General features: G+C 38.4%; 11 protein-coding genes and 1 long non-coding RNA gene across 28 annotated transcripts; 8 read left to right on the top strand and 4 right to left on the bottom strand.

The window, feature by feature from the left end:
• Positions 1 to 25,400: 25,400 nt before the first annotated feature.
• Positions 25,401 to 37,435, bottom strand: rmi1 (RMI1, RecQ mediated genome instability 1, homolog (S. cerevisiae)). Of its 5 annotated transcripts, none has more exons than XM_067520408.1 (11): positions 37,318 to 37,435; positions 35,986 to 36,125; positions 35,739 to 35,862; positions 35,426 to 35,652; positions 30,677 to 30,787; positions 29,886 to 30,035; positions 28,684 to 28,754; positions 28,320 to 28,443; positions 28,107 to 28,188; positions 27,474 to 27,675; positions 25,401 to 27,059 (listed from the first exon to the last, which is right to left on the bottom strand). In XM_067520408.1, exons 4-11 carry the CDS (start codon positions 35,585 to 35,587, stop codon positions 25,799 to 25,801), a joined length of 2,163 nt encoding a protein of 720 aa, XP_067376509.1. In that variant the 5' UTR covers positions 35,588 to 35,652; positions 35,739 to 35,862; positions 35,986 to 36,125; positions 37,318 to 37,435; the 3' UTR covers positions 25,401 to 25,798. The 5 variants fall into 5 exon arrangements, with proteins under 5 accessions (XP_067376509.1, XP_067376507.1, XP_067376508.1 ...); XM_067520406.1 differs by having other exon boundaries at positions 37,237 to 37,344; XM_067520407.1 differs by lacking the exon at positions 37,318 to 37,435 and adding an exon at positions 36,276 to 36,409.
• Positions 36,377 to 50,017, top strand: hnrnpk (heterogeneous nuclear ribonucleoprotein K). 2 transcript variants are annotated; one of them, XM_067520410.1, is made up of 17 exons: positions 36,377 to 36,442; positions 37,355 to 37,428; positions 37,532 to 37,695; positions 38,054 to 38,151; positions 38,486 to 38,542; positions 39,556 to 39,599; positions 41,212 to 41,284; positions 41,815 to 41,928; positions 42,540 to 42,668; positions 42,935 to 43,269; positions 43,822 to 43,869; positions 45,686 to 45,725; positions 46,532 to 46,547; positions 47,006 to 47,038; positions 47,223 to 47,290; positions 47,826 to 47,995; positions 49,207 to 50,017. In XM_067520410.1, exons 3-17 carry the CDS (start codon positions 37,638 to 37,640, stop codon positions 49,235 to 49,237), a joined length of 1,314 nt encoding a protein of 437 aa, XP_067376511.1. In that variant the 5' UTR covers positions 36,377 to 36,442; positions 37,355 to 37,428; positions 37,532 to 37,637; the 3' UTR covers positions 49,238 to 50,017. The 2 variants fall into 2 exon arrangements, with proteins under 2 accessions (XP_067376511.1, XP_067376512.1); XM_067520411.1 differs by having other exon boundaries at positions 36,397 to 36,442; positions 37,362 to 37,428.
• A 684-nt stretch (positions 50,018 to 50,701) lies between these two features.
• Positions 50,702 to 57,592, top strand: qng1 (Q-nucleotide N-glycosylase 1). The gene is made up of 7 exons (XM_067521922.1): positions 50,702 to 50,768; positions 52,553 to 52,756; positions 53,257 to 53,403; positions 54,182 to 54,294; positions 54,949 to 55,092; positions 55,733 to 55,928; positions 56,027 to 57,592. Exons 2-7 carry the CDS (start codon positions 52,567 to 52,569, stop codon positions 56,254 to 56,256), a joined length of 1,020 nt encoding a protein of 339 aa, XP_067378023.1. The 5' UTR covers positions 50,702 to 50,768; positions 52,553 to 52,566; the 3' UTR covers positions 56,257 to 57,592.
• A 366-nt stretch (positions 57,593 to 57,958) lies between these two features.
• On the top strand, positions 57,959 to 87,489 carry LOC137135738 (kinesin-like protein KIF27). Its single transcript, XM_067520263.1, has 15 exons — positions 57,959 to 58,531; positions 58,838 to 59,038; positions 59,571 to 60,559; positions 61,524 to 61,667; positions 61,800 to 61,976; positions 62,121 to 62,311; positions 80,964 to 81,085; positions 81,215 to 81,352; positions 81,513 to 81,727; positions 82,146 to 82,205; positions 82,383 to 82,553; positions 82,703 to 82,882; positions 83,052 to 83,279; positions 83,453 to 83,651; positions 83,787 to 87,489. Exons 1-15 carry the CDS (start codon positions 58,234 to 58,236, stop codon positions 84,419 to 84,421), a joined length of 3,948 nt encoding a protein of 1,315 aa, XP_067376364.1. The 5' UTR covers positions 57,959 to 58,233; the 3' UTR covers positions 84,422 to 87,489.
• LOC137135743 (uncharacterized) lies at positions 82,396 to 88,378 on the bottom strand. The gene is made up of 3 exons (XR_010915488.1): positions 88,245 to 88,378; positions 82,692 to 82,798; positions 82,396 to 82,505 (listed from the first exon to the last, which is right to left on the bottom strand). It is a non-coding gene; the product is annotated as an uncharacterized lncRNA (long non-coding RNA).
• Positions 88,295 to 93,263, top strand: gkap1 (G kinase anchoring protein 1). Of its 2 annotated transcripts, XM_067520269.1 has the most exons (11): positions 88,295 to 88,543; positions 89,241 to 89,399; positions 89,687 to 89,764; positions 90,255 to 90,390; positions 90,552 to 90,580; positions 90,724 to 90,885; positions 91,076 to 91,162; positions 92,079 to 92,142; positions 92,267 to 92,337; positions 92,450 to 92,527; positions 92,843 to 93,263. In XM_067520269.1, the coding sequence occupies exons 1-11, from the start codon at positions 88,295 to 88,297 to the stop codon at positions 92,882 to 92,884; spliced, it is 1,155 nt and encodes a 384-aa protein (XP_067376370.1). In that variant the 3' UTR covers positions 92,885 to 93,263. The 2 variants fall into 2 exon arrangements, with proteins under 2 accessions (XP_067376370.1, XP_067376371.1); XM_067520270.1 differs by lacking the exon at positions 89,687 to 89,764.
• Positions 93,264 to 94,217: 954 nt separating this feature from the next.
• Positions 94,218 to 100,970, top strand: LOC137135740 (ubiquilin-1-like). Its single transcript, XM_067520268.1, has 11 exons — positions 94,218 to 95,534; positions 95,640 to 95,782; positions 96,333 to 96,460; positions 96,673 to 96,929; positions 97,160 to 97,333; positions 97,424 to 97,562; positions 97,767 to 97,888; positions 98,088 to 98,171; positions 98,456 to 98,571; positions 98,685 to 98,853; positions 99,309 to 100,970. Exons 1-11 carry the CDS (start codon positions 95,403 to 95,405, stop codon positions 99,450 to 99,452), a joined length of 1,608 nt encoding a protein of 535 aa, XP_067376369.1. The 5' UTR covers positions 94,218 to 95,402; the 3' UTR covers positions 99,453 to 100,970.
• Positions 100,971 to 102,229: 1,259 nt separating this feature from the next.
• Positions 102,230 to 107,545, bottom strand: LOC137135742 (probable gluconokinase). 4 transcript variants are annotated; one of them, XM_067520271.1, is made up of 6 exons: positions 107,019 to 107,545; positions 106,057 to 106,139; positions 105,915 to 105,945; positions 105,745 to 105,831; positions 103,962 to 104,005; positions 102,230 to 103,417 (listed from the first exon to the last, which is right to left on the bottom strand). In XM_067520271.1, exons 1-6 carry the CDS (start codon positions 107,034 to 107,036, stop codon positions 103,045 to 103,047), a joined length of 636 nt encoding a protein of 211 aa, XP_067376372.1. In that variant the 5' UTR covers positions 107,037 to 107,545; the 3' UTR covers positions 102,230 to 103,044. The 4 variants fall into 4 exon arrangements, with proteins under 4 accessions (XP_067376372.1, XP_067376373.1, XP_067376375.1 ...); XM_067520272.1 differs by having other exon boundaries at positions 106,080 to 106,139; XM_067520274.1 differs by lacking the exon at positions 105,745 to 105,831.
• Positions 107,545 to 155,013, top strand: frmd3 (FERM domain containing 3). 3 transcript variants are annotated; one of them, XM_067520264.1, is made up of 16 exons: positions 107,545 to 107,890; positions 120,501 to 120,605; positions 121,841 to 121,883; positions 122,025 to 122,129; positions 125,902 to 125,980; positions 129,423 to 129,520; positions 130,856 to 130,979; positions 132,489 to 132,576; positions 134,200 to 134,288; positions 134,572 to 134,635; positions 137,390 to 137,478; positions 139,177 to 139,251; positions 140,877 to 140,945; positions 141,174 to 141,298; positions 148,810 to 149,047; positions 149,979 to 155,013. In XM_067520264.1, the coding sequence occupies exons 1-16, from the start codon at positions 107,786 to 107,788 to the stop codon at positions 150,457 to 150,459; spliced, it is 1,977 nt and encodes a 658-aa protein (XP_067376365.1). In that variant the 5' UTR covers positions 107,545 to 107,785; the 3' UTR covers positions 150,460 to 155,013. The 3 variants fall into 3 exon arrangements, with proteins under 3 accessions (XP_067376365.1, XP_067376366.1, XP_067376367.1); XM_067520265.1 differs by lacking the exon at positions 122,025 to 122,129; XM_067520266.1 differs by lacking the exons at positions 107,545 to 107,890; positions 121,841 to 121,883; positions 122,025 to 122,129.
• A 229-nt stretch (positions 155,014 to 155,242) lies between these two features.
• On the top strand, positions 155,243 to 162,202 carry LOC137136582 (F-box/LRR-repeat protein 7-like). Of its 2 annotated transcripts, XM_067522086.1 has the most exons (12): positions 155,243 to 155,388; positions 155,577 to 157,048; positions 158,756 to 158,900; positions 159,221 to 159,381; positions 159,558 to 159,712; positions 159,918 to 160,001; positions 160,485 to 160,551; positions 160,780 to 160,902; positions 161,045 to 161,172; positions 161,302 to 161,418; positions 161,568 to 161,675; positions 161,999 to 162,202. In XM_067522086.1, the coding sequence occupies exons 2-12, from the start codon at positions 157,013 to 157,015 to the stop codon at positions 162,093 to 162,095; spliced, it is 1,221 nt and encodes a 406-aa protein (XP_067378187.1). In that variant the 5' UTR covers positions 155,243 to 155,388; positions 155,577 to 157,012; the 3' UTR covers positions 162,096 to 162,202. The 2 variants fall into 2 exon arrangements, with proteins under 2 accessions (XP_067378187.1, XP_067378186.1); XM_067522085.1 differs by lacking the exons at positions 159,221 to 159,381; positions 159,558 to 159,712; positions 159,918 to 160,001; ... (4 more) ...; positions 161,568 to 161,675; positions 161,999 to 162,202 and adding exons at positions 157,352 to 157,469; positions 157,559 to 157,698 and having other exon boundaries at positions 158,184 to 158,886.
• A 770-nt stretch (positions 162,203 to 162,972) lies between these two features.
• rasef (RAS and EF-hand domain containing) lies at positions 162,973 to 177,339 on the top strand. The gene is made up of 17 exons (XM_067522084.1): positions 162,973 to 163,821; positions 166,867 to 167,013; positions 167,703 to 167,793; positions 169,231 to 169,326; positions 170,161 to 170,238; positions 170,342 to 170,457; positions 171,923 to 171,991; positions 172,077 to 172,143; positions 172,499 to 172,581; positions 173,463 to 173,745; positions 174,007 to 174,147; positions 174,513 to 174,663; positions 174,814 to 174,895; positions 175,171 to 175,285; positions 175,804 to 175,911; positions 175,996 to 176,072; positions 176,618 to 177,339. Exons 1-17 carry the CDS (start codon positions 163,514 to 163,516, stop codon positions 176,718 to 176,720), a joined length of 2,115 nt encoding a protein of 704 aa, XP_067378185.1. The 5' UTR covers positions 162,973 to 163,513; the 3' UTR covers positions 176,721 to 177,339.
• A 19,219-nt stretch (positions 177,340 to 196,558) lies between these two features.
• LOC137136410 (transducin-like enhancer protein 1) lies at positions 196,559 to 220,952 on the bottom strand. 5 transcript variants are annotated; one of them, XM_067521737.1, is made up of 20 exons: positions 220,164 to 220,952; positions 219,667 to 219,767; positions 218,728 to 218,791; positions 217,807 to 217,851; positions 213,526 to 213,588; positions 213,284 to 213,388; positions 210,261 to 210,480; positions 209,912 to 209,928; positions 206,644 to 206,757; positions 206,016 to 206,069; positions 204,986 to 205,135; positions 204,743 to 204,881; positions 204,138 to 204,340; positions 202,187 to 202,263; positions 201,734 to 201,983; positions 200,559 to 200,806; positions 200,064 to 200,211; positions 199,205 to 199,355; positions 198,957 to 199,033; positions 196,559 to 198,336 (listed from the first exon to the last, which is right to left on the bottom strand). In XM_067521737.1, exons 1-20 carry the CDS (start codon positions 220,185 to 220,187, stop codon positions 198,229 to 198,231), a joined length of 2,358 nt encoding a protein of 785 aa, XP_067377838.1. In that variant the 5' UTR covers positions 220,188 to 220,952; the 3' UTR covers positions 196,559 to 198,228. The 5 variants fall into 5 exon arrangements, with proteins under 5 accessions (XP_067377838.1, XP_067377839.1, XP_067377840.1 ...); XM_067521738.1 differs by having other exon boundaries at positions 210,261 to 210,477; XM_067521739.1 differs by having other exon boundaries at positions 213,314 to 213,388.
• Between the last annotated feature and the right edge of the window lie 1,769 nt (positions 220,953 to 222,721).

Genomic DNA, 222,721 nt, shown 5'->3' with positions numbered 1-222,721 from the left:
CTCTCTGAGCTGACACACACAGGTCGGGGCCTCCTCAACACTCTGTTCTCTCCGTGTGTGGATGAATCTCGGGTGGTGGTAGTAGGGTGACACTTGGGGGGGGACGCAATGGGAGATGCTCGGCTCACAGGAAGTCTGCAACGAGGGGGGGGGGGGGGGAGGGGGGGGGAGGACAGACGAGGAAGAGGAAGGGTACCACCATCACAGCAGATCTTGTTTAACGTGACACCTCATTGATCCCCCTTCGGGAAATGCTCCTTTCTGTGTTTGCAGAAGGTCTTGGCAAAAGGTCAGGTGCAGATCGAAACAGCTTTCTTGCTCAAGAGCACCTCAGCAGGTGCTTGCAACCAGGTTAGATAATTTTCTGTTTAACCCATTTTGGTCTGTCCAGTGTTAAAATTCCTCTCCTGTCTTTTCATGATTTGTGATCGAGGTGTGAGCGTCCATCTCTGACAGAGAGAGGCAGAAGGGGCATTGGAGAGGTTGTTTAATTTATCTGGCAGCTGACTTCAGATGTGCGTAAATGACATATAAGGGGCTATCAATTTAGAGACTCTAATTGGCATAATCATTCTCATCATCACTGTTGTTGTCATTATAATCATCATTATCGTCTGGTTGTCATGCTAAGCATTTAGCAGACAAAACCTGTACATGGTTAATCCATAAAAAACTAAACTAAATATGTCACCCTGTGTAACGCTTCCAGGCTTGTCTTCCTAAACATGAATAAGATAATGTATAGGGAAAACAGCCTTCCATGCAGTATATTAACCAACAAACACGTCATTTAATTATCCTATAGGCTTTTTAATGTCTAGGCTGATGGGTGTTTCCACTGTACATGCCCAGCACAAGAAATAGATGTGATTGTGGATGAGAGAGAGGGAGAGACTGAAAGAAAAAGAGGGAGCAATCACTAATCATCAAGTCTTTAGCTGGCATGTACTAGACCAAGCGTCACCTTATTAAATCGTTAGGCCATATTTCATAATCATATGGGGCTCCCAGCCAAACTAGACTAGACCTGAATCAATATGCTGTCATCTTAGAGTGGAGGCTATAGGGCTGCATGCCAGTCTCTCTGCTGCTAAAGAGCTACCTCCTACCTTCTAACACAAACATTATTCTGTGTTTTACGCGGCACAGCCAGCTTCAGATTGAGCTACTTGTCCTCAATCTTTCATCCCATATGTGAGAGACAGAGAATGAAAGCATGTCTGTCTGACAGCAGCAACAGCCCCAACACATACAGCAGTGTCCTCTCCTCTCCGCTCTACTCTGTCCTGTCCCAATGTGCAGCTCTAATGTGACGTTTGTGCTGACGCACAGGCAGTGTTGCTGAATAGAGGAGTGTAATTATGGAGCTCTGTCTATGTCTGAACTAATCTAGTGGATGCCTGCCTCAGAAGACGGAGTGTACACACTGCACAGAACAATGTGGCTGTGCAAATTAAAACATTGTCTCACAAACATGATATTACAATTAGTCTCTTTCCTTTTAGTTTTTACAGAGGTTTTAACCCATGTTAAAGACAGCTGACATTTTAAACATGTAATCACCACCCTGGACCATCCACACACAAAGCATTAATCAGGATGGATCTTATCCATCATTGCGAGATAATCATACTTATGCCATTTGTTTGTATCCTCTTGTAGAAACTATGCAAGATATTTGATGTGTTAATTGAAACACACAAAATGTTTTCCAATTATTTATGAGAGAATGCTGCAACAGGTTTAAAAGTGTTTGTTTGTTTGTTTGTTTTGTTTTATCGGCAGCTTAATTCCCTCCATGTATATTTGCCTTTAGACAATATTTTAATGATTGTCATATATTTACAGCAAGGTCAGCATGTGCAAACAAAAATAATTTTAGATATATGTTATTGCTGATTAATACATTCATTACTGCTGTTTTATTGCTTGCTACAGTATTTCACCTTTTGTAGATCACAGTCAGTTTTTATACAATAATCGTCTATTGTTGCATCAAAATCACGTTCTGTTGAATTAAACAAACTAGTGTTGTTGCATCAGTTACCTGTTACCACATCACCATCACATACAGTATATTTACATAACAGTCACCAATTTTATATCGCAATCATTTACTGCTGTATCACAATTAGCTGTGTTTCACTGCAATCACCTGGATTAAAGACCTGCAAACCAGGCAGCTATTTTGATTGTATTACAGTTACCTGTTGTGCAATCTTAAATATCAGTTATTATATTACAATCACATACTGTTTTTTGTCTGTTGATGTGGAATAGGTACAGAACCAAAGCACATAGCATACTTTGTAATTATACAAGTGCCAAAACAAACAGACAAGTATCCTGAATAACAAAAGAAATAAAATACAGAAAATAAAACAATCTTTATAAACATTCCAAATAACAATATCTGTAATTGTAATTGTTTTTTTTTTTAGCCATAGCAGTCACTATTAATACAGGAGTAAGGTTGATTCTTTCCTTTGCAAAGACTAAAGATTGCAAGCGGTTGGTAAGAGTAAAGTTTGTTAGGATTCAGGGAATTTTAATTTGTTGAAATATTTGGTTGACAGTGTATTGAAAAGATATGTGATTGTGTAAAAATATAATAGATGCTGAAATAATAAAACACCTGATAAACACTTGTTAATGATAAAAAACATTTTATCCTTAACTTTTTTTATATTAAGTTATATATTTGAATTTGTGATGTATTTCTTCTCATGAAGTGATATATACATTTATTGACCTCGTTTTTAAACACAATGCACTCAGAGACAAACCTTATTATTCCGAAGTCAGAGACTTTCTTCTTCTTTCTAGATTTTAAATGCTGTCACTTAAGAAGGTTTTTCGAAAAGCCAGAATATTTAGCAGTTTCTATTATTGCTGCTGAATATTACATATTTAATTGACATAACGCTTTTGGTTCAAACAAAAACTGTGCATATAAATATCAGAGTGGACTCACATGAACTTGTTTTTACCCCTACTTGGCGACCAGCGTCCTGTAAAATTATACAATAATGCTCTCTAGTGGCTGCTGGGATAATTGAAAAATATGAGATTATGTGATCAGCAGTCTACCTTCTAAGATTAATACAGGGTTTCTAGGCAATATGGGATTTTTCTATGAAATATTTGGGTCCAAAAAAGAGTGAAATTGATACACTTTCAAACACTAGGACATTGTACATCTGCATCTGATTTTTCAGCACTGCAGGGCACATGGAAGAAATACTGAATGGGTACTGGGGAAAAGTAACAGACTATTTTTATTTGGTAAAGTTTGTGACAAGTATTGCTCCTGTTTAACAGATAACAACAATACAATTTAATTATGATGTTTAGAGTTGGGATAAATGACCAAGGAACATGTGACAGTGTGTTCAGTGGGAGAAAAAAAACACACAGTGTGTGTGAATAAAGAAAGAAAGAAAGTAAGAAACAAAAATAATTTCACAAAAACATAACACAAAGGATGAGGAAAAAAGAAAAGAGACAGACAGACAGAAGAGAAACAAGCTTGGGAGGGGGAAGGACAGGACAGGTGTGATTAAACAGCTCTCCCAGCCAGTCTTTATCCAGTGCTTGAAAATACATGAACAGCAACAGAATGAAGTTGAATGCAACAGAAGAGTCAAGGAAGAGACAAGGCCTTTGAGTCAGAGGGAGGTAAAATATACATTATATAAAAGTTAACTTTCTTTTCTTTTGGGATATTATGAAAAGAAGCATTCATTTGTATTCCTGTAACTACTTAAATTACACTCTGCAGATTTGTAGTGAATCAGAACATTAGCTTGGCTAATGGAGGAATTTTCAGCATACTAATAAATGCTTTGAATAGCTTTGTGCACCAAATTACATTTTAGTAAAATCCTTAAACGCAGCATCTCTCAAGTGTACAAGGCCACAGTAAACCTTGGCTTTAACTTTGGGTTTGATAGTTAAACATAGTGAGACCTTTGGCTAACATATATCTGACCATCCAGAAATATGTGCTCACCGATCTCCCTCAACTCCCCAGTTTGCTTTTAGGATCTAAGTAAATATGTCACTGTGCAAGCAACTTTGTGTAAACAGAAATATAATTTTATATAATTATAATCCCCTAGCTGTGTCTACAAATTTGTTTGTGTCGATGAAGGAGCAGGATAAGATATGCAATGAAGTGGACAGTGTGTCCGAAGTTGAAAACAGAACAAAAGCTTTTTTCCCCAAACAAACAACATGTTTTCATGTCATATATTGTCAGTGTCTCCACTCTTTCCTTGTCTACCCACTTACCTTTCACCTTTTTGGGTGCCTAGCTTTCATTTCAGGGTCAATTTACAGCGATCAAATCTACTGGGCACGATTACGCAGCTGGTTTTAGGAGCAAGTGCTTTGTATTCATATATCAATAATACTGACAAGCTGTCACCAACACATCAATCTCAGCCTGAACCTACATTTTCATTAACATTTGGTTAATTTTTTAGCATATGTAACATAAAATGTTTGTGTATGCTAAGTATTAAAAGCATATGTAACATAACATTTTTGTGTATGCTAAGTATTAAAAGTAAAAGGATGTTTTCAAAGTGCTATATAAAAAACTTGATTGGGTCTGATATGAAATCTGTGTTTGGCATTTAAAATACAAACATTAGTCTTGTCAAACATATAACATACAAAAATAAACTCACAATTCCATTACTATTAAAGTAATCCTCATCTAGAGAAACGATATGATTCAGATTTGACATGTGATAAGGTCATGATAGGACAGTATCTAAAGCAGATTTCATCTAACATGGTTAATAATAAATAAATAATAAAACTATCTGGACTGAACAAACTGTAGATTCCAGATAATTTTGAGCAGTGATACTATTTCTACTGTGTGGTGTGGCTGCTTTTGCTTAAATAAAAGATCTGAGTACTTCTTTAACCACTACAACAGAGTAATGTAATATAAAGATTCACTGATAGGTCAGATTTGCGTTAAATTTCAGCTCTGTAGTGTTTGTTTCTAATCTTAAAGAAACAGTAGTGAATAAATGGAAAAATTAGAACGGTTTTAATAAAACAGGTGTGAAATGTATTGAGCGCCATGGGATGTAATTCACAATAATTCAAAATTTGTTTCAGGCTTTTCTGCCATGATCATATAGCAGCATGTCTTCTAAACTTCCACTGGGCTGTTGGGATGGTGGTCATCTCCTTAGTAACCATATTTTTTCTGGTCTGGGATTGGATGATGGAACTATACAATGAGCATGTGTGGGAGGAGCTCTATCCTATCAGAGACCTGCTGAGCAGAAACTTGCTCTGGATCAGGTGGTGAGAAATGATATGCTGTTTATGCATATTGCACATATTACTTTCCAAAATACTGAGGGTGGCCTACTGACTATTAAACCATATTGACCAATTGAAAACAATATCAACCCATGTAGAGTCAGCCAGTATTAAAAACTTCCTAGTTATTGTGTCATTAATATCAAAGTTCCAAGTCCCATGGACACCAAGAAATACTGTGTTAATACGTTTGTCAAACAACACAGCTTCTTTTTCCTACGATGCAACAAAAAATGTGTGCCCTAGGTTCTAAAACATAAGCTACATAGTAGGTTTACTGAAATACAGCTGAGCTTTCTTAAAGTCAACAAGAAGAAATTACAGACATTTTAATAAATAGTGTAAAAAAGAATCTATATGCACAATAAACAACAAAAGGGACCTCCACCTCTGTCTAATGTAAATAAAGCCATTTTTCTGTTTGGGGAGAACAACAAGCCGGCCCTTTTTGCAGTTTATTTTATAGTATCTAGATTTGTCCATGAAAGTTTGCTTCAAATAGGGCCCAACATTGTAGTTGTTTTTGATCAGGTGTGTTGTGTGACAAAAGAGTATCAGCGAGAATGAAAGGAAAGGTGTTCAAGACGGTGGTGAGACCAGCGATGTTGTTCGGCTTAGAGACAGTGGCACTGAAGAAAAGACAGGAGGCAGAGCTGGAGGTAGCAGAGCTTAAGATGTTGAGGTTCTCTTTGGGAGTGACGAGGATGGACAGGATCAGGAATGAGGACATCAGAGGGACAGCTCATGTTAGATGTTTTGGAGATAAAGTCAGAGAGGCCAGATTGAGGTGGTTCGGACATGTTCAGAGAAGTGAATATATCGGTAGAAGGATGCTGAGGTTGGAGCTGCCAGGCGGGAGGTCTAGAGGAAGACCAAAGTGGAGATTTATGGATGTAATGAGGGAGGACATGAAGTTAGTTGGTGTGAGTGAAGAGGATGCAGAGGATAGAGTTAGATGGAGGCACATGATTCGCTGTGGCGACCCCTGAAAGGGAACAGCTGAAAGGAAAAGAAGAAGATTGTAGTTGTTTTGATAGACAAAAATGTATGTCACTTATTTACAACTGTGCATAACGTGTGTAACGTGCAAGATAGCTTAGAGAGTTCCTCTGTCTCCTGGCAACAACAGTGTCATCAGACTGAGGAAATGTATTGTTTGAGAAATCAGCAGGAGATAAAGGGAACAAGAGCAGCTTGTGCCAAGTGTGAAAACAATTACTGTGTACTACAGTGCACATATAGGAAAGTAATTGCACTAGCTCAAGGGCACTTTAGAGGCAGTCACCTTAGCAAAAAGGTGACAAATATGATATGACTGAAATGTCATATCACTATAACAATAATAGAACACATTTTGCCAAATCAACATCTTACCTGTGAGACTACTTTTCCTGATCATGAGGTGTGCAGGTGCGTGTGGGGAGTCAAGTTTAAGGACATCTGACGGCTGGGTGAGGAGTATCTCTTTGTTTTTTTATCTCCGCTTCTTTCCAATTCTTCCCTTCTTTCCTTTGCATGTCATTCTCCTAGATAATGTATGTTTTACTGCCTGCAGCTGTAGTGTGCTGGCCTGCACTGGACACTGTCAGAGGGGAACCAGAGAGCTTGTACCTAATCATAGTACAGTAAGGGATGCACATGCAAGCTTCAGCATGCACTTGCAAACATAGACACAGTATAAGTCTGTGCCCCAGAGTGTGTGAGTGCGTGTGTGTGTGTTGGCAAGAGGGGAGCAAGTAGGATCTGGCAAGGAACTGTGGGGAAGGCTGGACCTAAATACTGAGGGGAACAGGTGATAACAATAAAGAGGGACAACAAAAGGTAAAATTAAAGAACAGGACAAGGAACAGGAAGTGGGGGAAAAGGGGCTACAAAATAAGGGCCAGATGGTGACAGGATAAGGTTCTGATCACACCATGACATGGTGGGTATATCATTAAATCAAAGTTATTAAATTTGAGTAAAGCAAAACATATCATACCTAACAATGATCTGCCGAAACAAAGATGCAAGGCAAAATTTCTGAAACATGTCTCCCAGCCACTTACTATATAAATACAAAATAATGTATGTTTTGTATATATTGTGAGAATGATAAATTAAAAATGTTGCATTTTCCATGCTAAAGTTATGCTTTAATTATGACAAAATCAGGATAGGATGACTTGCTCTGAGATTCGTGCCATGATGACAAAAGGTTTTGCCACCATTGCTGGTACCATTTTAGGAGCCTATATGTCATTTAAGGTAAGGAAGAGGATTTGTGTGAGGGAGGGAATGAGGAGGTGAAGGGTACTTAGAGGTAATTATAAGTTTGTCAGATATGTAAAAGAATAAAATTTAAGAAAATACTAAATATCAAGAGTGACAGTTGGCAACAGACAGAAAAAGGTCATATTTTCTGTTTTTCTCAAGTGTCATTAATTTAACTTTTTTAATTGACCAGTTTTGTACAGGACAGGGATTGTCATGATTGACTTGGAATATTCACATTTAACTTTAACATAAAATCGAAACAGTTGTAATATGCCAGATTCAAAATGTGAGGGACTGGGAACCGAACAATAATCCTGGATGGTGTTCTTGGATGGATGCTCGACAAACTGAACCCCTGCCTATTAGGTGTCAAGTTTCAATCTTCACAGACTCTTCACTTGACTTCATGCTAAAACTTAAGGTCAGAGGGACTTTTAACAGCTTGTTCAGCCAGTGAATCCTTCTCCACACATTTCCACGTGTTCTATGTGCCTCTCATTAGAGGGTGTGGCAAAACACTTGTTGACAGTATCACTGCTGTCTGCCTCAGCCTCTCTTGCCATTGCCAAGATGTTCTGGCCTAAAACAAAGTAAAAAGTAACAATAACAGGACAAGTGTGTTGCCTCACCCTCTAATGAACTCATAGACCAACTCACCAACACATTCAAACAGTAAACCACACTCCCACTTTTTATTTATGTATATCCTCTGCCTGTACATCTTCTGTCCCTAATGATAACTGGCATAAAACAGTCCTCGATGAGTTTGTTTGTCAGAGATAGTTGAAAGGCAAGGGCCTGAATATGTAAATATTTCTGAAATTCTCATTCCATGTCTTTTCATGCTTGTGTTTTTGTTTCTAAATCAGTTTGTAAATTTCCAAAAGTACATTTCAGATTTAAGTGACTGTCAGCTTATAAAAATGTTCCTATCACTCCCACTGACAACTGTTACTGTACGATGTTCATTTTGGAGATTGTGATTTTATTTGTGGTGTTCGTGTCATTGAGGAAATACAGATGTAGAAAAATCCTTCAGAAGGATCTGGTATCCCTGAGCATATAAAACTTAAACTACATGGATTCCTCACTATTTTTGGTGGGACTTGGGGTAACGCTGTAAAGGTTAAACATGTCTGGAAATGCAGTATCATCCAGTTTCCATTAAGCATTGTTAATGTCATATCTATATATGATTGCAACAGAAGCCTGCTACAATACTGTCCCTGGTTCTGATGTAATGGTGTTTCATTTGAATGTTTGGATGAACAATAAGGAACTGACATAATGACTCAACAAATCCAAAACCAATGTATTTCTGCCTTTAACAAAAGAAACAAACAAATACAGGCATTAAAGTCACTTAGCTATTTAGATTAATTTTGTTTCCCCATCTAGGTCCAGTCCAAAACCACCGCAACCTACGCTTTGTGTGGAATTTCCAATATTGCTTCCCTGGGGATGCTGGTTGGAATGCTGTGTGAGCTGTTAGCAAGGCTGAGGAAACCAAAAAATCAAAGTTCATGAAATTCCTGCTGGGTTTCATGTGTTGTAAAATTTAGCACAAATATGTCATCATTAAAATTCAGGATTGTATTGTCCCAAATGTAACAAACAAATCTTAAAACAAAGCAGACAGCAGTAGATCAATCTCTAATACCCACATAGAAATGCTGATGAAAAAGCAAATGCCTCGTTGGTTTTTTGTTATTTGGCTGGCAAAGTGAGAGAAAGTAGTGAGGAATCCATCTGTTAAATTTAAGTGAGTTACAATGTGTTGGTTAAATAAAAGTTAACTGTGTTTTATGGTTAAAGCTTAGGAAAGTGTGTGAATGTGTATTCTTTTGTAAAGTTCAAAAGAAGCATGGCAAAAAATCCTATATTTATGTATGTTGACTGTTAGTAAGAACAGAATTGACAAGTCAAGGTTCGAAAGTAGTATCAAAATGTGTGTGAAACAGAGTTTGCTACAGTTACAATTAAAATAAATTCTTCAGTGGTGACAAGTTGAACATTGGAACATTTCAGTGTCTTTGACTTGTCAAATGAATAGGCCATCCTTGAAAAACACAATTTCAGTGCAATCAACCACAATGCATTCATCGACTGTTACCTCAAAGCATTCAAACAGTGGAGAATGTTAATTAAAGTTGCAACAGAAGAAAATTACCCAACAAAAGTAAGCTTGTTGATGCAAAAGGTTAGAGAAAAGTCAACTGTCATACTTTTTTTCATTGTGGGGCTATATATATATATATATATATATATATATATATATATATATACATACATACATACATATATATATATATATATATATATATATATATATATATATATATATATATATATATATATATATATATATATATATATATATATACATATATACATATATATATATATACATATATATATACATATATACATATATAAATGTATATATATATATATATATATATATATATATATATATATATATATATATATATATATATATATATATATATGTGTGTGTGTGTGTGTTTGTGTTTGTGTGTGTGTGTATTTTGTTTGTTTCTTTTTGGTTTTTTGCTTTTAATTATATATTTAAAAACAAATTTCTGTTAAACCTTTGTCTGCATTTAACTTTTTTGTTTGTTTTCCTTGGCTCCAGACGGACCGTCTGACATCTCCTGTTGTGGCCCCAGAGCTTTAATCGCAGGTAGCGCCTCATGTTTCACAAATTAGAATTGCAAAAAAATACAACTCAAAAGGAACAACAAATACAACACATACAGCCAGGGCCGTAACACAGACTGTGCTGCAAATGCTGTTTACTCTTCTTTGCCTTTATTTGTCATTTATCCAAAGTGTATTTTTAATGTTAGGTCTCTATCAAACAGCAGGTTTCCCATCCCGGTTTCCCATACTTTGCAGAAACCTAAAATTAAATAAGCATTGTAGGTATTTGTTGTAGTTAAGTTATTAGTTTTGTTTTGTCTCATGTAGGACTGCACTTAATCCTTCACATGAGCATTAATTTGGTACCATTACTGCATTTAATATCTACTTTAATTGTGACAGCTTTAGATTATGAACAGCTAATGAGACAGCTGGGCCTTGGCCATAAATCATATATCAAAATCATTTGACCTGTATAATATGTGTCATAGGAGCTTCAAATCATTGCATTCTCTTTGTATATGCATATTCTCTCTTCACTATGACGACTTGGAAGTTTGTTGCTTTATTGTAAACACCAAATGAGTAAGGCACCTGCTACTGGTGGATTAAGCAGTCACTCAAGACTGCGAGACCAAGCATACCAACCTGTGCTGTGCCTCGATTGACCACAAGAAACCCTACAATGCCTACACGTGGACCCTAGAATGCTTGGAACTGCAAATATCAACAGGACTCTAAGAGCTTTCATCAACAACTCAATGGGGATGTGGAAAACAACAATAGTGGCCAACTTCAAGCCAATTGCACAAGTCAAAATCAAGTCCGGTATTTACCGAGGAGATGCTTTCACTCAACTGCTGTTCTGCATAGAGCTAAATCACCAAGAATGGTTAGGGATAGAGAGTACAGAGCGGAGCAACCATCAGCCATCTTATCTACATGGATGACACCAACCTATAGTGGAGTGTAGGAAAGCAGCAAGTAACAAGTATCTAAAGAGAGTAAGACAAGTCCTGAGAAGTCAGCTCGTAATTGGTCACCTGCTGCAAACAACTATATAATAGGTATGTACGTAAATATACCAACCAGATGTTTGCGCCCATCTTGTTTTATATCTTCTATACAAGTTTCCGTTGAATTTCTCTGTTATGCCGTGCCTATATACTCATCCCTCACCAAGCTGCACACTGTGGATATTTTTTAAATCTTGGCATAGTTATAAATAGACTTCTTTTTTTAAATTGATGCAGCTAATGGAGAGAAGAGATGCTGTGATTCTCTCTGTGATTCACTGTGTGTGTGTGTGTGTGTGTGTGTGTGTGTGTGTGTGTGTGTGTGTGTGTGTGTGTGTGTGTGTGTGTGTGTGTGTGTGTGTGTGTGTGTGGTTATTAAAAAGAAAGATTCAATTGGAGGAATCTGCTGTACCCTCACACTCCCTAGAGTTAAACTGCAGTGACTCAGTGAGATCAACAAGACATACAAACTGCAATGGTAAATATGTGTGGAATTTTTATTTTTATTACTTTTATAATTTATTATTTTCTCTATAATTAAAAAAAAACAATGAAAAGGAACATCAACAAATAAATAAATAAGAGAAAAAGTAAAGGAACAGAGGATAGACATACATTTAATTAAAACTAAAGTACAGAAGAGAAAAAGAATAAGACAGAAAGTGGAGAACAGAAATCTTGTATAAAAAAAGAGACCAGGTTTCTAATCTAAGTATCTAAAAATACTAAACTGTAGCAGCTGTAATAACTTTGAGCATTATTAACATTTTTTTCAGCTGATTGTTCTGACAAGGTGCTAGATCTTCCAGAAAAGGTTTGCCTTAATAACTCATTTTAGCTCATTTTAGTTGCAGTTGTGGGCACAAGTGAAAATGATTTTTTTTTTCTTTTCTGAAACGACATCTTAACATTTCCTTGATAGGATTTAACCTTCAAATGATGTGAGATTTATACCAGAATTATTATTATGTGAAAAAGACTTCTATATAAATGGATGTCTTGGTTTAATCAGTTTCTTCTTATTATTTGTAGTTTCTTTGCATAAATAAATAGGCATGTGTACATGTAAGGGAATTAATGTGTTGCAGTTTATTTGATAACTTTTGTTATCTTCTTCTCAGATTTGGATGTATTCGATATATTATAAATCATTATGATTAATTTCTATTAGTTTGTTTGTTTCCAATCGGCAATAAGAATCTTACAGACACTGGCCACAGTGCAATTGTTTGTACAAATCGTTTCAGCAAAATAGCATTACACATTTGACAGACAAGACAAAATCTTCAACTTACTTTTGGCTGCATTCTCTGAATGGACTGAGTAATCCAGCAAAGCAGTGTTATACATGACCAATAGATGTCACTGGTGTCTTACTTGTGTGATTCAGAGACAAGCCAAGGCCATGTTGGATTCACCAGACCACCACAGGCTTCTACAACTCTTTTTGGTCAGAGAGTCTGGTGTAAAACTGGAATAGTCTAGGTTATAATCAATATGTGTAAGTAACTGGCTCGTTATACAGTCAGACTGCACAACCGAACAAGAAGGAGGTATAGTTGGCGTGCACTTTCATCATCTGCATGTGTGAGACGAGCATGCAGTCACAGAGACGGCAAATGACAGTGTCTTCATTAAATCCACCACAAGCAAAAGGTCAGATGGCTCCCTTCTTGCTGGGCAGGAGGTGTGTTCACATGTGTGAATTTCACACACCCACCGAGAGGGAACATTAGACTCAGCCATCAGACGCTGACACATGAGGGCATTTTTAGGGCCAATGTTACCAAGTGTCGCCCATCACCTTGTGCTCGTTTTCATGTTTGTTAGCACCAACTAGAAAAACAGCATCCTTAAAAAATTGAGCTGTAAGCCTGAAAATACAAACATCATGTCTTTTGGAAGTTTGAAAACTCGAGATGACTTGAGCCTCTCTCTGTGGAAGGACAAAAACTACATGTAACTGTATTAAACTCTATTAAAACTACAGTAAATATTATATTCAGGTTTGTATCATCAATAAAAGATGTTGCTTAAATTATCTTTGATAATAAACCCATATATATAATACACCCTGTTGGCTCTGTCCAGTAATTTATTAATAATTTTGCTGCCAAGAAATATGTGACCTTTAAAATTCTATATATTCACAATTAGCTGAAAAATGTATTAAAGATTAAAGATGTTAAGATATATGATGTGTATGAAAATGGTTGCTAAAATTAGTTTTTAAAAATCCAACGTGAGAAATTGATAATACTATTTACAATAATATTGAATTCAATACTGTAAGTAATTATGAGGTGTGTGTGTGTGTGTGTGTGTGTTTTAGATTGTGGGTATTTTTCAAATGTAATACAGTTTTTCTCATTTGCTTTGATAGAGTCCTCAAATCATGCTTTATATTTCGTAACAACAGCAACATACAATGGATTATCTACAAAACCCTGTCACTTCCTAATAATAATTATGCCAATGAATATACCAGTGCTATTAGAAGTACATGTGCAATTGATGATTAGTCATGTTGTGGTCATCAGTTGTTTCTATATTTTGCATATGTTGGTGTCTGCTAGGAACCACTGCCGAGGTGTTTTGGGAAGTAAGACTGATTAAAACAGAATCCATATAATGCATTTTGATCAAAATGACAGAAGCACTTGATAATATAGGAAACAACAGACAATTGTACAGAATCACTTGAGTGAATATCCTAAAGCATTTGCAATTTGTTTTACAAATATGGAGGAACTGCTTAAATGATGTATGTGCATAATGTGGAGTAGCTACACATTATGCATTATGTAGCCACATTAAGTGATACATAATCAGAATTTCATGTTTTAGCTAATATATAAGCAAAAACCTGTTTGAGGTAAAATGTATGTTGAAGCCCCCACAGGCACACACTGATACTGATCTCAGTGTTTTTATTCTGCAAACAGTGTTGCTTTTGCTGCAACAGCACTGAGGGTTCACAGGGATGATACAACAGAAAAAGGTGAACAGATGGAGTAAAAGGAAGATTAGAAAGGAAGGAAGAAGATGTTGGAGGCTAAGACTGGTAGATACTGAATTGCCATGCAGCCCCACTTCAGCAGAAGGAGAGGAGGTAAAGAGGAGGAGAGAGAAACTGAAGGATGGATATAATGTTGCCATCCACCAGCACTCCAAAGAGGGCGCAAAGGGAGAGGAACGGAGCGAGGTGAGAGCGAGACCACTGGGATGAAGATCAGACAAAAAGGAATTGTCTCTGAAGAGGACTTGTTAGAAGAAGGCATATAGAGCTGCACAGATAGATAGATAGATAGATAGATAGATAGATAGATAGACAGGCAGACATACAGACATACAGACATACGGACATACAGACAGACAGGCAGGCAGACAGGCAGACATACAGACATACAGACATACAGACATACGGACATACAGACAGACAGACAGGCAGGCAGACAGGCAGACAGACAGGCACTGTAAAATACTGTAGGTGTTTCTTTAAACAATTTACAAGTTATTAATTCTGAATTAACTCCACTGTGATTTGACTTACATGAACCTACTTGCTAACTGTTGACAGTAACGTGATGTCGTTTTATCAATAATCCTTTAGCAGTGTGGGTAATCAGCTTTTTGTCAATCTTATCAAGCTGCACAAACATTTATGTGACTATTGTATCTAATCATTGTTCTCCGTAATATGCTCTCCCCTTAACAAACCTTAATTGATGCTTTAATTGCTCATTGACACATAATTACTCAGACGTGTCTTGGCGCAGAATGAGAAATTAAACAGGAGAATCCCTGACAATTGTGTGCAGACGAAGACACACTGGTACATTAAGTGTGGTGAAAGTGTAGAGGCATATTTCTCCTCAGAAAATGATACACAAAGGTAGTTGTCATGTTTGTCAGACCTTATTATGCGTCTTGTCTAATTATACTTAAGTGTGTTTAGAGAAACAGTGAAGACACTGACACTGAGATGTGGGATCTTCCTGTATCTGTACTGGGACATGTTGCTGTATGTTTTGGTGTCTATGATGAAGTGCTATTCTTAAAATTAAGTTTCCACACCATCCGTACTCTGCAGTCATGGTAAATGGCCTACACTTATACTGCTTTTACAGCATTCCAGTACAGGGGCCTCTGGATGTCCACCCTGGATTAGACTGACACATTACTGTATATGCACACACATTCACACTCTCTAATCACACCTATGGCTAATTTTAAGTTTCTAATTCAACTAACCTGCATGTCTTCCGAATGTGGGTGGAAAGCAGAGAACCCAGAGGAACTCACACCAATTAGGTTAAAATGTGCAAACTCTAGAACATGCAAACATGCTTACTCTATTATTAATGTATCTCTTTGCTGGATTTGCTGGATACAGTACCTGAAAGCTGAATGGGGTCCAAAGTAAACTTACATTGTTGGTTTCAAAGCTTGATAATTCTATGATAACATTAAAGTAGAATGTTTAAAATAAATGTAAAAGACAAAATGTGGCATTTTATGGACAATTGTTTTCGGCACAGTTTCTGAGTCTCCATTGGTTGCTTAGCAAATGATCCCCACAAAGAACAAATTGTATTTCTACGCTTCCTTTTTTGTGCAGAGTAATGAAGTATGTGTTAATTAGCAAGCTTCTGGGGTGAAATTTGTTACCATTAAACAGAGGAAGGCTACCTGATTCCATTGTTCATAAAAAGGTAAGCTAACGTGCTGCTGCCTGTAACTCCATACCATACAAACACGAGAGTAACGCCAACCTTTTCATCTAACACTGAAAGTTTTCTCAAATCAGAAAGCTATGCCTTTAGGTCCAGCCCAGGCTGAAACACGTTATAATAATTTCATAATAATGTGAAATATTTTAAATATGAGGAGGGCCAGTGAGAAACATCACAAGAGGGAACTCTCTATTTATGTGATCATTATCCAGCCTGTGACTTAGAGCTCAGTGTTTTGTGAACATATTCCGATTATGACTTTGATTCAAAAAGATTCAGAAGAACTTACATTACTGTATATGGTGCCATAAAGCTGCTGCACATTGTTTTTTTTCTTGGACAGCAGCTCTTTGAATTTGTTTGAAGTTTTTATATGTGGATTTCAAATGTTCTTCTCCAGATCAGGCAGAAGACTGAGTTGCATTTAGTCATTTTAGTGATTAAGTGTATCTTGTTTGCTGTTTGTTCTGAGAAACATTCTCCCTCCTCCAGCAACACATGTTTGTGCAGGTTCTGAGAAAAACCTCTGCAGAGCAAAGGTTTTATGACTAAATGTGTGTTTAGCCGCATGTGCCCTTCATCCCATGTGCTTTCACCCCTGCTGGGGGAGATCGCACAGACACACAAGCACTCACAAGCATGCATGAAATATGCTTCCTGACCAATGCACACACTTTCTCCATCAGTCATACACACACAGACACACACAAATAAATTCCCCAGAGGCAAGGCAGGGGGTCTGGCTGGGACAGAGATGGACACATGCTGGGATCAGAGAAGTAGTGTGATTCACATTTCTCTCTCTCTCTTTTCGTTCAATCTTATGTTTCCTTCTTTGCCTTATCACTCACATCCGACTCACACCTCTCCCTGTTGTGTTTACCCCCTGTGTCTTTGACAACCTGAGTGTTTCAAATGTATTCTGCACACAAACTCATCAGAGAACTGTTCCTGAACCTATAGCGCCAATTATATATTTGCGATTGAAATCATGTGATTTTTGCTCTCTCTCCCTCTTTGTCAAAGAATCGTGTGTTTCCCTCCTTGATCCTACACTCCTTTTCTTCTTTCTGTCCATTTTTCATGTAGCTAGCTGGGTACCAAACTCCTCATTACTCTAATTTAGAGAGCATGCCACTCTCTAATGGCCTTGGGGGCCCCAAGAATATCAAGTGCTGTTTAATTCTTTAATTCTATTCAGGATTTACATTCGTGCCATCCCTCCACCAGCTCTTCTGTTCATCTTTCCATCAATTTGGATCCCATTTAGTCTCCCTCCACAAACAGCAAAAGGCCGGCTCTAACGTTTTTTTTTTTTTTTGAGTGGAGGAGGGGAAAGATGTGAGTTTTAAAAGCATATCAAAGCACTGTATCTAGTCTCTCTCATTCTTGCTCATTGTCGTTGTTCTAGCCATCCAACAAGTGTTTACATGTTTTGCTGCTGCTCATGCTCCAATGAATGTGTACTTTTTTAACACTATCATTTACTGAATTAGAAAAATCTCCATGGTGACTGAGGTAGCAGAGAGCAGCTGGAGGGCCCTTGAGGATGCATTAGGATCTTATTGCAACAAGGGGATGCATCTTAGCTGTAAGCTAAACTGTGCATCAGGCCTGTTTCAAGGGCCTACACAAGGTCCACTGGCTCCACCTGAAATCATATTTAGCTCACTGCACATCTAAATATGGCCCACCCTGAGAGGGTCCCTGAATGACCAGGTAATGATCATGCATATTTAATTGTAGATGAACATAAAATAAGGATCAGTGAACAAGAAAGCAAGAAGATGTTTCATCTTTATGATCAAAACTTATTATAAGTAGACTATAAAATTCAAATCAAGTACAATGATCCAAAAAATTAGTTTTTTAGAAAGAGAGCAAGAGCATGAAACTGAAAGAGTTACAAACAAGAAAACAAGGACCATGGGGGGTTAACACTGCCTGCTGAAAAAAATTCTAGATGCATTACTTTTCCACAGTATAAGCTGCACTAAATTAGGCATATTCTCTGTAGAACAGTTGACAATTGCAAGCACAATCATTGCAATAACATAACATCTGTTTCCTCTGGAGGGTGGTCAGAAGAGGAAATACACTAAATAACGGATACTGTTTTTTTTTAAATCAAGAAAGCTTTAACAAAGCTATAGGAATTCTGTGTTTTAAGCAAACAGGGTTTATGATTCAGTATTTTTAAGTTAATGATGAATGAATGAACAACCAAAATTGAACGCAAAATTGCCACAGGACAACAGAAAACAAATGAGAAAAGAGAAAGAACTAGGCCTTGATGCATATAGTGATATCAGTAAAATTTGCATTCAGAGAATTAGTAACTACTAATTGTTACTATTTCTAAACTACGGTTTATAAGTGGTAGAATTTTCTTGTTAATTTAAACTGAACATCTAAAATGTATAATCTCTTAAACAACAACAGTTAAAACTGCAGGTAGGAAGGCAAATGGAAATAAATAATTTCTACACAATGACTTATACAAATTAAATAAACTCCAGTATAATACAGTACTGTACAGTATATATATATATACACACATACACAGTTACATCAGTTTATAGCTAAGTCACCCAAAATAAAATTTAAGAGTGTTGATTCATATTATTTCATTTTTGCCAATATTAGTTGAAACTAAAACCGAACACTTACTAAAACGTGAAGAAAACAAAATCCTAACTTGCATCTTCCTTGTTACCAGCTTATTTAAAGCAAAAGGGAACCGAATTCAAATATCCAACCACTGTTCTTAATGTTAAAATTGAATAAATTATCCACTAGATGCAAGATTTAAATTTGTTAACATTATGGTAAGCTCAATAAAATACAATTAGACAGAATTGGCCTCAATAGAAAAACAAACATGGTTACAGGGCAAGACATTTGCAAGAGTGTGATAATGCATTCTAATGGCTGAGCAACAGTTAGCAGCCGGCTGGACCATTTCTGATCAGTTCCATTAATAAGACTTAATAATGTCCCCATAGACATTCAAGACTTGTTTGTCATGTGTGTGTGTGAGTGTGCATAAATGAATGACCAATTTTGATTATTTGTATAATTTTTTTTCTCTGTGGGCAACATAACCCTGTTCTTCCCTAAGTGCAATAGCTTATTGTGTGTGTGTGTGTGTGTGTGTGTGTGTGTGTGTCTCCCCTTCTTTCATAATGTACCCAGTAACCCTTGTGTTAACATTCTTTGGAAAACCTGATATAAAACTAAATCTGAGAAGAACCAAGAAAACAATACTAACTAGGGACAGGTAGCATTAGCTCCTTACAGTTGCTAAAGAATGAGGCCACAATATGAGACAGAGGTTGAGCTACATTATGTTTTTGGATTTTATTGTAACTGCTGTACACGCTGAAAACATTTACAGGCACAAATTCTGAACATGGATTAGGTGTCAAAAATACAGAGAAAAGAAGACAAAGGGTTGGTAATTTAAAAATGAAGGCTCACAAGAACCACAAATGTTTTCACCAAATTCCATAACAGTTTTGATGATAGAGGGGCCTGGTGGATCAGTGGTAGAGCAAAAGGCAGTGGGTATGAATCCCACCCCCCACCAGCCTAGGCCCATCCCAGCCACCCAACGAAGGTCCACTCTGGTACCAGTCCTGAGCCCGGATAAAAACGGTAGGGTTGCGGCAGGAAGGGCATCTCATGCCAAATCAACGTGCAGAGCACTTTCATCTGTGACGACCCGGGAAGGGACAAGCCGTTGATATTTAACACTTGATAAAGGTTTTTTATACAAATTTCAACTTCCTTGCTGCACTAGAGAGAAAAAAAGGAACAGTCAAAAAAGTAGATAGACTTTATCCTCATTCTTTCCACAAATTTGTACAAATGTTATTTTTAGTTAAACCAATAGTTGTCCAGTCGAAGAGCTGAACTCGTACCCGCATGTGAATGATGAGTTTTTCTTGTTTCCTTTCTCCCCTCTGTATGGTGAATAGTGCTTGAGTTACAGTGTGTTTGTCTAGAGGATCATCATGCTTCTTCTTCCATGCTGCTATTTTGCTACATGTATTTTGGTCAGTTCTATATGGATAACTCCAGAAGCATTTGTCCTTTTTCACCAATCAAGATTTTGGGGGAGTTGGTTCCTTAATTAAATTGAAGGTCTGTTAATAGAAGGTGTCACATACGGGCAGCACGGTGGTGAAGTGGTTACACAGCCACCTCACAGGTAGAAGGTCCTGAATTCAAAACCCCAGCTGGCTGCAGCCTTTCTGTGAAGAGTTTGCATGCTCTCCTGCTGCTTGCGTGGGTTTCCTCTGGGTATTCCGGTTTGTTCTCCCACGGTCCAAAGACAAGCATGTTGGGTTAAATAGTGACAATAAATTGCCCGTAGGGGTTTGCCAGTGTGAATAGTTGTCTGTCTGTGCATGGCTGTGTTGGCCCTGAGACAGACCTGTCCAGAATGTACCCCGCCTCTTGCCCAATGACAGCTGGGATAGACTTCAGGCCCCCTGTGACTCTAAACAGGATAAGTTTAGGGTAAGATAATAATTGAAAAAATGGATGGATAGATGTCACATACTGAGAGTAAAATCCCTTTAAAAAACATTTTTAGTGATATCTGTCTGTAACACTGACTTAATTGCACTGCTAAATTATTAAGGTTTTTTTGCCTTTGACCTGTTTAAATGTTATTCTGAGCCACAAGCTTAAATGTGTTAATATACAATTTTTGTTGTAAGTGACTTAAAATTGACATACCTGGAAAACAATCTCAGAAAAGCAGCATAGATCTTCAGGAAATACATGTCAAGATATGAACATGACAAAATTATCAGTAAAGTAGCTCACACAGTCAAGTACACTTTTATATTTTTTCAACGTTTGTAAAAAAACATCTGAGTCAAGCTTCACAAGAGACGTTTACAGTGCATGCAAGGACGTATTGTTCCAATATTGAGGAGAAAACATGAGAGAATGGAAAAAGACAAGAGACTGGATGGCGTAGAGCTAAAAGTGCAGTATAACAATAAAACGGCATAAGAGTAAAAGCTGGACAGTGGTTGTAACAATGTGTTATGCGCCTGCAGCCTTCAGCAGAATACAGAAAACAGCCTTTTTTCTAAGAAAACTGGAGGTTTGGCCCATACGCCAATCACTCCGGCAACAACGCAGACAGTAATTTGTCAAACAGCTTTTCATTCTATCTGTGCATGTGTGTATGTGTGTGTGTGTATTTGCAGATTCACGCTGAAGTCTGTCACTTTAATCTCTACTTCTCTGACTGTTCTGTCTGTGTAAATGTTGCGTAAAATACATCCTCAGACATCCTTTCAGAACTTGCTGAAGCATTACCTTTGCTCCCCCCCTTTCAGAGTATTTTCTCGCTCTGTTTAACCTACACACTTCCTAATCTCTTCTAGTGCATCTCATTTCCCCTTAATTCCTTCTTGTCCCAATAGTTTCCTGATGGTGACCTTTCATTTTATATCCCGCTTTATAAAGTCAAGTCAATAAACAAACGCACAAGCACACACAAACAGGTGCACATACACATAAATGAACACCCTGATGGCGAATACAGCTGTGATGGTTTCACCTACAAATGTGACCAGGATCTCCTTTATGAATAAAACATAAACAGGAATTCAGTGACAGTGTGCAAACCCTGAATAGCTGGCTGACAACTGACTGAATGACTCACCCTTCTGCGGGCTGCTGAGTTCAAAGACCCTTGTTGCCCTGAACAGAACATACGTTTGAGACATTGGCTGTCATTTGCCATCCTCTGTAGTCTTTTCCAGCCTGCTTATTCTTTTAATATTAACTTTTAGGATACAGAACAAGACTACATAATGTTCAAGAGGTGTAAGGGTGCAGCGAAAGCACTCTGCACAGCTTGTCAAATTACCTTCCTAATGGCCAGCTTGTCAGGCTGCCTCGTCTCCGTGGAGAAAGAAAGGACAAGTGGGGGGAGCAAACCATTCTCTTCCTTGTCACAGCAAAATCACTCATTCGTCTCTTTATATAGTACCTTTGCTTTCTTTTCTTTTAAGTCCTGCTTCTCAAGTACATCCTGCTTGTATTCAAATGGAAGTAATGACTTGGTAGTATGAGAGTAGAGCGGCCTGCGGTATTGTGGGCCTGTCAATCGTTTGTCTTCACTCTTTCAGAGCTGCTTCACTGAGCTTTAATAGGCTTTCCCATTATGTCTAGTTAACCATCATTCACCTGAGTCATCAGTAAGAGGTCAAAGGCCACATTAATTTTTTCAATCTAATGGCAAGATTACATCTTCAAAATTATTACAGCCTTTTCATATCTTACTCTTTACAAGTTTGATTGTTAAAATATGTTTTCTACCTGTTTGAAAATATTAGTCTTAGAATGCTTGGAAATTGACCTGCTGCCAATGTGTACTGTTTGTGTACTGCTGTGTGAACCAGATAATCCATGCAGCTGCATCTCCTTCCTTAAACCACATTAAGCTGGAGCAGGAAGATTGTTTTTCTTCATGTACTTTAAATTCAAACAACTAAAGCAACTACCTAACTTAACCTGGAAGATTTAGAACATCTGTAATGGGGAAAATTAACTAAATGCATTTACTTATGCTCACTGAAGCATATCTGTTTTATTTTTATGTTATACCTTTACTCCACTTTAGTCCTAAAGCAAACATTGTACATCACTACTTCTCAAAGCTCTACTTTGCACATTCACAATTTTAATAAAAAATGCATTTAATAAATGGACTAAATTATCTTACCTAGTATAATAGAAATTATTTAATGTTAGCCCCAACAGTTGCAACACTAAAGTGATGCCTTTAATATAATGTTCATTATTACTCATGTAATGTAATGATGCATATTATATGGCATAAGCAATACTGTAAAATTAGTGCTTTTATTGTTATATTATTTATATTTTTATTTAAGCAAATGGTTGAATGCAAAAGTTTTTGAAAATGGGCAAATTCCTGATGTATAATAAGCTCAAGACTTGTGGTGATAATATATTTTAATGATAAAATTATTGTATACATATTTATATTGTTCTTGTTTCGTAATATATCTATATTTTGACACACTGCCTTTTCATTGCGTTTCAATAAAATGTACATCAAAAAATCTTCTCAGTTAAGATAAAACCCCTGAAAACTTTGATATATGCATTAAAAGGATCCTTTCTTCGTACCTTTTCAAACCACAACAATCCTCCCCTCTTTCCATCCAGATGGGCCTAAACAAAGTAGGAAGGTACTTTATTGTTTGCTAAGTCCAATTTCCTCATAATTTTCTATTCCTTTAATGATTCACATCCTCAACCTTCAGCACACACACACGCAAACACACAAAGGAGTATGTTTTTGCCATGAAGAGAAACCATTTGCTCATTTTGATGGAGGACTAAAAGAGAGGTTGAGCTGTCTAAGTGGATTTTTCATTACTAAATGTAATAGGGCAAAGAAAATTACAGCTGCTACAGCAGAAGGGGTATTAGCTTTGCTCATGTACTTTTTACACTGATATTTGAAATGACCAAAGAGGTACAGTGCAGCTGTATATGAGCATTAGAGAAATTAGCACTGTGCTCTCTTTTCCATGTTTGCGCTCTGCCTCTCCCTTCTCAGTCTCCTCTACTTGCCTGCCATTTGCAATTTGGAAAGATACATCAAAACTCAGAGGGGAATGAAAAAGCTTATTTTTTTCTCCTGCTACTGCTCCAGACTGAGACAGAAGTGGAAGACTAACATAATCGAGGAAGTAATATTGCAAATGGAAAGCTATTAGGACAGTCAAGCACTTTCTCATGCCGCTTATAAAATATGTCATTTATCATGTGCCCTTGCATGACAAACTTTTAAAGACTCAAAAATTGTAATTTCCTCACAAACCTGTGCAGCCCATGACCCACAGTGCACATGCAATACATTTGTGAGGAAATGATGAGCATTATAACCTTCATATAAATTGTCTGAGGAAGGATTTAATGCCGTAAATGTTTGGTTTGTGTCTTCTGTTTGCTCTCTGACCCCTTTGACTTGGAACTAAAATGCTTTATTTATATAAATAAGCAGTGGCAGAATAAGCACCCAGAAACTATATTTTCACCTTAGCAAACAAGTGTTATGTGCAAGATACCTAAAATATCACGAAAGTGATGACTGTGCAAAATGGGTTCTTTATTATGTGTTGCAACATTATTATATGGATTTAATTATTGTTAATGGATTATATTACCGTTAATATCTAATGTAATATTTATACATTTATCTACATCTCACAAATGATTTAGGCTTAATACATATTATTCTGTTGATAGTTAAATCTTAAAATATATCATGTTAAACCTCTTTTAACTCAGTATGACTTCATAATCAACTGTAATCACAATAATAAAGAGATACATGTAGTAGATTTACCACCTTTCTGACAATCTCAACTTAAAAACAGAGAAATTATAGCCTCGTACAAGTAGAATTCATTGGCTTAAATTAGATTGGACAGGTGTACCTAATGAAGGAGCCAGTGAGTGTATATAGTTAAGCTGCACAATCAGGTCTATACTCAGATGTACTACCCCCTCCCTTTATTTAGTCTATCACCCAATATTTATTCCACTTGAATCTCCTTATTGTTTGCTTCCAGCCCCCTCCCTCATCCCTTCCAGCCTGATTACCACATAATAGGCCATCAACATGCATAGTGGGGACCTGATTTAGATGTTCAACCTGATTAGCACTTAATGAACTGAGACCGGCTACCCGAATAAAGTGCACACAGTGGCATAAGACAACATACATGCATATGCTCTTCTCCACATCCACAGAGACACAAATGCAAGCACACATACCTTCTAACATACATTCCCTGTGGTATCATTAATAGCCTGTTTTGCTCATTACCACACTCAAATTGAAGTATGAGGAACTGCAACCTAATTAAACTTTATGAAAGCAGACAAGACACAAATTAATTTAAATCGTTGAGATGTTTCGTCTGAAAGACAGATTCATGACACTGACCAGAGCTACAAGCCCAGCTAATACTGCAGGGCTAATTGCGATTGTGTGTGTTTAAACTGTGCATATCCCAAAGGTGCATTTGATAAAACTATTGAAAATCAGATGAAATACACTGCACCTGTGCAGCAGTCTGGTTATTTATCTAATCTTGAGGAATACAATACTAATTTGGCAAGAAAAAATGAGAAAGTAAAATTAGGAGCAGCCTTTAAATTTGCATGTTTTATTAATCAAAGAACAACAAAGAAAATAATAAAACCTTTAAAGCTATTTTATCGCACACTAAATATAGGTATTAGACCTGGGTAGTTTATATGTTCAAAGACAAACACAAAGATAAAGTTGTATATTCAACAGAAATGATTGAAGCTCATGGCTCTTCTTTTATTCTTCAGTCTTGTTTGCTTGGGAATGACGCAGCATATTTAAAGCACAAAATAACCCTCTGAATAGATGAATGAAATGACAAGTGACAGATTGTCACATTTACATATAACAGATGTGCTGCATTACAACACACTGCTTGTTAATCCAGTTCACAGATTCTTCACTCAAAATCTGAAACAGATTTTGTCAGGCTGATCACCAGTCCTACACATCTTAGTTTCATTACAAAAGATTTCAAGGCCATGCTGATGTGCAATGTTAAATTTGTCTGAGTTTTGTTGACAATTTTTCATCTCTGCTTAAATGTAATATCCTTCGCCGCTCCCTGTAATTTTCTCATTATTGCAGACATCCTCTCAACCTCTCCTATGTGTTTATTTCCTCCTGTCTCTCACCCTCCGCTCCAGCTCCTGGAGCACTTTCTGATCGACAGGATCTGCTTTGGTCATCACAGCTTTCTTGTCCTCAGGTTCAACCACAATGGTCATAACACAGCACATGTCCACCAGCTCTTCTTGACATCTCTTCATCCCAATGTCCAGCTCACCTTTCCGGGTTGGATCACGCTTTAGAACCGCCTTTTCAGCCACAGAGAAACCCAGCAGGCGTGTCAAAACCTCATCAGATAACTCCACATCCAGGTAACCAGTTCCATCAGAAATCGTAGCACAGATGCACCAAATGCCATTGTTGCTGCTCAGTTTTCCCAACAGAGTCACAATAAAAGCTTTGATGCAGATCTCTGTGGTGTGGGGTTGTGGACTGGAAATCAGCTCTTCTAGCAGGCACAAGTATGTAAAGGGTGGAGATGTCAGGGTGACAGGAAGGACAGTGCTGTCAGACAGTCTGCCAGATTCTCTGGTGTTTAGGGAGGAACTTTGCCCCTCAAGAGTGTTAAGTGAACTCTCAAGTGCAGGCTTAACAATCTTAACAGATAACTCATCTGTTTCATTTCTTACTGATTCACTGGTAAATCTGGAACTGGAGCCTGAAGTTTCTGTTTTGTTGATAGTGCCATAACAGTCTCTCCTAGGTTCTTGTTGAACAGGAAGCTGATTTGGCGCCCCAGACCTCCTATTTTGCACTATATATGTTTTTACCTCTTCAATGTCCTCATCCATAAAATCACTCTTATCATTACTTACAAATTTCAATTCATGTGATGGGGAAAAGAAGGGTCTGGACATTGCCATGGCTGATGGCCCTGGAGTCACTGTCATGAAGCCTTGATAATCTCTTTTCTGTGCCGTTGATCTAGAGTTGATACATGACCCAGAGCCATTTGAAGTGTGCTTCACAAGCTGAGCGGTTTTGGTTGTTCTCTCTAAACTGTTCAGATTTCCAGTTATTGTGATGTTATTCTTTGATGTGCTTGTGTGACTACTGTCAGACTGCATAACCACATTTGTGCTTTCCTCGTAAATCACACTGTCCAACTCATCTAGTGGAAGATCATCAAAAGCTTCATCAGGAAAGTCATCACCTGCCATGTTGTGATCTTGTTGAATGTCTTGTTGGATCACATGTTCAGAAGGTAAGTTGTCAAGGCTTGGTGCATTTCTGTGGTTATGGACTGAATCACCTCTGCTGCCCTGGGTCAAACCACTTGTGTAAAATTGGGTCAAGTCTTCACTTCTGGAAGACACCACCAGTTTTTAAACAATCTCGTTTTTTTTTAACAATTTAATTAGTCTCTTTCTTTAAGGGGTAATACTAGACAAATAAATGAAAAAACGTTTCTTATAAGCTTGTTGAAAGAATTAAGACTCTAGCACGTATTAACACAAAAAAACTAAGATAATTTTCTAAAATGCACTGGAGTGCAGGAGTAAAAGCTCTAGTGACACCAGATTTGTTAAAAACATGTGCTGTAGAATTAAAATGCTAAATGCTTCTTAAAGTAGCAGCAGTAGCTGAAACATAAATGCTCCCATGTTTATGAAGATAAAAAACATTATGCTAAAATTCAAAATGGTATATTTGCCCAATGGTGAAAACTGAGGAGATTTAGCATCAAAATGTCAAGACATCACATTGTTAACCACCCACCTGGATGAGGCTGCAGAGACGAGGCTCCTGATAGAGGAGCTTCTTGAGGACTGAGTGGAGCTCTCACCGAGTGTCCTGTACCCACTGTCTTGAGCACAGCCAACCTCAGCACCTTCCATCACCTCCTGGGCTTCCAGACTGGCTAACAAGTCTGGGTCATCCAGCTCCAGGTCACTCTCCATGTCGTCTACTTCCTGATTACCTAAAGAGAAAACCAAAAGACAGTGTGTATTATGATTGTCTTTAAAAAATAGAATAGGCAGTTTCATAGGATTCTTCCTGATTGCCACAGAGCAATATGCAGACAGTAATGCTAATTGCGAACAGGTGAAGAGGAGTATTGAGAGAGGGAGTCTCCTGTCTCCTAACTGACAGGTTATCAGGAATGGATTCCATGAAGGCTTTTGAAAAGTGACTGGTTTGCAGATGCTCAATTCCATGTGCTGGAGGCACAGGCAGTTTCTTTGTGTTTGTCTTGTTGAGACAGGATTTTAGAACATTCTTTACACTGTGTTCAGACTCTTACTCACCTTCCCCAGTGTTTTCCAGGTGTATAATATCAATTTTATATCTTTGGTGGCTTTTGTTGAACACCATCTAACACTGCAGCTACACAAGCTCTAATAAATATACCTTGCTGGAGAGCTGGGGTGGCCTCTTCTCCCTCCTGCTGCTGCTCCTCTTGAAGCCCCAGTGTCCGACACAGCACCCGTCCCTGTCAGAGCAGCCATATATACTGTACCATAGCGAATACCTTGTTATATTCGCATTTCAGATTTACATTATTATGATGCTGAAGCTTAAAAATTAAATGCTTTTGACAGAAACCAAAAACATATATTTCACCTGGTGATTTCTGTCCACCAAATCTTCTACTTCACCACCCAGGATCTTGATGTTAGAGGGCCCCAACAGAAGCACCCCAAGTCTGCAAACCATCTGCCCTTGCAACTGCAACTTTGCACCAGGCCTGAAGGAGACAATAGTGTAGAAAACATACAGTTCAGCTGTCAGAAAATCACCTGTACTTTTTATTTAATGAGAAACTGTAAGGGAAATTCATGTGTTACTCAACTATAACTAGCTGTTTAGTTGCTGACACAATGCTCTTTTAAAATAACTTTTAGAACGGCTGCATTTTTCTTTTTACCCATTTAGCATCCAAAAGACTCCATAGTGTAGCTTAGGGTTTTATATATCAATACTTAACCTGAGTACTGAGCTGAATGCAGGGATAGGCAGATACTCCATGGCCTCTAAGTTCTGGACCCCATCTGTCACCTGTACAATAGAAACAGCATATTTGAACCGGAACAACTGAACAGGGAAATAATTGTGAGATTTTTATAGATTTAAATCTAATTATTGCTAATTATTGTTTCTCTAAAATGTTTTAGGAAAAAAAACTGAAGAAACTGTGCATTACTGTTTTACTATAATACTGTTTCTGTATGTCACACTGTGTTAGCTAGAAAGAGCTAAACATGACAAACAAAGATAAACAAAGCTTTTTTCTCTGTTATATATGCTGGCTTCTACTTTTTCAAAGCTCATCTGAACATATCTGCTTTATTCCCCTTTTGTCAATGACTGTGGATGCATTTTACACTGCTATAGGTCTGTGCTTCCCATGACTTCTAGAACTGTGGAGCTTGCTTAAAGCGGGCAGAACAAAAAACAGTGAAAAAATGCAAAAGAAACCAATGCAACGTTTCTAAGCAACACCAGCACTACTCTTGAGAAACCATAGAGCAGTGACAAGTCTATTACTTAGGGTGAAAAGGTGAAAAATTACAGTCTGCACCTTCTATATTCCAGCTATTTACTATTTCATATGCTCTCACTGATAGTTGGAACGTATCCACTTGTGTCCACTTTGATTCAGAGAGCAGTCATCTTCATTGTTGTCCCCAACAATCATAAAGATAAGAGCTCATTATAAATTAAAGTTGGATAGTTGAATATATTGGAAAACAATGTAACACTGTATTTATAATGGCAAGACTAGTTATTGTGAGCTGGCAAAAATGTAACCTTTGCCAAATGCCAAAAAAAAAAAAAAAAAAAAAAGGCAGATGTTTTACAGTTCAGTAGCTCAGTTGGTGTCTCTGGGCAAGACCCTCAACCCTTAACAGCCCATTCCCATCCCCAGCTGTGCAGTGTCAATCCAAGCCCAGTAGAAATTGGGGAGGGTTGCATCAGGGAGGGCATCCGGCGTAAAAACTGTGCCAAATCGACATGCGGACAATGATCCGCTGTGGCTACCCTGAACTTGCGGGATAAGCCGAAAGGACAAAAAAATAAATTAATAAAAGGTTTTACAGTTCTGTGTACTAACGCATTAATTTCAGAAGCACGACACTGAAAATCTGAAGTCTTTTGTAACTACTTTATTTGATAAATGCGTCTGACCTGCAGTAGAAGCATACGAGTTGGTCTGGCTTCCCAGGACTTCTGGGTGGTCTGTGTGACAGCAGACACCTCGTCATTTGCACATTCTGTGCCCCTCCACTTCTGCAGCTGACTATATGCAGGCTGACTAATGTCCAGTAGGGAGTCAACCTAAAACAGAGATGGACATTTGATTATAATGTGTGTGTGTGTGTTTTATTTGTGAGTGGAACAGGCATAATATGGCTCCCATCATTGTATATTTAGAGCCAACAAAGACTTAAGTACGCCATTTCAGAGTATACAGCTGTGTTTTCATTTTTCTTCTTCATGAAAACTGGAATCCAGTGGTGCTGATTGTACAGTAATCATCTCTTCTCTTTCAATCGCACAAGCTTTTTTTTGCTACAGTCGCTTGTTTTGTGACTTTCTACATGTGGTTTAATGGATTATAACTTTTACTGCACAAAACAAAACATCATACCAATAAGGAGATGTTATGAAAATACCTTTAATATTTTAAAGGTATATATTTAACAGGCAACACAGCAAATACAATGTACACGAAGACTACAATAGCAGCATTATAAACTGATATGTCTACTAAGCAAATGCAATAGAAGCAAAACAATTTCTCCATTGCTCTATGGTTACGTGACTGTCCTCATGTCTTGTGTCTTTAAATGTCCAGCCAAAATTAGCCTTCTAAACCAACTGTGATGAGTTGAATATTATGAACTATACAAAGAAAATTGTCCCTCACATAAAATCTAATAATGAACATATAAAATATATAATCAACAAGCACGTACCTGGACACAGTAGGTGCCGCTGAGTTCAGTCTTCTGGGCCTGACCAAGCCCTTTTGGAAGAACAGGGTAGTCTAGGTCCCTCAGGTCTGTGAGTAGCCACTGATCCAATGCCTAAAGTTTCATATCATGCAATAAACCTTTTTGACAGTTGGGCTATAAGCAAATCTGAATAATAATAATAATAATAATCATTAACCCCACTTTTTGAACGATCTGTAAACTTGACATCTAGGGACTGTGTGGGCCTGATTGAACTCATATCACTATCATATTCCTACAACCACCTAGAGATGATATGTGCTTCAAAAAATGAAACATTACCATCTTAAAGTATCAATTTGAATAAAAGACTTTGTCTTTGAACACAGCTGTTCAGTAACAATATTTAGGTACACTATGGCGTACAAACAATGCGTCAGTGCAGGAAAACATACCCCACATGACGCCACCATCAGCTGGTACAGCTGACGCTAGGCAAAATGAATTCATGCTGTTTACTCAAACATTTTGCCCTGCTATCAGCACGTTGCAAAAGAAACCAAGATTTGTCAGACTAGGAAGTATCCTTTCACTCCTGAATCACCCACTTTTGCCAACCATTACCTCGTGTAGCATGATCTTCTTGTTCTCAGCTGCCAGTAGATGTGCACTCTTTTGGGCTTTTGTTGCTCAACTGCTCCAGAGTTCAGTAGTAGTAGTATTTAACCCTATTTGTCCACTGAGCCCAAAGTGTGCATAGCTTATTTTGAGCTTATTTAAGTTGGCATGAAACATAAACAGCTACTTCAACAATGCTGTGAGCTGTTATGTATTTTAAGCTTGTACTAAAAATACTGACATGCCATTACATACACATCACAAATTATCTGCTTTTTATTCAGTCCAATCTGATTTATTCCTTCTAGAGTCAACACACTAAAGACAGAAAGACCCCAGAGAGGTTCACTGTCAATTAACCTGTGCATTTTCTTCTTGTGCCTTTTTGCTGCCCTATAGTTTCTTAATAATTCTTCATTTCACATGATGAAATGATCATCATGTTTTGTAAAAAGCTTTAGGTAACACTGCAAAACATCTGTCTGCAAATCCTCACATTTCAGAAACTGGAACTAGCATATAGTTGACATTTGTCTTCATTAAACAGATACCAAATTATCACATTACTTGCAGATTTATTTTTGTTGTTGTTGAATGCTAAACAAATTGTTTCAGCTCTACATAACTGTGGGAGGCACTATGTAATTTATATAAAATCACAAGCACTTTAGACATAGACTTAGGAAATGCAGGAAACAGATATTAGCTGTCTGTGAGAGATACAAGAGACTGTGTTTGAACAGAAAGATGCAAACCCTTCTGTCATCTTTCATCTACAACCCCAATTCCCCGAAAATTTGGATAAAAATAACAAATAACATCAGAATACAATTGGATGGCAGCAACACAGCTTTAAAAAGAAGGAACAGGGTGATGTTTACCATTGTGTAGCATCCCTTTTCCTTTTAACAAATGTCTGTAAACTTCTGGGAAGTGAGGAGACCAGTTTTAGGAGAGGAATGTTGTAAGGAATAAGGAAAATAGGGAATTTTCTATTAGTGAAAGGTCTAGACTGGAGACTGAAAGTGCAGCACCCGGAGTCTTCTCCTATGAAGCCATGCTGTTGTGATGGATGCAGTATGTGGTTTAGCATCGTCTTCCTGAAATATGTAAGGCCTCCCCTGAAGGAGACATAGTCTGGATGGGAGCATATGTTGCTCTAAAACCTCTATGTACTTTTAAGCATTGATGTTGCCTTTCCAATGTGTAAGCTGCCCATGCCATAGGCACACTTGCACCTTCACACCATCAGAGATGGGCTTTTCAACTGTCCGCCTATAACAAGTTGGATGGTCCCTCTCCCCAGTTTTCCATTTTGGCCCCGAGAACACGGCAGCGTTTTTGGATCGTGCTCAAATGTGGTTTCTTCTTTGCATGATACAGCTTGAACTTACATTTGTGGATTGTAGGGCAAACTGTGTTTACATACAATGATTTCTGAAAGTGTTCCTGAACCCATGCAGTGATGTCCAGTAGAGAATCATGCCTGTTTATAATGCAGTGTTGCCAATTTTTTGGCACAGTCTTTCGCACATTGGTGAACCTCTGCCCATCTTTACATTCCCTTCTAACCATTCTGCTGCTGAGTTCTTACAACTGCTGGACTGCTTAAACCTGAAGCAGAAAGTTGAGGTCCCCACCCATAGTAAGGGCCACATCCTCGACTTAGTCATTACTGACTCTATCTCCATTTCTAACCTCCAAATATACAACCTGGGTGTCTCGGACCACAAAATAATTTCAATGGACCTTCCTTTATATACACTGTTTTCCAATCCACAGCATTGTATCCGGTTCAGGAATCTGAGAAACATAAATCTCTCTTACTTAAACGCTGACATCAAGAATCTCTCCATTGTCCCACAACTCCCCTCAGTCTCTGAGCTAGTGGACTACTATAAAAACGGCCTCCAGAATATCCTTGAGGCCCATGCTCCTGTTAGATCACGTGTTGTCACTTTCTCCAAATCTGCACCGTGGTTTACAATGGAGCTCAGGCAGATGAAAACAGCTGGGCGGCCCCTTGAGCGTCGATTGTCTAAACCAACTTAACTGTCCATAAAATTGCCTACCGGGAACATCAAAACAACTCTTTTCCATAATAAATTATCTACTCAAACCTCAAACTCACACTGGCAGCAACCACACAGAGGAGCAGTGCAACAGTTTCCTTGCACATTTCACCACTAATGTTAAAAACTATCCGCTGCTCACTGTCTGTCGTAAACCCCCAACCCCCAGACCTCCCCACTTCAAGGCCAGAAGTCTGTCTGTCAAAGTTTGGGGCTACTACTGTGAAAGAAGTTGAAGGATGGAACAGAGGATGAAACCCTCAACGTGCACCCTGGACCCTAACCCTACTCAAACATAAGCCAACTCATCACCAGCGTCATTAATTACTCCCACCAGAGTGGCACATTCCCAACATCGCTTAAAACTGCAACAATGGCACCACATTTAAAAAAAACACTCCCTGGATCCTAAAGTCATTGCAAATTATCATCCGATCTCCAATCTTCCATTCCTATCAAAGGTCTTGGAAAAAGCAGTCTTAGCCCAGCTCCAGGATCACCTCAAAAGACACAATCTGTTCAAAAAATTTCTATCTGGCTTCCGCCCCTCCCACATGCTCCCACTGGGGCACGTCATTGGCAAGCATGGAGTCTCCTTCCACTGCTATGCTGATGATACTCAGCTCTACGTGAGACTGAGCCCGAGCCCACCGACACTTCCGTCAACTCTCACCTGTTGCCTGGAGGACATTAAGGCGTGGATGACAGAGAACTTCTTTCAGCTGAACAGCACCAAAACCGAAGCCCTTCTAGTTGGCACCACCCATCAGTTTCATACTCACCCATTAATTGTATCTCCTTTTCTGGTCACACCATTACCATCTCCAACTCTGTTAACAACACCCCACCTGTCGTTCGAAACCAATGTCCAACACCTCTGTAAAATTGCATTTTTTCAACTCAGAAACATAGCCAAACTCTGCCCCTCCCTCTCCCTCTCTGACGCTGAAAGGCTGTTCTACGCCTTTGTCTCCTCCAGGCTGGACTATTGCAATGCACTTCTCATTGGAATCTCTGGCAGGAGCGTTCAAAAGCTCCAATATGTTCAAAACAGCGCCGCCAGGATCCTTATGAGGGTGCGGAAATACGAACACATAAATCCTGTTCTCCAGACACTTCACTAGCTCCCCATCCACCTTCGCATTGATTACAAAGTCTGTCTACTTACCCACCAGTGCATCCATGGAAACGCCCCACAGTATCTTAAGGACCTCCTCACATTGCAATCTACAACTAGACACCTTCATTCCACCAACACTTAGCACCTCTACCCCCCCCAGATCCAAGCTTCACACAATGGGGAACCGAGCCTTCTCAGCAGCTGCTCCATGGCTCTGGAACGCTCTGCCTAAGAACCTGAGGGAACCACAGACTGTGAACTGTTTCAAAAAACTTTTCTGTTCAGAAAAACATTTTAAAAGTAATCATTACGTTTCCTTTAATGCTGTTATTTTATGTTTTATATGTTTCTATGCTTTACATGTTTATTATGTTTTATTCATGGTTTTAATCCGCTTGTGTAGCACTTTGAGATTTGTTAACAAATTGCTTTATAAATAAAATTAATTATTATTATAATAAAAGATTATTCCAGAGGCTCTGCCTCCCTGAAATGCTCCTTTTGTACCCAGTCATGTTACTGACCTGTTGCCTATTGTAAAATGCTCCTCTATGTGTTTTTGGAGAAGAGATTTAGAACAATTACTTTTCCAGTCTTTTGTTGCCCTTCTTCGAACTTTTTTGAGATGTGTTGCTGCCATCAAATTAAAAATGAGCTAATATTTTCCATGAAATGGTAAAATATCCCAGTTTCAACATCTGATTATATGTTCTATTGTGAACAAAATATGGTTTGATGAGATTTGCAAATCATTGCATTCTGTTTTTATTTATCATTTACACATCCTCCCATTTTTTGTCATTGGAGTTGTACAACTAGCTGTTAACATGTGACCCATACGTATGTCCTATGACAATAACTACGATATCTCCATGACAAATGAGCTAAATACATCTACTGAGAAAGACTATAAGAAGGAAAACTTAAGAAACAGGTTAGACCCTCTGGTATCCTGCCTACCTGTTGGTTGATTTGCTGCTGTGACAGACAACCTGCTCCTCCTGCCTCTTCTTGTAGCCACCCCACACAGGCTTCCAGCCAGGCAAAGGGAACCTGGATGTGCCAGGAAGACTGCAGCCAGGCTTGGGTGGTATATACTGTTGCCTGAATGTCAGGGGGCATCTTCTTATTCTGTTGGCGTTTGAATTACACAGTAGGCTCGATTCCACTATTTTTCTCACTGTTACCTGCTAATACAAGTATACAACTTTAACTCCATGCAGATCATTATTTTGACCATTCTAGTGAAATTTACACGCACACGATTTGTCACCTTGGGTTGATTTATTTGCACGATATATAAAATTAGTAGGATCCAGGAACATAGGTTCTCTTTGTTATTTTTTCTGTGGGCAAGTCGTCATGGATACGACTTATGTCTCTGTAGATGGTAATGTCTGGAAAGGAAACCGTGGAGGTAAGAGAGACTGAGATGCAGTCGAGGACAGCATGCGACATCATTATGAAAATTTTAAAATTTATTAATTTAGATTTAAAGTAAGTACTCTGATAAGGGTTACCTGACAATCGTGGAGGTAATATCGTCCATTTTTGTTATGGGAAGTAGCCATGGCGCCAAAGTTTGATTAACACATCTCATGTAACGACGTTAATGCTACTGTACTCCTAAGTTGGTGTCCGTTCAAAATGGCCACAGAGACTGTAATCATAAATCAGTAATAAAACGTTGACATGTTCTTAGAAGAAAAGCTATGAACATTAGCCTTGCACATTATAGCTTATATACATCAATGAATTCAACTCATAGGAGCAAAGTACTGAAAAACACATAACCGGAAACGGTTCGTACCAATCGTGTTGAAAACGCCTCCAGTCATGTGATTGGCGTCTGTTTCAGCTAATCGTGTCTCTCGTCTGTATGATTTGTTTTCTGTTCAACCTATCAGGACACTTTAGCTAAGCGCGTACACATTCAGGTTCGGTAGAGAAGGAAGGGGGAGAAGTGAAGAGTTTACGGTAGGATTGTGTTTTGACGATATTTTCCCATATCTATTTTATATTGTGTCTAATGCAATTGATGTACACAGATACTATAAAACATATTTTTATCTTTAGCAATCACAATGTAGTTTACTCTGTGTCTAATTAAACGCGGCCTAAATAGCCGGCCTGGCTAGTTCATCTCAACATGGCGAACTTAGCTAGTGGCTAGCTCGAGTGTTTGGGTATGGGCATTTACCGATTTATGATGGTTTAATAAACAACTCTTGACAGATCAATGACACACTGTGATCCTTGACCTCGTATGCGACTAGTACAGTTAAGAGTGCGATCCACATTTGACTTCACATATAACACTAGCTAATTCAAACCTAGCACCCGCAGAAGCTAACGCATGGAAGCTAAGCAACTAGCTAACCCTGTAGCTAACATTAAATATGATTAAAGACAACGTTAGCTGAAGATGACTTAACCAGTGGTTGCTGAGTTTAGTGAAGCTATTCTAACGTTGTATGGGCTTAACGTAATTTTGAAAATCAGTTTTTATCTGACATGACTTGTTCATCATGGGAAATTGGTAGTTCGCCGCGTTGTTTCTCAGGTAAGCTAACATTCAACAATCACAAGCAGATTAACCGATTAACTAACTTCAGTTAACTTATCTCTTCATGACCGCATATCTCCTTCAGAACGAACCATTCTGAAGGACCGTATTTTTCTCTCCATGTCACTTAGTATAACAATAATAGCAATATCACGTGTTTACTTTAAAAATGAATGCTCCTCCGAGTGATGCTCATTCAACTGACCTGTGACGTTAAAAATCAGTCATCGCAACTCAAACATGTGAATTAGATGGGTCAGAATTTTGCAAAACGTTTTTATATTACATTTCAGTATTTCACGTAGCCTGTCCCTCTCCGACAGGTTGCAGCAGCTGTTTGGTTCTTGCTTCTTTAGTTCCGCCTATCAACACGCCCTTGTCCCCGTAATAAATATCGGTGAGTGCCGCTGCTCTGCCAGTTTTTCAATGCATACTTGAGTAACTGGATCCAGCACAAAGCCTTCTTGTGTAACGTTTTATCCAATTTACAATGCCGACAGACTACTACAGCTCAGAGGAGCCAGTTTTCTACATTTCTCTTTCTGCTCCTGCCAACTGTTCCACGGACCAAGGTGCCCACCTCTTCACTTCCACTGTCAGAAAACCATGGAGACAGAAATTGAACAGCAAGAAGAGACTTCCTTCAGCAACACAGAGACTAACGGTATTAAACAGTTTCTTGTCTTCAGAAGTGTCTGTGTATTAAGTTTATAGTATTAACGTTACGTTGGAAATTGGTGTTAGCTTTTATTAAAGTCTTTCAATAAATATGAACCTATTGATATTGACACTGGTGTCAGAAAATGTGCATGCAACAATTAGCCAAAGCTATATTGACTATTCTCTCCTCTTCCAAAATAGTGTTTTGGCTTTCTGCAGTAAATGTTTGTAGTCTTAGCTTTGCACATTTTGATCTATAGGGTTTGCTTGCATTGGAATCTGCCTTTTTTTTTATTCGAAGTTTTTAAATTTTATATTGTGAACGGTTATGTATGCAGTATGCTTTTATCTTTTTATGCCAGGTAAGCGCCCTGCTGAGGATGTAGATGAGCAGAAATCATTCAAGCGCTCCAGGAACTCAGATGAGATGGTTGAGCTTCGCATCCTCTTGCAGAGCAAAGTAAATCAGCTCCCCTTTCATTTCACATTTCATGTTGAACCTTTGTGTGATTATTTGTATCTTTTTTTTCTTTTTCTTTTTTTCCTTTTGTGCATCCCTTCAGTGATGCTGCCAATTTATCCCTGGTGTAATTGTTGTTGCCCTGGTCACATCTTCGTGTGCCTTTTGAATATTGCAACCCTTTATTAGGGGTATTCATACAGATTTTTTTTTTTTTATATTTCCTGGCATTAATAGCAATACTCTGTGACATTTTGTCTGTTAATAGCGGTCTCATAGTTCATGTTTCCTTATTTGTGTGTTCAGTTTTTCTTAGTATTCTCTGTGTTCTCAGAATGCAGGAGCTGTAATTGGGAAGGGTGGAAAAAACATCAAAGCCCTTCGTACAGACGTGAGTACATCTATTTTCTACACCCTGAATTTTTATTTTGTTGAGAATTTTTATTTCCTTCTTTTTTTTTTTTTTTTTTGCCCACCCCAGGTGTTCAGGGTCTTAAACTACCCAGCATTCTTCTGTTGGACAGCAGATTTTTTTATTTACTTTTTCTGTACAAACATTTGTCCTAAATAACTGAAAACATATTTTGGAATTTGGCAATGTTTCTATCTGTTTAAACAACGGTAGTGCATAGCTGATGCCTATGTTGATGGTCTTCTGGCCATGAGATTTTCTAAAAAATCCTTTGGGGTTGGTTTTATTCTTTTTCTACTTCACATCATGTGATTGCCTCAGCTAAACTGGCCCTAGGCACAAAAGTGCAATTTATTGTTCATTTGTTTCAACCTACTAATAATTTATTGTAACAGTGCCATTGTTGCAACACTGATCTTGTTATTTTTAATTTATGGGCACATGTAGTGTTCACAAGATCACCTGCAGTGCAGCTAACCCCCCTGTTTTATATTATTATACTTTTTTTTTTTTTTTTAATTGAAGAAAACAGGTCAATTCATAATTAAATCAATGTCAGTTCCTCTCTCTCTAGCCATTCAAATTTGTTCTACCCCTCTTTTTCACTATCTCTGGTCTATACCCCAACATAGAACTCTTCATATTCTTAATATGCCATTACCCATTTTCCAGTGTCACCTTTTCTCCTTTTCTCTCTTTGACAAACCAATCTCTGAGAGAATTAAATTAAAGTCACTTTTGAACAGTTTAGATCCTGTATATTAAAAATGTATTCCTCTTCCCTCTTCCCTCTCCCTTGTTTATTATTTTACTGTTGACTTTTTTGCCCACTTCCTCCTCTTTTGCCCATGTTCTGGATGGCCCCTCCTGCGCCCGCCCACCTGACACCCTGGTTGGCCCTGCCCATAATCGTGCCCTGTCCCTAAATGGGCGCCTTACTTGATTGACATCTGTGTTCGAATGGCCCTGGCCCCTGCCCATGCCACGCCCAGTACAATGCCAGTGTGTCAGTCCCAGACAGCAGTGGGCCTGAGCGGTATGTCCCTAAGCTCCTCCCTCTCACTGCCAGACTACAGGTCAAACAAACAAAAAGAAAGAGATGAATAATAAATAGTCCTGCCTCTGTCAAGTCACTGTATTTTAATCTACCTGTTCTCAGTATTTTAGCCTAAGTCAAAATGCATAAATGCATTCATGTCCAAATCTGCCTGTTGAACCTGTAAAAGCCATGTCAGCATCCTGTTTATATGCCATTTTGAAAGTCACGTCAACATTGAAACTTAGGCTGGTGTTGTCAGGGTTTTTTCACAATCTGCCACTGTCTTTTTTTTTTTATCTTTGCTACAATCTGTGCAATATGTCTGTGTGTTGTTTTGTTTTTATTGGTGATTATCCATCTTCTTTATCTTGAGCATTTTCACCTCCTTCCCTCCTCAAAGTGAATATACTGGTGTTCTTGTTTTTGTTAGTTTCAAAAGCTCATCCTGCTTCTCACACCATCCCATTATTTGCCTGTGATGCCCTCATTGTATTGATAGACTTAGCTTGACCATCAAAACCAATTTACATATATCCAATATGAAATGCAAAAGGAAAGCAAGGATTCAGGTCTTTTTCTCTGTTTCTTTTTCCTTCCCTGTCTTGTGCTTCATCTGAACTTGGTTATTGACAGTTGGAGCTATTGAAAGTACAAATGATCTTTCTCTGTCCTATTAATCTCTGCCTTCTCTAGTTTTATCTGTATCTCTTCTCTCATCCTCTAAACAAAGCATCAACTCAAGTGGTTGAAAATTTTACTTTTCATTGTATAATCTACTCAGTTACTCACCTTTCTGCCATTTTACTCTCATGTATAAACTGCTTGAGTTCTCTTAATTAGTAAATTCATTTTTATTTTTTGTATGTCACTAGGTGGGTGCAGACAACAAAATATTATTTACAATTTGTTCACCAAATCAATAATTAAATTCCCTGTCTTGGCCAAATAGTTTTTTGAGATAAGATGATTTGCAAGAAAGTGTAGGAGAGAATTAATTTATTTATTTATTTTTGTTTTGTTTGTTTTTTTTAAAAAAATATATATCTTAACTGGTCATTCAAAGCTGTTTCAGGCACCTTATTCGGGGTATTTGCATTCAAAGGCTTTGTGGTGTGCATCCACCAAATAACGCTTTAGGATTAGTTCTTTCTGGCACTATTGGTGCTTATTTCTGCCAGATCCTTTTCAGACTTCACCCTTCCTGCCTTGCCCCTTGAGTGGTCACCAAATGCAGTCACTTTTCTTTGGGTCTTTTTATTTGTCTTTTCTTTTTTTTTTTCTTCTTTTCTTCCGGACCAAAGACTGATTTCTTTAATTGCATTGTTTGAATACCAGCTTCTTGCCAGTTATAGTGATGAATTAGTAATATTTAGAATGTCCATAACAAGTAGTTCATATAAATTAATTAATTAATGGTATGTTTAGTCATTAGTCTAAGCACAGAGTTGGCAAATAACATTTGACTGTTGTTGTATAGCAAAAAAGATGTCATGAATTCTCTGATCTGAAATGTTGTTTCCTCCTTCTTGGGATGCCTTGCTGGCACTCTGAACCCCACTCTTTCTGTGTGGCTGTGCTCTGCCTTGTCTTTGGTGGGTGAAATATGAAGCATCCTAAGCATCAGTGCCGACATCGAGACAGTTGGAGAAATCCTGCTCAAGATTATCCCAACACTGGAAGAGGTGCGAAACTTTTGAACATGTTCTTTTTCTCTCTTCATGTCAGCTTTTAAAACCTTAAGAAACTACTTATTTGAAAATGAAAACAAGGGTGAATGTTAGCACTAAACACTTAAAAGTAAAGTGTCCATTTTATTGAATACAGTTTTTGTAGTTCAAATTGCAGTGACCCCTAATTGCAGAAACTTTGGTTTTACAAATTTGCCAGTTTGCAGTTTTCACATACAAATGTGTTAAGGTTAACCTGAATTGGTTCAAAACCATTTTGTCTATAGCACTGTCAACATGTGTCTAATTCTACATCTAGGTAAAAAAATATGTTACCATAAAAACCTTCACTGAGATAAAACAATTTTCTGTCAGCATAGGAGTGTAAACTGCCCACTACATCATGTATGGAAACATCTTTTTGGTGTTTGGTGTTCTTTTATGCCTTCTTTTAATTATTTGTCTTTTGTTGGTGGACGATTTCACAAGAATGAAATACTAAATAGGTTTTATCATTTTATTAATGTGCTAAATGTCCCTCTTAGTACCAGCAGTACAATGGTATGGATTTTGACTGTGAGCTGCGTCTGCTGATCCACCAGAGCCTGGCTGGCTCCATCATCGGGGTAAAGGGAGCCAAGATCAAGGAGCTCCGGGAGGTATGTTAATACACTGAATTAGGATCTTTGTTTAGCACTTAAATCAGTTTCAAACCCCTTTACATATAGCTTAAAATTACTAAAATATTCATCCATTTACTCATAATCTTCTGCACTGCTAGTCCTTAAACTTTTACGGAAATACTGGCATAAGATATGCCATATAAAAAAAAAATATATATATATATAGAGAGAGAGAGAGAGAGAGAGAGAGAATGGTAGTGCATGAACCCCTTATTAGAAATATGAATGCATATTGGTGAATTTAGTGGTTTAAATACTGTAAGTACTGTTTGGAAAAAAACATGGTTATATGGGTCGACAATCATGTGTAGTGTACAAAAAGAAAATGCTAAAGGCCTTGATGCTTTACCCCTGCAGTGAGTGCACAGAGTAAATCTTATATGCTGTGGTCATCTTACTGGCAAAGTTTGGGTCCACTTGACCCCTTTCAAGGAAAGCATCAATGCAAATGAACACAAAGTTGTTCTGAGTGATTACCTTTATCCTATTTTTTTTTTGTTTGTTTTGTCCTTGTAATTTATTCTCTGTCTGTAGTAGTTTTCTTTTTGTCTGTGCTACGTAATGTGGGCCTGCATCTCCCTCTACAGAACACAAAGACCAGCATCAAGCTGTTTCAGGAGTGTTGTCCTCAGTCAACAGACAGGGTGGTGCTTGTTGGTGGTAAAACTGAGAGGGTGGTGGAGTGTATCAAGACTATGCTGGAGCTCATCTCAGAAGTAAGTATCTTGTTGTACTTTGCCAGGCTTTATACATTCAAGATTTTGCAGAGTGTAATTTAATTGATGTAAATATGTAAACGCCATGTTCTGCTGCCTCCTATTTTGGAGATGCACAAATGTTTTTTTGTCCTATTTGTGAGATTTCTTTTTATTATTAATATTGTTTGTTGTTAAGATCTGAATTATCTGTATTGTAAATGGTGCATTTCATTTAATCTTTGTCTGTCCTCTTATTTTTGAATTATTTTAATTTTTTTTTTAAGGCTCCCATAAAGGGCCGTGCTCAGCCCTACGACCCAAACTTCTATGACGAGACCTATGAATATGGTGGTTTCACCGTGATGTTTGAAGAGAGGGGTGGCAGCCGCAGGCTTATGGGAGGGTTTCCCATGCGTGGGGGCAGATCCAGTGGTGGAGACCGCGGGTTTGAGCGAATGCCCTCTAGCAGAGGGGGAAGGGGACCGATGCCTCCCTCACGCCGGGAATATGATGAGATGAGTCCCCGTCGAGGTCCTCCTCCACCCCACCCCAGCAGGGTTGGCAGGGGGAGTGGCAGCCGTGGGCGCAACATGCCCATGGGACACCCACACAGAGGAGGGTAAGGGGTGAACAAACATGATAAACAGCCTGTTGCTCTTTTCTTATTTTACTCATTAGTCAGGTTACAAGTTTCATTAATTTTTTCCCACTTAAAGTAATTCCTATACTGCATTGAGTATCTTCATACAGAATAAACCTTGTAGACATTGTTTGTTTTACTGAAAACTAGTACTACATTTGTTTTAATTTGAGTACTTTTATGCCTGTTAACCCCTTTAGCTTTAAGTGTTTGACATTTTCGATTTAACAGCTCTTATTCAGGCCTAGTTTCTCTTCTAGAGCACTTGGATTTTTTTTCACTGCATATATAAATCTTAATCCTTCCTCAAGAGCTTGTTTTCCATCTACTTGCATTGAGATGTTCACAACTTGATTTATGTGGTTTGATTCATAGGAAAATTTGAGTCACCAATGTGAAGTGTCTCACTCTGCACCTTTCTGAAAACATTTGTATTCATGGTAATCATTCCATTAACTTTGTGCTCATCAGCGTATTTGTGGGTGTGTTTGTGAATTTCTCTTCCCCCTCCCATCTTCATCTTGCCCACAGAGATGATCGTTACTATGACTCGTACCGCGGCTCTGATGACAGGTCAAAGTAAGTTTTTGTCCCTAAGCCTTTGTCTCCTAAACCCCAATGATTTTCCTTAATAGGGATACTTTGACATTCTGTCATTCTCTATTGCTTGCACTTTCCACAGTATAGATTGGTGCTCTGTAGTGGTAATTTACTAAAGTCAAGAGTCCTCGTTAATACCATTGGGTAGTGCTTCTTGAAGAGTAGCATTTAACCCTTTGGTCTTTGTGAGGTAAAAGTCATTTACTCACACTGACAGGAGTTCAGGATCACTTCCATTCACAAATGTGACGGATGATTGGCCATAATGGTTTAAATTTAAGTGTTGAGGTATCCCTACATGTCTCATTTCCGCCTGCCTTACAATTTAATTGTTGCGTGATTTCTATTTATATATGTATTCATTATTTATTTATTTGTTCTTTGGAAAATGCTTGGTTATCCACTTATTCTTATAGTTAATGAGAAAATGGATTTTGTAATTTTTCTTCCTTCTGTATTTTTACTCCTAATACTAACTACTGTCCCACAATCAACTTTCACTCTACAGCCTGTTTTTCCTGTAGTGTCCTAACCTGCACTAGCCCCTTATCCTAATCTGCATTCACCTGTTCATATTCCACTTATTTGAAGTGCTTTGTAGGAACTACAGCAGTGTTGTGTAACCTCTTGCCTGTGTGAATAACCCACCCAATATGCTCTTCATTCTGTGCCTCACAGGTTGGGGGGAAAGTATCTGTGATTGTGTGTATGAGGGTCATGTGCTAATGTAAAGAGAAAATTTGTCACTTGAATACCCTGCAAAGGGGCATCTTTAACCAGGCAAATTAAAGAGCAAGTTTTGTAGTTCTGATGGTGTGCGATATCTTCAGCATGGCATTTTCATATTGTGCTCTAAAGCTCTGGGCATTTTTTTTTTATCCACACATCTATCATTATTATATTGTAATTCTTTAAAGCCATCCCATAGAGCTGTTGGAAGCTGCAGACCACAACCTTTGCCACCATTTTGTATTTTGGGACTGGAGTAGTAAACAGTTCTGGCTCTGCTTCCACTGTATAAGATGATAACAATGGTCACTTGGATAGCATCATATGTGTAATAAGTTGAATCTTGTTCCCTTTTACCATGCAGTGTGGCTGTGTATTATTAAAAAAATGTCTTGCAGGCCCTTGAAAGTAAAAAAAATAAAATAAAAAAAATTAAGATAAATTAGATCTTTTTGGGCAGTTCAAAGAAATTCTACAGTGGGAAACTCTGCACTTCCAAAAACCAGAATAATGCTACAGTGATCTGGCTACAGTTTAGGCTGAGCTTTCCACATCTGGGCGCTATTAATTGAATTCAAACCTAATAGCAAACGCAAAAAGTTGAGACTGTAGTTTGACATGAATCTTAACGTTCATGCATGTATGTTCTTCAGAACCACCAACACTACCAAATATGCCCAAACAAATGTATCTAGCTAATTCCTCTATTTGAGCTTAGTTTTGGGGAAAAACACAGCAGCCCTTGGCTCTGATCATCATCACCACCACCTGTCACTCCTCTCACCATAACACTGTCAGAGCTGTTCCTGTTACTGTGTGGGAAGATGGCTGAGAGGAAATGTGTTTATACTGTAATCTTGCTCAGCGTGTGTGTGCAGTTTGACCTAGACCAGAAATTTTCTTTGGAATGTTGTCAAGAATTTTTTTTTCTAAGAATTTTGTACTTCTTCCCACCCCCACCCACCTCCCTTTCTCTCTCTCTCTGTTTCTCTTTCTCTCTCTCTCTGTTTTTCTATCTCTGTCCCCCACCCATCTCCCTTCCTCAATGGCACTCTTTCGTCACCAGTGACAGAAGAGGCAGACCGGATCGCTATAGCGATAACATGGTTAGTGACCCTTTACTAAATGCATACAGCTTCGATACTAGCTTCTCTTTGGACATCAGAATCCTCAGTCTAGTACTTTACTTGATCCTAGCACTAGACAATATGTTGTAATTGTCCAGTGTTTTGTCATGATAATGGTGTTTTTTCTGACAATACAACATGGCTGGTCACTTGGGCCACATGTGTGTGCTCATGCTCATCTGAGTCCTGGCCATGTATCTAAGCTAGTTTTGGCATGGTGTAAACCATCCTACCAAATGACCATAATCACCACAGCCAGAGACACCCCATAATAATCAGCTATAATTGCCCTCTTACTGTGTACTTTTCACTGCCAGCCTGTTTTTCCTGCAAAGAGGAGGAGGATGTTGGGGGTGGGGAGGGAGGGGGTGGCCATGGATGGTTGCTAGGCAATAATAACGCTTTGTTGACAGACTGGAAGGTCTCTTTCTCCTTCCCTTTCCCTCCCTCTCTGAGAGCTGGCAGGATACTGCCTGCCGTTGCTCAGCAACAGCTTTTTGAATCGCCTGTTGCCCTGGTGATAGCAGCAGCTGAATAGCAGGTGAAAATGGGGGCTGATGGAGATGCAAGGAGAGATGGGAAGGAAGCAGGGAAGGAGGAGGAGGAGTCTGGTTTATGGATGAAAACTGGGTGGCTTTTAGTTGAGTCTACTCCATGGTCGAGGTTGCTGCTTCATCCATGCATTTGTACTTACAACCCCTGGTCCATTCATCTGGGATGTGTTCAAAGATGAAAGGAATCGTGTGTTTTGTATGTAACCCATCTCTATTGTGTTTGTTTTACAGAGCGGAGGAGGATATGGTAAGTGCTAAACCTCTTGTTTTTTGTGGTGTTATGTGGATTAGGTTTCAAGATGGTTAATGTGTCTTTGAGTACAGGCCTCAACATTTTTTCCAGCATACTGTTTCATCTGACTATACCATTCACAGACAAAAAGAAACCTCAATATAAACAGCAGCAAACTGGCTGAATAGACATTAAAGCTAACATATGGTGGCTTGACTGTTGCTTAGCAAAAGTTATTTAGCTTTTTGTTGGAATTTAAACTGAATGTCAGTTTACCTCACATATGCTTATAATAAATGTTGAAGATTGCAAGTTTTGCGAATTTACATTATTCATCAGCTTTCCTCCGAAGGTTTTTTAAACCATTCACATGTTTCTTATTGGGATAAGCATTTTATATTTCTGTAATAATATTTCATAAATAACTTGGTTATCACTGAGTCAGTGTCCTATCTTGCTTTTTTCCATGTCAGACAACAGTTCCTCCTGGGATAGTTACCAGTCAGGTGAGTCTCTACTTTTCTATTTATAAGTGTGATTTTTTTTTTTTCTTTTTTTTTTTCTTCCCCCCCCCAAACTGCTGAGCCTCGTGTGATAATGTTGACAGCCAAGTATTGATTTTTGGTTTTACTCCCCTTTCTTCTTACCCTGCTGACTGTTGACCCTCACCTATCCCCTTCTTGTCATCAGGTGGACGTGGCTCCTACAATGACATGGGTGGCCCTGTCATCACCACACAAGTGACAATTCCTAAAGATGTGAGTAAATGAGAGCAGCATGACAAACTGTCCTGTCGAAGACCTGTTTTGTTTTCTTACCACACTATACTGATATGACAAGACTGAGACCGAGTAAAACACAGTACATAACCATGTGTGATCATGTCATCTGCATTTTCTCATTTTTTAAAAATATCCTATATATCATCTGTATAATTATTTGCGCATTGCTACTACTTACTACTACATGGTGTATGTCAGTCATAGGGACCAATAAGGCATGTTGTTTCCCACACATTTACTTTTTTCACCCACACTAAACATGCAGAGCCTTAGTGAAATAAAAAATTTTTTTTTAAAAGTAACAGTTTCACATATTATACACCATGTTTACACATTTAAAATACTTGAAACATTTTTTGTGTTGTTTTTTTATAAATATTTCAGTCAAGTTCTTTTTTTTTTTTTTCAACGATTTGATTGTAAATGCTACATGCAAATATGCCCGGTAACTCAAATCTTTTTCCCTGCATGTTTTTCTTTCTTCACTACACCTCTATACCCCCACTGACAGCTGGCTGGTTCAATCATTGGTAAGGGAGGCCAGCGGATCAAACAGATCCGACATGAGTCTGGAGCCTCCATCAAGATCGATGAACCTCTGGAAGGTTCTGAGGACAGAATAATTACCATAACTGGTACTCAGGATCAGATCCAGAATGCCCAGTACCTTCTACAGAACAGGCAAGTTCTGACCCACCCTCAGGATGATTGCTGTTTTATTACATATAGAAATTTCTTGAGTTGATGTTAAACCATTTATCCCATCTGATCTACTTATCAATCCTACTTGCTTTTCCTCTTAGTGAAACCCTTTGAAAACCTCCATTAAAACAATAAAAATGTTGTGTGCTCTTTACCTGTCCTGAGCTCACTTCTGTGTGAGTGCATCATAAAATGTGTGATGTAGCCCATCCCAGAAAGTGCAGTGTTATACAATTATATAAGCTAAAAAGAAGTAAAGATGCTTAAGATGCTTTCATTAAATCTGCTGAGCCAGCCAAAACAATAGTAAAGCATTATTGTTTTTTTTTTAAGGTTACAAATGTGTTTCTGTAATTGCATCATAATGCTAGTTAACACACTTTTCATCAGGTTAGACATTTCTGTTGCCTGCTGTCTCTTCTTGACTAACCCCCTTCCTTTCTTCCCCATGCAACTTGCGACTAGTTGCAACAAACCTTCCTCTTACATGAAATGGCTGTGAAGGAGTAGGCAAACTGAATACTTATAAATATTGCATAGCATTTTCTTAAACGGTCTGTGTGATTGACATGTTTCTTTGTCACATTTGGCCATTCGAGTATGATTAGTAGAGGGGGGGGAAAGAAAATCCACAATGTCTATTTTCCATCTAAGCCGTTTCACTGTGAAGCAGGGAGTGGATTGATTCTTCCCCTGGCTGCTGCTGTGTGGAAGACTAGTGATTTTGTTGTTTTTAGTTAGATCAACCGACAACAAATCACAGTCTGCCAAATAGCACAGGCTTCTTCTCTTCTGTCTCCCTTGGCAACCAGTAGGCACGTATAATACACACTACTTCCTTGTTGATGCTATCCTAGCTTAGCCTGAATGCTAATACAGCTGCAGACCTGCCGCCACTGTCTCTTGAGTAGCATAGTGTTGCCATGGAAACTAACCCTCCCTTCGTCTTCCTTCCTCCCCTTCCCATCAGTGTGCTGCACCTGCTTAGACACAGACTAACCACACCCCTCTTTCCTCTTCCTCATTCTGTCACTCGTGTCCTTCTTCTTCTCTGCTATTGTCTATCTGTCTCTCTTCCCGCACCCTTTTTGTCCTCACATAGTTGTGCAGCTATATATTTACACTGTCACGAAGTTTTGAATTGCATTTGTCTTCCTGCGTTATTTATTTTTACACTCTTTTTATTTCAGTGTGAAGCAGTACTCTGGTCATTGTCTGTAGACCCAGGAGACTCTGATTGAAGCAGACTCAGATTGCCCCTTCCCCGTCAACCTTTTTTCCCTGTCCAACACATACCCTACAGACTATTATTCTGGATTGTGGGTGTCTTTTTTTTTTTTTTTTTTTTTTAAACTTTATTTTTGTATTTTGTAATGAAATAAATGTCGAACATTCCTGTGCATAAAAGAAAATGTAGATGTGCTGCATTTTTAAGAGTGTAGTTCATTAGTTTGAGATACACTTGCTTTTTTTTTTTTTTTTTTGCTTTTTTCTAACACAACTATTAAAATATTCATTCTCTTCAGAGGCAAAAGTAAACATAATGTGTATGTTAGTGTCTTTGACTTAAATCTGTCCTAAGTGTGTACATGTGAGTGCATGTCAGTGTGTGTGTGTCTTCACACACACTTGTACCACATTACCACTTTGTGCAACATACAGAATGTAAGATACGTTTTCTTTTTATATTGAGCTATTTGTTTGTTTTAGATATGGGGAATTGTACTCTTGAGGATAGATTTTGTGATTAAGTTGGGACTTGTACACAACAGATTCAGGGCAGTGTGAATAATTTGTAATATCTGTGGTAGTTGTGTAATGAAAGAAGTCTGGAGGAATTGGCTAACTTTGAATTTGACATTTACTGGAGATTTGACATATTCCATTTAACTTGTCTATTTTGTTCCTGGAAATTCCTGTGTTCTTACACTTGTACTCTCCATGCTGTAGACTTTAAATTGTCAAACTGTAAAATAAATAAAGATGCCACTTTTTACTGAACTACTTTGCATTCTTCATGTTATACTTTAAAATTAAGACCAAAAACTTTAGTTTTTACTTTACCTGCTGTTCAGTAGGAGTTTTAAGTGATGTTTTTTTATTTAACTATCTTGTAAAAAGCCTCTTTTATGAAAAGATATAACTTGATTAGGGTAAACTTTTAACATAAGTTGTAATGGTTCCTCCATCTTGTTGTTTGAACTCAAATGAAGTATATGAAAGCACCTAAAATGTCTATAATTACACCCCATAATTCAAGTTAACTATTCAAATTTCCTAAATATAATTGAATTTCCTTTAATTTTAAGAGTAAAAAGTAGCTAAAATTCATATTTGAGAAGGTGGAAGTACTTAATCTCAAAAGGAAATTTAATCAATCATAGATCATCAAAATGGTGTCCACTTAATTTTCAGTCAGTTAATTTAATTTATTATTATTTTCCGAGTTTATAATTGAATAATATATTTTCTAGACAAGTAAGGAAACCACATGTAGCCCACAGTGAATGTCAATAATGGCCCCTTGTAGAAACCCCACACTTATAGCATTCTGCCATTAAGAAAATCAATTTTTTTATACATGTTTATATATGTTTTTAATATATAGAATGAGCGGATATTGTTTTTCGGGTTTCCTCTTCTGGCTTTTTGCGATTGGTCGATCTGCTTCGATGAATTCACAGGGGAGGCACTGATTGGCTAGCAGCTGGAAACCAGGTAGTGGAGACACGATTCATCACGAGCAAGTTAAGTAAGTTACTGCATCTGTTTTCAGCGGTATAGGTTAAATAAACCATCGATTAACTCACGTACGAATAGATTCATGGTGGTTGAAAGGGAGGTTCTATCGAAAAACCTTCATTGTTTAAAGCTCATTTGGACCAATGTTACTGGTGACGGTGTGTGGCTACTACAGTCATTTCTCACATGCACTTTGTTCATGGGGTTTATCGGTGAAACGTGAGATAACTGTGCTACTAACAAACCCACTAACAACACGGCTCTCTCGTTATTATATGTGAACCATATTTCTTTCACAGCGGAGAGTAAAACACGTGACTCACCATAGAACGGTGTTAAAATATATTTCATTTAGTAGGGTACTATGTTTGTGCGTCACTGTATCCCATTTATTATCAGCCTGATAGAGAAGGCATCATTAACACACTTGATGGTAGGGACTGGGCAGCTTTTAGAGGTAAACAGGGAAGGATATAATTTAGTTTTTTCGGTTTTAATAATAGGGTTGGTCAGATATAGCTACTAGTGTGTGCAGGGCTTTTATGGTGGAGCACTTTACTATTAAAGCCTACATCAGATGAGAGTGTATTCCATCCCTGAAAAGACTGTAGAAGGACTATAGAAGAGTTGGTCTAAGAGCTCCTGCATTACTGTGAAAATTAACAGTATACAAATATTTTATTTCAATGGAGAAAGAAGTGCTATGTTGAAAACAACCAATTACAAGTAAAATTACTAATTATTGAATTAGTACAAACTACTAAGGCTAAATTGTTCTGTAAGCGATATATTTTATACCACTAAATATGTATCAATTCAACTTTATTTATTTATTTATATCATTCTTAATGATACAATAAACTGTAAACAGCAGACACTGAGCTATAGCTAAGTATTTTTAATTTACTGTATAATAGTGCATCATATTTTAGAGCTGTGTTACATATTGAAAGTTGATTAACAACTAAGGTATACAGTTGGGTGAAATGTTTTTTTTTCATGAAACATAATAACTAATGTATATACGTTCAGCAATTACAAATGTTCCTTCATCAGAAATGAAAGTTAATTTTAAAAATATCTATCAAGGGGGGTGCAAAGTTTTGCACTGATATAATTTTCATTGTTTTACTATAACTTATTAATACACTACTTGTTCTTGGGTTAAGTTTCTGTTCTCTTACATACACAAAGATAGTGAACATTAAGCTAGTGCAAATATTAATTCATCATTACAAGTAACAATATTTTGTCAAGGAGGAAGCAGCTTATAATAAAAATACTCAAGTAAAGTGTCCTGTAACTGTGCTTGGGTACATGTACTTAGTTAACTTTCTCCACTGGAAGCTATGTCACGGAGTTAGTCTGTAAAGCCATGCAAAGTTTAAAAAGATAAATAAATAAAACAATCTTGTCTCATTATATCTCGACCATCTTGATGATGCCTTTTCATTGTGAATTATTTAATAAAGCAGAGAGATCATCTTTAAAATGGCACTTCCCCCGAGGTGTATGTAGGATATTGGTGTTTCAGTATGAAAAGGGCACTGACATTCACACTCCCCCTCCACCCACCCGTACGTTCTCATAGAAGATGCCCCTGAAGTCTGAATGTCTTTGATTAAAACCAATCTACTCTAGGTTTATTTTGCAGGAATGTGTTTTAAAGTGCTGGAAAAGATAAGTGTTTTTCATATATACTTCCTTAGATCTATCTTGGCACTGGTAGGAAATGCATTTGTAGTTACGCATGTGTGTTTGTCTTCATGTATTTCTAAAGTTGTGCTTCTGAAGCTACAGTATTCATCATGGAAACACCTCTGCTTCCCCGTGAGTCTGGCCAGTTCATAGCAGAGCACAGTAGGGATGTTTTTGTGGAAGAGCAAGGGGTTCAGAAGGTGGCAGAGATGCTCTTCACTCTCCGACACAGTGACGATCTGACTGCCAGTGGCTGGAAGAATGCAAATCCATTGGCCCCAGCATCCACCTCTGACCAGGGGAGTATGTCAGCACACAGAGTGCTAAATACAATTTTAGATTTTTCTGAAGATGACAGAAATATTACATTTGGCAAATGAATCAATTAGGTAACTTTAGTTGCAGCCCTAGATAAAAACAGGATTTTGTCATTCTTAATATTTACTGGTAATTAGGCAAGTAGGCAAGACTCTATTTTTAGTGAAAACTCTTAAAAGCACAATGAAATAAAAAGTGGTTAAATCCCAGTTTAAACGAATGATTCATCAGGAATCATCAAGTTTACACAGACATTCAGAATAAAAAAATGAACCCCTATTATTATATGCATATATCTTAGTGGAAAACTGAGAATTTTACTAAAATAAATAATGTAACATAATGTTAAAATTGGTGAAACTAAAAAACATTGTGGTATATTAACTGCTCATTTTCTAACTGCTTGAGCCTTTTGTTAAATCTCTCAGGTTTTCTGCCTTTTCCGTTCTCTTAAAGTACTTGATATCTGTCAACACCACAGGCCCTGAACTGGGTGTTTGTGGTAGACACCATGAACTTCTCCTTTTGGCCAGAGGAAGAATCTCAGCAGTGTGAGGTGACCTATAAAGGGACCACGTACACAGGCTACATGACCCTGTGTGCTGCCATAAGCAGGGCCATGGAAGAAGGTGAGAGCCTGTACAGTACCATGCGTGGATGCCAGAATTTTGTGTGTGCACGGTTGGAAGTATCTCACATCTTTTGATCTAGCAGTCCCAGATATGACTGTCTCAATTTGAGCTGTTACTTATATTTGTTGGGAAACATTTTTACAGACATTAAAAAGAGTTATGAGAAAAAAAAAATAAGAGTTATGAAGAATGAGAAGGATCATACACTAGCACGTTACATTTCGTCGTTAATAACGCCTTTTTTGTAGGTTTTATCTTCATACTTTTGTCTCTGAAGAAAAATTGGTTCATTCAAGCTTGTTTTGATGTCTCTTTCTCTTCCTTTATACTGTGAGTTTTGTTGAGCACTGCTGCTATATGGGCCTTTTAGTTGAACTTGGACTGCTGTTAAGTTTATTGTAGCTTTGCATGTGCATGTGCATCCTTCATAATTAGTTAATTAATGACTCCAGATATTAATCCATTTTGTCACATATGGAATAGTGTTCTCAGTGTGTGGTTGCTCTGGCGTTTATAAGTACAAGAGATTCTCTCAGAAAAAAACCTAAGAGCTTTTTTTTAAAGTGTGAATCTGACAGGTTGACAGCCTGAACTCAGGTCATTCGTACTATCCCTTCTGAGATTCACCTTGCAAGAATTGGCTTCTGTGGAGTTGTATTTGGGTTTTCTAGTGCTGCAAAGGTAAAAACTCTGTTGTAGAAAGTCCTCTTTCTCTCCGGTAGCTCCTTTCCAAGTATAAATCCTTCTAACTGCTTCCCTTCTCCTTAATCCTCAGGTATACCCATTACTGATCCGAAGTACTTCTCTAAGATAAGTGTAGAGGAGCTTGGACATGTCCTTCGATCTGACAATGAAACACCGATGCCAATGCTCACGGAGCGGCACCAGGTTTTAACATCATTATTTTAATTTTCCAGTGCTATGGCACCAGGGTTATAATGATACACTAAATCTACAGGTTGCTTAGTTGATCTTACGTATTCCAATTAGATACATCTTTAGGAGTGTCAAAGTAAGGATGCCTGAGAATGTGCCCTCCACTTTCTGTTTAAAACTGTCCAAAAGTATAATCATTGGCACTTCTGTAGTTGCAGTTGTGCAGCACAAAACAAAAGCTTGTTTTATTCAGTTGAGTGACAAACATAGAAAAATGTATCATCTCATCCCTTTAATCAATACATTAAAAAAGAAAGAACATTGAATGAGAAACAAGTGCACCGTTATCCCTGTGTTGTACAAATTGTCTGAGATTATATCATTGTATCTTCTGCCTTCTTTATATATGGAACCTGTGTGTTTGCAGCTTTATTTGTATGAAATTTCAACCCACAACATATTATTGAACATCTCTCTGCATATTTGTTCAAATTAACTAAGGAAACTGATAGTGTAGCTCATATATTTGTTTTCCATCAGCGCTTCATTATTAACTTAACTGTTATTTCCTATATATTAAGTGGAAATTTAAAGTATGCATCTCTCATCTCATCTCATTTTTCTTGTTAAATCTGAACACATCACATACTGTGTCTTTCTAACAAGGTGCTGACTGAGGGCGGCCGCGTGCTGCTTGAAAACGGTGGAAGCTTCCACAGTTTTATCAGCCAAGCTGGGAATGACGCCCGGAAGATGGTGGAGCTCATTGTGAAGAAGATCCCATCCTACAGGGATGAAGCTATGTACGAGGTTGTAGTTACCATCATATTTAAAATGTTATTTTTTTTTAAGTCACTGCCAAATTCAGGTTATCAAAAATTGTATCTAGTTGTTGATTTGTCTAGTTTTTAGTGTGTGTCACAAACAAGACAGAATGATTGAACATTTTAACACATCTTATATACTAAAATTATAATAATTTCTGGTTGCAGGTTTCCATTTACAGACAAATAAAATCATAACTATAGCTTTATGGTGTTAAGGGTATTCATTTTACTGATTAAAAGCCATAACTTTCTTCAGTTTACCTTTTGAATTAATAGTATGTCAAATAAATGGACAGTACAGATAAATAGACACACCGTAGTTTAAATGTAGTCAATAACTGGAATGCACATAAGAACTGTATTTGATGTAAGATAAATATATGCATTTGAGGAACTTATAATAAATTGTGATGTGAGAGTTCCATCTCCTGGCCAAAGACAGCATGGCAAGACCTCCAATGCAATCCTCAGTGAAGGAGAAAATTATGCTCAGTGCACATGCACTGTTGCCAATATATTGTTTTTGCATGTTAATGACTAATCATGGTTTCAAAACAAACAACCATATTCAAGCAAATGGCACATAAAGCATGAGCACTGTGTTGCACTCCTGTTTCTTTTAGGGGAAGAGAATCTCATTCTACAAGCGAGCCCAGATCCTGGTTGCAGATTTATGGGGCATCATGGAGGCCAGAGGAGAGGGAGATCTCATTAACATGGACTGGCTCACTATGTTTGCAGATTATAGGGTCCCACAGGCTCTCGTCTACCTTGGAGCACTACGATACTCTGACACACTGAAGGAGACACTGAGCAATGGTTAGATAGGAGAGCATGTGCATGTGTTTCTCTAGTCATAATTACAATTAAGTTATAATTACTCTGTATGTCTTATGTTTGTCTCCCATTTCTGTCAGGTGAGCTGCTGTGTTCGGGTGAAAGGAAAGAAGTTGAGATCCGAGGTTGTTCAATTTGGAGTGTGGAGCTGATCAAAGAGCATCTTTGGAAGGTGGTGCAGGAGCGAGATGGACAAACCTGCAACATCAACTCCGTAATCATCGACTTCTACCTGTGGGTTTACGCCAAGCAGCACCACAAAGAAATGGCCCACATTCCCATACACCACACACGCTGTATTTACTACTGACAAGCTGGCTGGCAACAACACATACAGGAAGCTGCACTTAACACTGTGTAGCCTTGGCACCAGTGCCTTTCTCTGGGATAAAGCCAAGCACTTCTTAGTGCCAGATACATGTATAAATCGAGTTCTCTCTTGCTGTAAAGGAAACAGGTGTGAAGATCAAATGTAGCTTGTTTGTCTATGTGGGTAGTAGCACTTTTGTTCATTTACAGTCAATTCAAATAGTGTTAATGAGATGAAACATTTTTTTCAACAGACTCCTTACTGTAATGAAACGTAAATAATCATCCACTGCAAGTCAACATTTACTGCATATCTGCAGTGATTTGAACTTATGAAACTGAGAAAATAACATTTTGCTCAGATGTTGATTTCTTCTTTTTTTTTTGTGCGTTGTATTTCTGCAGATTGCATCACTATTCATACTACAAAGCACAATGGCAAATTTTTGCAAGAGATTTTCAATACAATTAAGCGGCTGCATATGAATATGATTTCAGTCATTTTGAATCATCCCTCTTAAATGATCAAAAACACACATATTGATGGAATATGTACCCTTTCATCTTAAAAATTTAAATCTTTTTTAATCTTCATAAATTGGTAATATTGGTCAAATTAAGTGGAGGCATGGAGGAGGAAAATCTACACTCTTTATGATATACCCTGTAGCTTTTCCTCAGACGTGATTGGACTGGAGTAAGATAAGGTTAACTGGGGATAAATATCATGTAATGAGAAGTTTTCTTTTTTATAGTAAAGAGACTGGACAGAATAAAACTGGATTTTGAAAAGTCTTCTATATACATTTTTAAGAAGAAGAAACATTGGAATCCCATAATGCTCGATCTTTGTGTTATTCTGAAATAAATTAATTATTTAAACAAGATTGAAATTACTGTAAAAACTGAAGAAACAAATCCTACTAGTAGGGAAACAGTCTGAGCATTAGAAATAATAAACATATAGGGAATATAATATATTTAATATAGGGAAGTCAGAGAGTAAAGTGTGACTGTAGTTTTGAGTAGTAAAACAAACTTTAACCTGAACTTGAGCTGTCTTGAAATACAAATTCTACCAGTAAGAATTTGATTTTGTATATCTTGAATTACAATTTTAAGTATCAAGATTCAAACCTTTGACTACGAGAAGGGCTGCTATGGATATTTAAAATGTAATTAGGGATAAGAGTGTGGTTTACTTTTACGTTAAATCTGCTTGTCATGAGCATAAGTTTATGCCATTTCTGTATAAGAATTTTGAAATTCCGTTTATACCATTTCTGTTTAAGAATTTTGAATTTCCGTAATAGTACAATAAACTGCAGTAATCCGGATCCATCCTGTTTCTTGTCTTTGTGTCTTTGTGTCTGTGTTGTCTTTTAAACCTTAAAATTTTGTATTGTAGGCAAGATTGGATTTCTCAGTCTTTGTGTAATTCATATCCACCGTGAATATTTTGCTGTAAATACAATGGTAAAAATAATTTCTTTTTCCGATCATAGCTAACACAAAGTAAACTTTATTATTACACAAGCAAAAAATATGTCTCCTGAGAATTATATTTTAGACAAATTTCCTCATCTGGAGAATTTCTTTAATAAAACACGAGAAAAGTAGCAGCGGAACAGTGTGAAGATGGCGTTGTTTGCCTTCACGGACCACTCGGGGTGACTTCCAAGAACACATCTTGAACGCCTCTCCTGCTTTTTCTCGACAGCGCGGCGGTTTCCCGGGTAACCGAGAAACGACAACAAACCCGAGTAGGGACCAAGTTTATAAAAACACATCAAATGACGATGGCGGTATTGACCACGCGGGGCAAAAATATCAAAAGGTTTACTTTCGTGAAAGACAGGGCATCGGCGTGTCTTTATTTTCATCGAGTTTAAGAGGTCGGATAAAACTGGGCTAAAGTGACGCTCCATTAGAAGCCGCCTAACGTTAGCTTCGTGTTCAGTCGTAGGTTTCTGCCGTCATGAGCGAGGTGTGTGTCCGAGTGGCGGTCCGTATCCGTCCCCTACTCCCCAAAGAGGTCATCCACAACCACCAGGTCTGTGTACGGGTGGTGCCCGGCTCCGCAGAGGTGATGCTCAACTCTAAGCGAGTCTTCACCTTTGACCACGCGTTTGGACCGACAGCCAGCCAGGACGAGGTGTACGAGTCCTGCGTGCAACCCCTGGTGGAGTCCCTCGTCGACGGCTACAACGCCACCGTCTTCTGCTACGGTCAAACCGGGTCAGGCAAGACATACACACTCGGAGGGGGGAACCTGGGTAGGTATTTCAGAGCACAGATGACAGTTAGGAAGATGCATGGACTGGGACTGATAGAACTGATGGACTGGGAGAGTTACTCAGAAAGAAAGCGATATGGGAAATGTCGTCCATGGAACTAAGTAACTTGTTTGTTGTGTGTACGTGTAATATTGAAACAGATCTGTTTAAAAAGATAACTTATTTTATTGTCCTAGACATGGAAACTTGAAGCTATTGTGAGACTTTACAATAGGGATTGGATGCAAAGTGTCAGTGCTGGCGCTTCACTCTTTGGTCTTTATGGTTTTGCATCTCTTCCATCAGATGAAGATGGGGGTATTATTGACCATGTGGCCCAGGATGTGTTCTTGTTGCTGGAGCAAAAGAGGAAGAACAGTGATAACGTTGAGGCCACAGTGCGGATGTCTTATATGGAGCTGTACAGGGAGGAGCTGCGGGACTTGCTGGAGCTGCCTACCATTCACAAAGACCTTCATATCAGAGAAGATGAGAGAGGACACACATGTAATGGAAAAGCCTTTTTGACAGGCTACCAAATTTGACAGTCTGTTTTGTTTTGGGTTTTTGCAAAAACTTGTGTTTGAGGGTTGAGGGGAAGTTTTTTGTAAAAAGTACCTGAGACATACATTTTCAGGCATTATTAGGCGTTAGTTTTGAGGCATACAACTATTTGTAAATGTCATTCTTGTAACTCCACAACTCAAAGACACAATGACAAGTGACAAGTTGCACTATTCCTACAAACCTCAGACTGTAACTTCAAAGAGCCTAATAATGTATATCCGCATGATGTCAACAAACCAATAGAATTATATAGCTCAAATACAGCCATGCCGATTGAAAAATTACCAGCTTCATTTGCAATCTAGTTGTACTCTACAGTCCATTTAAGTTGTAAAGAAAGATCTCAATTCAGATTATGGTTCTTGATTGTGAATAAAAGGATCATGTTAAGACATTTTAACCACATTGACCAACTCTGTTAGACACTATGTTGGACTTTTGATCAGTGTGAGGTTTTTCTGTGTGTTTTCAGTGGTGGTGGGAGCCAAAGAGATGGTCGTTACCTCAGCAGAGGAGCTACTCAGCATTGTAGAGATGGGCAACGCTTTGCGCCACACTGGCACCACAGGGATGAACGAACGCTCCAGTCGTTCACATGCCATCCTCACCCTTCAGCTCATTCAATCTTGCCCTAACAACACCTCCTCTGTTCGCTCCTCCAAACTCTGCTTGGTTGACTTGGCAGGTTCGGAGCGTGCTGGGAAAACTGGCAACACAGGTACCAGACTCAAAGAGTCTGTTCATATCAATACAGGCCTGCTTGCACTGGGCAACGTTATCCGTGCCCTCTCAGACCCTGCTCGAAATCGGCGCGGTAACAGCTGTAACAGTGCACATATACCATATCGTGATGCCAAGATCACACGTCTGCTCCGTGATTCTTTGGGAGGCACTGCCCATACGCTGATGGTGGCATGTGTAAGTCCTTCCCACTATAGTGTAAATGAAACTTTGAATGTTCTGCAGTTTGCATCCAAGGCTCGTTACATTCGCAACCGTCCCGGAGCATTTTCTTCTTCAGAGGTTAAATTATGTCCTACAACATGGGATCCTGGTGAGGCTCGGCTAGGGGAGTTGGAGCATGAAGTACAGACACTGAGAGAGCTACTGAAAGAAAAGGAGAGAGAGATGGAAAGGGAAAGGACAGGTGGAGGAGCTGAAGAAGGGGAGAGCTTCAAACAGCCCAGTCAGATGAGGGTGTCTGAGCCTGGTAAAACGATAAACCAAAAACAACTGTCAATGTACCACCTCCTGGCACAGGAAGCTGCAGCTCTGCTTGCAAATATCTCTGGTCTCTCCCCAAGTAATTCTTTCAGGCAGCAACTGCAGGATTGGCAGGATAGATATACAGCTTTCAACAACGCACATCAAACTGATGACAAGTACTATTTAGAGGGAGATGGGGACCAACCTGACCATGTTACAATATTAAAGCTCAGAGAGGCTCTCCACAACTGCCAGGTAATAAAGTAAAAAATAATTATTATTTTTATATATATATATATATATATATATATATATATATATATATATATATATATATATATATATATATATATATATATATATATATATATATATATATATATATATATATATATATATATATGTTTGTGTTTGTTTTTTCAGAGTAGAGATGTTTGATGTCTGTTGATCACTCATTAGAGTTCATGTAATTCTTCAGACTCTATTTTAATTAGAAAATGCATTTTCAAAAAGAAAATGGACTGTGAATGCTTTGGCACTGTCAGGAAAGCTGAAAGCTTTTGCTTTTGCTGAAATACCTGAAACGAAATGTTGCTTCCTTATATACTGGTTAGGCAAACTTCAGAGCCAATAGCCTGAAAAGCCTCAAAGGCAAAAACTTCAAAGGCAATTATGTGATGATTATGTCATTGATGATGTCATCAACGCAATGAAGTATAAAAATAAAAGATGCTCCAACACTCAGAGTAGATTACAGAGCACAAGCAGATATGCTACCAACAGTAAGGGCATAATAAGGCACTTGATATTTTTCATGCACTTTTCATGCACTCAAAAATAATAAAGGTGAATCATACCCTTTAAAGAGCTGTACCGGTCACTGTGGTGTATAATGAAAATGCAGTTAGCTAAATAAGAGGAGAGTTTAGGTTTCTCCTAATGGGAAACATAGTTTTGACCAGAAGGTGAAAGCACAGGTGTAACTAAACATATTGGCAAGTGCTACATTGCACATAGATGTTTCCGTGCCGTCATGATCCTTGTAATGTTAATGTCTGCTTAATTTTACTGTTAGTGTTACAATATTTTTGACAAACTATAAAGACAAGAACTTACTTTTAAGATTGTAACGGGCTTCTGATTATAGAATATTAATGAACCGAGGTAAAGGAAAAAAACTGCATAAAGTCAGTGAGTCACTTTCTCTCATACTGTGTAGGAAGCACTCAAAAAAGAAGAGCACCTATTGGATCAAAAAAATGCAGAACTGAGGCAGGTACAAGAAGAAGTAGAGAAACTTTTTCAAGAGAACCAAACACACCTCCAAGCCTTAGAGGAAGAAAAGGAGCGTACTCGTATACAGGTAAGACCAGTTACAAATGCAGATGCAAAGAAACTGTGAGCAAATAAAAGTTCAAAACTGTCATTTAATAACAGCTTTGCTTGTTTTTTGTTTGTTTTTTAAATGTGCATATTTGTTTGTGACGGTTTTCAGACTGAACAACTGGTCAGCCAGCAGATTCTGATTGATCGTCTTTGCAGTGACTTCACGTGTTTTCAGTGTCCAACCTCAGGGCCAACGTTGGAAGCAGCAGCTTCTGGGAACTCGGGCAGGAGGCCCCATAGTGTCCCTCTGATCAGACACAGCTGTGGACACAAAACTCCCAGAAAGGTACGAAGCTGCAGTGTTGTCTCCTGTGTGTGCTTTTGTTGCACTTAACTTTGCAATGTGACTGTGATTGTTATAAATACTTCACGGTGTTGCAGCATGCATTCATATACGCATCCATACACACTGTTTGCAATTTTTTTGTAGATTTACTCTAGTCCCCCAGCGTACTCACTGGAGAGGGTAATGGCAGCTTTTAAGATGCGAGGTAATCTCCTGCTGGCTAAGATTGAGGAAAAGGATGAAGTGTACTGTCCATTCATAGAAAAGCAGCTAGAGAGCAACGATGGAGATCAAAACGAGGAGGATGACAACTTTGCAGGCAGAATCGGATTTAGGTGAGACTTTGCATAATAAAAGCCTACAGTTTTTTTAAACTACCAGAGATTCACTACTACAATGACAATTTGAGCTTATAGTCTGTGAGACACCAATTTCCTGAAAAAGGGTTTTGGACTTGGACACATTTTCAGTTATAAACTCATGGTCATCATGTCTTTCTGGTCATAGATGATTAAACACCTTTACCTGAGTCCATGTAGGGCACTACACCATATATTGCCCCTCTTGATTCAGTGCCACCTCTATGGTTTTCCTGCAGTTTTGATGGTGTTGTTAGTGGTTTATCTGTCCTGCACTCAACTGATTCCAAAGAGACTAAGTTTCCAGTGTAGACAAACCTGAAGTTCCCTGCTGCCCACTTCAATGGGCTCACAGTGTCCTCTCTACTCTACTATGCCTTTTACATTGCAATTACAAACAATTTGAAATATTTGGCCTTTCTATGCTCATATGCCTCTTCTATCTGTTTTTCCCAAGCAATGACAACTAACTTAGAACAGTTAGATGTTGGGACCAAGTCTGGCCTGAGAGTTGTGTTTACCTGTTCTGTAAGACTTCAGTTGCTTCCCCTGGTTCACCTTTAGCTGCCAGTCATGAGTTGAAAGTAGCTGAGCTGAGCAAAAACATTCTCTCCCACAGTAGCAGTGTGGTGGCCCTCTGGCTCTGCCATGGCCTGTAGATTTTTCTTGCCTGCTTGATCTTTCCAGATCGGGACAAGCAGGTATTTAGTGGGAGAGCTGTAAGCACAGCTCTCACACTATTGAGATCCTTTTCTTTATTATTAGTGTGATTGCTGAAAGCAATCACACTATTGTTGTTTCCAGTATTTAATTTTATTAGTGTGATTGCTGAAAGCAATCACACTATTGTTGTTTCCAGTATTTAATTTTATTATTATTATTATTATTATTATTATTACGGATTCTTCCGTTGATTTTCGGCGTGCTGTAAGTCCTGAATGCTAAAAGCTGCAAACACGGTTCCAACTGTAACATGTTAAGCATGGTTGGGAGAGGTGTGCTCACTACCTTGTGTGCTGTCAGCTAATGTACTGTAATTATTATGAATATTAATATGAATTTTTTTTTGAATGGAAAGTCTATGGGAGTGATGTTTAAACTGCAATATCTCAAAAACTACACATGGTAGCATGATGCAGCTTTGTGGGATGCTGTCCCATGATGAAGTGCTTCACATGTTACAGCGTGGGCTCTATAGCGCCACCGTGTGGTCAGATATCAACATGTTTATGTGCGTTTTTTGACATGCAACTAGTCCTACACACTTACAGCTAGAAACATGGTTCCAACTGTAATATGTCAAGTACAGTTAGGAGAGTTGATGTATTACTCTGTGGGCTGACAGCTGATGTACAATAATTGTTATGAATATTTGTATGATTTCTTTTTTGCATTGCCGTCTATGAGAGCAATCTTAATACTGCAATATCTCAAAAACTACACATGGTAGCATGATGAAGCTTTGTGTAGTGCTGTCCCATGATGAAGTGCTTCACATGTTACAGCGTGGGCTCTATAGCGCCACCGTGTGGTCAGTTACCAGCATGTTTATGTTAGTTGTTTTGACATGCAACTAGTCCTACACGCTTACAGCTAGAAACATGGTTCCAACTGTAACATGTTAAGTACAGTTAGGAGAGTTGATGTATTACTCTGTGGGCTGACAGCTGATGTACAATAATTATTATGAATATTTATATGATTTGTTTTTTGCCGTCTATGAGAGCAATCTTCACATGGCTGTATCTCGGAAACTACACGTGATATTGTTATGAAACTTTGACCCATGCTGCCCCATGATGAAATGCTTCACATGTTAAAGTATTGGCTCTCTAGCGCCACCGTGTGGTCAGTTATTTAACTCGTTTTTTAACTCAAAAAAATTTTTTTTTCTTTCTGATTTCACTTCTATATTGTACAGGGCCTTTAGTACTACCACGTGCACCATCTGGCGGCCGTTCGCGGTACTGCAACTGTTTCGATCTTTTTTTTTTAAGCTAATGCAATGACTGACTTGAATGAAACTTTACAAATATGTGCAGGACACTGCCCTAAACACGCGTGTTAAACGTTTCTCCACTGGGGGGCGCTATTGTGGGTGTTTTTTTTTTTTTGGTATTTTATCCTCAGAACTTCATTAGTGTTGAGAGGGCAAGATGGCAACAGTTGATTCCTTTGGACAGGCTGCCATCTGCTGGAGAGTTGGTGAATAGCAATTGAAAACTTCTTCATTGTTTCATGTGCTTTCACTAGTTGTTCAGTATTTTAAAAAACTACACATGCTACAGTGTTGCCTGTCGCTTCTACAACTTTCAGAGGTGCAGATTCGGCGATGGCTGCAGCAGGTGCAGCGGCTGGCTTTCAGCAATCACACGCATTTTCTGCAGGAAATGCCCATTCTAGTTATTATTAGTGTGATTGCTGAAAGCAATCACACTATTGTTGTTTCCAGTATTTAATTTTATTATTATTATTATTCCGGATTCTTCCGCCCGTTTTTCGGCATGCTAAAAGTCCTAAGTGCTAAAAGCTGTAAACATGGTTCCAACTGTAATATGTTCAGCATGGTTGGGAGAGGTGTGCTATTACCCTGTGTGCTGATAGCTAATGTACTGTAATTATTATGAATATTAATATGAATTTTTTTTTGAATGGAAAGTCTATGGGAGTGATGTTTAAACTGCAATATCTCAAAAACTACACATGGTAGCATGATGCAGCTTTGTGGGATGCTGTCCCATGATGAAGTGCTTCACATGTTACAGCGTGGGCTCTATAGCGCCACCGTGTGGTCAGCTATCAGCATGTTTTTGTGCGTTTTTTGACATGCTACTACTCCTACACGCTTACAGCTAGAAACATGGTTCCAACTGTAATATGTTAAGTACAGTTAGGAGAGATGATGTATTACTCTGTGGGCTGACAGCTGATGTACAATAATTGTTATGAATATTTGTATGATTTTTACTTTGCATTGCCGTCTATGGGAGCAATCTTCACATGGGTATATCTCCTAAACTACACGTGATATCGTTATGAAACCTTGATTACTACTGTCCCATGATGAAGTGCTTCACATGTTACAGCGTGGGCTCTCTAGCGCCACCGTGTGGTCAATTGTCAGCATGTTTATGTTAGTTGTTTTGACATGCTACTAGTCCTACACGCTTACAGCTAGAAACATGATTCCAACTGTAATATGTTAAGTACAGTTAGGAGAGTAGATGTATTACTCTGTGGGCTGACAGCTGATGTACAATAATTTTTATGAATATTTGTATGATTTGTTTTTTGCCGTCTATGAGAGCAATCTTCACACGGCTGTATCTCGGAAACTACACGTGATATTGTTATGAAACTTTCAGGAAAGCTGCCCCATGATGAAATGCTTCACATGTTACAGTGTGGGCTCTCTAGCGCCACCGTGTGGTCAGTTATTTAACTCGTTTTTTAACTCCTAAATTTTTTTTTTTTTTTCTAATTTCACTTCTATGTTGTACAGGGCCTTTAGTACTACCACGTGCACCTAACGGCCGTTGGCGGTACTGCAACTCACTAGTTGTTCAATATTTTAAAAAACTACACATGCTACAGTGTTGCCTGTCGCTTCTACAACGTTCAGAGCTGCAGATTCGGCGATGGCTGCAGCGGCTGCGGCGGCTGGCTTTCAGCAATCACACGCATTTTCTGCAGGAAATGCCCATTCTAGTTATTATTATTATTCCGTATTCTTCCGCCCGTTTTTCGGCGTGCTGTAAGTCCTGAATGCTAAAAGCTGCAAACATGGTTCCAACTGTAATATGTTAAGCATGGTTGGGAGAGGTGTGCTCACTACCCTATGTGCTGTCAGCTAATGTACTGTAATTATTATGAATATTAATATGATATTTTTTTTGAATGGAAAGTCTATGGGAGTGATGTTTAAACTGCAATATCTCAAAAACTACACATGGTAGCATGATGCAGCTTTGTGGGATGCTGTCCCATGATGAAGTGCTTCACATGTTACAGCGTGGGCTCTATAGCGCCACCGTGTGGTCAGATATCAGCCTGTATATGTTAGTTGTTTTGACATGCTACTAGTCCTACACGCTTACAGCTAGAAACATGGTTCCAACTGTAATATGTTAAGTACAGTTAGGAGAGTAGATGTATTACTCTGTGGGCTGACAGCTGATGTACAATAATTGTTATGAATATTTGTATGATTTTTATTTTGCATTGCCGTCTATGAGAGCAATCTTCACACGGCTATATCTCGGAAACTATGCGTGATATTGTTATGAAACTTTGACCCATGATGCCCCATGATGAAATGCTTCACATGTTACAGTGTGGGCTCTCTAGCGCCACCGTGTGGTCAGTTATCAGCATGTTTATGTTAGTTGTTTTGACATGCTACTACTCCTACACGCTTACAGCTAGAAACATGGTTCCAACTGTAACATGTTAAGTACAGTTAGGAGAGTTGATGTATTACTCTGTGGGCTGACAGCTGATGTACAATAATTATTATGAATATTTGTATGATTAGTTTTTTGCCGTCTATGAGAGCAATCTTCACATGGCTGTATCTCGGAAACTACACGTGATATTGTTATGAAACTTTGACTCATGATGCCCCATGATGAAATGCTTCACATGTTACAGTGTGGGCTCTCTAGCGCCACCGTGTGGTCAGTTATTTAACTCGTTTTTTAACTCCTAAAAATTGTTTTTTTTTTTCTGATTTCACTTCTATGTTGTACAGGGCCTTTAGTACTACCACGTGCGCCACCTGGCGGCCGTTCGCGGTACTGCAACTGTTTCGATCTTTTTTTTAAGCTAATGCAATGACTGACTTGAATGAAACTTTACAAATATGTGCAGGACACTGCCCTAAACACGCGTGTTAAACGTTTATCCACTGGGGGGCGCTATTGTGGGTGTTTTTTTTTTTTTGGTATTTTATCCTCAGAACTTCATTAGTGTTGAGAGGGCAAGATGGCAACAGTTGATTCCTTTGGACAGGCTGCCATCTGCTGGAGAGTTGGTGAATAACAATTGAAAACTTCTTCATTGTTTCATGAGCTTTCACTAGTTGTTTAATATTTTAAAAAACTACACATGTTACAGTGTTGCCTGTTGCTTCTACAACTTTCAGAGCTGCAGATTCGGCGATGGCTGCAGCAGGTGCAGCGGCTGGCTTTCAGCAATCACACGCATTTTCTGCAGGAAATGCCCATTCTAGTTATTATTATTATTCCGGATTCTTCCGTCCGTTTTTCGGCATGCTAAAAGTCCTAAGTGCTAAAAGCTGTAAACATGGTTCCAACTGTAATATGTTCAGCATGGTTGGGAGAGGTGTGCTATTACCCTGTGTGCTGATAGCTAATGTACTGTAATTATTATGAATATTAATATGAATTTTTTTTTGAATGGAAAGTCTATGGGAGTGATGTTTAAACTGCAATATCTCAAAAACTACACATGGTAGCATGATGCAGTTTTGTGGGATGCTGTCCCATGATGAAGTGCTTCACATGTTACAGCGTGTGCTCCATAGCGCCACCGTGTGGTCAGCTATCAGCATGTTTTTGTGCGTTTTTTGACACGCTACTACTCCTACACGCTTACAGCTAGAAACATGGTTCCAACTGTAATATGTTAAGTACAGTTAGGAGAGATGATGTATTACTCTGTGGGCTGACAGCTGATGTACAATAATTGTTATGAATATTTGTATGATTTTTACTTTGCATTGCCGTCTATGGGAGCAATCTTCACATAGCTATATCTCCTAAACTACACGTGATATTGTTATGAAACCTTGTTTACTACTGTCCCATGATAAAGTGCTTCACATGTTACAGCGTGGGCTCTCTAGCGCCACCGTGTGGTCAGCTATCAGCATGTTTTTGTGCGTTTTTTGACATGCTACTACTCCTACACGCTTACAGCTAGAAACATGGTTCCAACTGTAACATGTTAAGTACAGTTAGGAGAGATGATGTATTACTCTGTGGGCTGACAGCTGATGTACAATAATTATTATGAATATTTGTATGATTAGTTTTTTGCCGTCTATGGGAGCAATCTTCACATGGCTATATCTCCTAAACTACACGTGATATTGTTATGAAACTTTGACTCATGCTGCCCCATGATAAAGTGCTTCACATGTTACAGCGTGGGCTCTCTAGCGCCACCGTGTGGTCAGTTATTTAACTCGTTTTTTAATTCAAAACAATTTTTTTTTTTCTTTCTGATTTCACTTCTATATTGTACAGGGCCTTTAGTACTACCACGTGCGCCACCTGGCGGCCGTTCGCGGTACTGCAACTGTTTCGATCTTTTTTTTTAAGCTAATGCAATGACTGACTTGAATGAAACTTTACAAATATGTGCAGGACACTGCCCTAAACACGCGTGTTAAACGTTTATCCACTGGGGGGCGCTATTGTGGGTGTTTTTTTTTTTTGGTATTTTATCCTCAGAACTTCATTAGTGTTGAGAGGGCAAGATGGCAACAGTTGATTCCTTTGGACAGGCTGCCATCTGCTGGAGAGTTGGTGAATAACAATTGAAAACTTCTTCATTGTTTCATGAGCTTTCACTAGTTGTTTAATATTTTAAAAAACTACACATGTTACAGTGTTGCCTGTTGCTTCTACAACTTTCAGAGCTGCAGATTCGGCGATGGCTGCAGCAGGTGCAGCGGCTGGCTTTCAGCAATCACACGCATTTTCTGCAGGAAATGCCCATTCTAGTTATTATTATTATTCCGGATTCTTCCGTCCGTTTTTCGGCATGCTAAAAGTCCTAAGTGCTAAAAGCTGTAAACATGGTTCCAACTGTAATATGTTCAGCATGGTTGGGAGAGGTGTGCTATTACCCTGTGTGCTGATAGCTAATGTACTGTAATTATTATGAATATTAATATGAATTTTTTTTTGAATGGAAAGTCTATGGGAGTGATGTTTAAACTGCAATATCTCAAAAACTACACATGGTAGCATGATGCAGCTTTGTGGGATGCTGTCCCATGATGAAGTGCTTCACATGTTCCAGCGTGGGCTCTATAGCGCCACCGTGTGGTCAGATATCAGCCTGTATATGTTAGTTGTTTTGACATGCTACTAGTCCTACACGCTTACAGCTAGAAACATGGTTCCAACTGTAATATGTTAAGTACAGTTAGGAGAGTAGATGTATTACTCTGTGGGCTGACAGCTGATGTACAATAATTGTTATGAATATTTGTATGATTTTTATTTTGCATTGCCGTCTATGAGAGCAATCTTCACACGGCTATATCTCGGAAACTATGCGTGATATTGTTATGAAACTTTGACCCATGATGCCCCATGATGAAATGCTTCACATGTTACAGTGTGGGCTCTCTAGCGCCACCGTGTGGTCAGTTATCAGCATGTTTATGTTATTGTTTTGACATGCTACTACTCCTACACGCTTACAGCTAGAAACATGGTTCCAACTGTAACATGTTAAGTACAGTTAGGAGAGTTGATGTATTACTCTGTGGGCTGACAGCTGATGTACAATAATTATTATGAATATTTGTATGATTAGTTTTTTGCCGTCTATGAGAGCAATCTTCACATGGCTGTATCTCGGAAACTACACGTGATATTGTTATGAAACTTTGACTCATGATGCCCCATGATGAAATGCTTCACATGTTACAGTGTGGGCTCTCTAGCGCCACCGTGTGGTCAGTTATTTAACTCGTTTTTTAACTCCTAAAAATTGTTTTTTTTTTCTGATTTCACTTCTATGTTGTACAGGGCCTTTAGTACTACCACGTGCGCCACCTGGCGGCCGTTCGCGGTACTGCAACTGTTTCGATCTTTTTTTTTAAGCTAATGCAATGACTGACTTGAATGAAACTTTACAAATATGTGCAGGACACTGCCCTAAACACGCGTGTTAAACGTTTATCCACTGGGGGGCGCTATTGTGGGTGTTTTTTTTTTTTGGTATTTTATCCTCAGAACTTCATTAGTGTTGAGAGGGCAAGATGGCAACAGTTGATTCCTTTGGACAGGCTGCCATCTGCTGGAGAGTTGGTGAATAACAATTGAAAACTTCTTCATTGTTTCATGAGCTTTCACTAGTTGTTTAATGTTTTAAAAAACTACACATGTTACAGTGTTGCCTGTTGCTTCTACAACTTTCAGAGCTGCAGATTCGGCGATGGCTGCAGCAGGTGCAGCGGCTGGCTTTCAGCAATCACACGCATTTTCTGCAGGAAATGCCCATTCTAGTTATTATTATTAGTGTGATTGCTGAAAGCATTCTTCCGTCCGTTTTTCGGCATGCTAAAAGTCCTAAGTGCTAAAAGCTGTAAACATGGTTCCAACTGTAATATGTTCAGCATGGTTGGGAGAGGTGTGCTATTACCCTGTGTGCTGATAGCTAATGTACTGTAATTATTATGAATATTAATATGAATTTTTTTTTGAATGGAAAGTCTATGGGAGTGATGTTTAAACTGCAATATCTCAAAAACTACACATGGTAGCATGATGCAGCTTTGTGGGATGCTGTCCCATGATGAAGTGCTTCACATGTTACAGCGTGAGCTCCATATCGCCACCGTGTGGTCAGCTATCAGCATGTTTTTGTGCGTTTTTTGACACGCTACTACTCCTACACGCTTACAGCTAGAAACATGGTTCCAACTGTAATATTTTAAGTACAGTTAGGAGAGATGATGTATTACTCTGTGGGCTGACAGCTGATGTACAATAATTGTTATGAATATTTGTATGATTTTTACTTTGCATTGCCGTCTATGGGAGCAATCTTCACATAGCTATATCTCCTAAACTACACGTGATATTGTTATGAAACCTTGTTTACTACTGTCCCATGATAAAGTGCTTCACATGTTACAGCGTGGGCTCTCTAGCGCCACCGTGTGGTCAGTTATCAGCATGTTTATGTTAGTTGTTTTGGCATGCTACTACTCCTACACGCTTACAGCTAGAAACATGGTTCCAACTGTAACATGTTAAGTACAGTTAGGAGAGTTGATGTATTACTCTGTGGGCTGACAGCTGATGTACAATAATTATTATGAATATTTGTATGATTAGTTTTTTGCCGTCTATGAGAGCAATCTTCACATGGCTGTATCTCGGAAACTACACGTGATATTGTTATGAAACTTTGACTCATGCTGCCCCATGATGAAATGCTTCACATGTTACAGCGTGGGCTCTCTAGCGCCACCGTGTGGTCAGTTATTTAACTCGTTTTTTAATTCAAAACAATTTTTTTTTTCTTTCTGATTTCACTTCTATATTGTACAGGGCCTTTAGTACTACCACGTGCGCCACCTGGCGGCCGTTCGCGGTACTGCAACTGTTTTGATCTTTTTTTTTTAAGCTAATGCAATGACTGACTTGAATGAAACTTTACTAATATGTGCAGGACACTGCCCTAAACACGCGTGTTAAAGGTTTCTCCACTGGGGGGTGCTAATGTGGGTGTTTTTTTTTTTTTTGGTATTTTATCCTCAGAACTTCATTAGTGTTGAGAGGGCAAGATGGCAACAGTTGATTTCTTTGGACAGGCTGCCATCTGCTGGAGAGTTGGTGAATAGCAATTGAAAACTTCTTCATTGTTTCATGTGCTTTCACTAGTTGTTCAATATTTTAAAAAACTACACATGCTACAGTGTTGCCTGTCGCTTCTACAACGTTCAGAGCTGCAGATTCGGCGATGGCTGCAGCAGGTGCGGCGGCTGGCTTTCAGCAATCACACGCATTTTCTGTAGGAAATGCCCATTTTAGTTAGTGGGAGAGCTGTAAGCACAGCTCTCACACTATTGAGATCCTTTTCTTTATTATTAGTGGGAGAGCTGTAAGCACAGCTCTCACACTATTGAGATCCTTTTCTTTATTATTATTAATATTATTATTATTATTATAGCCCGTTTTTCGGTCGCTATCTAGTCCTAGACGGTTTGTCGTAGAAACTTCGTTCCACTTCCTAAACGTAGGTCCCTTTTAGGACAGGGGTGGTATTACTTTTCTCATTAATAACTTTTATACTTTTTATTATATTTCACTTTTTATGAACTTTTTTTCCCATAGAAAATGAATGGAAGGCACTTAAAATTTCCCTTCAACTTGCCACTTTTCATCTGCCTCTTGTGTCGTCATACTTTGGAGTAGAAACTTCATTTAAAGTTTATACGGGTCTAGTCCCTTTCAACTTTTTCTGGGTGGATCAGCTTCTTTCTATCTTTTATACTTTTTGAATAATCGCAGTTTTAGTTTTAGGCAACTTTTGGAGCTTTTTCAACTTTTCCATTAGTGTGTATTGCGGAATGTTGGAGCAGCTAGAGTGGGTGACATCACACGCACTCTAACTTTTCAGCTTCCACTTTTAGCAACTTTTTTCCTTCTTTTCCTTCTTTCCTTCAGTCAACTTTAATCTTACATAAACAAACTATACATCAGAATGTAGGTATTTTTGTGTTCTTTCAGTAAATGTAACTCTCATAGTCACAGGACTGACGGTTCTTTCTCCAAGTGTCCAGAAGCAGAGAGAGTGCCGTCAAAACTCCCATTGGAGCCCATTATAACAGAGGTTCTTAAATTCTAATCAAATCACAAACGGGGGGCTGTTTTAAAATCGCCACCACGCCTTCATTTTATGGAGTATCTTCAAATAAAGTACATCAGTGTGTTCATTGAAGCCTTTTGTCACTCACAGTTTTTGAATTGTTTCGATAGGACTAATACTTTTTCATATTTTGAGCATTTTGCGAGGCATAGTCTCAGCACTTTTCCAGCCTGCCTTTGCATTTGGCTCACATGACTCAGCAGGCAGGCAGCGGGCAGCAGTCATTGTCATGGTAACGGACACAGCTGCATGACGTCATGTAATCAGCCTCAGAGCTGTGTCCACACACTTTACCTGAGTTTTTCTCCCTCAATATACACAGTGGAGACAGACACAGACACACACCCTCACAGACAGGAAATACCCTTTCAAAATAAAAGCCTTTCATAATATTTTATCCACTTTTTAGCATTTAAATGCTAAAATGACTTTGTGGTGAAGTTTCCCTACACACACACCCTCACAGATAGGAAACACACTTTCAGAATAAAAGCCTTTTATCATTCTTATTTTAATTATTTATCATTTAAATGCTAAAATGAGTTTGTTTTGAAGTCTCCCTACAGTGGACACACAAACTACCACACAGACACAGACAGGAAACACACTTTCAAATTAAAAGCTCTTTTCAACTTTTTTTTTTCAACAGTTTTTCAGCATTAAAATGGTTCCTTCATTTCTAAGTAGTTACTTCTAGCTTTTTTCTTTACACTTTAATAGCAACTTTTTTACTTTGCTTCTTTTTTTGTTTCTTTTAACTTTGGAAATATTTACCTTTTCCTTTGTTTCTTACTACTTCTTTCCACTTTTGTTAATCAAGTTGTTGCTTTTTCACTTCTTCCTTTACACTTTTAAAAGCAACTTTTTTCCTTTGCTTCTTTCTTTGTTTCTTTTACCTTTGGGAATATTTACCTTTTCCTTTGTTTCTTACTACTTCTTTCCACTTTTGTTAATCAAGTTGTTGCTTTTTCACTTCTTACTTTTTTCTTTACACTTTCAATAGCAACTTTTTACTTTGCTTCTTTTTCTGTTTCTTTACACTTTAAATATCAACTTTTTACTTATTTACTTCCTCCATTGTTACTTTCTACTTTTTTTCTTTTATGAATTCAACTTTTCCTGGGATTTTGGATTTTTTCCTTTTCTTGTCATCTTCTTTTTTCTCTTTTTGTTTGTATTTATCTCTCTTCAGCGTTTGCGGCTTTGAACGTGCAAACGCTTCTGCTCTCAGCAGCTTCTGAGCGGTCGGCCTCTACCGGGTGACTTAACAGCTCTCCCACGTAATTTCCTTGGAAATTGCCTTTTCTAGTTAGTGGGAGAGCTGTAAGCACAGCTCTCACACTATTGAGATCCTTTCTCTTTATTATTAGTGGGAGAGCTGTAAGCACAGCTCTCACACTTATGAGATCCTTTTCTTTATTATTATTATTATTTCGCCGTTTTTCGGTCACTATCTCCTCCTAGACGGTTTGTCGTAGAAACTTCGTTCCACTTCCTAAACGTAGGTCTCTTTTAGGAGATCTATGCTATTACTTTTCTTATTAATAACTTTTATACTTTTTATTATATTTCACTTTTTATCAACTTTTTTTCCCATTGAAAATGAATGGAAGCCACTTAAAACTTCCCTTCAACTTGCCACTTTTCATCTGCCTCTTGTGTCATCATACTTTGGAGTAGAAACTTCATTTAAACTTTATACGGGTCTAGATCCTTTCAACTTTTTCTGGGTGGATCAGCTTCTTTGTATCTTTTATACTTTTTGAATAATCGCAGTTTTAGTTTTAGGCAACTTTTGGAGCTTTTTCAACTTTTCCATTAGTGTGTATTGCGGAATGTTGGAGCAGCTAGAGTGGGTGACATCACACGCACTCTAACTTTTCAGCTTCCACTTTTTGCAACTTTTTTCCTTCTTTTCCTTCTTTCCTTCAATCAACTTTAATCTTACATAAACAAACTATACATCAGAATGTAGGTATTTTTGTCTTCTTTCAGTAAATATAACTCTCATAGTGACAGGACTGACGGTTCTTTCTCCAAGAGTCCAGAAGCGGAGAGAGTGCCGTCTGAAACTCCCATTGGAGCCCATTATAACAGAGGTTCTTAAATTCTCCTCAAATCACAAACGGGGGGCTGTTTTCAAATTGCCACCACGCCTTCATTTTATGGAGTATATTCAAATAAAGTACATCAGTGTGTTCATTGAAGCCTTTTGTCACTCACAGTTTTTGAATTGTTTCGATAGGACTAATACTTTTTCATATTTTGAGCATTTTGCGAGGCATAGTCTCAGTACTTTTCCAGCCTGCCTTTGCATTTGGCTCACATGACTCAGCAGGCAGGCAGCAGTCATTGTCATGGTAACGGACACAGCTGCATGACGTCATGTAATCAGCCTCAGAGCTGTGTCCACACACTTTACCTGAGTTTTTCTCCCTCAACATACACAGTGGAGACACACACAGACACACACCCTCACAGACAGGAAATACCCTTTCAAAATAAAAGCCTTTCATAATATTTTATCCACTTTTTAGCATTTAAATGCTAAAATGACTTTGTGGTGAAGTTTCCCTACACACACACCCTCACAGATAGGAAACACACTTTCAAAATAAAAGCCTTTCATAATATTTTATCCACTTTTTAGCATTTAAATGCTAAAATGACTTTGTGGTGAAGTTTCCCTACACACACACACCCTCACAGACAGGAAACACACTTTCAAAATAAAAGCCTTTTATCATTCTTATTTTAATTATTTAGCATTTAAATGCTAAAATGAGTTTGTTTTGAAGTCTCCCTACAGTGGACACACAAACTACCACACAGACACAGACAGGAAACACACTTTCAAATTAAAAGCTCTTTTCAACTTTTTTTTCTCAACAGTTTTTCAGCATTAAAATGGTTCCTTCATTTCTAAGTAGTTACTTCTAGCTTTTTTCTTTACACTTTAATAGCAACTTTTTTACTTTGCTTCTTTTTTTGTTTCTTTTAACTTTGGGAATATTTACCTTTTCCTTTGTTTCTTACTACTTCTTTCCACTTTTGTTAATCAAGTTGTTGCTTTTTCACTTCTTCCTTTACACTTTTAATAGCAACTTTTTTACTTTGCTTCTTTCTTTGTTTCTTTTAACTTTGGGAATATTTACCTTTTCCTTTGTTTCTTACTACTTCTTTCAACTTTTGTTAATCAAGTTGTTGCTTTTTCACTTCTTACTTTTTTCTTTACACTTTCAATAGCAACTTTTTACTTTGCTTCTTTTTCTGTTTCGTTACACTTTAAATATCAACTTTTTACTTATTTACTTCCTCCATTGTTACTTTCTACTTTTTTTTTCTTTTCTGAATTCAACTTTTCTTGGGATTTTGGATTTTTTCCTTTTATTGTCATCTTCTTTCTTTCTCTTTTTGTTCGTATTTATCTCTCTTCAGCGTTTGCGGCTTTGAACGTGCAAACGCCTCTGCTCTCAGCAGCTTCTGAGCGGTCGGCCTCTACCGGGCGACTTAACAGCTCTCCCACGTAATTTCCTTGGAAATTGCCTTTTCTAGTTATTATTATTATTTTTATTTCGCCGTTTTTCGGTCACTATCTCCTCCTAGACGGTTTGTCGTAGAAACTCCGTTCCACTTCCTAATCGTAGGTCTCTTTTAGGACATGTGGGCTATTACTTTTCTCATTAATAACTTTTATACTTTTTATTATATTTCACTTTTTATCAACTTTTCTTCCCATTGAAAATGAATGGAAGCCACTTAAAACTTCCCTTCAACTTGCCACTTTTCATCTGCCTCTTGTGTCGTCATACTTTGGAGTAGAAACTTCATTTAAAGTTTATACGGGTCTAGTCCCTTTCAACTTTTTCTGTGTTGATCAGCTTCTTTGTATCTTTTATACTTTTTGAATAATCGCAGTTTTAGTTTTAGGCAACTTTTGGAGCTTTTTCAACTTTTCCATTAGTGTGTATTGCGGAATGTTGGAGCAGCTAGAGTGGGTGACATCACACGCACTCTAACTTTTCAGCTTCCACTTTTAGCAACTTTTTTCCTTCTTTTCCTTCTTTACTTCAGTCAACTTTAATCTTACATAAACAAACTATACATCAGAATGTAGGTATTTTTGTCTTCTTTCAGTAAATGTAACTCTCATAGTCACAGGACTGACGGTTCTTTCACCAAGTGTCCAGAAGCAGAGAGAGTGCCGTCTGAAACTCCCATTGGAGCCCATTATAACAGAGGTTCTTAAATTCTAATCAAATCACAAACGGGGGGCTGTTTTAAAATCGCCACCACGCCTTCATTTTATGGAGTATCTTCAAATAAAGTACATCAGTGTGTTCATTGAAGCCTTTTGTCACTCACAGTTTTTGGATTGTTTCGATAGGACTAATACCTTTTCATATTTTGAGCATTTTGCGAGGCATAGTCTCAGCACTTTTCCAGCCTGCCTTTGCATTTGGCTCACATGACTCAGCAGGCAGGCAGCGGGCAGCAGTCATTGTCATGGTAACGGACACAGCTGCATGAGATCATGTAATCAGCCTCAGAGCTGTGTCCACACACTTTACCTGAGTTTTTCTCCCTCAACATACACAGTGGAGACAGACACACACACACCCTCACAGACAGGAAACACTTTCAAAATAAAAGCCTTTCATAATATTTTATCCACTTTTTAGCATTTAAATGCTAAAATGACTTTGTGGTGAAGTTTCCCTACACACACACCCTCACAGACAGGAAACACACTTTCAAAATAAAAGCCTTTTATCATTCTTATTTTAATTATTTAGCATTTAAATGCTAAAATGAGTTTGTTTTGAAGTCTCCCTACAGTGGACACACAAACTACCACACAGACACAGACAGGAAACACACTTTCAAATTAAAAGCTCTTTTCAACTTTTTTTTTTTTCAACAGTTTTTCAGCATTAAAATGGTTCCTTCATTTCTAAGTAGTTACTTCTAGCTTTTTTCTTTACACTTTAATAGCAACTTTTTTACTTTGCTTCTTTCTTTGTTTCTTTTAACTTTGGGAATATTTACCTTTTCCTTTGTTTCTTACTACTTCTTTCCACTTTTGTTAATCAAGTTGTTGCTTTTTCACTTCTTACTTTTTTCTTTACACTTTCAATAGCAACTTTTCACTTTGCTTCTTTTTCTGTTTCTTTACACTTTAAATATCAACTTTTTACTTATTTACTTCCTCCATTGTTACTTTCTACTTTTTTTCTTTTCTGAATTCAACTTTTCCTGGGATTTTGGATTTTTTCCTTTTCTTGTCATCTTCTTCTTTCTCTTTTTGTTTGTATTTATCTCTCTTCAGCGTTTGCGGCTTTGAACGTACAAACGCCTCTGCTCTCAGCAGCTTCTGAGCGGTCGGCCTCTACCGGGCGACTTAACAGCTCTCCCACGTAATTTCCTTGGAAATTGCCTTTTCTAGTTAGTGGGAGAGCTGTAAGCACAGCTCTCACACTATTGAGATCCTTTCTCTTTATTATTATTATTATTATTTTTATTTCGCCGTTTTTCGGTCACTATCTCCTCCTAGACGGTTTGTCGTAGAAACTCCGTTCCACTTCCTAATCGTAGGTCTCTTTTAGGACATGTGGGCTATTACTTTTCTCATTAATAACTTTTATACTTTTTATTATATTTCACTTTTTATCAACTTTTCTTCCCATTGAAAATGAATGGAAGCCACTTAAAACTTCCCTTCAACTTGCCACTTTTCATCTGCCTCTTGTGTCGTCATACTTTGGAGTAGAAACTTCATTTAAAGTTTATACGGGTCTAGTCCCTTTCAACTTTTTCTGTGTTGATCAGCTTCTTTGTATCTTTTATACTTTTTGAATAATCGCAGTTTTAGTTTTAGGCAACTTTTGGAGCTTTTTCAACTTTTCCATTAGTGTGTATTGCGGAATGTTGGAGCAGCTAGAGTGGGTGACATCACACGCACTCTAACTTTTCAGCTTCCACTTTTAGCAACTTTTTTCCTTCTTTTCCTTCTTTCCTTCAGTCAACTTTAATCTTACATAAACAAACTATACATCAGAATGTAGGTATTTTTGTGTTCTTTCAGTAAATGTAACTCTCATAGTCACAGGACTGACGGTTCTTTCTCCAAGTGTCCAGAAGCAGAGAGAGTGCCGTCAAAACTCCCATTGGAGCCCATTATAACAGAGGTTCTTAAATTCTAATCAAATCACAAACGGGGGGCTGTTTTAAAATCGCCACCACGCCTTCATTTTATGGAGTATCTTCAAATAAAGTACATCAGTGTGTTCATTGAAGCCTTTTGTCACTCACAGTTTTTGAATTGTTTCGATAGGACTAATACTTTTTCATATTTTGAGCATTTTGCGAGGCATAGTCTCAGCACTTTTCCAGCCTGCCTTTGCATTTGGCTCACATGACTCAGCAGGCAGGCAGCGGGCAGCAGTCATTGTCATGGTAACGGACACAGCTGCATGACGTCATGTAATCAGCCTCAGAGCTGTGTCCACACACTTTACCTGAGTTTTTCTCCCTCAACATACACAGTGGAGACACACACAGACACACACCCTCACAGACAGGAAATACCCTTTCAAAATAAAAGCCTTTCATAATATTTTATCCACTTTTTAGCATTTAAATGCTAAAATGACTTTGTGGTGAAGTTTCCCTACACACACACCCTCACAGATAGGAAACACACTTTCAGAATAAAAGCCTTTTATCATTCTTATTTTAATTATTTATCATTTAAATGCTAAAATGCTATGGGCGGCTATAGCTCAGTTGGTAAAGGCAGTTGTCCCTGGGCAAGACACTGAACCCCTAACAGCTCATTCCCCCTCCCCAGCGATGCGGTCCAAGCCCGGTAGAAATTGGGGATGGTTGCGTCAGGAAGGGCATCCGGCGTAAAAACTGTGCCAAATCAACATGCGGACAATGATCCGCTGTGGCGACCCTGAACTCACAGGATAAGCCGAAAGGAGAGTAGATCATTTAAATGCTAAAATGAGTTTGTTTTGAAGTCTCCCTTCAGTGGACTCACAAACTACCACACAGACACAGACAGGAAACACACTTTCAAATTAAAAGCTCTTTTCAACTTTTTTTTTTTCAACAGTTTTTCAGCATTAAAATGGTTCCTTCATTTCTAAGTAGTTACTTCTAGCTTTTTTCTTTACACTTTAATAGCAACTTTTTTACTTTGCTTCTTTTTTTGTTTCTTTTAACTTTGGAAATATTTACCTTTTCCTTTGTTTCTTACTACTTCTTTCCACTTTTGTTAATCAAGTTGTTGCTTTTTCACTTCTTCCTTTACACTTTTAAAAGCAACTTTTTTCCTTTGCTTCTTTCTTTGTTTTTTTACCTTTGGGAATATTTACCTTTTCCTTTGTTTCTTACTACTTCTTTCCACTTTTGTTAATCAAGTTGTTGCTTTTTCACTTCTTACTTTTTTCTTTACACTTTCAATAGCAACTTTTTACTTTGCTTCTTTTTCTGTTTCTTTACACTTTAAATATCAACTTTTTACTTATTTACTTCCTCCATTGTTACTTTCTACTTTTTTTCTTTTCTGAATTCAACTTTTCCTGGGATTTTGGATTTTTTCCTTTTCTTGTCATCTTATTTTTTCTCTTTTTGTTTGTATTTATCTCTCTTCAGCGTTTGCGGCTTTGAACGTGCAAACGCCTCTGCTCTCAGCAGCTTCTGAGCGGTCGGCCTCTACCGGGCGACTTAACAGCTCTCCCACGTAATTTCCTTGGAAATTGCCTTTTCTAGTTAAATTCTGTTGTTTTAACGCGAAACGAGATGTTACTTATTACTACTGGTAATGAAACAGCAGCAAAACAGAAGTTCAAAGTGTTCTACTATTGTGCTATTGTTATAAGTTTTACACAAATTAGACTTGTATTTAGAAAACCTGTCTATCTTACAGTAGTGTCTTAATCTGGAATTGTGAACCTAATCGAATATTTTAATGTTACTGCAGGCGTTCTTTAAACCAAACATGGACCAACCACCAGATGACATCAATTCTGAAAGACAAACCTTTTGTGCCAGAACAATCATCTCATGAAAATACATTACTACAGCAGCCGGAGAGAGCTACAGGTAAACGTTACACATTTCTGACTTGTCTTTTTTTATTGATATTGGTATCCTTTCTGGTCTCTTTGGTGAAATTCCAGTTATGTCTGAGAGCACTTCCTTTTCAAACTGTCAGCTGCTGTTTCTTTTTAGGGACCAAAGAAAACCGCACCAAGCAAAGCCATATGAGGATGGAAAGACTAAGAGCAAGTGTTACACAGAGAAAAATCCAAGATCTGTCTGTCAACATGCGCATGAAAAAGGAGCTCATCAAAGAACTTGAAAAAACTGGTTTGTTATTATTACATACTGTGTATTCCTGTAGTCCTGGCTCCATTTATTAGTTTGTAGTTTCCTGCAACCTGATAAAGATTTAAGAACAATGCCACTTTTTTTCATCACTAAATGTGTTTTTGTGGGGTTCTTTTTGTTTGTGTGTTTGTTTTGATAGATAAGGAGGCCCAAGCAGTTATCCAACATGTGAAACATTGTGACGACGGCAGGAAGGCCGGAGTGTTGGCTCAACTTTCCATGCAGAGCCAGGAGATCCGAACTGAAATGTTTCGAAGCCTGCAGCACATGAGGAAGCAGAGAGCACAGCTTCAAGCCATCGCTAAGAAGCAGAACGAGACCAGTGACGACAACACAGAAATCTACCAAAATGGGGTTTGTTTTTTAAAATACAGCAACATTTTGTCTAGACGGTGCATTAGGAAACAATATGAACATATTCATTTTCAGTGCAGTGTTGTGGAAACATTTTGCTTCTTTTGATCAAAACATTTAAACAACTTTTTGTCTATGACCTTTCAGATCTATAGTTTTGACATTTATGTTTTACCTAGATTTAAAAAGGTTTAAATAGAAAATGTGATTTTATTATTTTGAGACCAATTTTCCTAAATTATAGTATTAACCCTAATCTAGGCTCAAATTAAACCTTGGTGGAAGTCATATCATCCACACCATTTCATTTATTTTTTATTCATCCATATCATTTATGCATATCATCCACACAACATCACAAGGAAATACAAAAGTGCAGAAATATTTGTTAACTTCATTATGTTTTTGTTTATTGGAGCAAAGTGCGGGAGATTTTACTGTGGGGAAAAGAAATCACCAGGAAGAGTCGGAGAAAAAGGTAAAAACTGCTGTTAAATCTAGAATCAATATTAATTTGTTTAAAAGTTTGTTTTACATTTTCTTCCTCCATATTTTTAAGTATTGACAAGGTTTCTTTCAAAAGAATTTTCATTACTATTGCTGCCTCTTTAACATTGTCTTCTCTCCATTCCCCTTTTCTCTCCTCCTGCTGTAGCTGTGTGGCAGTAATTGGCTTGAGGTGGAGGAGGAGCGGGTGCTTCAGAAAAGAGCAGAGCTGCAGGAACTGGAGGAAGAGCTGAAGAGGAGAGAAGAGGTGCTACTGCACAGAGAAGCCTGTCTACAACAAAAAAACAAACTAAAGATCAATGTGCTACATTCCAGTCAGGTCAGCAAATATACATGTGTGCCCCTGTGGGATTTATTGTAAAATTTGTTTGTGATTTACCAACTATTGTAATAAAAGTTGTTTATCAATGATAAGTATAGATAAGGGCAACGTATAAAGTATGGAAGGTTTTGTTACTGTCTTTTCAGGTGCTGAGTCGGGACCTGCTGCATGTGTCAATGCAGTTGGAGTCGGTAGAGGAGCAGCTGCAGACCAGACCCACCGGAGGACTCACCAAAGAGGAACTGGAGAAGGAGAGAGACATGCTTAAAAAGAGAAGAGACACCCTAGATGCACAGCTAAAGGGAAATAAAGTGCTAAATGTGGAGGTCAGACAGAGCGAAAACATACATGTTGAATTACAATTAAATCAACACCATATGATTTATAGATTTCATAGGCTGTGGGAAACTTTCCTGTGTTAGACCTTATGTACTGTTATATTGTTCATTTGTGTACATTTCTCTTTCATTTGTTGATTTTGTATGTGTCGTGTAGGAGGAGCATTACCTGCTCCAACTGGATGAAGCCATTGAAGTTCTAGATATAGCTTTGGAATTTAAAAACCTCTCCATCCAGGAAAAACAGAACAAGTTGTTAATCACAGACTCCTCTTCACATCAGTCACAAAGCACTGAACCTGCTCAACTCTGTGACGTCATCAGGAAGGTGAAGAAACTCTCCCCACCTGAGGCTTTGGAGCTAATTGTCAAATATTTCAACAAGGTAAGACAAAATGCTTGTGTACAATATTCACCTCTACATCCAAGTTTTATGTGTTCTCTGCTCTGGTACAAATGCACAATATTTATCCAGTATCCTTGTAATGATGTTGTGTAGTAATATGTGTTACTCTACAATATTCTCTGGCTTCTTCCAACTTTCGCCCTCCTCTCCAGGTTGTTAGTCTTCGTGAGGCGGAACGCCATTTGCGTTTGCGTTGTGAAGAGCTGGAACTCCTAGCTGGTGAGCAAGAGTCAGCGCTGGAAAAGATGCAGGTTTCTATGCAGCGCCTGGCCCTGGATGCAGACCTCAGGCTCACCCAACAGCACAGAGACTATCAGAACAACATCCAGCTACTGCTGCAGAAACTTCAAGGTGAGGAAAACAATCAGCCTGAGCAACTATTTAACATTGTTTATTTCTTTCCCTTTCCATAATATTTGCACAGAAATTGTATATTGACTATTGCAGTTAGTTTACTTTTCTCTCCCTCTGTGTGTGTGTATTTAGAGGGTGCTACAGAAGAGGCACACCAGGCTATCAGTGAGAGACTGCAGCATCTGGAGAAAGAGCTGTTTTTCTATAAAAGTTCCAGTCGGCAGCTCAAAAAGAAACTCAAGGACGTTCTTAGTGCCCTACACCCAGATGGTGTGTTAGTTGGTGTTGGGCACCAGGACGATCAGCCAGCACAAACACAGAATGACAGACAACCACAAAACATGCAGATTCAAACAAGAGCAAACAAACCGCACACACACACTGAAGAGGTACAGACAGGGACACATATTGTAACAACATACGCGAAGATACACGCTGAGCAAGCTGACCAAAAGAACTATTCTAATATAAAGAAACTACATCAAACGCCCTCACCTTCTGAGCTCCAACTGCAAAAAAAGCCAACAATGCTTGAACACAAAAAGACACACACACATTCACAGGAGGGGAGTGAAAGAGAGACAGGTCACTGTAAGGAAAGTTTAGAAATGACACCGGTTCGTCTGTATCGCAGAGAGCTGAGACAGATCACCCCAGCTGACCTGCAGGTCTCTGGTTCTGCCAAAAGGAGGCGACAATCTGTTTTCAATAAATCTGTTGTCAATACCAGCACTGCTTCAGTACCAGATGACTCCAAAGAAGTATAGCAGTTTCTTGCTTTTGAATTTCAACCCCATAATTGAAAAAACCCATGGCTTTCAAGAGGATCTCCCCTTCAGAGGCAGAATCTTGACCACAAAGGCTGAAGGAATCTCTTGATTAACATAAGCTGCTCTTGCTTTAGAACTTGACAACAAAATCAGCAAAGAAATTGAAAAAATGCTTTTCTCTATCATGGTCACTTAACTACAAGCATAATTTTCCACCCCATACATATTTTATATGGAACAACAGAAGACAAGACATTTTGTATGAACACAAATCTATCAATCTCTCGTGAATATTGGTTCCAAAATAACATTCTCTTAGTTGATCAGTTATTCAAAGGGGATATTTCCCTACATACCTATAAGGACTTTTTACTGCAGTACAACATTCCTGCTACAATCGGAGATTATGCAAAGGTTTTTGGAGACATCTCGTCTGTCATGTGCATGTTATTTAAGCATTAACCAAGGATAAGTCACCATGTACTACTTCCTCTTACTCCGGTGCATTCTTCTACAGGCGAAATTTAGCTGTCCGTACAACCTCATAGCAAGAAAAAAATCTAGTTCAGAGAGATACCACCAAAACTGCACAAATGATCCGCTGTGACGACCATGAATTCACCGGATAAGCCGACAAAAAAAAAAAAAAAAAAACACAGACATTTTGCATTATTTTAGAACATTTTACTGTTTAGAGACTGCAAACTGTACAACTCGGAAGTATATCACAAATTTGCTCATTTTACTGGCTACATTTCATATTCATAAATGTAAATTCACTAGCAAAACACCTCAGTTCATAGTCTTCTCTAGGGAGCTCCAACAGTACATTTCTTCATTCTACTACTTAGAAAATACAAAGGCCATAAAAACGATTAAATGTACTATGTTAAAAATATTTGGTTAAATTATTCCTCCCTTGCACGATTCTGTTGTTGTTATTGTTTGTGAAATGTTACTGTACATCAGCATGTCTGTAAACTTGTTTAATGGCAATAAAGTTAAAAAAAGAGAATACCTTTATTTCTTGTTAATTGTGGACTATGCAAAAGCATAGGGCCCCAAGCCACCAGGGGGCCCAAAAGCGGCATGTTCGGCCTCTGAATTCAAATTACCTATCTTTATGTGCAGCTCTGTCGTGCGTTACTAAATCCCTTATATGCTTTAAAATAAATATTGGATATAAATAATATAAGCAGCAATGATAAGCTGTGGCTAGTGTTTTTGTGGCATAACAGTCATATTACAGCGCTGGGAGTGATTGACAGATACCCATCTTTCCCCTTAGGGAGGATAGAAGAAAACATGAAGAAAAACAGAATTCCAAATTACCTAATATTTTCCATGAAATAGTAACATTTCTAAGTTTCAGCATCTGATATGTTGTTTATGTTCTATTGTGAATAAAATATGGATTGATGAGATTAACAAATCATTGCATTTTCTTCACAGTAATGTGTACAGCAGATTCCAGTTTGGTGGTAAAGAATGGGTAGTGTTTCTTAAAACGTAACAATCGTTTCTCTAATCTTAAATATCTTATGGAAATGTTGCATGTTATGCTTGTTGGAAAATATTTAAGAAAGCGCTCATTCTTCATTCAAGAAAACTCCTTTTGCTTTCCATTACTTCCCAGAATGAAAAGCTGCCGAATGAAATAATGAGAACAATTTATGTCTTCAGTTTTTTTTAATAAACCCATATTTTCCTTTGTTAAACATATTGTGCCTCAGTTCTCAGAATACCAAAATTGGGAAAATTGCAAACTTGTTTCAGCTCTCACCACAAAAATGTACAACACTGCACATTTATTTTTGTCGCTTTAATTTAGGGATTTTAGTTTAAGAGTTTCAAGTTTCTAAAAACTACATTTGCAATTTATGAGTCTTTCTAACATACTATATTTTAAATGCTGACAACCTAATCTGCATTATATGAGAATGGCATAATACTTTAAAATGCAATAATCAGCACTTCTGAATTGAATAAACATTCATAAACATAAAATCGTAGCTTATTTTACTGTTTTCACAAGGTATATCAATTAAATTCACTATCTTTCGAACCCTTACAAACTAGTTAGTTTAGAAAAACAGACACAAGTAGGTAGACAAACATGTTTACTTATTCATAAATGTAATCAAATATGTCAGCAATAATTACCACCTAATTGGTCAGTATATACTGTATGTTTTCTTCACAGTGATATTAAGCTCATTAATGTTTTGGCATCTTTACAAATTGTTTAAATTGTTAAATGTTTTTTTCACATGAAATGAATGACTTAAAATGAAATTAATAAAACTGCATTCCATTATATCACTTTTACTTTATAATGTGTGGGCTCATTCCATCCCTTAACCCTAACCCAGGGATAGATTAACCCATGGAGTCATAGAGCAATGCAAGTTCCCCAACATACTGTATTGTGTTCCATTAATCAAGTTACCACATGGCAAACAAACCTTAGTTTTAGGCAAGCTGGGATCTGGATAATGCTCTGTGTCTTTCAGATTAATATTTCCTCACATCTAATAAAGAAAGAAAAAGAAGCATGTGTATTTGTTCTATTATATTTTTTTTTATAGTTGTACTTTACCTGTGTATTTGTATTTTATACAGTATTATAATTCTACTCTATGGGAGCTTCTGGTCCTGCATTGGGCAGTGTCACTTCTTTCAAGTGTGTTCTCTTGTGTTCTTGGAGGTTAAATGCTTGCATCTGTTTCACTCTGGATGGGAGTCATCTTGCCACTGACCCGATGAATAGCTTAGATGGTAAGAAACAACAACTCTGCTGATGAAACCATTAAACATTGCTAAATGTATTCCAATACAGCACTTGAGTATGTAGGGTTTGTGTTATTGTGGTATTTCCCAAAGATTTTCAACCTGCAGGGTGTGCAGGCAGAGGAGTGAGGCAGTAGATGAAAGTGATAGGTGGATTCAGGCATCCTAATACAAGACGTTCTGATCATGTGTACATTTAATAGGATATTACTTTCATTTTTCAGGGGCGTCAATAATTGCCAACAAATTGTACAATTTAGAAATAATAGCTCTTTAGAATATACCTTTGACTTTTTCTACAGTATCAAAATACTTGCCTTGTAGCCATGTATGTACACCCAATGGTGCACACAATATTTAATTTAGTGTAATTTCATTTCCACATTTTGAACAGATTTGGGCCAAACTATGCTTAGCTTGCGGCCCACAGTCACGGCGGTATACTGTGAGCAGACTTCTTTGTCACATCTGGCAACGCCACTCAGAGTCTTGCCTTGCGACTTTTTGGCACTGCTGGGCTGCCGTACACAGAAGCTCGCTGCTGGTTGCAAGTGAACGGTACCCGATAGTCCTCTCACGAACAGGTGAAAGTATTTTTTTAAATCAACTTTTCTCTTTAGTACTACTGGTTCTACGCATGTGGATCAGTTAACGAAAAGCAGAACACCAAAGCAAATCCATTAATGTGTTTTTGGCATTATACGCCATTATTTTGGCACTTATCTAACGTTAGAAGCTAACCAAATCAGCTAAGCGTTACATCGCTGGCTAGGTTAACTTGCTGCTATCTAAAGCTAACTACGTCTGTCACAAGACTGTTAGCGACGACACAGTGTAAATCCCCTATATTTATCCGAATTGCTGCATTTTTTTTTTTGGTAGAACATACTTCACGCTACGGTATAACACATCGCTTTAGCTAAATAACGTCAATGATTTTGGTCTAAATATGTTGATGTTTCTGTTTTTGAAGAGGCTTCTACTAGGCGCTTGCTCATTTTATGGTCGGCTTCAAGTTTTCCATACTGACCTGTTTTGTTATCTCGTTTTATTAGGATATTAGCAAGTTTCATCTTCGCAATGGCATCGTCTGCAATGATCACCGTCCCCACCACCGCCTCCCGTTTCGCCCTTCTCCAGATCGACTCGGATTCGGACTCCGATACCTCAGAACACGGGAAGACCACCACCAAAGGCGGACGGGACGCCTCCGGGAAGCCCCGGCAAGCAAAGGCAGGAGCAGCCGGGGGCAAGGCGGCTCAGGGCAACGACAAGAAGAAAGACAAGAAAAAGAAGAAGAAGGAACAGCAGCAGAGTGAGGCAAACGAAGTGAGTGATTGTTGGGACAGGAGGATCTCACGTCCCCCTCTCCTGTATTCATATGTGGCTTATCAAGCTGCAGACGTGGCCTCCTTGTTGTGGCAGACATAAATAGTGATTGTGCTCCTTTTATTGTTTCACTTCACCTTAACTGAAACTGCACAAGGTGCTGGCAGATGTTACGCTCCAGCAAGGAACAGGGAATTGAGAGTTTCTGCTGTTTAGTGCTGATGCAGTGCTAACTAAGAATGTAACCGGTGTTACTAGTTCTCCGTAGCACAATAGTTGTCAATACATAGATGAAATAACAAATGACTAACTGATTATGTACTGAAAGCAACACAGAAATGTCTGAGATGTGCTCTTCTGGTCCCGATATACAAAGCATATGAAGTTGACAGACTATTAAAAATGTAAAACTTTTTTTTCCCTTTTTCTCCTTTTTTATTTATATTGACCAAATGATTTAGTTATTGTGAGAATACGCAACACATATCTTTAGCACCTTTAACTCTTATTTAAACAGATAAATTCCCCCTGTCATAATTACCTTTTTTATATTTAAGGGCGAGCTAGCCAAAACAAATACCTACTACCCCCCGAAGGGCAATAAGAAGTTCAGGCACAAATACAGTTTCTAATCCTGCTCCTGATTTAAGGTCATTAAATCATTGTTTGGATTAAATTTTGTCCCTCTGTCTACCAGTTACGTAATCTGGCCTTCAAGAAGATTCCTCAGAAGTCTTCTGCCCCGCCTCCGTGTTTGTCCCTGTCCGAAATAGCCAGTGAACTTCTCAGTCCTCCATCAGGGGACCTCGATATACCTTCAGAGGGGTGGCAGCAGTGGAAGCAGAGGGATGAGCAGGTAAGAGAAAACAGCCTCTCCTGGCCAATGATGTTCACTGGATATATGGAGTCGATCAGGGGTTAGCGCTAGATGAGTAGTTGTACTGGCATCTTTTATGTGAATCATCCAGAAGCAGGTTATTGCATTAGATTTTAGATACATTTGCTTGTCACCCCTCTCCTTCTCCTGTTGCACCAAGTCCTCTCTGTTGCAGGCATTAGAAAGGCCAGCTTGTCTTACCTTACAGACATTACTCAGTGTTTCCCTATATGTGGCTGTGCTCATTGTCCTCCTCCCCCTTTTAGATTACCACTGAACTATATGAAGCAGACTTGGAAAAGGCCTTGATTCTAAGTAAATTGGAGTATGAACAACAAAAACAGGTACATCCTGTTCACCTCTTTTAAACTACATATTAGCTGGTGCGTAGTTGTCAGAGTCTCTAGCTCTTAATTTGTTGCACCCTTCATCTCAGTGTTACTCTAAATGTAAGGTTTCTTATAGTCAGTATTTCCCACTTGCTGTCAGAGTTGCTGTCTGAAACTTAGCGTAATGTCATTTTTTCAGAAATGACTGCGTCAGAATTCTCACACACTGCTGTCAAATTTAACTTTTACACAGGTTTTTACATTACTATCACACATTCACATTCATTTCATAGTTATTGTTTGATTTATAATCCTAAACAGTGGAAAACGATTCCTCTGTCATAATAATTGCAAGTAGCATTGTATGAATATAAAATTATTTTCTAGGTTATAAGGGACTTGGTATCAGTGTTGATTAAAAACCATAATCAATGTAGTAATTAATTTAGCACTTGAGGGATCTTAGTTATAAATTAATGTCAAATGATGTGCTTTTAATTGGCAGAACACTACACACACATCTTCACCAAAGTCAAGGGGAGGAAAAGAAGTTGGTGGGAAGAAGGAGAAAAAGAAGAATCAGCAGCCAAAAGACAAAAAGACAGTTTCACTGCAAGACTTCCAGGCGGAAGGCAGTGTAGGTAAGGGAAACAGATATATTTTATATTCTGCAGACCATAGACCAACAGGCTCCCAGGATACAACCTATAATCTCTACTCTCTTCAGGGGAGAAACTGTATTTCTCTCTCAAGGAAAATTGTTTCAGTAACATTTATTAAGTTTTACTTAATCTATTTGCAGAACATTTGAATAGGAAACAAGAGAAAGAGGTGAGCAAAAGTATATATTGTAGAAAAATACAGTTTAAAATGATTATTATCTATAAGTAATATGTACAATGTTTTATTTGACACCAAATACCACCTGTTATGTCGCACACCACTGTTGAAACACTGACTACATTTACATGCAGGACACCAGAGCAGCTAACCCAGCACTAGGTATTGGGCAGGAGGAGCGTTTTTTTAATAAGCTGGAAGATGACGTCAGTCGGATTATCCAACAAGAAAAAAGACGAGAACAGTACGCTAACAGCCAGGGTCAGGAAAACAACACGTCCACAGAACATGAACAGGTGAGTGGACAGACACAAACACAAAAGTTGTCTTTATTAGTCTGTTAGGTCTGCCCTTACAGACACATCTATCCATGTTTTAAGTGACTGAGAAAATCTGATGTCGCTCAGCTTTTATTTTCCTTACGTAGCGGACTTGGATGTATAAATCTGTTCCGACTTATTCTTGTCTCACTGTCCTTTCTTTTAGGACCCCCGAGCTGAACAGCTGAAGTACGAGCTGGAGAAGAAAGACGAGGAAATTCATAAGTTAAAAAAGACCATCTTAGAGTGGGAGGTCAGCTGTCATAAGCACGCACTCAATTTTCATCTACTTAGTTTAGCAGATTATAATCTCACACAATTTGCCATTTATAGAAAAGGCCTTCTATTGTTAACTGCGGTATGCGTTTGTTGTCTTAAAGGTGCTTTTATGCCTCTAGGCTACAGTCTCTTTTGTTAAAGCAAAGATGTGCTCACCTTGCTTTAATATTGATGGTGTTGTTAAAACCAGGAATTAAGAAAATACTGACAATGGTTTATCATTACAGCTGCGTATAGCAGAAAAAACACTGCGATCTTAAAGCAAATAAAACGAAACAAAACATAAAATGGGCAGATTGAGGATAGTTACGTTCCTAATAACTATATTGAAAAGTTGCAGAAAAGCTTTTTTTTTTTTTTTTTTTTCTTCCTCCATTGGTGGGGGAGATAAGTACATTTACTTAGGTATTGTACAATTTTGCGATATTTCTACTTTTACTTGCTTATTTAAATTTTCCCTATCTTTCAATTTCACAACATTTTCGAGGGAAATATTGTACTTTTGCTGTATTTATTTGAACTGAAGCCACTAGGCAATAAAAAAAATATTGATCCCCTGGTGTAAGAGTCACAAGCTAAACATCGCTATGTAAAGTAATACTATTATTATTGAAAGCATTCGATCATTGAAACAGCAAATAGGGTAGATGTAATGTAAAGTTCTACGCTGTGATAGTGACACTTATTTTTAAAAACATAGATCTGGGTACCTTTTGTTATTGTTAGTTTAATCTCTGAATTCCTTTAGATTCTAATGGAACTAATGATGACACATTTCTAGATTGGAAAAAGTCATGGCTATAGCCCTTTAAACCACAGTAGCATGTTCCACTTCTCATCATCTTTCTGTTGTGGCAAAAGTTATTTCCTCTTTCTCACCACTTTTTCAGGTAAAATACAAAGAGGTTAAAGCAAGAAACGCCCAGCTGCTTAAGATGCTCCAACAGGGAGAAAGTGAGTTTGATTATCAAAAAAATTACACACAGCCGCTTATTCATTTTGACTTCTTTTTATGTTGCTTTTTCCTAATCGAGACTTAATGTGATTTGTCTGTCCGCTTTGAATCTCTCTCCTTCAGTGAAGGATAAAGCAGAAATCCTTCTATTAGTAGAAGAGTTACTACATATCAAGGAGGAACTGTCATCACAGGTATGGTTTAGTAAGATAAAGATTATGACAGAATGGTGCATGTGGGAGTGATTTGTACATAAATACTCATTTATATGTAAGTTGTATTTTTTTATTTCTTTTATTTTTTAAGGTAACATTACTACATGCTGCTCTTGAACAAGAAAGATCTAAAGTTAAAGGTCTGCAGTCAGAACAGCCAAAGCATCAGGTAAGTGTGAAAATATGTACTTTTTCATCTACTTACATCTGATTAGAGTATAGAAATTTGACCATAGCAAAGAATAATGGTTGAATCTGTAGTATTTGTTCATCCAATCTGTGGATTTAGTAGAATATCCTGCATATTTTCTTTAAGCTGTGTCCCTTGCTGATGATGAAATATATACACTACCCAAAATTCCTAAGTTTAGAATTTATTTTTCTCTTAGATCTTTCTTTTTGATTTATCAACTTCTAACTTGAATTAGGTCTTTGTCACACTTATACATTAATTGTGTTCTTTCTGGGCTTTTCTGGTTTGCAGGGGAACAAGAAGGGAAAGAGAGGCTCAGAGATGGATCTATGACTATTGCAAATATAATAAATGAACATTTGGTGAAAAACACTAGTGATTATAATCCGGGTTGTCCTTCCTGTATTTAGTTTTTAAGCTCAGGCTCCATGTCAGCATAAAATGCATGTCCCCCTAATTTCCCACACATACGGGTTACAATCCAGGATGCGTTATGCAGGCCAGCAAGAATTACAGAAGCTTTTTACAATGATTGTGCTGGGGTGGTGGCTCAGCACAGTGCTGCCCTATGCAGAGTGCCACTGCTTCTCTAATACTTTTGGAAGATGTGTGCCTGATCTTTCTGTGGGTTTTAATGCCAACATGATGGATGTGTAATGTATTTTTTTTGTCTTTCTCACTGCAAAGTAAATAAATTACTCAGTGAACAGTTCTTTCTTTTGCTGAATATTACATATTTCTCTGAAATTCAAAATGAATTTGTATTGGCTCAATGTTTATTTTTTTTTATGGGTAGGCATATCAGCCATCTGAAACTTCCTGGCATTATGGATAATAAGAACAGGATTTGTCAAAATCCAAGTAAAGGCTTGAAAAAATTAGAAACAATAACATTTGCATTTGTTCATTTGGCAGATTCCCTTATTCAAAAAGTCGTGAGGTAAAAGTGAACAAAAATCTTAGTCATGGAAAAAACATCAAGACAAAGTGCTTTTTTTTTTCACACAATGTTTTTTTTGAGCAGTTTTTTTTGAATGCGGGGAGTGAGGCTGCTGAGTATGCAGAGTTTGGCAACTCATTCCACCATCGTGGGATCATAGACAAGATGACCAGCGCCTGCACAATGAGTCGGTTTATATAATGGAATGGAAAACAGCACTGTGGCACACAGGTAGGAAAGCTGTGAAAGTTAAAAAATGTGCTCCTCACAAGATGCCTTTAAAAGGTTCGTCTAGATAAGAACGAGGCCATGCCAGAGATGCCAAGTCGGAGAATGCAGACAGGAGGATCTGATGGTTCACCGTGTCAAAGGCTGGAGATAGATCAAACAGGATTAAGACAGAAGACTGACCCACAGCTTTTGCACCCTTTAGGGTTTCCACAACAATCAGTAGTTTTTTGTGTTTTTGTGACCTGGTTGAAATCAAGGAGGTTGCTTTGAGAACAAAAATGTAAAAGTTGATTGAAGATTGCCCATTTAAGGGCCTTGGCCAGAAATGGAAGAGGAGTGATAGGTCTCATTCTCAACAAGGGCCTTCTTAAATTAGCTAGGGAAAGTGCCTGTTGTGAGATATACAAATGATTTATGTAATGGCAGTGATTAGTGCAGTTGCTTAAAGGAACTTGGAAGGGATGGGATCCAGAGAACAGGTGGTAGGATGGTGAGAGAGGAGGGGGGTTGATGCATTGTACTTAGAGTGGAGAACAGAGGATGTGGAGTGGGGTAGAGGAGTCGCTGAAAGTGGACAACTGCTGACTAGTTTAGTTTTGGTAGTATTCAGTTTTATCCCTGGCAGTGCTGTGACAAAGACTCAAGCAGTCCCTGATATTCAGCACAAACTGACAGTCTTTAATTTGTGCAACTTCCTCTCAGCACTCCTGAAGTGCATTGACCACAGATTGGCAGTGAGACGTGGATTAGGAGCTGAGAGAGGAGCACATCGGAAAGATGGGGCAGAGACTATCCAGAGAGGTGGCAGGTTTATTGCAGAAGCTGTCAGTGGTGGTGTCTTTATCAAGAATGGAGAAGTCCTGTGGTGGGGGACGGGGTTACGGGGACCAAGGAAGTGACTGAGATGATTTCCGTGGTGCACGTCCAAGTGAGAATGAGGTCCACGTAGTTGCCAGCTTAGTGGGTTAGGGGTGTGGGGATCAGTCTCAGGTCAACCCTGTTCAGAAGTGCAAGGACTTCAGTGGCCTTATAGTGTCCAGGTGGATGTTCAGGTCTTCCAAGATGATGGCAACGGGACATATCAAGCAGCATATCAAGTTTATAACAGAAGTGACCCAGCTGTGGTCGATGTATCAGCACAGTAATCTGTTGAAGGTTTCTGCAGTGGAAAACTTCCAGGTGTCAGCCATGAAAATAAGAATAAGCTCCATGATCATGTAACATTAAAATATGTTGGAGGCGGTTACAAAAATGATTGTATCGCTATTGCAGTTTGTGTTGTAGAACGTAACAAAACATTGCAAATGAAATGCAAGTAGATGGACATACTTGACTGGAGACTTTCTTTTTCTTTTCTATTTTTATTGAAGTTGGCAAAGTAATTTGCATGGACGCAACAATGACATTCGGTGTATGTACGTGATGTAGTGATGTACTATATCTTTAAGCGGACTGCGCGTTACATAACTGGAGCCACAATGACTCACCAACTTAAACGGTCAAATATAAGCGTTAACAAGGCGCACAGTGTCCTCCCATACTCGAAAAGTCCTGCATGTCCACCTCCTTGTCGGAGCTGGCACGTCAACACACGTTTCTGCCGAGTCATCGATAGACTAGCACCTCCGCTCGTGCGCTCTGGTCCGCTCATCTTTCATCGTCTGCGCAGACGGGACTGAGATGTCAGACGTGAAGAAAGCAGAACTTGCAGCACCGGGTGAATGTCCCAGGAATGTGAGGATCCGTGTTGCTGTGAAAAGTCTCTCGGAGAACCAAGAGTTCACCGTTAGCGGAGACTGCACCGTCAGACAGGTAGGAGACCAACCGCACGCGCTGTGTCTGGACTGCATGTCAGCTTAGTGCGCAAAATTGATTTGAAGTGACTTCGTTATAATATTTGTGTGTGTAAACATGCAGTTGAAACTGGGACTGTCAGAGCGCATGGGAGCCTCAGCACAGCAGCTGGTGCTGATCCACTCGGGCCGGGTCCTCAGAGAGACAGAAGTCCTGAGTCACCTTAGAGGACAGGATAAACTGGTCAGCCTGTGCATGCTACTAAGGTACAAGCACTAAAACCCCATAAATTCACCTTTATTTATAGTAATGTAGAGTGTGTGTACCTTTTATACAAAGATACTGTCTACTGAAAAACCAGTAGAGGACTGTGAGATGAAACTAGTCACTTGCTTCTGTCGCTCAGAGACGGTCTGTCTTTTCGTTTCTAATGGCACTGACAATTCTGAAATCTGGCATTAGCACAATGTCTCGGGTTTGTGATTGTATTCTCATTTTCTATAGTACAACATTTACTTCTTAAATATTTTTTTCATTTTAGCCATGATTACCCATTGAAAAAATGTCAACTAAATGTGCAGGAAAAATACATGAAGTGCAGCAAGTTATTATACATTAATAGCTCATCAGTTTTGTCCCACATCAGCCTTCAGTTAAATGTGTTTTTTTTTTTTTTATTGTTAAGATGTCTTGGATTGGTGTGTTCAACAAGTTTACATAAACTTAACATGTGCCTAAAACATGTGAAGTAGATTCATACAGTGTTTCTACAACACATCTAGAATTCTACATTCTAATTCAGTCCCTGCTTCTCAGCCCCCAGCAGTCATCGGCTGCACCCACCGATGATTGGTCTTCAGAAGAGATCCAAACCGACTTCAGAGCTGTTCTTGGCCATGACCATGACAACGCCACACCCTCTCCCACCTCTCCCTTATGTCTGGGTAGGTAATGCAGATCACAAGACCTCCCCTTGCCTCCAATTATTTGGTGCATTTGTGTTTAATTTTGCTTTTTTAACAGCAGTTTCCATGCCTCACATTTGCCGTGCTGTCTCTCTTGGCTTATAGAGCTGCTGTGGAATTATCAGATTCAGCTCAGCTCTCCAGTGCTTGTACATACTCCTGTTCTTTTAACTCTGATCTTGTTACCATAGTGGAAGATCTGGACAATCTTGGCCTAACAAACAGCGGACCTGGCTTCTTCCCCTCAATCCAGTGCCAGATGGAAAAGCAGGTGCCAGCTGACTCAGAGATGCTGTGCCGTGTTCTGAGCAGTCCCTTCATGCAGAGCACCCTCTCCTCCTCCTCCAGTCCTGAACTGACCAGGCAGCTCATTCTGTCCAATCCCCAACTACAGCAGCACCTAGAGAGAAACCCAGAAGTGCTTAACAACACAGATGGAATAATTCAGGTGGGTGTAGATTAGGCTCATCCCGTTAGAGGTACAGATCAAGTTGTGAGTGGCAGCCACTACAATATGTCAGTTCAGCATGTGTTTTTCATATATTCTCTGTGTGTAACATGAATAGGTAAGACATGTATGTCATTTTTCATTTCACTGCACCTTGAACGTAGCTGCTCTCTATTTCACTAATTTCTTTCACATGTTCAAAGTCTTCCTGAACTCACTTCTGTTTCCAGGTGTTGGAGCTTGTGAGGAACCCTGACATGATACAGGACGCAATCCAAAACAAAGACCGAGCACTAGACGATTTGCAGCCAGAGCAGGACAACCCTGAAACCGTTACTGATCATTCTGATGGTCCTCAACAGGCTGAAGGAAAAATACAGACACATGATGCACAACTACCACAGGTAAAGCTCTAAGGATGAAGTTTCCCTGAATTATCTATTTAGATTTGGCCAAACCATGCTTGTGTACACAATTCCACTCTCTAAAACCAGATACACCCAGTGGTGAATAAAACATGTACACCTGAAGGAGAGAGGGGCCAGACCACATCTTTCCGCAGTGATTCAACAGATCCTCTTAGAGAACTGTCAGCCACACCCAGAGCTCATCCAAACCCTCAGCAAACTGCAGGTACAAAACCACAAATCCACAAATTTACACACGAAATTACCTTTTTTAAAAAACCTAATCAGACAACTAAAGCCATCTATCACAAAAAAACAAGTACAGTGCATCTGATTAATTTAGTTAAAAAGTTTTATTATTTGTGTTGATTATTATTTTCACTTTTCATGATCAGTTCTTTATTTTGTGGTGTCCTCCTTCTGGTGTCAGGCATGCAGTCATTGCTGAAAGAAATCTTGGCGAGTCCAGGTCTGATGGAGAGCCTGCTGTCTGGGCCATACATCAGTAGTCTTCTGAATTGCCTCAGCCAGAACCCTGACCTGGCTGCACAGGTGACACACAAATCCATCACAGGGAACAAAATGCAGGCACTCAAATGTGTTTTTACCAGCCATCTGCTGAGATCTCTACATCATTGCTGTTGTCCCACCTCCTTTTTTGTTTAGATACCCTCTTAATCTCTCCCCACAAATTCCACACACTCGGACTGGTTTTATAACCTATACTACTGTTATATTCTGACTCCTTAAGATGCTGCTGAGTCACCCATTGTTCTCAGGAAATCTGCAGCTGCAGCAGCAGATAAGACAGCAGCTTCCTCTCTTCCTGCAACAGGTCTGATTACTCTCACTGTTAATCTTTATTTAGCAGCTGTCTTGTAGCACACATATAATCAATAATGGTAATTGTTTGATACATGCGTCATCCACTGTTATTGGAACACATTCACAGTATTTATTCTTGAACTGATAACCCACACACATTCTTAAAAAATAAAATAAAAAACAAGCAAACTTTTTAGCAATGCTAAAACATTCTGTTAAACATTCTAGTCATGGTGGTGAAGATTCTTTATGTTCTAACACTATACTTAATTATTAATTGTCAATGATTTGCAGATGCAGAGTCCAGAGCTGCTGTCAGCTTTGTTGAATCCCAGAGCTATGGAAGCTGTGCTACAGATCCACCAAGGCCTACAAACTCTGGCTGCAGAGGCTCCTGACCTCATACCTCTGTACATAAAAACAGACATCACACCTCAATCAAAAGGCATCTTTTTGATTTAGGTTTTTGGGTATAGATATAGTGTAAAATGTTTTAAGAGTAACCCTGCACATCTTCTTGTAGGTCTGGACTTGGAAACACTGAAGCCAGTGGTAATGCTGCCCCTGAGCTCAAGTCGGCCTCTGTCCTGAACAGCCAATCAGGGAATGGTCCTCAGGTTGCTACGGTGACAGAGCAGCAGCAGCAGTTTGTACAACAGATGCTACGGGCACTGGCTGACACCAGTAATGTGGTAATTTAGAATATGCTACAACATTTCCCTTATTGTGAACTTACAAAGCTTCAGAGCCCACTGTACAAAGCACAAACACAACCTGGAGGTTTTGAAAAATGATGTTCCCAAAACCATTCCAACAGTGATGTGGTGCAGCAGCATGATATTATCTTACACCACATCTGACCACGTCCAGCTGTGACGTTCAGGGTGTTGTCAGAAGTTTAACAGACTTATAAATGGTAACCTGTAGAGGGCAGTGCAGCTGTGTTTTCTCTTTCATAAACATTTATTATGCATTTATTTGTGATCAAATAGGAAAATACAGTATGGCCAATTTAACATAAGAGATGCACATTTTGTCAAATGGAATGGTTTGCTTTTATTTCCACCCGACCTCTTTATTTATTCTTTATGATTTTGTTATTTTAACAACTCTGTCTTTAATTGACTTTCTTGTCATATCCTTTAAGGTCCATTGTGAGGAGGCTGAGTTCCAGGAGGAGCTAGAGCAGCTGAGCTCAATGGGCTTCAGAGACAGACAGGCAAACCTTCAGGCCCTCATTAGCACGGGAGGAGACCTCACTACTGCAATCCAACAGTTGCTTAGTCTCTGACACACATGTAGATGTTGATCTGAAAAGACAGCAAATGCACATACTATAAATGCTGTATTTGTATATACACAATAACTCTTAAATATACTATCTACCTGATTACAAAGTGCTGTATGTTATACTTCTATATAAATTCTGTTTGCAATAGTAAATTATATATAGTCTTGGCACAAAAGTCACCCTTTGGTCCACTACTTGTTTTTCTTTACCCAAATCAAAATTCTAAAGATAATCTGTGGCATATGATGTACAGACTGTATAGCCACGTGAGGAAATTATTTGATTTTGACTTTGGACTACATAAATACATAAAAACATAGGTTTTCTTCTTATTAAGTGAGAACTAATAAAATGCACACATACATTAGGAGGGAACTGTATGTCCTTTTTGTCTTTATGTATTATTAATATCTGTGCAGTCACCATAGATCTCAGCTTGTACAAGTTTCATCTCAGCCACCTGGACATACTGTAATCTAATGAAGCATTTAACATTCAGAGACTGAGGGTTCACACTCTTGGTCAGTCAGCAAGCTAAAACAGGAGCACAATCTGTTCTTGCAACTTTCCTTTGCTTCTGTGTGTTGAGGCAGACACTACAATGCAGGATTCATCTCCAAAAAGTTCCAAACAGGGTGATGTTTGCAAAGCCAAAAAGTTATTATGAATATTAATAGACACCTACAACACGTTGATGATTTAATTTGCATAGGTCAATCAGTTCTTAGAAACCCTATGTGTCTGTTTTTCACTGCACTAACATATGATGCCTGAGAATTTCTTTCTTCGCCTCCTACATCCATGGTCACTATAATGTTCAGATGTTCCACAGCAAGTGCAGCAGTGCAATTCTTGGGCAGTACTCTGCTGATAATATTTATTTTTAAATATGTTGATTATTTTTTATTTTTATGATTACTATATCAATAGATAAAATTTAATATATTAATTTAGTTTAAATCTGATGTAAAAACTTGAAACTTGAAAGTACTTGTCTGGGATAACAAAAAAGTTCAAATCCCAAAGATATTCAGTTTGCAATTATTATAGATAAACAGCAAATGCTATTGTTAGAGAAGTTGTAACACATACTGTTGTTCTCAGAGATGGTGTAGAGCTTAAAAACACACCTGTCTTAGTAAAGACACATTAAATACAAACCAGTCTGCGACCTTCTTTAATTTGGATTTTCTCTGCTAATATCTAAACTTGTACATTTCAATTATGAACACAAGGGGGGGCGGTTACACTTCTTCATTTGCTAGTATGGTCTGCATAGCTGGAATTATGCAGACAAAACACATATTTTTTTTTACGAGAAACAAATAGTGTCTATGCTGCAGCATTGCAGGCTTTGTGCTAATTTGTAATTTATTAATTTGTTATTATTTTCTATTACTTAACCTCCAGTGTAAAATATTGGCTTTCAGTTTTAGCTCTGCAGTGGTGTTGACCGTTAAAGAAAACAACAATTGGTAAAAAAAATCATAGTTAAAAATAACCCCACACAAGCACAAAGTAACATTTAAAGATAATTTTGAGAAACAGTGGTGAATAATAGTTTATGTGGTTGTGTCAAGGTCTTTCTGTTTTCTATTCCAATGTTTGTGTCCTTGCTCTCAAAGACCTAGGGGTTTAACTGACACACAAGACAAGTACTCCAACATCAGATATGTGCGTATGGGATCCACTTGACAACCTTTGTGTGTTTGTCTCTTGCAGCCTGACTGATGGGTGTTTAATCTCCAGTACAGTGTGTGTGTGTGTGTGTGTGTGTGTGTGTGTGTGTGTGTGTGTGTGTGTGTGCACATGCCAGTTTGTCTGGATGTGTGAGATATGAGAGTAGCCAGGGTTTTTTACTGGATTAGAAGCTCCTAAAATATTCGGGTAGAGGTTTGGAGATGAGTCACGTCACAAAAACAGCTCTACAGTGCTGAGTTGAGGTGTGTATATGTGATTACATTTGAGGGAGGGTGTGGGCCATATGTGTGTGTGTCCTTGTGCACAGATGAGGAACCAAGGATGACAAAGATTTGACCTTGTTGTAACCTTTTATGTGATAAGACATGTTTTCAGAGGAGCTAAACCTGCCTCAAAGCAGTGTAATCTAAATACTTTGTTTTTTGTGTAAAGATTGTACTATAAGATTGGTTGGTGGAGCATGAAAGGCAGTTTGGCAGATTCTATGATAAGTTTTTTGGGTTTTTTTTGCAGTTGTTAGGTACTAACCTGGTCAATTTACTGATGTAAAGTTGCCAGACAATTTATGATGAGCAGAAATAACGTTTGTTAATCTATTTAGGTGCATGTTATAAACCTTTAATACTTAAGATACAATATTCAAATCAGCCATTTTAAACCCAAAATTCAGTGTCAGTAGAAGCAGAAATCAATTTCTGTCCAACAACTGAAAATGTCCTCTAAACCAACTTAATATAAGTTATGCGTATTTATAAGTTCAATTTCAATCATTAAAATGCTTAATTTTCTCAGGATCAGAAATGATTACTCTTGACATTATGCAATATATGAAGCAAACATTACCTTGTTGCAGTTTCTGAATGACTTTTTGTGGTTGGACAAATCCTAAAAAAACTTTTAGTTTTAGTAAAATTTAGTTGAACGATTAATGGGCAAATGAAGCAATGAATATCAATTTAATCATTAATAATTGACACACTTTCAGTTATGATTTTGTAGCCTTAGTGCTCTGTGTGATGAAAGTGTAAGCACAATGAAGTATTAAAATAAAACATTAAACACAGAATTCCAAAACCTGAGGAAGAAAAAAAAAAGTTTTTATTAGTATTTTATTAATTGGTGCCACTGCAATTGCAATTTGCATGTCTCTTATAGGCAGGTAACAAACTACATCTGTTGTCTGTGCAGTTGAACCGACTGAGACAATTATAATAGACACAAAACTAATGGAGACATTGAATTGTCGCAGTGTCAACATTAACCATCATAATTCTCCTTCTAAATACATTGACATAATATTTACATTTTCTTAAACTGGCCATGTGAACATAAAGCCTTATTCTTTCTTACATATTAGAGATTCATATCCTATTCCCAAAAACAAACAAACAACAATAAAAACAACAATTGGTTTAATGGTAATGTCAAACACTGCAGCATTCATTGGAATGACAGAAAGGAGTCACAGGATGACACAGATTCTGTGCTTCATTTTCTACCAAAGAGCTAATGAGAAAATCAAAACAAAACTCCCACTACTGCACTGAAACAGTGATTTCCTTCTCAACTTTACTAAGTAAAGGAACTAGATGTGGATGCAACATAAAAACTGGATCTTAACAATGATCACAGTCGTGCTAGCAGCTCTAGAAGCTCTTCTTAGGCACAGTGGTGTTTCATAAATTATGAATAAAATTATGCCTACAGGGACCTTGAATATCTGTAGCAAAACTTCAAGGCAATCACACCAATAGATACTTCACAGATGTCACCCTAATTGTGGGACTAAAGAAAATGTCAGGGCACCACTGAGGTTGGCAGGATTCATCTCTGACTTTGCAGTAAATATGATGATGATGATGATGGTCTCTACTTCATTCTGCTGATGTTGTTAAAATACTGCTGGTGTTGTCTTGAGTCTGTTAATGTGCTTTTCAACCACCATGGCCATATCAGTGATGCTCCTACTGATGTCTAGTGACAACACATTCTCATCATCCAATGGAGGCTCTAAAGCATCAAACTGGGAACGCAGCAAGTCTGCTTTCATGTAATGTCCCCTCCGGGCCACCATCCTCTGGTAAATGAGATCATAGTCGCCATGAAGGAAAAGAAAAAAGACACCAGTAGAGGTGGAAGGCTGGATTTCTTGATCTTGACTGGAAGAGGCAGCAAGGGCTTTGGAGCCATTGAGCAGGATTTGTCTGTACAGGCGCTTCAGGGCGGAGCACACCACAAGAGCATCAGAGCCTGAACTCCTTTCTCTGGGATGAGAAGATAAAAACATTTGCAGGTAGTGAGGGCAGGATCAGAATCCTGACATGTTGTGTGGATAACAATAAAAACACAGCAGGAAAAACAAACTTACAGTGAACTCTGGTCATAAACAACATAAAAAGAAGCAGGTAAAGAGAAAGTAGAAATACAAGGATGAGTAGATTGGGAAAAATATGTGTGTCAGAGTGTTTTAGAGTTAAAGAAAAAAATCTTTGATGTTTTAGAGAGAGATGGGACACTTCTCACTAACCACTTCTCTACACCCTCACTCACTTAATCTGTTTTTACTCTCCCAACTCTCTTTCCTTGCTCTCTGGTTTTCATCTCAATTTTCAAAACCAAGTCTGATATTTTTGATCTTTTTTTGAAAATTTCACGCCAGCACATCCTTACCTCACTGCCTTGCTCTTCAGCTGTCTCACTTTCTAAACTCGTCAGCTTCTCTATTTTTATCACCAAAAAAATGTTTTCCATGAGTCTGTGTGTAATAATCTGTTTATGTGCGTAAATGTAAGAGCAGTTTACTCCTACCTCTGAATAATTTCATGTAGTTTGAGAAGCCAAGGCAATCTGTCCTGTAGAGACAATCAAAAACAAAAATAACATTTGGTTTTTTTTTTTTTTTGGTAAAAACATGGGTAAGATCTTAGCATCATATTTGGTTTAAAAAAAAAGGGAAATGATGATTACAGTGGTGGCAAGTTAAACTGCAGCTTGAATAATGTAATTTCCCAACTGGCATCTTAACTTTTCTTTTTAATTTACCATCTACCCTGGGGACACTTAACCATTTTAAGTGTGTTCAGGGGTGCCCTGGTAGCTGACTGTGAACTGCTCTTCCTGCCGTAACCTTCCCATTTTTATCCGGGCTTGGGACCAGCACCAAGGTTGCCCTTGGTGCCCTCTTGTAAGTGTGTGAATAAAATTACATTAGAATTTGAATTAGAAGCAACATTGTAAAGTTTTTTGGATAAAAGTGCTATACAAGCAGACCATTTACCATTTAAAATGCCTAAAATATATATATAAAGAGAAATGTTTTTGATTGTTTTATTAGTGCCTGAAACATATTAAAACTCATGGTCTTTTTCGAAAGTTATGTGAGTAAAGTGAAGAATCAAACTTGGTAACTTGGTTTTAGGAGTTCACAGCTGTGAGCATTTTGGCTTCGACAAAAGCAAGAGAAGGCATATTTAGGGTCAACAGCAGAAACACAATTTCTGATTTTTCCTGTTATTGCAAAGGGTGTGTAAAACCAATCCCACACACTTCTAGTTTTAGGTCAGCACAGGACAGATTGTGAGGGTGAGCTGAGCTGGCAATGATTAAGTCAGACTAAAGGCTGATCTTACACCTATGCTGATTTGTTGTTGCTAAAAATAATCCAATCAGATAAGAAAACACATCTGAAAAATGTAAAATATATGTAATATTTATAAAACTAAAATAGTGTTGATAGTTAATCTGATTATGCCAAGGTGCCAATTTTTTCTGTTTAATGGACTCAAACAGTCTTTTAAAAAGCAATCAAGGAGAGATCAGGCAGACAGACATGGCAATGCAAACACCTTTGATTACATTGTAATCACAAATAAAATCTGTCCTAATTTGGTTACAACTGAAGCGGTGTCAGATTTTTTACCCTGCAGCGCCTCTAACACAAAGAGCTGAATTCACTCATATCCAGGCTTCTGAGAACTTGCACTCTCTGTTTGCTTATGCCAACTTCAACCTGCCAATTCCCATACAGACCTGAACCACATATTTTTGCTACAGCCTGACAGTAATCCTGAATATGCATTGCTGCTTCACTTCATCATGCATTCTCAAACTGCCAACTGTTGAGTATTTTTTTAAATATGCCAAGGCACTGGACAGAGCCGGTCCCAGAGTAGCTCTCCCCAGCATTCAAAGCAGATTTCTGAGTGGGAGGTTATCATCAGCCACCAAACACCGCTACCAGCAAACGGCTGCCAAATGTTGACTGGGGTTGCTCTGCCTGTAAGCTGGTATACTCAGCTTTGGCAGACAGCCAGTCAATTGTTTGGAAGTCTGCCTTTATTTTGAAAGTCAGCATGGACAGGGAAAACATAAATATTGAACAAACAATATAAATGGCTCAACTGAATGTGATGACTGTGGGCTGTTAGGAAAAGTTCAATTTCCTCTCCCCTGATGCTTTCACTGTCTGCTCTACTGAAGCTTCCTCCAGCTACTTGTTGAGTTTTCTGTGGCTGCAAGTTTGAAGAAATTATTTAATGCAGCACACTATAAATGGCTAACAAGACACCCCCAGGGACACAAACATACTCACCTGATCCGTGAGCGCTTCACCACGAGCCATTTTCTCTATGTTTTCCTGTGGGTGGTAATCATCCCCTTCATACAGTGGCCAGCCCAGCTGATCAATGGAAACAAACAACAGCCGAGTGTGTGGTTATTCTTTATGCCCAAAGAAGAATAACTAGGGATAAATACAATTACCTTTTCTGAAAGAACAGCTCCTAAGGTGCTTCTGCAAGAAAAGACAGAATAGACATTATTATTACAGAGAAATATATTTTCAAGTTACAACAACATGAATCTGATACCTGTATTTATGCATAGGCCATACTGTCACAGTTACCTATACACAGACAGGATACATACTTTCCACAGCCTGAGACTCCCATTATGATGTAAATCATCTTGTCTGTTGATCTTCAGACACTTAAAGAAAAAATCCGGTGAAAGAAAAAGCTGTTTTTATCTGTCTGTGTAAACTTGTCTGCAACAAATTGAGCATGTCAATCACAGAAATGTGTTAAAAAAATATCAATGTTCATGTGACGTAACCAAGGTACGGGAGGTGTTTATATCCTTTTTAATGCCATTAATCCTCTATTATGATTAAATATCCTGCACTAAAAATTTAACTCATGTTGATTGTAGCATACTTTAAATATAATATAGGCTCCTCAATACAGAATAATTGGTTCTGTGACCGTATAAAGACCTAAAGATCAGTATTATCTGATCTATTATTGGATACTGCATTAAAATGTGTGGTTTAATAATCATAAAAACACAATATTTTATAAGCTAAGCTTAGAGTGAGGCTGTGCATTTACGTCAGTAGCTACTGTACACAGCACATCTGTTGCACTCACGTTCATAGGGAAATATGTCTTTTAAATTCTTTATTTATTTGATACTATTGTAGTTACTTTGGAGATTCAGATTTCGACTACAGTTCAGAAACAACAAATGAATTATGTGTTTTCAAGCCACCAATGTGTATTTCAGTAAACTTCACCACCATTGTAATGAACCTTAAGGGCTTCCGTACTGGAATCTTACGCTTCGTTAATGAATGAGAAGTCCCCTGTGCCACCTGCCACTAAAAATATCGTTTACGATTGTTTTAAAAAGTTGTCAATATTTATTACTTATGACAAGTATCAGTCTTTTATGCTGCTAATTGGACGTAAATACTGAGGCTTCACCTAAACTACACTCGGTCAATAAAAATGAATATGTCGTTGTAAACTGTCTGCTGAGGCTAATGTTTAATACAGATGACAAAATCCCTTGAAAGAAAAGTCCTACCTCTGCGACTCGTACCATGGCCGCAGGTTGTGTTGCTGATGTACGTGATGACGCACAAATATCGTCATCAACCTTCGCATTTAAAGCGACAGCGTCGTATTTGGTGACAAGTTCTGACTGCGTTGCAGCTACAGTAAATTATCTGTCCCTGATGAAAATAAAACCGTCTGTCAGTTGAGTTTTAACCGCAGCTGTTGTCCATCTCATTGTACAATTATTTCATTAATAGCATGTACAATATTGCTGTATAAACTCATATCTCATTTTAACCATCATTGAACCTATAAAATCAGTGAAAACAAGATTTAATTATTTAAGTTATTGTCAGATTATATTTCATCAAGTGACATATTTGCATAAAAAAGGTTCATCCTGAAATTTGGAAATAGAGAAAAAAGGTGGAGGTGAGTCAATCAGAAAGACAGAGAGAGAGAGAGAAGGGGGGAGAGAGAGAGAGAGAGAGAGAGAAAGAGAGAGAGAAGAAAAACCCATCTTTCCTTCTGCAGATCCATCAGTGGGCCGGCAGGAGACGGGTGCAAACGATCTCCTCCCTCCCGCTCTGTTGCATCCATCCATTCTCTTATACATCCATCCATCTTTTCATCCACTCATTCATTTCCAAGGGCGTCACAGAGGGGGAGAAGACCCGACTGAAAGGCACATATGTACCCCTGTATATGCGTGAGTCATTCGTGCAACGTACGTGTGCGTCCGGTCTGGTCTGTGGATCCACTGACATGAGGAGCTGAAACAGAACCGACATAACGATGAAAATGCTCCGGTTTCGCAGCCCCAGCATCCGCTCCTTAGATCAGGAGATCATCTGCACGATCCGGCTACTGGATGACTCCGAGATCTCCTGCAGCATCCAGGTAGACGACAGCCTCGTCGGCCACATGCATTGTGCTTTGCGATTATTGCAAACATTACGGGGATGCAGCAGATATATTTCCTTAAGGGTGAATTAAAGTAATTCTGGATTTAATGCAGTAATAACCCCGCGACGTTTACTATATCGTGATTTCTCCACAACAAAGACTATTCAAATGTATTCCACAAGCTGCTGTGATTTACTGGAGAGGCTGCATGCTTTTCCCATACTGCCTGTACAAGATATTCAGTGAGGAGATGGGGAAGCACTGCCAGTAATAAGCCATGTATGTGTTGGGTGCAAGCAAGATGTGACCCACACGGAGAGAAGTTAGGAAGTACTTTGATTCATGGGGAAGGAAATGATGGAGCTAAGTGGGGAGGAGGACAGAGAGGTTTGCTTTTGGGTTATTGATTCCACATAGTGATCTCAGGTTCTGTGTTGTTTGTGTGAATGATTGTAGATTTGAAATGTCCTCATCATTTTGAAGACACATCAAACCCTTCTTACATCTTCAAAGACTTAGTTTTAAGGTGAAGACGATTTCCATCAGGTTAGGGTTGGGTTAAGTGGCTAGAGACTGCATCCTGCCAATGACAACTTAGTAGACCAAGGGAGTTTGACTCGTGCTTATACTTGTGTTCTTTCACATGCACCCAACCAAGAGAGTCACTACTGCAGAGCACTCAACTGATAGAAGCTTCACTCTTGTGTGCATTTGTCTTTATTTTCTAAGCTTGGGTTCCCTAATGAAACTACGAGAAAGCCTTTTTACGTTTGCTTGTCCACTAACTGCTGTATTAAAATGTTATGATGAAAAACACGATGTAGGCTATAAAAGCAGGTGAATGAAAATGACCAATGACTTTACAAAATCGTAAACTGTTATCTGCTAACTTTACACATTAAGCAGGTTAAGACCTTGAATCAGTGAGATCAGTGAGTTACAGCCTATGGCATATTTTGTGTTGCTAACTTTCCACTAACTGCAAACTTGGATTTGCAGTGGAGGGGTTAACATAGGCTAACAAAGAACTGATGCACACACCCACCATCATAAAACTGAAGTCCAGCCAACTGGAAAACTGACATAAAAAGAATTAAATATTAATAATGAATCCAGAAAATTATAGTGGGCTTTTACTAGTGACTCATTTGAGATCTAATGTTGAAGTCATTTTGGATCCCCGAACAAAGGGAAATATTAGCTTCTTTTGTTTTTTACAAACAAATTAGGTCCTGTGTGAGTCTTGGGTCCCTCTGGTCCTGAGCTGCAGCTGTTGCCAGATACTGTATGTAAAAGTAAAATCCTGTGAATCTGCCAAATTATGACTCAGAATAATAAAGCACTCACATGTTCATTAAAGAATGGTGCATAAAATAGTAAATTGCACCTACAAAAAAAGGTGCTGGATTTTTCTATTCTATTAAATTCGATTCTGTTACACCTTCAGCATTGCACCAAATCCTCCCAGGCAGTACCAGCTTGTTGACAGGGAAATTAGTTGAACAGAGTTGAGAGAGGAGCAGCTCCATTGCCTCATCCTGTGCAGCTCTCAGAAGAAGTCTGCTGCCTCTGCCCCAATGTCTGACCTTTAAAGACTGAAAAAACATCCACTTTATGTATAACTAACTGTCTTGGTTGCCTTCTACATGTTCCTAATCAATCATTTATCGAACACCATCAGGTGCATTGAGTGAAAAGAAATGAGAGGGACATGTCGCATGTTTCTTTGTATTATAGTCGTCCCAAGCATGTGCACGTGGGTGCTTGTGTCTTTGGGAGCACAAAAGTGTGTTAAACTCTGTGTACATGCCTGTGACTTTTCACTTTTCTGGAGATGTGTGAATGCCAGAGTCCAAGATTATGGATATGAAGGTGTGTATGTGCTTGTAGCTGTGTGTCTATGCACAATAAGGAAGTGGACATTAATATTTCTAGCTAAGTGCATTTTCCAGGGCTTTTTTTAATGGCTTTGTGTTCCGGTGCTGAGCTGCTCCTTCCTACATATTTCATGACATCCTGTGCTCCTCTTACTACACTTCTGCTGCTCGACAACAGCAGTTCTCTTCTTTCCACCGTACAGAGACTTGCAACTCTTACTTTATCTGAGTTATTTCCTCTGCATTGTCACTGTCTTTCTAATTTTGTCTGCTCTGCTTCTCACCCATTTTGCTCCATATGTCACGATCAGATGACAAGGATAGCAATAGTGAGCCCTATCATAAAAGCAGGGTTGTTCTTTTCAAATAATGCATGTGAGGACATGTGCCACAACTCAAATTAGTTTGCCTAATATGAGTCTGCAGTGACATTATTTCTTCAACGTTCTTCTGAGGTGTCAGGTCAAAGTTGCATTAGCCAAGCCTTCTTGGGGCCCAATGTTTGGCACTAAACATAAACATAAAATGATATTCAAAATAAAATTGTAAAAAATTAATAAATAGGATAACAGCACCCTGCATTGTGTCCCTGTGTGTTCGTATTCTATATGTGTGTTTATAGCCTGGGGGGTGAACATGTCAAGCCTCCTGGTCTCATGTTCAGAGGTAATGTTTAGTCAGACCTGCTGCAGGAGCAACATGTCACGATCAATACACAGTGACCTCCTCTGCTTTCAGCTCTTTGTTCCTTTATTATCAACTCTTCTTCTTCTCATCCTTCCATCTGTACTTCTCCTCTTTTATTTTCTTGTTTCCTACCAATTTATTTTTACAACCCGCTTATTCTCTGACCCACTTTTGGTATCACATTTACATATTTACTCCTCTGTCCATCTTTTCTCACTTTCTATTTTTACATATCTCATCTATATCCTCTACCTCGTTCCTTCTTCTCTATCTCTCTCTTTCTCCCGTCCTCCTTCTCCGTGACACATCATGTATAATTAAGGGAGATCACTGTTCTTCATGAGGCCGACATCAGTCAGCTGTCAGCAATGTGCTACACTCTGACTGTGTGTATATGTGTGCACATAGTGTGTGTAGAGTGGTGGTAAACATGGCTTAATAAAAGATGTAAAAGTTGCCACTGATCCAAAGTTCTTCAATTAAAGATATAAATTATCTTTCTATTCTTGTGCAGGTGACCCTAACAATACAGCATTAATACAGTCTATTTAAAGATACATAAGCATTCCTGCATTGTTTTTCACCGCGTCTGCTTTTTACTCGGTCAGGTAGGTGTATGTGTATAGCAGAGGTTGTGCTGGTCACCAGCATCTTTCTGGAGTGTGACTGTGTGCATGTGTGTGAGCATGCTGAAGCAGTGCTATTGTTTAAGCTGGAAGACATTCTTTGGAGCCAGTTATAAATAGCATAAGATTTCTATTTTCGTCCTGCTTGCTGGCACCTCTTTGATGCTCCTCTAAAGATCACTAAAGAGAAATTATTTTTTTTCAGACTTGACTGACTCTGAACTAAGAGGAGGCAAAGAGAGATGAGATGGTGGGATAGAGGGAAGGGAAACATCAAAGGATGTGGGGGACAGGGAAAGAAAAAGATGGCTAATGATATAGTACGACATGGTTGGTCAGACTGCATGAGCTGTGAGGAAAGTCAACAGGGTGTAGGAGAGAAAAGGAGGTGAAGAGGCTGTGGAAAAACAGATTAAATAGATTAAAACATGAAACAGATTTGAAATGAGTTTGGCAGAGCAGTCAGATTCTGAAAAACGAAGATAAGGTACAAGAGAAGGAGGGTGAAATGAGAAAATTATTCTAATGTTCACAGAAAAAAATCTTCAATAAATAAGTGATTGATCAAAAAATGAACAGCAAAAAAGGGTTATATGTAAGGAATTTTTTGACTGCAAGGTGGCTGTAGTGGTTTGTTTTAATGTTTTAATCAGGTCTCATTTCTTTTTTATATATTGTACAGCGGTTGGCTATTATGGTTGTTAAAATCTTTGTGGAGCAAGAAAGTTGTTGTCTTTTTTCTCAGTTCAACATCAGCAAACATCATCAGAAGGGTTTGATTTTGTAACTGTTTCCACTTGTTTTCAGAAGAAACGAGTGTGGTGTAAACACAAAGGCAACATCAAGACATACATTTCTACCAAAGTTTTGAAATGTGTAAAACATTTGTTGATAGTTTTTCTGTATAAACAAAACTATATTAAACAAGTTAAAGAAGAAACAATGCAATAATAGAGAATGAACATACAGCAATATCAGTTTTTGGTGCTATAAAGACAAGATAAAACCTGGAACATACGGAGACACTGTCCACAATCTGGTAGGAAGAATTTGTGATCAACTTGCTGGGTTATTTTTCTACCTGTTTGCTAATTCCAATGAAGTCTGTTCATAACAGTAGGAAGAAGCAATGACTTTGACATAATTACATTTAATTGATTTATTTTATGACGTACTATAGATTAAACATAATTTCTGCACTTCAGACCTCATCTGCAGTACAGAATGTTCTTGCAACAATCAATGTCCTGACTATTCAGTTGTAGTGTATTTACACACCATTGCTTATTGCATTATGCTGTTAAACCTTAGGAGAACAAGAGAAGGAGAGAGAGTAATTTGTAAGCAAACAAAGCTTTGACATTAAATGAGATCTTCAGAATGACCATCCCATTTTCACACACACTGTCCCTCAAATTGTTTGATTGCCACCAAATTTTGAACATTCTGCGGTGCAAAGATAAGCCCAATGTGTCCACCATGTGCACACACTCGTAACAGCAGTGTTGTAGTGACAGCTATGCTGTCATCATCACACTTTCTCTCGTCTGCCATCCTGTGTGTTTATGTCCAGCTGCACACGGAGGGAGAGTGATCTTCCATTGTAACGGCAAGTGCTTCTACTCCTAATGATAATTTATGGGCTACCTCCAAGCTCATTATGCTGTGTGCCTATCCATGCACTCAGTGTGTAGAAGTACATGACATGTTTTATATCATGCATGTTCATTTGGTCACAGTCGGAATGATGAGTGCCGCTCACAGGGATGAGAAGGATTATAAGTTTGATATATATAAATAATTTAAATAGTAAGATTACTAGTAGAAATATATTTATTAGAAGGATTTAAAACATACGTATTACATTAGATTAGTGTTTCTTAAACGAATGCTGCCATCTTGATTTGCATTATTTAAAACAAAATAGCTTCACAGTAACGGTAACGCTGTGCTTCACAGATAAAAATGATGCATAATGTTGATTAGAAAAAGCATGGGAATATAAAAACAGCTGTGCTAGCAGCTCTATGAGGTTGCACTTTTTTAAATGCTAAAGTGAGCATGCTAACATGCTGATTTTCAGCAGGCGCAAACTATCCCAGGTTCACTAATGGGCTACTTAAAATTACCATGTTATCAGACGAAAACACAAGCAAGTCTGTAGCTTCAAGCAGGCGTCCATTACTGAGGAGGTTAAACTGAACATGAGCTGTAATGCAGCTTCTGTCATCAAAACCTCACTGGAGCCGTGTGGGTTTCATTCTGATATGTGACACCCTGCCTTGTCTCATCATAGTGATTCTCTCAGTTTTCTCAGTGGTGGGAGGACTGAGGCAGTTACAGAGCCGGAGGGTGGAGCTGAGGTCAAACGTTTTTTTTCTAAATGTTTCTCTCTGGATTCTATAATTCAGCTACTAGACTGGAAGTGTGTCATCCTCTGCTTCTCTCCTCCAAACCTGTGGTCAACACAGCTTCAGAGAATGATTTGTATTTGCATGCCACCTCTGTAACTGACTGTGTTGTGAAGGAATTATCATCGCAGGTCTCCTCACTGATGAGTCCAGCTGACCCACCGCTAAACAATGACACACCAAACAAAAGTGTAATATTTACTCTAAGTGTGATAAATAAATTAGACTAAACTTAGATTTTACAGTGCTATAAATAGACCGTACATGGAAATAAGGTTTAAATTCAAGTCTTATCCTCCTCTTTAAACCTCTGCATTGCTTCTCCCGTACCCAACGTCCTGCACATTGATTCGTCTCTGCTGTATCCTGGTCAAGCCTCCAGATCGATCCATTCATTGGCTCTGGGGTTTGATTAAATACAAACTGGCTTTAGAAATATCAGCGCTGTTAAAAATAGGAGGACACTGTTGTCACACACGCACAAATGTCTTATTACACACGTACAGATTGTAATTGGAAAATTCTGTAAATTGGCAAATTGGTCCACTAGCATCTTTAATCTCTATTTCTCTAGAGACTAGGAGCAGTTACAACTGAGAAAAGCCTTGAATTAGTGTAGTCTTTGCTTTAATGGCAGCAACTTCTAAATTGGTTTGTGTGGAGGCAAAGAGGGCTCATCATTGCCTTTAGTCTAACTCTTATTCTCTATCTCCTTTACTTCGATCCTTCCCTGTGTGTGCAGATAGGAGTGTGTGATAATTTATTCACAGGGGATCTCTGGATTTTAATGCTTCATCTCCTCCTCATGGTGTTTCAGTCAATTAGATATGCCTAATGTCATAAAATGAATTGAATTTAAGTTGATAAGAACCAGTCATAACTGAGTTGGCATGCATATTAATTAAACAACAAGCTCGTCTTTAACTGGGCCAGGGCACCCGGGGTCCTAATGCTGGGTTCGGTAATCACAGTCATGATCAGAAAAAATGGTAAATGTTCTGCACTTATATAGTGCTTTTCCACCCATTGGCACTTAAAGTGCTTTACACCACTTCTTATACACCGATTCGCACTCACAATCACACACACTCATACACCAAGCCCTGGCCAACGCTCACTTGGAGCAGCTAAGTTAGGGTTCAGTGTCTTGCTCAAGGACACTTCGACATGTGATCCGAGGAGCCGGGGATTGAACCACCCAACCGTGGACAACCGCTCTACCTTACTGTCGACCCAAATGATCTCGCTGCTTTAGGCTGCAGCTAAAGATGTGTTATTATTAGACAATATACTGTATGTGAGTTGTTACATCAGTTAGTCTAATTTAGAAACACACTTAATTCTAGCATTTGTCATCTATTTTTGTAAATAAATACCAAAGATTTAAAGCAAAAACTCTGATTGTGTGACCTGAAAAAAAACTCTTATTTTCATTTATTGCTCTGTTTGTTCCATATTTTCCATTATTACTATTTTGCATAATTGTATATTATCATACACAATAATACATTTGTATTTCATCATTTTGGAGAAGGAATTACAAGAAATGGGTTTAAACATAATGCAATATGAATTTGAGGGAAAGCATCATTACATGCACTCAGCATAATGGGATATTGAGCGTTATCGTTCAGGTCTCTCTAGGAAGACACGAAGATAGTGTTGGTGGCAAATACAGTAACTACATTACAAATGAAAACTGCTGACCAATTATCTGTCGGTTTCAGAAAGTTCCACAAACGGTCAGACACAGACTCCCACCCACGCCTTGTCCAATTACAGGAAAGGAAGGGGGGGCGATTCCCAATGCTTTAAGTTATGCCACCTGCCAGCAAGGCTTTTAAATGCGTATACACCTCACTTAACAGAAACACACAAACACTTAGCAACAGGCACAACTGGTGTGAGTTAGCATTCTTAGCTACGTGACTCAAATATAATAGCCCTAAACTTTTTGATGCCACAAAGCGGGGTTAAAGCTACAACATGAAACTCTTTGGAATGAAATTACAGTAGGCTCGAAGACTCGAAATCAGTCCACTCCACTGTTTGTCCAGCAGGTAGTGTCTTATGTGTGTCTAGTGTCTCATTAATCTTATGAAATACAATAAATACCATCCATCCATCCATTACCTGTAACTGCTTATCCTGCGTCACGGTGGGACTGGAGCCTATCCCAGCTATTAAAGGTCGAGAGGCTGGGTACATCCTAGACAGGTCACCAGTCCCAGAGCCAACACAGAGTGACATACACAGACAGACAGCTATTCACACTCACATTTACATCTACGGACAATTTACAGTCACCAAATAACCTCATATAAATGTCTTTTGACTGTGGGAGGAAACCTCAGTATTCAGAGTGTCACGATCCTGTTCCCTGTCTTCAGTTTGTCCCTGTTTTCCCCAGCTTCACTTCCTGTTCCAAGCTTTTATTTTGTAGCCCATCAGCCTATATTCTGTTTTTCAGTTCTCTCTACTACCTGTCATCCGCCCTGATTATTTTCACCTGTGCCCCTGTCTACTTAACCCGGCTTTTCCCTCTGTTCTCTGCTAGTTCGTCTTTGTTGTTTTTTGCATGCTTCTGCACATCAAGCCTCTGGATCTTTTCCATGTTTTGGCTCCTGTTTCTGTGTTGTGCCTGTCCCCTTTATTTGGACTCTGTTTCTATCATTTGGATCTGCGGTTTGGTTACTTATTACCCTTAGTTTGCTTGTTTGTTTTCCCAGTTTCCTTGCTTCCCCAGCACTGTTACAATTTAGGTTGTCTTCCCTCTCTCCAGTATTTAATGTTCTGGTTTAGTGTGTTTGTTTATTGCATGTGTTTTCCTGTCCTCCTTATAGAGTTATTTTCAGTTGTGTTCACCCCCCAGTCCCCTCCAATAAACCCAGTTAATATTAAAACCTCCTCTTGACATCTCTGTACTTGGGTCCTTAAAAGCTACTATTCCATCCATGACACGGAATATCCACGCAAGTATGGGGAGAACATGCAAACTCCACACAGGAAGCCACGGGGACCAATAAATACCAGCCATACCATTTTCTCTTAATGGTTAGAAGGTTGATCTTCATGGTTCAATGAGTCTGACTTACTGGAGACTCACCTCTTCACTTACATTTTGGAACATTTTAGCTAAAATTTTTTGAAAACTGGAGCTTAAAGATAAAGTATTCTGGCAGTGTGCACTATAGACAAAACTTGATTTAAAGAACTTTAAGAGCTCTTTGTGAATTTGCAGTAGATATAGAAATTGATTTTTATTTTTATTTTTTTTCTCAATTTAGTTTGCTTGGTCTGGACTCTGAAGAGGCTGCTTTACTGATGCAAAAAGACACACATGAACACACACGCATCAAAGTGCACTTTGCTTTTGCTAAACTGAATGCACTGTACACTGAAGCTCTATTTAAAGTGTGTGTCTGTTTCTGTGTGTTCAAGCGAGGCAGAGAGAAGAGCACTTTGCCGTCATTAGGTGAGATCATGTAGAGACAGGATGACCGGGTTAATTTTTAATGCCCCGCCTTTGGATATATAAAATATGTATTCAGCCCTTGTTGGACATGACATAGACTCTTTATATCTCTCCTCCTCACTCTGTCTCTCCTTCTCTGTCTCGGTTGTCTTAGTCAGTCTCCGAATCTCTTTCTTATTTCATCTTTTTTTAGCTGTGTTTTTGGCCACTCTCTCTTTTAGACTCTTGGCTTGTTTGGTTCTCTATCTGGTCTGCTCTCCTCCTTCTGTCATGGTGTCAGTCTGCCTTTTTCTCCCTACGAGCATCTGCCCTGAGAACCAGATGGAGGAAAGGTGTTTGATGATCTGGCTAGAAACAGCTCGCAGCAGGGCTGCTTTTAGACTGTTTTTCCACTCCCTCTGTCTCTGTTTGTTTGCACTTTAGATTGAACGGCTTAGTAACGTTGTCATGGATCAGCCGAAAAATCCTAAAGAATTGTAAAAGCGCTTAGCTGTAGAGACACAATCGCAGCTACAACCACAGGGATGCACACTTTATTTACAGCTTATTTGTGTCACAGTGATATAACGGTAAACCTGAACCATCCAATAGGGACACTCAGTCCCAGTGATCACTGACAACTGATTGTTGCCGTGGTGATGTAACTAAGGTCACAGGGGACATCCACACACTGTGCTGCTCATATTTTTAAACTCAGTGTTGCACAAGTTGCTTGTAAATGTAATCAAATGGTCATTACTCACTAAGAAAGTACTTACAGTACTTTACTGATTATTCAACAGGAAAAGTTAGTGATTACATTGCTCATTAGCTTTGTTACAAGGCCTTTAAACAGTGGCACTTCATCATTGTTCAGTTAGCATGTTTGCTTTTTTATCAGGAGTTAAAGTTCCTTTATTGTCCCTGTGTTCACTGGGCACATGGGTGCAGGACAGACAGTAGTCTCAAAGAGGAGAAATATGTACAATTGTCATCCATTAGAGTTTTTGAGTGGGAAAGCAGCCTCTGAAGTCAATTTGCTTAGTCAGTGAATCTCAATAAAGCTCACACACTTTCTTCTTGAATCCAGACCACTCACCCCTTCATTTACACTTCCAATAAGACAGCAAACAAGCCCACCCCCAAAGTGTGACTGAGTTTAGTCTGAGGCTACAGTAAAATTGAGTGAATAACTAGTGTAGGAATGGTGGCCAAATAAAAATTCCTATGTGCATATATATGAACTCCTTCTCTGTGTGGAGTTTGAATGTTCTCCCCGTGTGTGCATGGGTTTTCACCGTGTACTCTGGTTTACTCGCCCTGTACAAAGACATCCATGTTAGGTTAATTGGTGACTCTAAATTGCCTGTCGGTGTGAATCTGAGTGTGAATGGTTGTTTGTTAGTGTATGTCTCTTTGTGTTGGCCCTGAAATAAACTGGTGACCTGTCAACTTCTGACCTGACCACCTGACCACTGATGACTTCTGCTATTTTTGTTTTGTTCCTGTGACATTTACAGAAAATATCCAGCTCCTTTGCTGGTATCAGCCCCAACAGTACACTGCAATTACCTCACAGAACAGATTGTTTAGTGAGAAATGAAGCATGACTCACCAAGAAAAGTATTTAAATAGTGGCCTTTGAGACAGACGGTAGTGTTTACCCAACACAACATACAGTACAGTATGGGCAGGAATATTTTACATGTTAGTGTAAAATATTGTAAAATGATGAGCGGGCAACTGAGAAACAGTCAATCAACGATACTGGTTTCAGAATCTGCATCAAAGTGCAGTAGTGATAGACTTTTTCTGAACTTAAAATAAATGTTTTTTATGTTTTGTGACTCTATTGTTATCTGTATTTGTAATACAAAAGGGGAAATAGTTGGTTAAAAATGAGAGTTTATTATTGCGTTTAGATACCATTGGCATAAAGCACCTTCATTAAACATATAGGCTCATGAAGACAGGCAAAAGACAGTAAAGCAGGAAGTCTTTGAGTTGCTGGTGGGAGACTCTATTTTCTTTCACCAGTTTGAATCAAACATTAGTAACATTTCTGCACTCAAACGGGTTGTGAGTTTTTGTTTTAACTGCACTATGTGCTTGTTTACTGTAAATGCTGGACTTTATTGAAGATGAGCATGGGTCTGAACATACTGGACAGGTAGGAGTGCAACCTTTCAAGTTTAAAGTCAGCTGCAAATATCTGCACACTGAATTAGCAAACGGAGTGAATGAGTAAAACTAATAGCCTTAGATTGTCTGTTAAGAAAGAGTAAAACATACCAACCATTATTGATTACTGGGACAGCCACTGGACAAAATGGAAGCCAGCAGGGATTCTGGGTACACCTCCGCCATTCTCAGTCATGTGAGACACAGTCAGCGGAAAACACAAGTGTGTGAAGGGTTCACAGTCAATAAAACAATCACAGCAGTTGCCTCCAGCAGTTTAAAGTGGATCCTGGACAAACCAGCCAGGGTACAGCAGTTGAATACATCAAAGAAGTGATAAATTGCCACAGAGACATTTCCTGATCTTAAGGTGCACTGAGATTAGTGATGATGCAAAGGTTTACATGTGGTCTAACTGAAATAGCCTGAAGGACAGTTGTGACTGTGTGTGTTTTTAAATGCATGAGTGTGTTTACATGTGCATATGCTGATGTATAAGTTTAAATATAGTGCATAAGTCACCGAATGGACCAAATGGAAGATTTTCTACTGAATCAATCAGTCGTGCTTTATTGAGCACAGAATCCACCCCCATCAGCAGGTTATAGAGCAAGTATAGGACACAGACACAAACACACACAAACACACACACACAAACACACACACACACACACACACACACACAGAGAGAAACACGTGATCATGAAGCCTAAACGGATCTGTGATGCTTTTATTATGAAAAATCAGTTAAATATTGAAAGCTTCAGGGAAAGTATATTTCTTCAGAGATGCGATAGAAACACAGACCTTAAAATTAACTAAGTAGCCACAGGTATTTAAACATTCAATGACTGGTTTTATATGTAAATGCATATATTATATAACCTTGGCCTATGTAGATGTGGTGTTTTTGTGTACTAAGCTAACATACACAATTACAGTGTATATGTGAATCCTTGTCTGCATGTGTGAATTTAAAGAGTATTTATCAACCAGGGGAGCATGTAATGAATGTAAAGTTGATATTGATCTTTCTCTGTATTCACAGTATTTAGGAGCAACATTTACTGGAAAGCTAGTTGGCTGGATATGACCACAGAAAATATATAATCAACAGAAGCTGCTGATTAATTTTTCAATAGCATGTTTCACCCTGATAAAACTGCATGTACCTCACTGAAATATTACCCAAGAGAGGGTTGTTCACTGTGATTATAGTGCAGTGATGCAGGAGTATCAGATACCGCTGGGAATTTTATGGGATTTATCAGTGTGGATGAAAGAATTGCTTTGATTAATGTACAGGCTGCTGACAGATTACAGAACATCGTCCTGGATTGATGTGTGTTGTGGTTTTTGTCTTTACAGAAAGACACCAAAGGCCAGTTCCTATTGGATCATGTGTGTAACCACTACAACTTACTTGAGAAAGACTACTTTGGTATTCGATATGTGGACCCTGAGAAACAGAGGGTAACTTTTTTCCACTAACTTACACACACACACACACACACACACACACACGCACAAATTAGGGCTGTGTATTGGCAAGAATCCTGAAATACAAAACATATCACAATGCAGGGCTCCACTCTGCTAAAAATACAGAAATAGAAATGTAATATATTTGTGCATTTTTCAGTAAAATGAAATATCAAAACACTGTCTATTTACATTTGCTTCCTGTGATTTTCTACGTCTTCTGGCCTAATTAACGGAAATCTAATGAATAGATGATGTTTTATTTTCAAATTAAATCTATCCGACCAAAATATTTTTGTGTGATTGCACATACGCAATCACAGCAGTAGAACAAAAATGTTAAAAAATTATTATCACACCTACAATCAGGAAATGCGTCCACTGAGTCAGCAGGGTCAAAGTGGGAAAATTGCTCATTAGTCAGGAGGCAGTCACTGGAGTACATTACACTTTCAGGTGACAAATAACAACAGAGTCAGTCTCCATATTTCAAACAGCCCACACACAGATGAGACTTCTGTTTATCTGAACAGAAGCTCGGCCATCCTCTACTCTAGCTGCGTGTAAAACAAATGGAGAATAAAATTACAAAAGTGAATATTGTCAAGAGGTTTTGTAACACCAGCCTAAAAGGCATAAATTTTACAATAGAATAAAAGTTCCAAAGTAATAAATAAAAATTGCTATGTCACATTTCTTATACCAACTTCATGAAGTCATAGATTTGGTGATTTGGGTAAATTGTACAAATATGTGAAGGGGAAGTCAAATAAGTTGCGGTATCTGTAATTGTGCGTTTAGAGTAACAGTTTGAGGGATCAAAATGTATGTAAAATAACAGACCACTTCTCCTTCATTAGCACCAGTGAGGAGCCTCTAATCTGTTATAGTGGAGCATTGCTCTCAATAACACTTCCTTCATTGCACAACTTTTCAGGAGTTTCTTGCTGACATTATTGGTCTTAACTAATATTAGAGTTTGAATTTAGAGTGTATATGGGGAGATATTTCAAGTTCATTTACCATGTTCAGAATAGTTTAACCTATCAAATGATGCATTCAAATGCATTTAATTTTTTGAGGTATTACCTCAAGTTCAAGTAGTGTGTCATTCAATTATTAATCGAAATGAGTTAGACTGTTGAAACTGCAACATATTTTTTATTGATGTCAGTATCTTTAATTTTGTCTTTCTACTTCCTCCCTGCTCCTACTGTCTCTTTCAGCACTGGCTAGACCCCAATAAGCCTGTGGTGAGGCAGATGAAGTGTAAGTGAACTGCTCCCTTCTTGTTTTCCTGATGTCTGATATTTCATTAGTGTCTCTATGTATACGACAGTGAGCCAAGAGTGAAGCGTATGCATGTTTGTATATAACTGTATTATGTGCTTGGTTATGTCTTGTATGCAGGCCTGCATTTGTCTCCTAAGGGTTGTGTCAGTGTGAGGGGGTCAAGCTGTACAACAGGCAGAAAACACCACAGAGACTCTAACAGGGTCATGACAGCAAACACAAGTCAGTGGAACTTCAAAAAAAAATTATATATTAAAAATCTGATATCTGCATGCAGCCCACAGCAGGAATTTGTGGCTTTGAGTGGTTAAAAATAGCTGTACATTTATCTGTTTTTCATAAAAGACACACTGGTCATCTTATCATTTTCCAGAAGCAGGGACAGAGACAGAACCAGATACATCAGATAGCAACAATTTCTCAGAAACACTACAGGGAGACAAACAGAAACACAATGAAAACAGACAAAGCAGGACAGAAAGACACAAAATGGCCAGAGGGACAAGTGTCCTAAAAAAGAAAATAAACAAACACATCTAACTATAACACACAGCTGTGCCAGGGGTCCACAACCTAAAGACAAAGAACTCTTGAAACATCTTGAAAGAAGCACAGATGCTGCTTGTGAAGGTTGTGTGAAGGATGTAAAAAAGAGTGAAGTTTTATTATCGATGAGTTTAATTAATCTATGAGCCTACAGTGTAACAGCAGCATACATGCACAAAATTGTTTTAAGAGGGGCATAAGTGGGGCATACAGCAAAGAAAGAAGCCACAAAAGGTTTTAAACTCAAATTTTACACCGGCTTTTAGAAGGTAATAAACATTTAGCTCTTTATTATAGCGTCATGTTCAATCTGTCCTACTTGTGCTAAAGACTCTACATTAATTTATAATCATACTAACAACCGCAGCCAGCGGTGACCAATCAGAATTTTGAACATACAATTACCTGTGCAGCCCCTAGTCATCCAGCTAAGCCCTCAGTAAATTAAAATTTACACTAAAAATACTTTTCAGATTCGTGACGGAAAGTAAAAGCGCTGACTCAAACTCACCAACAGAGGAAGATGTTTAAGTCTTGAGGTTCACCGAAGTTTACTTATTTGCATCAAGGTGAAAATCAGAATCTTGCAACAATTCTATTGGCTTGTGCAGCACATTGCCAAGAATCAAGAAATGCGATTTACTGTTGAAGTAAATCTTTTACTCTCTTTTTTTTTGAAAGATGTAACTAAATCCTGTCTCAGCAGGATAATTCTGCCTTTGTTTTACCTGGTGACAGGTTGACATATTCAAAAAGTAAAGTTTTCTTTGTGTTGTGCAGTGTGTGTGCGTGCCTACCTCTACTTCTTCAACTCTTTCAATTAGTTGAAAACGCAAATTTCTGCTCTGCTGCAAAATAACTGTGATCTGGAAAAATACACAGAACAAAAAACAGCAGAATGTAAAGAGAAAACGTTTTACTTGTAGAACATTTTATTTTATAATCTTGCTTGTATCCTGACAAATCTCTCTCTGTCTTTTCCCCTGTCGCACTCATCTCTCCTTTCTTTCTCTCTTCATGTCTCTGCCTGACATTTACCCACTCTTTTAATGACTGTCCTGTCTTTCTGTCCCACTACAAAATTAATAAAGTGGCTATTAGCTGTGAATTCTGCTTCATCACAACATGTGCCAGAGGACAAGAGGGGGGGCTGAAGAGAGCACTGAGAAATAATATGAGGCATGGAGATGAAGAAAGAGAGCAAATAGGAAAAAGAATGATGAAGAGGAAATGTGTGCATGTGGGGGAATTCAGAAGGGAGGGAGAGGAGACAGGGATAGATAATGTAGCTAAAGAAAGATTTTTGAGTTGGGAAGGAAAGAGAAAAGAGATGAGTAGATTAGAGAGGCAGTTTGAGATGACAGAGGCTGACAGAGTGAAAGAAAGAAAAAGTGGATGAGAGAGGATGGTGGAGGATGAGTGTTGAATAGGTCTGAGTTATACTGACACATCAGTTCTGCCCGTGGCAGGATTTCTCCCAAACTGGGATGTGTGGCTTGTGTTTTATTTTCTCCTGGTGAGTGTAAACTTATGTAGATTTACGTCACATTCGCCTGTGTATGTGCGTGAACACTATTGCGCCAATTCACTTCAAAAAAGCATTTTGGTCCCTTAAGCCTGAGCAAATAAACAGCTCAAGTTCTCTGGAAGCGGGTGGGAGGATTGTGTCTTTCATATTGCTCAGCATGTATTATGTAGATGCGTGCTATTTTTCATGGCTAGATAATACAGCAGAGTATCACGGCAATATAGACAGTGGTGAGGGAACCACTCTGGTGTCAGATGATACTCAATTTTTTCCCTTTTTCTGTCATTGATTTTTCCTTTCATTTTGGTATCTACTTTTGTTTCCACTGAAAATAATCTCAATAATAATTCTGTGTTTGCACTCAAAATATCCCCATGTGTATATGAGTAAACCTCAGTTAAACCTATGAGTACAGTAAATACTTGTTTACTTCAAATAGATCACTTCTTTTTGGTGCAGAATACATGATACTTTAATTACCTGCAGAATACCACTGCTCTTATTAAATATTTTGGTGGAAAAAGAAGAAATACATGACAAAGTATTATGAATATGTATCATCTTTATGCTAAGTATATGGTTGAATGTACTTGTTAAGAATATAAAGAATACACTCCTTATCATAACTATCTCAACAATGCATGCATTTATTCATTTACAATGAAAATAGGGTGAAAATACTAATATGTATTATATTTATTTATACATATATATATTTCAAATAAAAAAGACTTCCTCGAATGACCAAGTAGAATAAAAGTGGGAATGAGAAAAAGTGGTAATAAACCAGATTAGCTTTGGTATTTTTTGACCTGATAAAGATTTTTTAATATGACCTAAGCAGATTTAGTCTATAAACTGAAATTACATTTGTTCCACATACAGTATATTCACAAAAAATCCAACAGGTCCTCCAAACTAAATGATAAAACATTTGTCAGTGACTTGCAGACACAAACAAGAGTTGATTGTCAATAATCTGCATTTATATAGTGCTTTTCTAAATTATTCTTACCCAAAGCACTTTACACTGCTTCTCATTCACACAAACACACTGATGGGGGAATGGGCTTCACTCTCCAGGCATAAATTTGGGTAAGTTGGGGTTCAGTGTCTTGCTCAAGGACACTTTGGCCAATGGAGCTGGGGATTTAACCAACAACCCTGGGATTGGTGGACGACTGTTCTACCTCCTGATCCACAGTCAACCTCAATGTATTACCCTCAACTGGTATCAAACATTATTGTCTGTTAGTTGGAAAAGGAGTCTCCAGTCTCTTGCCTTGAGAAACAAAAGTAAATACAGGTTGACTTGAAAAAAAAAATATTCTTGTAAAATAAAAATCAAACTGTCTAAATTCTAGTATCAGTATTTACATCATGCACATGTCTTAAGATCACATCAGAAAACAGGATTATCTCTGCATGTTTTGTTTGTGTGTGCATTTTGTGAGACCTCAGGAGGATATTTAAGCTATTGCTTTCGTTTGATCTGAGCCCCATGTGTGCACACTTTGTGTGTGTGCAGGGCTATGTGTTTTACTGTCTAGGTAGTGTGTGTGTGTGTGTGAGAGAGAGAGAGAAATGAGTAATTACTGTAATTATCAAATGACTAATCAGTATTAGAGACATACTGTTGTTTCTTTTTTTGTCTCCAACTTCTTCCTTCTTCCAGTTTGACACGGTTGTCATTGGTTTGCTCCCCTTCTCTTTCACTCCATCATTTATTTTTTGTTCATTTAATGCATGTTTTTCTTCTCCTCTCTAACCTTTTACTTCCCCTCTTCTCCTGTCATTTTTAATAACTTTTTTCTAATGTTTCACTGACTTTAAATATTACTTTGTCTCCAAATGTCTAATTTAACTCTAATAACTTCTAATTATCGCGTTTAAACTTTGTGTCTCTCTTGTGTTCCGCAGCTCAGCAGCCGTACACAATGTGCTTCCGGGTCAAGTTTTATCCCCATGAGCCAATGAAAATCAAGGAAGAGCTCACCAGGTAAAAACGTAGCAGGCAGTGAATTCTTTGCAAGGTACGGAGGAAGAAGGGAGAAACAGATGGTAGAACAAGAGATGTCGCTCTCTTTTTCCTTTTGAGAACAGTTTTATTAATGAAAGCATAGAAATGCATTTTAATGACTTATTTCTAATTATCATCAAATTGAGACATCTTTGCTTCTTTATCTTTAGTCCATAGCTTTTTGAACTTGGAGAAAAGTAGACAAATTTGTCTTGACCTTTTTACAGAGACTAGTAAATCACATGTTAGCAATTCCTCATGTTTAAATGTTTTCAGTATCTAATGTTTCAGCAGGCTGAGTAATATTTACTCATATGTGAGCTTCAGACACATACTCTACTGAATCCTATAATAAACACTGATGGAGGAATTATGTTGCAAAATGTTGCTGGTTTTGCAGAAACTGTCACTATACATTATTGTGCATAAGGTTTGCATGTACTGCTGTAAAATGGGTTATTCTTACATTTGTCATTCTGTACTGAGTGTTAACACGACCATTGGCTGTCACCTTTACACCTTATACACCTTATGTTGTAATAGATTATTTTGTGATATTTTGCATGTCAAAACATTATCACTATTAGTGAATAATTATTTTGTAAAAACATTTTTCTTGTATTTGCTGTAGTCCAACTTGTGGTAAAAGTGGTAGTAGCCCCCCTCTGTCTCCTCCAAACACACTTTCTCTCGGGCTTGGTGATAATTAGAAATGCTCTGTCAGTAGGGACTTGTGTTCTCTGTCCCATCTGAGCTGTCATTACTCACCATCTTTCCTTCTCTCTATCGACCACCATTTCTCTTGCTTCCTCTCTCTTGTTAATCCTTTTCAGGTCTCATCACATCAGGTCTCATCCCCATATAATTTCATCCCTAAGTTGTCTCCTCCTTCACTTTTTTCTGTGTGTCTCTGTCCTCCTTCATCACAGGTCCCTCTTTTTCCTCAGTTGTCTCTTCACATCTCTTAGCTCTATGACTCTTTTCCTTCTTTAAGATTTTTTGTTATTTAGGCATTTCCCTTATAATTCTTTTTGCCTCCTTCTCCTGCCCTTGCGTCTTAACAAAATTATAGGATTGCATTTTTATTTAGTTATCTAGTCCATTTACACTCACTAGAGGGGCTCTCAGGAAGAGGAGCATTACATAAATGTTCTATTGGTTAGTTAAGACTGGACAGAGAAGTTCAGTGTAGTAAAGTTCACGTAGAGACTCCATAAAGTTAAGAAGACATTCCAGTCAATGATGAAATTTAGTGGTGTGCTGAATTTCAAGTTTAATTCAAACCAAAATCCATATAAGTATTATTTGAATATGTGTGTGCTGCATGTGCTCCAGTTTGCAGGATGTTATTTAAAATGAACATAAAATCCTTGACTTTACATTTTTCCACAAATTGTGTAAGAAAAAAACTTAGAAATCATATCCATCTTTGCTGATTGTGCACCACACAACCTATATCCAGTGTTCAAAATCAATGCAGAGAGCAAAGCAATTTTAAGTAACACTAAGAGATGGAATTAACAAACTGAATGTGGCACAAAGGAACATGTATGGTGGCCTGGCCAAGCTAAATCACAACAATGGGTAGTAATACAATACAATACAGTGGCCCTGTCATAAATTTTACTTTTACAAGGATATAGTTTCTCATTTTTTAAGTTGAAACTTTCAGTAAGATGATAATTATACGGTGTGCGTATTATTGAGCCCAAAGTGGGTAGTGGAGTCGTACTGGAGTGCATTATTAGATGAGGTGGTTTGAGTGTTTTGGCCACCCTATTTAAAATGATTGAGTTGGCCAAAACCGCTGCATTGGGCTGCTTTAATTGCACATCAGGTGGTCATAATGTTATGCCTGATTGGTGTATACATATATACAGTGTCAATAGGTTGTCAATAGGCTCAACATCGACTGATGTGAGCCACGCCTTAGAAGAAAAAGAGATCTGAGAAGACCTATGATCAGTTGATGATTTGCAAGTAAATGGATGGGTTATAGAGTACTCTCAAAGACTTTGGATCTTTATCAGTCAACAGTTGGACATACAGAGTATAAAAGGGCTAATTTGCTAATATTGCTAGTTTCTATAGAATTGGCCATCACATGCATAAATATTAATTGCAAAAATATCAGCATTGAATGTATGTAGGTTTCCTTGAATATTTTTAATTCATATTTTTGTCTGGTAAGGTTTATTAAATGATTTTTTAGCCATCATGAATGCTCATTCTATAAATACATGTAGTCCATTAAATTACTAAACTATAAAAATGAGTTTGTAAAACACAGAGAAGTTACAGATGAAGTGAGCTGAACTGTTACATAAAACAAGGAGCATGTTAACAATATTATAACTGTAAGACTGGGACACATGTTTAGGGAAAGAAATAGAAAAGGCAAAGACAGAGAGAGGAGTGCATGAATGAAAATTATGTAAATTAAGGACGACAAAATAAGATTCAAATGAGTAGGTCATGTAAATATAAATAGCTGTGTTTTTAGGCCAATTTTCAGAACTGTTGTGTGGCTTCAGAGTATAAAGGCTTCTTGGTCCATTCAATCTTTCATGCTTTCTTCTGCTGCCTTCTTCGCTCAAGTTCAAAAACAACTTTAATGAGTCAGTTGCAGTGATGTTGTCTTCTCAACTCATCTGTATCCATGGCAACACATACAGTGCCTACAGTCTTAGCGCCACTGTCGTTTCTCATCTCCTTGGTAACACCAGACCAATAAGCATGTCAGCATGATACCCAAACTAACCTCCACTGAAGCCTTTTCTATAGTAACAACAGTACCAGTCTCTGCAATGTGATAATTGTTTCCATGGCAATACTGTAACCAAAAATACATATCCAATTAAATTGTAATTATATTTCTGCCGTACAGTACTGCAGCCATGCACAATGGCGAAAATAAATGTAATAAAGGACACCTTCAGTGATATTCAACTTGCTTCTTTTGGTTCTAGTTTGACTAGTACATGTAAATGAATGCCATTAAAGTTCCTTCTGATTTCTCTATTTAAAATATCTCTCTACTTGTAGCTAAAAAATGGCTCCAGATAACATCACTGATCGGAACCTTTAGTTCAGATTATGTTATCTTGTTGCTTGCAACATGGAGTTTGTAATCATGGTCAAACTGCTTTTCCAGAGCTCTTGCAGATGACATCATCTGAACTCCTAATGAGAGATGAGATCCCTCCGGGTGATGTCATCTGGAGGAGCTTTTCAGCTAGAAGCAGACAAACATTTTATATAGGGAAGTAATTTAAAATTACATGTACATTTACACCCCAAACTAAACCATAGAAAGTACATTAAAAATGGTGAAATCCCCCTTAAATACATGTGAGGCATATTGGATTAAGTAATATTTTATAGTTTTCTTACTTCTTTACTGCGTTTGTGTGTGTTCCAGGTATCTCCTCTACCTCCAGCTGAAGAGAGATATATACCACGGTCGTCTACTTTGTCCTTTTGCTGAAGCTGCGTATTTGGGAGCGTGCATTGTGCAGGGTGAGGATGTTGAAAGCCAATAAACTTAATTAAAACTTATTTTTTGGGAACAAATTGCAAGAAATTACATAAATTATATAGTTTAATTTTGTGTAGTGGTGAAGATTAATGATGTTCCCTGGCAGATAAAGTTTTCATCAATATTTTAGTTTGGGATCCAATGTTAATTGTGAATCAACAGAATGGTTAAACCTATTCATCAGTGAAAGACGAAAATCTGGTTTCAGCAGCTATCCAAATAAATTCATTACTAAGTGTAAGCTAAGTGTTGTTTCTAATTACTTACTCGGTAAATTGAATTGCGCAATCAGTTAAAGAGCATCATAACAATCAAAACAAACGCTCAGCCCAACACTCTCGATTGACTCATGTCCTTAGAGGGCAGGGTGTGACTGGCTGAGTTATCTCCACCTAAAGTGTGTCGGCATCACTGACTGCTGTGGTTATTGAGGGCAGGGTGTTAAATATAGAGCTGGAGAATAGGTGGAGGATTACTGTTTAATTAAACTCCAGGCCAGTTCCGGATTTAACCTTTATTAAGATTAAACACAAAAATGTATGCCCATTAAGACTTTATACTGGATTTAATAAGGACAACATTTATCTATTATAGTAGGGTTAACCTCATTCAGCTCCATTTAAGTACAGTTTATCCTCCTGTAAAAAAACAACAACACCACAATAAAGATGCCTTAAAAAGCCTAGAAATGTGTTATGTTAAATTTTTGGTTGACATTTTTGGAAAGTCACATGAAAAAAGTGACACCACTTTCACATTGTCAATATAAAGCAACAACCAGAAGCCAGTTAGCTTAGCTTAGCACAAAGACTGGAAACGGGGGAAAGAGCTTTGCTCTATCTAAAGATAAAAAAATACACCAAAACTACCAGTGCAAAGTTAAAAAATAAAGATTAAAATTAAGAATCAATTACAATGCTTGGTTATTCTCTGATGAAGACCTCAAAATGTTTCCTTAGTCCATCACATAAAGGCCAATGCTGTACAATCAAAGGTTGTCATGTTTACATTTCCCTTTGTGTGCAAATCAAACATATGATAAAAAAAAAGGAACGATATTTTGGACATGCTGGTAGGAGGACCCCAGGTATAACAAAACCTTTTAACCTTTGGACCAAGTGAGGCTGTTCCCATTGCTTCCGGTTACTCTCATAATCCAAACTAACTGGATGCCATAGTAGTTACAGTGCTTCATTATAAAGCAAGAAGCTGAATACATCTTTAAAAAGATCATTTAAAAAAGTATCTACACATTTAAAGTAAACAATTTCCCCATTTTTAAAGACCATTTTCCCACTCTCACCCTCTCCTTGCAGCTGAGCTCGGGGATTACGACCCAGAGGAGCACCCGTCAGACTACATCAGAGACTTCAAGCTGTTCCCCAAACAATCTCTCAAACTAGAGAGGAAGATTATGGAAATACACAAGAATGAGCTCAGGTAGGAGTGATGTGTGTGTTTAGGTGTGTGGTGGGGTTGTTTGTTGCTATCAGTTTATGGTTTGATGTTGGTGACAGGTGCGGTTGCTCACTCCTGTGATCTAGGTTTTCAGAACAGGCTGCAGAGGCTGCTTCTCAACTATTATATTATGATATTTAAAAACTGTCTTAACATTGTAAACATTTTTTAGTTCAGGTGCAAATACATCTAAACTGACATACGTTTTCTGAAGAATTTTATTTTAAAAAATTATTTCTAGAGGATATATTACTGTTAGAGGATGGATGGAGTAAAATATCCGTTGACCCCTGACCTGATGGATTAGATTGTCTTCTAATTTCTATATGTGATTGGAGGCTCGCTTACAGCTGCTCAGACACAATAAATATCTGTAAACTCTGGCATGCTCCTGGTTCCCTTTTCAACAATGCCATGAACATGTTTGAACCTTGTTCAGGAGAGAAATTGGTTGAGGAATATGAAACTGAATTTAAAAAGGAGATTAATTTACTCAGAAAGATGTCGGAGTCATAAGATCTGGTAATATACAGTAACTTTCAGTACAGTACAGTTTATGTGTATTACTTACAGTAATATGTACATAAACTTTCTGCATTGGTTTGTCTGTGGTTATTTGTTCCATCGCTGCAGCTCCTGAACGATGTGACCATCACATTTACAGCGATTATAGAAAATCAAAGATAAATCCCAGCACATGATGCCAAGTGACCTCTGCCTGCTCCGATGGGTCCGACTGACAGGATTAACAGCATGTAGATTAGTACTGAGCTGCAGAGAGAGAGACTTCAGGTGATTTGCAAATGGGGATGTGAATTTTATTTTCAAAGATGCGGAGGTTGGAGCTGCCAAGCAGGAGGTCTAGAGGAAGACCAAAGAGGGGATTTATAGATGTGGTGAGAGAGGACATGAAGTTAGTTGGAGTGAGTGAAGACGATGCAGAGGACAGGGATAGATGGTGGCACATGATTCGCTGTGGTGACCCCTGAAGGGGAACAGCTGAAAGGAAAAGAAGAACTCAAGTAGAGATTTCCCATTTTCTCTGTGTGCATCTTGCTTTATATGTCTGAACTCTAAATAAGTAGCAGCATACATTACCCAGTTTCTTCTTAGACTAATGAGAAAGTAAAACATTTCAACACTCCACCACTTTGTAGGAATGTTGAATCAAATAATGCAGAAAAACATCTTTTAGCAAAATTGAGGTGTTCGTGGCTAAAATGCATTCAACAACCCTCATTGCAATTGCTGAGTGTTCCCACGCTTAAGGCAATGTATTCACTTTAGGACGGGCACTGCGAAATAATTCTTCTGTTTTAATTAAGACAAGACAAATGAATTAAATCAACAAAAAAACCTTACCAAACCTCTACAGTTACCTCTGCAGTTGTATCAACAAACACAAGGGGATATACTGTTCATTAACGGCATCAGTGTATTACATTTAACATAAAGCTCTTTCCTCCCCTCTTCTCCTATTCTTTCTTTTAGGGGCCAGTGTGCTGCATTAGCAGAGTTGAACATGCTCCAAAGGGCTCACAGCCTCGAAACTTATGGAGTTGACCCTCATCCATGCAAGGTATTATTTCTGGAGGATATACACACTTGTATACGTGTGATTCCTGGTGACTTAATTTATCCAAAATGTTGTTGTGTATGTATTATTTTACAGAAAAGATCACAATACCATTATGTGGTCTGATTATGGAGCACACCACACATTCCAGTTGTCTCATCTCACATGCAATTATTTAAGTGCTGAGCTAATATGGTGTCACTAATTACAAGACACAGCCCTTATCTCTGTGATGATTGGTCCAAAACCACACACCCATATACCCACCCACCAATGTTAATGTTTCTGACTGGCTATTATACATATATTTGTATATTATTAGTTGTTTTTAAATATGCTTACTTAAATGTATTTTTACTCTATGCTTTTAACAGACACTGATAGAGGCTACAGGCCAAAACGTGTTGGTCATATAACAACAAAGTAGTTTGACAATCTGCAAGTGTTGCCGGCAGTTACATTTTTTATGTTGTGTTCCCATGCAGCCAGTGGGATTGCAGGAGGTTTTTCTATTGCATTGATATTTTTATTAACAGAAATTTACCTCAGCTCGGTAAACAGTAGAGTTATTCTTTACGTTGTCAGTGTAAATAAATTTTTCATATTAGTCTTTAGAACTGATATGAAGCAAAACATCATTTTGGCATCATTGTTGAAAAAAGGTTTATCTCTGTTGCAGGCATTTCTTTACAGGCGTTAAATACACACCAATGATGTTCATGCAGTTTTGTGAAGTACACATTCTCTATACTGGCTTGTAATCACGCTTTGCTTGTTTGCCCTGAAAATCTATATTAAACTGATGATTAAACCTGTGATTACTTTGGTAACAGTGACTGAAAGGTCACCAAGAGAGGAGTAACAATGCGTGAGAGTGACGAGATGAGTGAGAGGGGATGATCAGGTCTGAGCCTCTAGTTTACATTCACATCTCTGGTGAAATGATGAAGAGTAGGTGAACAAAAAGAAATCTGTAACTTGCAGGTTTAGAGTTCTTATTTTTCTTTAATGTGATGTAAATACTACTTGCATAGTTTGTTGATTTTTCTTTTTGAATCTGATTCTCACTCTCGCTTCACCCAGTCAAACTGAAATAAGGACACCCTCTCATGGACAGGCCTATCAAAGCTTGCTAAGCAGATTAAGGAGATATTTAAATTCTGCCTATTGGAAAGGATCCCCTTTATCTGCTCTACCCTTGTCAGTTGAGCTGTTTGTAATTTGGTTTGCTAGAAATGTTATTGCTGGAACAGTTTTTTATGCACATGCGAATCTGAGAAGATCAAGAATAGGAAAAATGTGGGGAAAACAAAGGGAAAAGGTGAAGTACAGCGAGGCACAAGTCATAGAAGGTCACAACAGTGTGAGAGTGACAGGAATATGCTGCCTTCTCTTACTCTGCAGTTGTCCCTGCTCTGTTCTGCCTCACTATATAAAACAAATCCAACTTTTCAGTCTTTTCTGTTTACTGTGTGATCTTACTGACAGGTAATGCAAACTGAGAAATTACAGTTTACTCATTTTGTGTGTGTGTGTGTGTGTGTATGTGTGTGTGTGTGTGTGTGTGTGTGTGTGTGTGTGTGTGTGTGTGTGTGTGTGTGTGTGTGTGTGTGTGTGCATGTTCAGGATTTTACAGGGTCCACAGCCTTTCTTGGATTCACAGCGACAGGTTTTGTGGTCTTCCAGGGAAACAAGAGGATCCACCTCCTCAAATGGTACAAAAATCTCCCTATGAAACTGTAAATATAGAAATAAAGGTGTAACCTATATCAAATACTTCACTTTTGTCACGACTAAAAGTAAGTTATCATGCAGAGTAACTCCTGAGATTGTTTACTGATAAATATATAATTATACATATGTTGTGACCTTTTAATGTTGCAATAATGTGTAGACAACTAAATAACTCTGATAAAATTAGATTAATTAATAACCAATCATAGCCACTTTTACCTTGGTGATGTAATTTTTTTTTGTCATAACTGTGGGACTTTGCAGGGTGGATGTCAGCAAGCTGAAGTTTGAAGGGAAAACTTTTTACGTCATTGGGATTCAGAAAGAGGTACGTGCAGCTTCCTCCTGCCTGCTCCTCTAAAGGGTGAAAACAAAAAGCATAATATGTTGTGTCATCATCATTATGCTGACCTTTTAGATCTCAGTCTCGAACATCTGGAGATGTTTGTATGGTACTTCAAAAAAAAAAAATACAGTGACTTTGACATAGATGCACAGTTGCTTCATGCATTTGTTGTTATTCAGTAGTTGGTTTTAGTGATCCTTCCCTCTCCAATTTCCTTATGTTTACATCGGAAATATGGTATATGAAACCGTTTATGTGACCCTGTTTACCATCACACACACACACATACACAGAGTATGTATTTGTGTGTCGCTGTTTTAGATCTCCTTAACAGGCAGGATCCACTGTAACAAGATGGTGGGTGTGCTACAACGAACCTCTTTACTTACACTATATGTTGGCTGTGGCCCAAATATGAGACTCCATCACCACACCTGTGTCGTGTCATGTCCAACAACTCTTACACATGCGAGTTGTACTGTGTGGTTTGTATATGTCACACAGTGTTGATGTAACACAGGCAATCTTAAAACAATGCGTTTAATATAACAGGTGACTTGCATTTGGGACACATGTTCTCATCTACATGCTTGGTGTTTGTCCTCCAGTCTGGAGCTGTGGTAGATTCTGAGTGGCGATTTTAGTGCCTTAAAAATGCTGATGAACTTAGCTCGGATTTAACTCCCATAACTCTGCTTTTAATTGGCAAAATAGCTGATACAGCTGATTGTGTCACACATTGCTCTGGTACTGACACATTCTCCTGTACTGATTTAGTTGTAAACAGTTGTCCTTTTGTTACCAGGTTGCTATTTAATCTACCAATGAGCCAATCAGTTTAATAACTATTCTCTTCATGACAGATGCTGAAAACAGCTCTGTCGTCTCTGCTTAATGTCTGTCTGCCTGTGTTTGTTTGGCAACTCAAGAGCGGCTGAAGATGCAGATTTATCTTTGTGTTTCTGTCTCTTCTCTCTGTGTGTAAAACATAGTCATCACTGGTGAGTAAATACAAGAAATAAAAGTAGCACAAAATGTTGTACTGAAATCCTCAACTGATGCCTCTCCCACAGCCCTGCCCTCACCTCACTGTATGATTAAAGGAACCTTTGCATTTTTAACTTGTTTGTTCACTATTGCTTGTGTCATTGTGTACAAAACTCGCCTTGTCACTTCATTGAGTTTATCTATTGAATGCAGTGTTTTTTTTTGTTTTGTTGTGATTTGTTTTTTGTGTCTTTGTCAATGAAAGTGTTCTCTGTTGTTGGTTTAATTATTTGTTCTGTCCTGTGCAGATTCTCCCCATAGCACATCAAAATAAGATCCACAGCTCCACAATCAATAAACTATGGATTATGCATCATTATTATGATGCATAATTCATATTTTGTCTGTCGATGCCATGTTCCTAATATCAAACACTATGTTGATAAATTGTTGATCACGTCATTTTGACTGTTTTGTGTGTGTGTGTGTATGTGTCTGTGTGTCTAGTACTATACATACCATATATTCACATGTTTGTGAAAATGGATTTTAATTATTTTTGTACAAAATTTATGTAGGGGTCACTATAGGATTTCACTCTTTACCCTCTGGAACACTTTACTTTCCCACTTTGAGCTGGACTTTTCATGGCTTTATTACTGTAAATGACTTTTAGCAGAGATTTGTCTATTTTATAATTTTCTCCAATGCATGTTTCCTTAATATTTGTGTGCCAATTTAGAAATTATTTGAAATGGATTTAATATTACATTAGGGGGTAGCAATTTAAAACTACTGCACGTAATGCAAATTATTTCTTAACATGATGTCGACTCTCTGCAATAATTACTTTACATAATACTGAATTGCCTCTAGACAAGATAGACTGGTTTCATGTCCAGGGTTCACCCTGCCTCTCACCCAGTGATACAGTAGCTGTGATAGGCTCATTTCCCTGGGAACAGGATAAGCAGTTAACAGTAATGGATGGATGTATACTGAATTACAGATAAGTGTCTCAGAGTTTAGTCACAGTGAAACTACCATCATATAATCTCATGCCTGTAAGCCAAAGTGGGACCAAAAGCAATTTTTTATTCACATTTTAACAAAAACTTCTGGTACTTTCATATGCCTGTGACCACACACACACATATACACACACACACTACAACTACAGCATATGTGTAAATCACGGCTATGTAAATATTAAACAGTAATTGATGTGTGACACCGAAGGGGCTGAGCAACAGCTGACTGTGAGGTTTTAGGAAAGAGACCAAACTAGTTCAGGGCACAGGTGTCTTTTCTGGACCTGTTTATGAAGTCTTTTTTTATAATATTCATAGCTATGGCATCCTGTACAGATTTACTGGGTTATTGGTCTTCTGATTTTCTCTCTCCCTCCTACCACTGTTGTTGAGCAACATTGATTTAATATCTCATATTACCAGACACACAGGTGTGAAAACTACATTTACAGGAAAATATATCCCTCCTACTCGTAGTACGTAAAGTCCTATATTGTGCTAGCTACACGCCATGTTTTGCAGCAGACTGTGGCCAAATCACTATATCTGTCCTACATCTTGTTAAGCTTATGGCTTTGGGTCTGTGGGTCAGCATTTTGCACAGCTCCCTCCCAACGTGTTCAGCACTTCCCGTGTACTGATTCACACATCGTTGGGTACTCTCATTTCTCACCGTTGCCATCTTTCTTTTTCTCTTTCTTTGTGCTTTTCTTTGCAGAAGAAACTGGTGTTGACATTTCACACCTCGACCCCTGCTGCGTGCAAGCACTTATGGAAGTGCGGAGTTGAGAACCAAGCATTTTACAAGTGCGTCTGACATGCATTTACACATTTACTCAAACATTTCTGAAAGACTTATTTAGTTCATCTTGAAATTATAACAACTAAAATGTGCTTAAGGTATACAAAAGATTTTAAACATGTATGAGAATTGAGGTTTATGAGCATAACAAATTAGAAAGATGGCCCAGTGGGATATTTTATTTGAATATATTTATTTTGTAAAGGATGTGCTTTTGAATTTGCTTGTTTTTTTATTCGGCATTTTTTTTTAAACACACTAATCTGGCTAAAATTTGCTTTCCACCATGTTCAATATTTAGTTTTAGCAGATTAATACTTTATTTCACCTCATTTTGCTGCCTCTCTGTGGCACTGCAACGATATGCTGCCGTCCCTCAATGCGGAGCAGCTGATCGCTTTGAGGCCTCTGATCTGCAGAGACTACTGACACTCCTGGCAATTCAGAAACAGAAACAAGCTCGGGTGAAGCTGCGAGTGTGAGAACAGAGCACGCTACATTTGTCTGATTCAATATGAAAATAAAGGTTGTAAGCAAACAAAATGAATTAGCTTTTTTGCCTCAGTCAAAGGTCATCAACAATGTACTTTAATAAGCTTGATGGACTTACTGTACACATCTTGCAGCCTTGAGAGGTCAAAAACCAACCTGACACATAGTTTTATCTAGGTGATCATGTGAGCATTATAGCTCTGGGGATACAGTGATTTTCATTTAGATTTCAGAATCACATAATTGACAAAAATGGGCTAGCAACCCTTCTGTAACAAACCCAATCGGGTTTTCCGATATTTCGAGTTTTCCCACTTCTTCCCCATGTTTTCTTGAAAGACGCAGTGGGAAGAAGGTGTGGAGTGAAAAAGACAGTGGCTATGAACAGTTGGTCAGATTTAATGTGGAGAAGGTGAAAGACAGGATATTTTCCAAAGATATGACATGAGTTACCAGCTAATTTGTGACTGTTTTCCTCCGGTTGTCATTCTGTCTCCTTCACCTTTTTCACCTTTTTCAGCCCACATTCTCCCATACTTTCCAATTGCACTTTCTTTTTTTGTTTCCCTTTTGAAGTAAATCCATGTGTTTCCTTTGCTGTTTTGCTGTGTCATTTTATTTGCTTGTGCAAGGACTGAACTTTCTTACTGACCGTTTTAACATACAAAAAATAATGCAAAAAGGCTCCTCTGATAATAGCCCTGGCCTTTATAACCCTAGATATTGACTTCTTAATGACAGCAGTTCATGTTTCTCTAAGGGGCGGACAGAGAGAGGATGGATCTCATCTCAGATGTCGGACAAGTATTGGACCTGCTTAATCAAATCAGAGTGAATTGAGTTTGTAAATGGAAGCCAAGCAGAGCTTTAAGAACATATGGCTTCTTTCTCTCTGTGTGTCTGGAACATGAACACAAGCCAAGTGTGTCTGCTCTTGTGTCTAGTTTCACGTTAACTGAACCTAAAGCTCTGCCCTACACCATGAACCTTTAGAGCGGAACACCTTGAAACGCTTTCCTTGTCTCTGTACACAGCATGTCACTGCTCCCTGCTGGTACATCTCCTTGGAGATTGGTAGACATGTTGTGGTATGGGAAAGTCATAAATAAAAACCAAAAATGCTTGTATTTAAATGAGTTGTTCGGTGTTTGTGCTTTAGATGCTTTGTGATACCGAAATTCTTTTTGCTTTTTCCCATCCCTCTCTGACAGGTGTGCAAAGTCGAGTCAGATAAAAACAGTTTCTAGCAGTAACATCTTCTTCAAAGGCAGCAGGTTCAGATACAGGTGAGATAGTATTCAAAGTAGTTTTCACAGCAGTGGGTATTTTTTTTTATAACAACACAATGTCAGACAGAATTTTAACTATAAATATATTGGATATATTTTTATTGGAGTAAAAAATACATGTCGACTGTATCTTTCAGCTGTTTGACTGTGCTGTGTAACTCAACCCATGTACTTACACACTCTAAGAGCTTCAACATCATTTAATTTAATGTATTTTCTGCCAAAGTGACAAAACATAACCAATCTTGTGAGTGAGTGTGACCTTTCAGTCTTAACATACTAATGATGTGTGCTAGTTTCTGTGATTTACTGACCCTATTATCACAGGAAATCCTCTATGCAAGACTGTTATTGGAGCCATGTTAGTCTTATTTCTCCTCTTAGACAAAGCTCTTTACCAAGCTTACACTTGAGTCTGAAGCAGTTTGGTTTATGGCTCAGTCATGAGTACTAGCACATAGTGGTGTTGGTACTGTAATATGGGGCTTGTTCATTTGTGCTAATGCAAAACAGGAAAGACATTTGTGATTTATAAACAAAGGTAGTTTGTTAATTACTGGAGCTGCTGTTGACAGCATTTTCCAGAATAGGCCAGAGGTGGTAGAAGAACATAATATAATATTCAAGTAAAAGTGCATGGTTTTGCCTGAAATACTGCAATACTTGACTACAAGGAAAAGTACTACTTCAAATTCTTTTCTGAAGAAGAATAGTACATGCTCTAAAAGTACAATAGTACAAGTAACTCACAAAAAACAATGTAATATAAACAGTACTCTGCAGGAGAGCTGGTTAATCCATAATAATTCATAATTCATGTATTTATGTATTATTAATCTACACCTGCAAAAAGTAGCAAGTTGTAAAAAGTTAACTAAAGTAGTAAAATAACTGGAATGGTAGTGCAATAAAAGTACAATACATTCTTCCAAATTTTATTGGAGTAAAAGTGAAGGTAACTTAAAATGGATATAATAATAGAAGTATCACAAAACTGTACTTATGTACAAGTACTTACCTACCACCTCTGGATCAGACATACCTTTACCAGCACACTGTTCCCTTAGCTATCCAGTACTTGTCTGCCCCCCACTTTCATTTCACCCTGTAATTTAAAACCTAACCATCAATCTCAGCAACAATAGACTAATAGGTAGGGTGGTGTGGCCTGCTGGCTTCATACAGAGTCATCTCAGTCCAGAAACTCTATTTGCCCTACAATCAGACTAATGTTTCTGCTGGCAGGAGCCTTCCTGCTCAGCAGAAACACAACCACTTGTGATGTGCAGCAACAACTGCAATGACAATACAGTAAATAAAAACACTGCACAATTCTCTCAGACACGTCAAATGTATAGAAGCCATATTGAATGACTGACAGGGCACATACATTTTGTTCTAAAATCTTGATTTAAAAGAAAAGAGGTGATTAATTGTTTTGTAGAAGTCCTTATATGCACATTAATAATGTGTTAATTTAAGCTTTAAAAGCAACTTTGTGTGCTTTTGCAGCTGTTTTAATTTATTTTCTATATTGTAAAACTTGAAACTTTAAATTTGAAAATTGCACCAAAGAAAGTGACACTTCTTTGTCTTTCCTGTCTTTCGTTTCTCCCTTTAAGTGGAAGAGTAGCTAAGGAGGTGATTGAAGCCAGCTTTAAAATTCAAAGGGAGCCACCGGAGGTGTGCAGGTAAGGTAGAATGACACCTTTCCCTCCCGCCATTTCAAAACAGCTAAGACGAATTCAGTATTGCCTGCTTGTTTACAGTAATACCTGCCTACTAAAAAAGATTAAATTATTATACATTAATGGAGCTTAAAATGTGCAATAAAAGGTTGTGAAAATAGAGCATTCAATGTGCATAACAATACACAGCCATTTGTACTGCAGTTGTATTTTTCATGTTTGGGTTTTTAGAGTCCACTTTGGTCAAAGTCGAAGTTTTAACTCCCTGAGCCATAAAAACCTCATCATGAACATGGAACCTCTGGTACCTGCCATGCCCTCCACCAACGAATACGAAGAGACTGCCACAGACAATGGTAGCCCACACACAAACACACACACATGTCCTCCTGCCAAAGAGCTCTGGAAAGTCACATGGGTTCTTTGGAGAGAAGCACATGAGCCCAAAGCTCAGAGAGTGTTAATTGAACAGCTGATGCTTCCATCCCTTAATCAGTCTTGTCTCAAGAGACACCAATCACAGCATGTTATAAATATCTCTCCCATGACGGTTTATAAGGATACCACTACTGTACAGTATGTCTGTGTGTTTGACCATGTGTATTTTTTAAATGTTTGAACAATGTAAGTGTAAAAATTATTACTTTAATTATTAGCACAATTTTTTGCTTCACTACCTTTTAGTGGGTATATTGTTTTCAATTTTGCCCTAGAAGACTGTTATTCTCCCAGCCAATATACTGTATGAGTACATATAGTAATGTAAACATATTTTCAGTACAGGCTTTTGAAAAACAAAACATAAGCTGACTTTGATCTGAGCAATAACGCATCGTAGACATATTCGTTATGTTCATTCATATTCATTATTATTGTCAATTTTTTTTTGTCCTTTCGGCTTATCCCATGAGTTGAGGGTCACCACAGTGGATCATTGTCCACACATGTTGATTTGGCACAGTTTTTACGCTGGATGCCCTTCCTGACGCAACCCTCCCCAATTTCTACCAGATCACATAAAACTGATTAATAATGGGTCTGTTTATTGTTAATAATTTCTTAAGATATTTGAAATAGTTTTCAAAGGACTTTACAGAAAGAACTATGTATTTAAGTACAAAGTTATATAGGAAATTATAGGATTTTATTTCTTTTTTGGTGAAAGCAAAACTCCAATCCTAAGTAAATATTTATTTTGATAAATTAATTTCTCATTCATGTTTAATTCTGTACAATTAATTGCACATTTGTTATGCTGAGTAAAAAAGACTGAATGTTGTGCCAGCAATAGAACCTTAACAACTATTTCAACTAACTGAATTTATAATAATTAATGTTTCAAAATAATGACCAAATTAATATTCCTTTAAGCATCTCAGAAAAATATTTAGAAACATTGTACTTGCAAAAAATATTGCCAGAGATAGGAGCTCAGTGTGTAACCACAGTGGTGAGGTGCACAGTATAATGCGGGTGTCTGCTGAAGTTGTCCATCAGTTGGCCTGTTGGCATCTGGCTCACAGCTGAACTTGGATCAGTCATCTCCCCTTGAGAGGAAAGAATCCATCTGTTTTCTTTCCCACTTATGAGGTGATGTGGCCACGTAAGGCAACACTGCCCAGGAGAAAACCCAATAAAGCAGCAGAATAGCTGGTATTTTGAGGTTGTTTCCCCGGGACACCACCACTGAGAAGTACAATCATAAAGCCCATAAGAGTTTTAGTGTTTCACTCTTACATTTTTTGCATATTGTCATTATTATCTTACCTTATGGTAGTATCAATCTAGTTGTGAGGGAGAAGGAAGCAGATAGAAAAGAGCAGGGGGGTAAGGTTACACAAAGCATTAAGAACATCAGGATGGAGACAGATGAGAGGGAAGATGAGATGGAGAGAATATCAGAGAGGAGGAAATGAATTGTAGGGCTGAGAGAACAAAAAAAGGTTAGGAAGGATGTTTGCTATAGGCTCAATAAGGATGTAAGATGGTACAAGAGGGAAGAGTGTATGGAGAAAGTGAGGGTGAATGTAAGACAAATGGAAAATCGTAGTACAGAAGAGAAGAGACAAAATAAAGACATTAGATATAACAGAGCTGCAACAGAAGATATGTAAATGTGTGTGTGTGTGTGTGTGTGTGTGTGTGTGTGCGTGCGTGTGTGTGTGTGTGTGTGTGTGTGTGGGTGGGTGCGTGCGTGTGTGTGTAAATGTGCGTCTGCGTGTGTGAGTGTGTTTGTCAGACGAGAGTTAAGGACATCGGTTTGGTTTTAGGAGTAAAAGAAAAATCTGGTGTTATTTAACCAAAATATTTCTAGATGTTGATTATACATGTTGCTGAATCCTGTCTTTCTTCCAGCCATCCATGTCCTCCACCCATCACAGAACATGGCCTTCGTGTTTTACCAACATGGAGCCCTGCTTCTCCTATTACCTCCTCCTACACTCCCCTCGCCCTTCCTTTATGTCCCTCCACCGACCCTGGCTGTGCTCTGTGGAACCTTCACACATGCACAACACAATCCTGATGCTGCACCATCAGCCGCTTCACACTGTTGATGGACTTCTTCTCTCTAACGATTCTTCGGAGAGACTTTCCGATCATTCCTCATTCTCTCCATCTCTCCCCGTCATTCTGCCTTTCTCTCATCTCCGCTCAACCCATTTAAAATAAAATCAATTCTGTCTTGGCTGAGGAGCAAAGAGCTGCAGCAATAACCATCTCCACTGTCTCAGTTGGTTAATTTGGGAGGGGCAGGAGGGCAAGACGTAGTCATCAAATCAAGGGCCTAATGCATCACTGACAGGATACAGGCTAAATATTGACTAGATTCAATTTGAAGTTTCCTACTGCAATTGCTGCTACTTTGTGTTGCGTTCTACTCGGTAAACATTTTAGTTGAGCTGAGTTATGTAGCTAGATTTGCAGAGCAAATTTTCATTTGTCATTGTCAATCAGCTGATTCTGATAGATTAATTAAATTTTTCCTTCTTGATAATTAGTCTTTGGTAGGCAGCGGCCCCAACTTTAAGTAAAGTTATGTGTAACCACACATCATAGAAACTAGTTCATTTCAGTAATGACAACCACCTTAAAACAGTGAAATGCAGGCTGGTTGAGGAGGCTGCCACATGGACTCTGGGATAAACTGTCCTTGAGATGGTCTAGGATTCAGATCATCTATATTCAGAGCACTAATCTCAGCCATTAGAGGGGAAACAGGAAGCTGCTCCAAGGTCAGGACTGACAGCCTGTCCCCTTCTTATCTAGCAAAACCCACACTCACACACATACAGTACATGCTGGTCATGTTTTGGCTAAGGCCTTAACTTGTGGATGTTTCACTGGGATTAGATTAGATTTAATATGTGTGCCTCACACTGAGGCTTCATCTACACTCCTGCCATCACCCAACAAGTCTTGTTTTTTCCCAAGCAATAAATCATATAAATGCTACATTTTGTTCAGCCCACACCCGTTTCTCTGTAATTTAGAATTAGCATGTGAAAGTGTAATTCAGTAAAGGCAGTGTTTAGCAAAGAGTAAAATACTGTTTAATCAAATGTGCCTGATGAGAGGACATAACAGGGATAAAGAAAGAGCTACAGAGGGGAAAAGAAAGTCATCCCATCCTGGGTCAGGCCCGTCCCTCTATAATCAGAGTTAGATTAGCTGCCCCTCTGCAGCCAGGACCACCTGGTTATATATAGAAACTGCAGCTTCTGCCCTGATCCTCCTCTAATGCCCCTTCACTCTTCTAACATTGGTGACATTCACAGGAGGGCCCTCCATGTCTGTGTTTCAGAGAGAGAGAATGTGTGTTGCACATCTCTCACCATCTCTCTGTGTGTATATGCATGAGTGTGTGTGTGTGTGTGTGTGTGTGTGTTATCATTCATACCAGCCCCAGAGCTCAGCTGGCAGTCTGGTCAGGGTGTGGGGGTCTTGCTGCACACAGCCTGTTAGAGGATTGTCATCAGCCTGAACGATGGAACTTGTTGAGCACAGAAACAGCAGTGATGTTGGAGGCAGCCTCAAGCAGAACAGTTTGGAGTTGGGAGTTAGTAGCCTGGTGAATGTAGATGAGACCTGGAGTGATGAGAGCCAGGGAAAGCCAGGGGCACTCAGGCTGGACATGACTTCTGAGAGATTGGAGGGTGAAGGAATGGAGGTAGGAGAGTCTGGGCCTCTTGAATTATTCAACCTAGAGGAGCCTACAGAAGAGCGAGCACCATCAGTCCTTGTAGCAGAAGCTTTAAGATGCCAGGTGAAGATAACAACACAACGAAGCCTCCACCTACGTATAGCCAATCACACAGCACAGGACGTGTACGTGAGGTTGGTGGGTCATGGAGGGTGCCTCAGCAGAACTAATACTGGACATCAGACAAATGCGCTGGAACAGAGTAAGATATAAGGCAAAGAAACATACGAATGTACACAATTAAGTGCAAAGTTTTGCACGCCCTTATTTTTAAAAGGCAAAAAGTGTCAAACAAATTATTTATTATCAACATAATATCTAATGTAAATTCAGCTAGTACAAATGTTCCTTAATCATCAGAAATAACAAACATGGTCAAGGAGTGTATACAAAGAAACCTATAGTGAAATAATGAAAATTCTATCATGGCACAACAATGCAGACTTGTGCAGACTACACTTGACTGTGGAGAGGTGGACTGGCTCTAAAGACTTTAACACGTCCCCAGCTGTCCGGTCACGTAAATCCTTAGCAAGTTTCCTAGGACTTCTTTCAGTTATTTGTCTTGGTTTAATTTTTCTTCCACTTCTTGGAAGAGTTTTGGTGTGTCCATGTTTCTGAATCATGATCTTCACAGTTACTGGTATCCCTAAACGTTTTAACGTATATGAAACCCCTCTCCATCTTTATGAAAGCTTACCTATGTCATTTTGAGGTCTTCTGAAAGGTGTTTTGCTGATCCCATTGCTTTAGTCGTTCCCCAAACTCCCTGAGACCCTGGAGATCTACCCATTCAACAGTTTCAATAGTTCTATTTAGGATTAGACACTTAGGTTTACATATGAAAATGTATTATATCAAGGGGTTGCAAACTTTTGCACATATGCCCTATAAATGTATTTTTATAGGTTTCTTGACTGTTTCTGATAGTTCTGATGAAGCATTGTTCTTGCTGAATATGCATTAAATATTATGTTGATGAAAAATATTCCTTTACCCTTGGCCAATTAAACATAAGGGAATGCAAACCTTTTCACTCAACTGTATAAAGTATAGACTAATGTGGCACTAGGTGAAACATTTTAGCTGTCAGTCCTATGTCACATAAGGACCATAAAAAGCCTTTTTTTCTCCCAGTGTGAAATTTCAAAAGTCCAGCAATCCACAATGTATGTACAGTATGAAGCTGCTTTGCTCACTAGTTAGGTTGCCAGGTCTGTTATGGCAACCAGCTGATGTAAACTGTAAGTGTAATCTGTCAGACATCCAGAGACTCTCAAGAGAACTCTTTTGTGTGTATGTGTGTGTGTGTGTGTGTGTGTGTGTGTGTTTGCAACCTGTTAAGAGGTATGCGTAAGAGAGGAAAACCTTCTGTCATAATATAATACACTGACATTTTACCAGCTGCTATTGTTAATGCTATTCAAAACAAGCATTCTTAACTTGGAGTGCAGAATGTCATTTAACTTTAAACAACTTTACTAACACAGCTGAGTAGGTTCATAATACACTCACATAAATATACTTCAGAAGTGATGATGACTTTCAGACACATGATAATGATAAATAGTTCTGTCAACACTTGCATAACAGGGGAAAACCCTAGTCTCTAGGAATCTAGCGCCTTGTAGTGTAAATCACTTTATCTCCTCATCTGGAGAATCTTGTAGGCTGTTTGAGTGACCACGACAAAATGCACACAGTTTTACAGAAGCATCAGCAGAATAAGAGTGTTGTTGTAAGTCTCCAGTTAAAAGTGAGGACATCTTACTACTCTCTTTAAAAACTGAAGTAAATTGACTTTCTAATGCTAATAACTTTGGATTCTCAGCAGCCCATAAAAAGTCCAGCACAACACTTACTGTAACTTAGACATTTTATTTCTATGCCCTGGTAGCAGAACCGTATCGAGGATTTAAGACTATATTGGATATATTTTTTATAAGCCATTGTGTCGCCAGCCTCATGTATTAGTTTGAGCAAAATCTCTCCTCCTTTTTAGTATGGGTCAAATATTTTGAGGCATAAGTGTGAAAACCTGCTTTGTATTTATTACTTAAAATATTTTTTTTTACTTAGTTTTGTCCTTTATGTGCAGTGTAGCTGTCCTCTGTGAGATACTTAATTATGATCAATTCAGGCTATCACTGGCCAAATCTGATGCAAAATTAAACTAAAGGTATAACCAGCAATGTGTAAATTGTCCCTCTTCTTTCATCTTTCTCACGTTTGTTGTTTTTTGACTCTCATTTTCTTTTCTGCCCCTTATTACATTTCATACCTGCATGTTTTGCACTCACTTGTTGGCTTTTTGCTGACTATGTTTCCATGGCAGCTGTCACCTCTTGCTCCTCAGGTTTTCTACTCCCTCACTCTCTGTCCTTCTTAATGTCTCTCAACATGTATTTGAATTAGTTGGCTTGGAGACTGATTGCATAGGGCAGATGGTTTGGCCTTGAGTTTCTGTAACTGATTTCATGTCTCTTTTGATAGATGGATCAAAAGAGCATTGTGATTTTGGCAACAGAAAACACCTCCAGCACTTTACAGATGTTTTTGTTTTCAATATTTCAACCTTTTCCAGACATGTAAGAAGCTACAAAATCTACAAATATCTTAAATGTTGTGTGTGTGTGTGTGTGTGTGTGTGTGTGTGTGTGTGTGTGTGTGTGTGTGTGTGTGTGTGTGTGTGTGAGAGAGAGAGAGAGAGAGAGAGAGAGAGAGAGAGACCATGGAATTAATTATATAGAAATTGACAAGCTGAGTCATACATCATGGGACATTTACCCCACAGCTCCTACTTAGTCCATAGCAGGAGGACAGCTGGACTTATTTTTAAATTTACACATGCAAACGCATCTATTCACAAACACACACACACTTCTTTGCTGTCAGGCTACATAACACCAGCAGGAATGACTGTTAAACACTGCAGCATTTTTTTAGTTAGTTAGGTACAATCTACAACAACAAACAAAATGTCCAAATTATTTGGTTCTGCCCTCCCATTCCGAGTGCCGAGAAGTTGGGAATTTATTGAGCATTGTTTAATTTGTATCTCAGCATTGTGGGCGACAAGATATGGGTGCTCCATCCTTAGGAAGTAAATGGGCGCCATCATGTGGATAGCGTGTTCACCTGCAGGGTACAAAGCTACAACTGAGATAGGCTCTGTTGCACTCTAAAGAAAGTTGTGTTTTGGTGGATATTTGTACTGCAATTGTGGACATGGTTAGCCTGCATTGGAGCAATATTACTATAACCCATAGTTAAACTGGTAATTGTTAAGACATTTTGATCAAACTGTGTAGTATACTGTTTAAAAGGAGTGAAAAAAATGGGATAAGGTTGTAGTCACAAAAGTAAACAAAAAATATTAACATAAATAGGATTAGAATATAGTATGTTTCCTTTTATAATCTTTTCATAGTACTAGTTAAAAGTATCTTTCAATTTGTAATATTTAACTTTACTAACTAAAGTAAAGTTAGTATCACTAAATACTGTTTGTACAATTTGTGTTGAAAGAGAAAAAGCATGGAGTTGAAAAATGCTACTATAATTAGTTCTTTAGTCTGATGCGATGAGGATATTTATTATTATTATGTTTTACACACAGCATACAATGTAATTTAAAAGCCATTTCCTGTCCTTTTTACTCACCAGGTGTTGCTGCTGTAAAAGATTCTGCCCCCTTGTCTCCTCTCAAACCTTCAACTGCACCTGCAGACACAGAAGAACAAAGTACTGAAAGAGGAACCTCTGCTTTGAGCAATGACCTGCAGCCTCCTCGTGTTTCCATGGAAACCTCAAATCTCCAACCTCCGATACCCAAAGCTGAAGATGAAGCAGAGGAGGATGACGGGGCCAGCGGTGCACTCACCATTTCTGAGCTTGTCTATAGGTCTGCAAAGTTTTTTAGCAAATAGTTTAAAGCACAAGAGAGAAAAATACAAACGCTACAATCTAGATGGGGAATATAGCAGAACAGTTAGCAGTGCTAGAGTTAGCAGAGTGAGAAATTTCCTTCAGGAGCTCATAGAGAACATAAACAGAACAAAAAGCACTATTATATCTGTTAGATGGACAGAAAGATGACTCTCAATATAATAAATGCAAATTTTGACTGTACCTGCTGGTTGGTCAAATAAGTCACTAATATAACATTTTTGCCAAATGAACCCAAAGGGCGATGATAGATACATGTTTGCATGTAATATTCACTACATGACACATTTAAGGCACACTGTACTTTAATGGGAAATTGAAGAACAATTTTTATATGTAGTAAATATACAGTAAATGTCACAATGTATGCTGCATTTCTTGTTAAAGCCCCTCTGTAATATGTTTAAAAGTGCAATGCATAATGCTATAGTTAGCTGAAATACTGCTATAAATAGCCAACATATTAGATGTGAAGACGGTACACCCTAATTATTCATGATCATCAGTGGTAGCTAAATATGTAAAAGTCACAAAATTACTGCTACTGTGCTGCTATTTAAACAAAGCACATGCAAAAAAATTTTTTTACTATGGTACCAGTGCACTCGATGTGCTCTGTTCTTTTGCAACATGCTTTGACTTTTCTGGGCAACTGATCAAAAGTTCCAGTGTTTCTTGGTGCAACATTTTGTTTCCAGTGGTACACTTGGGTCCCAGGCACAGTCTGTTGCAGACATTTGCCTTGTCATTGTTGCATTTTACGTTTGCCTTTGCTTTAGCCAATGAACAGGCCTGATCTGATGTCACCCCATGATCCTCTATATTCATAACTACCCACTTTATAATTATGCGTTTTCTAAATGTGTGTGAATGTCTTCCCTCTCCAGTCCTTGTGCCAGCATGCTGCCCACTCCTGTGGACAACAGTCAGGGAGGCATCGACTTGCTCTTCTCATCTCCTGTCCAAAGCCCTGCCAGACTGCTGAGGGAGCTCCACGCAGACCCCGACATCCAGGCCCAACTGGTGGCTCAGAGGGAGAGAGAAAGGGCCTACGAACACACTCGATCTGCTGCTAGAGGTCGAATGGGTGGGGTCCTGAATAGCGGCCTGCACCTGCTGTCGTCCAATCACAGATTTAATGCTTGTGTGCTGAGCGTGGCCCGCTTTATTGCTGTGGTCATGGGAGTCCTGCTTGTCACTGTGCCCACACTGCTGCTACTGCTGGAGTCAGACCTCGATGTCTCCTTCCTCCATGAGATACGGCAGACACCAGAGTTTGAGCAGTTCCACTATGAGTATTATTGCCCCCTCCGCCGCTGGATCCTGTGTAAGATCAGCATGGTCATGGAGAACCTATGGTCAGACTGAAAGAAGGAGGTGTGGAGTCACTGTGGGAGACACAAATAAGCCCAACTGTCTGTCTTAGCTTGTCATTTAATCTTAAATTCAGTCTAAACGATTGATTGAATTACACTAAAATAACACTGAAACAAGTTGGTTTGTTTCACCTCTTCAGCATCTGAATTTACTGATACATTAAAAAGAAAAACATTTTAATCATAAGATTCGGTCACTTGTTAAGATAGACACTTGTGCAAGTGAATATTCTTTGAAAAAAAAGACACAAAATACTTAAAAAGACAAACTCATGGAAGGGAGAAAGTGATGAAAGGAAAATGTCACAAAAGTGACTAAAAAGGAGAAAAACAGTTGGATTTGTTTTACTGGGACTTTATTGCTCGGTTCCCTCCTGATGCTGACAAGTTGATGCAGAGACTCTTTTATTTTAAACCATTCTAATTTGTTGTCGTGCTCAGAGCAAACCACCTGATTTGTCGCTGAGCCTGTCAGTCATGACGGAGTGGGTGGGTCCAGAGATAGATGATTGATTTGTCCCTTAAAGCGACAGCAGCCGCAGTCAAAGGTACATTATATATATTTAAAAACTGAAGAAGAATATTGATAATTAATAACAATCTTAAATATGTTGTTTTTAAATTTTTGTACATTTTTATGTGATCCAGATCTTTCAGGAATTTTTCAGTCAGAGGATCTACTTTGATCTTATTTTGAAATTAAGAGTTTACAAAAGATTACAAAATAAAAAGCAAATTTATTGAAGTTTATCAAGGTGTTGGGTGGTGAGACATTTAAGCTATTTTTTAAAACTACTGTCAACGTTTGTTGAGTCGGTAGCATCTTGGGTTTTTCCTATAAAGGCTATAGCACAAATCTTTTACACAGAGCAAAGATTACAACTGTTTCAGATTACGTGATGTCATTATGGAAACAGAGGGAAAGCAGGAGAGAAAGTTTAGCCTGTTTGTGATAATAAAACTTGTTGATGGTTTGTCAAACATGTCTTTTGACATGTTATCTTGTTGGTTAAGACCACTAGTCTGTCTTTCAGTGTCTTTCATTGAGGTTCTAGAAAGTTTTACCGCAAAATGTATAAAAACATATTTTTAAAAGATTTAAATGAAGAAAAGTTTGCTATAGAATTGGATAAAGTTACACTATGGTAAAATTAGATCTGAGTTTGGGCTTGAGGTGAACATTTCTGATCATTCAGCAGTATGTTAGTTTTTGGGGAATGCTGTATGAGAGCATGGTGCAGTCAAAATGCACAGCCGTGTATCTCAACTTCACAAATGATGCAACAAGTGATGCACTGACAGGTCTCTCATACAGGTTGTTCTCCAGTTGTTTCCGGTGCAGATGTTTATACTGAATAACTCAGTAGGACATTTGTGGTCATTTCTAACAACATGTTGAGAGTTTGTCATTTAAATGACTGCAAGAGTTTACACCCTTAAACAGAGAATATGTCATTATTTTATCGTCAGAGTTATCAGGGGCTACAGATGGAGAAACTGTAAAAGATTTGAGGAATGTGATTGTGGTTTGAGAAGATAGAGTATAAGTCTTTGTGAATGAACGTTCTCTGCTGATAGGACTGAGGTCCCTAAAACATCTGGAGCCATATAGTCAATGTCAACATTAACACTGAGTCGGTGGCTGTAAAACCAGAACATCTTTACTCGATCAAGAAGATAGAACAAGGGAATGTAGTTATTTTACTCTCAAAGTTAATTTGTGTCACAATGTGTTGGTGAAGTCACAGTATGAAAAGAAACTAAAGTTATCAGTAAGCTAAAGACTAAAGTAAAGTACTTTAGTCTGCTAACTTACAGGCATCACAGTGTGGTTGGTGAGCATGCAGACAGCACCTGATAATTAAATAAATGAAGAAAGATACAGAGATGAAAAATACAGATTTTCAAAAATAAAAGTTTGTTTCAAAGTGTAGTTCGATTTAGATCTACTTCTCAGGAAAGGGCATTAGCATTATATGTTCAAAATAGCAAATATATGTCAAAAAATAAACAAAAAAGAAAAAACAACAAAAGCATCTAATTGTCGCTTAAACCATGTAGTTTATCCATAACATTCGACATGTCTTGCTCTTATGAATATCTAAACATTTTATGTATTTATAGCAAGTCTGAAGCCAGACATAAACATGGCTGCAGAGCAATTGTGTTGTTGTGTAGCCTCATTTCACTCCACTATAGTATATGCATTCTAATAATACTATTACCCAAAGGTCTTTACATTAATTGCAGTTTGGCCATGAGAGCTGAACGTCCATCCTGCTTTTCACAGACATGCTGGTCGATGATTGGTACACAACCATCAAACTACTAGTAGCATATTAGCAGATCAAAGCCTTTAGAGAAAATAGTAGGTAGGATTTCATAAAGAACTGAGCTAGTCACTCATCATACTCTTTGTGGGTTGGCAGCTACGAGAGCTGCCTCAGTGCACATAACCATCAAGGTGTTATATTGCATTCAGTTCCACATATTATCAGCTATGTTGTCATGTACAGTAACTCTGTAGACTTTATGCATCAACAAGCATTATGCATATAGAAAATATGCAGTAACAATGGAAGCATGCATATTTGGGGCAAAGCATTTATTTTCCTATTACAGTACATGCACTGAGTTTCAATGCTGAAACCAAGCGAAGGGCCAAACCACTATGATGACAATGTTTGCATTTAACATCACAGAGATGTGAGCAGCTTCACTGTGGTGGATGAAGCTTATCTGTATGCACTGCTAAATGATCACCATCATACCGTGTTCACTAACAGAGGGGATGTCATCATCAGCTATCTGTCTTCATGTGTATTTATTGTGTGCACAGGCACCAAAATGCTTCAGCAACTCACTGTAGATTTAAAAAGACTGTACAAACATAGTTTCACCCCAGCTTTAATGCATTGTGTCTGTGCTTCATTCTCCTCTAACTAACACCTAACTCCTTTTGCTGACCTCTCTCAATGCAAAGTGCATGTTCTCATCTGTAAATAATGTGTTTATAGTTGTGGCACAAAAAAAAAAAAAAGATCTGGGTAAGATTTTTGTTTCTTCCCTCTCTGTCTTGTCTGTGTAATGCGTCTTACAGTAGATATAGGCTTGGCTGTCTTGATCATCTTAAATGAATGCTTGTTCTCTGTCTTTTTTATTCAGACCAAGAGATTTTTGAGACATTAAAAGCTTTGTTTTTTGTCACCTAAACAGTTCTGCGATTACATTTCAAACTAAAACATATGCATTTATCTTTGTTTTTTGCATTTATTTAATCATTGACTTCACTTGACAAAAGTGAGTACTTGCAGTTGCTGTTAACTTTCTTTCAGTTGATACAAGCAAAATCAATATTTTCACAGTAAAATTATGTCTTATGTCTTATGACCTCATTATGGCTGCTTGGAAAACAATATTTATCATCTCTTAAAAAGCCACACTAAAACATTTGACTAATTAGCTTAATTGCACATTTGTGGTGTATGTTTGTTTGTGCGTGTGTGTGTGTGTTTCATTACAGCCAATGCTAAATACTAACAGTTAAGATCATTGCTAATGGAGCATGTTATTGATTCAATCTCTTGAACTCAGAAACTTTAATTGTTTAGATGCTTAGTTTTTTTAATGTTTTAAAAACACTGAACATGGTGAATGGAAAGTGCAACTATGCCTCAACTCATTGCAAACAAGAAAAAGGCCTTCTGGTTCTGTGATCTCTGGCCCCATGACACTGTAGCATTAGTTTGTAGCTCATCACTCATTTGGCCGCCTTCATGCGTTTAAAAGGGAATTTAAGCTATTTGAGATTCAGCTCTTGTGTTGAGCTACTGAACTTTTAGTTACTGCATTTTACAAACAGCATACACAGTAGATGAAGCGAGAGTGTGGCTTTTGTTGACTGGACATAAAACTGTGATAAAATTATCATCGAGATCACTTACCAGTTGATGTCACACCTGAGTATTACTTAATACAAGTTCAGCTGTTATTGACGTGAGTCAAGTATTTACAAACCTTAAATTTAATTACGCGCCTTTGATTACCAGTACCAATAAAACAGGTTTACAGACCCGGGGTTCAAACTAAGTGTAACTAAGTAACTAATATACAGATACAGCATTTAATTAATTTATTTAAGATTTTAAATATTTGAACTCAGGTCTACTTTATGCAAATCTACTGGACATTACATGGTATAAGAGGAAAGTTACCTGTCGTCTAATATTTACTTTCATAGTTGTGTGGGCATGTACAGTCACAGATTCTCTTGCACGGTCACTTTGTTGTTTTTAATTGTTATATTAATTTGTTTAGTTGTTTAATTAATTGGTCTTTATTATTTTTAATTTAGTCTCTTTTAATAAGGAACTCTGGGAGATTTAAGAAGACTAAGAAAAAGGACAAAAAATCCCTCAGTAATGAAACCCTCTCTTCTGGGACAACCAAGCCTTATGAACTTTGTGAAGTGAAAATTTTGAATGTTTGTATGTTATAACAGAAAACATGAATTGTTTTATATGTTAATACTGCCACAATAAAGCTCCCCAAATGAATATATATTGAAATATGGTGCCTAATGTGTGGATTATTTTCCAAAAAATCTCAATCCCTTAATATATAATTATTCTCAGTATAACACTGAAAGTTAAAAACCAATATCTATATTTACATATCGAATGTCTTAGAGCTTTGTCTCTGTCATGTGGCAAAATGAAGAAACTGCACTTTGAGTATGCGTCTCCGTGGTGAAGTCTGTTTGAGCAACACAGGACTTCTGGGATACAAAGAGTGTTTGCACACTTACTGTCATGAGTAGCAGGATAAATTTTACAATACTCTCTATTTTAAGTAGTACCTTTATGTACCTAAAGACGTGAGACTCCACTACTGTTCCTAAACATACTGAAGGCAGGAAGTGGTAAGTGGCTTTTGATTTTCTTAAATTGTACAACTTGGTTTTTATACCATAAATAAACAACTCTTAGCACTAACTATGAACCCAAGACAGAAGTGTACATGTGTTGAAAACAGCATGTATTGTGTGTTGATTTTTTTTGTGTAGCGAATCAGATGTTGTTATTTTACTTTCACTCCTTCTGTTTGAAGAATCCAGGATGATGAGATCACATTCTAATCATCACTTCGTCTGAAGAGAACAATACATTTTTCACAATACGCCATTGAGGGAAGGCATAAAGGCGAAGTGATGTGATGAAATAGCACCTAAGTGCACCTGTGTGACTGATGATAACACAACCGTGAAGTATTGGGAAAAGGTAGGCCACCTTCCACAAAAAAACAGAAGTCAAAGAGGACGCCTCAACCGTCAACTACAACTATGGAGACACGTCATACTACAGCAGTTGGACGTGCTGTGTCTGAACTCCTGGAGGATGCTGGGAATTGTAGGCCAAGCATACACCAGGCACTGAATTCACATTCTCTCTTCAGTGAGCAGCAGAAGCTGAGGGTTGTGTTGGATTGGGCTCACACTTTCCTTAGCAGTGGGTCAGATGATCATCACGAAATCTGCAGTGCGGACAATTTGAAATTATCTGATAAGAAACAGAGTGAAACAGAGAAAACATCACTAACATATAAACAGTCATCTTCAGCTAAACACTACCACCCAGACTCCTGTACCACGGGTGGCAATGAGGTATCTGAAGGAAGAGTGACTGTGGAGAAGTTCAGGCAACTGGATCCATCAAAAGCATTCCCTAAAAACAAAAGTTCTGCAGAGTATGAACATGCTCAGTCCGATGGAAAACTGTCAAGAAAACCAAAGGAAACTGCAAAACAGGTTAAGGAGATGAAAGTTGAGAAGAACGTAGAGGATGGTACCGTGGAAGAAAATGGTGTAAAGATGTGTGAAGAATCCAGTTCAGCTTTTGTGATGTATACTAATGATAATTTGAGTCAAAGTCAGCCCCAGAAGATACTCAAACAAATGGCAGAGACTTCCAATGCCAATACTACCTGTCAGCTCAAAGTACTATCAAACTTGACTATATATGAGCAGTACCAACTTTACGTGGATCAACTGCATCACCTCAAACTAAGACAGAGCCGAGATACAGAACCAGGATGCACCACAGAATCACCTGAGGAAGAGAGAAAGACGTCTGCAGAACCTGCAGCACCCGATGAAGCACAACACCTACCGCCATCTCCCTTTAAATTTAACTCTTCTAGCACAAACCCTGAAATTACAAAATGTCCAAATAAAATGCAAATCAGATGGTGGACAACTGCAGAAATGACAGAGGAGAGGGCTAAAAACCAGGACGGAGCTGCATTCAAAAAAAATTGGGCATCGCTTAATGAACATAACGAGAGTGAACAGTGTGACAGTCTCAGTGCGAAGGAAGAAGCTGCAGCCACGAGTGCTGCAAACAGACCTTTCTGTGAGAAGAATACTTTTACCAACACTAGACCTTTGAACCTTTACAGCAACAAACGTGTTGGTTTTATGACGAGAACAGAAGCTGTAACCTCAAATGATAATGTTATTAACCCACATTTGGAGCACTTGAGCGCTGATGCAGAGGAGAGAACTACACTTACCCCTGACCCAGGTATTAAATATCATACACGAGAGCAGGCACTTGCTAATCACACTTAGTTAAATTTTCAAATCAAAGCAAGGTTTATTTATATGTAGCAACTTGGTGGTTTTGCTTTATTTTTGCTTGTATCTCGTTAAAAACTGAACACCTCTTCTAACCTGTAAAAGTAATTTAAATGATTGTGTGTGTGTGTGTGCATTATTATTTTAGATATGTGTTTGTCTTTTTGTGTAACTTTTGTGTGACTTTACTCCTTCTCTGTCTGTACTAATTTTTGTTGCCAAAAAAACGCTGAACGTTATCATAATTCAGGAGTGAAAGGTCATCAAGTGGGTAACAGAGGTGACAGAGGTCAAAAGAAGAGACCGGGAGGTCGAGATCAATGGATGCTCTGTGAAAAGTCCATGAAATTGCCATGGCAACAGATAAAGTAATCACAAAAACAATATATTTAATATAATTGAATGTACTGGAATGTACCATTGTGTCAAACTGAAGCTTATGCTCTGTCCTCAGCAGAACTCAGTCAGCAGATGCAGCCAAACACACACAGAGAGCAAAACACAAATCACAGTACAGGGATGCACACACATGCTTGCAACCTACAAAGGGACACACACTTTGTCATGATGACCCCAGACCTACATCACCAGCCTGGGGTGAGTTCAACATCATAATCATGGAGATAAAATCATCAAAAACTGTTATTAAAGCAGGTTGACCAATGGGTCATATGGTAATTAACAGGTTTATGTCTGTCCTTTTAAATATCTTTATTAGAAATCAATCCAGTGACAAGTCATAAGATTTTCTTTTTTTTTAATATTTTGAAAAAGAGCTGTTTTTATCCATCACATGGTTACTTGGGTCACAATTATCTATTTTGAGGTTAAGACATTAAAACATTAGCAAAGGATTAAAATTAGCAACATGTCTTGGTTTGGACTGTAGCAGTAAATTAATAAAAGTCACAAGTGACAAAAATAAAAGTGGGTATGCCAAATGTGATTATGTCTTCAAGAACATCTTATAAAATTAGGTTTCATAAGATATGACAAGATATTTCATTTCTCTTCAAAGCAAAGGTTCTAAAACGTACAACCTCACAACAGATGAGTATATAACTCTGTCTTTGCTTTCACAGGTACAAAAGTAAATGCAGACGCAAACACCATTGACTGTAAATCCAGTGTAAGACATACCTACATCATCATTTTGCTTTCGATGTTAATAATCTGCACAAATTATAATCACACGTAGTTAATTTGTACTGGAGGAGGCCTGGTGGCTCAGTGGTAGAGCATAGGGCTGGGATGCAGAAGGCAGATGGCTCAAATCCCAGCCCACCAGGTGTGGCCCCACCCAGCCACCAAGGGCCACCCTGGTGCCCCAACCCGAGCCCGGAAAAAAAAAAATGGGAACCCATGCCAAATTAATGTGCTCAACAGAAAATATACCAGTCTTGCATTCTGAAACTCATATACTAATCCTAAATCCAGACTGACTGACTGCGCCTCCAGTTTCAAATGAAAACTTTGACATCCATATTAGTACTTTTACCGTGTTTGACATTAAGTTATGTCTGTGAGTTGAGTGGCTGTCAAATAAGTGTTTTCTGAGGGTTTTGTGTTAAAAGAATTTGTGTGTTTTCTATTGTTTTTCAGCCCTCTGGGTCTTAACAGTGTCTAACTGTGATGTTGTCTTTACACCTGTCAGCCAACAGGTGTCCCTTCGTGCGACTGGCTGTGTCTGCCTGATGAGGTGTGGCTGTCTATTCTGTCTCTGCTGCCTCACAGGAACCTGTGCACAGTGGTGCAGGTTTGCAGCCGCCTACAAACACTGGCTACAGATTACACACTCTGTGAGTCGGCCCACTGCACATTAAACTCCTCCCACAGGAAAACACTAACATTTTTGGCTGCATTCGGTGGTCAGTAGCCTTGTTTTTTGGTGTCCAGGTTAGACATTGTTGAATGTCCTGAACTTTTAGCAGCACATGGTGTGTTCTCATGATGCAGATTAAGTTCTTCCATTGCAGTGGGGTACTGTACCACTCCCTGGACAAACATACTGTATGATAACACAGACCTGCACCATCACATGCTCTCATATCTCTACACACTGTAAGGCTGTTCATGTACTATACATAAAGTTCATATTTCCTTCTATCTCTTTCTGAAGGGAAATGTCTAAAGATTGAAAACTCCACCCTGACACAGCAATGGCTACTGACTGTTGGCAAACATCATCCTCACAGTCTGTGTCTGTACAGCTGCAGCAGCCTTTCCATCACCTCCTGTGGGCTGGAGATGTTTTTCACTTTGTGTAGAGACACTCTGGAGGTAAAAAGTTCACCAAAACTCAAGTTGTTGTTTTTTTGCGAAGTCTATAAATAGTTTTTCTGTTGAAGCTATACATTCATTGACCCCAGATCCTGAATCATCTACCTGCTGCCAATGTCATCAAAACACTTGTAAATACAGTTTTACTGACATAAACTGTTGTCATTTGATTACAGGAAATCAGTGTCACAAGTTGTGCCGGTCTTGGTCTCCATGGTGATCAGATACTGCCTCTGGTTGGTAAATTGTGTTATCACGTAACCAGCGTAGATGTGAGCTGGAGTGGAACGACAGACACGGGAGTAAAAGCTTTGAGTTACAGCTGCACAGGGTCCGTTTCATAAATAACACACAGAAATAAAGGGATGTTTGTGTGAAAATGTTTCCACAAGAATTCTTTTTTTTCAAAAAAGCACCAGGTGATCATAATGTTGTGGCTGGTTTGGTGTATGCAAAGGAACAGTAAAAATGTTTCCGCTGGAGGGTAACTATAGAGGAAAGATGCAGTTCTTATCCTTAATTTGTCCTTACTGTAGGTTGAGACTAAAGTCAGTTGCCCTGAATGGCTGTCACATCACTGATGCCCCACTAAAGAATCTCGTCATGAAACACAGAGAGAGGTCAGTGTTCTTTCCTGTTGTCTGACTGCACCCCTGCTGTATTACTGTGTATAAATATTCTGTGATCATTTTTTGTGCTTTCCGATGGCTCTTTCTTTATTATAGACCTACAGTACAGGGGCATGTATATGATGTTCTAATTCTAATTAGTACCTATTTTCTTAAATATCCTCTTTTACTGCTGCCAATGGAGAAGGGATCTTAATATGAGATGCAGGTGTAGCAAACACTGCTCAGCCATGCATGAAGAACTGGGATCATATAACAGGAAAATTCCTGTGAACTGGTTGTGAAAACTCTCTATCTTTTTTGTGTGGCTCACTTGACCAAAAGAAACGAGGTCTGTTATTTGTTGTCTCCTCTGCTGAATAGAACACATTTGGTTGATCTCCATAAGTGGACTTTATGATTAATACACTTTGACCCATCTAAATGGATGTGCACACATCTCTCTTTGTGTTTGTGGGTTTGTTTCCACATTAGTCTGTGCAGGTTGGAGGTGTTTGGCTGTCAGTTTCTCACTTCGTCCTGTCTGCAGACAGTATATGAGGTACTTTATTTTGAAAAGTAACAATTTGTCTACTATAAAATAGGATGTTCTGCTGCTGTTTAGCAAAATGTGTTTCTCAAATATGGCTTAGTACATACAATATGATTCACACTAAAGGGTTGTTGCATCGTGTCTTAATATCTTTTCCCTGGAAATGTATATTGCTTTTGTGTTCATAGCACAGCTGATAACACAGTGTAGTGTCAGTGTTTACTTTATGTTTTTTAGATGTGTCCTGGCCTCCAGCATCTTAACATCGGACAGGTGCCAAAAGTCAACACGCAAAGTCTCAGTGTGATGACATCACAGCTTAAACGTCTCATTTCCCTCAATCTCACTGGCCTAAAGGCGGTGTGTTTATCACCATTATAATTGGGTCATTTAGTTTATATCTGTTTTTCTGTTTTTATATCTAGTTTTTCAAAATAAAAAGACTTACAGGGACATTGAGATCTCATTTCTCATCTCATTTCACACTCTTTTACTGTAACAGGTTACTGACGCCACACTGGAAACTTTGCTTCAAAACTGTGTTGAACTTCAGAGTTTGACACTCAGTTCCTGTCCTGGAGTCACTGACCTGACACTGCACCACATCAGCAAATACACTCCTTATATTAGGTACATGCACACACAAAACTGTAATTTGAAGAAACATTCTTCACTGAGATGAGAGAATCTTTTGGTTTTGTCTTGACTCTGACATGTTACCAATGCATTGAATTGTCTTTTCGTGTCTCCGTGTGTCAGATCCCTGGATGTGAGCGGCTGTAAGACAATAACAGATTTAGGAGTTCAGGCTCTAACACTGGGATGTAGAAGACTTCAGCAGCTGGACCTCAGCTCCACTGGCACAGGAAACAGAGGGTAGTGTGCGCGTGTGTGTGTGTGTGTGTGTGTGTGTGTGTGTGTGTGTGTGTGTGTGTGTGTGTGTGTGTGTGTGTGTGTGTGTGTGTGTGTGTGTGTGTGTGTGCGAACTTACAAAAATGATGTGTGTGTTTGTATGTGTGACACAGAGTGGCTCTACTGGCAAATTACTGCAGCATACGCCTCCGTACTGTCAAACTCAGTTTCTGCCACATCAGCTTAGAGAATATTCTGAAGCTCTGCAGATACTGCAAGAGGTAAATATACACACATGCACCATAACATGTTAATCACTATTGTAGGGAATAGTGATTTAATACATTAGTATTAAGTTTGACTGCCTGAAAGTTCACATCAATGTCAAAAAAAATGGGGAGCACACAAAAAGAAAAACATTCACACATGCTGAAAACACTATCTGGCATGTAACGGAAACATTACAATTAACCCAACATACAACAAGCAGGCCCATAATCACACACTTTTGTGTGGTTATGGTTGGGTTTCTGCCTAAAAAGCACAATAACATATTAGCACACAGTTACACTTATTTGCACTTTGAATGTATCTTTCTGATCAGGTTGAATGTTCTCCATCTTTATGGCTGTGTCCAGCTGCCCACTGAGAGGGAAGTCAGAGCAGTAAACACTACTGTTAAAGTTCTCCCTCGACCCTGACTCACACAAAACATCTGCACACCCCTGGTCATACATTGTACTCACAGCATAAATATGTAAACTTATATGCATATGTAATCTCCAAATAAAGAAACAATGTCATTGCATGTTTACTTTCTTTATTCATGTTATATTGCAGGCTTATGGATGACTTTTATTCAAAGATAAATGAAACCAATTTGAGTATGCGTATGTACTTAACTCTGAGTGTTTGGAAATGACCTTTCATCTCGAGGCTCTGTCACTTGGTTACTCTGGTATCTTGGCAATGTTGATCCGGGTGTGTTGGAATCTTTAAAAGGGTTATTTGAGTTTTTTCTAGCTTGATCTAATTTGATGTGCTTGTTATATTTGCTTTGGCTCATTGGTTACCCCTGAACTTCAATGAGCTGAAGCTTCTCATTCTCAAAGGGACCGTCCTTTAATGCTAGATTATGATCGAAAAGAGAACAACATGCACCACATGGATGATGTCTTCCGATAGTCTCCATGTTTGGAGACTAGTACTTTGGGTACTGGGTTAGAATAGTGAATTACTGAAGAGGAATTTAAAGATATTCATATAATGCATATAGCGAACAATTGATGACAAATTGATTACAATTGATGACAAAAAGATAAAATAAAAGAAAGTCAGGTTTCATTTTTTAGCTAGTTTGGGACGTACAAAAATTCTTGTTCCTGGTCCTGGTTATTCCCCTCCCCTGCTTAAGACATGCCCAGACAAAATCTTCCACTTTGGTACCAGGTTACAGCATTTGCTCTGAGGTTCTTAACAAACTTGTTTCTCTAAAGAGGAGGCAGATTAAACTAGTTTAAAAGCACTTACAATATAAAACAGCATTAACAGAAGATTGTATCTGCATCATATCAGCAAAACTGATAGTTTCCTCTGCATGTTACATGTTATGATGTTATACAGGCTGATGATCTCAGGTTATCTGAACTTTATTCAATCCATTCCAGGCTATTGGCCTTTCCCAACAATAAAGGTACTTTCATTTGGCCTGAGGCCCAGACCTCTGTTGTTACAGAGAGAAAGAGGAGTGAACACACACATTCACACACACACACAGGTATTGATGGTTGGCGCGTTACCTTAGTCAGCCACAGCTGATCCGTCCTACTATATACTGGCTTCAACGAACTGGTAATTTATTTCGTGAAGACACCACAGGAGCAGAAGAAGTGTCCACATCGTAAGCTGTTTAAAATGGATTAATCTGGTAATTTGTAAATACTTAAAAAATGTTTGGATAAGCGAACGAGGTCTGGAAGTCAAGAGACACGCTATAGTCTAGTTTGCGGTTTGCTGCTGTCCCGAGAATAATAGTCAGGCAGTTTCCTCGTCTCGGTGGTCAAATCAATTTACTGCGACCGCTTCATATTCCAGACGGGAACATCCCTCCGACAGGGGAATGAGCGCAGAGGAGCAGGATCGGCTGCGCTCCCTCTTTCACGCGTACGACGTGGATAAGTCCGGGCGGATCGAGAGAAACGAGTTTCTCACCATCTGTGCGGAGCTGCAGGTGCCACAGGCCGAGGCGGGCCGTATTTTTACCCGGCTGGACGTCGACAAGGACGGAACCGTCAGCCTGAGCGAGTTCATAAGCGGCTTCCATGAGCGCTACGGAGAGGACATGGAGTCGGACGGAGGAGACGTGTCCGCCGCCTGGGAGGACTTCACGAGGAGGAGACTGGGCGAGCAGGCTAAGTTCATCCCCAGGTGAGGGCACACACCTGTCCGCTGGGGCAGGGAGGTTTACGCCGCTTATGGAAATTCTCCGGTGATAGTAACATGGTCAACAGTGAGAGTTGGTAATGTGAGACCAGATCCCGACAGGGATCTTAGTGGGAGGAAAACAGGGATCTTAGTGGGAGGAAAACCCCTTAAAAAGACGTTGTAGGAAATAGCAAAAATGGCAAAGATTATGCTAGACACTACAAGTGTTAGCCTACTCAGAGGATGCCCTCATTTAAGCTGATGATATTTTGGACATGTTTTGGACTGTTAATTTGTAAAAACGTGCCATTTTAGGGACAATTTAATACAATTACTTTACAGAGCTCTGCCTTAAGCCTTTGGACCTTAAATTATTCAGTGAATAGAAATCAAACTTTGATGATTTTACCCATCTACATTTTAATTGTTGTGCAATAGGCTCATATTCCACCCAGTAAAGGAGAGTCAGTTACAGTAAATCACTGTCCAACTGTGCCAAAAGTGAAGATAGGACTTCCAAGACTTCTGCTTACATTATTGCCATTTGCCAGGCCCAGTGACATATGGCCATTGTAATTTTTAAAGCTAATCTGCTTTTCCCTCCCAGATCTGAGAAAATTATTCTCTCATATCATATTTGTTTATTTTTGTTTTGGATCATGCAATAAGATTGTTTCACCACTACACGGTTCCACTGTAAAATGAATGAGAAATTTACAGTATGAACAACTACTACAAAGTACACTTGGAACACAGGGTTACAACCAGCCCTTCTACAGCATATTGGTATTTGCAAACGTACCTTTTGCATATCATTATCTGTAGCGACAAGAAAATGTTTGTTTGTGTAGCACTGTAATTTTCGCTTTCTGGTCCTTCAAATTTTCAAATATTGAACACGTAAATCACTGTAGTGCTTTGGGTTTTGCATCTCTCATAATATAATTACGCCATGTCTGGAATGTTTGGAATTAAGTGTGAAGGTTACAAATACTACATACATATATGTATATATACATAGTATTTTATATATATGTGTGTGTGTGTGTGTGTGTATATATATATATATATATATATATATATATATACACACACATATATATACACATATATATACACATATATATATATATATATATATCAGCTGTCTACTATGGAGATTTTAACCCTTTAATCTACCATATATTCCTCCCAGATTTTTATTCCACCTACAAGTTCATTCTTAAAACTGGTGTAACTATTGACTGGTATTTTACATTTGCAATTGCCAGGTATGGATCCTCAATTCTTTTTGGATACCAAAAAGATGAAAAACACAACATTTCAGAAGTTAATCTTCTTTTTTAGAAAAACATGTTTTGTTGGATTCCTGGCTTTGGTACCAAAACTTAATAGAATTTTATTGGAACAGCAATGTTGATCCATTTGTTTTTCCTGTGATAACATTTGGATTTAAGAGAAAGTTCAGAACTTCAGAAATAAAACTTTGGATTAAAAGGTGTTATCTTCTATGTTATTTAATGTATCATTCAAATGTATCATTCGAAACTTTTGTTTCATATCCATCATTTGATCTTAAACCCAAATTTCTTCAGTGTAAAACAACTGTGTGTGTGTGTGTGTGTGTGTGTGTGTGTGTGCGTTTGTGTGTGTGTGTGTGTGTGTGTACCATGTTTTAATCACATTGTGGGGACAACACTTCCAGATGCTGGTTCCCACCATTTGAAACATTGAATTATACAGTGCTGTTAGGGTAAGTTTCTCTGTAGGAATGAATGTAAGTCAATATACAAACCCAAGAGTGTATGGGTGTGGGTGTCCTCAGGCCTTGCATAAGACTTGTCCTCGCGCTGCTCTGCTGTGCCATCAGGACATTGATTGTCACAGTGATGCTATCTGTTAAATACACTCTCTTATCTTCAAGTAGTTCAGTTGCTGTTACCACAGTCAGCTGAGAGATAACGTGGTAAATAAATCACACAGCACACTTCAGACAAGTGTCTATTTTTCAGTGGACTGAACAGTATTTTATGTAAGTATGAGGCAGAGATATGACGAGCAAAAAATCAGTTAGGTCAGTCTCAAAGCTGACTGAAACAGTGACTAATATTATATTGAGTAAATGCATTTATCCTAAGTGATTTACAAGTGCACAAGATCAAAATTCCCAGTGTTAATAACAACCAATAAGATAGCCTTTATGCTTTCTCCATTTGGTTTTATCATGCAATTCTTTTAAATGACAAGGAAATAACTTTATACAGCTCAACACATTCTTTCAGTTTTCTGCCTGTTTTTATATTGCAGGACCACACAAAAGAATGAATCAGTAAAAAGACTTTCTGCGCCCAAAAACAGCATTTTCCTTCTATAGGTTTGTTGCTAGGTTCTCGCTCAGAAAAGGCAGCACATGGTTCTGAGCAGCTTAAAATCATGTCAGCAAATGCTTTTGTTTATGTTGGTTTGTGTTTTACCTTTTGCCTGCCTGACGTTGGATTGTTTGTTCTTATTTGTGTCTGTTTCTGTTATTATCCATTTGTGTGTGACGCTGCAGGGAGCTGTGTGTCACCTTATTGACAGACAGACAGCAGAGTCTATATGCTCAGGATCAGAGCCAGTCCACCCAGTCAGAAGACAAACACACTCATGGCACACTAATGTGACCCACTTTGAGCACTGTGCTGCCACTTTATCACTGTATGATATTAATGACTTCAGAATGACGTCCGTACTGGTGCGTGATACAAGATGCACATGATAGGAGATTAAATTTACATTGACATATTATTTTGGTATCTGTGGGAATCTGGAGGGATTATGGAAACAAACAACATTGCGTGTCAGTAAAGAAAATTTCAACACATTTAAAAATGTACCTGCTGTCTACCTGCTCCAATGCCACAAAGCTGACATATTTCCTGGTACTTGAATGGTTTTAGTTTCAGATATTAAAAACGTCCAAAATCCTAAAATCCACGTATGGAAAACACTACAATAATCATGCATTGATTTCGCACAACAGCTAATGTTAATACTATTTTTTCCCAGACATGAACAAGCAGCAACGTTGTACCAGAACATCAGTCTGACCGAACCCAGACTGATTCCTCAGTTTGAAAAAGTCATCCTTAACTTCACCAAAGAGATCAGACAGCAGAACTCAGAGATGGAGAACCTGGCCCTTGCCATTAAACGGTGAGCAACACTCAAGCACACAGTCATCACTTCCATCAAATAAAGAATTCTATCCAACATTTATGTTATATAAGCCTCAAAGAGTTTAGATTTCCCTTTACTGTTTTGATAACCAAGCTCGATTGTGATTTGTGCCACTGTCACAGTGCTTTTACTCAACCTGTACACTCTCCCTCTTGGTCAACTCACTCATCCATCACTTTTCTGGACTGTTTATTCTGTTTTAGCGTTGCCAACGTTTAGACTCACCAATTGTCAAGTGTCCTTTCACAATACCCTGAACCCCTAAGTTGCCCCTGTGTGTATTACTTACTTTTAAGTTACTCTGGATAAAAGTATCAGCCAAATAAAATGCTTTCAAAGCTAAATTGAGAAGTTTGCTATTTTTCTCCGTCTGTTCCTGTGTTTTATTTTGTTTGTATATTTACATTCATTTTATTCTATTTTGTCTTTTGTTTGAGGTTCTAATGATTTATGTTTGTTTATGTCTATTTATGTTTATGTAAAGTACTTCTGTGGTCTTCGTGTTTGGAATGTGCTAAAAATATGTTGCCTAGTTGTACTGGTCAAAATTCTGTTGTGTCTTTGTTTATAAAGAAATATTGTAACTGTATACATGTTTGCAATGTATCCCTGCACACTTTTACAGTTTTCTTTAACTATGGTGGAATGATCTTGTTGTTTTGCAGAGCACAGGACCAAGCATCAATGCAGCTCAGTGAGATGGAGGAGGAGATGGACCAACGAATTCAAGCTGCAGAGAGAAAAACGCGGGAACAGGTGGGTCAAACACACACATGCCATACAAACACACAGAGCGAGATACCCAGATCAAAAGGGCACATGCAGCCATTTTATTGTTGTTTTAATATTTTAGGCTAGTTGCTACGCGTATATGAGTTTCTTTCTGTTAAATTTGTGTAGGCAAAGCAATCAGCAGGGTGCGTTTGCAGAGCTCTTCCCTCATGTCAAACAAACGTACACGGCTGAATATCATATTACTGAACCAAACTCAGACACGCCTCCAGATCAGCAGGATTTCAAAACTCTGCAGATCCCAGTTATAAAACTGTAGATAGATAGAGGTGCTGAAGTGTATTTTATGTAATTATTATTTTATGTAATTTTATCTAAGCCTTATCTAAGGATAAGGCTGTGATGATAAGGATGGGTGGTATTTTGAGTCAAATGATAATCTATAAAGCTCCATACTTAGATGCACCATTGGAAATGTTTTATTGGACTTTTTATATTTGATGAACTTTAAATTATGTAATAAGTGTCACATTACAAGATCGTGTGAAGATAATCTTCGCATCTTTCCTTCTTCAAGGACAATTTTAAACAAGTTTGGTCGATATTTTTAGTTATACATTCAGGTGTTCATGTCACCACATCTTTGTACAGTTCCAATGAGCTGAAAAGCTCTTTAATCGTTACATTTAAATTTACTATATGTACTTAATCCTTAGCTAATGGCAATACTGTGGCTAACATTTTATTACTTCTTTAGGTAATTTATTTAAGTAATATTAAGTAATTATTTGTTATTGCTGTGTTAATAACATGGCACATTGCTTCCAGCTGCTAAACTGTTCAACTGTGAGTTTTCATAAGGCTCTAAATGTTTCCAGGAGTGGTGTGTAAAATGATTAGATTTGATAGCAATGTTTGGTTTTCCATGACACAAAATGAAAAGTGAGAACAATTGAAAGAATGTATAGGGATTGCTTGTTGTATCTGATAACAGATCATCAGATTTTTAAAGAAAACTTTTAATTTCTTTTCATTTAAATATTTTTTTTATTGTGTTTCTTTGCAGCTTTTCAAAGCTACAGTAGCTGCCCTGTTACATAAAGTCTGGCTTATCACTGCATTTGTGTGTGTGTGTGTGTGTGTGTGTGTGTGTGTGTGTGTGTGTGTGTGTGTGTGTGTGTGTGTGTGTGTGTGTGTGTGTGTGTGTGTAAAATTATGTAACAGAGTACCTGCTGTTTGTTTTGTCTAAGACAAGCACACAAAATTAGAGGACACTGAGCTACACTGTCATGTGCTGACAAATACAATTTATTTTTAAAAGCTAGATTATCAGTTGGTCATACACCAACTATGTTCCAAAACCTGCTCCAAAATAGCACAGATGTGTCACAGCAAATACACATCACAACTGTTATCTTAATGCCGCTAATTATTTTACGTGTGCTTTGTGTCTTTGTATAGGAGAAGAAGCAAACAGAGGCAGCGCTGTGTGAATTACGACGAAGCTATGAATCTGAAGTGTGTGAGCTGCAGTGTAAGATCCAGAGGATGCAGATGGTACAGTTTTCACTTCATTGACAATATAACACACCATAAACTCTGTAGGACAATACAAGTCCAATCGCTGAACATTTAAATTCTGCTCAGTGTTGTATCGTTGTCTTGACATCAGCACTATGAGATTTATCTTCAGGCATAAAACAGCATGTAGATAATAGAAAATATATGTATGATAATAAGGTTAAAATATTTTGTAACGTCATACTTTGTTGTAAACTATAAGTAGATAAGACAACTGGAAATAAAACTCTGGAAGTAAAACTTTAGAATGCACATTACTGCCAGAGAGAAGACACCATTGCAGATCACCTCTTAAATGGTAACTGAGAATCTGGTTCTGTTAAACAGTGGAAAACTGGGTCCTTTTTGAACAACACTGACTCCATTCACAGAAAAATGTACCAGTACTAATTTGTTCCTTTGACCGCTTGAAAACACAAATGTCAGCTGAACAAATAATGCTCACTGCTGCTCACAGATTGAAATTGCAGCATTAGTTAAAAGTACTCATCAGCACAGGAAGGGAGGTGTTGTAGAGACTGCAGCCACAATTAAATAATAATGGAACTAATTGATGATTCCTAATTAAGAATCCTAACATGAATTAGCTAAATGTAGAGCATCTGCTAAATAAAAACAGAACATAAACATGAAGCAGAAAACACAATATATATTTACATTAAATACTGCAAATAGACTATATGGAACAAAGGGGGAAAGTCTTCAGCACCTGTAGCTGTAGCTTATGTCTGGTGTGTTTTCTGATTTTGTTGAAATTCTCCAGTATGATTCAAATTGCCTGAACCCAAAGTATATAAATTTTTCAATCAGATAGAAGAAAAGTACAAAAACATCACAGTAAAAGACGAGAGCTCATCTTTGAAGAAGAAGATCAGTGAGCTGATGATGGTAAGATGTTGTTTCCTTCTTGATATCAGAAGCATTTCTCTCTCACACACACACATCCACACTCATTCCATTCTCCCACTCCTTCATGTCTTCCTTGCTGTAGGAGAACCAGCGATTAAAACAAGAACTGTTAAAATCTCAGACAACAGTTGCCTGTTTGCAGAGTGAGATGGACTCCCTGAAGACAGAGCTGACTGATCAAAGCATCAATTATGAACGGTAAATTTATAATAGTTTGATTAAACTGCTCCGCTTCAAGCTTTGAGTTGTTGAGCTTTCATAGATGCTCTTCTCCATACCTCAGTAGTAATCAGTGATTATTTGAGTTACTGGTACTTTTCTATCAAATTATTATTAATTTGGCACCTTTAGTTTTTCTTTTTTTGATGAGGTCACAATAGGTTACAGACATTTGTTCTCATTTTGGATGATTACTACTGTATAAAAACTTTGTTCCCTGTCACAAGTAGAATGCTACAATTGCTCTTAGTTAGGTACATTTCAAACCTATTTTAATCATAATTGAATAGCAAATGGATTTTAAAGATACCAATTGTGTTGGTGTGGCAACTTATCAAAAAAGCCTACTGGTAAGAAATAGTGATTCAGAGGGCCGGGGACAGACAAAGAGATTATGCTCCCTCTCCCTCATGTGCTCCCGGGGGTGTTTTCACTTTGTCAAAGCTGAAACAGGATATCCTGGAGCAACTTGCAGACACACAATAACTTCTTCACAAGCATTGCTTAGCAACAGAAGTAACAGAGCCACCAGCAGGATAACGCTCAGACTGTCTCATCACGTTGACTGTGTTGCGTCTTTGAGGTGTGTCAGCTGTTATTTGTAAAATAGTGTAATGTCTTACCATAACCAGGTGAACTGCTGCCAGCTTTCAAAGATTGGTTCACTTTTTAGTACAGACTCTGATCTGACATTAATTTGTTGCACAATATGTTGCATATTGTTATTTCAATGGTTGTATAACCTCAGAATGTGCTTTTAATTATTAATGTTAATGTGAACCTCACTGAACATCTTTACATGTAAATGTTTCGTTGCCACCTCTGTTTTGTTGAGGAAGTGAAAATTAGTTAGTTACTACTTTCCAATAAAATTCTTTTCATTCATTTTTAAGTCTGTAAATAATGTGTTAATCAATCTGATGTTCTGTATCTTATAAGCTATAAGTAAAAACAACATGTGTAAAAGGGCTGCAGAACATTAGGACCCAAATAAATGTTCATACCAATATCAATTTAAAAACTAAAGTGTCATAATGAAGGAGGATTCTCTTCAATCTGGCAACCCAAAAGCTACTCAAACTTTTATCAATGAATGGATTATAACTTATCTATAAAGCATTAGTAAATGGTGATCAATAAAGGTATAAATTATAGCTTACTGTATAAACCTTCAAAGAATATCTGCTGCCTTATCAGAAAAATTATTTTTCTTCTTCAGAACACCAGCCCTCCACTGATAATTATACATCACTATCTTTCACACACACACACACACACACACACACACACACACGCACACGTGCTCTAAAGAAAAGCCCTTTCAGGAAACACTGTTTAAGATTTTAAAAACTGATTTTCTAAGTGCCAAATTCAGATTGACCCAAAAAATGTAAATATTATTTATATTCTAAAATGATCATGTGTGTGTTGTGTTTTCTTGCAGAGATGAGGAACTCATGAAGCATTTCTCTGATGAGCGAGACATTCTGGAGACTCAGATTGATATTCTGCAGTAAGTAAGACATTGTATTATTCACATTGGGGAAAAAAAAGAAATATGTTAAATAAAAAATGTTTTCCTGTGTTTGTGTGAACAGAACAGCAAACAGGAAGCTCCATGACACCAACGATGGTCTCAGGGCTGCACTGGAGAGATCTACACGGGTAAAAGCTCCACAGTTGATAAAAATAAAAATTGAGTTTTTTATATTGTAAGAGCCTGGAATTATTTCGCCCTTTAGGTGAATGGACTCCATGTTAACTTGGTATTTTGATGCTTTTTTACATAAATGATCAGCTCACTTTAGTTGATGATTTATTTTGGCTCTTGCAGATTATTTGTTTTTGTATGACATGAAATATCTCCATTTGTTGTTTTTAAGTCGGCATTTCTCTCAGTGAAATTTGTGTTTATATAAAATAAATAATTTCAACACCTTTTAAAATACATATTCTAAAACACCGGATGTTGAACAGTAACAGTCAGTGAAAAAGTAAAGTAAGTGTTTGTGTGTTACAGTCTAGTGAGTCACCAGAAGAAATAAAGGAAAGAAGTAGAAGTAAAAGTATCTGCTACACGTCACCATATGCAATTATAGACAGGTAAGACCTGCACACAACTCAGAGCGATGTCATTAACCACTCTCAGTATGTAGTGTGGGGATGCAGTATGATACACACATATGTATCATCAGAATCTGAACTGTTGAGCATTTATTTTCACTTGCATCAAAGAAAGAAATGTAGATTCAAGCAGCAGATTTGCTTTTTCATTTCAGACCAGGTTTGTCAAGTTTTAGTCATTTGCAACCACAGTGTAAAAGAGATTTTCTTAAGTACACAGTTAGGTGACACACATAAAACTAAGTGTCAAGTCTTCCAAGTGATGCTGTGACATGTTGAATCACTTTCTGTCATGGGTGAGGGAAGCCTTTGCCATTTAATGATGCAGTAGAATATGCAACAGCCCGCTCACCGTTACAAATTAGGATGTTAAGTAGAGGGGGGACATTTGTACTTTATTCTGAAGTAAATGTATCACATGAATTCAAGTCACACAGTGTGTGTTGTTCAATGTACAAACACAAATATACTTTAGGAACTGGACAATACAAGACAGACTGGATATAGAATAGAATAAAACAAACATTGTTGCAGCTGGACCTAATGTGTCAGTATCTTTATTATACATAACTAGTTTTGTTTCTTTGTTTACCTCCCATTGCACCTAAACTAAAAATTAATGTGAGATTTTTTTGCTTATCTAATGAACTTTTGAAATTGTTCATTTAGTACATCAACATCAAATTGACATTTCAGACATACTGGAACAGGATAAGTAGTTAAATATATTGGATGGACATCTGGACACCACTTCAAAAAGAGAAACCCACCTTATTGTTTGTAGGAGGGATTTCAGACCAAGCCATAGATATTAGTAATTGTGCTTTATGTCATGGATTATGTCCTGATCTCTACCCCAGATTTTGCCAGCGTATGGACGAATTCCCTCTGTACAGCCAACGGCCCAGCTGTGACACTCTGGCCTTGGCCATGTGTGACCCAGGCCTGAGGAGGAGACACAGCAGTGAATGCGAGGAGGACAGTCTACCTGAGGTCTACGTGGACAGCGGCCTGTCAACCCTCAGAGGCTCGCATGGAGGGTATGATTCAGAGCAGGAAGCCAAAGGTCAGGAACAGGAAAAGAGGAAGAAGAGGGAGGATGATATCCTTGATAGCATGATGGGAGAAAACTCTGACAATGAGGTGAGACTAGAAGAAAGAATATGTTTTCAACTGCACTAGAAGCACTAGAAGCAAATTATTGTGATTAAAGAGCAACTTTTCCAGTTAGTGTTGGGAAAATAGTGCCAACAAGCGAGAAACACTAGAGCTAACATGCTCTATTGTTGCTTTCAACAGGCTGCTCATTTTCACAGCACTTGCACAGTTTCCAATGTTGTAAAGAAATTCTAGTGATCGAAACTTCACAGTTACAGTTTATGTTACTGTGTGTTTACGTCACAGCCAGCAGATGTGCAGGACGGTGAATCGGCTTTTGGATCGGACAGCAGCTCAGTATTGGACTGGAAGCCATCTGACTCAATTGCAGTCAGCCCACCCCGAGCCCCAACAACACGAAAAGCCCTTAGTGCCATCAGTGTTCAGGTAAGACAGAGATGGAGGAAAAGAAAGACAAATAGGAATGTGTTGAACTACCATAGACTGAGAAAACAGGTGGACAGGAGGAGATTTGTTTTTCTGTTGCAACATGTTGCACTAAAGAGAAATCTTGACAGCAACTGTTAAAACTCTCAGTAGTATGTCCTTGTTCTAATATCGCCAAGAATGGAGCTGATGAGGAAGAACAATATAGATTAGAAAAGAAGTTACTGCAAAATTGTTCATGCTAAGCAGAAAATCTATTTAATGAAAATCAAACACGCAGAAAGCAGATAGAGTACAGGGATTTTATCAGTGCTGCCTTAGTGTCTCACTCTCCACTTCTTCCACTTTCTCTGTGCCCTCTCCAGAGCGAGGACAAGGACAGTGTTGACCTGGGCTACATGACATCAGAGAAAGCCTACAGGATTGTGTTGGCTGGAGATGCTGCTGTGGGAAAATCCAGCTTCCTGCTTCGCCTGTGCAAGAATGAATTTAAATTAAACTCCGGCGCTACTCTGGGTGGGTTGGAAAAAGTAGAGCGAAAGCATAACAACCTCTTTACATCTCTATCTTTCTTTTTTCCCCTTAATATTGTGATATAAAAGGTGTCTGTTTTTACTACCACTTTTGTAGCGTAAAATGTTGTTTTTGTCTTCTTTGTGCTTTCAGGAGTAGATTTTCAAATGAAGACACTGATCTTGGATGGGGACCCCGTCTTACTCCAACTATGGGACACTGCAGGACAGGAGAGGTGTGTGTGATTGGGTGGATGTTTATATGTGTTAATATTTATACTCAGAAGCATGCAGTTGAGTTTTCAATCACCTATATATATATATATATATATATATATATATATATATATATATATATATACACACACACACACACACACACACACACACACACACAAATGTTTAGTCCTAAGAAGTACATATCAATATCGCACCAAAACAATGACTGACTTTAGAAAATAGAGGTCATAAATATTTATGTGTCTTGAACCTATTTCCCTATTTATCTCAGGTTTCGCAGCATTGCAAAGTCCTATTTTCGGCGGGCAGACGGTGTGTTGCTGCTGTATGACGTAGCCTGTGAAAGAAGCTTCCTTAACGTTAGAGAGTGGGTGGACACAATTGAGGTAATGCTCTCTTTTCCTCTACTAAATGTTACTGACTGACACTGTTTGAGCTGCAATAGTAAGCAAACATTCCTGTGGAATATAGTAAAGGTGAAGTTCACCCACTTTCCTGTAATGGCAATTTGTTTTGGCAGCAGATGGTTATAAGCTGCTGTAGGGTAAGGTGTTGTCACATGTTCATTTGAATATCAAACCATGTGATCGTGCTTGTTTCTTTTTTTTACATGCAGCTGATATGTAAGTGATGGATAAAAAGCATGTACACTGTGTTTTTTCATTCATGCATGCTGTTTGTGGCATGTGGCTTGAAACTTTGTGTCTTGTGTTGTCCAATATAATGTATTAAATATGTACATGTGGTGGTGCGTAATGTCAAATCAATCATTCTAAGTCTAAGTACATTTTTACTTCACTCAGCACATAAATTCCATAATCCCCATTTTGCTACAGTACTTACATGAAAAGAATATTGAGTTACCTTTGTTTTTTAATGTTTGTTTTTGTTTTCCACATGGCAGGATGTGTCCCAGGATGATATTCCCATCATGCTTGTGGGCAATAAGTGTGATCTTAGGCAAGACAGTGTTAACTGTGTTCCTACCAGCTATGGAGAAAAACTGGCCATGGTAATAACAAATGAAGACCTGCTCCTCTTAGAGTACTCATGATTATACATTGACTAAGAGTAAATGATGCCCTTTCATTTACAGACATACAACACTCTGTTCTGTGAAACTAGTGCCAAAGATGGCTCCAACATCCTGGAGGCTGTGCTGCACCTGGCAAGGTGAGGTACTACAACTGGTTCAGTGTGCTGAATGTGTAACAACACAGACACACGCAGTGTTTAATAATTTAATTGTGTATTTTAGGTTTAGTTCGGACTGTTACTGTTGTGATTTTTACCTCAGTGGTGTAATGAATACGTAATTGCATTTAGTTTTGGCTATTCAAAGCGTTGTATATATGTGGTGACATGGCTTAGGGCGACACTGCTGTCACATGGAAATAGCAGGAACATTTCCTGCTCTGGCCAGTTGAAAGGGGGAATTACCAGTGATAAAAATGCAAAGGTACCATGTCTGTTTAATGCCATGTTGTTTTGGTTTTCAAATCTTAAGAGCAGATACTGTGTACACTTAGTGCCTTTTCATGACATTTGCTGCCCCCTGGTGTATAAAAGTAAAACTCTATCTCTAATGCTCTATCCTCTACTCAGCTTGGACTAGCGAGTAAAGGGTGGAAAAAAATTTAAATGACACTAAAGTGATGCTAGAATTTTTCTTCCGCTGTTCCATTGATCCACCTGTTCCTTTTCTGTCTGCATCACAGGCAGGTAACAAAGCATGCCACCTTTGATGAGAAAAGTCGCCATCAGTCCCTGCCCAGCTTGGATGCCCCCAGGAATAAACCAAACTTCTCCTGCTGCACCTGATCAAACCCATCCCAGCTGAAGTTTTACAACCCACTTAGTAAATGCAGGAATCTGAAAAACCAGAAAAGAGGCAGAAGCTCTGCAGACCTACAGCAATGAGAACAAATTATTATTGTGAATAACAAATACAATTACCACAATTTAAGTGAGGAAATTATTAGAATATCCATTTTAGATTTATTTTTGTGGGGGGTAATTCAGGTTTATGGAAACAAGAGGTATTGGGCTTCAAACAGCTACACAGCTTGAAGTCTGACTTTTCATTTTTTTTATCTTTGTTTAAACTTTTTTACTGTTTGAGAGTTATATCCTTTTATATAACACTATCACATGTATTTGCATAAAGTGAAACAAGTAAAGTGAAGCCAAGTTTATGAGCATGTTTATAAAGTAATATCAGTATGTGATGATGACAAATATTGTTATTATTGTTATAGAACACATTGTTATAGAATACATTGGTCTGTTTATTTTACCTTTAGTGCACATCTAACTACCTGTGAGCTCAGTAATCATCTGTGTAAGTGCTGGTTTGAAATGGCAGAAGTTTGTTGTTTGCACCACCCAGAATGCTAAACTTAATGAAGGTGAAGTTTGTTCATATGCTGTATGTTGAAACTTAATGCAAAGTGTTATTGTATGTGAGTCCATACTAGCCCACCATCTCTTTTATATTACCCACAGTGTTACATTTCTTTTCACCTGACTTCCCACTAGGGGCAACTTCATGTTATAGAATTTCTATTTTTGGAACTGTACATATAAAAGAATATTTTTAACTTGCACTGTAGTATATTTTATTATGAGGTATAAGTGAGGAAAATGAAGTGAGCAAAAAAAAGATGTGGTAGATTTTACCCTTACATACAGTACATCACCTTCTAGAAAAGTTAAGAGGTTGTTTAAAATGTAAAAAAAATTATTTCCAATTCTTATAAAGCCTAATTCTGATTATAAGAAGTATAAAAACACCATTTCAGATGTTAAAATGTCACTGCTTTTTTAAAAGCAGTTTCTTAATTAATTAATTCAATGCCAGCAACACATTTTTAAAAAGTTGGGTGGTATCATTTGTTCATTTGAAAACATGTTTAATTAGTTTTGAAATTAAACTTTTTTCCTATTTTTAGCATTTTAACTGCTTCACAGGTCAGGACCACATTTATCTTTTTGCCTCAATGCACCAATTTTATTCATATTTTTTTGACAAATCTGGATCCCAGGCAGGTCCCTTTGGCCTCTCTGAGATGCTCGTCGTTTTCTTGTTTGTTTGTTTTTTATTTTTTATCTTCTACGTTTTTTCCAGTGTTGTATGATGCTCCTGTCCCATCTTTTCAAAATGAAAATGTTGCTGGGATTAAATTCAAAATAAGCACATAAAAATTCAAATTAGTTGCAAACCATTGCATTGTCTTTTTATTTACATTTTATATCTCAACTTTTCTAGAAATGCGTTTTACAGAATGCCATATAATTATTTTTTCATAATAACGATAGTATTGTTACTATAAACCTTGTGATGGGCTGTATGTAAACAAGTCAGTATGCTTTAAATGAAATGTGTTTTGCAAACAGCGGTCTGGGTTTGGGTTCAAGTGCCATAATGTCAAAATAAACTCTGATTTTTAACAGATAGAAGATGAAAGGTACAGGAAAAAAGCAAAGGTGTCACAAATTACAAACTGTTGCACTGTTACACTGGCAAAAAAAAATTATATTCATGTGTATGGGTGTACATGTGTACATGAGAAAAAAGAATCAGCCCAACTGCAAAGTTAGCTTAATTATTAGAATTTTAACCCACCTACAACTACATTTATGCCTTTAAACATTTCACCTCATTGAAGTAAATTTATGTTTTTTCAGACATTGGTCACAGTCCTGCTTGTGTTTTGTCACACACTTGGCTCATAAGCTCAAGAACCAATAGTTGTCTACAGTAAAGATGCATGCAGCAGAGAACCTGTTGCTCAGCTATTTATTTCCACCCAGATTTAATGTCTTTTTTGCATTAATGTCTTTACTACTGTCGTAAGACCAACTGTGAAGTCACTGCCTGTGCAATGATGTTTTCATTGTGCGTGTGTTGAGAGTGAATTTCTCATTAAAAACAATAAGACAACATTGACTTGGTATCATTCACATCATTAGATCTTTATTTGAAGCTGTAATCATCACTGATACAGATTTGTTTCAACCCATGAGTTACGATGGTTTGTTTATCTGTCTATCATATTCAAGCAATCTGCACCTCCATTATTAAGACACAAAGGAGGAGACAGATCAATAAATCAGATAATTTCTCCTTCATTTGTGCTCTGAAAGAGCCTCCTGTTAGCCATACTCCCTGAGCGTCTGCAAGTGTCTCCGAGCATAGCTGTTTGAATAACTGCAACATATGTTCGTGATTTTGCACTGTGTGGATGTGTGTGTGTGTCTGGCGCTGGCACGCGTCCCTGTCTCCACCTCCCATCTGTTTACATTGTCATGTGTTTGATGAGGCAAGTCCATTCATTTGTCAAACAACATGTGGGGAAGTGGAGGTAGGGAAGGGGGAGGGTATAGCAGCTGAGAATGTTGTGTGTGTCTGTGTCTGTGTTTGTGTTCAGTGGTAACAGGAGGATAATTAGATAAGGAGACTGTGTAGCATAAAGGTTAATGACAGTAATGAATACATTAGTTTAGACTAGAGAGAGCAAGTTCCTTTTGTGGTGCAGGTTCAGGAAAGGGTGAATATCACAAAACCCAAAAAGCTCTCATAAATGACTTTTCTGCACAACAATTCTTTCCAAAAGCTAAAAACTAAGTGGAATTAGACAGGATTTTTGCATTTTGTTTCAGAGTTACAAGTCTTGATACAACACACCTGTCAGTGAGACCTGACGTTTCAACCAAGTTTTTGGCATTACCATATAAAAACAATAGTCTGATATTTGATTTGCAGAGGAAGACAAGGTTGGAAGGTTGGAACGGGTGGAGAACAGTGTCAGGTGTGTTGTGTGACAAAAGAGTATCAGCCAGAATGAAAGGAAAGGTGTTCAAGACGGTGGTGAGACCAGCGATGTTTTTCAGCTTAGAGACAGTGGCACTGAAGACAAGACAGGAGGCAGAGCTGGAGGTAACAGAGCTTAAGATGTTGAGGTTCTCTTTGGGAGTGACGAGGATGGACAGGATCAGGAATGAGGACATCAGAGGGACAGCTCATGTTGTTTTGGGGATAAAGTCAGAGAGGTCAGATTGAGGTGGTTTGGACATGTTCAGAGGGGAATATATCGGGAGAAGGATGCTGAGGTTGGAGCTGCCAGGCAGGAGGTGTAGAGGAAGACCAAAGAGAGGATTTATGGATGTAGTGAGGGCGGACATGAAGTTAGTTGGTGTGAGAGAAGAGGATGCAGAGGACAGGGTTAGATGGAGGCACATGATTCACTGTGGTGACCCCTGAAAGGGAACAGAAGAAGAGGAAGACAAAAAAGCCTGGTAATGTAAAGTATAAATAATGCTTCATGAAAATATAGAAATATTTGTCCTTTAGTTCAAACTAAATTTATAATAAAACTTTTTAAAAACAGCATCCTTTATTCTTCCTAAACACTGCTTCTATACAAAGTGGACAATTTAACTGTTCAAAGTTATGTGTTTATCACATGAAACAATTGTTCACAGATCTTGCATTCAGAATTTCTCATACTCATGCTAAAAAACTGAAAGTTTGAAATATGATCAGCACTTGTTTAACCCTAAGCTTTTTGCCCTCACAGTGTGTTCTCGGGAAGGGTCGATGATAGACAGAGAGGGGTGTGACCATCTGGAAAGGTCAAAAGTCCGAAAACAGAATCACTGGTTACTCTGACATCTGGAACTGTCAAATGAACGTTGATGTCAGATACATCAAAGCCGACCGCCCCAACACACACACACACACACACACAATATGTTGTCATGTGATTTGTCATGTCAGGTTTTGATGTCATCAATAACACAAAGCATTTTGAGATGTGTTTGTACGATCAAATTCAAAATGAGCTAATATTTTAGCCAAAATGGTAAATATTCTCAGTTTCAACAGCTAATATGTTGTTTAGGTTTTATTGTGACTAAAATATGGATTGATGAGATTTGCTAATCATTGCTTTCTGTTTTTATATTTACTTTTTACAAAATGTCCCAACTTCTTCTGGAATTGGTGTTGTAAATGTCAGTGTGAATGGTTGTCTGTCTGTGTATGTCTGTCTGTGTTGGCCCTGAGATAGACTGGAGACCTGTCCAGGGTGGACAGCTAAAGACAGCTGGGATAAGCTCCAGCCCCCCCACATGACCCTGTACAGAATTAGTGCTTAGACATAATGGATGAATAGAAGGATCTCTTCCCACATAACTGTTTTATCAATTTCTTTTGAATCAATCAATCAATCAGTCAATTTTTATAGTTTTTGTAGGTGAAGCTGCACAAAATGTTGTGCTGTACCACTTCTGCAGGCAAGAGGGCAGCAGCCTCCTAACAGTCACTGCACTGCATTTAAGTCCTGCAGCAGTTTGAATAATTTTAAATGCTGTAGTGTTGCACACACATAAAGACTGTACATAGTTCTCTTTCATTTGAATGTTTACATGCTATTCATGTAAAAGCCGCACTGTGAAAAAAATGTTATGTAAATTTAATTGTGCCTGACAAGTACAGTTTGTAACCCCTGAATAGTCATTATAAATGAGTTTATTGTACTATACAGTGTATGCTATGATTGTACAAATGATTTAAATCTTGCCAAAGAGTTTGTTTACTGCGTCAGAACCAAACCACCAGCAAAGCCTAAAACGCCTAGTTTGAAGGTTTGGTTCAGAAAAAAAAGACTTTTGTTTGACTAGCAACACCACATTTCACTTATATCTTTTTTACTCGCTGTAAAAAGCTGGAATCCAGCCTTAGAAATGGGCCCCACTTCTTCCTTTTCTTCATATTACAGGTTCCACCTCTGATTCCTTTACAACACAATAAAGCAACGATAGGGAACATTTTTGGTAATGTACTTCTAGAACCGAGCCCATCATGGAGACGCTGCACTTGTGTTTATCTCTACGACCGCTCAGTTAGTGCTATCCAAGGACGGGTGGGGATTAATGGCCGTTTTATAATGTGTGTTAATCTGACAGATTAGCTTGATTAGGTTAATCTGAGAACATTTGTGTGTGTGTTTGTGTGTGTGTGTGTGTGTGTGTTTGTGTGTGTGTATGAGAGTGTATTGTATATATCTGTGTATTAAAACATGGCTTCACTGCAACACTCTTCCAAACACAGACATTATTTCAAATGTACTTGGTGGGAATATTCAAAGTCAATATGACCCCATTTGATGGACTGATGGTGGGGGTACAGGCTGGATTCTTTACAGTATTAGTTGTCAATAAGCTCCAGCTGTAGTTGATGTCCAGTCAGTCCCTCTATAAACTGAATCCCCTTCCTAGACCAGACATCAGAATTCCTGTCTGAGGCAGTTTTCCCACTGGAATTTTTCAAAATGACATTTTAACAGCTAAATATCTGATTCGCTGGTGTTTAACCAAGTCAAAGTGTAACACAAACAGATTGTGCGCATTTAAATTATTCTGTTAAATCCATTGTCAGTTGATTGACATCTGTATGTGTGTCAGCACACAGAGAAAGCACCTACTGACATAATGACCCCCTCAGCCAACACAATAACACAGAGATCTCATCTAGAAAATTTATTGACAAACTGACCACCCTCGTCACACTCGAGAGCAGCCGATATTGACATGTAGTTCACACAGGAATGTAACCTAGGTTTGATTTTGGGCAGCTGCCATCTAGTTTGTCACTGAGTCTATTACTTTGGCAAAGACAAATAAGGTAGAAGTGACACAGTTAGAAAAACAAATAAATGATTCACATGCACAGAAACTCTGATACCCCGAAAAGTTTTAGTTTATTCTACTGTCAATGTATAAAACATTTATATTTTGCAGTGATCAGTATCTGCTATATTTGCATTTTTTGTGGTGAAGGACACCACGTAACCAAATCTATTGTCTTTGGTTTGTTCAAACCCAGCAGTAAATTAAACAACCAAACTTTGGTTCCCGACACACAGACATATGTTTATACACACAAAATGTGTTCACAGATGTTTTCACACACAAATATAATGTTTTATTACATACAAATTTAAGTGTCTACAATGAATTCTCACACAGACAGGTAGAAACAACTCACCCAAGTCAGAACAAAGTTTTTCTGTACTCAGTTACACTTATTAAAAAACAATGCCTTATACACATATGCACACTCAGACACACACAAAGTTGAAAAACATGTACACACTCACACACACACAAACAAACACACAAAACACACTTATCAAGTGAGTAACTGTCAAACTGCACAGCCAGAGTTCACCAAAGGTCAGGATCGATTTACATAGACAGATGGAGAGCCCTGTGTGTGTGTGTGTGTGTGTGTGTGTGTGCGTGCGTGCGCGTGTGTGCGTGCGTGAGTGCATGCAAGCGTGTGTGTGTGTGTGGACGTCCTTCCCCCTGCACTAATGGAGCCCCACCACACACATGCATACACTCCCCATGTGGTGCTGCTGGTCGCAACTAGTTTATGTTACCATGGAGATGATGAGCCTGCTGTACATCATCATGGTGGGGTCATGGTGCAGTGAAAGGTCAAAGGTCATGGGTGGTATTATGTGTAGTGTGGTTAAATGTGTCAGTGTGAGGGCGGTCCTGAGGGGAAATTCTCACAATGCAGAATGTTTTGCAGGTAATCCACCTATAGCCAGATAAAGAGATAAATTGCATTTAATTAAAATGGGATCCACTTGATCTTTATCGTCACCTTTTTAACAGAGCACGTCTTTGTTTGCACGTATGTTAACACTTTTCCATTAGCTTTACACATTATAGCACTGTTTTTCATAACGCTTGAATGACACTTCATTCAATGACCAAAAACTTTGTTGAATTACAGTGTCAAACAAAAAAAGCGCATGTTCCCAGCAAAATTATGAATTCCTAATATATGTTTGTGCCTACTCCTATGAGAAATTCTTCAATCAGTGATAAGTCCTTATCCATCTATAAGAGATTCTCCTCTTTGTTGCAGATCTAGATCAAAAGTAAAGGGATGATGTGTGATGTTGATGAGAACCTGTGGCCTAATTGACAGAAACAAAGGATGTTAAATGTAAAATTCAGTTTTTACTTTGATTTTTGCATATTTCCAACCAGAAGTTTAAATAATTTATTTCTATTTTTCTGTATATTTACTTTAGTATTACACTGTATTTCAATAAAGTTTTGTGTCCCTGAATTTAATTTGTGTTATCTGTTTTGAAAAAGCATGTAAAAAATGTGTAAAAGCGATGAAGAAGTGTTAACACAGTTGCTAAAGAAGATTTATGCTGAGCTAAGAAGGTGATGATGAAGATCAAGTGCATCCCAGGTTCATTAAATGCATCTTAACAACTGAGTTGGTCAATCATTGTTTTTTTAAGGCATTTTGAGCTCTTCGCTTCTCCTAGATTTCCTTCTCCTCCTTATCATTTTTCTTTGCTTCTGCAGTAAATAAAGTGATGTTGATGTGATTCTCATGTGGTGATGGTGTGTGTGTGTGTGTGTGTGTGTGTGTGTGTGTGTGTGTGTGTGTGTGTGTGTGTGTGTGTGTGTGTGGTGCAGAGTGGGAGAGAATGGAGCACAAGAGAGAGATAAATGCTGCTGTCGTGCTGTGCGGTCCGCTCCGTCACTTTGATAAATCTCACAGCGAGCTGACGACACCTGCTGACAGCACACTGGAATCTGATTGGCTGGAACAGCTCCAGGTCAGGAGGATGCTAATGGATATGATGTGGACAACAAATTGCGCACAGCAATGCAGGCACACACACAGGGACACACATAAATAGGTCTCGCACACACACACACACACACACACACACACACACACGAAGAATGTCCTGCACACACTCATACAGTATATGGACACACAATCACCTCCTGTATGACTTTGTGTATATCATTAGCAGGGCAATTACAGCTAATGATAGACCGTTGCCACTGTGACTCACCTGATAATTAATTAGCTCATTTGCGATTATTTTACATTATACAGCTATTTTCTCGTAAATGGTTCCTAGTAGACAATTAGACTGGAAATAATGAATCCTGATCAAACATGATCAAACATTGCACATAGTTTATATGATATTTGATACACATATGCAGTACCCCATGTCTAGCTTAATACATCAGTTTCCTTGTTTCACTGACAGGAACATACAGTAATACACAGACTGTACTGCTCACTGGTGTCTGTAGGTCGTGCAGGCACAAGCTTTCTCACTCAACTCCAAGTATCAGTTCTACTTGTGTCTGTTTTGTGCATTGCAGACCAGTCACCAAGCATTAAACATGATTTCATTATATTCAGATTTTCACATGATTCGAGAAAAATCTGTGCCGACAGAGAAAGAGCCAGAAGAAGGGCTGAACAGAGAGAATGTAACATGAGTGAAACATCAGTGGAGAGGAGACTGAGCAAGTCATGGTGTGTGGGGGTGGTGGGATGATGAAACGCAGTTGCAGTCTGACCTTTGAAGAGCTGGTGGAAAATGTAGGGACAACTTCAAAAGAGCACCATGAAATATACAACAGTGCTGCTACTGCTGCTGCTGCTGTCGCTTGAAAACCTTGCACTTCCAGGTGTGCTGTTTTTCAGCTGGTTGTTTTCTGCTCCTGCTCACCTTTGATATTTTCCTTTGCAGGGCGGAGAAGCCATGTTACCTCGGAAGCCCCAGTGAAATCGGGACATCTTGAAATACAGATGTTGTCTGTTCATCTCCTGAACTTTGGCCTTGTCAGGCCCAAAGGTTTTTGTGTATTGTTTTAAAAGAAATATGACAGTAAATGAGAAGCGGCCCTTATACATGTCTCCCCTCCCTCCTCATACTTCTCATCTCCTTCCACGCTTCACATGTTTCACTTGCCCTATCAGTGTCTTCACCTTCCCTGCACTGCTGCTTATGGTGTGTGTGGTGTTTCAATCTGTTCATCTTTCTGTGTGTGCTTGTATGTGTGTGTGTGTGTGTGTGTTTGTGTGTGTTTGTGTGCATGCGGGCCTGGTTGTTACAGATGAGACAGTGATACATGATTTGCTGCAAGTCTTTCTGTCAGAGGACATCAGATCATCCACCACACACTGCCGCTGTGATACACATATATGCAGGCAAAAACATATAACTGTATGCAGGCATACACTGACTCCAACGCACACACACACATTCATCGTCTGAGGAGATAAGGGAGTCTTTGAAGGTGGAAATTAGTTTTGGCGCCTGGCTGCTCCTGTCTTGCAGGTCATGTGACCGAGTTCTCCAGTCACACCAGCATAAACTGATAAGACAGCTACTTTGTGAGTGTGTATTTGAGTTTGTGTGTTGCTCACGGTGTGATTGTGCACATTTACGTGGGGTTATGCGACAAATGAGTGTCTGTGTTTGTGTGTGTATAAGTGTGTGTGTGCGTGTTTGTGTGTGTGTGTGTGTGTGTGTTTAAAGTTGCCATTTATCCAGTGTGTCTCCTGTGGCAGGGCAAGGTAATTGGTAGCAGATAAACAGTGCTTAACACACACATGCTTGAAACAAAGCATACACACACACGCACACACACACACACTTAGATGCATGCATAAATACACTGAAGTGATGTGCACACTTATTTTAAGAGACAAAACACACACAAACACACACACAGTAATCAGAAGGGGATTTACAATGTGTAGTTTGGAGCCTAATTGCTCTTCAGGTCCCTGTGAGAGTGCTGCCAAAGCCATTAGCCGCTGCTATACTCTGAGTATTCAGTGTGTCACTTGAGTGTGTGTGTGTGTGTGTGTGTGTGTGTGTGTGTGTGTGTATGCTTTGTTTCAAGCATGTGTGTGTGCTTGATCCTCAGTGTGTGCCCTTATTTGCTTCTCATTGGTGTGCGTGTGCCCGTAGCTTTAGTGTTTTTCTCTGGGACTTGGCTCCCCTCCAAGCCTGGAGAGCTAATTGGAATTAGAATAACATTCCTCAAAGGCCGCTCGTTTAGTGCCGGTGCTGAGTGCTAACGATGGAGTAGTGGGTGAGAAAGAGGCGGGAGAGAGCGCCCTAACGATCTGTGCTAACAATGTTTTATTCTGATTTTTAATGAGGGGTAATCACTCAGCTGGAGAGGAAGAGAAGCAAAAAAAAAAAGAATGGGATGGGGGGATGGAGAAGGTGGAGAGAAGAGAGGAAGAGAGGTGAGGAGGAAACAGTAATTATCTCCTCTCTGAGCTGTGAGTCACAGGCCGTCTTGCGGTCTCTCCCAGGGAAATTAGAGATGCACACTAACTGCCTTTATTCGGAGTCAGTGCTACCTGACAGCACCGTGATAACAAAACAGAAGCTTTTGTGTAGTCAAAGACTCAAAAGAACAAACACTTCAGCCACCACTACCTGCTCCAACATACCGGTCTAATCACGGTGGTTTGAAAACCTGTAGTTCATTGATAAACAGTAACTGTAGGCTTTAGACATGGAAATATGGAGCATATATATAGAAATATGGAGCTGAGAAGTGAACAGTGTCTTCTTTGATGACTTCACTGTGAATACAACACCACCTCCTGGAAAAGGTCAAGTCAAGAGGTGGTTTGATGAAATCTGTTTATGCATTGGTGTGAAAGAGATGGTGCTGGGGACTACCACTGTTGGTTGTGGTATGTTTTGAGCTTTGCTGTTGTTTTTCCTTTGAAGAGAGAATAAAAAAGGCCACCACCACTACAATATGAAAGCGGGTCTTTCAACTGAGTCAGTTTTTAGCTGGTCAACGGCTCACATCTACATGGGCCTTTTTCTGAATAGAATTTCTGTACAGGATTTTTTTTTAAAAGTCAGTATACAGTAAAAAAAACAAAAAAACAATTGCACTAGGGTTGATGTTATTGCGTGTTACAATCAGTAGTTGGAAAGTATATTATAGTTAGTTTTGGTTGCTGTGGTTGTAAAGACTGACAGCAGCAGGGAGAAAAGACCTACGACATCGCTCCTTCCAGCACTTAGAATGTAACAGCCTGTCACTGAAAGAGCTGCTCATAGATGTCACTGTGTCATACATGGGGTGAGATTCGTTCTCCAGGAAGGATGATAACTTGCCTACCACCCTCTTTACTCCCACCTCCTGTACTGTGTCCAGGGGCATCCCCAGGACTCAGTTGGCCTTCCTGACCAACTTATCCAGTCTCTGCTGTAGAGATGCTACTGCACCACCAGACTAGGCCATAAAAGATGGTGGCTGAGGCCACCACAAGAGAAAAGAGGTCTTCAGTAGTGCTTCATGCACTGCAAAACATTTTAGTCTCCTCAGCAGAAAGAGTGCTCTGTCCTTTCCTCTTTCGTGAAATAAGAAACATCAACTGTAAAACAATTACTCTGATTAAAATGATCAGTGCAATAGTTGTTGGTCATATTAAACTATCTTTATAACATGTGGCTGGATGGGATATCTTGGCTTCCTGGTTTATTTTGGGATCTAAACAACTAGTAGGCAACAAAAAGATGGATGGTGGAATGGATAACTGACCAAATGAAAACTGCTTTGGCAAAGTGTGTTTTTCATAGTTGAGTAGATGTAAACAATCTAATGGTTCTAAATTTATAGATGTCTGCCAAACTAAAAAGTGTAATTTTACTTGCAATGTATTATTCCCCAATTGAATATTCAGTCATTTATAGATTGCGACATATAGCCAGGATCAGGGATTGAACCACTGACCCATGGACAACGCCCTTACCAAGTGAGCTACAGCCACCTCCATTCAGTGGTTCACGGTACAAATGTAAAATAAAAAAGTCACCATAAGACGATAGAAGGCATTAACATTTCAAATTAGTCAGAATAAGTGGATATCTTTGGATCCTTTTTATCACTAAATTCAGTTCTCATTTCTTTTCACCAAAGCTCAACAGAAAAACACTGTTCAAGGAAACACAAAGAGTGCATTCTACACTAAAAAGACTTTTTACACTTTGAAAGAAATCCCCTTTATTTAATAAACCCTGAACTGTTGAATCATCATATTGACTTTAGATACTATACATGTGCATTTGTCCCCCATAACTTCCTTTAAAAAGGGTTTTGTGAAAGATAACATTTTCCTACCCAGCATGGGCAGAACCAATTATTAAAGGAAACAAAACCAGTTTCAGTTTTCAAACAGACTTTGCTGTTGCAACCTATTCTTTAAGGTGAGAGAATTATCATGGCCTGGTTTAATACTGATAAGGTCAATAGTGAAACCTACAGCTGATATAACATGATACACAGACATATTTAGCCTATTAACTTTTAGCTTAAACCCAGAAAATTTCCCATCTGGCCAATAAATGAGATTAATCAGTGGTATGATAAGTGGTTATTAGGCTTTTTAAGTCATCAGAACCTACAGGAAAACCCCTGTTACTGACCTACTGTAAACTCTTTTTTTCACTCAGTTCAACTGAGCATTAATTATTATGTTGTGATGGGAGGGCAAGGTTTGAATTGATAGAAAGAGTGAGGGTGAGGAAAGATATGCAAACGAGTGTGAAAACCAGTGAGAAAAAAATGAAGCACTAAATACAAAGAAGAGAGGACAGCCAAGGAGAGAGACATGTGAGAGAGAAAGAGAGATGGAGTGATATGGCAGACAGCAGTAGTGGAGTGTGAAACAGATGCTTGCTCAGTGGAGAGTGAGAGGCCAATAGAGCTTGTAGAATGCTTAGAAAGGGCAGGGGCTGAATCAATTCACACACACATTAATCTACACCATTTGTGTGTGTGTGTGTGTGTGTGTGTGTGTGTGTGTGTGTGTGTGTGTGTGTGTGTGTGTGTGTGTGTGTGTGTGTGTCTGTGTGTGTGTGTGTGTGTCTGTGTGTGTGTGTCTGTGTGTCTGTGTGTGCGCGTGAAGTGGGAGGAGTGGGTGTAAGGAGAGTGAAAAATGGAGGAGAGATCAAGGGGGGGTGGAGAGAGAGGTGAGAGAGAGCGGCAGGGGAGAGATAGAGGTGGAGATGGATCAAAAGAGAGATAGAGGCTGATTATTGCTGAGGACTGACAGAGTAGAGGCCTCGTGGGCGATACTAACTCACACACACACAGTGTTTACCTCAAGTAAACACCAGCTTACACACTCACCCACAAAGTGATGGAGATGGAGCTGCCAGAGTGTAATACAGTTAAACCCCCATTTCCACCACCATCACCACTGAACACTCCCTCCCCTTCAATTCGTCCTCTCAGCCTCCCCCTCCTCTCCTGCCCTGACGGTACTCAACTCCCAACCTAATTCTCCGTCTTCTTCTGTTTCTGACATCCCTACCTCCTCTCCCTCTTCCCCAAACTTTTCCCCCTTCTCTTTTTCTTCATCTTTCCCCTTCATTCTCCTCTCCCTCCAGTCTCTCCTCCTTCCCTCCCCCACTTTCTTCTGCTTACTTTATCATAGCTTCTCTCCACATGAGGGGATTCTCCAGACCCTCAGAGCGGAAAATGGAGGCTAGTGGAGAGAGACAGGAAGAGATAAAAAAAAATACATGCTGGGAAATATTTTTTTCAGACACACATGTGCACGTAAAGTGCATACATAGAAAATGCTGCATTTTAATGGAAAAACACAATGTTTACATGGCTTTATAGTAACTTTTAATGGTGATGTGGGCAGGACTGTGATCATCAGATGTGATATTGCATTTTTGAGATCTGGAATTTCAAAAATATTCCACAAAACTGCCAAACACCATGGCTCCACACATAAATTGTTTTTGACCATAGCTCTAAATAGCTAATAATTTAGGTTTCTGATGCAGAGAGCACAGCCCACACCTTCTAACTCCAAATACAAAGTTGTGTTAGCATAAAACGAATATAGTACTGCATGTGCATCGTAACCTAAAAATAACAGGGACTGCTGCTTTAAAAGGAATTGTCCAGTTGGAGGGACATATATGTCTTTAACGCCTATTAGACAAAACAAAAATATGGCACAATGAAAAGTTATTCTCAAAGACATGCTCACAGTGACAAGGCTTTAACAGAGGTAATGTTTACCATGGTCACCATTAGCTTAGCATGTGAGCATGCAAGTATTTGCTGATGATGTTGGGATGGTTTTTGCAGGTTTTGGTGCATAAAACAAAGCAATAGACAAATTACAATTTTGACCTCATGATGTTTTCAGATGAATCAACTAAGCATTTATAGTTAATAAGCAGCGCACATCAGAAACCATGAACTCCCCATTTGCTAGATGTTGAACTATTTCATGTGTACATCTCATAAATGATTTAGCAATTAGAGTAAAATACAAACTGTACATGTCGCACATTCAACCACCACTACACCTACAACCCTACATGTGCAGTAAATTGAGGACAAACCATTTGCTACATATTTATGCCTTTTACTATTTTACTGTCTCTTGTCATTTACAGTATACATAAGACAACACAGCTGAAAAGCAATTAATGCAATAAGGATGCAATAAGGACCACTTATTGAGATGATAAGTCTCAATAAGGACACAACAGAGACATATGTGTGAGTAGAAGTAACCAAGATCCGAGTAATCAGAAAAATTACATTTGTATTTGTATTGATTTTTTTTTAAAAATGTGGTTAATTATGACTAAAATGAACATTTCTATAGTTATGTTCTCAACATCTGCAGCCCCTTTGTGAGAAGGAGACATTGTGTTGGTGGGACTGTATTTCCACACATACAGAAAGCCAAACATCTGTGAAATAAATGGATGATGTTTAACAGTGTGGCAAAAGAACGGGATGGGAGACAAACAGAGTTTCATCAGAAAAGGAGGATTATTTAAATCGGGTTGTGATCTGTTGTGAGGTAATCCTTGCCGCAGCAAGCAATCCCATAAAAAGTGTTAGTGAGATTAACCAGCAGATTAGCCACGTAGCCACGCACATATTTAACAGATTAAAACCCTTGAAAATCCAGACTCTGGGGAGGACTCACACCATTTAGGATCTGTATGCGCTGTTAGCCCTTTCCTCCAGTATAATTATGGTACATTTTGTGTGTTACCCTCTAAGTGTGTGTGTGGGTGCAGACCTAAAGTGTCAACGTAGGGGACGAACATGACCCAAAAGCTGAGTTTAAATTGCCATTGTGTTCTGATGATTGATGAGATGGTAATTTGTTCCCATTTTTAGTCTATTGTGAATCATGATTGTAACTTGTGTCTGTAAAGGAAAAATAAGCCGAGAGAAACCGATAGCATGTGGATGTGTGTTCATTCACCTGCAACTTGCAGTTGGAACGATTCAGGGAAAAGGTAATCAATGTCTCTGATCAGCAGTTTATAGCTATCGATTGGGTGATCAATAATTGACAAGCTTTCAGTCCTCGGGGGAAAACAGCCCTGGAACTGTGTGTTTGAAATCTGCTCACCAATTTTGTGATCAATTCTACAACGGTGAGAGAGTTGATGAGTTTTGTGTTATCCTACACCCTTCTAAAAAAGCATACATCACAATATTAAAGGAAATTATTTTGCTGTAAGAAAAAAAAAAAACATTGGATAAAGTTGATGGACTAGGACTACATCAAATGTGAGCTATGGAGCAAATGTGCATAGAGTTGTTGGCAGAATGAGAAAAAATCGAATACATTTCCAATTGAATCCAGCAGGATCTTCATTATACTTGATAAGAACAAGCTGTATTACATCATACAGTTGCTCGACAGCTCTAGACAATTGACAACCTTGATTTTTTTCTTACAAGACCATGGAACGATTGTATATTAAAGCTCTTTCAAAGTAAGGAAGACATTTCAAAGAAATTATTATAATTATTATAATAATTATTTTTTAATTTGACACATCCAACATGGACAAACTTCAAACTGTAGTTAGTCAAAGATAATAGATACAAAAATGATCCACAGATTATCATTAACTACATTCTGATTTACCTGTTACACTGTGTTGATGAAGACATGAGCTGGAAGCTCCACTGTGCCAAAGAGTTTGCTTCTCGACAGGTAAATATGATGAAGTTTTCTCTGGTGTCCCTCTGACTAAATGAGGCTTGTTCAGAATGTAGTTCTTAATTAAGACTTAGTGGCTCTGACAGGGAACATTTTAGCAGCTGTGGCTTCTCTGGGAGGGGGCAGGGCTGCTGGTGTAGACTCTGTGTGTGTGTGCGTGTGTGTGTGCGGTTTTTATTTTATTTTTCAATAACTGACTGACAGTCAGCTTCAGGTGAAGATGCATATTAAAGATGGAAAAGTCTCTCTCTCTCTCTCTCTCTCTTTCTCTCACACACACACACCATACTCACACACACACGCACCTTTATCTCCATCCTATTGAATAACTCTCTGATGCTTTCCATATTCCATGTGAGGGATTATTACAGCTTACCCACAATCCCTAGCAGCTGATTATCCTGTGTGTTGACAGGACAGAGTTGCGCTATCGGCCTTGTGCAGCAGACAGCTGTGTGTGTATCAGAAAGAGAGAAAAAAAGTACTGTATTTAATGTGTGTTTAATGTGAGTGTTTGAATCCTGTTTGTGTGTGAGAGAGAAAAGTAAAGATTTATTCTGTATATGTACGTGTGAGGGATTGGAGCGAGGAAATTATTGTTGTCTGTTTATTATTGGTTATTATTTTTTTGTATGTGAGCAAGAAGGAAATTACAGTGTGTGTGTGTGTGTGCGTGTGTGTGTGTGTGTGTGTGTGTGTGTGTGTGTGTGTGTGTGTGTGTGTGTGTGTGTGTGTGTGTGTGTGTGTGTATGTGTGTGTGTGTGTTGGTGCTCAACCAGGCAGGTGTTTGTGGTTGATACCTGCAGCTGCTACAGTGCTGATCACCTCAGCATGGTACCTCACCTTGGGAGGAAGACAGCTCTAAGCTCATTAACACACAACCACACACACACACACACACACATACTACCTGGGGGGCAAAAAAACTGGAATAAAAAGGGGAAAAGCAAAGAAACTCAGAGGACCTAGAGGAGATGAGATTAGAGGAAAGGAAAGAGGAGGAGAGGAGAGGAAATCTGTTTACCACATAAGAGATAACCAGGGACGTGTAGAAAACAAGGAGAGAGATGAGGGAAGGAGTGTGGAGCCCACAGAGACAACAAAAGAAAAGAAATAAGAAACCTGAAAACCATCTTGGTAAACAAAGGCTTTGGAAGTAGGTAGAACTGAGGGAGGAGGGAAACATAAAAGAGACTAAGAGGAGGACCTGAGAAAAGAAGAGAAAAGAAGAGAAAGGAAAAGAGGAGGAGGGTTGAAGGATGTAATGGTTTTCTGGTCTTGGTTTTATTCATGCTAGTGGCAGCTGCACTGTCGTTATCCTCTGCTTGTGTGAATTCAATTTAATCTGGGTGTATTGTGGCTTGCTTAGTTTCTTCTGTTCTGTTGTATTTGTCTACAAACTGAGAGAAGACATTTTTAAACAGCATTACAATTATAGTTAGGCCTGATATTTATTCTGATTACATAACTCGCCTGCAGGTTAAACGCAGTTTAACTAAACTAGCAAAAACTGATGACATTAGCAATTCAGAGAAAATGGGTTTGAAAGGGTTTTTTGTGACACCATGTCAGTAGGAACAGTACATAAAAAATAGCAGAGGAGAGACAAAGACATAATTTTGGTCTCAAATGCTTCGAGTCTTGACTACGATGTCCTTAGTCCAGGTCTTCAATTTTTTATGTTTCAAGTGATAAAAAAACATTATGCACCAGTCACAAAATTGTTTAAATAGATTTAGCAAATGTGTACAGTACAGAAATATTTACTACTAATTACTACTTTTTAATATAATTTCAAAGTAACAGTTAATGGACTAAACCGGTCCTCATAAATGTGGAGATACAAGTACGCTTACATACATACTGTACACATAAGCTGAGCAGTGAGCACCTTTTTTGTGTGGCATTGAGATAAATAGGATTAGGGATTTGGGAGATTCAGGGCGAATAATCCATTTGTGTATCAGAGAGAGGCAGCAGCAGCGATGATCAAAAGAGAACGCTGTGATTCAGCGCTCAGAAATGTGTAGATAGACTGAAAACTTGGATTGACATTTCTCCATTTTTCTCCAAGGATCAGCTTTCATTTTGTCACTGTGACTGCTGTAATTGCCATATAATTTACCTCATACTGAAAAATGTGTGTGTGTCAGTGTCAGTGTACAAGAGTCAGGGATAGACGGAGAATTATATATTCACAGTAATTAATCAGATTTACAGTTTACATCGGAGGGAGAGAGAGCGCTAGTCTGTTTGTTGTGGGTGTTAGTATTAAGCAGGGGATTGGACTTGGTTATTTAACACACAGTTGATTTGAACAGCTGCTCTGTTCTGCTACTATCTATACACCCATATCAAAAAGCACACTGGCTAAAAACAAGCCACAAAACTCAACACACCAGTACCTCCACTTTTCTGCAAACTGAAACATCCCTGGTGGGATGAGTGGGCCAAGCAGCTTCTCCATTCTCTTCTCGTTCACTTAATGCTATTCAGAACCACAAGAGACTGGAGCTGAACCCACGAGCAGTGGATAGAAAGCAGAACAACATTGTTAGTGTTGCACTAATGCACTAAGAATTAAAGGGGGTTACCAATTGATCCTTAGGTTAAAGATTTAGTCTCTGATGCTGGTGATGTTTGAACTCTGTATATAAAAACTACATCCCCCAAACTTAATGCATGCACATCACTTTGGCAGTAACATTGGCCACTGGGTCAAAGGTTGATACAAGAGATGTACAGTATCACATAAGCCATCATCAACCAAATGAAATAAAATCATATTTGCATCGAACAGAATTGTTTCAGTTGTGACTTAATGAAAGGTGACAGGCTTAACTACAACTGTTATGGCTGCTGCTGCTGCAGAGCTGTTTAAAGCATTTCACACATTTAACTTTTAGAGGCCATGAGTGGATTCTGAATTGTCAGTAATCCACTTCATGGGACCAATGGGCCAGAGCCTCTGAAGTTACTCTTCATATTTCTTGTTGGAAAGAGTTGAGGTAAAAGAAAAGACAATAGATGTGACTAAAAATGATGGCTCCGAGACTATAAAAGATGTACAAAATGACTGGCTGTATTGTTGGATGTTCTGACCTGGGGGGGTATTGAGTGCACAAATTGGACTTGGGAGTTTTACTAAATAAAATAAAAAGTGTAAATTATATTTTATATTCAGTAATTGTACTTTTAACACTTTTCCAGTACTACAAAGCTGGATCACTTTTTATTGGGTTCAATCACCCGAGTAACATCTGCTCTTCAACAAACCTGCTTTGGAACAGGTTAACTTTGAAGACCAGATATAAACTTGTCAAAAAGGACAAATAAGATTACAACACAAGGACAAATAATTAGGACCAACAAAAAATAAAAATAAAAAAAAATATATATATATATATATCTTTCTGAAAATAAATGGAGGAATAGTTTACCAGAGTAATTAACTGCATACCTGATTTCTTACAAACGCTGCAGCACAGCTTTAGTATGACTTTAACATTTGGAAATAATTTTTACTGTTTCTACACTACCAAAAGGAAAATGATGAAAGAGTGCAGTTTTATCCAATTCCAACCAGACTCACACATAATGTGTCAGTGGGGTCAAATCAAATCAAATTTACTATATAAACGTATAACAATAAACTATTTATACTAAACATTTTCAACAAGAAGTTTTACTTGGAGTCTGGTTTCCCAACAAACTCAATCCTAATATGTTTCTTGTATGAACTCAAGAAAGGGATTCCACATACAAAAAAAAAAAAACACGTTTATTGTATAGACATTTAAATCATTTTAGATTAGCTAGCATTAAGCCCATTCAGTATTTCTCCCGATTAGAGGTTCTTTTCCATGTAAAAGACATACAAAAAACAGTTTACATCTAAAGTATGTTCTGTAGGGAAAAAAATTATATACATTTTTACAAACATTCAAAAGCCAAAAAAGAAGAGACAAAAAACGAAACCTATCATGAAATTAGTTTAAATGGCTAAAACGAACTCCTTCCTGAAGCAGAAAATGACACTATCCTCTGCAATAAGACTATCTCGATAAATAATCTTTCTTGTAGCCTTGGAACATTTTAAAAAGGTGAAAAATGTGGCAAACGTGATTGAATTTCATTTAAAACTAAAGGTAGCTGATCAATTATCAATATGGTCAATTTAGCAACAGTGTGGATATAAGTGAAGGTATAGCTTGCAGTGATCACACACACACACACACACACACACACACACACACACACACACACACACACACCTCTTCAAATGTAGAAGCACAAAATGACAAAAACTAATTATAAAATTAAGAATTACATTTGCTGTTACATTTCAGTAAACATGCTTGAGACTTCAGAATTGAGTGAACTTAAGCTATGTGAAATAATATAAAGGGAAATAATCAGTTGACACAGGGACAATAGCAGATGATTAACACAAGCAGAAACAATGAACCTTTTGTGACAACATTTAGTTTTTTCTCCTCTTGTAAGACTGTATTTGGTCAGATTTGTTTCAATAAAACAGAGTCCTTTAAAAAATGTTGGTGTTGTCTCAAATTGGGATCAATAAGGATAAAGTACAGTGTCTCATAGGAATCAAATTAAGCCATTACTGATCTTTACAATAGTGTAATAAGAGACAAGTCAACATGGCTTTCAGTTTGTAAAACATACTGTATTGTTTTTTTTTGTTTTTTTTAAGTACTGTATGTATACCTAGTATTTAGATGGACAGCTACCACTACAGTGCAGTTAGTGAGGATAGGACTTACTGTTAAGACAAAAAAGTACATCTCAAACAGTGTAGGCTATCAGAACAGCAAGCTGAGGTTCTAAGGTCAACAAATAAGAGCTGAGAGATCCACAGACTGTGAGCATCGTCTAGTATGAAATACAAACCAACCTGTTCTGCAATCACTGTAAATTGTCAGTCTGCTCATCTGGTTCTTCTCCCCTATCCCTGCCAAATGATTTCCATTTCTGCCCACCTTTCCATTTGTTTACATACAAGTGTTTATCCTAGGGTCTCTGCCCCTGGTCAGGACATAGAATCAGGTGTTTTATAATTAATGTTCAGCACAGTGTTTTCCACAAGACCTGGTCCCAGTCAAAAAATGCAGAGTCCCCTTTGGTTCAGTCATTGTCTGGTCCCTTTGATGTCCCAGTGCTGTCCACAGCAGAAAGCAGCAGAGACATCCAATCAATTCCTCCAGCTGCTCCAGTTAATACCCAGTTGGTATGAAGTAGCGTATACAGGCACAACACAATTGTGCATGTCAAATGTTTCTCTCGTTGCTGTGTTTCCTTGGCAGATGTAACAGAACCCAGCACCATCAAGGACACTCATATCTGGGATTTTTGGATCCACATGAACATTTCTGCAGAGTGTGAAAACACACACTGCTTTCCATATTTTCAGTAGATGACCTCATAAACAGTGGCCTTTTTGTCCCCTGAACCAGTGACGATGTACTTGTCATCAACAGATATGTCACAGCTAAGCACAGAGGATGATTCTTTAGACTGAAGAGAAATAAAGAGATAAAAAAAAAATATAATAAGTCAATACATAATGACCAATGTCTAACAACACTCAGAACACGTAATTATTTCTTATATAAAGTTATACAGTATTTAATGTAACAGAACTATGTTTTTAGATTATATACTTAGGTTTTTTTTTTTTTTTTACAGTATAGTGACAGAAAAGGCAGCTTTCTGACTTTTCTCTCTCTTTCTCTCTCTCTGCATGACTCTGTGTGTGTCAGCAGAGAGACAGCACAGGGGGAGAGAAACATGCAGCTGATCCACAACAGTCTGAATTTTACAAATCCACGGGGGAATATGACTTATTTAGACTTCCATGAAACACGTGCAGCTTATTGTCTGCGGCCTTTGGTTACACACATGTGCAGTTGGAAAAAGCTGATTAGAAACCTGGTTATGCGTATGCATGGAAGAGTAATCAGCACTCTCCAATAGAAATCTGCTTGCAGAACCATGGTTTCCCTAATCCCCTACCACGATTTCGGAAACCAGCTTTCCTGTTTACATGACACTTAAGAAATTAGCTTTTTCGAGGAAGCCGACTGTAACCTGGTTACTTAAGTCCATGTAAACACTCAGTGATCTGTTGCTCTAACCTGGAATATGCTGGCTCCATAGGGTGTTCTCCAAGCATTAAGCAAATTATCCTTTCCTGTGCTCACAAACCATTTACCTAGACAGAGGAAAAACAAGACAAATACATTAACAAAACTCAGGATAAAACAAAATGCTACAAATGACATCATCAACAACATATGACAGTGAAAAATATTGGTGGAATGGAAAACATAAAACAAATCTTAGATAAAATATTTGCCTGCGAGGAAGACAACTAGTTGCTTACCACAGTAGGCAAACTGCAGGGAGAGTACACAGCTCTCATGTAGATGAAGTTGGTATTTATCCGGCTTGGTGACATGAAGCACCTCAACATTACTGCTCTCCATTCCCACAGCAAGCCACTCTCCTGTCGGACAGTAACCAAGAGAGAAGATCTAGAAAGAAGAGACAGGAAATATAACAACTTGTATTATTATGGAACTAGGGATGTCCCTATGCCCTATGTGACTAAATACAAGTACTTACATTTGAGTATTTGCTGATACCATATAGAGATACGAATGCTAAACTGATTTGCTTCTATTAGGACTTGCTGGACGATAAAGTCAGTAAAGAATAAAATTCTCAAGTGTTCTTTTGCCAAAACAAATATGGTAGCAACTGGGGTTTTATTGCACAGCAACTTTGCTGAAAAGAACCAAAAGAAAAGAAAAAAGACAAAGCACAGATTTGAGGTGAGATCCTGGAGGAAGAGATGCAGACAACACAGACTTGAAGGTAAAATAACTTTGTAAATCAAAGCAAACCTTAGGTAAAGCTGTAGTTACTGTATATTTCCCTCAACAGTCGCTGAGGTCAGTCACAAATATTAAACATACTTAAAGTAATTTTAAGAAATCTTGCGTGTGACTCTTAGTATTCATCTCAGCATCACCATATCCCTACATGTGACATGAATATGTGACCAACTGGTAAATAAATAAATTAGAAAAAAAAAAAACAACTAATAAATTAATTATATAAATAATTAATATTTATAAATAATCTAAATAAGACTCTACCTTTAAAACAAAGTTTAATAAGAAAATAAATGATCTACAGTTTTCAAGGTTAGTGAGTATAACATTGCTCATATAATGCACCTGTGATGTAAAGTCATGCTGCTGCAGTTGCCGTCCCTCTCTCAGATCCCAGGAGCGGACAGTGTTATCGAGGCCACCGGTCCACAGCTTGGTGCCATCATTGGAGATGTCAATACAGCTGGCTCCATCTGTGTGACCCTGGAACTGCCTGCAGAATATGCACATACATTCTGACTTAGGTAAACAAAGAAATGTGTAAACAAAGTCACAAGAAATTGTGTTGCCCAGGCATTTAGTATAAATCACAGACTTTTCTCTTTTTCATCAGCATCCACTGATGTGTTACTATTGCTAAATATTCAACTTGGGCAAATTAGCCAGAGCTGTTACTATGCTAATTAAGAAGGATAATACACAGGTTAATAGGCAAATAGAGAAGTCAAGCAGCAACTGTAGATGGCCTTAAACTTTACCTGAGCCTTTAGTGTGAGAATGACACTAAAAATAGGAAATCTTTTTAAAACCAAAGCATACATACAAGAAAGTTTCTTTTACCTAACAAGTGTCTGATTGTGTAAATCCCACACTGCGATGTTTCCATCACTGCAGCAAGAGAAACAAACTTTGGAGTCCGGGCTGATGGCCAGAGCATAGCATGCTGGTGCTGATGATGTTAATTCTGCCTTAATCCTGGGAGTAGGGGTGGCCAAATCCCAGATTGACAATGTGCTCGCCTCACCTCCCACAATCAGTGTCCGTCCATCAGGGAGGAGACGACAAGAGCGGATGTAATTGTCCCGATTCTGATGTGGTGGACAAAAACATATATACTGAATGTGTACACACACATAGACAACATAGTATATTTTAACAACTCCAGGGCTCGACATTAACATTTGCCTTCTTCCACGGAGCTATTAAACCCCGCGTTCGGGCAAGTAGAGCGCAATCACGGTAATAAATGTGATTGTCTGCAGTTTTTCACAAACATTGATTTATGTGTCGCCTCGCTACAAACTGGTTAAATACTCATCATTGTAGATCTGAGCGAAGCGTGTTTGACCAGGTGAACCAGAGACCAGAGTTAATATATTTTTTATTTGATCCTGTCGTACCTCTGTTCACGATAATTTCATGAAGCAATGATAATGTGAATCCACAAGTTCACATTGTTTGGATGCGGGTATTTTTTTTTAACAATGTATAGAAAATCTTCTTCGGGTAGCTTCATATTTTGCTCATCGTTTAGCACTGACTGATGTATTTTTAAAAACAGATCTAAAAATGTGAGTTGTTAAAAAATACACAGACAAGTCGTTAAACCTCTCCCCTCTGAAGGACCAAACTGCCACAAAAATAAGACGCCAGAATTTTTTGAATAAGATATTTTATATTAAAAATGCCATAACAGTACAGTTTTGCTGTGGTTAACATTAATGAGTACAGCTTTCTCATCATGAGTCGGCATCATCCCATTAATGATTTCTCCATTCATCCAGCTGCATGTTCCTTTCTGTAGCCTTTTGGTACACATATGTGCAGTTGGAGAAAGCGGATTACAAACCTGGTTACACACCTGGTTACACGTATACATGGCAAACAAAATCAGCGTTCTCCAAGAGAAATCCCTTATCCCCCACCTATAGGTATGTACGTACATACATACGTGTGTGTGTGTGTGTGTGTGTGTATGTGTGTATGTAATAAACTAAAGCCATCATCTCACTCACCAGACAGTCGAGCTGTGACACAGGGCTCTTGTTTCCTGGGTGGCTAATGTCCCAGACTTTAACACAACCCTTTCCTCCTGTGTAAACATGCCGGGTGGGGTTACTGATGGTAACGGCACACACCACTTCTCCGTGGTTCAGCGTGTTGATTTGACGGGCATGGCGAGGGATCCCTGGGCCCACCAATGCATCTGGGGGGAATGGTACTGGCTGCATCTGTCCATCAGCTGCCACATGAAAGGAGTAGGCACTAACAAAGACAGAAAGTTAGTTAACCACAAAGAAAAAGATGTCAGAAAGAGAGAATATATAGAGAGAGAATACAGCAATACGTAGAAAAGACTACAAAAATGTAAAAAAAGTAGAGGAAATTTTTTTAAAACATATCAATTATTACATGGGGTATTCAGACTTTTACTCCTCAAGCATGCAAGCAGCTGCAAAGACACTTACGGTTTACCACCCGGTATTCCTGTGAGACTGGGAGGCATTCCAGGAACACGCATATGAGGATGAGGATCAAAACCAACCTTGAAAAAAAAGAACAGACATTTAATGAACACAATGCAGGAACACACACACAGGCAAAATGTACACAGGTCAACACTAACCTGTGGAACAGAACAGAAACACTTATGAGCACAAAGCAAACAGATACTCTTGAGTACACACCCTCTCTGAATCCAAATGACAAGTTTAAGAGTGAGCAAACACACAGAGGCAGAGCTCTCAGTACTTGTGCATGCTCAGTCCAACACACACTTGCAGATAATGAAGACAAAACCTGAGTTTCTGTCAAGTGTTGCCCAGACACAGAGGCAAGTCTACTAAACCTATTTATACAGTGAAATGAACACTACACAAATACAGTCAAGAGTGCTGAAGTGACTGAATGCACACCACCATACCCACTGTGTAAATACTGCGAACAAATAAGAGAAATACAGCTGTGCAACTATTGACACTTTTCACACTTTGCAATACAGGGCTTATAAATCGTGTTCACGTGAATTACAGTGGATGTAATTATGATTTGTCAACAAAGATAAGTAGAAAAAGGCTTTGTTAACAGTACTTTGATATTCATATATGCATCTTTTGACATTTTACCCTCCAGACTAAAATGTTGGCATTTCTCGCTCAAACCTTGAGTTTTACAAATGTTTTCTTCAAACAGGTGTCAGTAATGAGGCACTTCATTTGTAAGAGCAGTTTTTTTGTTTCGTCGTCATCATCATCAAATCCAATTTACTTTTTCCAGATACCATCCTTTGCTTGGTCCATAACAAACACATAACTCAAAAAACATGGTCCAATTCTTGCAGTCTGCTTGCTTTAATAGATGTGTGGATCAAAAACAGAAATAGCAGTTTTCTGTGGCTGTCTTGCTTAGCTGCTCACCTTAACGTCGCCTAAACATTGTCATGTGAAGTAATTACAAATACAAGCTGAAACACCTGGTGTGGAGAAACATTATTCTAGCATGAAACAGTGTTTTAAAAAAAAGAGTCTGCTTAGAGAGAAACACTGCAATATTGTAATTGTACAAAGCCATTTAAATTAAGTCAAATACAAAGTAGCTGTCACCCTTAAAATTTACTGTTACAGCCAATTGTTTCAGACATTCCTTTAGAAGCAGAATGATATTGCCTGTGCTCACAGTCAAGGTGTGACTAGTGATTTTCATTTGCATTTCTAAAAAGGCACAACTTTAGAACTGTTGACTTTTTAGGCAAAGGGTACTGAAAAAACATTAATCAGGGAAAGGACACAATAAAATTTTAAACACTGAATAGCAAAGTAATGTCAGGTAAAACATAAAAAATAAAAGAAAATAGTAAGGTTGTAAATCTGCCTGGAGCAGGTTACAGGGATTCATGGCTGAGTTGTGAGCAATGTGCAGACAGCAACTGTTGCCTAGGCTCTTCAGGGGAAACACAGGGGAAGACACTGTTTAAAGAACTCATATAAAAAAGCAGCAGAAGCAGAGGGCATAACTTGAAAATTCACTCTATTCTGTACACCGACATTCATCATGCATCTTCACAGAGCTTGACAAGTTTTACAAGGAAAACTACGACAAAGACTAAAGCACCTACAGACCCTACATGCAAACGTTATAGAGTCATGGATAAAATTTCGAACTGCCTCTAATTTATTAGGTTTTAAATTAGATTAATATTTAGTTAAAATTATTTAGTTTTATTTAAATTAACAGTTGGGTCTCAGTCAAAAAAAAAAGCTTAATAACATTGACTGTAATTCATTTTAATAGTCAAAATTTCCAGCTCTCTAAAAATAGGTCAAAATTGAAAAGCCACAATTAGTATTAATATGAAAAACAATTATACATTATATATTACAATATATATTTTATATATATATGTGGCATTTTACCACTCACCATGGGTGAACGACCATACGCAGCTACAGCAGCTGCAGCAGCTGCAGCACTCATCTGAGGTGACATGTTGTGCAGTCCAGTGGCATAGGCTGCAGCCCCAGCTGCACCGGCCAGCTCTCCATTCATCCCTGCTGAATGGGGCAACATACCAAATGCACCTGGGTATGGGCCAGGTACAGCCAGGGGGGTTCGCAAACCTGCAGCTGGGAACATGTTCAAGACCTGTTAAATATCTAACAATAAAAAGTCTTATAACCACACTATAATCTAACACTATTACTAACCCTTGAATTTTGGCTGTGATGCAAAGTCAAGTTAAATCTTTCCAAACTGTGAATGTGAATGTTGCCAATCCGATTTAAGTTTCATTGCAAGACAGACTCTGTGGACCTCCAAATAATAGGGAAATTTGTGAAATGAAACATAACAGAATAAGTCTGATTAAGTAATTTCAAGCGAGGAAACATTTTTGCATCCCCATTATGTGGCTGACTATTCCTGGAGGCAATTAAAAAATTAACTTGATGTCCACTGGCAAACATTTGTATTTTAAAACAACAAAACACATCACGTTATTAATTTATAAATCATTATACTGAACTTACTGGGTGGATGTGGTATCTCCATGGACAGGGGTTTTGATAGACTGGGTCGGATTCCAGGGGTGGAGCTGGGACCAGGAGTGGAGTCACCTCTAGGAGTGGGTGTGCTTGACTTTAGTCCAGGTGTTCCTGCCTTATCTCGCTATCACACAGAGTGACATTTTGGAAATAAACAAGCATCATGTGTTACTAGCAAAATCCCCATAAATCACAGCTGTGAAGTGAAACAATTTTCTCCATTCCTACCATTGCCATCTCTTTGGACTTAAGGGAGGAGGAGCTAGCAGATGATGCAGTAGATGCTGGACTACAGGGGTCTTTTTTGGCAAGACGGGCTTTATCCAAGCCATTCTCTCTAGGGGAGGGTAAAGGTGTGCCACGAGGGGAGGCTGGATCCTGGTAAAGGGGTATGGATTCAGTTAACTGACTGAGAACATATTACTGCACAGTATTGGCATTTTCTTGGATAGAACAGACCTAAGAACAACTAAGAATACACTGTAGCTCATTGAAAGAAGGACCATCCCCAACACATTACTATTTCACTACAAAATTTTTATATATATATATACACATACATATACACTCATATATACACATACACTCATATATATATACACACATATACATATATATACATATATATATGTGTGTGTGTGTATATATATATATATGTATGTGTGTGTATATATACATATATACACACACATATATATATATATATATATATATATACACACATATATATATATATATATATATATATATATATATATATATATATATATATATATATGTGTGTGTATATATATATATATATACACACACACATATATATATATATATATATATATGTGTGTGTATATATATATATATATACACACACATATGTATATATATATATATATATATACACACATATATATATATATATATATATATATATGTGTGTGTGTATATATATATATATATATATATATATATATATATATATATATGTGTGTGTGTGTATATATATATATATATATATATATATATATATATATATATGTGTGTGTGTGTATATATATATATATATATATATATATATATATATATATATATATATATATATATATATATATATATATATATATATGAGTGTATATATGTGTATATATATATATATATATATACACACACACACACACACACACACACACACACACACAATACAGTCTATATCTATCCATACACACACACAGAGATATTTTATCTCTCTGAAAAAGACACTTACCTCATTTGAGACATCCACTACTAAATTATCATCACTCTTCTCCCCATCACTATCCTGTAAAATAGAACCATCAGCACATCACTAAAAATTCTTCTCAGCTTTCTGATCAGAAAAGTACATTGACTGCTTTTGCATGCACTTAACCGGTTAATGCCAGAAATCAGCTTTCTAGTATAACTGGGAAATTAAATTCACATGTACTTAAAAAAACCTGGTTTCTAAATCTCCACGTATACATGCAACAGTGGACTGCTCCTCCAACCTCAGACTTATTTTGGAAGACTGGCTCACAGATTGTAACGGTATGGTGATGAGTAACATTGCTTTCTGACTTTCTTTTATTTGGCTGTGTTGCCTGTTAATGGCAACACTCTCTCATTAAGCCCTTTACTCTCCTGTGTGGAGCTTTTACCATCATTCTTTAAGAGAAATGTACTAGTACATTTTATACCTAATCCCCTTCCCTAATTGGAAAACCAGCATTCCAGGTTACATGACTGTAATACCTAAACATTACTATTCATCTGAGCAAAGAATAAATGCATGAGCATTTGGGCAAAATTTACATTACAAAAAAATGCTACTTTACTGCGTGTAAAAACACACACTAAACCAAACAATTTCTTACATAATGGCTTGAGTCCTTGTCATCCACCTTGCGTTTCTTTGTGTCATTTGTAAACTCAGGTCCATTACGACGCTTATCTACGTTCCTAAGACTTTCTGGGAGCAATGAGTTACTCTGCAGAGGAAATAGATAGTAGGAGTAGAAGAACAGAACACAGTATAATAGGTGAGCATAGGGAAGGCTGCATTAGTTGTCCAAGAACATTTCTGCTTTGAACAAAGCAAAGTATGTGTTACGTTTAAAAGACATATATTAAATTGTTCATTCATAGTTTTTAGAAGCATTGATTAATACTTGTAGGAGAAACATAAAACCAATGTTTATATTAAAGGGAACATACCAGTAAGTTGCTTTAAAAATCCAAATTAATGCAACTTAGGGAACTGGTTGAGTTGAAATTAATAGCTGTGCATAGGGCAAGATATGATTTTTTGTCTAATCAATTTTTAAAAAACCACAAATCAATCAATCAATAAATAAATAATAAACAAAACTGTCCAGAGTTGCCATCATGTTTACAGTGAGTGTGTGAGAAATATGTCCGTATCCATATCCAGCATTAAGAGTAATTGAAGAGGAGTGGATGCACATCCCCTCCTCCAGACAAGTGCATATGGAGCCAATGACTGTGCCAGTGGTGAATAAAGTACTCACAAACTGTACTTAAGTAAAAGCATAAACACACAAACAAAAATGTACTTTAATAAGTACACACTGATATTACTACTCAAGTAAAAGTAGGTACATTATGTATATTTTATTTTAAGAATTTAAGTAAAAGAATAAAACACTGATAACCCAAGATAAAATGCCAAGAGACCTGCAAATAAGGTCAGAACACACAGAATTAAAGAGCCACAGAAATCCCTTAACAAGCAGATAATGTGTGTAAACCTTTGTGGGAACCTTGTACAAATATTTTGTTATTTGCACCTAATTTAATACAACTAAACACAATGGGTAATTTCACGTATGTCCAATGCACACTAGTTCATATGTCCACCTTTCTTCAGAAGGAGAAGATCATGGAATATGTAGCAGTAACAAGAATTATGTTTTGTTATGATTTAAATTGTTCTTCATTGTGCATTGACACAAGTAGTAATTGATAAATGAAAGGAATAAACAAGAAAAAAGCATTTGCAGAGGTGAGTTTTGCCATTTACAGTTTTGCTTTGTTCTGGGTGCAATCTACATGAACTAAATAAACTAATCTATCAAACACCAATTATGAGAAGTATTCATCTATGTGTTGAGCAGGTTAGACAAACAGACTCATACTTGCAAATAGGTTAATAGTTCGGAGATGCATAAATTAAGCAGCACATCAACCTCTTTTCTCACTAGACCAAAGCCAGTCACAGACACACAAATATCTGAAGCTGATTATTACATTAAGTGGCTCTCAAAATCCATCACTAGTCCCTTTCCTGGCTCTGACGAGCTGCAGTGTATGTGTGTGTTTGTGTGCATGTGTATGCACAATGTGTAATTGACTGTGAAATCTGGTGTGTATGACCAAGTGTGTACTACTTGCATAACACACACAGTCATACACACGCACACCCCTTCCCCACTCTGGCCTCCTGACCAATGGATCCTATTGTTCATGGATTAAAGCGTCATGTTGAGTCCATTATAGTCTCAACCTGTCAATGAAATGTGCATCCAACATACACAAACACAGATGCGCATGCTCACATCTAGCAAGGGAGCGAGCTTTAAGCTTTAAGGGGGGAAAAGGGTAAATGAAGGAGAAATAGCTATGAGAGGGGGAGGAAAGGGGGAGGGTGAGAAAAACTGTAAAGGGAGGGGATGAGATTAGAGAACAGAGAGGAGGGAGGGAGGGTGTGAGATTGTGGAGGAGAAGAACAAGGGTGACAAGACATGAGGGAGGGAAAGGCAGAGGGGTGGGGGGTCAAAATCTGCATTCTGCCAAAGGACCCTTACTTCAAGCCCTCCCCCTCTTCCCACCCCTTTATTGAAAGGTTTTACTGAGCTGAGCACAGGAGCACTGACCCACAGAACATAAGCAATTTCCCCCCAGTCCCTCTCCTGTTCACTTTTAACATGTTCTAGCCGTCTCACTATACTTGGGAGGATACTTTCTGAGACTTATATGATGTATTCTCTAACCTTAACCTAATTCTAATGCTTCTAAAGTTAAAACCTATTCCTAACCTTTTGAAGTTATGTGGATCAAAATGCCCTCAACAAAAAAAAATCCTCACAACAGTAACATCAAAACAAAATTTGTCCACACACAAAAAAAAATTATTAAATACATGCGTGCATGCATGTGCACGCGCGCACACACACACATGCACACTTAGTGTCATATGACTGCCCCTTCTCTGACTCCCTCACCCCACCCTTTCCCAAGCCCTACCTCTCAGTGGTGGTGATATTAAACACAATGAGAGTCTTTAAGCGTGGGATCAGGGCAGTGGGAGGAGGGAGAAGTGGGTAATCTGCTCACTGAGGTGTTAAATAGGCACAACAATGCACGCTAGGCCGGAGAAGTGTGAGTGTGAGTGTTTGCGTGTGTGTGTGTGTGTGTGTGTGTGACAATGTTAAAAAGCTCATTTGGAGGAAGAAGGAAACCTAACAGTTCAGAGCAGATCTAGGACAGAGCTAAAGAACCAGGCCAAAGCTTTCCAAGAGATCCACAAACACACACACACTTTGAAGGTGACAGTCAAAATATAATTTTAATGTTAAAAGGTTTTGGGGTTAAACAGAGGTAAAAAGGTAATGAAAAAAGTTATGCATAATAACACGGTGTGATGGACTTAAGTGATTCCTGCTAAGCAACTGCATGAGGGCAACAGCAAATAATTAAATTTTAAATAGAGCAATACTACTCTGTTGAAAAAATTTGTTATCTCAGCAACAGGTGTACCCATGATATTCATGAATACTATTATATGAGATAACTGATTGGTTGGCCAAAGTCTACCCCATCTATATCATCGCACATTGAAGACAGACAGTTTTTCCATGTAATAATTGGGATAAATTTATCTTAAAAATCTTTACTTGGAATGGCTATATGTAAAGTAAATGTAGTTTGCTTAAAGTAAACCGTTTAAATTTGTTTTCTGAGTTTGAATTGAGCTCACTGAGCACACATCTTGTAATTGAGCAAGGACAGAATAATCTCACTGTTGAAATAACACTAAATGCCCACAAACCAAACTAACTCTTTAGGAAATACAAGAAAATATACAGAAAAGTAAACATTGCAGCTGAAAGAGGAAGTACTTACTGTGCCAGGCTCTCGCTCTATTCCATTAGAAATGCATGTGGTTGAGGTCACAGGGTGGTACGGTTAGCAGAGCAGAACCCCCCCCAAAGAAAAGAACAAAGAGAAAAGAAAAAGTTAAAAATGTGATATATTGAACATTTTATATTTGTAACTAAGCCAAAGTTCACCAACGAATTGTGTAATTGTTTAAAAAGTACAATAACAAGCCATATTTCACAAATACAGCCTGAGCAAAATAACATGAGATTTTGATTATTTGCAAAATTTTGGTCAATATTAGTAATACACAACAGTTATCTTTCACATCTACTCAAATGGCATTTCAGTGCTAGAGGATTCAGCAGTTTACCTCTCAGGTGCTCAGGTCCAGCAGGGTGCGAGTCTGGTCCAGACAGGTGGGGCTTTTTATCACCTCCATCTTTTCCTGCTAGATGGGGGGGGACAGCACCAAGTGCTCCTGAGAGAGCCAGGAGACTAGCTGAACCACCCAGCTGAGAGGGGTGAAGTCCAGCAGGGTGAGGAGTGAGGGGCACAGGAGCACCACCATGGTTGTGGGATAGATGCTGCTGCTTTAAGACAAAGAGAGAAAGAAAACAGAAAGACATGAATTTAGTCAAGAAACAAGATGTGAACAGATGTGACCATCTTCAAGTATTTTAGGCTTAATGTTGCCAAAATAATAATATAATATAATATAATATAATATAATATAATAGAATAGAATAGAATAGAATAGAATATATAATAATTTGCCACTAAAATGAAGCTGTGTTTGACTCAGTTCTCACTGTACAGTGAACATACAGTGTTTTATAATGTTCGTATAAATAAGCATTTTTTTGTGCTTGCAGTTTGCTGCTAGGAAAATTCATCACACCTGATACAGTGTCAAATGATGGCAAGTACAAAAAATAAGCAATGTTGAGCTTACCAGATGGATTCAAATTCTAGAATATAGCTGCCTTGATCATGCAAAGGACTGACACTTCTTGCACCATCAAAACTATTGTAGTAGTGAATAGAACTGAGCCATCAATAGTTAAAAATTACTAGGACTCTGTAACCTAATCAGCAGAGATTTCAGGGCACATTGAAGTCATCAACAGATGGGACAGTTTCTTTAGTATCTGGACTTTCTGGACACCATTTCAACAAGCTGCTACAGTCTAGAGTAAGGTGGTGAACATATATCCTCAAACAAATTGACAAACACACAGACACACACATGCACACTCTCCTTCCTCTTGGGTCAAACACTGAACAATACTGACAGCTGGGATCACAGCCCAAAGCCTAAGGATGTGGTGGGGGGTGGGGGGCAGAAAAGGAGGAATGACAGAAGTGGCAGGGGGGTAGGGAGGGGTTAGCCCCAGCTGCTGCCTGCACTGTCAGGTCTTGTGAGGGAGTGAGGCAGATGAGGGGAGAGGGGAGTAAAAAGGAAAGAAGAGGGTCAGAGAGAGGAGGAGAGAGTTTGGCTGGCAGCCCTTCTCTCTCATTCACACCAAATCAGGTGCTCGTCTGAGCGTGAAATGCCTTTGTGTTCCAAAACATCATTATTGCCTCCTCAGACAGTAGCCGCAGGAATCCAAGCTCACTGATTCGCTGCAGGGAGGGAAGGAGGAATGAGGGAGGGCACAGGAGGCAACTCGGCAGGGGTGGAAGGAGTGCTGAAGGTCAAACCCACTTTTATCTCACCTAATTGACTAACCCTCTCTCCCTCTCGAGCCCCCGCCTTCTCTTTTCCTCTCAATCCATCCTTTGCTATGTCTCCTACCCCAGTGAATGAAATGAAAAAAAAAACAAAAAACGTATTTCAGGCTCAACCCCCATGCCTGCCACTGCGCACGCGTACACTCACACATAGGATTTCCAGAGTTGGTTCTCCTGCCAAACAATCAAACAAACACACCCGCACGTCACACTTGATCACGCTAACATGCATACACAGACACTAGATAAACAAGGCAGACACACACCCTCACTCAACCGTCCTAACCCTGCCTGTTGTTTTCTGGGGATAACAGAAATGCATGCTCTGCTACACACAGACACACACAAACAGATGCAAAAAAAAAAAACCAAAAAAAAAAAAAACCACATACACATGGATACACAAACGGGACTCCTGATGGGAGTAAATGGAGGGGAAGTATTGGTGGAGGCAATGGGAGTTGGTTTGTCAGGGGATGTTAGCTTGAGCGGGGGTGTGTGTGTGTAAGTGTGTGTGTGTGTGTGTGTGTCTATATAGAGGTAGGGGTAACATGCTTCATTACACTCATTTAACTCACAAACGGGGTGAATGACAGGCTGGCGTGGGAGATGGGAGGAAAGGGTAGAAGGGGAGTGTAAGGCCAACTCTGTGACCCCCCACCTACCCACCCCTTTTACAAACATTGAAATCCTGCAATTAAGCCCCTAAGAGCAACTGCCAAATCCAGCTCTCCCCCATCAGTCCAAGGCAACAAGCCCAACTCACATCTTAACATACTAGCCTCAGAGCCCTGTACGCTCTTTTTCATAGGTTAACCCCCCCATCTCCCACATTTTCCCAAAACTAAACCCCTTGATTCTCCTCCTGCCAGCCAAACCCCTATGGCTCCTATAAAATTGAACATTCTTAGTAAACACACCAACCCACACAAAACATCCCAATATACAGCACGACTCAGTATCCCTAAAGCTCTATAGCTACACAGCAACAGTAAACTGTAAGAAAAAAGGTGCAGCTTCTTTATGCGGTCAATGTGCATATCCTCTTTCAGCTCAACCCTATATAGCTGGGCATGCCCTGTCCTTCATAACAGAGTGACAATATCTTGGAATCACACAACCCTCATTCTCACACTTAGTATCTATTCATTCACTGCCAAAAAAAGCACTTTTATCAATCAGCCAATCCAGTTTTATTTCGGGACACAGCTCATTAATAAAATATTTGCCATTGGGTTTAAATTCACTTAATTTCCTACCAACTATTGATGATGTCTCATCACATAAATGCTGTCAGAGAAATTATATCATAATAGATGAACTTAAATTCAAAGCTTTCTAGTGTCTTTTTTAAAACACAGTGTCAGCTATAAACATATTGTGTCTGCTATTAATGTAATCTAAATATATTTGTGTAGGTTTTTAATTTTCAGTCACCCATTTATTAGTTATTTCAAAGGTTTAAAGTAAAATTGTGCAAGTTTTAAGTTCTTCTCTAATGTATTAATAACGACAATTTTTAATTTGACTACTATGTGAACAAAAAAACAGTTTTCATTGGATGGCAAACAAAATTGTTGACATCTCATTTTTCCTTACTCTATCTAAACAGACATTAAGAGACAGTCAATATACATAAATAGGAAGTAGAAGAATACACACTGTAGGTGGAAGACCTGGCAGTCCACGTACCCCGATGACAGCATTGAGCTCTGCCATGGTGACCTGTTTGGCCCGCTCCACAGCTTGGACCACCTGCTGCTGATGCTGCAAAACACACAGACACACAGTGTAACTAATGACAGGAAGTAAAATGGTAATTTATCAGTAAAGCAAGTAGAGACAACAAGATTGTATGAATGGCATAAAAATACAGCTTGTAACTCACACTCACACATACTTACCTCCTGTGAGAGGAAGGGAATGACTTGTGCACAGATGGTGTTTAGTCTTTTAGCAATCTCAGTCTGGAGGAGAAAGACAGAAAAAAAAGACTCAATTGTTATTAACATAATTAGATTCATTTAGAAAAGACAGCTGTTCAGTAACATCACCAAATACAGCAAAATGGTCTCTCTACAGCAGGCCAAGAAATACACGCTGAAACCCCCACCAGTCTACAATGACATAAAAACGGCCATCTATTAGTTTTTGCACACAACCCCAGTACGTGGCATTTTCAGCATTTGTGACACACACACACACACACACACACACACACACACACACACACACACACACACACACACACACACACACACACACACACACACACACACACACACACACACACACACACACACACACACACACACACACACACACACACACACTCAACAGTTCTAATAAACAGTGTGAGCTCAACTTTCTCGCTTGCCAGTTGTATTTCTCTCCTTCTATCCTCTGTGCTTTTGTTCCTCTTCCCATCAGCACTTGAACATAATCTCATCAGCAACTAACTTCATTTGCTCTCCCTCTGTATCCATGCCAACATCCCCCACCCCCTGAACCCCCGGAGGTGGCTACAATTGGCCGAAACCAGATACCCCCACAGTGGCATAAAATCTGATAAAAGGACTCAAATTACATATCATCCAACCAAATTGATACAAAGAAGGCCAGGGTGAAGGAAGAATTGGAGTCATGAAACATAGCAATGGCTCATCAGACACACACACACACACACACACACACACACACACACACACACACACACACACACACACACACACACACACACACACACACACAGGATGTAAAAGCATCAAAAGCATTTTTGTGTCTGTATTTTTGTTAAGTTAAAAACTATAAAAGGATTAGATTATTTTCAGAAATCTAATTACAGAAACTTTTTGTAACTCATTAACAGGCCAAAACATAAGAACACATGACAAATACAACAATTTGTGAGAGGAAGTGGCCTATTAATTACTTCACCTAAGCCCTGTTCTTCGTACATCCCTTAACTGATCCAAATAACTGAATATTCTAAACCTTTAAATTACTTTGACTGAATTGATAAGTTATGGTATTTTTTGTCATTGTCACTATTTAAACAATTCATTAATTTTCAACTAATTAATGTGTGTCAGTTCTTTAAAACTTAAAAAGATAATAGATTTGAAAAATTTAGATAACTGCGCCTTTTAACATTATTAGGCACTGACTATGGTTACAACTTTGACATGCTTACTAACAAACTGGTAAAATAAGGAGAGAAAGAGATAAATTGAAAGAGATAAAGAGATCTTTAAGAGCACTTGAATATACTGGGAAGTACTTCTGTTTTAAATTATTCACTGGCATCTTTATTTTATGGAATCATAATTACCATTAAGTCAAGGTGAATATGTGACTGAGTTTTATAGTGTTTGTAACTATGTTGTTGATGCTGCTGTTTTGGCCAGATCTCCCACAAAAATCAGATTTTACCTGGTTACATTAAGGACGCATGAAATCTGAAAGATGCAGAAAGGATGTAAAAAGTGGCCTACAAAGTTGACATTATTGCATATCACCTGATATGACTTATCGACTGAATAAGCTCTGCATTACATTACAAGTGAGCAAGCAAAAACAAAAACAAAGGAAGAGGTGAAACTTACTGGAATCTAGCCTGGTAGCCAATGTATTACTCTTATTACTCGCCAATATCCTTAATATTAATAACAAGCTTTAGATCAATTCAATTTTATGAATCAATTTTTACAGTTCACCCTGATAGGGATATAAATGTCTACCCAAAATTATCATAGTAACCATCCAATAGTTTTAATGGAGAAACACCAACCTCATAATGTCAATAGAGGAAAGGTTGGGAAAAAAATTCAGGGACCAAATTTTATCTAATTTCTCTTCTTTATTCACTAGTTGTTAAAATGTTTCACTGTGTACCAAAATGAGGGAACAGCCACTAAGCCAGAAACAGTGATACTGTGGAGACAACATAATTGCTCATAGTGAACCTCTCTGTGACACATCCACATCTACCAGCCTGCCAAACAACTAACCCACCAGCAGTTTAGCCAATTATGTACTTGGATGAGCTAAATAAAGTACTAGCCTCTTTTTAGTAACTGCATTATCTACTATTACAAAACCAAAGAAAGCTTTGCAAAATTCAAACTACAAAGAAGAATGTTAATAAAGTTGTGAATTACATATAGTAGGAAAAACTCAATGGGAGATTCAAATAGAGGCAAGTAAATAAGTAACAGCTTCACCCTGAGAACACTATACAGTATAAAATTTACTTTTTATCCAGAATCAAACAGAATATGAAATTAAAAGAAGTTATAAGCCTTCAGAGCACTGGTAAATCAGTTTGGCATTTATAACTGTGTTTGCAGCACTTCTGTGAGAACACAGAATGAGAGACCTTAACACACCTTCACCCCGTAACAAACCAGCACCCTGGCCAGCTCATGAGCTGCTGACTTCCATATGCTGTAACTCAATCACATAATGTCCAAATCATGCCACAGCTAGAAAGCTTTGAATAAGGAGCTATTTCAGGCAGACTCTACCTATACTATCATTCTCAGAATCACAGTTGTAAGCCTATAATTAGCCTTCTGTAATGGCTCACTTATTAGGCCATCTCAGAATAGCACTACTGTCTACTGTCAGGTCAACTCAGCTGAACTAACTAAGCTAACTAACAAAATAACAAGGATCAAACGGATAACACTGCAAATACTCAAAGCTGCAATCCCTGAATTATGGAGGAAAGATAACAAAAAAGAAAATATTCACAACTTTTGCATCTTAGCACTTATAACATTATGTTCCTCTGAGCTACTAAAAAACAACACTGATGACAACCAAGTTGTCATATAATTTAGGGACTGGGTAAAAAAAATTTGAGGATACATAATAAAAAGTGCAAGTGCAAATGCACAGTATAAAAGAACAAGCTTCCAATTACACATATAACTGGAGCATTATTGCCACACTATACACAGACACAAACACATCTTCCCAGCAGGAGGTGGGTTGTTAGTCTGTATCCCCCCACATACAGAAGCTTGTTGCTCTGACAACTGCAGCCTCAAGCTAATGACCTCCCCTGGAGCTTTAGTGTGTGTGTGTGTTTATGTTTGTGGACAATAGAAAGAGATGCATCTCCCTCACAAGAAAAGAGCAGTAGCTTCACATGAACTACAATGAAAAAGGAGCCAAAAAAATTAGAGTAGGGGTACAGTACAAGGAGGATCCCATAATTTAAAAATTAAACAATTTAAGTTAAGCAGAAAAAAGGGAGAGAACTGGGATACAAGAGAAAACACAAGAGAAGAAGAGAACAAGAAAACAAACAAACAAACCAAATTGAAGAGGGTTTGAAAGAGTCAGTAAAGCATCCCTTCTCGTCAGTGAAACAGCCAGGGCAATCCACCTCCAATTTCCTCTGGTGTGACTGGTCGATAGCTGTGGTAATTACTGGTAAATGCATTGAGCTCTGCACCACTCCTGTGGGCAAATGTGTGCTTGTGTGCATGAGGTAGTATGAGAGTTCCCTGCTCATCCATGTGTCTACATACTTAACACCATGAAGGTATGTTGCCTTCTTTTTCTATTTTGTTTTCTCTATATGCCAAGTATACATTTTTGACTCTCTATGTTTGCAGTTTTATTAAAATGTGTATGTTTTATTGTCCTGTTTCTCATATGTTTATACATTATGAATGTATATGTCGTGTTGCTCTGTGTTGTGTTTGTACACTTGTGCATTCTGCTAAAGTAGAAGTTGGTGGGTTTGCCTCCCTGCTTCTAAAAGCAGGAGTCTACTGCCTCTCGTCTGCCGGCCTCACAGTGATCGATTCCTCTGCCCTCCCCAGCCCTGCCCCTCTAATGTAATAAAGCAGGCCGCTCCCCTAGACAGCACCAATCAATCTACCGAGCCATTCATCCTGCCTCTGGGCTCAGCCGGCTGGCCCTAACTGGGGAAATGGAGACAGAGCCCCATCGATCACAAATAAACACACACACACACACACACCGTTTAAAAAAAAAACACAAACACAAATGCATGAACACACAAATGCATCTGTGCGCACACAAGGGCATGTCAACAGGCACATACAGCATATATATCAAAATCCTGCCAGAGAAAGCAAAAGAAAGTGGGAGAGAAGAGACCAAAAAAAAGCTAAGTGGACAAGAGGCAGACAGATAAGCATCCGTACCTGTTTGTGCATTTCAATGTTGAGGCCATAAGACATCTCATAATACTGAAGAGGACAGAAAATCACATGGTTAGATGTTTAGTAGTTGTGAACCATTAAGATAAAAACTTTAAACAACTAAAAATGTGTGCAACCTTAGACTTGAGGGTGTGTTTTGGAAAAACAGATGTGCAGAGAATCAAACTCCTTTTATAAGAAAACTACACGTGTAGTGCAAAAAAGTGTCACCACAGAGGAAAAGCAGATTAGTCTGTTTGCAAACAATTCATTCTTGTCTATCTGTCAGCCTAAAAGCTTTAGAACTACGCTAGGCCTTCTTTGACCTCAATTTGATTCAAGTTAAATAGCATGACATTTTAAAGTTACTATCAATTTGGAAGAATATTGTTATGTACAGTAATTTCACTTTGGACTGTGTGCAACTGTTCAACTCCACTCCTCTAACCTGTTTCAAAATACTTCAAGATCTTTCCACTATTTATTAATATATTGAGGGTTTATTGTGTTTCACTTGCATAGAGAAATTCAGAACATCATCCATTTAAAGTAGTGAAATGGTGGTTAGTAAAGCTCAGTTAAATCAAACTAATACATCTTCCTACTGACAACTGCAAAATCAGTCGAATGTGACATGCTCATCGTCTTCATTCGCATATCTGAGTAAGAAAACTGCACACACTAATAACAGGTGTTACATCCATGTAGTTGTGCATTTTTCTCTTGTAAGTCTCCTGCTTTTTCAGGTAATAATTTAGTATTTAGATTTGTCATTCATCAATCTCTGGAACGATTCATGTTCAAAATTGGCTCAAAAGCCCATGCAGCTGGTAAGGACACAGTAGCTTCTTCAAAGGCATATCAGCAGGACAGAAGTCTACATCCAGTATGATGGGATAAATTAATTGATTCCAAGGATCTCACCATGACATAGTGTCTCTGCATCTCCGTCTTTTCACTGGCCAGCTTCTCACACTCCAGTTTCAGACTGAAAAACACAAACACGCACAAAGAGAAACTTTCATGTCAATTAAAGCAAAGTTTATCTGTATAAACTCTCTTCTCGATTTCCAAAAAATGTACATATAATGAACCATTTCCTGATGAATGGCTATTGTTGTAATAGTTTTTGTTATGAAAATGGATCTACTGTACCAACAGCAGTCATTGCTAATCAATAAATATACAGGTTATAGTGTTGACAGGCAGATCTAGACAAACACAAAATCAAACCTAAAAAGACATGGCATAAAGAAGATCATTCTTCCTTTAATTTCTAATAGCCAGTGTTGGTTGGCTGTAGAATGTTTGGTTTACACCTGATCATTGTATGCATAAATCAGAATGTAAGTAGCTTTCACCTGTTCACCAGTAAATCTTCCCTTAGAACACAAATAAGTACAAGTACATAAATAAAGCAATGAAAAACACAACTGCACTTATATTGAAGTACTTTTGTCCCAGCATACAACTACACATACAGGAAAATAAGGAGTGATTTATGAAAGCCTGAACCCACACACCAACCTCTGGCTCTCGCCCATCACCAAGTCTTGGACCTACCGCAGTGTAAGTGCTAACACTGATGCCTAAGTCTGCTTCAAGCATGTTTGTGCTTTTGCGTGTGTGTGTGTGTGTGTGTGTGTGTGTGTGTGTGTGTGTGTGTGTGTGTCTGAACTTAATCCAGGTTTATGAGTTAGTTTGAGGCCAGAGTTGGGGTTTTGTTCATTATAGTAAGGGGGATGGCTGTGGTTAGGGTGAGGTTTAGTGTTAGAGGGTAGATGACAATGAGGAAATCGGCTGTCATGCTGCCCATAAAGACACATGAGCTTTCCCTGTGAATGTGTGTTTGTATTTATCCACCTGTGGTACTGAGCCTGAAGAAACTGAAACTCCTCCTTGATGCGGTCCAGTGACTCTGGGATGGTGAACTTGAAGGGCTGGCCTGGAGCCTGGTGGGGCGTCTGATACACACACACACACACACACACACACACACACACACACACACACACACACACACACAGGATTATTAACATCACAGAGCCTCATTATGTGGTCTACTATATGCATCTAATCATCTCCAGGCTAACATGTAATGTCAACAACCTTTAATTATTATCCGTTATTGAACAAACAATATTATCAATCCCACTCTGCTGCTCCGGGCAGATGGAGAGCCCGGTTAACAAAAAGAGCTTGATAAAAGGACGTATTTATCCGGAAGACTGTTAAACACATACACTTATTTAGCCTGCAGGTTGTTAAAACTACAGAGACGCCGGTCAAACAAAGAGGTGATGTTATCTCCGGGTCGTGAACACCCGGCTACTATTAAGGCAGGAAGAGAAGAGCCTTACCGGGTGTCGCCCCTGGGGAAACATTGTTATCTCCGGGAGGATATAACCGTTTCCTTCTTAAAACCCCGGTTCCAGGGATCTGCTTAGGGCGACGTAAAGATGCGGGGTGCTCCAGATCACGAAGACAAATCCATCCGCCGTTATTTTTAGGGCCAACTGTCGTTAATTTCAAATAAAACTGACCGCCCGGCCGCTCCGTCCGGGTTCGCCGACCGTTTAATGTGAATCCTTCCGCTTCTCTGTCTCTTGCTGTCTCTTAGTCGTTGTCCCTCCGACCGGCAGTGCTGCGGTAAATCAACCGGAAAAAAACACGGCAAACGGCTCATTAGCCGGAGGCAGCTAAGGGAGAGAGAGGGGTATGAGCCAGGTGAGAAATGAAAAGGTTGGAGCCACCTCAATCACTCCAGCGTGTTGTTTGTGTAGCTCCCGATGTATTCCGAATAGAGAGAGACTACCAAGCAAGAAGAAACAAATGAAAGCCCGTAGACGTTTAGCAGACAACCGCACGCTCTCGGCTCTCAGTCGGAGTATCACAAACAAATCCACACGAGTTAATTGCAGTGAAGAGTTCCCACTTGACTCGCCACGGTCGTTAGTTGGCAGTTGAACAGTCAACAAAACAAAAACATTTACTTCCCTGTTGAGTTTGGTTGCAAACCCGAGTACAAAAAAGGGGTTTCGCGAAAAAAAGCGGAAAGGTGCTGTTAGTTTTGATAACAACAACTCCCACAAAAGCGGCAACAGCCCACCGTCCAGCTCTGCTTTACCTCAGTGGTAACTTTCTCACGCGGTTTCACGCTCTCGAGCTAACCGAAACTGTAGGCCGGCCCACAAAACGGCTTCCGACCAATCGGAGCCGCGGCTCCACGTGGGGACGCCGATGTAGACTTTACAACTGACCAATAGCGTTCCCGCAAACTGCCCAAAGTCTGTTGACCTGGTTGAGCTACGCTGACTCTGGCCAATCAGCGCCGCGCGAGGAGCTACCACTCCGTAGGCGCGCGGGGCGGGCGGTGCGGTGAGTGAAGGCAAGTCTCACCTGTCAATCAAAGTAACGTGGTCTAAACAAGAACAGGGTCGAATATGTGCGCGTGGCCTTCCATATGGACTTTGGCGCGCAGAGATATGCATGTACGCAAGGGCACGCACACGCACGAAGACAAACGAATCAGCCCTCATACACTCGCACAGAAACTGGACAGAAATACTGTCTTTTTTAGCAGCTACAGCGAACCTCACCATACAAGTGTCCTTCTCCATCTGTATATATGATAATTGTGTGTATGTGTACATTTTTAGGACTCACTTGTCCTCCACTTAAAATAAAATTGTCTTAAGCCTGACACTCATCTGTCGCTTGTGATGTTCAAGACTCTGTTTTTTTGTCTGAATTCAGTCTGTAAGGTTGACAAATGAGTGACTTCACTTCGCTTCTTTCTTTTCTGGTATCACTGGTTCTATATGGAGCGGAGCAACAAGTACAACAGCACACAAAAGTATGCCGTTAGATTATTGAAGCACACAAATACATTTGAAAACAAAAAACCTTACCTGTGAAAAAAAAAAACCTTACCCTAACAGGTCATCAGTGCACATGGGGGAGAAAAAAGAACAGGAGGTGTTATGTGCAGAGACATGAAAAAGTACATTTGCTCAGTTTGTTTAAAACAGAGCACAAGCGTACTTGACTAGCAGCTTCTTTGGATTACAGAACCTTTAGGGAACCTCCTGACGTAGAAATAGCATGGAAGTGAAATTATATGTATATCAGGGCAGTGACAGATGCAATTCAGTATTGGTGATTATACAAAAAAGATCAGTTAAATAGTAAATACATAAACATACAACCTGGCTCAAAAATGTGGTACACATATAGTTCCTCAATAATGCTTAATAATAAAATGTCTGTCTGCCTTGTTATAGACTGTCGACCTGTGTATACTGTCCACACTTTCTGGGTACTTTTTATATTTCCATTGTATTTTTATCTGAAAAAGGTAATTTTATTGTCCACACTGGAGTGCAGTACATGGCTACACTTTATCAATTTAGTTTGCCTAGTTGTCTGTAAATGGTTCTGTTATTATTACTGTATAATCACAAACAGTATCTTCCACTGCATTTTCTCAATTTAGGTATTTCAGGGTTCAGATGTCATGATATGTGCAAGATCAAACTTTTTCACAAACAGATTTGTTTGTGGCTGTTGTAGTAGCCAAAGGTTATTGTGATTTGGTGACTTGCAGTATCCAGGCCATTGCCACACCTTGGCACATCCTGAATCTATTTGAATGATGAACTGTCCCTCACTAAATGTAGTAGAAGAACTTCTCCCCAGAGTGTGGAAATTGATGTAGAAGCAGAACCCAAGATAATGGCTGGATGTTGTACTAAATCCATTCAAGTTCCTAAAAAAAGAGGCAATCATTAATATTTTGGGTTAAAGGCTTTCTTGCTTTTTTAAACAGAAATTAAAAGACCGTCTCCTCCACACCCACACAGGGTCTCCCCCTCTGAGCAGTGACAGCTGGATTTTAGTTTTTCTGTTAGACCAGGGG

The sequence above is a fragment of the Channa argus genome, chromosome 11 (assembly GCF_033026475.1).
Source record: "Channa argus isolate prfri chromosome 11, Channa argus male v1.0, whole genome shotgun sequence".
In the NCBI taxonomy this organism is placed as follows: domain Eukaryota; kingdom Metazoa; phylum Chordata; class Actinopteri; order Anabantiformes; family Channidae; genus Channa; species Channa argus.
This window is presented reverse-complemented; position numbering and strand designations above follow the sequence as displayed.

Excerpts from the sequence above, each read along its gene's own strand:
- rmi1 (XM_067520408.1), bottom strand. The coding sequence starts at position 35,587 with ATGCCCCCTGACATTCAGGCAACAGTATATACCACCCAAGCCTGGCTG. Across the intron at positions 30,788-35,425 it reads AGCAGCAAATCAACCAACAG|GCATTGGATCAGTGGCTACT; the intron begins GTAGGCAGGATA and ends ATGAAACTTTAG. Across the intron at positions 28,444-28,683 it reads GCATTCAGCTCAGTACTCAG|GCCTGGTGCAAAGTTGCAGT; the intron begins GTTAAGTATTGA and ends TGTCTCCTTCAG.
- hnrnpk (XM_067520410.1), top strand. The coding sequence starts at position 37,638 with ATGGAGACAGAAATTGAACAGCAAGAAGAGACTTCCTTCAGCAACACA. Across the intron at positions 42,669-42,934 it reads TGCTGGAGCTCATCTCAGAA|GCTCCCATAAAGGGCCGTGC; the intron begins GTAAGTATCTTG and ends TTTTTTTTTAAG. Across the intron at positions 47,039-47,222 it reads CTGGGATAGTTACCAGTCAG|GTGGACGTGGCTCCTACAAT; the intron begins GTGAGTCTCTAC and ends TCTTGTCATCAG.
- qng1 (XM_067521922.1), top strand. The coding sequence starts at position 52,567 with ATGGAAACACCTCTGCTTCCCCGTGAGTCTGGCCAGTTCATAGCAGAG. Across the intron at positions 52,757-53,256 it reads AGCATCCACCTCTGACCAGG|CCCTGAACTGGGTGTTTGTG; the intron begins GGAGTATGTCAG and ends CAACACCACAGG. Across the intron at positions 55,929-56,026 it reads GAAGGAGACACTGAGCAATG|GTGAGCTGCTGTGTTCGGGT; the intron begins GTTAGATAGGAG and ends CATTTCTGTCAG.
- LOC137135738 (XM_067520263.1), top strand. The coding sequence starts at position 58,234 with ATGAGCGAGGTGTGTGTCCGAGTGGCGGTCCGTATCCGTCCCCTACTC. Across the intron at positions 81,086-81,214 it reads GCAGCCGGAGAGAGCTACAG|GGACCAAAGAAAACCGCACC; the intron begins GTAAACGTTACA and ends GTTTCTTTTTAG. Across the intron at positions 81,728-82,145 it reads CAGAAATCTACCAAAATGGG|CAAAGTGCGGGAGATTTTAC; the intron begins GTTTGTTTTTTA and ends TGTTTATTGGAG.
- gkap1 (XM_067520269.1), top strand. The coding sequence starts at position 88,295 with ATGGCATCGTCTGCAATGATCACCGTCCCCACCACCGCCTCCCGTTTC. Across the intron at positions 90,391-90,551 it reads CCAGGCGGAAGGCAGTGTAG|AACATTTGAATAGGAAACAA; the intron begins GTAAGGGAAACA and ends ATCTATTTGCAG. Across the intron at positions 90,581-90,723 it reads ATAGGAAACAAGAGAAAGAG|GACACCAGAGCAGCTAACCC; the intron begins GTGAGCAAAAGT and ends ATTTACATGCAG.
- LOC137135740 (XM_067520268.1), top strand. The coding sequence starts at position 95,403 with ATGTCAGACGTGAAGAAAGCAGAACTTGCAGCACCGGGTGAATGTCCC. Across the intron at positions 97,334-97,423 it reads ATGATGCACAACTACCACAG|ATACACCCAGTGGTGAATAA; the intron begins GTAAAGCTCTAA and ends CTCTAAAACCAG. Across the intron at positions 97,563-97,766 it reads AAACCCTCAGCAAACTGCAG|GCATGCAGTCATTGCTGAAA; the intron begins GTACAAAACCAC and ends TTCTGGTGTCAG.
- LOC137135742 (XM_067520271.1), bottom strand. Across the intron at positions 105,832-105,914 it reads GAGCTGTTCTTTCAGAAAAG|CTGGGCTGGCCACTGTATGA; the intron begins GTAATTGTATTT and ends TCCATTGATCAG. Across the intron at positions 104,006-105,744 it reads GTGAAGCGCTCACGGATCAG|GACAGATTGCCTTGGCTTCT; the intron begins GTGAGTATGTTT and ends TTGTCTCTACAG.
- frmd3 (XM_067520264.1), top strand. The coding sequence starts at position 107,786 with ATGAAAATGCTCCGGTTTCGCAGCCCCAGCATCCGCTCCTTAGATCAG. Across the intron at positions 125,981-129,422 it reads ATCAAGGAAGAGCTCACCAG|GTATCTCCTCTACCTCCAGC; the intron begins GTAAAAACGTAG and ends TGTGTGTTCCAG. Across the intron at positions 129,521-130,855 it reads GGGAGCGTGCATTGTGCAGG|CTGAGCTCGGGGATTACGAC; the intron begins GTGAGGATGTTG and ends CTCTCCTTGCAG.
- LOC137136582 (XM_067522085.1), top strand. The coding sequence starts at position 155,809 with ATGGAGACACGTCATACTACAGCAGTTGGACGTGCTGTGTCTGAACTC. Across the intron at positions 157,049-157,351 it reads TACACTTACCCCTGACCCAG|GAGTGAAAGGTCATCAAGTG; the intron begins GTATTAAATATC and ends ATCATAATTCAG. Across the intron at positions 157,470-157,558 it reads TTGCCATGGCAACAGATAAA|AACTCAGTCAGCAGATGCAG; the intron begins GTAATCACAAAA and ends TGTCCTCAGCAG.
- rasef (XM_067522084.1), top strand. The coding sequence starts at position 163,514 with ATGAGCGCAGAGGAGCAGGATCGGCTGCGCTCCCTCTTTCACGCGTAC. Across the intron at positions 169,327-170,160 it reads AGATCCAGAGGATGCAGATG|ATAGAAGAAAAGTACAAAAA; the intron begins GTACAGTTTTCA and ends TTTTTCAATCAG. Across the intron at positions 170,239-170,341 it reads AGATCAGTGAGCTGATGATG|GAGAACCAGCGATTAAAACA; the intron begins GTAAGATGTTGT and ends TCCTTGCTGTAG.
- LOC137136410 (XM_067521737.1), bottom strand. The coding sequence starts at position 220,187 with ATGTTTCCCCAGGGGCGACACCCG. Across the intron at positions 210,481-213,283 it reads TGCCAGGTCTTCCACCTACA|CAGCAGCATCTATCCCACAA; the intron begins GTGTGTATTCTT and ends TTTGTCTTAAAG. Across the intron at positions 198,337-198,956 it reads ATGGAGCCAGCATATTCCAG|TCTAAAGAATCATCCTCTGT; the intron begins GTTAGAGCAACA and ends ATTTCTCTTCAG.